Source organism: Mchenga conophoros, linkage group LG15, assembly GCF_057382185.1.
Source record: "Mchenga conophoros isolate Kocher_MC1m ecotype Shallow Benthic linkage group LG15, M_conophoros_male_GT1.1, whole genome shotgun sequence".
Lineage (NCBI taxonomy): Eukaryota > Metazoa > Chordata > Actinopteri > Cichliformes > Cichlidae > Mchenga > Mchenga conophoros.
In genome coordinates, this window is record NC_140540.1 from 9,922,150 (window position 1) to 10,125,777 (window position 203,628).

At 40.6% G+C, this 203,628-nt stretch overlaps 12 protein-coding genes and 1 non-coding gene across 35 annotated transcripts; 6 read left to right on the plus strand and 7 right to left on the minus strand.

Moving 5' to 3' along the window:
• The first annotated feature begins 3,732 nt into the window (after positions 1-3,732).
• Positions 3,733-9,800, plus strand: LOC146557771 (visual system homeobox 2-like). Its single transcript, XM_085245876.1, has 5 exons — positions 3,733-4,263; positions 4,769-4,856; positions 5,458-5,581; positions 7,585-7,765; positions 8,426-9,800. Exons 1-5 carry the CDS (start codon positions 3,831-3,833, stop codon positions 8,752-8,754), a joined length of 1,155 nt encoding a protein of 384 aa, XP_085102002.1. The 5' UTR covers positions 3,733-3,830; the 3' UTR covers positions 8,755-9,800.
• Positions 9,801-12,569: 2,769 nt separating this feature from the next.
• LOC146557772 (acetyl-coenzyme A synthetase 2-like, mitochondrial) lies at positions 12,570-24,283 on the plus strand. Its single transcript, XM_085245874.1, has 14 exons — positions 12,570-13,029; positions 13,238-13,334; positions 13,404-13,603; positions 14,462-14,637; positions 15,161-15,313; positions 15,628-15,775; positions 16,593-16,730; positions 17,360-17,452; positions 21,248-21,360; positions 21,782-21,908; positions 22,021-22,148; positions 22,870-22,933; positions 23,028-23,149; positions 23,237-24,283. Exons 1-14 carry the CDS (start codon positions 12,717-12,719, stop codon positions 23,408-23,410), a joined length of 2,046 nt encoding a protein of 681 aa, XP_085102000.1. The 5' UTR covers positions 12,570-12,716; the 3' UTR covers positions 23,411-24,283.
• Positions 24,284-24,632: 349 nt separating this feature from the next.
• abcd4 (ATP-binding cassette, sub-family D (ALD), member 4) lies at positions 24,633-35,238 on the minus strand. 2 transcript variants are annotated; one of them, XM_085245875.1, is made up of 20 exons: positions 35,102-35,238; positions 34,872-35,008; positions 34,633-34,751; positions 34,253-34,380; positions 32,963-33,102; positions 32,760-32,876; positions 31,814-31,939; positions 30,880-30,930; positions 30,613-30,707; positions 30,401-30,522; positions 28,951-29,042; positions 28,733-28,822; positions 28,325-28,530; positions 27,723-27,814; positions 27,558-27,594; positions 25,968-26,017; positions 25,819-25,871; positions 25,677-25,753; positions 25,396-25,511; positions 24,633-25,118 (listed from the first exon to the last, which is right to left on the minus strand). In XM_085245875.1, exons 2-20 carry the CDS (start codon positions 34,910-34,912, stop codon positions 25,017-25,019), a joined length of 1,854 nt encoding a protein of 617 aa, XP_085102001.1. In that variant the 5' UTR covers positions 34,913-35,008; positions 35,102-35,238; the 3' UTR covers positions 24,633-25,016. The 2 variants fall into 2 exon arrangements, 1 of the variants encoding a protein (XP_085102001.1); XR_014888465.1 differs by having other exon boundaries at positions 25,100-25,118; positions 25,681-25,753; positions 34,872-35,238.
• A 563-nt stretch (positions 35,239-35,801) lies between these two features.
• On the minus strand, positions 35,802-44,914 carry LOC146557774 (sphingosine-1-phosphate phosphatase 1-like). Its single transcript, XM_085247261.1, has 3 exons — positions 43,877-44,914; positions 39,518-39,607; positions 35,802-38,340 (listed from the first exon to the last, which is right to left on the minus strand). The coding sequence occupies exons 1-3, from the start codon at positions 44,561-44,563 to the stop codon at positions 37,789-37,791; spliced, it is 1,329 nt and encodes a 442-aa protein (XP_085103387.1). The 5' UTR covers positions 44,564-44,914; the 3' UTR covers positions 35,802-37,788.
• A 1,564-nt stretch (positions 44,915-46,478) lies between these two features.
• LOC146557775 (voltage-gated delayed rectifier potassium channel KCNH5-like) lies at positions 46,479-66,505 on the plus strand. The gene is made up of 12 exons (XM_085247348.1): positions 46,479-46,656; positions 48,037-48,160; positions 48,435-48,541; positions 48,689-48,817; positions 51,582-51,697; positions 51,797-52,189; positions 52,308-52,397; positions 54,389-54,818; positions 58,722-58,921; positions 59,348-59,600; positions 59,786-59,982; positions 64,352-66,505. The coding sequence occupies exons 1-12, from the start codon at positions 46,584-46,586 to the stop codon at positions 65,420-65,422; spliced, it is 3,183 nt and encodes a 1,060-aa protein (XP_085103474.1). The 5' UTR covers positions 46,479-46,583; the 3' UTR covers positions 65,423-66,505.
• Positions 66,506-67,465: 960 nt separating this feature from the next.
• On the plus strand, positions 67,466-74,044 carry l3hypdh (trans-L-3-hydroxyproline dehydratase). 3 transcript variants are annotated; one of them, XM_085246876.1, is made up of 6 exons: positions 67,466-67,542; positions 69,657-70,141; positions 70,214-70,383; positions 70,817-70,939; positions 71,822-71,959; positions 73,129-74,044. In XM_085246876.1, exons 2-6 carry the CDS (start codon positions 69,664-69,666, stop codon positions 73,252-73,254), a joined length of 1,035 nt encoding a protein of 344 aa, XP_085103002.1. In that variant the 5' UTR covers positions 67,466-67,542; positions 69,657-69,663; the 3' UTR covers positions 73,255-74,044. The 3 variants fall into 3 exon arrangements, with proteins under 3 accessions (XP_085103002.1, XP_085103005.1, XP_085103003.1); XM_085246879.1 differs by having other exon boundaries at positions 67,484-67,542; positions 69,652-70,141; XM_085246877.1 differs by lacking the exon at positions 67,466-67,542 and having other exon boundaries at positions 67,584-70,141.
• Positions 74,045-74,101: 57 nt separating this feature from the next.
• On the minus strand, positions 74,102-123,226 carry daam1b (dishevelled associated activator of morphogenesis 1b). Of its 5 annotated transcripts, none has more exons than XM_085246863.1 (26): positions 123,074-123,226; positions 92,306-92,608; positions 90,480-90,569; positions 86,371-86,442; positions 86,010-86,104; positions 85,030-85,363; positions 84,839-84,949; positions 84,624-84,727; positions 84,279-84,345; positions 84,075-84,192; positions 83,250-83,388; positions 82,990-83,048; positions 82,713-82,900; positions 81,224-81,523; positions 81,029-81,136; positions 80,128-80,157; positions 79,775-79,872; positions 79,592-79,676; positions 79,278-79,384; positions 78,492-78,580; positions 78,209-78,377; positions 77,918-78,025; positions 77,667-77,727; positions 77,449-77,580; positions 76,009-76,179; positions 74,102-75,536 (listed from the first exon to the last, which is right to left on the minus strand). In XM_085246863.1, exons 2-26 carry the CDS (start codon positions 92,504-92,506, stop codon positions 75,324-75,326), a joined length of 3,249 nt encoding a protein of 1,082 aa, XP_085102989.1. In that variant the 5' UTR covers positions 92,507-92,608; positions 123,074-123,226; the 3' UTR covers positions 74,102-75,323. The 5 variants fall into 5 exon arrangements, with proteins under 5 accessions (XP_085102989.1, XP_085102991.1, XP_085102992.1 ...); XM_085246865.1 differs by lacking the exon at positions 123,074-123,226 and adding an exon at positions 122,814-123,036; XM_085246866.1 differs by lacking the exon at positions 123,074-123,226 and adding an exon at positions 112,948-113,075.
• Positions 123,227-125,623: 2,397 nt separating this feature from the next.
• Positions 125,624-154,244, minus strand: ppp1r13bb (protein phosphatase 1, regulatory subunit 13Bb). Of its 7 annotated transcripts, none has more exons than XM_085246858.1 (19): positions 150,571-150,840; positions 146,959-147,106; positions 145,378-145,497; positions 144,338-144,408; positions 138,957-139,058; positions 134,570-134,744; positions 133,997-134,196; positions 133,703-133,867; positions 133,191-133,383; positions 132,198-132,326; positions 130,221-130,354; positions 129,365-129,818; positions 128,597-129,043; positions 128,259-128,503; positions 128,040-128,177; positions 127,815-127,948; positions 127,549-127,715; positions 127,169-127,368; positions 125,624-126,938 (listed from the first exon to the last, which is right to left on the minus strand). In XM_085246858.1, exons 1-19 carry the CDS (start codon positions 150,733-150,735, stop codon positions 126,897-126,899), a joined length of 3,429 nt encoding a protein of 1,142 aa, XP_085102984.1. In that variant the 5' UTR covers positions 150,736-150,840; the 3' UTR covers positions 125,624-126,896. The 7 variants fall into 7 exon arrangements, with proteins under 7 accessions (XP_085102984.1, XP_085102983.1, XP_085102982.1 ...); XM_085246861.1 differs by lacking the exon at positions 150,571-150,840 and adding exons at positions 153,424-153,595; positions 153,835-154,244 and having other exon boundaries at positions 125,633-126,938; positions 128,259-129,043; positions 133,727-133,867; XM_085246860.1 differs by lacking the exon at positions 150,571-150,840 and adding exons at positions 153,424-153,595; positions 153,835-154,244 and having other exon boundaries at positions 125,634-126,938; positions 128,259-129,043.
• A 3,547-nt stretch (positions 154,245-157,791) lies between these two features.
• Positions 157,792-161,407, minus strand: LOC146557779 (adenosine 5'-monophosphoramidase HINT3-like). The gene is made up of 5 exons (XM_085246880.1): positions 160,213-161,407; positions 159,933-160,050; positions 158,747-158,816; positions 158,503-158,629; positions 157,792-158,153 (listed from the first exon to the last, which is right to left on the minus strand). Exons 1-5 carry the CDS (start codon positions 160,297-160,299, stop codon positions 158,106-158,108), a joined length of 450 nt encoding a protein of 149 aa, XP_085103006.1. The 5' UTR covers positions 160,300-161,407; the 3' UTR covers positions 157,792-158,105.
• Positions 160,819-164,594, plus strand: LOC146557780 (cilia- and flagella-associated protein 45-like). 8 transcript variants are annotated; one of them, XM_085246868.1, is made up of 12 exons: positions 160,819-161,018; positions 161,179-161,289; positions 161,943-162,052; positions 162,329-162,473; positions 162,571-162,741; positions 162,834-163,012; positions 163,166-163,295; positions 163,394-163,540; positions 163,619-163,732; positions 163,836-164,029; positions 164,124-164,348; positions 164,450-164,594. In XM_085246868.1, exons 1-12 carry the CDS (start codon positions 161,016-161,018, stop codon positions 164,559-164,561), a joined length of 1,641 nt encoding a protein of 546 aa, XP_085102994.1. In that variant the 5' UTR covers positions 160,819-161,015; the 3' UTR covers positions 164,562-164,594. The 8 variants fall into 8 exon arrangements, with proteins under 8 accessions (XP_085102994.1, XP_085102998.1, XP_085102996.1 ...); XM_085246872.1 differs by having other exon boundaries at positions 162,400-162,473; XM_085246870.1 differs by having other exon boundaries at positions 161,955-162,052.
• Positions 164,595-164,973: 379 nt separating this feature from the next.
• On the minus strand, positions 164,974-168,160 carry LOC146557781 (adenosine 5'-monophosphoramidase HINT3-like). Its single transcript, XM_085246814.1, has 5 exons — positions 167,957-168,160; positions 166,706-166,823; positions 166,431-166,500; positions 165,741-165,867; positions 164,974-165,557 (listed from the first exon to the last, which is right to left on the minus strand). The coding sequence occupies exons 1-5, from the start codon at positions 168,065-168,067 to the stop codon at positions 165,447-165,449; spliced, it is 537 nt and encodes a 178-aa protein (XP_085102940.1). The 5' UTR covers positions 168,068-168,160; the 3' UTR covers positions 164,974-165,446.
• Positions 168,161-169,022: 862 nt separating this feature from the next.
• Positions 169,023-190,178, minus strand: ncoa7b (nuclear receptor coactivator 7b). 3 transcript variants are annotated; one of them, XM_085246336.1, is made up of 17 exons: positions 190,123-190,178; positions 189,051-189,225; positions 183,912-184,057; positions 180,283-180,353; positions 179,994-180,101; positions 179,601-179,699; positions 175,582-175,707; positions 175,067-175,251; positions 174,402-174,556; positions 173,100-173,663; positions 172,844-173,015; positions 172,535-172,682; positions 172,266-172,391; positions 171,996-172,148; positions 171,068-171,163; positions 170,894-170,967; positions 169,023-170,764 (listed from the first exon to the last, which is right to left on the minus strand). In XM_085246336.1, exons 2-17 carry the CDS (start codon positions 189,086-189,088, stop codon positions 170,629-170,631), a joined length of 2,397 nt encoding a protein of 798 aa, XP_085102462.1. In that variant the 5' UTR covers positions 189,089-189,225; positions 190,123-190,178; the 3' UTR covers positions 169,023-170,628. The 3 variants fall into 3 exon arrangements, with proteins under 3 accessions (XP_085102462.1, XP_085102463.1, XP_085102461.1); XM_085246337.1 differs by having other exon boundaries at positions 174,402-174,523; positions 190,016-190,148; XM_085246335.1 differs by having other exon boundaries at positions 190,016-190,148.
• A 1,639-nt stretch (positions 190,179-191,817) lies between these two features.
• Positions 191,818-191,889, plus strand: trnae-cuc (transfer RNA glutamic acid (anticodon CUC)). The gene has a single exon. It is a non-coding gene; the product is annotated as a tRNA-Glu (tRNA).
• Positions 191,890-203,628: the final 11,739 nt, after the last annotated feature.

Here is a 203,628-nt window from a genome sequence, read left to right on the forward strand (position 1 = left end):
AAAAACCTGTTTTATCCTGTGAATAAAAGTATATGTTTTTATCAGTGTACCATAATAACAGAAGCGAAACACAATATTGTGTCAGGATAATTTACTATTTATGCACAATAAACAAAGGAGCATAGCGCGACAATTTCTGTTCAGCGCCAGACTTGCTTGTAACCTATATCACCAATTATGTTATGAAAAATGACGTATTAACTACTAAAAAACACTGACCTTCGTGTAAATGCTTGGAGCAGACTAACCTGTGAGCTGGAGTGTTCTGGGACATTATATTTGATCTTTGAATGGCTACAATCCAGGCCATCCATCGCCTCTTTGTTACTTCGGAAACATGGCTCGAACAATTTCTCTTCAACGACGTAATCCGATAACAACCGATCTCTTTACCCGTCGGCTTCCCGTGGCTGTCATGCGACCGGCTATTGCAGTTAATAATACAACAGCTTCTTGACATTTTTGTGTTTCTTTTTATCGCTGTATAACTGATTTTAATTGAAAGCCTGCGTGCGCTAGTACCGCTTGCCACGAGTTCCCAGAATCCTTTGCGGTTCTACCCGTGAATGACGTCACATTTTCAATCTCTATATAATATGTATGTTAAATTTTATATTTGGGGTAAAATATCAAGTCTTTTCAAGTAAACCGGTTCAAGTCCAATTCAAGTCCCAAGTCATTGGTGTAAAAGTCCAAGTCAAGTCACAAGTCTTACAACATTTTTTCAAGTCAAGTCTAAAGTCATAAAATTAATGACTCGAGTCTGACTCGAGTCCAAGTCATGTGACTCGAGTCCACACCTCTGATTTGCATAGCATTAAATTATTAGAACAGTAGTATATGCCACTCTGTTGCTAGAAAGCAGACATTTGTCTGTGTCAGTGTCTCCCTGTACTCAACTAAAGTTTCTCTCATCTTCTACCTTCTCTTTCTTTTCTTTTTTCTTTTCTTTTCTTTTCAGCATGCTGTCTGGATGATAACAACTATAAAATCTATCACTCAAAATGCCTCATTTATTCTCTCCTTTTTCAGCGAGTGTCAGCTAAATAGCAGTCTGTGTGCTACATGTTAATATGAAAAAATAACAATTTATCCATTTATCAGTGCTGGAAAACAGCTTCCATGCGTTAGTGGGTGTTTTTTGCATGTTTGTGAACATTTACATAGAGGTATAAAGATATCACAAAACAGATTTTGACTCATTATTTAGGAATGTTCTTTTTTTAATTGGCTTATCAACCTTGTTAATGACAGTAAGATTAGGCCTGCCATGCAGTTTGTTTCACATTTTGTAATTAAATTGGTGAGAATGCCAGTATTTTAACCCAGATTGTGGCACATAAGGTGGGAAACATCTTTTTTTTTAATTCTTTTAAAAAATTTGATATTATTGTAACACAACTAAAATTATTTAAAATAACAGAACAAATTAATATCAGAGAAGAAGACAAAATAATAATAATAATAATAATAATAATAATAATTTTTTATTTTTTTGGACCAAACAACGTCAAAAAATAATAATAATTTCGTCATAACACTTAATCTGCTTGCAGGTTTATTCCAAACTACTTTTACGTTTTTTCTCCATGTGTCTTATTTCTCTTTTTGAATCAATTAGAGATGTACTGTAATGATACAACAAATGTCTGTCTATCTGCTGTGTGTGTGTGTGTGTGTGTGTGTGTGTGTGTGTGTGTGTGTGTGTGTGTGTGTGTGTGTGTGTGTGTGTGAAAGAGAGAGAGAGAAACCTTATTACCATGGCTATTTGGTATGGCATTGATCTCTTTATTCACTCTAATAAATTGTCCCTGAAGTCCCTGAAGGTAATCTCATTTTCACTGTTCTCTTCTCTCCCAACTTTTTTAAGATATTTGGGTCATTTTAAAAATTTTAAACATTGTGCCTCAAACTAAATAAAAATGTGATGTAGTGCAGAGTCCTGATATTATCAGGCTTTTCTCTTAGGTTGCAGGGCAAACCTGACGCTCTGGGCGACGACAGTGAGCCAATAATCGGCTTGATCGGGTTGATGCCACATCTTGAGATCACATTACCCATTACCAACCAACCAACAATAACCGACAGCAAACCTGGGGTTGACTGCCTGACGCTCTGGTGCCAAACAGTCCCACAGGAACCACCTATTTATTTATTTATTCATCACCACATGTCCCATTGACAATACCGCATCTCCGCAACGCGTCCACTCATCTCCATAAACTCTCCTCTGCGTAATTGTCCGCCCAGATGTCCGAAAGTGTGCCTCAAATTATCTCCGAACGATTGAAACCCGGCAATAATTGATTAATAGCTGATTAGAGCAGATTAGGTTCGAGGAGGGAAAAGAGGGGGAAACGGGACTATTTTCATTCCATTTCACAACTCACTGGCTTTGGATTTGATCTGAGGTTTATTCTATGACAAATGAAGGGAAGCTGCAGAAGATATCCCCTGACATCCTGAAGACCTCTTCCGTTTGCTCTCACTTTTGAAATCGGATTAACCCACTGAAACACTGCGCAACCTTTCAGCCGCGGGTTTGTGATATCAGACCTCAAGCTAAAAAAAAAAAAAGACACTTGGGTGGGTGTTGTTGGGAAACAATCTGTTGCTGTATTGTGCGCTGCCGTTTGGTCCGCTGTTTGTCTCGTTTATAATTGCCATCCGGGTGTGTCCTAAATACCCCCGAACTGGGACAGTGTATTCTTTATCATGTGGCTCTCCACAGAAGAAAAAAGGGGAGGGGAGGGGAGGCTTAATAACCTATCAACAGATGCGCAGACCGCTACCAAAGACAAAACGTTTAGTGCGCAACCCTAATTAGAATATGCAAATCACCGTGTGAGTTATGTGGGACGCTTGGAGCTGCTAACGGATCAATCAGAGAAGGAGATGAATTAATTGATTAATTGATAGGAGGTGTTGACCAGATGTGAGTGTATGAGCCCTTCCTTAAATTTGACCTATGAAAGATTTCCTTTTTTCCTTCCTTTTGTTCTTTATATCAAAGAGAATTGGTCCCTCTATTTATTATTGGCATAATTCATGAGAAAGCATGGCTGTTATTAAGATGAATTTGCACGTCAGAACAACTATTTCATAGCATGATTATTTCGCGTCTTTAACGGACGAATTAACTAATTATGGCCTCCTTTGTGAAATGTAGTGTTTATCGATTAATACAGCTTTTAGGGCCTTCATAATACCCTTATTGTTCTAAGAAAACAAACACAAATATCGGGCTTATTAAAGAGGGTAGAAGCACAATTTTATCCAGGTTTAAGTTACATTAAATTATATTCATATATATTCTTGTTTTCTTTGTTTGTTATTTAGTTATTTTGCCAGTAATTTTCAATACTGACATCGTTTGATGCTGATTTCCTGGACTTGATGGGTTAATCCGGCTGTTTAAACTCAATGAGTCGGATCAGATGATCACACATAGAAATGCCAAGAGCTGCAGTGAAAGTAAGCCTTATTCTCGATGTAAGACAGGGGAAAAGAGTATACGCTGTCATTTCAAACCCAAAGTTTTTCCGATGAGGGTCTATAAAGCAGCTCCTTAAACTGTAGTAGTGATTGATCATCACCAGGCTAGTAGCTGTTTTACAGAAAATCCATGAAAATATATTCCGTATGTGCGATAATAAAGCAACCACAAACTTAGTATGCAGTCTCTCCTCTCTTGTGATTGGCTGCCGCCTGTTGAATAAAAAGAGCAGTGGAGATAAAGAGAGAGAGTCACATTGCGGACTGCACCGGGGACTCTAGCTTTTTTTCTTTCTTTTCTTTTTTTTGGAGGGAGCGGAACAAAAAGTGGGATCATGACGGGGGAGGAGGGAGCAGTGCATTCAGACTCAGAGAATAAACAGAAATCAGCTTCACAGACTTGCGTGAGCCACGGGGGAGCCCACCAACAGCCGCCTGCAACCTGGAAGATGGCCCCCACTGCGCAGCGGCGCACCGGCTTTGGGATCCAGGAGCTGCTCGGCCTAAACATAGAGCCGCCGGCGGCACCGAGGCGACCGCTGGAAGCTCTGCCGCACAGGGCGCACATTCTGGCCGCCAGGTCAGCCCTGGGACATGGAGGCCTCGGGGTCGGCGTAAGCTTATTGCGACCAGAGAGCATACACTCGTTTTACAGCCAGCCTGCTTTTCTGGAGGTGCTGTCAGAGGCGCAAAATGTGCACCTGCAGCCGCTGCACAGGACAACGCGCGTGGACTCTGAAATGGACGCGCAGCACTCCACCAGCTCCGGTGAGACTTCATGTCGCTGAAGCATAGTTTCAGTCAGTCGGAGTGTTTGTAATATTTAAGTTTATGTGAAGATTAAAATGTCATGTCAAATCCCCGAACCAACGTGAGGCAACAGGGAAAAAATGTCTCACTAAAAGCAAATGAGAAAAAGAAGAAACGAGAAGTTGTGTTGAAAATGCGCAAGTTAGGGTCGAACGGAAAAGGCATTTGTATTTATATTTATTAAATTATTAAATTATTCATAAAATAGTTTTTTTTTTTACATGGCTGTGGGGTTTTTTTTATTCCAGGTGTGATGTGACACATTTTCAATTTTCCATTATAATATCTGTGTTGTTTTTATATTTATTTATCATTTGTCATCAAAGAAGATTAATATGATAATTTAAATAAATAATCGGCTCCAGTTTGTTATTCTAATTATTATTAGTAGTAGTAGCAGTAGTAGTAGTATTGTTATCAGTAATAATATTTTTTAACCTTTAACCTTTAAAATCATCCACAGATTCTGATGATATGAGCTCCTCCGGCGATCAGAAATTCTCCAAATCCTCTATGGGTCAGAGCAAGAAACGAAAGAAAAGACGACACAGGTAAAAACAAAACAAACAAACAAACAAAAAAAACCCGAAAGAAATATTAGGTCGTTATTTGTCGGTTTGGCCTTCAAGACACAGTGACTGTCATATATGATCGGTGAAGCTCACGTGAGCTTACGGTGTTTTATTTAATGCCGTATTTGGCGTAAGAATAAGGAGATTTTTCTGATTTCCTTCTGGATTTTCTTTTTGACTTTTCTTTTTAACGTGTTCTTGTTGCTTTTTTCTTTATAAAAATATGAAGGATATATATTTTTATTTTCGTTTTGTTTTTTTTCTGTATTTGTATTTATTCACAAGACACAAGATATATTCATATTTATAGGTGATTAAATCTGAAGTCACCGTTTTCTGCTTTAAGTGGTGCCTACATTAAAAATGTAACTAAGCTGATATCAACTAAAAATAATAAAATACTTTATTATGATATTTTTTCATAAAAAGATATTTCCTGAAAAATAAAAACCAGGTGAAATGAATGAACAGGCACAAGAAAAGCCATCATCACTGATAACTAATCAGACTGAAAGCATGATTGATTTTAAAAAGACTAAAAAGGCATCCAATCGTTTTTGGTCTTTTATTTTTCCTGCAGAACAATTTTCACATCCTATCAGCTGGAGGAGCTGGAGAAAGCTTTTAATGAGGCTCACTATCCAGACGTCTATGCCAGAGAAATGCTCTCCATGAAGACTGAGCTACCAGAAGACAGAATACAGGTGGGATCATGTCTCTGCATGAAAGCAGAAATCCACAATCTGATATCTTATATTTTCCACATGAAGATGTTTTCATCAGCTAACATTTTGATGTCTTTGACATCAAAATGTGGGCAGGTGAGTCAGCTATTTGGTGCAATATGAACACTACCTCAGAGGTGACATCTTCTGTCACTATAGCAGACAGATAGAGCCAGCAGTCACCTGCTCCATCATCATCTTCACAAGGTCTTCACATTAGCAGGCACTTCACCTTCACACTGTAATTAGTTAATAGAGGAGAACTTATCACGTCTCTTCCTGGGAGAGGCAGGCCGCAGCCCTGAAATGAAATGATAACTACATAGAAATTAATTAGCAGAGGTCAGCGGCTGAGCAGGGGCCAGTGCCCGGCTGCTACGAGCATTTTAATTTCCCGTGATATTTGAGCGCCTGTCTCCCATCGACCAGGCCTGGAAATTAACTTATTTTTCAATCAGCCTCTTTGCCCCCCTCGGGTCACCTCGCAGGAAGCAAAGACACACACGCTGTCATGCACACTCACACTGCTGCTGTCAAAAAGCATGATTGCTCATCTGGGGCCCATCTTTTTATGAGATGGAGGTTATCGTCACATCTACCTGAATAGCTTTCCAGACCCAGCTTTCATCGTTTTTAATTCCAGGTCTGCAAAACGCATGCACGCACACACACACGCATGCTCATGTCCACACACACACTGGCACACGCACTCCACACACCATTTCTTACAATCTCATCCTGCATCCACGGCCATTTTAGGATGCTCATTTTTCCCCCCTGTTTTCCTCATCCATATTCACAAGCAGGCTGAGATGATTACACGGTCTGGCCTGGTGGAAATCAATTTAGGCACCTGAAACAGAAACACACACACACACAGGATAAGCATGCACGGGCTCAACACATTTGTACTGAAAATTAAAGTCCAGTTTGTGTGTTCAGACTCATACTGTGCAACACGTGCATGTGCAAAAGAAAACATTTTTAAGAAGATGTTTTTTAAGCCTCATTCCAATCTACCAGTCATATCCCAGTGCAACAAATAAAATATTACTGCACTCTGACGTGAATTGTATTATAAGGAGTTCAAAAAGCTGCAAAACGTTGAAATTAAAGGAAAATGACTCTTTAAATTTTTTTCAGAGCTTCAGAATTTTCCATTGTGCAACAATATTTGTCATTTCTGCAGAATGTCTCCAAATGTGTTTCCATATCACACACATGTTAATTGCATGCTAGACAATATTTTCCACTTCTGATATCACATGTTCTGCTCCCACATGCATAAACAGCCTTTATAACAGGGGTGCCAAACATAAGGGCCAGGGGCTAGAATCAGCCCACCAAAGAAATATGTGAAGGACATAAACTTTAGACTTTTAACTCTATTTTCATACGTTTTACAGCTTTTCCTACTGAAAAAGACCTCCTCTGAGACCATTCATACTATAACAACGTAAATAAGTAATAGATAAACCATGAAATGACAGAAAGGCCCTGTATTTTAACGTCTAGTCTAGAAATGTATGATGTGCACAGTTGTTATATCTGACAGTCACTAGTCAATCTCCTGATTAGTTTAGCAGAGGCTAGCTAAGAAAACTGGTTTCAAGAGCTAACATAGACACACATATTCCAGCTGTTCAGCCAGAGTCACTTTAGGTCCTTGTTCGTCAGGACACATGAGCGTGAAATTTCTTACAGGGCAGCTGTGGCTACAACTGTAGCTTGCCTCCACCAGTGTGTGAATGTGATAGTGAATGAATAGTGGCACTGTAAAGGGCTTTGGGTGCCTTGAAAAGTGCTATATAAATCCAATCCATTATTATTAAAAACCAGAATAAAAATCCATCAAACATTTCCATTGAATAAATAGAGAAAAGTCTGTGTGATAAGCTAACAGAATATTTTGTAATTTTACATTTAAAAAAAATCTCAGGGATTACATAAAACATCCTCACCACTTAAAATTATCTGTCCAGGTGTGGTTTCAAAACCGTCGGGCCAAATGGAGAAAAAGGGAGAAGTGCTGGGGGCGCAGCAGTGTGATGGCAGAGTACGGCCTGTATGGAGCCATGGTCCGCCATTCCATCCCGCTGCCCGAGTCCATCCTCAAGTCAGCCAAGGAGGGCAGCACAGACTCTTACGCGCCGTGGTTACTGGGTGAGTCCCATGGGTACTACATGTCAATCGCCTCCCTCACAACTCTTATTAATTATGAATCATCCTCCATCATTTGATATGCATTTAAAAAAATACACATCAGAAGCACATTTTGCAGAAATCTGCTAACACTCTCCTTTCTTTGACTGATAAATCAAATGCTAAACAATTAAAACAATCTTCTTTTATTTTGGTTGAATCCGCCTTTAGGTTATCTGTCCAAAAAAAGTCTCTTGATGCAAAAAGAAAAAAAAACCCTATATATTTGTGGACTGTGTTTGAGATTGAGTTGTGTCCTACGAGGACAGGGGTAGCTTGCCTGAAATCAGGAGCCAATAAAAGCCTCAGCATCTCATTAAAAAGGTAGAAGTCAATACAGTGATAATCCTACTTCATCAGGGCAGATTAGACCAGATCTCCTCTCTCACCTCATGTCAATTGATTAGTTTAAATCAGTTACGTAACTCTAATTGAATAATAGGTTCTATTTGCCAATCTATCCCCTATGTATGGATCATTCCTTAACGCTCCTTTTTTTTACTTCACTGTTAAACATCTCAGTACGTTCGTTAAACTCACAGAAATAATCACAACAGGAAAGCTCTTTCATCTGTGACTTCTCCGTTCTCTTCTTTAAAAAAATACTGTTTTCCTGTCCAGGTATGCACAAGAAGTCTCTTGAAAATATCCACACGTCTCCAGGAAAAGCCCAGAGCCTGACACCGCCACCAGCTTCACCGGCACAAGAGAAATTGGTGGATAAAGTGATAGAGGAGGATAAGCCGAAGCAGAATAAAGACACCGGTTCACCGATTTCTAAAGAGGAACTGAGGGAGAACAGTATTGCTGCGCTGCGAGCGAAGGCGCTGGAGCACAGCGCTAAGATGCTCGGGACAGTTTCTGACAGAACAAACATTCACGTACCTCGTAAAGAGGAGGCTGAGGAGGAGTTGACGGAGAAGGAAACGGCGAAAGTGAGGAGAAACTGAAAGAGGCTACGGGATGCGCTCTGCAGAGTGGCAGTTCTAATGTTCAGAGGCGGCAGTCTTATTGTGTTGGTTAAACTGAATCTTGATGCACGCGGAGTCACTTTGTGTTATCATACGTTCCCTTAGGTTTATGTCTGAAGTCAAGTCTTTAGCTCTGCTGACTGATTGAGCTTCAATAACTCAAATGTTGTAATGTTTGTACAGCTAACCAAAAATGCACAACACATTTGTGCATGTCTTCTCCTGCAGCTGATGAGGAAGGGAAGGGAGGAGCACAGAAATGTTTTCTTTTGAGTTCATAATGCCAGGTGGCAAATTAAAAGGAAAAACCTGACTTCCCCACATCTACAGTTAGAGGATCGAGTGGCTTTGATGTTGTTATTGTGCTGTTGTGACATGGTTTGGATTCACTTGACCCCTTTGGATGGAAACCTTGTTGGAAATCGATGCAAAGTTGATCTGAGCGATCGCTTTCATGCTACGATGAAACGTTTCTGTCCTACTGGATGACACCGCCTCTGTCCACACAGGACACGAGGGATCGTGATTAATTATTCAAAAGTAAGATCATGTGAATTGTGTATAGCCGTAAAGCAGTGGCAGGTTTCGTTTTGTCTAAACCAAATGAGGGAATATATTTTTGAAGAATGCTCTTTGATCACTGCAGTGGAGCTCAATCAATCCTACGGCACGCTGAACTTGCTCTGGCAGCACATTACCATATAAAAAAAACTTTGTGTTGCTTTTTTTAAATGTAGTGTGTCATTCTTCTGTCATACAGCTTGGCAGCTTTTCATGTAAGCAGAGCCTGGATTCAAGAGACTTTATATAACTTTGACCTCTGACTTTTCTGTGACCCCACATCTCGGCTCGGTAACTGACACAGGTATCACTAAAAACAGTCGATACCAAATCCTGTAAAAAGGTTTCCTCAGCTCTTAAATAAGTGGTGTAAATTTTGAACATGCCCCATAGGTAATATGGCGTTATGTATAGTTAACACCAAGTGTGTGTTTGTTTCTGTATAAATGTAATTGTAGCAATTAAATCTTATTGGTATTTAAATAATGTGCTTTTTGTTGCTTCGTGTGCAGAGTTTGAGAAAGGTACGTTTCACTGTGGAGATTTTATAATGCAATCAAAATAAAACCTAGGTGGTTGGAAGTAACATTAAAAAACTAAACAAAAAAACAATTGAAACTGAGAGGATGAAAGTCATAAGGCCAAAAGCAGTCGTACTGGGATCATATATAATGATAGAAAATGATCTTTAGCCTAAATTAAAATAATGCTGATGCTGAAAGGTGAGCAAATCCAAATCTTTTTAATATACTGTAGTTAACTATAAATCCAGGAATGACCGTCTGTCAAAGACATGTCCTTTAACCTGCTGCATCACTAAGTCCTGCATCTAAAACACGCTTGGTTTAGCTCTGTAAGACAGCACTGAATAAAATCAGCAGGCAGGTCATTCGGCATCTGTTTCAGGCATATTTTGCAGGTTAATCAACCTCTGAAAAGCTGCTGGTACTTGAAAACTATAACCGTTAGGGCAGAGGTTAATGGGAATTTCACACTGACAGCAAGCGATTATGAAAACAGATGGATGGTTTCTTTATAACCTGTTGCAGAATGCACTAAGCGACACTCTGGAGCCTTTTAGCCTTCAGTCTCTTTTAATGAGGTCTGTATGAGTTGCAGAACAGAGAAGAAAATAGAACTAAAATAAATACTATACGCCCCTACCCTTACCTAGGGCCACGAGCTGTGGGTAGTGACCGAAAGAACGAGATCGCGGGTACAAGCGGCGGAAATGAGCTTCCTCCAAAGGGTGGCTGGCCTATCCCGAGATAGGGTGAGAAGTTCAGCCATCCGGGAGGGGCTCAGAGTAGAGCCGTAGAGAGTGATGTGCTCTTCCACATCAAAAGGAGCCAGCTGAGGTGGTTCGGGCATCTGACAAGGATGCCACCTGGGCGCCACCTGGGTGAGGTGTTCCAGGCATGTCCCACCGGGAGGAGGCCCCGGGACAGACCCAGGACACGCTGGAGAGATTATATCTGTCGGCTGGCCTGGCCTTGGTGTTCCCCCAGATAAGCCAGAGGAGGTGGCTGGGGAGAGGGAGGTCTGGGCTTCTCTGCTTAGGCTGCTGCCCCCGGATAAAGCGGAAGAAGATGGATGGATGGATGGATGGATGGATGGATAAATACTATTACATATAGTGTTAATATTACATATAAAATTAAAGATGACCCAGTGGTGTGGGGGTTAGCACTGACACCACACAGCAAGCAAGTCCTGGGTTCGAGGACATGTTCTGTGTGGGTTCTCGCAGACTTCTTCCCACAATTCAAACACATGCCTGTCAGGTTGATTCTAAATTAGCTGTACATGTAAATGGTTGTCTATTTCTCTGTTTGCCCGGCAACAGTCTGTTGACCAGTCCAGCTGTGATGGGGTGAAAGGTGGGATAGGATAAGCAGTCAAGAAAATGGATGAATATTAAAAAAAACTGGTGAGTTAAGGTCTTAGAATAAAACATGTTTTTTAGTACAGAAATGACTAACCAACCTACTTAAAAAACCCACTGAGGACCTGCTGTAGTGACACATGTCATCACAGTTGCATAAGACTGGATAAAGTTTAATTATACCAAAAGTTAGGAAATTAGTGTGCTACAGAAGCCAAAACACACAACCTGTACAACACAGCTTGAATAAACAAGACCTATTATGTTTGTGCTCATCTTTGTTATACACTGAACGTTATGGTGAATGGGGGTACATAAAACATGACTTTAGAATAAGGTGTGCAAGCAGTCCATGTGAGCCAAGGTCCCAGGCAGTTTTTTCTTCTCCTGGATCTACATGATGTCATGTAAAGCAGATCATCCATACCAATCAGAAGAAAGGCCCAGTAGAAGATAAAAGAGGATTATTTTGAATTATGAATCACGCAAAGTTTCTCTAGTAAACTTAAAGAAAAAAGTATGAACCTGGAATTAGGTATGATGGAAGTTTTACTTTTATAAAGTTTATCTCAGCACTTCTTTATCTTTAAAGCAATCCTCACAGTGATGTGTAAAATACAACAAGCAGAACTTTACACTGTTGTAAAGCCTCTGTCTAAGCTCTCATTAATGGGCTGATTGATCCAGATATTGATTGCATTGGATCTATACTAGCACAATATGATTAATACTATGTTTCTATATTTAAGTTGTGTATGCAACCCAATGAATTCTATTAAATTAATATTTTGGGGAAAATAAACAAATATACTTCAAACTGGTATTTATTTGGTGTTGGATCGATACCAACTGCTCTTCTTTACTCACCCTAAATACCACTCTTTTGAGCCAAACAAAGCAGCTCCACTTGGTGGCCACATACGAAAACACTGTTAAGTGAAGTTAAGTACAAGCTGTACGCGGCTGCAGCTGGCATCGTAGGTGGCAGTCTGTAAAGTGAAGACATCAAAGCCAAAGTTAAACTGTACTGCGGATGTTCGTTAATATCCGGGAAGCTCAGCGAAGTTGTTTAAAGCGTTTAAATGTGAAATAATAAAGATTTGTAGATGTAAACTAACATACGTGGCTATGATGGTCCAGCATGCAACGTAAACAGTGAGTCTTATTGTTGAAAGTGGTGGATTTGAGAAACAGTTTGTACCCAGAGGTGAGCAATGTTTGAAAAGACTTTAATGAGGTTGATTTCAACATTACCCAACTTCACGGTGAAAAACAACTTGAAACTCTGTGGGGGTGGGTTTATTTTCTTGATATGTTCACTAGTTTGTAACCGCCCTTTAACGCATCACTCCTCAAGCCCTTCCTCTTTGAACTCTTCGGAGTTTCCAAGTTTTCAACTCTCGAAATTTAATCTGTGTAATTTCCAGGATATCTCAACGACCTCATACGTGACGGGAACATCGTCCAGCAAGCGCAGAGCACTTTCACTGACAATATGTGGCTGCCGTGCGGTTGCACTTCCAAGTACGTCGCTTCTTCTTTCGCTCGTCGGACTCTTGCTTCTTATCTCCATGTTTCGGGTCGAAGTCGGTGCAACGTCGCGGCGTTCATGCCGGAGGCTGCGGGCTTAGAGGGGGTGTCGGGCCGCGCGGCGCTGCGGGAGTTGTCCGTCTCCAACAGTGAGAGCTTCTGGGCCGCTGTGGCGCGCCACAGGCTCTGCTGGAGCACTCCTTTCCACACCGTGCAGGACTGTGACCTAAGCCGAGGCAAGATCAAGTGGTTCGAGGGAGGAAAGCTGAATGTGTCCGGTGAGATTGCGTCCACTTTTAAGTAGAATACAATAAGCATGTGTGCCATCGCACAAAGTTTTCTGTGCTCCCTTTGTGTTGAGAAGCAAAGCCAGGTACTACTGTATGTCATATATCTGCACATACAGTATCCTCATGGCACTGTGCTGATTAGTACACAAGGAGACATCTGTCATCTCTCTGCGTGCTTCCTTCCGGACTCTTGCAGTGAACTGCTTGGACCGCCATGTGCACACCTGTCCTGAGAGGGTGGCTCTGATCTGGGAGAGAGATGAAAGGGGGTCAGAGATGAAGTACACGTACGGGTAAGTAGTTTGGAGTTGGTGTTGCACTGATGGTTCTGGTTCCTGAAGTTCATGAGCATGTGTTTGCAGAGAGTTGCTGGAGATGACCTGTCGACTGGGCAACCTGTTAAGGCGGCATGGTGTGAAGAGGGGGGACTGCGTCACCATCTACATGCCTACCTGCCCGCTGGCCGTGGCGTCCATGTTGGCCTGTGCCCGCATTGGTGCGGCCCACAACGTGGTGTTTGCGGGCTTCAGCGCAGATGCCCTGGCAGAGCGAATCAGGGATGGTGAGATGTTATTATTGAGCTCCTAAAGCTGCCTTAGAGCTGCACTTGTCAACATTTTAATATCACAGCGGAGCAAATGACATCATGTCATGTACTGTGCCAGTGGGCACTACTCATCGACCCAATCTGTAGTTCCCCTCAGCAAGGTCCCCAATATTTTATATTTAATCATTTTTGTGATTTAGTTTTGGTTCTTCATCCATGATTTTGCAACTGTCTTATTAAACGGCTCTAAAAACTAGGAATCAATATGTAACTTATGTCTTTAAGGGGCAGGGCGGGATGTTTGCATTTATAACATTACATCAAATAAGTCACAAAGTTAAAGACACTGAGTGAAGTGATCAATACTGATCATACTGCATACCGAGTGCAGTGGTTAGCTGTGAGACTTTGGGTCCTAGCATCCATACTGTTACCCATGCTGCCCACTGTAGTCCATAGACTCCCCACATAACAGCCGCCTACCAACTGAGCATTCAAAATGCAGCTCACCACTCTACAAAAACTCCCTTTGTCTCAAGGAGCATGGCAAACAGTCCATGGCATTGAAACAGCTCCCCCAGTTCCAAGAAATCTGACTGAGGAATCATTCGAAGAAACCTAGTTCTTAAATCAAGAGGCCCCACAGTGAAGGGAAACAGGTTGCAAAGTGCAATCATAGTTTAAGGCAGCCATAAGGAACTTATTAATTAACTACCAATGTCTCAGTGTAAAACAACCCAGAACACCTGCAAAGGGGCCATGCCTATACCCCAAACATCAGAGCTTTTTGGATACTCCAAAACATCAGACAGGCGATTTTAAACTGTTTGTTTCTTTGTGTTATTTATTCTTTTTTTTTTCAACTTCTTGCAGCTCAGTCCAGCACAGTCATCACGGTGAACCAGGGGGTCAGGGGTGGTAAGGTCACAGAGCTGAAAAAAACCGTGGACACAGCAGTGCAGAGCTGTCCGACAGTAAAGCAGGTTTTTGTTGCAATGAGAACAGACAATCCGGTCACCATGACGGCCAGGGACATTGCCATGGAGGAGGTGAGGGAGCAGAAAGCCAATCAAATCCTTAAAATCCAAATACAAGCTGTAGAGGGCGAATTTGGTATTTTTGAACAAATAACCAAAAGAAGAAAAATCACAGTTACTCATGTGAGTTTCTTTTAAATCTGATCAGTAAACAAAAACAATCAATACTAGCATGCGCATTTTGCATCTTATATTATATTGTTTGCAGTGAGCAAACAAAACATTAGAAATGCGAAATTAAGAAATCTCACACTCATGTTTCATGACGAACAAGGACCTAAAGTGACTCTGGCTGAACAGCTGGAATATGTGTGTCTATGTTAGCTCTTGAAACCAGTTTTCTTAGCTAGCCTCTGCTAAACTAATCAGGAGATTGACTAGTGACTGTCAGGTATAACAACTGTGCACAGGCTCTACTGACCTCCTGGCACAGTGACAGATACAAAATCTAAACACGGGTTGTTGTGTCTTCTTGTGATCTGGCCTTAAAAATATAAATGGTGTTGTAACTGTGTTTATTCACTGCATCGTACAGGAGATGCTAAAGGAAGATGTTGTGTGTGAGCCAGCTGTCATGAACAGCGAGGACGTCCTGTTCCTCCTTTACACATCTGGCAGCACAGGGAAGCCCAAAGGTCTTGTCCACACGCAGGCTGGATACCTTCTGTATGCTGCGCTCACACACAGGGTAAACAATCACTGTTTTCATTATCGGCAAACACAGTGTTTAGCTCCCATTTCCCAACAAAGGCCATAAATGGCAAAAATGTGATGTCTAATTCCATGTGACTATGTGTGAGAGGAAATCTCAGCCTGGTTTGCAGCACATTAAATGAGGAGGTTCTCTGAAATGTTTTTTGCATGATGGGACAGTTCAAGATTTTTGCTGTGTTCAGAAGGGTCAAATATTAGTATAATATTGAGCCACGTGGTAGTGAATATTCAAAGTATTTTTATGTTTTTGTCTCGTCTAATCCTCTAATTATTCCCTGTCATCACCAGTATGTCTTCAGCTACCACGATGGTGATGTATTTGGCTGTGTGGCGGATATTGGCTGGATAACGGGACACAGTTATGTGGTCTATGGGCCGCTGGCCAACGGGGCAACCACTGTGCTGTTTGAGAGCACTCCTATTTACCCAGACCCAGGTATGAACATGATTACAACAAAATGGAAATTATGATTTGAGGTGTCCAAATACACTATCACAAAATAAAAAGTAAAATGTTTCTTTGATGGAAAGACAATATTGTAAATTTTTGTGTTTAATGATAGTTTAAAACCTGACGAAATGAACTTATGTGAAGAAACAAGTGCTCCTATTTCATGCTATGTATTGTTTTAAAGAGAGATCAGCTGAAGTTGAACTAGAGCTGGGGTGTACCTTTGTGTAATTCCAGATTGCACCACAAGATGGTGCAGCAAACTGCCGTGTGAGGGATTTATGATACCGTGTTTGCGTTTCTTTGCATAACTTTATGACTGTGCAGAGTGAAGGATTATTGATATGCAGTCATATGAAAAACCAGCAGTGTGTAGCTTCCCATGGTTGACACCGTATGCAGGTTGAATGCTGATTGACTGAAAAGTAAGCCAGAACAGGAAGTGATAGCCGAGTGTCTCACATGGTGGGAGAAGTAGCATGAAAAGTGATTGGTTTAACACTCGGCTCTTTGTTGGTTATGGCTTGCTGAAGGACTGATAAAAACACAAACAAGAGTAGTGTGCAGACTGTTTGTGACACTGCCCCCTGGTGACAGTAAACAGCTACAACATGTAGATGACAATCTGCAAAGTTTTCCATTGTTTGAGCCGTTATTGGCACAGAAAAAGGCAAAGCTTCTTCAAGTGATAGGTTTTTAAAAATAAATATAAAAAACAGTTGAAGGGTTCGGTTGTTAGGCTACTGCTTTATCCTAAACCCAAAAGTTAAAAAAATAAATCAACATTTTGTCTTGTTCACAGGAAGATACTGGGACATGGTTGAGAGACTCAAGATCAACCAGTTTTATGGGGCCCCCACAGCAATCCGCCTGCTGCTCAAGTATGGAGATCAGTGGGTGAACAAGTACGACCGCTCCACCCTCAAAACCCTCGGGTCTGGTATGTGAAACAGGACGCTTAGAAAGAATAAGTATTTTTTCACCTGGTTCTCATTTGTGTAGCAATAGACATGAAGCCATGAGGCGGTTATAGACAGAGAGTTGCTGTGTAAAAAGTTTTAAGCCATCTCTAATTTCTTTGTGTTGAAAGAGACTTTCCAGCATTTTTTTTTTCTTGAGCAATAGTTCAAGATTTCTGAAGGTCTTTTAAAGTTTTTCTTTGGATACTGGCTGCTTTTTCACTTATTTTCTGTCCGGGCCTTGTACCTGACAATTTTTCGAGGAAATTTTCTTTTTTGGTTGTTTATTCAAATCTAAAATGCCAACTATAACACACTTTGACAGGCATAAAATACTGTTTTTGCGCCAACAAGATTACTCATAAAGAGCTATTAGCCAATAACTTGCCAAATCTTAGCATGGTGTGTAGTATGTCCTCCTTAAGTAAGTCAAGACGAGGGGAAACACGGAGAAAAAGCTAAAGTTTGCCGAATGACTCAAGAGCTGGACTGAACCGCTCTGCTCCCAAAGAAAGTCTGTCTCTGTGGAAGCAAATCGTAAAGAAATGACAGGTGGCTGAATACTTTTGCACAGTACCGTATGATTTAAGCTATTCTTGTCTGTCTGCAGTGGGCGAGCCGATCAACACCGAAGCATGGGAGTGGTACCACAGAGTGGTCGGGGACGGACGCTGTCCTGTGGTGGACACCTGGTGGCAGACCGGTAACCGAACACACAGAAGTGACAGGTTTATTCACCGCATTTTACAACACTACACTACATTTTACAGTAGCACAAACTCAGCTGGATACTTCAGAAATTTAAATATTAGATTATTGGAAAGAGTAAAGTTACAAAATTCTGTATTTTATTTTATTTTTTAATGCAGCTGTCTGCATAAAACAACCAAAGAGACTAAGGCTGGTTAAAATACCAGTGAGTCAGCTGGACCCTGGTGTCCCAAGTTATTTGCAGTTAATAACTGGTAATTATTAACAATCAGTGGATTGAAGTTATTGTTTCTTGCGTAGCGATGTGATTACAGCACGTTTGAGAGAAACGGCGAGAATCCCAGCCTGTAAAGAGACGTTGATCATACTTCTCAAATGATGTATAGAACAATAAGATACAGATGTGTAGTCTATAGTCTGTCCTACTCTCCTTATATTGCCCTGTATTCTCTAGCTGATCTGTAATAATTCCTTTTTTGTGCTCACATTGAATTTTCATGCTTCACGGTGAGTCTTAGAACATTCCTCATTCCTAATCCTTCCACAATGGGAACTTACTGTAAGGTCATGAACTCCTCCTCAAACACAGCCACGTCTGCAGACACTAAAACAGTCCATCTTAAAGGGGAGAGAAGCTGCCTGAGTCCCTGTAGCAATAACAGTGTTACGTAATGTGTGTGTGAGACAGAGAGAGGGAGAGAGACATTTCTCTTCTCTTAGGAGTTAAAAATCAAACCACGTGTTTTCTTCTCAGACTTAAAGATTATTTCAGGAGCGGTTCAGGAAACCAAAGGAATGAGATTTTTTTTTTTTTTTTTTAAAAGAAAAAAAAGAAGAAAATTCAGTGGCTTTAACACTCAAGTCATCCACCACCAAAGCGGGGATAAGGACATTTAGATCTGAAGAGGATGCACTTCTCCTGTGGACTAGTCTGTGGTGCCAAACCAAAATCATGTGATTCCAGCACTGAGTATCCAAACGTAAAAACAGGTTGGACTTTCACAAAATGTTAGGATAAACGTGACGAGTCTCCGTTTCACCAATTTATTCTGCTCACGTCAACAAACACGCTAACTTGTCTGCCTTGTGGCCTTACTTGGAATGCTGAGATAAACCTTTCCCACACAGAGGTCTCACCAGCCCGCCTACGCTCGGTTCTGTAATTCTGGCAGATATCAGAACAAAAGTGCTGCTTTTGTACTGGCTTTTGTACATCCTCCTTGTTTGTGTACACACAGTTAAAACACACTTGCAGTGCTGTGGAAAAAGTATTTTTTTTTACCTATTTGACACAATTAAGTGCTTCAAATAATTAGACAAATTGTAATATTATACAAATAAAACCATCATAAATACAAAATGCAGTTTTATAAATGATGATTTAATTTATTAAAGGAATAAAACTATCTGACCCTGTATTGAAAAGCAATTGCACCCGGCTTGTTAAATCATGAATTAACTGTGATTAACCTCATTTTTTTGTATTTACCCTCAAGGTAACTTTGTATAATATTAAATTGTTTGATCTAAAAGATGTAAGTGTGACAAATATACAAAAAACAGACAAACAAACGGGAAGCTAGGATGTAGCCAGAACCAGTTTATCAGGCAGGCACTGCTGCTTCATCATATTTATTATATTTTATTATTTATTAAAGCTCCAAACCAAAATGTTCTCATAAGTTTTCTTTTCTACTCTTTCACACAATTGCTTTTTTATCTTTATTTTCTTTTACATAGGGTTATCAGAAGGTAGCAGAAACGTCTACCCCCTTCCTTTTTATTGGTCAGTTGTGGCAGTTAGCTTGTTTCGACAGCAGGATGCACATGTTGTGACTGCAGAATTTATGCAGAAGTTTCCACTGGAAAGAAGAACTTGCAAAATAAACGTGTCCTTCAGCGTTTGATGACTGAAAGATTCCAAAATGCTGCACAAGTGTAGCATTGGATGGGACATAATAACATCATGTTAGAAATCAGCTGATTTTGCTAATAATGTCAGTTATCTCTTCATTAGATTGCGTAATGACCTAATGGTGCAGAGCAGGGTTAATTACCATACACATGGCAAAAGTCCATAATTAATTGACGATAATTAAACATTAGAGCATCATGAGCTTGAGAATTACAGACACAGATATGACCTAAATACCCTACTTCTGTAAAAAGGATTATGTTGTTATGTTATTTTCATGGTCCAGTGTTTTCAATTAGGGCTAAGTGGCATTATTCATAAATGCCATTTGGTTGATCTGGAAGCAAGTAGCCTGTTTAGAGAGGAAAATGGATTTTGAGCCGTTGCTGGCGTACAGCCTCCATGTAGGATGATCCAGGACTGGAGAGGTGAGAGGACAGAGGATGATGGGAGCTTGAAAAGTAGCTTCAATCAGTGCAAATGAAGGGGAAAAATAGCTTAGTGTATTTAAACTTTCAGACACATGATGCCATCTAATCACTGGAAAAAGAGATAACCTAGTTGTGTCCAAAGTCAGCAAAATTCAAACTGGAAGCCGGGCTTCCTGTCTCCGGTTTTTATACTTAACTGCCTGTGTGCTCGACCTGGACTGTTTTTGTTAATCACATTGTTTCTTGGGACTGTGAAGCAACGACTCTCACAGTTACAGCTGATGTAAACAGGATGCCAGTGGCTAATGCTATTGTCGAATCATCTGTTGTGTCCTATTTTGTAGAAAGTCCCCTCTGTTGCTACCAACACCACCAGGAGGATTACCAGAGGTCCCTGATGTCCACGCAGACCTAATAGCATTTAATTTACTTAGTATGGCTGTAATTCCACAATCTACATCTGTAGCTATGAGAAGGGCTTACAGTAGATTCACAAACTGCGATTTATTGAACTATGACAACATGTATGGGAATGCAGTATATTAGGCAAAAACAGAGTTCGTACAAGTGATATGACCGCCTTTATTCTTCAGTTCTTCAGTTCACAGCCTGAACTCTCTTCGTCAAACTTTCTTCTTGGATGACATTCAAAGCTTTTCTTTAGACGTCGGCTGCCTTTTTTTCTGCTGTCTGTTAAGATGATCCCACACGCCTTCAATAATGTTGAGGTTTCCCTTCCCCAAGAAGGACCTCTTGACATTCAACCTTCCACTTAGACCATTTTTTAAAATCCAGGTGCTATGTCAGGTCTTCCTTTTGAATTTCCTCAATTTTTTTAAAGAACATAATTCACGTTATGGCAATAAATATCAGGTTTTCAGCTAATAACTCTTTGGGAGTTTAAAAATACTGTTTTGTGTGTGTCAAAGTGTGTTAACTTTGGTATGCTGCTACTAAAAAGTGCCTAAATTGGTTCTTTGTCTGTTGTGTGTAGACACAACACTGGTTCATCCCTTGAGTTAGGTACCTTTTATGCTTGAATGATTCATAGATCAGTGTTAAGTGCTTAATAAACAAAACAAAATCCTCTGAGCAACATTAAATTGGCAAAAACTGTTTAAATCAATGTGGCTAAGCAGAGAAATACAATGTATACTGAACACATCGCTGGGCCAAGTGCGGATCTTTGGGGAACATCTCTACCAAGTTTCAAATAAAATTTATAATAAAACTAATAATAATTGCCATAGCTAACAGTGGGATGTAATTTATTCCTTTGTACTATTAAATTTACTAAATGTGTCTGTCTGGAAAGCTTATTAAAGATTTTTATATACACTAACCAGTTGGCATGGGGCTGAGTGTGAGGGACAGGGCAGAGTAATCTGAAGGAAAAATGTTGAAATATATTCACACTTTACTCGCTCTGCTCTGTTCTCAGAGACGGGTGGCATCTGCATCGCACCAAGGCCATCAGACCCAGACGCAGAGATTGTCCCAGGAATGGCTATGCGACCCTTTTTTGGCATTAACCCGGTGCTTATGGACACTGAGGTGTGTGTGTGTGTGCTGTTCCTGCAAATGTTGGATGGCTGGGAACGACCTGGGAGATGGGGTCAGATTAGGATTATAAAATAGCCACCAGCTGTGTCACTTTTGATACTCCTCCCACTCCCACGATCAGGCCAAGTGTGTGCATGCCAAACTCCCTATTAAAAATCTGTCGCTCTGTTTTGTGCTGATTGAGGTTGCTTTAGCATTTGCAAAGCACAGATTGTGCTGACAGTTGGAGTGATGTCCCTGAGCCAGTCTTTTTTTCCTGCTTCTCATAACCAAAACATAGCAAAAAAAAAATCACCCAATGAGCTAAATGAGGTTTAATGTAGCGTTTCTGTGTGTCCTAGGAATGTTTTAGAAGTTTTGTAACACTGTTTTTTTCTGGTTAACATTTAGCATTGTTTTTGGATTTCTTCAGGGCGAAGTGCTGACTTCCAACAACACATCCGGAGCCCTGTGTATGGCTCAACCTTGGCCTGGTATGGCCAGAACCATTCATAACAACCACCAGAGATTTATTGACACGTACTTCCAGCCTTATCCTGGTACAGTTTTACGAGTTCAGGAACAGACCGCCTCTGTTTTCTTAATGTCTGTTTTCACAGAAAGAGAAATGTACAGTCTCTAAATCCTTCTGTACTGGTGCACATAATATAGGTTACTTCTTTACTGGTGACGGTGCCTATCGGTCTGAGGAGGGGTACTACCAGATCACCGGCCGCCTTGATGATGTCATTAACGTGAGCGGTCACAGGATAGGGACAGCAGAGATAGAGGACGTAGTGGTAAGGCCAATAACTGATTAACTTGAATGTCTTGCATTTCAAAAGCTCAAAGATACCTGATTAAACAAGGTTCACAGCTCTGAGCTTAAAAAGCAAAAACCACGTCATCTTTAAAGTTGAGTCCTTATTAAGCTCACAATGCATCTTTCTCTGGGAGCCCCAGAGCAATCTTCAATTTCTCTGTAAAACTGACCTGACTTTTATGTTGAGGAGCATCACTGCTAATGGGAGCATGGTCCGGCTACAGCCCACAGCCTAAATAGTAATGCGCTGTAGAGCTCACTTATCAGCTCATCACTTCGCTGATATTACAGATCAATATTAACTATTTGCCCATCTATAAATATTGGCATTTATAACGGTCAGAAAAAGAAAACAAAAGAAGACGCCCTTCAAACATGTTGTTGACATTGCACACTGTGTCCACCAGAGGGCAATCTTCAACTTCTCAGTTGGAAAGCCCCAAAATGCAATAAACAGCCGATTCGAGTGGAGGTGGGCGGAGCCAAAATGAGTAAATAAATTACTACATATTACAAATGTTATAAATCTGTTCAAGTTTACTGTATCTGAAAGAAAAAACATATTGGCTGATGTATCAGATGCACTATATGGTTGTTGTTTAATTTTTTTGTTTTAAAGCAATAGTTTAATGTCTTTCTAGAAGAACCACAAAGTATGAAGATGCTGAATTTATCCTGTTTGTGACTTCTGTAAACAGAATCAGTGTCCTGCAGTGGCTGAATCTGCTGTCGTAGGGTATACACACAGCATCAAAGGACAAGGTAAGAAACTCAGCACAGTTCCTTTCAGTGTAAATCAGTCAGCAATGTGTTTTGCTAAATGTAGCAGATAAATGTGTGATTTTTGCATCGTCAGGTGTCTACGCCTTTGTGGTGCTTAAAAAAGGCATCGATGTACAAGAGGCAGACTTGTCGAGGCAGCTAAACGGCATGGTATCTGAAAAGATCGCCAAGTACGCTTCTCCGGATTTCATCCAGGTAATTTTGTAGTGCTGACTTGAAAATGCTGGCAGTCATGATCTGACTTTATTTAATAACTTCTCATTGTGTTGGTGTTCGTCACAGTTTGCCAAGCGTCTGCCAAAAACCCGCTCGGGTAAGATAATGCGACGGGTGCTGCGTAAAGTTGTGGAGAGCGACTTGGAGGGTTTGGGCGACCTGAGTACTCTGGATGATCCTGCAGCAGTTCAGGAGATCATTCAAGGTCACGAGAAACTCTTGAGTAAAAATCGATCATAAGGTGTTTTCTGAAGGAGAGAAGAGTGCACAAGGCAAGCTTGCATGTTGCACTCCATTTTCATGAACCAGACCTGTGCCTTTGTATGAACACATATTTTTAATAGCCAGATCATTCCGATAGGCTCTTTTAAAATCTGTCTACACTCTCCAGATAAACCAGACCCACAAAACCTTTAAAAAGTTCCCACCTAACCTCCCAGAACTTTTTACAAAATAATGTTATTTCATGAAGCCAGATGAAATTTCAATTTTTGGACTATTTTACAAGTTCTATCCCCTTTAAGAAAGGGAAACATGGAATTTTCAGGGTTGGAAAAACAAATGTCAATGTCAAATTTGACAATTTAAAAACTGCAAACGAATTAATTTTACACAAAAATTCAAACTCTAAATCCAAAATCTTGTTTTTGTTCAGCACAATTTTCTAACCTTGAGCTTCAATGTCACAAGAGGTGGTATAGAGTCAGAGAAAAAAATTGCACCAAATTATTGTCTATGACACACTAACGGGAAAAAAGCATTGCTTGGTGATAATTCGCTACAGAGAAACTCAAAATGTGCACTTTAGGTAAACTTTAAAGGGTCGTATCACCATATGGGATTAGAGTCTGGCTGAAAGAATTTACTACATATGAGGTCTCTTTTTAGCCTACATTTTGATAGGATGATTTTTCTATCAGTGATTCTTAGGGTCAAAACTAATTTTCTATTGTTTCAAATTTCATATATCAGGTAGGAGATGGCATTTTTGAGCCATCACATGCCGGAAGAAATAATGTGAATTAAAAAGCACAAAATGTTGATGTACTTCAAGCTGGGATCATAGTATGAAGGCATAATTTTGTTTGCCTTCATCAAATATACCAATTTTCATGTGAGCAAACATACCGACATTTCTTAGAAGGAATTAAAAAGAATATTGTGTGAAAGTCTGTTTATTACACAGTAATAACGTTTTCCCATTGGAAATGTTGTACACTAAGCTACTGTAAAGTCACATAAATGCATTAAAGATTTACAGAGTTGTTTTTGTTTTTATCTTAAAATGTGAACTTTATGTGGGACCAGAACTTTTTGAGTGGTGTGACACACGAGCCTTCTTCAAACTATTAAAGTACCTCTGTTAACAGAACAAAGTGTGCTGTCTGAGAGCACTGGAATGTTAGCGAGTGACACGGCGAGGACCCTTTACGTTCCTTATTCCCCACACTGATAGACGATGTTGAGTCAATAGTATATAATTTAATACAATGTAATCACAGCCTTACAGTACACCCCCACATCTATATACCTTATCTCTTCAGCATGTGTTCGATTATTATCTTTTTCTTAAAAATATTTAGATTAAAAGCACCGTCTCCACTGAAGACCAGGTCAGTCTAGAAGCTGCCATTTTTGGGGATAACAGATGGCGTACACAAAAGCAACAGAACCAAGAAGTGATTGGGTGAAATTCCAGTTTTTTTTTTTAGTCCACACACTAAAAATCAAAAGTTAATAGTGGATTAGTTTGATTGATTTGGTTCTAGGAAGAATTTTCACATTCTTCTAAAGACACTGTGTAAACATAAACACTGGTTAAAGCATTTCAAATAGATGGCCACAGTCACATTGCTTCATCTTTGAGACTGAGGTTTCCGCTAGTTCCTTTTAACTTTGTTAACTCCCATCGGCCTTCTCCACACAGCTTCAGCTGGACATCATGGTACTGGAAAAACAAAGTTTCACATAATGTAGTAACAGTTGGACAGATCTGAGAACAAGGTAAGAGAAGGCAGGTGAAACTAAGCCACAAGAATGTATTGCTGATCAACTTTACTCTTTTTGGAGATGTGGAAGAGTCATACAAAGCAACCCACTTACTGGGATTTGGCTCAACAACAGTGACTAAAGCAAAAGATGTGTCCAAGAACAGCAAAAGTTTTGAGTGTGCAGGCTGTAATTTCCACCAGTTATCCTAACTGGAGTCAGGATGTTTGGCCTACCTTCTCCAGGCTGCTGCGATGTCCCAGACTGACCAAAGTCATGCCCAGCTGTTTGCAAGTTCGGTACAGCTGTGCTTCCGCCTCCTCGGTCAAAGCACTAGTGGCTTCATCTAAAACTAAAGTTCAAACACCAGAAAATTGCAGACTAGAACACATCAGTCCGGTAAACACAGCAAACAGCCTCAGCTCACTTGAACCACACACTCAGCACGACTAAAAACTTCATCAGTGCATGCATGTTTTCTTATGAGATGCTCTAGCGAGTATCCAGAGGAGCATACTTGCATATTTGGGCTGCAGGTAGAAGAGTCGTGCAAAGGAGAGACGCTGCATTTCACCTGGAGACAGAACATCATACCTGCAGAGAACAAAAACAAGCTTGAGGAAGTATTACACAGTTTTACTTCTTTAATTGTTTCTTACCAGTTCCAATCCACTTTCTCATCCAGCCCGCCCGTCCGTTTCAGCAGACTGGACTGCACACACATCAAGGTTTTATTTAGCATGAGTGAAAATGAAAAGTAATTTCATGAAATAACATGCATTGGAGATGAAAGCAGAATTTATCTCACCACTCCGGCTAGTTCCAAGAATTGTATAATTCTGTCATCATCCACCGACCCTGAAAACATGACATGTAATTCTGGTTTTTCTTGAATTCTCTACAGCACTGCCATTTAGTATCAACGATCCTCAGTAAGATAAATACGCGCGCGCACACGTACACACAATATATTTGTAAAAAATAAAAATATGTTGATTCTTGATTTGGTCGAACAGTTCATTGCTAAAGAGGTTAATTTACAATAGAAGATCCTGAGGTACTTAAAGAGGGCTCTTTAGAGAGGCTGAGCTTTCTTCTTAACAACTTAAGAACTTGTAGAATTAAAGTGTAGTGGAAATTCATGTGCTCAGAAACATGGAAACTGTTGTCAAAGAGCACAGACAAACTGTCCTGTGTAATCAGTCAAAAAAAACAAAAAAGAACTGCAGGGAACGCATTGATGGGAACTGCACCCTAACTGAAAAGAAGTCTCTGCAGCAGATAGTGAGGACAGCAGAGAGGATCATTGGAGGCCCTCTCACATCCATCTCCCAACTCTATGACAGACCCATCATCCGACGTGCGAACAGCATAGTGAAGGACACTTTCCACCCCTCACATGCACTGTTCTCCCTCCTTCCATCTGGCAGACGGTTTCGCAGCATTAAAACCGTAACGACCAGACACTGCAAGAGCTTCTTCCCCCAAGCAGTCAGAGCCCTCAACTCACTACCATAAAAGGACTGATATAAACATACACCTCTACAAACACCTTATAATACTCATCAAAAGACTCAAAAACAAAAACTTCCACAAATCCACTACAAACTGGACCTGGGAACAATATGCTTACTTGAACACTCAGTCACATAGTTCTGAACACACATCTAAATTATAATATATTTGCACATTTTGCACGTCTTTGTCATGCCTCGTCAATAATATCCTAACGATAACTTGAAACTGGTATTCAATACCTACTGCACATTCCACTTTGTATTGTCTCTGTCCTGTCTTTGTTTATCGTGCAGTTAATATTGTATAGTTACCATTATAGTATTGTATAGTTAGTAATTAGTACCTTTTTAGCCCTAATTTTATCAAATCCTAGCATGTTATTTATTTGTAATTCCTAGTTTTATATCTCTTGGAGATATATCTTTTATATATTTATAAATGGACCATGGGGGGTTTACGGTGAAACAGCATTTCGGTACACTGTATACAGTGTATACTACTGTACTGACAATAAAGCTGTTGAATCTTGAATCTTGATGATTTCAGCAAGACAAAGCTGAAGCAAAAGGAACTGAGTGCAGTGCTGTCCTGCCTGCCACCGACAGCATTTGTAGCAAAGATTACAACAAAGGAAAGGCCCAAACCGCTGAGCAGCTGAGACACTAAGTGGCACAGGGACAATGAGTCCTGCCACATTCAAAACTGCAGCAACCGTTCTCCCCAGTTTTGACACACTTAAAGGTGTTGTTTTAAAAGAAAGGCAGATGTAACACAGTGATGAGCTTGTCCCTGTCCCAACAAAATACACCACACACACAGATTAACTAATAGAGTAGTTTTCCTCTGGCTAATTAGCTGTTGATCACATTTAATACAATACCTGATGCAGGGTAAATATCCTTCAGTGGGTAGATCACCTGTTGGAAACAAGTGTTTCAGTAAATTCAGTAATTAAAGTTTTTCTTTTTTCTTTTTTAGATATAAACATATCAGCGCTTTATATAAAAGAAGAAATTTGTAGAAAAACAGCACAATAAGAAGAGACCTGCTCACGCAGAGTGCCATCGGTCAGGTAGGGTTTCTGTGGCAGGAAGAGCGTTCCTCTGGGCCCAAAGCACGTGGTCATCTGGACAAAGCCTGAGGGAAAATGAAGGACAGACAGCTGAATGAATGTATTTGTGCTTTACAGTTTCTATTTGATGGCTTTACACTGCCTTCTCATATCTCTCCCAATCAAAATAAATAAATAAACAAAAACAAGCTAGTAAATTTATTTACCCCCATATCGTGGCTTTTTAAAAACATAAAATTTAACGTAATGGAACCTTTGTTGTTGCTATTGTTCCTCAAGTCAGTAAAGTGCAGTACTGATGAGTTGTCAACAATACATGACAACATCCGTGTAAAACTATGATCTGTTTTTCATGTTCATACTTGCCATATACAAATCTCTTTAAATAACTCAGACTCAGTTTCTTTGTTATTTATGTATTTTTCCCGTCATTCTTAGTCCCCCCCCCCATGTTATGCATTGTTATTATTGCCCTTTTTTGTGCCGTCTTCGCTTCTCCCGATTTGCTAAAGAGTTAATACAATAATAAAAAAAGATCAAATTAGGCCAAACAGTCTCAGTTCTTCTGCTCTCACCGCTGTGTGCTTCCCAGAGACGGTTGAGGACCCGCAGCAGTGAAGTCTTGCCGGTGCCCGTGTTCCCCACCACCAACAGATGAGTTCCCTGGCTGATTTTCAGATTCAGGTCCTCCACCAGCAGCTCGTCGGAGAAAGGGGATTTGTATGAAAGATGGTCCACGATGAAGGACGTGTCCACTGGGCCTGCGTGGATGTTGAAGTCACTGTGTGGAGAGGTGGTGATGTGTGATGTAGTTGAGGCTCAGAGGTTTTGGTATAAACATGAATTTTTACCATCTTTTCCCGTTTCCATTTCTGTATGTTTAATGTAATCTAATAAATTCTCCTCACATGCAGCCTGCTTCTCAAATCATCACACTGTGCTTCTTTTTTTAACGCAGCAGAGAATAATGTGCCCACACAAACCTGTCAAAGTCGTAGCTTTCTCCTGATGCTGGGTCGTAGTCGCACTGCTTGCGTAGGATGTCATCCATCACCTCCCTCAGCTCCCCGATCCTGACCGCAACACACACACACACACACACGCACACACACACACGGTTATGCAAAGGTGGACGGTATACACAAATCCTGCTGTCATCATTTGTCCTCAAAGAGGTGAATTTAAGTATGCAGCCTGATACCTGTGGGTGTATCCAGCCACATCTGACAGAGTAGTTGACAGGTCTATTAACTGCGTGAAACCATTTATCAAGTAGATGCACACAAAGGCGTTCTGAATGTGAACAAGGAGAGGGAATAAGAAGCAGAGAGTCAATAAGAGACTAGGTTTGTTTGTTTTTTCAAAAGGTCTGCATGCACAACAAAACATTCAGAAGTCAAATCTGTGTGCAGCGCAAGAGATGGCGTTTACGTTTTTTGAGGGGATAAAAAGGATTTTGGTGCCACCTAGTGGGTAAACTACTCTACTAACAAACATGATGGATTTCCTCTTTCAGCCCCACTGTAAGGAAAGCATTAGGACAGTGTGCACTCATGCAAGACAGCAGTTTTGGATTTTATCTTCTAATTTAGTATTGATGTCATCAGGTTAAAAATATGCACAGATACTCAGAACTATCTGGCTCCCACATATTGAAGTAGCCACTTCATTAGGTACACTTGTTCAGCAGCTTATTATTGCAACTCTTGAAATAGCCAATCACATGGCAATGCTTTTAGACATGCAGACATGGTCAAAACATCTTGCTGAAGTTTTAGCTAAGCATCAGAATGAGGAAGAAGGTGGATTTGAACATGGGATGGTTCTAGGTACCAGACTGGTTTGTGTGAGGATTTTACAAACTGTTGCCTCTGCTGAGATTATCCTCAGACAAACATCTCTAGGCTTTACAGAGAATGATAAAAAAAATAAAAATAAAAAAACAGAGAGAAAATATCCCATGAGCAGCAGCTCTCTGGGTGAAAATGCATTTAAATGTCAGAGGTCAGAGGAGGGTCCTTCCTCTTTGAGTCCCTTAGTACCAACTAAGCATAATATAAGCATCACAGCTTGCATACCATCTCCATACCTATATGATCACAGTTTACCCATCTTCCAATGAAACTTGTTCCAGCGAGATAATTCACCACGTCACAAAGAACAAATCATCTCAATCTGGTTTCTTGAACATGAAATCTTGTACTCAAATGGCCTCTGCATTCACCAGATCACAACCCAATAGAGCACCTTTGGTATTTGGTGAAACAGGAAATCCATATCATAGATGTGAAATTGACAAATCTGCAGCGACTGTGTGATGTTATCATTTTAATATGGACAAAGATCTGTGAGGAATTTTCCAACACCTTGTTGAATCTTGCTGAAACTTGTTGAAAAAATGAAGGCAGCACTGAAGAAAAAAGGGTGTCTAACCTAGTACCAGAAAGGTGTACCTAATAAGGTGGCTGGTACTTTTACATTTATTGAGGTATTAGGTTATCATGCAACATAATACAAATGGCTCAAACTGCTGCCTAACCAGGATGTACACAGTTCCTTTTTTTAATCGTTTATATAGCTCTGTTTTAAGTTCTATTTTGACATAAATAAAAAGAGATATTTAAATAAGAAAAGACATAAAACATGTCTACCTTGCTGATGAGAGCACTAAGTTCACCAGGAGTGAGGCTATCGTAAACACCACTAAAAATGGGAATGGCGATTATAATGTAGCTCAGGAATCCTCCAAGGTAGTCAAATGTGTTCACTCCAACTGTGAAAGGAGACATTACAGGCTTAGAGGTTGAGTGTACAAAGTAGTGTTATATAAGCATGATAACAGTAAGGTATAGAACTTTCTTACTATAAAGCCAGAGCTCTTTGTTTATGAGCCTCTTTTGAGTATACAACAGAGCCTGCAGTCTGCGGTCCGTCCTCATGTGCTCCACTTTACCAGCTCTGCAAGTAGAGACAGGCGGATTTTTTTTTTTCCATTTCGTTCTCTGGTTTCATTCGATTTCTGAATAAGCTCCATCAATACATCTTATCAATACAGGAAGATAAACTCAAACTGTCTGGCAACAATAACAGCCACCTTTGCAGCATCAGTAATGTTGTGGTTGTGTCTCACCTGTAAAAAGCTGCAGACTCTGCATTGACACGGATTTGCATGTGCTTGAATCTAGACATGAAAAAAAACATGTGTGATAAAAATGTGCATCAATTGCAATTTAAAAGAGATCCATCTCGCTCATTTCCAGATCCTTACTAGACTACCCACAACAGTATATTTGCATGATTCACAGTTCAAAGCAATGTGGATGAACAGCCTCTCAGTTCATCCACTGTAGGAACAGCCGCACGTTTCACATGTCATGTAATGCTTCCTTCTGCACAAAATAGACCTACAGAGCACAACCTACTCCAATCAGAGGTGGAGGAGCAGATGATACAGAGCTATAAAGAATATGAAAATATAACAAATAGCATCACTTTTACAATAGAAAAGCACACAGATCAGTTTCCCTCAATAATCCACCAATCTCACTTCATAGTATACCCCTCAGGAGGCTTCTGTTGTCTACTCTCACTGATTTCATAAAGATCTGAATCTGACTGTTTAGAGCAGTGTGAAACCTGAGCTGGTGGCTTACAGAGATCATGTGTACCCTGAACTCATTATTTGAGGATCTCTCCATGATTAATATAATCATTGCATGCTGTTGTGACAGTATACACATGACAGGAAATAAAGAAAACCATAAAAGATCCACTTTAACAGAAACCAGTTGATCTGTTCCTCTCTGAACACAAAGGGAGGCTGTTTCAGCTTGTGATAGATTCTTCTTTTAAAAAAAACAAGCTGATGCATATCCTGTGTTACACAGAAGGCATTGCGCCAAAGCCTACAGATATTTCCTTTTAACAGAACCCAAGTGTCTTTGACAACAAATACAGGAAGGATTTGTTTCAAACAAAGCTGGCAGAATACCCAAAGACTCTGTTAGAGGTTAAATCAATCTGCTGTTAGCACAAATTTACAAACTTATAAAGGCTGAACCTACCTGAAGTCTCCCTCCAGTTTCTCTTGCTCAAAGAGAGTTGACACAATCGGCCCCATGAGGATTTTATTGGCAATAGTCCCGATTACAAAGTAACCAAAGATACTCACAGGACCAATCCAGCCAGTGCTGCAAAGCAAAACAACTTTAGGAGCCCGTTACATCAAAATACATCAACAACACAACACTTAAAGTGCACGCAGTGATATTCAAAGAGTCATTTTGCTGCTTTTACAGCTCACATTTAACCTTTTTCCTCTCTGGAGGCCAGCATATCGAGTCCAGGCTGTACATGTTATATAAATGCAACCAGCGCCATTTTCAAAGGTCACCACCTATGGCACGAACACAACAAAGACCACCTGGTATTACTACAACTATGGCTGATGTAGAATTTGTTGAGCCCAGGATTTTTTAGAAAGGGTTAAAGGGGTCTGTTATTTTTACAAGGCTGTTATCTTCTCTCTAACTGACAGTTTTTGATAAAGTGGAAGCAAACAGAGTCATTTTTTCCAAATCTTACTGCAGTCTGATGATAAGGACAAGAAGGTTTATTGTATGTCAGAATATGCTTCCCATCCATAGTAGAGGTTGTTCTTTTGCCCTCACTGTTTTGCAGCCTGTTACTAAATTTAAGGTTGTTCTTTTTTTCCAGCTGGAAATGTCAAACAGAGCTTAGGGGTTAACAAGAAGCCCCAATTTAGCCTGAATTTTAATAAGGTCAAAGTTGCAGCAGACCTTTTGTAGAGCACATGTAATGCTTTAAATTACATATAACAGGTATTTATTCTTCTAACTTTCTAATTCCATCCCTTGTTTTATGTACTCTGGGCCTCTCTAAAGGACAGATATTCAGAAACGTGGCTGTAAAACTGTGGCACCCCGACATAGCTGAATGATCTCTACCACAGTGTGTGATGGGGTTGATCATACAGCACAACGTGCTCACCTGTGAAAGCAGTGGTAGGTGTAGTAAGTCAGGGTGAATGGTGAGATGATCAGGCGACTCGCCATGCTGCTCATCTGCTTACACAACCTCTCTGCATCCTGACTGATCCGCTGGTCTCTGCCCACAACAACGCAATTAGACAATGACAGCAAAACATTTTCATGCATAACAATACACCAACCAGGAAATGCATTCATGCTTACGGGTTGTCTATGTCCTCTCTGAGCACGTTGAGCGTGTAGTAGACTCTTCCCTGGAAGTAGGCCGAATGGAGGCTCTCTGTTAGCGTCTTCCTCCAGCTGACATACATCTGATTGCAAATGTACTGGTCAATACTTTTCAACTGCATGGGAGGGGAACAACAAAGAAGGGGAGAGAGAAAAAGTAACAATAAGTGACAATAACTTAAATAAAGATGTTATAGATCAGGAAAGACCTGCCACAGAAGTTCCTTTAAAAAGCAACATGCTTAAATAAGCTGACTAAAGTTAGTTTCTTAGGTTCAAAATCCAAGCAAACACAATCAAGACCAAATGCATGCGGCTATAAAATGGTCATGTCAGGTTGTCCTGACCTTATAAAGTTGCTACTGTTACAGCATCAATCCAAAGGTGTGATGCCATGCAGTAAAACATAAGAAACTATTTATCAAACTTTTGACTTAGGTATTTGAAATGCGCATCTGAATGTAACAGATAATGTACACTACTAAACAGGTTCTGATAAATAAAGTATATGCAGTTGCAGAGACTTAGTGTTAATCTTATAAAAACTGTATATTTCACAAACCAAACCTGCACGACTCGCGTTAATTAATTCGATCCCAAGAGGAGAAACAAATCCCTTTAGGCTTGCTTCAGGAAGTGCATCCGGCATAAAAACGGCGCCAAATCAAACACAGAGCTATCACTGCGGTGACCCCTTGCGAATAGGGGAGCAGCTAAAAGCAGCTATTTCTGTTTCCTTAAATCCTTAAATCTACGTATTTCATTTAAGCGTTTAAAAGGGAAAATGCAGTTTGACATACTTCTGATACAGTGCGTGAAACTGATATGCTGCACACAGAGTTTACACCTATTGTTAATTTCCAGCCCTTGTCATGCTAAAATCACAATACACTATAAATACAAAACTACCATAAATACACATATTAGTAAAATATACAGTAGTAAAAGAAAGATGCAGAAAATTAACATTATTTCCAAATGTATGAACAGCAATTAAATTATCATATAAATGATTTAAATGACTACACCTATACCAATCAATATGAGATGGGTTTCTACTATAGCTTTAATTTGACCAGGTATGTGTCTCAATAAAATTTAAAATAAATTTTTTTCAGGGGCGACTCGCCCAAGAAAGCATAAACAGAAATACTGGACACGCGTGAGACAGCGTGTCTGTAGGGTGTTAATCTTATTTGCTTTGCAGGATAAATGCTACTGTGTTAGTATGTTGACTTCTGTCGTTCCTCTGCTACTTTAACTTACTGTGGAGTTGAATAAAATGAGCACCATGGCAGTGCCCACCAGACTCCTGAAGCCTGAGTAATTTTTGTCTGCCAGCACATTGTAGAAGTGGCTGGGGAGGACTCCCACCTGGTAAATGATCAGCTGCTCTGATGACAGAAAAACACGTGTTAGCACATTGTATCATGAGGAAGGAGTCAGTTCAAACAGTGACTCATAAAAGAGCAAAATGATTAGCTAAAGGTCATCAAGAAAGAGACAAAGCCTCCTGTGGTCAGGGCTCATTTGACTGCAGTCAATGCAAGCTTTCTGATGCTATCAGAAGTTCCTCAAAGTTAGACCACAGTCTAAGTTTACAGTTTCCTCCTCTTTTTGTTCTATTACACTCCTCCAGCTGTTACCTGCCAGAGTAACGCCCAGCAGCGTCCCAAACATCAGGACACTCTGACTGGTCCATGATGGGAACAAGACCTTCTGGATGCTGCAGAACCTCTGCACAAACCTCCAGTCTAACTGTGGCCTGATTTGTGTGAACAGACAGAGAAAGAGTGGAAATTACAAGCTATTTTGAATGACCTTCACTCCTCATTCCCCAGCACCACCTTAAAACCCAAAGAGTGAGTGCAGAAAAGGTTCCTACCTGTCCCTGCCTCGGAGATTTGTCTTTTCCAAACGAGGCATGTGCGCGGGCGGCAGATGACTTGCTTATGTACACAAAACTTCACATAAGTTGTTCGTGTGTCATAAAAGCCGATCCAGCCGGCAGGTCAAGGTAAACTAAGATTAGCAACAGGAAAACTTTTAACTGTTAGCGAAGAAAGTTGGAAACAAAATTCAACGAAAAATCTCTAAAATAACTACTTCACTTACTGCTGTCACGGCTACATTAGTTAACCAACACGTCATATAACCTTAATGTAATAAATCCTGCTATCCTGCTGCTCCACTGTGAACCACAGGAGTAGAGGAAAAAAATGTTTTGGACGGTAACTGTCAAACTACGGACTTCCGGGTTATCAGGTGACCAGCAGTTTTCAAAATAAAAGCTCAAATAGCTTTTAGGCGGAATTTTTAAAAAATTGAAAGCGATTCTACACGAGTGCACGTGCACTATATAATTAGTCTATTTATTTTTTATTTTAAAAAGTATCAAGCGCCAATTTGACATGTTCAAAACATTTATTCCTGGAAAAAAGCAAAAAATACTTCACAGGGACACCTAGGTGGGAATAAAGCCTAATCACACTCCATCCTGCTTTAAGTTTTTTAGATTCACTTTTTGCTGAAAAAGAGGTAATGTACAACTAAAAGATAATGTACAATCATATATAAATGCTTTTCCACTACCATCTCAGGTGAATGGAAAAATTAAAAAAAATGAAAATAAAGAAAAATAAAGAAAATAAAAAGATGTAGCTGCAAGTCAGTCTTTAAAATAATTTAACTATATAAACATAGAAGCAACTTAAAAATTCTAATGTTTCTGGAATAATATTTAATTATGAAATAACTGTAATATGGCACAAAAACAAATTGCTTCCATTGTGGAATGACAAGTTCAAGAGTCACGTTTGGTGAAATTCTTTTATTTATTTATTATTTTTCCTGAGAGATGATGTCTTGAGAGCCTTCAAAGTAATTTCAACAGAAATCTAAGATTTTACAGTCTCTAAGTGCATATGTCTTCTTTTTTGTCCATTTGGCCACAATATTTACAATATTAAAAAACACAACACACTAGCATAAAAATCCCAGATGCACTAAATGGTTTCCATCAATTTTCTTAACCGCTTATCCAGATCCATGTTTTGGCCATCACTGGGTGAGAGATGGGGTACATTGTGGACAGGTCTCCCATCTATGTTGTGAGTGGCTTCACCTGAATTTATTTATAATACAACAAAATAAAATACTCTTTTTTTCTTTTTAAAATATTTTATTTTTTATTGTCTCCAAATGTTTTAAATATACACAGGTATCAGACAACAAGAGAAAAAAAATGGGAGAACTGATGGAAATAGCAGATCTATAAATAGCCCTACATGTTCTGATATAAGTCGGGCATTGATATTCGGACTGATTATTAAAACAACACAAGAAATTACAAACAGTTACAACAATCAGACAACTTTTAGGGTCTAAGGTTTTGCAGACTGCGAGAGTAAGGAGAACTGAAACGTCTCTGGCATTCAGAGCAATAAAGTATGAATAATATATTCCTTTGTTTCCCAATACAACCATTCATCAAATACAATGATAAAATAATTTATCAAAAATATTGTTTTTCATTAATTCTCTACTATCAATCGACTTAACCTAAATTTGGGCCAAAGTTACACAGGACAACGCTGAATATGGAAATGTAGAAAAATAGTGATGACATATACAACCCACTAAAAGGTAAAGAGTCCTCCGTATTTACATACAGATCATTAAATGTCCTGAAGCCTGGAAGCTTAAATACTTACAGTATTTTTCATCGCTTTGATTTACAGATTCATATTTTGGTTTAATTTCAAAGAGTCAAACTCTCCAAAAAAAAGAAAAAAAATTTATATTTGAACAATAGATTCCACAATGATGAATATGAGCATCATTACAGTACTTTATATTTAAGTAGCTCCAGTTAACACTTAAATGTGTTGAGCACAGGTGGATCTTAAAGGATAAAGCAGGTGATATCCCATCCATTTAATAATTCAACAAATCCCCCAAAAAGATCAAAACCAAAAGACACATTACTTTTAAACTCCTCCAGAGCATGGCTGCCAGCTCATAAACTTAAGCCAGTGGGTTTTGCAGTTTTTAGCAAGTAATTATTCATAAATAATTAATACTTGTGGTTTTGTCTGTATCAGCACGACTGCATACGTGAGCTGTTGTTCTCATGGTAATGAAACGTCACAGCTGAGGGGTGTAGTACAAACAAATTTCCCCATAGCCAGGCTTTCTTTGCCTCTGCTGGCTCAACAAAACCTAAAACCACAATTGGAGATAACAGATATGACAACAGTGGTTCTTATCGTTCTCTGTTAGGCGAGGTTTTCTGAGTGCTAACAAAGAGGGCATTTCACAGGTCACGTGACTCTTCTTCTTCTGCACAAAAGGTTCCCTATGTCTGTTGCCTAGTCGATCAGAGATGTTATCAGATGATAAATTGGTGATGCATGAAGATAACATAAATGACAAGAGATTAATGCTGCAGAAAATGATTAATCTTGGGATTTATCCCAGAGCCATAAAATAAACATTTTAATTCAAGTTAATTATTTTAGTGCTGAGTGAGCCCTCTGAAACTTTCAGCTGCTCGACACGGCACTTTAAACCATTAATATGACTTTGTAGTACACCCCTCTGGCTGGATACACACCGCACTGTCAATCGATTCATTACCGATTCTAGTCTTTTGATGGGATTTAACGATAATGGAAACACATAATACCATAGGACTTATCCTTTAAAACGCCCTTAATCATGCAGAAACAGAGCCTTCCCTTGTGTCAAAACAAGCAGCATGTTCACCATATCAACAGGACATGGCAGTTTGCACACAACAGTTAGGCAAGACTTAAGATCTTAAAGAGGAGAGGCACAAAGCACGCACAACTAAAACCCACAACACTGTAGACGATGTAACGATACGGCAGCTCCACTTTCATTTGCTGTCTCGCCCGTCTTACATCGTCCATGGGCAGCCCAAATAGTCGGCATAAGAAAGGAATAGTCACTGCTTTCATAATCATCCTCGTGACGAGGAGTACGGCGACTCCGATGAAGAAGCGTAGCATGGAGCGCAACACCAAGCTAACGCTGAGTGATGGCAATGTTAGAGGAAGCGATGACAGTGGAGGATCCAGCTGGAGGCCCAGCTGATAGTTCACGTGGGAAGCTAAAGCAGCTCCTGCCCCAGTGCCCAGAGCTTGAGCTGTATCGCCCCGAGAGGTGCTCCACGAATCCAGAGAGAAAGCCACAAGCCCGAAGCCCACATGTGATATGACAATCATAAGTGGAGCGTAGCTGCCCATCATGTAGTAGTTGTCAATCTTCCCCAGAATTGGTTGGAAGAAGGCGAGAATAAGGAGGGTGTACAGGAAGCCAGTGATTACCTCCTGAAACACAGGGACATAAATCATTGTAAAGCAGCAAGACAGTTTCGGTAGCATTTAAGGAAAGACAGAGTGCTGACAAAGCATATTTAGGGCTGATGATATATGTTTAATAACAATTAAACTTTTTTTTTTTTTTTTTAAAGTAACAGTAGTACACACATCCAATAAACAACCAAATAAAAAATGCTTTGCTGCTACCTGTCCTGTAGGAGGTGCTACAATTACACTTTCCTCCATGAAACATGTCCTTTAAGTTGCAGATTACTCCACAGTCATAAAAAAGTCCAGTTAGGATCAGGTGAGGTGCTGACAGATCAGCAGGTGTTACCATTGGAGGAAGCAGTATCTCCATAGAGCTGCTACCAGGTCACAGGTTTGCAGGTCACAGTATCTAATCTAATCTCAGCGCTTTAATTTGTTTATTGGCTCTGTTAACATCATGTTCCATGAATTATAAATGTCAACTTCATACTTATGTTATAAATCTGTTAATGGGCTTAGCATTGTGTTTTAGTGACAATGCAGAAATGCTAAAATACTGCATCTTCAAATTATATTTAAATAAATCCAGGAAAAAGTAATAACAATTATTACTAAACCCTTCTCAGGATTATTTCTTTTTCCAAATTCCCAAGGTTTCCCTAATTACAATAAATTTTACCTTTTCCCTAAAAAGCCAGCCTGAAAGACCATTAACCAAAGGCCAAGAGATGTTTTTTATCAGAGGTTTCCAAAACCCAGCAGTATGGTACGCAGATTAAAAAGAAAAAAAGAAAAAAGAAAAAAAAGCACTTACTTCCTCTAACTGCTACACGCAACAGGAAATGTATTAAGTAATCAGAAAAAAATGAATTTGATACTAACAATTGGAAAAATAATGTTTTGTTTTCAACTAAAAGTCATCTGACAGCTCCTCTCACTGCAACAGTTGGACCGAAAGTAATTTTAAGTATGCATGCAAGTGATATCTGAGATATGCACGCCACTCGCAGCAGGTATCGTGACAGTGGAAGTTCTCAGAAATACATTTTGCCTTACCAAAGTTTCATATTGAGGCTACACTAAGACTATAGTATAAGAAGGCAAATGCCTGCAGGCTATAATGGAAGTAAAAGATGCTTAATGAGGATCACCACTGAGAACATTTAATTTCAGGTTAAAAACTGCAGCTGCTTACCAGAACGGAGTGCATCCCCATGTAGACTCGGCTTACACAGACCAGGACACTCCAGCTGAGAGCCACACAGAAGCCCAAGAGGAAAGGATACTATAAGAGAAAACAGAGAATGCATTAAAAAAAAGCTGAGAAGATGTCTTAATTGGAACAAAGCCAAGCTACCCAGGATGTTCACCATCAGTGGAAATCACAGCTTTAAAAACTGCTGTGATCAGCAACCTAACGCATATTGTATTTGAAACTGATGCAAGGGTCACTGAAAACGTGTTGTGAAAACAACTCTGAGTCTCCATTAGTCTGCCCTTTGTCACAGTAGTGCATCAAAAGCTGAATGCTAACATCAGCATGCTCACAATTGCAGCAATGTTGAGACATCTGTTTACCATGATTAGCACCTTACTCAGCGTTTCCTGAGTAACATGACACGACTATCAGCTGAGAATGGCATCACTTGTGTAAACTAAATGTAAACTAAACTATTGGTAGAGTAAACTACGACCTGATTTTATCTGTGTGCGAAAATTCGAGTTAAGCTTGATCAATATTTATCGTGGGTGGACGTGAAAGAGTTACAGATTTCCTGGAAAAAGTTGTTGAGATATTTAATTCAGAACCACAAATGTCAGCTTCACCGTGGTGCAAGACGAAAAAAAAAATTAGCTGCTTCATCCTCTGAACCAATCAGTTGGACTGACTGAAAAACCAACAATCAATTCTAGCAAATATTGGCCTTGGAGATGGCTCTCAGCCTATCAGCAAATAAGAAGCCATTTACCAATGGCAGTGGCCAATGATTATCTCTTGTTCCATATTAGCTTTGGCTAAAGATTTAAAAATAGTGCAAAGAAAAGCTGGAAGTCTTTACACCAGCTGGGTTATTTTCATAAAACCTCTGGCACAAAACGGATAATAAATAACACCAAAAAACAAAAATTAAAACCAAATAGCCGCACTGGCTATCAGCCAAATTGTCATCTATATATTTAGATAACCCTCCCGCCATACTATGACAGCTTTTATGGCGTATATCTTATCTTTTGAAACCTTTTGTAACCTTCTTCTCTGAAATTTTTCACCTCTTCCTCTGAAGTCCTGACACTGCAGCAACTTAACACGGAAGAAGGTTCATGCAGTTCAGAGAGCTACATTCATTCAGTTCAAGGCCTGGTTGCAGGTGTACCATCAACACACACTTAATCAGGTACTGAGCGCTTCCTCCCTGGTGCTGACCTTCCTTTCTCTCTCTTTCCATTCTTTTTATCTCTCGGCACAAACCCCCCTTTTATATCCTCTCCCTCTCTGTTCCTTACTTTTGTCTCTGCCATTGCTCAAAGAAACGACACAGGCCAAATTCTTAGGCAGCTCCTGTTTTTGTCTCTGCTGTGTCCACAAAATAGAAATAACAGTTTAAGAAGAGACATAATGGACCCCTGTTATGTTTGCTTCGTGTACTTAGGCTTGTTTTACTGTACCACTGTGAAGGAAAACATAGTGAGGCAAATGAAAGACAGGTGTGAAAAAATGAGGTCTTTCAAATCAAAAAAAAGATTAGGTAAGCATTAACTGTAGTTTTATGATGAATTCACTACTCAAAGTTGCATTTAAGAGTTGTTGCCACCTCTATTTTGGGACAGAGTCCATTTCTTTTTTTGGTCATTTATTGATTAAAAGTTCTCATCACTCAATATAACCCATTCACAGCTTTAGACACATGTTTATCTGTATTCATTGATGCGTTTTAAGTTCAAACCATTTTAACTGACTATGCAGGCAGTGGATCCCTTTTGTTTGGAGCATGAAGGCTGGAAAAAAAAATGTTTTGTGTTCTTCGATCTGGTCGAACTGGACTTCCCCGCCCACTTTCCTAGAAAACCGACTCAATCACAGGATACCTTTGACACTTTCTCCTCCCAAAGCGCATTCATTGCTTCCTGCACTTGCTCTGATATTGTGATATTGTTCATTTAAATAAAAACAAAACACAGCTTGGTTCTTTCTCCTTATGTGAACCTCTGTAATCCAGCTGTCAGTCCACTTCTTTAATGTCTTGTTAGGGGCACAAATCAAAGCATAAGCTTGATATATTACAGCTTTTGTTACGATTTGATCTAAGCTGTGCTGTTCTTCATTAAAGACTGGTCACTGAAGACTAACTGGGATTTAAATGGCAGTCCTTCAGTCGGATTGGCCGGCTCTTTGACACCGAGGGGCCCTGCACAAAATAGTGTATGCTGGGCTTTCTGTTGGTTTGCGCTTTTCAATGTCAAGTTTACATGAAAAGAAAAAACTAAACAAAAAAGAAAACATTTGGACCCCATCTGGGAACTTGGCACCTCTGCCCACCTGTGCCGTGAATTATCAAAGTGTCCTCATATCCTGTGTTAAAGCTAGACCTTTGAAATCTAAGGCAACATGAAGAAGAAAAGCATTTACAATGGTGTTCAAAGAGCATGCCTTGACCTGGAATTCCACATTTACAAATCATTTCTGAAGACAGCATGTTTCACTGAGTAGCATAACAATTGGAAAAGCTTTGTATTGAGATCGCAGTAAAAGTAAAGCAAGCTAGTATTTGACAGATGCTGTCAAAATATTCCAAAATGAGCATCTGCAACCTTTAGAAATCATTTTTATGGCTGAAATATTACAAAATAAAAAGTTCACCAAATGTCACAAAAAGAACTGAAACTGCTAAAAGGCATGCTTACGCAGTATTTCTCTTGCATATCCCGCATATTTTATATTTGAGCAACCAAAAATAAAAATGTTGCCTTTGCAAAGTAGAATCATTAAGAGTGCAATTTACAACAAGGTTTCATAAGTGGCCTGTACTGGATTAAAATTCATTTTTGTTTATCAAATGTCCAAATAAAATAACAGGAAAATATATTAACTTTTTTTTTTTAAGTCAACACAGACTCATGTCCTTGAATATATGCAGATTAAACAAGCAGTCACCTGTGTGCAGTCATATCACAAAAGTCTATTCTAAGCCAAAAAGTTCTGCTATACAGCTGAAAGTAACATCTAGTGCACCTGCAAATGCAAACATCCTTTTGTACAGTCCTCCAAAATCCCAACTGCACAGTGATCAGTGTTGATGACCCTGTGCTTCAGAGTTCACCGGGAATGTGAGAAGTGTGAAAAAAGCATCAAAGAAAACAAAAATACAGTATAAAACATACAGGCAGTGGCTGCAGTGGACATTTTTTTAAATTGTTTTTAACATTTAGTTTCACTTCAGCTCTTTGTATGTTATAGCTTCAATCTTCTCCACGGCTGGCTAGTGGACTGACAACAACACAAACATGAGTAGCCCTAAGACCGGTTGCACCACATATTTTTTTACACTGCCCAATCTGACAAGAAACACTCTTCAGCAGAGAGACAGGCAGTCCAAAAAACTGCCAACTGACTATTTACAGGCTGCCATAGCTGAACAATAATTTCCCCCTTAACAGAATACAGACTTATGTGTTGGTCTTAAATGATAAATTCTGATAAGCTATAGAAATCTCTCTTACTATTTCAGTTTTCTGAAAGATGATTATAATTTTAAAGGATGATCCACTTTGCAGGACCAGCAGATGTATCAAATAGCACTTTGTAGTAAAAACATAAAGCAATACTGGGGATTCAAACTCCAGGGGTGTAACAGTGTGCATACAAAGCATATGCATCCTGTTCAGGCCTGTTCCTGTCCAGAGGAAAGCCATTGTGTGGATTGTGCCTTGAACACTCTGCTATGAAACTGGGACAAGTGGGATCTCTGTTTTTCCACAGACAGTCGGAGAGTACTGGAGTCTCTCTACAACTTTAACTACAGTAATCATAGTTTTATTTGGATTGATCATGCTGACCACCATGCACAATGAAACATTCAACTCCCTAATTGTCCATTCTGGGACAGAAAATACCCCCGCTGGAGACAAAGATCTTTGGGGTTGTGTCCACTGTCAAACTCTAACAAATCAAACAAAAAGTTTTTTGGTTTTTTTTTTTTTTTTTTTTAATTGCATATCTTATAATAGTAAAATATCAAACTGCTGCTACAGACAAACTGAGCCAGTGAAGCTCTGATCTAGTCGCCTAGAGGTCAGTGGGGAAAAACTTCTACTGGACACTGTAATTTAGTTGGTTTTTTTTTTCTTCTGGGGTCTGTCTAGCTATATATTTATTAGTCAAGCTTCTCGGATGAGAGGTGAAACGTCTTCAAGCAACTTAAAGAAGTCCAGACGCTTTTCTTTGCAAGCTCCTTTGACTACGATGACCTGGATGACTGAGAACCTTCACAGACATATATATTTATTACACTTTTTTAATCCGATTAAAGCACCTGGACTGTGTACATATGCTCACCTGCCACCGTCCGTAGGTCAGCATGAAGAGACAGAAAGGCAGGGCCGTGCCCGTCATGGCGTGCGTGGATGGCATGCTGTACTCGGAATTGTAGAAGACCTCCACCTTTACCACAGGAGGAGAGGCCGGTCGGGACCAGCGGATCATGTCCTTGGTGGACTGTCCCACGAACAGGTTCCAGGCCCAGACCACGATGAGTCTCCGGCTGACCAGGGCGTCGATGTTCCATAAGACGAAGGGGAAGAAGATGATGAAGAACATCTCGTTGCCCAGCTCAGTGCCAAACGTGAACAGGTAGAACAGAAACTTGTTGTGGATCAGGAACTCCTGACCGGTATCTCCGGTCAGTGAGTTCCTCCGGAGGGGTTTTGCTATGGTGGTTTCTGAGTCTGCTGCTGCTGATGAGCTATCGGGCCCGGTGGTGTCGTCTCCCAGCATCCCGTTAACTTGCGGCGTGGGACCATCTCCGGCTGCTCCATTTCCAACACCTGCATCTGAGCTCTTTGCACCTTGCTGGACCCGCTTCCTCAGCCCCGGACGGTCCGGCTCAGACACCCCGCTGTCCGGTGCTTTCGGTGCATCCGGAAATGTTCCTTCAACGCCGCAGAAATGTTGAAACCTTGCTACAAGTTCTGGGTCCTGTAGATAATTACATATCTGCACAAACGTCTTTACAAAGTTCGCCATATTTTAAAATAATTTATATCAGTTAGCAAACAGGAGTTAACTCTATTTAGTCATAAAAAGCGAAGTTCATTATCCAGGAAGCTAGACAGAAGTGCAGCTCGGCGACCGTTGCATTCCTCTCAAACAAAATACCACAAACCGAGCTAGCAGAGCGGCTAGGAACGCCTCTATCTGCTACCTGCAACCAAAGCACCGACCTTGAATGACAGCATGGAAACTCTGGCCCCGAGCATACAAAATCCGTGACAGTTAACCATTACTTCGCAGGGTATGTAACGCGAACTCATACAAACAACAACTAACTGCGTCAGGCCGTTATTCCTCGTTTTGCTAGGATTCTTCTTCGTCTGATTTAATGTTTTCAGGCCAATGCACATGTTCAGCTAGCACCCCCTGCTGAACATGTTGCACATTACACATGATCCACATGACTGCAAGACGATGATGATGTGAGGCATCCCGTCTGATGATGACTGATTAAAGAGATACATTAAGACACTTCCTCTGTAGTTTGGTTAGGTTAGATCACACTACTACATGTTGTTTTTTGCGTTCTTTGCATAGCACTAGCTTATATCAAATATTTATTGACACACACCTGTCAGAGATTCATTGTAGGTATGAATAGATTTGAATAGCTTAAGAAATTGATACACAAAAAAGAAACATTCATTTATTGAAACATGTGCAAATACTGTGTATGAGGCAAAAATAGAGTTCTAATGAGCTCTAAAATAATTTTTTGGTATGACCACATTTATTCATCAACACAGCCTGAACTCTTGCAAGTTTTAAGTTGTCTTCGGGAATAGTTCTCCAGGCTTCTTGAGGAACTATTAAAGCTCTTCTTTGGATGTTGACTGCCTTTTGTTTTGTTGTCTGTCAAGATGATCCCACACTGCTTTAATAAGTTGAGGTTCAGGCTTTGGGAAGGCCAATCCATGACTGATGGTGATCCATTAAATGTTTTTTCTCTCCAGCTATGTCATTATTGTACTGTCAGTGTTTTGGGGTCCATTGTCATGTTGAAAAAGGCTCTGGCCAGTCAGGTGCTGTCCACATAGTATTGGGATTTGGATCATAATATGAAATTATTTTTCTGCATTCATAATTCCATTAATGTTGATAAAATCTCCAACACTGCTGGATGAAATGCTGTCCCCACTCATGACAAAGCCGTCACCGTGTTTTAAAGATGACTGTAGAGACTCACTGTTGTGTCTCTGTCCTAACTGTTGTTTATACATACTGTCAATGATTTGAGCCAATAATTTCACATTTGGATTAATTACTATTCTATTTGAAAGCCTGGAGAATTATTGCTTTTGACTAAAAATACAACAAAAAAAAGCCTGGCTCCTTGGAAGCAAAATGTAAAGAAATGAAGACTTTTGCACATTTATGCATCTCCAGCTTCCTAATAAACCCATGAAAGGATGACCTGTTTGAATTATACTTGAACAAATTCCTGATATCAGATGTTTCATCATCATGCACGTTTTCTGAGTATTAAAAAGAAAAAATATAAAACCCCATATTTTAACACGTATTTTAAATACAAATACGCGTCCAACCCCAGCATTTAAATTAATGCGGAAAGAAATCAGACATTTCAGGCCAGCTCGTGCGTCTGGACGGAGTTATGTATAAAGTGGAAACCTGAGACAATAATACCAGCAATACTCTAGAAAAAGAGCTTAAAAATAAAAGTTTGTTTTATCAAGAACTAACAGTTAGTCCAGTGTTGGGCCAGTGTAGATTAGTGTGGCTACAGTGTAAGCATCGGTGGATATTAATTACAATTGACTTTGTGCACCCAACCAGCTCCAAATCTGGCCCAGCTCCATATGATTACAAAGAGGCTTTTATTTTTGAAGCCTCAGTCCGGATACACAGAGCTCCATCGTGGCGATCTTGACTCCGGTGGACCAGGCTCCCGCCGGGCAGACAACGGAGAAGGGTCAGTTAGTACCAGCACGACCACCGAGCAGCACCGAGTTTCTGACCTGAAACCTCCATAATGCATGGGGGCAAGAGAGGGTTGGTGGCTCCGCAGAACACTTTCCTGGAGAATATAGTCCGGCGGTCCAGCGGTGAGTTTGACTCTGAAATGGAAACAGAAATAAGTGATGCTTTCGATTTTATTTCTCAGCCAGGGAACCACACAGGACTGGGATGCTGAAGTATACCGACGTGTGTTATTTTTGTGCCATTTGCTGGGAAGCAGAATCAGCAATCACTGATTTTTTTTTCTTTTAAGTAGCATTTTTTTTTTTTACCTGAAAGTTGACTGACACATTTCTTCTGATATAGAAAACAAAAAACAGTCACATTATCCGAATTATGTGGATAAATAATGAAAAATCTAAATTATAGTTTGCTCTTATGGGAGGCTTTTTAAATTAGCTCTAAATAAAATTAGGAAAACACTAATTATTTGTCTTACTTATCAAGTAAGAGTAAAGATTATTATTTATGTGATGAGTGCAATTTTACACCACCATATATTATGATTATCACAATATGAGGATTTTAAAGCATTTGTTTGAGGATTTGTGAGGTTGTTCCTTATTTATGCGCATTGTTGCAGAAGCTAAAGTTCATAAACGAATGAAATCTAGGCCATCTGCAGCTCCAGATTTGATGCATGGTGTTTGTTCAGTGGTATTAAGGAGTAAAGTTCTGCTAATGTGAGAACATATAGTCTCATTTTTACAAGAACTGGATTTGCAGCCAATCCTAAAGGTCGTAATGTTCTTTTCAGGGATGTATAATTTGATTTATGGCACTTTATCTCTTAGCTACAAATACCAGAGAGTAGAGCGCAGTTTTGCTGTATACCTTTTTTATGTTCCAGAAAGGAAATGCATGTCAGCAAAACAGCCAGTAACTGTACTACTGGCGTAAATATTTAAAGTACTATGTGCACAGCAGGCAATCAGACATTATTCTCATGAGACCCAGAGGCTTTTCTTACAAACGTAGATGGAGGGGTGCAACATTGATTCAGTGTCTGTAAACTTTACTCTTCACCTCAGTAATGTGGTGGTTATCTGAAATTCAGTCTCTATTGTCTGAATGTCTGACCACAAAAGCCCGCAGAATGAACAACATGTACAGTAAGTTCAAGTGTGCAATTTAATTTGGAAGAATTTCAGTCACCCTTTTGTCTGAAGACTGCAGACTGCTCTGAAACTGCAGTAAAGTGGAAGAAGTTTTCAGCTCTTCATCAATATTTGATTCGCATTATGAGTGGAACCTAAACAGCTTTTCTTTTCTCCGTCTCATCTGGTAGACAAATGTGGATGACTTTTGCATCTTGTTTCCATTATATGCAGTAGTAAATATAAACTTGCATTATGGTGATTTAATAATGTATGGCGATTTGATAAATAATAAAAGGTATATGTTTTATTACATATGTTTTCTTTATTTGTAATTTGGTGTTTAAAATTTCCTGTATTTTGTCTCAGAAACAAGCTTCCTGTTGGGAAATGCACAGGTCCTGGAGTGGCCAGTCGTTTACAGCAATGATGGATTCTGCAAGCTGTCTGGATACCACAGAGCAGATGTGATGCACAAGAGCAGCACATGCAAGTAAGATGCTCTTCAAGCACGCAGCACCTTTCTTTCTGGTGCTTGACTGGAAGCTTTAATCCACAATTTTAGTGTGTTTTTTTTTCTTGTTTTTTTTTTTTTATACATTGAATCTCCACTTTTTATTTATCAAAAGGGGAACTAATCTAAATACCTGGAAATAGTCAAACCTGAAGTATAAAAAAAACATATATATAAACCTTACATTATGGAAACTCATAATCTGTTATTCACATTTCACTATGTTTTCTTCCCTCTTTGTCTTATTTTGCAGTTTCATGTATGGTGATCTGACTGATAAAAATACGATAGACAAAATCAAACAAACATTTGACAGCTATGAGTCTAATTTCTATGAGGTGCTGCTGTATACAAAGAATAGTAAGTACTGTAAATTTGAATCGCAAGATTTTAACAAAAAACAAAAATAAAATGAATTAAGGAATAAATGTTAAAAAAGAAAAAGAAACGCACGATTAGAAGTGATATCTGGTCATTTACTTTTTGTTTTTTGATTGCTTCCCACAGAAACACCAATATGGCTTTACATGCAGATAGCCCCAATCAGAAATGAAAATGACAAGGTGGTGCTTTTCCTCTGCACCTTCAGAGACATCACCCTGTTCAAACAGCCAATTGACGATGAGTCCACAAGAGGTGAGAGACTTTATGTTACTGTACCAATAATTTCCACCTGATAGTATTCTGTATTTCATTGTATTTCTGGGATTTTCACATTGAAAGCTTTAGAGTTATCGCTAAAGGTCCAGCCATTACAATTAAAGACAAAGAGTGTTATAGATTTTGATTGCACATGAGTGGCTTTGACTTATAAGACATTAGTTTCCTGGTGTGTAACGTACAACTGTCCAGGTGTTGTGTGTCCGGGTCAGTGAACAGTGGTCTCTGTGAGTCTATGCAGTGCCATATCCCTGGGGATTAATTGTGCCACAGAGACTTTTTCCATACACCAAGCAGAATTAAATGACAGTGAGGGCACAAGGAGAAGGTAGCTGTATGAATAATCCTGTTTCACAGAGGTAAAAAAGGGTGTGGCAGGTTTCTGAAGATTGATTTTATATACTATTATATTATTATCCATCCATCCATCTTCATCCGCTTATCCGAGGTCGGGTCGCGGGGGTAGCAGCCTAAGCAAAGAGGTCCAGACCTCCCTCTCCCCAGCCACCTCCTCCAGCTTGTCCGGGGGAATACCAAGGCGTTCCCAGGCCAGCCGAGAGATATAATCTCTCCAGCGTGTCCTGGGTCTGCCCCGGGGCCTCCTCCCGGTGGGACATGCCTGGAACACCTCGCCCAGGAGGCGCCCAGGGGGCATCCTTGCCAGATGCCCGAACCACCTCAGCTGGCTCCTTTCGATGTGGAGCAGCAGCTGCTCTACTCTAAGCCCCTCCCGGATGGCCGAACTTCTCACCCTATCTCTAAGGGAGAGGCCAGCCACCCTTCGGAGGAAGCTCATTTCCGCCGCTTGTATCCGCGATCTCGTTCTTTCGGTCACTACCCACAGCTCGTGGCCATAGGTGAGGGTAGGGACGTAGATCGACCGGTAAATTGAGAGCTTCGCTTTTACACTCAGCTCCCTCTTCACCACGACTGACCGGTGCAGCGTCCGCATTACTGCAGCCGCAGCCCCAATCCGTCTGTCGATCTCCAGCTCCCTTCTCCCATCACTCGCGAACAAGACCCCGAGATACTTGAACTCCTCCACTTGGGGCAGGAACTCATCCCCGACCCGGAGTGGGCACTCCACCCTTTTCCGGCTGAGAACCATGGCCTCAGATTTGGAGGTGCTGATCCTCATTCCCGCTGCGTTACACTCGGCTGCGAACCGCTCCAGTGCGGAGCGGTTCGCACTGTTAATAGTTAAATATTTTTCAAGTCAGGATTTATTTATATCATGAATCTGCAGCGGTGCAATATGCATGGTGCATTTAAGGAGTGGACCCAAATGCAGTTGCTGGAGACTGACGTAATTAACCGTTTATTAGGATTGTTATAAAAAAAAAACTGAATTCAAAGTCCATTAATAAAGTCACCAAAAATCTGAAGAAAGGAGCCAGTAGAAATAATAATTAAAAAAAAAAAACTAACAGGGAGCATTCAAGGGAGATAACATAGAGACTTAGACAATGACTGAGGGGAAAGCAAAGGCAGGACTATTTATACACATCAGGGTAATCAGAGAAAGTGGAAACAAAAGGGTAACAAGGCACAGCCGAATCAATTCCAGACAACAAGACAAGAGGACAAAAGTTAAGCTAGTAACAAGACTTAGGAGACAGATAACTGCCAAACTAAAACAGGAAGTGAGAAGCTATAACTAAACAGGGACACATAGACACAAGAAAGTAGGAGGAACAAATAAAACAAATAGACCATAATATACAGAAACTGTAACAAAGAACTAAAAGACAAAAAATAAGAAACTAAGGAAGTACGTGAAAATTCAAAACATAAAGAGAATGTGAAAGAGACAGATCATAACAAATGCAAAAATGCAGGAAAAAAATGTAAACAAACAAACAAACAAACAAAAACAAAAACAAATTTTTGTAGTAAGATAATCCCCAACATCTCTGAGACGTAATTGATCAGACATGATGTCACAGCACTGAATGGTGCACTCGGTCAATACCAACATAATGGTGATACTAATCAACAGGTATGAGAGCCTAAACCTGTTTATTTCCATTCACTGGCTAACAAAACACTGTGGGAAAAATTACAAAAAGAAAATGAGACTGCCCCTCATGCAACTGACTTCAAATATGGCGCCACACTTGTTTGTGTATGTAACAGGATACCTTCAAAGTTTGACTCTTTGTCAAAACAGATGAAAAAGAGACAAGCACATAGAGATTCTTTGATTTAGTCGATGCAAGTACACGGGACTTGTTTATTATAAATCTTGTAGAAATAATGTCAATTGAAATTGGGATCACTTTTATTTTTCCTTCAGTTTCTGTCACTTGTCTTTTCCTTCTGTGCTTCCTCTGGGAGTGGACCAGGTTTTCTTTTGCTGGGTAAAGTTTCCAAGTGTTGAAGTGTTGTGAACATTCCTAATTTCATATAGCAGGAAACAAATGCTCTCTCCTCTTCCTGTTTTGGCTGAGCAGTCGTGCTTGTGGCAGGTAGCAGACAGCAGTGCACAGTTAAAGCAAGGCTAGTAGGCAACCAGTCTAAACGCAGATGGTGTTTTTATCCAACTGCACAAATTCAGTTCAAGTCAAAAGATATCTATTGCCCATTTAACAAAGAAAATCAACGTCACCTAATACTCCCATAAACTCCAGTAAAATGTAAACATCTTAACATTAAATGCTCTTAAATGTTTCTTAATTCTTAAATAATGCCGGATGCCGTGCTGTTTTCCTGTGCATTCTGTGTTGCTGTCTGTGGATAGGGTGGACAAAGTTTGCCAGGCTCACACGAGCACTGGCCAACAATCGAAACTTGGTGCAGCAGTTAACACCACTCAATAAGTCGGAGGTCAGCCACAAGCCCTCCAGACTGGCTGAGGTGAGCAAGACCCAGAATTTTCTTTCTAGAATCTGTATCTTTTAAATATGGCTTAGAGGTTCTTGTATCATGACGGCAAATGTTTCCTCTCAATGAAAGGCTCTCCAGCTGGGATCAGACATTCTCCCTCAGTACAAGCAGGAGGCCCCTAAGACCCCTCCACACATCATCCTCCACTACTGCACTTTCAAGACCACTTGGGACTGGATCATCCTCATCCTCACCTTCTACACTGCCATCATGGTACCCTATAATGTTTCCTTCAGGACCAAGCAGAACAACTTGGCCTGGCTGGTTGTGGACAGTGTTGTCGATGTCATCTTTTTGGTTGACATCGTGCTCAACTTCCACACCACCTTTGTGGGTCCAGCTGGAGAGGTGATTTCAGATGCCAAGCTCATAAGAATGAATTACCTAAAGACGTGGTTTGTCATCGACCTGCTGTCCTGCCTGCCCTATGATATCATCAATACCTTTGAAAACGGTGATGATGTGAGTAAACTTTAATAAAGATAATTCTTTTAATGCGGGATTAATTGCTCAGACAATGGTATGTCTTTCCACGTATACATTAAAACGTTTCTGCTTTACTGTTCTTTTTTTAATGTAGGATATCCTCACACATGCCTCTTCCACGGGTCATCTTCGTGAGTCACATTTCCACAGAAATAGCACACGGACTGAAGACTCCGTTCTCCCAGTAAGTAAATTTCTGTATTTCTTTAAATATGCTGTGATAAATATGGTTTGTACCATGCCTCTTGCTCTATGACAGTTTGGATAGGCTCCAGCCCCCCCGCCCCGCGACCTTGAATTGGATAAGCGGAAGAAATTGGATGGATGAATGGATGGAAATCAGGTCATATTATCGATCCCTTATGGTGACAAAACCACACTGAATAATCACATTGCAGAGTCTTTGAGCTCTTTGTTTTGAGTTTTTCACCCAGAACATTAGTATTGTCAACAATGATATCTACAAAATCCAGTGTTTACCGTGACCTAACGGCAAGAAGGTCCTGGGTTTGAATCCAGGAGGAGGCTGGGGCTTCCTCCCACTATCCAAAGACATGAATGGGTTAGGTTTATTGATGATTCTAAAATGGTCTTAGGTGTAAAAGCGAGTGACCAACCACACACAACCAGTAAGGGAATACTAATTTTTCCCTTCACCAACAGTGATTCCCATATGATTTTTGACCAGTATCTAGTGTTACTGTGGCCTTCTTCACTTGATTCTACATCATCACCATGACTGTCACATGTTTAAAATCGTGGGCAAGTTAATGTCACGTGGTTATTGGTCACCTGACTGCAAAACCTCCATATGGCCCTTGTTTTTTTTGTACCTACCCCTTATGATCACATTAAAGTTTTTAAAAAATAAGGTGGAGTCAGCTAAACTGGTAAACTCAAGGCTTCAAAACATCAGTCCACTAACCGGTAGGTGATATCATGATGAGTTCATTCATTCATCTTATATATATGATCTCTATTTACATTAGGAGAGAGCCAAAATAAGACTAATTCTAATTTAAATAACTGTATGTAATTGTAACTGTATTCAATTGTATGTAAATAATTTATTTTACAATATCAGTGTTGCAATAATATGTAAAAGCAGCCAAACACAATCATGACTCCCGAGAACAAAACCAAGCAGTAGCATGATTTTTCAATTTTAGCAATGAAAAATATTCACCCTTTAAGGAGATATGGTTGTTGTTTTTTCATATGTACAAATGTAACATCTCTTTGTACAACAAAATGTAACAACTCTAGTCGCACTCCGTTCTTTCAACTCAAAAATATTAAATTTCACTGGCATCCCACAGGGATCTGTCCTGGAGCCTCTTTTATTTATCATCTGTCTACTTCCTCTGGGCCATGTCTTCCATAGATTTAATATCAGTTTCCAATGTTACGCTGATGACATGCAGCTCTGCCTGTGCACCAAATGTTCCACCACTTTTCGTACCACTGCTCTCTGTGTTTGCCTCCAGGAAATCAAATCCTGGTACTCCTGTAAACTTTATCAAATCGAATAGTGATAAAACCAAGGTTCTCCTCACTGACACCAGTTCACCTTGTGTAAATGTAAATGTTTCCCTCCCTATTGACGACTCTTCTCAGGTCTTCTCTCTTCCTGGTGCTCGGATCATTACCAGAACTGCCTCCATTAGTCACAACATACAGGCCCATCAGCAGCTTCTTTGGCTAATATCATATCATAATGATATCAAGATTCTGCTCATCACCTTTGAGACCACAACATCGCTCTGCAGTACCACTCTTAACTTCTGCACATCAACACACCCATTTGCACTCTTCTTCCTTCCATCTCACTGTCCCTTCCCCTCAACTGAATACAATGTGAGCTTTCAGATGCTCTACTCCTAAACTCTGGAGTTCCCTCTCAAAGCGCACCTCTTTAAGTTGCCATACTCTCTCGGATTGTCTTCCACCAGTCACATGAATCCTCTGTTCTTAATGATTTTACACATTCTAAACTTGTTTTATTGACTTGACAGATATTTTCTTCTCTTAAGGTGAAATCATTTTAATCATGAAAACCAGTTTAAATTTATAACATAAGATAATAATGCAGCTTTCATCTGATGTACAATGTACAATGTATTGTATGTTTTAATCTGGATATCTGGTTCACATTTTCACTTTCTTTCTCTGTAGGGTCTCAGCAGCCTCTTCAGTTCCCTTAAAGTCATCCGCCTGCTCCGTCTGGGCCGCGTAGCCCGAAAACTGGACCACTACCTGGAGTATGGAGCTGCGGTCCTGGTCCTGCTGGTGTGTGTCTTCGGCCTGGTGGCTCACTGGCTTGCCTGCATTTGGTACAGCATTGGTGACCACGAGGTCATTGATGAGACCACCAACACCATTAAGACAGACAGCTGGCTCTACCAGTTGGGACTGAGTATTGGAACTCCTTACCGCTACAACACTAGCGGTAATGGCCGGTGGGAAGGAGGTCCTACCAAAGACACGCTGTACATTTCTTCTCTCTACTTCACCATGACTAGCCTGACCACAATTGGATTTGGTAACATTGCTCCAACAACAGATGGCGAGAAGATTTTCTCCGTGGCTATGATGATGGTGGGCTGTGAGTACCCAGTCACCACACACTGTATTTCCAACATGCATCACATTTAACAGTTTCTCCAAAGGTTTCACAAAACCTTTGAAAATGGCACAGGAAACATTTAACTAGCAGCCACAATGTGAGTAATACAGCCATATAATGGAACGATCCATGAGTTTTAAACTGTACTTGGAGCTGGGAAAGGATGTTTTAACCATATTCAGTAGCATCATTTGTGGGTGTTTACCAGAACAACAGCTCTGTAACAACAAAAACAGCCCTGTCTCCCCATCACTCCACACTAAACAAAGCATACATACTTTGATGTCATTCGTGCATTCATCCATTCATAATATGGTAGTTGAACCTTGCAGGAGATGAAACAGTCTGGTTACACTTCCTTGCACGCTAGTCAAGATAACGTGCTCTCCAGTCCTGCTGGCTATTTACCAGCTGCCAGTAAAGCAACATATGGTACGCGTGTTCTAAAACATGAGGAGGATCTGTGCAGGATATTAAGTCCCAGCACGCTGTGATCAATACATGGCTGCTTTTACCCATAGTTAACATAGTGTATGGCATTACTGATGTATTTAGAGATGACTTTGCTTAGACACTAATATATTTATGTAACCACTATTGAAAAATGTCATGGCAGAGTTGACTTTGCTGTCTCTTTTAACATTTTCAACAAAGTGAAAGTGAAACATTGCAAATCAGTTGAATTTCTAGTTTTCACAAAATATTTTTGAACCATTTACCTTTATTTATTGCAACTTCCTCCTAACCTTTTAATGTGCATATCCTCAGTGGACATTATTAAGGAATACTTTGCTAGGACTGAACTGGGCCCCTGTTTTCCTTCAGAACTGCTTTAATTTTTCAAGGAATAGATTCAACAAAGCGCTGGAAACATTCCTCTGAGATTTTGGACCATACTGACGTGATAGCATCACACAGTTGCTGCAGATTTGACACCTGAACATCCCATTACACCATATACTGTAACAAAGGTGCTCTAGTGGATTGAGATATGGTGGCTATGAGTACAGTGAACTCATTGTCATGTTCAAGAAATCAGTTTGAGATGATTTGTGACAGGATGTGTTATCCTACTGGAAGCAGCCATCAGAAGACAGGTGCACTGTGTTCCTAAAGGGATGGACATGGTCAGCAACAATACTCATGTAGACTGAGCGGCTCAAAGTGTGCCCTGAAAATTTTCCTTTTCACCCAGAGAACTGTCGCTCATTGGATTTCTTCTCTTTTTCAGACCATTCTCTGTAAACTCTAGAGATGTTTGAAGGAGAAAATCCCACTATATCAGCAGTTTCTGGAAAACTCAGACCAGCTCGTCTGGCACCAATAACCACACCACATTCCCTTAACTCGCCTCTCTTCCCCATCATGATGCTCAGTTTGAACTTCAGCACATCAAATTGACCATGACTACGTGCCTAAATGCACTGAGCTGGTGTCATGTGATTGGCTGGTGTGTGTATTAGCGTCACAGAAACATCAACTAGACATCCATTTAAAACATTAAAAACCATTTTCAGTAGAAAATCTCTTCCTAAAGGTCTGGAAGCATGCTCTAAATCAGGGATGTAAATAGGTTGTCTATCTGTACCTGCCACCCTAATTGACCAAACGGACAGTTAATTATTATTTAAAATCACATTTCGATAATGACAGAATTCAATATTCAGAAAGTGAAGTAAGTATTTATTCCTTATAGAGCTAAATGATCCACAGACAACATTTTCCTCTTTTCATTCTGGTCATGGTTTCACGTTTAGCTGCAGCCTCGGTGCTTGAACCACTCTGAGTTTCGGCTTTGTCAATAATCAAAAGTGACATGTTCAGCGCCCATCACAGCCTGCTCTGTGAATGTCTGTCTGAGGGCCGGTCATCACATCAGAAAAGTATTGCATGTTAATTCAGTCAGTCGTTTTTTCAATGCAGGGAATAAATGTCATTGCATTCTTCTGTATTTCTCATGGTCAGTAGAAACTTCATGAAGAAAGTCAAAGTTAAAGACTTCATTTATTCCCAAATTACCCTTAAATTTTCAGCAAATACAGATATTTTTTCTTTACATTCCCTGTGTTGCGTGACTTTCAGTATTTAATGGGACACGACTGTCAAATTGATGAGGATGAAGCTTATAACATGAACTTAGAAATGATGCATTATGTTATATAAGTCTACGTATAAGTCACGCCATATTCCTTAGCTAACTTCAAAACTATCTAGAACTTAGTACTGTAAGCTTCGTACAGTCGAAAGTAAACACCCATTATTCTGATGGCGCCTGGATCACGATGATCATTCAGTCACACTGCAGTGTCGGCGTCAATTATGGCGCATAAATCTCCTGCTATAGATACGGTAATTATTTGAGTGGAAAAGTAATCGAAGAGAGGGCCAGTTTGCCTGCAGGCTCGGGTGTAGTAAGTGGACAATGAGCCATCACGTTAGATATGTATCCTAACCTCTGTGATCCTGCTGTGGTGACCGGAGATGAAGCTTTCCCGTTGAGTGGATAAAACCTCACAGTAAGAGATGCTGAGTGACTCTTTGAGGTCACTGCAGCACGGCACTCCTACCCAGGAACTGTGGATTAGAAATTATATCATAAAGAGTTAGCCCATCCCTCGTTGTGTATATCAGGCTATGCATGCATGTATTTAAGAAAACTGCACTGTCAGCAGTGCTGTTTTGTGTACATTTACTTTTCAGTAAATTACAAAACAAAACAAACAAAATTATTAAAAACAAATAAATAAAATTCACTAAAGAGTTTATCCAAAATGTAAAATGCAAAAAGTACTATATTATTGTAGAACCAAGATATAATGATTATATGCTTGTAGTGCTTATACAGCATCACGTCAGATGGACATCCACACTGTTTTTAAGGTTTTCGTTTTTCTATCACTGTAAAATCTTTGAAATCTTAAAATTACTTTCATTTGTGCACCAGCGATTATGTAATTACAGCATCATTGATCAAGTGTTAGTCATGTATAAATCAGGGGATTGTGATAAAGAGAGGCAAGCAAAGGTTTGAGCAATCATAATCAAATGGCATAATTTGGTGATTATCAAAAGAAAAAGAAAAAAGAAGAGTCTTTGATGGTGCTGTACTCTTACTCCAGCCTTCATACAACTGCAAATGAGCGCTAACAAGATTTCCCTCAGAGTGGCCTGGAGGAGCAACTGTTCTGCATCAACAGGGTCTACAGGTTAACTCCTCATCAGGTGGGAAAATGACCTTTGACCTTATGACAAGTCACAAAAGTCCCCGAAGGTCTAGAAAGGCAAGTAGATGAGCTGGTTTGTTCCTAGAATGTCATTTGGAGGGAAAAAGTCTTCACGTGGTTGTGTGGAAGCCGGTAGCGTGGAAAACACTTAAAGGACAGTTAAATATCAGCATGCTCCGGTTTTTTCCCGTCATAAACCAGTAACCTCACCTGGAATTTTGCTCTATAACAGCTGGGACTCTAACCCTTAATTGGACAAGCGGAAAAAATTAAGGGAATAAAGTTTTGGATTCGATCTCAATTAATTATTTAATCTTTAATCCAAATATAAATTTTTTTCATGTTAAATACTCCATTAATCACGCATATATTCCACTGAAACGTTTTGTCATAGGCAGTTTCCTCAACAATATTTAACTCTAAATTTGAGGTATGAAAGTTGGATACTGTGATCCCATAAATATGATTATTTGTTATCTAAAAGCATTTATCTCTTACAGGAGAGATTAGTTCTCTTGGCTAGCTTGAGAATGACTTGTCCCCCCAGATGAGCTGGAAGAGATGGTCATGTCTCGGATAAGCGTAAGAAGGCGGATGAATGAAAACGTTAGATTCGAATAAATAAGATGAACTCTTGCTCTTCTGTCTTTTCTTTTAGCGCTGCTATATGCCACAATCTTTGGAAACGTCACCACCATCTTCCAGCAGATGTACACCAACACAAATCGCTACCACGAGATGCTCAACAATGTGCGTGACTTCCTTAAACTTTACCAGGTTCCCAAAGGTCTGAGCGAGAGGGTCATGGACTTCATCGTCTCCACCTGGGCCATGTCGAAGGGCATTGACACAGACAAGGTACAAATCTGTGCAAAAGTTTCAGGGGGTGCTTTCAAAAACTGATGTGCCATTACTTGTCAGATTTATCTTTTGGATTTCATGTTTTCATTTATTGGCTTTCCCAACAACCCAATTAAAGTTTATGCCCTTGGTTAAATCTTGCCTGCCTCCCATATCTGCCTTTTAGGTCCTGAACTTCTACAGTCCATGCAGTCAGTAACAACATTACCATTGTTGTTCTCATGAAGTAAATCCGATCACATGGTCCAACATCTGGAGTTTAAAGATTATTTAAAGAAGCAGCTTTCATGTCTCTGCAGTTCTATTTTTAAAACGTTTAGTAATACATCTGCTAAATGAGCAGCGGAAATGTGCTACATATTTAATGTCCTCCAGTGATGATGCATTAAGTGTTTGCTGCACAAATCTCACCATGTCTTTCAGGTTCTCTCCATCTGTCCTAAAGACATGCGTGCAGACATCTGCGTCCACCTCAACAAACAGGTGTTCAATGACCATCCAGCTTTTCGCCTGGCAAGTGACGGCTGTTTGCGCTCTCTCGCCGTGGAGTTTCAGACTACACACTGCGCACCTGGAGACCTCATCTTCCACATCGGGGAGAGCGTTGATACGCTCTGTTTTGTAGTCTCGGGTTCACTCGAAGTCATCCAAGATGACGAGGTCATCGCAATACTAGGTAATCCAGGGCAATATTGTGAAATAGACCAAGCAAAGTTGTACCTGCTGCTCTCAGTTGAAGTTAGAGCAAAGTTTTCTGAAGTCCTTTTTATGCTTTACAACCTATATGTGTTCGACTTCATCCCATTTTATTTATATTTATCTGAGCCAACAGATGTTTATATGATATCTGGCCCTGTTCAGGTAAAGGTGACGTGTTTGGAGATGCATTCTGGAAAGAGACCACGCTGGCTCGAGCCTGTGCGAATGTGCGCGCTCTGACGTACTGCGACCTGCACGTCATCCGGAGAGAGGCTCTGATGCGGGTGCTGGAGTTTTACACCGCGTTCGCCAATTCTTTCTCCCGCAACCTCATCCTCACCTGTAATTTGCGAAAACGGGTAAAACTTTCACTGTCCTGTCTTTTAGTAAAGGATGTTAGTGTCATCTTAAAGCAAGGGATTACTGATTGCATTTTGTTGTCATAGGCAAAAGAGATAACAGGGTGCACAGCTCCCACCCAGCTGGACTTCAACATTGTACATTACACTACTAAAATTACCAAGGTGCAATGGACTGCAAGTGAATCAGTCTTTACAATCTACAACAAATGCAATACAACCAAACCTGCTTCTTTACAACATAAACTCTCCATCTACAAACTCCTACATCCAAGAGCTGAGCAACCAAACCCAGTGCACAGGAACATCTATAACCACAACTTTTCACCAACTGACAGTATGAATAAAAAACACTTTTTCTTATTTTGTTTGTATTGCAAAGCATTTTGCAATGTCTTGCCATGCATATGCTAAACACACATATCTATATGTGTGTTTAGTACTTAAATGATCATTAAATTTAAAATAAAAGGAGAAATAAAGAAAGAAAAGGTGTTTGTGCCAGCAGTAAATCATAGACAAAAATTAGAATCAAATCCCTTCTTTGCAGATGAGACTTCATTCATACAACATGTGCTGTGGCCTTGAGCTAGGCAGCATGGAATACCTGAGTGCGATGCAGAGTTGTATACAGTTTTCCATAAAGTGTGTAATGGTAAATGGATTGTGTATATATATATATATATATATATATATATATATATATATATATATATATAGCACATTGTCTTTGTATCGACCGCTCAGAAAGCCTTTTTATCAAATTACAAACTGAGAGTGAACAGCTCAAATGTGAAGAGGATAAATGTAAATAAATCAGCACATGCACACTGTCTCCATCCAGATTTCCCCAATCTGTGAAAAGGACAGTGACAAAAAATTAGTTCAAAGCTGAACAATTAGCCGGTCCAAACTAAGGCTCTAATATTTCATAGAGTTTCTCCTGGCTACGCATATTGATCCCACTACAGCACGGAGCTGCTTTGCTTTCCAGCCACAAGAGTAGGTTTCTTATACATTCTGCTGTAATACTATCTTTTAAGTTCTTAATGGATGTTCATATCGCGTCAAGTCATCCCAGTCTTTGTTCAGGACTGAGATGTATGAAATACTTTTGAGGATGTAGGTTTAAAAAATTTGAAGGAATTAAACAGACTCATAACAGCTCGAACTCTGGCTGTAACAAAGCAGATCGGCCTTTTAAGAATGTTTGAGCAATTGTTGGAAGTGCTGTGTAGTAAATATTAATTGGCACAGTTTCGTGGCAGGTATTTGGACTTTGCAAAAGTCTCAAGCCCTCTTCATTTCTTTATGTTTTGTTAGGAAAATGGGAAATAGGTGCAGTGGTTTATTGAAACCTGTGCAAACATACATGGACAGTATACAGTATATGAGGCAAAAACAGTGTGTACAATTCCTAATGAGCTTTAAAAACAGTATTTGGTATGACCACCTTTATTCTTCAACACGGCCTCTCTCAGACAAGCTTTCTTGTTATTTCTTAAGTAGTCTTCAGTCTCCAGGCTTCTTGAAGGAAATTCAAAGCTCTTCTTTGGATTTTGGCTGCCTTTTGTTCAGTTTTCTGTTAAAATGATCCCACACTGCTTCAATAATGTTGAAGTGTGGGCCTCTGGGGAGGCCAATCCATGCTGATAGTGTTTGATGGTGTGTTTTGTCTATCCAGGTATATTTTTACTGCATTGGCAGTGTGTTTGGAACCATTGCCACTGACTTTCAGCACAGTCCTTGTGTAATTTGGCATACCTCAGCCTCAGTTTTACTTCCTTGAGAATGGCTCCTTGACAAACACACTTCCATTGAGGCCACTTCTGAGGAGGCTTCAGTCAACATTGAAGGGCCAGATGCATCTTTCAGGTCCTGTGTCAGGTCTTAACATGAATGATTCATAGGACATGTTGAAGTGGCTTACATCCTGTGTACAAGTACTGGACTGAAAATTAGGGGTGCAACGATATTCGTATCGATATTGAACCGTTCGATACAGTGCTTTCGGTTCGGTACGCATATGTATCGAACAATACAACATTTGTAATTTATTTTATCAACTTTCCTTCTGAGGATGCTGTCTGTGTGGAGCGCTCAGTGAATCTGCGTTCGACTACTCCGCCTAGGCTGCACTGTCGAGCACAGATCCACTGAGCGCTCCACACAGACAGCATAGACAGAAGGAAGAGCGCAGGGCACCTCCCCCACCCTCCCCCACCCTCATTCAGATCTGGCGTTTGGAATTATTTTGGTTTTCATGTGAGGTATGACCCTGAAGGTAAGCGAGTCATGGACTAAAGTAAAACAGTATGTTGGATGTGCCATGCAATGCTCAATTACATGGGTGTGAACTAGTGTGTTAGCGCAGTTAGCTCGTTAACGTGTTGGCCGTCCAGCCCCACGCACGGGGCGATCGGCGGTAGCTCGTTAACGGAGATTTGCAGTGTTGTGGCGTTAAGGTCATTTCAACGAGATTAACCTGAAAGCACTAGTGGGAACACAACGAATATGACTGCACATTTACGCTGACATCATCCTAGTGCAAAAACAAAAACAACAAGCATGCTACTAACTTTAGCCGAGTCATTTAGACAGCTGTTAGCACGTGATTCTCCTTATGCTGCTGAGAATATAGCCCAGAAGAAGCGGATAGTATAGCTTTTATTTTGGAAAGAGACATTTCTCTGTAATAAACTCTCTTTTCCAAAGATGAGTGATTCCTCAATCAGATACAGGGCTTGCAATATCGCTAGCCCAACGTCCTGGGGCTAGCGATTTTTTTCAGTCGGGCTACCAAAATCTATCTCTGCCCTGCCCGTCGGGCTATTGTAGGGAAAATATATGTCAATGCTTTTGCATTCTTTCAGAAATGTAGCTGGGTAATTATGTCATTGGCATCGGTGAGCCACTGTCAATATGTGACATATTGAAATCGCTTTTGAATTTGCGCTTGTTTTTTTGCTTTCACTTTGCAATTGTGCGAACTGTGTATAGAGAGCGACAGCACTGATCTGTGAGTGATGATAATTTGCGCACCAATTCCTCTGACATCGTCTTATTAATTGTTAGCTTACTATGCAAACATGACAAGTGAAATCTCCCGCAGCTTAAACATGTGAGAGGTTGATCGCGCAGAGAATCGCTGAGCTTATGTGAGTGTGTGTGTAAAAGCAGCAGGATATATATTTTAGTTCTGCTGAGCCAAATAAGACAGGTCAGGGTGAAGAAGTGACAGCCAAAGAAAAGCTTACCACAAAACGGAGAAGTTATGACAAATCAGACTATAAGGCAAAAAGAAAGTGCAGCTTTATGGTTTCATGGACAAAAGAATTTCTGTGGCTACAATATGACGAGCTATATAACCAGGGGTGCACATAAGTGGTCCGCAGGTGCGCATTCGCTGTCAAAATAAAAAACACGCACAAGGGTTAGGGTTAAATTTAAAAACTGTACTTTTGAGTTAAAATGTATATTTATAAGTTTAATAAATGACAAATTAAAAAGGCATGAACATTTTTTTGTATCGAAAAAATATCGAACCGTGACACCAAAGTATCGAACCGAACCGAACCGTGAATTTTGTGTATCGTTGCACCCCTACTGAAAATGAGTAAACAAGCAGCCAAGCCTGGAGAGACACTGCTCAAGAGCACTTTGAAAAAATAATAATAGGGAAGTCTGACTTCTTTAAAGCAAAATATAAAGAAATAAACAGTGACTTAAGAGTTCTTTGCATGTTTAATAACATAACAGGTCCTAGACATTTTGTAGATTACTTATGGGCAGCCGAGCCCATTAGTAGCTGTCTTCTACATTGGTTTTCTAATCTATTTCTAATCATCTAAACTAGTCAGTTTCAGATTAATCCAAAAATGATATTAAAGAAGTTGATGCTAACTATTACACTATTAATATATCAGTTGAAATAGTGGGAGCTTTGTACACAGTGGGCTTTAACCTGGGATTCATGGGGGTAAGTGTTTCACAGATTAACTTCTCAGGTACACCAGCACTGAAAGTTTCTACCAGAGTGGTATCGGAAGGTAGTGAGACGCTTGGAGTTTATTGACATTTCTTTTCTTTGTCTTCAGAAGGAATCAGGAAAGACTCAGAGCCTAAATTGTCCTCCATTATTGACTTGTTGCTCCATTAACGGTTTCCCTTGTGCATTACTGATTTCAGCTCATAAATATTTCAGCATTCACAACAGCTGCAGGCAGCTGTCCTTGCTTTGAAGCTGCATTATACGGACATTGTACAACTTGCTTCGTCCAGGTCGAGCACTAGAGCATGCACACTGTAAGTTACAATTTACAGTGTGTCCTGTATCAGTGTCCTCATGCACGCACTCTCCCTCTTGCAGGTCATCTTCAGGAAGATTGCCGATGTGAGGAGGGAGCAGGCGCATCAGAGTGACGTGACTCTGTCGATTCCCGAAGACCACCCGGTTCGCAAGCTGTTCCAGAAGTTCAGACAGCACAGAGACGCTCAAACGGGAGAGTCCAACACTTACTTAGATCACAACTGCGTGCAGGTGGAGATGCAGCAGCACCCCCAGCACCACACTGACTCAAACTCTTACACTCAGCCCAGTCACTCAGCATCTCCTCAGCAGCGGCAGGAGAACACCTCAGCAGGAGGGGGGAACAGTTGCAACATGCCTGAAAAGTCAGAGCAAAGGCGCACAATGGAGGCGGTGGAGTCTGAATCAAAGCCTTGTCCAGAGAGCCGGTTTGGCCAGAGCAGTGGTGCAGGTGGAGAGGGTAACGCAGGGAGCGGCAGAGGTGTGAGAGGCTGGGCAAAGTTTAGAAACGCCACATCTGCTGAGCCAGCACGTCCTCCTGTCGAGCAGGAGAAGCAGACTCAGAAAGCAGACGAGTGGCCGAAAGGATCGCAGTCCTCAGAACAGATCGCAGCCCCCAAAACGAACCACAAATCAGGGGGAGGCGGAGAGAGGGGAAGCACAGAGGGCAGCAACAGCGCAGGTGAGGAAACAAGCGCCCTGCACAAAACCGACTCCTGCGACAGTGGTATCACAAAGAGCGATCCACGCATCGACCGAGCAGGAGATTCAAGAAGCTCCTTCGAGCGAAGCCCGATGGAAAGGAGCCCCATGGAGAGAAATCCATTCGAACACAACCTCGGGGTTTACGCCGAGGTCTCCCTCAGACACTCATTCGTGCAGCCGCTGTCTGAGCAAGCACTGCTTCAAGCGACGCTCCACGCGGCCAAGCTGGAGCTGAAAGCAGACATTCAGATACTGAGCGGGAGACTGTCGCTGCTCGAGGCTCAGGTGAGCGAGATCCTCAGGCTGCTGTCGGTAAAAAGACTCTCTCTGCCGCCAGCGTCCTCTCCAAAAGCAAGACGGAAAAGTCAAGACTCGGTCACCGCCTCCAGGCCGGCTTCACCCAAAACAGAGGACGAGGATCTTTAAATTTTCTCACTTAATAAAAAAAATAAAAGGATTAGATAAGCATCGTGCATGTCCTGCTGGACTACAAGTTTTAATACTTGATTGCATGCAGAAATGTTACCTTAGCACCACAAGGATCCAGGGATTTATCTTATACTGTAGCTTTTAACTTATGAGACACTTGTGTGTGAGAGGAAGTAGGGACAAATAATTAACAACAAGCACAAAAAGGAAATGATGCTTGATGAGGTGCTTGGCAAAACATGCAAGTTTGATGAAAATAAGATGGAGTAGTTCTTTACGTTTCTGGAAGTCAGTTTACAGTTTTGAGGTTTTTTATTTTCTTTGTTTTCTTGGTAGAAAACCTTGAAGTTCACATTTCTATTTTGTGGACAAGCTGAAGCTCAGTGAGCATTTCATCATGCACAGTGTATTATAAATACACAGCTTTATCTTATTTAGGAGGGAAATCCAGAGTTTTTGTTGCTCATCCTCAGTGGAGCGACTACCTTCCGAGTTAATTATCAGGTAATTAAATGTGCCTTACAATAGCAAAGCCTCACTGCGAGCTGTTTTGATGAAATCTAATGTTATATATACATATAAATCTATATGCATTGTCTTATTTAAAAACTCATTTCCTGTGCATGTAAAAATAAAGGACAGCAATGCAATAATGCCACTTTTACATTTTTGTTAAAGGTTTCTTTTCCTTCAGGATGTGAACATGTCACCAGGTTTTTGCAGCAGACTCATTGTGCATTTTTCTTCACGTAGCTTTGCATCTTGCTCAGGTATCTTTGTTCTCAGACTGAATTTGAACGATTTCTATTTATTAGCCATTTTGTAGGATAAATGGTACTGCATATCCTGTTTTAATCATTTAAATGATGGTTCACTATGCATATCTAAAGGGAAGGTGCACTAAACTCAGTTTGTTCATATTTTTTGGTGGTTTATGAAACCACTGGGGAAATTCTGTGTGAACTGTAAGGGTCCAAGCATGTGACTGTTAAGTATGTCTGTTCTATGTTACGTTCAGAGACGACCTTGCATGCATCCGAGGGAGCCTGTCAACTGTGAAATGAGTAATGAAAAGTAATGCCTGCTCACCATCTGTTGTTTAGTTTCTTCTCTTATGTAACACAAAAGTCTGCCTTTAAACTGGAAAGTGCAACACGCAAGCGGGTTTCATGTCACAATGTTTTGTTTAATCCAGGTGAGTCACAGGAGGATACCGATTACAGTGGATTTACACTTGACTTTCTTCAAATATGATTTTTATTTAGCAGTTGACAAACAAAGCAACACTTTTGCACTGACTTCTGAATCATCTTTAAACATCAGTGCTAATAAGGAGGAAGGATGGATGGATGGATGGATGGATGGATGGATGGATGGATAGATCACAAATACTTAATTGTAGGTGCCCACATGGAGATAACAAGTCAAGGAGACACAAATTATGCTGTAAGTACTGCGTAATTTCTTGATAATTTGGCATAAAAACAAACAGTATTTCTTACATTATAAGAACACTGGACTTTTCAAGGTGCAGGTCATGCTGTGGATTGACATAAACTTGCCTAACTTCCAGCTATTTTAGAGGAAAGGAGATGCTCTTATCCTACCTACCTAAAGTATTTGTAGCTAAATATAATTACAATGTAACTTCAAATAACATACGAAGAAACCGCATTTAATTACAGGGGAATTACACCTTTATAAACTGGTCGTATTATAAAGTATTACAACTGCTGTGCAGAACATAAATACACATGTAAGAATTTTCGCTTTTTTAAAATTTATTTTAAAAAAACCTCATTTATTTTATTTTATTTGGGGGGGGGGGGGGGGACTTCTCCTGGATACGATCTTTAATCAGAAACACTGAATCGGTTTCAGCCTATTTTTGAAGGGTTATATAACATATAGAGAAACATATGTCTGCATCTCTGTGTGAATATAAAACTGTGTACAGTACTAGCAGGCTGTTTCGTGCAGCCCTCCAGAACAGCGGGTGGCACTAATGTTTCATTTCAGTGTCTTTGTGTAACTGAAACACAGAGAGAAAAGAAAAGAAAAAAAAGTAGGAGGGCTGCACAAGTTTGAGATCTGAGCACAGAGAAAAGTTACAGCAGGTAAGTAAACTTACCAGCGCTTTAGTTCTTTTCCTCTTTGCAGTTGTGTAAGTCAACGCTGGGGTTTTGCTGCCTTTTACTGGAGAGTTGCGCTGCATGCACTCCGTTATACCTACTGCAGGCATCCAAACGTTTAACTGGGAAAAGTTTGTATAATAATAACACGGCACAGCATGTCTTGAGAAAGATAATAATAAAGTTCCCACTATAAACCCCTGTTTGCTTTCAAAAACGAATATAAGCAAAACTGTTGCTCATAAATCATTTTTACGATGACCTCAGATCAGCCTGCAAAACATTCGCCTTGGTGCCTGTTTTGTCAAATTTAATGCGAATCCATGTTCAATGTTTACTGCATCTACCCTCACATTTCTTAATGTTAACGAATGTTTTGATCTAAAGTATGAATAAACACATAATTTACAGGAGTTAGATGCTCAACAGCTTCCACACTGATCATAGAAGATACAGCAAAGTCTTGAACCCCTCCTCATTCTTATGCTTCCAAAGACTTATTCTTGTACTTTTTAGAAGTTGAGCAATAGTTCTTTCGGGTCTTTCAGAGCTTTTCTTTTGGACATTGGCTGCTTTTTTTGTACTCGTTTTTATGAGGAATGTTTTTGTTTGTCAAGCCACTTAACGTGAATCACTCAAGCATAAAAAGGACACTACTACTATAACTGTACTAGTACTTACTGGTTACTACTGGTTCATCTTTTGATGAACCAGTAGTAACAAAGAGCCGACTTTAAATAGTATCTTTATCCACTTTGTTACTGACAGACTGTCACAAAAAACCCCACAATTTGTCCCCGTTTGTTTAGCTGAATCTACAAAAATGCCAAAGATAACACAGTTTAATAGCTGTAAAATAGAATAGTATTTTTACAGAGCTACTAGCCAAAAACTTGGCATAGCTCACCATGGTGTGCGGTATTTTCTTTTTTTTTTTTTAAATTGTAAAAACTGGACAAGTGGACAGACTTTTAGGTCTGTCACATCATCTATTTACAGCAGAGGAATGATATCTGGAAGTCATGTCTTAAGTAATATGGAAAAAATCCAACATGGCCTGACACATTACCTGAGTGCTAGATCTGGCCTTTTAGCTGATCCATTTACTGTACTGAACCCTCATCAGACATAGTTTACAGTATGTCTGTGAGCACCCGTTTGTACACCTGTGAGCGTGAGCGTGCTTGTATTTAAAAGGTTCCTTCATGTAATGATCTGCTAGAGGGTGTGGGGAGCCACAGCCCCGTCCTCCAGGGCATGAAGCAGGTATGGAGGAGATCAAGGCTCCAGACATCCAGAGACCCCCAGAGCACAAGAGACCAAGGAAGACCAACGGAGGGGCAACCGCGCCACTCTCCCGGAAGGAGCTGAGGAGAGCCCCAGATGAGGGGTCACTCAGCAGCCGCGGAGCAGAAGCCAGGGGGGGGGTTGCAGTGACGCGCCCGTGAGCTCCGCCGGCGGCCAGCTGTGCCAGGGTGACTGAGCTCCAGGCCGAGAGGCTGAGGGCACCCCATCCCCGAAGGGGCCCGAGCGAGCCCCAGGCTCCAGGCCCCGACAAGCAGCCACCAGGAGTGAGCCGGTGCGTACTGGGACGCTCATCCCCGGACACAAAGAACGAAAGAAGAGCTTTGAATGTCCTTCAAAAAGCCTGGAGAACTATTCCTGAAGTCTACCTAAAGAAATGACAAGAAAGGTTGTTTAAGAGAATTCAGGATGTGTTGAAGAATAAAGACGGTCATACCAAATATTAACTTTCAAGCTCATTTTCAAGCTGGTATCAACTGACAAAGGTCCTACTTTTTTAGCTGATCTTGTGGCCTCAATGTTACAGATGAATTATCACTCAGCAAATTTGGCTTCAAGCAGAATTTAGCATTCATAAACTAAACACGCGACACAGACACCGAGCTATAAATCGTTTTAAATGTATTTGTTACCGATGCTCCATATGTATGTTTTGATTTGAGGGATAATTTTCCAAACAAAGCTTGCTGGCAGACTCAAAAGTTTTCCCATGCAAGTGTTTACATTTAAAAAAAGGTGTATTAAAATATAAATGAGTTTATAACCCAAGGGATTGTTTTGATTTCTGAGATCAGCGCTGAGATGGAAATGCAGCTTCCACCTCACGAGGGAGGCGAGCTGTCTGTGGTCGACATGCACACGGGTGGAGAGCCTTTGCGGATCATCCTCAGTGGCTACCCAGAGGTCAAAGGCGACAGCGTGCTTTCCAAACGTCGCTACGTCCGGGAACATCTGGACCACCTCAGGAGGGTGCTGATGTATGAACCGCGAGGACACTACGACATGTACGGGGCCCTGATCGTGGACAGCGAGTTACCCGAGGCCGACCTGGCGGTGCTGTTCATGCACAACGAGGGCTACAGCACCATGTGCGGCCACGCCGTCATCGCACTGGGACGCTTCGCTGTGGACTACAAACTAGTGAAAGAGCCGAAGTCGCCAGAGACACAAGTGAACATCCACTGTCCCTGTGGCCTGGTGAAGGCCTTTGTTGAGTACTCTGAGGGGAAAACAGGAGGAGTGAGGTTTCTCAGCGTGCCAGCGTTTGCATTTGCTACAGGTAGCACAAACGACTGTAATAGTTCTCAGGTATTTGAATGTTCTCCAGGACTAATTCAATATTTTTTACCAGATGTGACAGTGTTGGTGGAGGGGTTTGGTGAAGTAACGGTTGACATCAGCTACGGAGGAGCCTTTTATGCCTTTGTGAATGCCCAGAGGTTTGGTCTGGATGTGTCCAAGTCCAGGACTCGCGATCTTGTCGACGCAGCCACAGCTGTGACCAGAGCTGTCAAATCTCAGGTGATCAGCTGACAGGAAATTAAAAAAAAGAGCATTATTACACAGACAGTGAGAATATCACTTGCTAAATTTCTAGTAATCTAAAAGTCTAAATAATCCATACTTTAATTTAAAAAGGGGAAAAAGTAGGCCTGATCTTATATAGAGCTGCTTTGAATTGGCAGCTTCTTTTTTTATTCATTACATCTGCTTTTAGGGTGTTGTCAAATTATGGCTCAAATGTATGCACAGGATATTTTTAGAGGGCACAAGAAACATCTGGTAGTACTTATATGGGATGCAGTGCATGCCTGTAGAGCTTATAGCAAAAAATCTGAGCATTACATGACCTCTCAGCTTGATGTCACCCAAAAGTATCTGGACACGATGCTCCCAACCATATTCCACAGTGTGAACTGATTTCTTTTTCTACCTTATTCTTATTATCCTTTAGGTGAAGTTGCATCATCCAGCCAGCGATGATCTGGCCTTCCTGTATGGCACCATACTAACAGACGGGAAAGACGATCACTCCCCTGAACCCACCGCCAATATCTGTGTGTTTGCTGAAGCTCAGGTATGTTAGTTCCTGCTGGTGGAAGGATAAACCGTTGTCATGAAGCCTGAGTGTGGGTGTGGGTAACGCTATAGTGAGAGGCGTCTACTACGTTTTATTGATTACAATAAAAAAATAAAAATAAAAAATAAACAAGAAAGACTTCAAACTACTGATTGAAATCCTAAGCTTTTTAGAAATATGTTTAAAGAGATCATAAGAGAGACAAAAGCAGCAGAATTTGATGGAAAATGAGGAATGTCCCCCTGCTGGTCATTAAAAATAATGCAGATAAGGCACTTCTTAGCACCTTTTTTTGTTTGTTTTGTTTAGGCCCTGAATCCACATCCAACTTTAAATACAGTCTTTAGTCCTGAAGTAGCTCTAAGTGTACACTTAAGCACATTTGTCTTAGAGGGGCTGCAGATTCCAGGAAGTGCTACAGCTGGTCAATTTAACAAGTCACATTACAATTTGGAACAGCTGTATTAGCTGAAGCTACACCCATTAATGCCAAGGAAGAGCAGCTGTGACTGTGCTCACAGCCAGCAGTTTGACAGTGCCGGAGATCGGCCTTTTACAATGAGTAATGAGCATTATGTAAAGTGGTCACATCGTCTTTTATTTGTGCAGTCTGCAGAGTTTATCAGAAATGAAATGGACAAACACAGCAACTGTTCAGATGAAATATGAAAGAAAAACAAGACATATTGCAAGAAAACGCGTTTAGGGACATTTATTATTTGTTGTCACTTCTTAAGTCTTTGTCCTTACTTCCATTATTTGAATCCTCTTTAAGTGCTCAAGTGTTGGAATTATACAAAAGACAATAAAAGGTCTGCGTTTTGTTCATTGGTGTCACCTTAACTTCATGTAATAGGAGGTTTAAATTGTGCTTCTCAGGTAGACCGAAGCCCGACTGGTTCTGGTGTCACGGCTCGAGTAGCTCTTCAGTATCACAAAGGTCTCATCCAGCTGAACCAGACCAGGACGTTCCAGAGTGGAGCCACTGGGTCCCAGTTCACAGGAAAGGCTGTTGAGGTATCACGATTTCTGTTCTCTTGTGGAATGAGGGTGATCGCCTCTTGTTCAAAGAGTGGGAAAAGAAAGAAGTGCATTTTGTAAAAAGACCAAAAGAATAAGTAAATATTTAGACGTTATGGCGCAGTGGATTTACGATGTATTGAAATGTACAGGATTAATCCAAGTTAAAAAGAAGACATGTTTTGTGTGTTTTGTTTCTAAACAGTAATACAGTTAATAATACTTAATCCTAAGTGTAGGATTTTGGTGCAATTTAATATAACATCGCTTTGTTTGGCTCCTCAGGTTGACAGTTTCTAAAATACTGATTTGAAATCCTGTATTTAAATGTCTTAGAGTGAAGTCACCATGAAGCAGATGCTCCGGGTTTCTCTTACATCAAAACACAGCGCGCTGATGTGTGGACTGACAGCAAACAAATCACTACTTGCTGTCAGAATTACTCATTGCATATATCATCTGCAGAGGAATAGTTTATTCTAGTTTCAGTCAGGTTTCAGACCTCATCACAACACAGAGCCAGCTTTAGTGAAGGTTACAAATGATCTTAAGGCTTCTGACAATGGACCACAAGATTTTATTACAGTAATTAGAGGATGCTGCAGGTATTAAAGGTACTGCACTGCAGCGGTTTGAATCATATCTCCAGTTTGTTTTGAGACTACAGTTTCTTCATGTAAATGGAGATTAATCTTCACACAAGTGTTAAATTAATTCAAGGCATAGCATGCTTTTCACTGCTATGCAGATGATACCCAACTTTATCTGTTCATGAAGCCAGAGAACATACCAATTAATAAAACTGCAGGACCTGGATGACCTCTAATTTCCTACTTCTACAAGATGGTTATTATCAGGATGTCCTGAAAAGCCTTCAGTTGATCTAAAGTGCTGCAGCGAGAGTAACTACAGAGAAAGCACATTTCTCCCAGACTGTTTTCTCTACATTGGCTCCCTGTTAATTTAAAATCAAATTTAAAATCCTTCGCCTCACATACAAGATGTTATACTATTGTGGGGTCTTTAGCTTACAATATAAAGTGCCTTGAGGTGACTGTTGTTGTGATTTGGTGCTATATAAATAAATATGAATTGAATTATTCTTTTGAATCAGCTCATCATAGAATGATCTGAAGCATTTATTGTGTTTCTGTCTTAATGCTCAGGAGACCAAGTGTGGAGACTTCAAGGCTGTAGTGGTGGAAGTTGCTGGCAGAGCTTTTTACACTGGAGTTTCACGCTTTGTGCAGGAGGCAGATGACAAGCTGACACATGGTTTCCTGCTGAAGTAAGCAAGACGTATAGGTTTTCTATACAAAAGCAAATTAAAACAGAGGTTATATGGTGGTTTTTAATAAGACAAAAACACATTTTATGAATAGAAAATGTTTAGGTGGCCAAGACTTGGATCTGTAATGAAGAAAATAAGACCTTATTTTCTTCTGGCCTGGTTTACCTGAGTAGTAAATGAAGAAATAGTTTTCCTTACCTGTTTTAAGAAAAACAAAAACTATTATACATCTTGTGACTCTTTAAATTGTCCTAAATTATATTTAATAGATTAGCAAAGTACATAACTAACTCTTAGAGACTGTGAGGAGCTCAGTCACTGGTACTCTTCTTCATCTGGCTTGGTAACACCTCACCATCCCCCCAAGAGAGCTGGACGAGGGGTTAGAGAGAGGAAGGTTTGGGTTTCTTTGCTTTGCTTAGACCCTGCCCCAGATAAGCAGTAGAAAATGGATGGATGGTTATAACTAAAGATAAAATCTGAAGAACAGCTAAATGGAAGTGTACTGCCATTCAGATATCTACTAAAATATTCTTGATAGTGAACTTTGATTGTATATGATAATAAACATAAATATGTTATCGTGTATGACTGAATGTAAAAAGGGATTTTTGCTTTGATGATTTGAAGTGTACATTAAATGGAGTGTACATTAAATGTTGTTGCATTTACTGACCACTAGATGGAGCCACAATGCTGGTTACCTCTAGAGTTTAAAATTCAGCCATAAAAAAGATGCTTCCACTTCCTGTTCAAGGTTTTTAGTAGCAATAAACAACTTTATAAAACCAGAGTCAATGCTGCGCGAAAGTGCATGTGTTGAAAAACTAAATAATCAAACTCATCAGTAGTTTTCTCCCATTTATTATCTTTAGGTCATTGTACAATGGAAGGCAGTTTAAATTATAAAAGTTCGGTGGAGGTGTCGGCTGGATGGAGTCACAAGGCTGAAGGGGGAACGTCGCACGTCCACATGTGATGTTTTCCACAAGAATGAAAACATCACATGTGGAGCAGATTTTTTTTTTCTGCCCTTTCATTTGATGCAGTGTAAATCCAGCCAGCATGGAGCAAACATTTCATCTATTCAAATAATAAAAAAACATTTAAGGAGGGCACTCTCTTCAAAGGGGAAAGACAAGTGTATTGCATTAATTGTTGGTTTCAATGGTATTTAGCATTATGAATTCCTATGTGCATGTGTAACAAGCACACACGCTTGTATACTATGGATGTATGCAATGTATGACACGAGTGTCCACACACCTGTTAAGAATTGCAGATCAGGCCAAGGCCTTTGAGAGTACCCACTTAACAAAGAAACAAAACAAAATCAAATCAGAGTTAAGGCCAGCTCGTAACAGGAAAATGTTCAAATAAAAACATACAGTGATCAGATTTATATATATATGTGATGCACGTCAAAAAAAGGTGAATACACAAAAAAAAAAAAAAAAAAAAAAAAAAAACGACCCTCAGCTGTGTCACTTGCAATTAAAACCACATCCATCTATACAACACAGTCTCTCAGTCCTGTGATGGCTGTGACTGCAAGAGAGCGGCAGCATCAAGAGGAAGCTTAGGTCTAGTCTCCAGAAATGATCTCTCGGAAAATCCAGGCAGGTGAAAGCAGCACACCTCAGTCTGTACAAAATGGCCCCATTTAGAGGAATAGTCCTCTTGCTTTGATCGAGCTTCCAGCCTCGGAAACACTCGACCAGATGCACATTTCACTCTGTGCATAGATTCACGTACAAAAACGGCACCGAACGGATCCTGTCAAAACACCCGTGAAAACCTTTCTCCAGCATGACTTAAAACATTTCTTTTCCACCCTCTTGTTTGGTCCAAGAGTATCAACCTTTGGCTTCTGCTCTATTTCTTATCAAAATCTTAGAGGATGAGAGGTCTAATCATGTTGTGCTGTGTGTGGCCCTGCTGCGATGACGCAATGCTGTGGTTCACCCGAGCCGAGGTGGGTGGGAGTGGAGGAGGGTGAAGAGGAATGTGGATGTCAGTTCACCCCAGAGGGAGGCTGATGAGCAGGGGGTTGCGAGTGATCGAGCCCATTTAGAAGTTCAGCTTTGTGACTGGTCGCTCCCTGCCCGAGTCTGTGTTCTGGTTGTTGATCCGCTTGCGGTTACGTTTCATCTTGGACAAGTCCTTATCGAAGACCTCGCCCGACCGCAGCGCTGACACGAGGTCATCAAACTCACCGCCATCCTCCTCTCCGTTCGCTTTTGCTTTCCGGGCCTTTCGCTCCTTCTCCCTCTGCTCACGTAGCTGGGGACACAAATGAAAACTGTCATTTAAATATCTGAAGAGGTGAGAGGATAAGAGCATTATTAGCTTTGCTTGGATACGGGAATCTGAGCCCTCCTGGTTTTTATTTATTTATGACTCAGAGAAGCAGTCACGTAATAACATCCAATTTGACTATATAATATCAATGCACTGTATAATGCAATGAGCTGTAGAGGAGTTAGTGGGCAGATGCTGGCACCTTTGATCAAAGGTTAGGAAGCCATTTTTTAGCTCTAATCTAATCAGACCTAATGAGCTGCACAGATGTGAGTCATACTATCTTCTCACGTAGGACAGAAAACAGATCAAATATATTTCCTATGACTGTGTAACTTTTGCTAAATGAAGGCATTGTAGTATTTAATAAATTAAAGGTGCTAAATAAGTGTTTAATAGCAGCTATAGCTCTACTGAGAATCTCAGGGGATGAAAAGAGAGATCAGTCGCATACCTGAGCTTCTACTTTGGCCCTGCGTTCCTCCTCTTCCTTTCGTTTTCGTATGTTCTCGTTCTCCTGCTGAGCCTCTGTGAACGATTGCAGGAACTGGTCGAAGATGCCAAAGAACTCATCTGGCTGCATCTTACTGGCATCCTCACCAAAGTGCTTTACTGCCCTCAGGAACTGCGGGACCAAAGAGAAGAGGAGGGGGCACACGGGATTAGATTTACAGCAGGACGCAGCAGAACCGCGTTTTATTCCATCTTTGACTGCTTTACAGGAGAGTCATTCGGCCCCAGCTCTTTGAAACCAGAGCAGGGCAGGAGTGGTCGGGCTTTGAAGCCCGTGTTCATCCAGATCTCACCGGCTACTGATTGCAGCTGAGGTCAGAGACTGGAGCCAGAGCTCAAATTAAGGCAATGTGCTTGTTGGGTATTTTTCACAATAAAAAAAAAAAAAAAAAAAAAAAAAAAAAAAAAAAAAGAACATCCAGATGCAAGATCATGCTGGGAAGATACAGCTTCAAAAAATGTGACCGCTAACAGCAGTTATGGCATAGACAGGGAAACTATGAGCTGAAAAGATGCTGAAGTTTGTTTTTCCCCCATTAGAAAGAAAAAAAAAAAGAATACATTTCTTTTCAACTTCCTCACAGCAACAATCAATAAACTCTATTTCACAGTCACCTTTTTCTGCTTTTGTTTTGTTTATATGCACAGAGCTGATGCAGTGACCCACTTAGAGGGTCACGAGGTTATCTGGCTCCCAGTCGTGAGTACAGAAGGCCGCTGTAAACATTCAAATATTTAACCGTGGCATACTGTAAATGATTAACAGCAACTAATGGTTCCCATGTCACCAGCTGAGTCCTCATGTCAATGTGGCACACACTGTGGGACATATAAAAATAATAAAGAAAAAACACCTCTTCCTGCCATTCAGGAAGACAGACACATAAATCCCATGTTAGCGTGTCAAACGGCCCTTTGAAATGTGAACATGTTCAGGTTTCTGCTGGTAGTGGAGTTTAGTCCCCATAAAATCCACATTTGCTTTGTCTTCGTTTGCTTCGATGCTGTGATTCTGTTTGCACAACATAAAGTGACATCTTAAAGTTGGCAGGTGTAATCTGATGTCCACAGTGTGAAATAATATTAAAGCCTATGTTCCTGTTTGCACTCTTGGCCCTCACACATGGCGACAAGCAGGCCGCACAATAAAGTGTCGGTGGCACTGCAGCAGGAAGCCGAAACGCTTCTCCTGCTGGTCGCTTTCCTAGAAAGGTCCCTGGCGGGGTCAGTAAGGCTTGTAGAAACAGCTGCATGGAGAGGAAATGGGATGCAAGCTTTCAGCGCCTGTGTCTGCAGGCGACTGCGACACTGTCCGGTCTGCTCAAACGCACGTGCACACCCTCGGGTTTTCTGGAGAAACCACACAGGCCGAATGACTCACCAGTTCTTTGGCCTCGATGAGAGAGTCCTCGACATCAGTGAAGCTGAAGCTGGCCACGGTGATGAACTGGCTCACCACCGACACAAACTTGTCACCTGGCTCCTGCGGCCCTTTCTTCTGGTATTCCAGTTCCTGCAAGTGGAAATCAAAAGGAGCAATTAGAAAGAGAACATAAAGAAGAGCTCTGCTGAGTTTGCAAATAAATATCCATGACTTACGCTCTCTACACTTTTTAATCCACTGCGCAGGTTGCCGATATCTTTTTCCAGCTCCGTCATACTGCGTGGAAGAAAGAAAGGTCATCACCATTCACTTAAAAAGGAAGTAGCTGAAAATGAGGTTCCCCATGCAGATGATTCACCCTTTACAGAAACTCTCTTTATATGCCAACAATTGAACCACAATTGGTGGCATATTTTACAAACAAAAATTAGGAAAACACTTGGGAATCACTGCTCCCGGCCTTTACTTGACTTTGGCTGCCTCTGAGATACTCTGCAGGTCCTCCTGGAACTTCAGGACTTTGGGATATTTCTTCTCCAGGATGGTGATCAGATAGTGCAGCAGAGTAATGTTTCTGCAAACACACAGCAAAATGTGTCAAATGTGCAATATAGGGCTTTCATGATGGACTTTCAGATATGAATATGGTGAAATTTCATCACTATAATATTCCCAGATGTGACTTTTATACACCGCATGCCATTCTTGCTACTGCTGCCTGCAAAGTTTTAATACCACTGTTGAAAAATGTTCTTACTTGTCGATACTGGATTTAGTATCTGCGATCTTGTTGAGTGAAGACACCTTGAAGCCATAAGCATTGCCCCTTTGACCTTTGTTCATATAGTTTCCAAATGCTAGCACCACCTCCAACAGCTGCTTCAGGTTTCTGCTGTTTAAAACCTCCTTAGACGCCTTACCCAGCGCTAAAGCAGCAGGAAAATGGACAAAGTTGGAGATATAAATATGTTTGCTTTGGATAAATCATAGCAATCATATTTGAGATATCATTTTTATTGTATAAAGCACATATTTCCCACCTTCAACTTTGGGTTTGATCTCAGCTATCCTCTCTGCAAACTTCTTCTTAAAGTACAAAGACTGCAGCCTCTGCTGGTAATGGTTTATTCTGGACCGAGGATGGAAATAACGTGTCAGAGAAGAAGGAGAAAAAGATACAAATAATAAATTATAAACAGGGAAATCCACAAATGTAGACAAAAGCCACAATCATGAACATTGCACTTAAATCGCCACACTATATAAGTTTTATATAAGCATATCAAAGTTTTAGTTGTGGTACTGAAGCTTATTTTTGGCTGTGTTTATGATTTAAACCTATAAAAGCACAGTCTGTGCACTTAATGAATACCACAGTGGCATCTGTCTTCCAGTCCAGCCTGTAAGACGACAAACTGGAAACTACAGCGGCACTTCTTAGAGGAAACAAGACAAAACGGACTGTGTGATTCTTCCTTTACATACATTTCTGCTGTTGCTATGCTGCAGGATCTCACCCACCAGCGACCTGACCTTTGCTGGTGACCACACTCCTTTCTTTTGTCTTACATGACTTTATTTGCAAAACTGCAATAAAAGTTATTAAATTATCGGCTCACTTTCTCCAAAACAGTGTTTCACACAGACGGCTATTGTTCCCGTCAAGTAGAAAACCATGTGTCACTGGGTTTATCTACTCAGACCAAGAGGAAACAAAGACTATTGTTTGTCAGCAGATCTGAGCTGCTCTGCCCTGATGCTGTCAGCTCTGTGGTTATCAGCTGGTAAACAGTGAAATAATACGCTGCACATAAAGAGAAACTCACCTGCTCATCTCGTAAAGGAAGCGGTCGGGTTTGGCCATTCGATCGAGCTCATGTTTATGCTCCTCGAGGAGATCCACATCGCTCTTCTCTGGGACAAACTTCAGCAACTAAAGGACAAGGAAAAGACTTTTCATTATATCGAATACTCAGACACCTCTGCTTTTTGTCGTCAGTGAACATGCCTGAATCTCTGCTTCCACTGTCTCTCGCTCCAAGGTGCATGACGTTTGCCGCTCACTTCTTAACTACTTGTGATTTAAACTGACGTGCATTAATGAAAGCACAGCTGTTTTATGTTTGCATGAAAGCCGTACCTGCTCCAGCATGTCTTTGGGAAGGTCCTCCTGTTCGTCCATGGTTAGGATGGCTCTCTTAATCTCATCATTTGAAAGCTTCAGTCTGCAGTGCACAACAGATAGAATATAATAACATCTTGCTGTGTCTGGGTTTTTTTTGTTTTTTTTATTTTTTTTTAAAAAATCCTGAACTGAACTTACCGTGAGAGCAGGATGTTACAGTTTTGAGCTCGACGGCCATCAATCACTGACAGCTCCTTGACTTTTTTGGAGCCCAGCGTGTCGTCTTCCGCCTCTTTCTGTTAGCACAGTGATTAAGAGGTTAGAAAGCATGAAGCTCACATTTTGTTTCAGTTACAGTCACAGACAAACGCATAACAATTAGGACTGGATGACACATGTGCCAGCATCCCGAAGGAGAGCTTAAAACACATTTGAAAGGAGAGAGAGTGGCTGTGGAATTCACGAGAACACACAAACACGACAAGACAGCTGACGCCAAATATATGAACAAAGAGTGACTGTAGAAACTACTGTACTGTAAGTGCACTCACCTGTTTGCTGTTATTGATCATTAAGAAGTCCTAAAATGCAGGCAAGAAGCAGGGAAGATGTAAGCACTCATTAGAATAAGTAAAGCAGTTATGTGATTGCAGCCCATAAGAACAAATGAATCATTCAGCACTTCAATGACAATGGATCAGCAATGACGTGAGCATAGTAAGACATACTGTAAGTGGCTGTTCAGATTATCACTACATGCTTGTTCTTCACATGCTGTGCACATAACTAATCATTAAACTGATCAGGCTGATGCTGAGTATCTAAAATGCACATTTTTGTTTTGTTTTTTTTAATGTGTGTGGATTCAACATGCGTTAGATCACATTTTATATACTGGGCTGTCTGCAGTTTCATCTTTAAAAAGACATGCCCTTCTAATCCAGAAACTACCGATTATGAATTTCTAGAAACTACATCAGTTGCAAACTGAAAGAAAAAAGGAACAGCTGATTGTGAGCAGCGCACTCATGCATTTTCAATCACATGTGGCAGAATGATCTAAACCATTAGGAAAAAAAAAGAAAAAACGTTCCATTTGAAATGTGAGGAGTTTAAAATCATTCAAGCATGAAAGTCTGGAATCTAATTAACTGCCAAGTGTATCTCAAAATATCTCCTTTCTCCTGTTTTTATTGATCTGACCTCTTCCCCATGACCAAACTGTGCTTAGGAAAGAAAAGTTGTACAACAGTAAAAAAAATAAATAATAAATTTAGTAAAAAAAATCCAAGGAACTGAACAGCAGCCAAGTCTAAATCCCAAAAAAAACTGCAAGCAAACTGAACCCTCTGCCCACCCCAAACCCACATATCTACCCTTGGCCTTATCTAATGATAGACAACATAGCAACATGTGGTGAGACTGAAAGGTGAACTACATCATTCTCAGTACCTGCTGCCTCTGATAGGCTGAGAAGGTTTTTTCAATGTCATCTAAATCCAGCACTTTGAAAACCTTGGCATCATCCACCTCCATCCAGACCGTACCCTCCAGCTTATTCTGAGAGGAAAATAAGACATCTTATATGTCAAATTTTAACAAAGAGCAGGAATATCTGGAGGCCTCCTGTGCCTCTGCTCTTCATACCTCAGCTAACTTGGACCAGTTGAAGGACTTGAGAGGGTTGGATGGCTGAGGAATGTTCTTCTTCTTCAGCGATGATCCCAGGGGCGCTCCTGGTGGTGGAGGGATACCTCCAATGGGCGGGAGCCCAGGGGGAGGTGGAGGGCCACCTGGCGGAGGCGGTGGGGGTGGCGGAGGAGGCATCATACCACCAGGAGGTGGTGGAGGAGGTGGGGCTATTCCTGCAAAGCCTGGTTGAGGCACCGGGCCGCCAGGGGGGCCGGGGGCAACAGGAGGGCCGCCAGGAACAACAGCTGCCTGCCTCTGCAGAGACACATGGGAACACAAGAGGGGTTCAATTCTCATGGAAAGAGTATTGCTGCACATTCAATGGAATTGTAACTACAAAAAGAATTTTTATGCTTTTTTCAACACAAACCATACCACACTGATTCATAATTAAAACGATACCAGTCTAAAAGTCTAATTTTTGTTATCATAAAGCAAAAGGTTTTCCTAATTTCATGAGTTTCTTTCTCAAGTAAGGTAGATGTGTATTATTAGTTTCTTAAACCTACATTTGGCCTTCAACAACACAGTTTTTATGAGAGTTTTGTGCCATTTCAGTAGACTTGCAGTCACTATAGACAGGAAACAAGATTCCTGGTCTTGGGTGCTTTCTGAATTCTGATTATAGTCCAGCAGAAAAGGGGCACATTAGCTGAAATGGATTCTCAAAACCATCGGCTGTCATCTTCTTTTATCAGCATTCTATGTTGGCCGTGAGAGGTTAAACGCACTTGGACTTATGAAAATGCCAGCAAATAGAAAAACACTGCAAAAGCACACAAAATACAAAGGACATGTTTTTAGGGAGACAACAATGTGACATAAAAACTGTAGAAATGACAGGAAGCTCTGTTTTTTTTTCTTAACAGTTTTCATCGTTGTGAGGAACAAAAAGATGCGGGTAATGTGCATTTTAATCGCATGACTCATGCATAGATAGGTGATTGCTATTAGTCATTCAGTAGCTTGTCCCCTCGAGAGCTGTTCTGTCACATTGTTGTCACCCCGAAAACACTTTTGTTTTATAAGGTTTTTTGTGAACATTTTCTATTTCTTTTATGTTTTACTCAATTTCCATTGTAATTTGTGGGCTTGCATGTGTTTGAACTCAGGGCCACAGTAACAGTATATATGAAATATATGAAAATAAACAGAAGTGTTCCCTTCAACCTGACCTTTAATCAGACAGAAGTTAAAAATGGTTCATTTTTTCATTTCTGCTTTTCATCTAGAAAAAAAAACAAAAAAAACTTAAACTGCTTAATTTTGAGGTTTTAATAAATTTAGATCACATTGTGATATCTAAAGGACTACTCCTAACTTCTTAGATTAGGTCATATGATTATTCTGGACCGCCGCTGGCTGTCAGAGTCCATCATCCTACTCATTAAGGTTTTCATTTGAAGGTAATTGTAATTGCAAAGTACTTTAAAGGGAAACATACGGTGCTGAGCTCATGCAGTCGTGCGGTGAGTTCAGCCACTTGCTGTTTGACATTTTTCTGCTCGTTGCTCTCTTTTTCCAGCTTCTCTTTCATCTTGTTGAGAGTCTGCATCATGTCCTCTTTCTCCTGGGTCTTGGCGTCACATTCACGCTCCTTCTTCTCAAACTTCTGTTGCAGCTCATGGTGCTCTGTGATGGGGAAATTAAAGCAAGATTTTATTAAAACGTGATTTTCATTGGTAAGAAAATTGTCCCATTGCATTTATAATCGCACACACCTTTTCTCATTTTCTCTGCCTGCTCCTTCCACTGTTTGACCTCATTTTCATTGACCAGCCTGCAGAGAGAATGACACACGTAATTACTTACAGCATCTCCGCGAACGACTTCACTGATTGTTTTTCTGAACATAAAAGGGGAGCTATTTTTGAACCAACGCTGTCAAACACATGGATTTCTACTTCAGCCCTGTTCTACATTCTTCAATCCGTTCCATGTTTACGTGTCCGTCTGTGCAGAGGAAAATCGGTGCACTCACATCCGGACAACATTCTTCACGTTAAAATTCTCCAGTGGTGTGACGTCAGGGTCATGACCTTTATCATTCTGCAAGACCATCTGCTGGACGATGCGGTCCAATAGCAGCCAGTACTGTACAGTGTTTCCACTTCTCTTGTCTGGACACGGAAAGAAAGAGAGCAAAGAAAGCAAATTTCCCATTACTCATGTTTCTTCCATTCAGTGTTATCGGAGAAAATACTGATTACACTTGGATCCACAGTGGTTAGATAGCCTAAAGGAGGCAAAATAATTAAAGGCTACAACAAGATGACAAATTTATTTCTTACTGATTGGTGAAATTTCATCAGTCATATGGGGACAAGATGTTAACTGGTGCCTTATAAACTCACAGTGCACAACATGCGGTACTGCTGTTATACTTTACTGTGGAAATTAAAAGTGCACTGCATCAAATTTAATATATAATTGTTTTATTTTTCCTTCCTAAGTTTGCAGATTATTGCTAACACTGGGGTGAAACCACATCACTGGTTGCGGCTCACTCCCATTTTCATTTCTTCAAAAAAAATGCCTGAAAAACACAGAATAGAGGAGTGAGAGTTAAAGCAAAAAGCCTCGCGCAGTCGTGTCTTTAGTGGCTCTTTCACTTCAAATCCATTGAAAGTGAGAGGTAGGGAAAATAGTTACGGAACTAAATATTAGCGTCTGAATGAATACAGCTTTAGTTTGGCTGGGAATGTGCTAATCCACCTTCTGGACTGACTAATCAGGACAAAGTCAACATTCTTATTATATAATATTTATCAAGCCTGTTTGTCCAGTCACAAACAACTAAACTTACGTGGCATGAGCAGACAGTGATGCAGGACAGACATAAAGTGCGGATATGCATCAGTGTGGCTCATCTTCTTCCGGATGAGATCAAAAACTTGCGTGGCACTTTTGGTGTCTACATGTACCTGGATAAGAAGCATAAAAAAACCCCAAATGAATAAACATTTGTTCCTCACATGATGAGTAAGGGAGAGATGTTTCTTTTCCTTACCGACTCAAAACGTTTTGACACAGCCAGCTCATCATCATTCCGCAGCATCTCAAAGTAGTCTAAATGCCTGAAAGTGTCACAGAGAATTAAGTGATGAACTCGCACACTTACAGCTTAGAAAGATCAGAGTATTAATGTTGACACGCATTAGTTGGAAAGACTTTGAAATCTACTGTGTTGTTGTTGTTGGGGGTAGAGTTCCAGGATAATGTGTAGAGTTTAAAGCCGAGGTTTTGACTCACAGTATGTGTGCTTGTGTACTTCTTTAGCTGTTCAACTGATCTGTAAATGTTTACAGACACCACTTTGGAAGAGATTATGTTTTAAAGTGAAGTTGCACCTCACCTGTCTAACGTGGCATTTTCATGAGAATGTAGCTTATCGATCACAGGTTGGATCCCCAGCATAAGAAATTCATATCGGAGGTGAATACGGAATTCCAAACTAGTCTAAAACGGGGGGAAAAACAGCAGTAAGATACTGATGCAAGCAGTGCTTTAAAGAGCCTCTTGAATAAGTGACTCCTGTGTGAAAAGATGCATGAAAACAGTATATATTACCTCTTCAGCTCCTTGACTCAGCACAGCATTAATAAAGGACATGATGGCTGTTTTCAAGCTGACCTCATCTCTGTACCGCCCCGTACTCCGGTCCAGATCATTTACAAGTGTCTGAGAGATGAAAATCCATTACAGATGATTAATACTTTCAAGCAATGTTGCTTTTAAATTGCTTTACGCCTCCCACCCACCTGGAAGCGTGTCCTCTCGCAGGCGAAACGCTGGTAATGCAGCATTGACTCCAGGATTTTTTTGTGCCCGCCAGGCACCAGACATACAGCACCCATGATCTCCAAGACCGCCACCTTTGTCTTAATGTTTTCTGTGGCCAGGCTCTGGGCGATGATGTTGATGCTCTCGGAGTGAGCGAGGACGTGGGCGCGGCCCTGCGAGTTGTTCATCAGAGCTTTGATGCAGCCGATGAGAGACGTGTGGATCTGTGATTCTGTGGTGTCATAGTCCATGCTTTTCAGGAAGTTCAGGATACAAGTCAGGCCATCCAGATCAATAAATCGAGTCACAAACCTGAACAGAGACGTCATTGCGGTTTACAGAGATGATCTTAGCGCTTAAGGAAATACTAACTATACCATAGAAGTATAGTGCATTGATAATACCCAAGTTTTTGGGTTAAAACTGCAGTGAATGTTCCTTGTGTCCTTGTGTATTCTTGCAGTACAATGAATTCATATTCAGTAAGTGTTGAAAATGAGAGGATCTCCTTTAATGTTCTTTTATATCAATGAAAAACCTTTACAGGTGTTCAATTTTTAAAGGGTGCATTTCCATACGAGTATGAGGAGCTGAAAAGAGCGACAGATGCAGCGATGGAGGTTAATAACAGGAGATATGATGACAGGTGACATTTAAAAAAGGGGGGGGGGGGGGGGGGGGGCTGAGTTTAGATACATAAACTATCTGGGCACATGAAAAAGAAAAATATATCAACAGTTATCAGCTTGCACGCTACAGACCTCCAGTTTATTTACTGCGTCTTGGTAGTGTGCAACATCAGATACTTACCTGATAGTCATGTAGCCTTAAAACTGAGGCTCTATACCACAAGCTGTTATAATTTAATGTGTTCATTTGTTTTTCATCCCTAGGATCTGCCATAGTTTTTAATGTGGATGTGAGTGTATTTATTTGCTGTTCTAAACTTTTTGGTCACCTCATAGGTTGGGTTCTCAGAGCCGTCTTCAAGTTCTCTATAGTTTTGTTCCTCTCCTCCTCATCCTCTTTCTCCAGAGCGAGGAGCGTCTTTCTCTGTTCAGCAAAAGATTGAACATCATAAAGATCTGAGGCCAAAATAAAGTTAATTTTCTTAATGATAAACAGGTCACAAAAAACAAAACAAATGTCAATAAGGAGAAAAAAAAAAAAAAAAAAGTGTAAAAATCTGGTCGTGATATTTCAGCACCACAAACGTGCAAAATGTTTAAAAGTCATCATATCTCATCACTACATTACATAAAAGAAAAGACCATTTAGTAAATTCAAAAAAAAGACATCTCGCTCATGTTACTACTTACAGCTGCCATTGAATTGAGCTGATCAATGTAATATTCTGGCCAGCTAGTTGCACTTTTGTTTTCTTCTTGTTCCTGAAAAACAGAAAAATGAAATACATTTCACTGTCATTAAAGTAGACAAGAAAATAAAAATGAAGGAAAACATGAGGCATTAGCTCATAAATATTAACTGGGTATGATTTTCATTTTTCAAAGTTACATAAGAATGTGGTTTGGAAGGACATATTTCACATGAGAAGAAAAGTTATTTGGTTCATGTCACATGTTCAAATACCCTGAAGTCTAACTTCAAAGCAAATTATTTTTTTCCCCCTCTTTCCGTCACTTTTCAGATTGATTGGCTTTGAAAGACACGATGCACACAAACACAGACAAATGGACAGGGAACAGACGGACTGGAGCTTAAATAGCCACCAGCCAAAAACGAATCGAGAGCTCAAAGTAGGGCGACACAGATATTCAAGCTATTTTATCCTCCAGAGCTTCACTAAGTTTCAGGAGGTGGTGAAAAATGCCAAAACACGAGTGCACAGCTGCTTGAGAAAATCGTGAGATTAGCAAATGCATGTTTAAACCGTGGATTAAGGACATGGCCTGACTTATGGTGAGATTAATCTTGCTCACGGGCACGTTTGCATTGCAAGTTTAAAGGAGGGGGAGGGAAACAAAAAACAAAAAACTTGCTAGGCACTTCTGAGATGATTTCATATTTGACTTAAAAAGACTACTAAAGCACTGAGGTTAAAGTGACTTGAAGCTAACCTTGGCATGTACATAAAAGCTTTCTTGGCTTTCAGTTTACCTCATGCTCCATTAGGCACAAGTGAACTGTGACCATCAGAAACTAATTGGGCGTCGGTTAATAAAGCGAGCCTGTAGAGATTTGGCCGCTCTTGGTCGAAACTGTGGGCCTTGGCTGGTCTGCAAGGTTTGTGCTGTGACAGGAAGGACTGATCCTGCTGTTCCACTCAAGACCAGTGCCAGCTTGACCAGATGGGTCCTGGAAAATGTCCAGTCAGTTTGAAGAGGCGAAGGAGACGCAGAGGTGGGACCACTTTTACATTTTAAAGAGTTACTCCTTTAACTTCTAAGTCAGCGGTCTTCAAAATATAAAATACCCACAGTTTATTTAGAGTTATGATGACAGGCTAGGAGTGTATTTTGAGGGGTTTGTTTTTTTTCACATTTGAAAAAAATAAAGGTCAGAGACACATTACGAAATCTTAAACTGTGCATTTAATAGTTAGCCCGTTTCAGAACTCAAGAAGTTAGAAGTTAAACTTTTCTTTTTTCCTCACGTTAAAATCTGAAACCCAACAAAAAAAAAAAATCTTTGCTGACAACCAGATCAGTAAATCATCTTCTTGGCAGATGATGTAGCCTTGAAGAAAATGGACAAAAGACAAGAGACAGGAAGCAGATTGATTCTCTACAGCATGATTTCATCAGCTCAGGTGTCTGGCCAAACTAAACAGCTAAAGCTTTGAATGACTTATCTCCTCCACATCCAGCTTGACTTCTGAAGCCAAGAAGCAACTGGTGGAAAAAGAGCACCCTCATCACTTGGGCTTTGAGTGCCCCGATAATGACCCATCTTCCTCCTTATCACCCCCTCACTCACCCACCCGCTGCTCACATACAAAAGAAGCACCTGTGGAAGTGAAGCCTTCCTGTTTGCTTTGGACAACTAAGTGCTTCCTCTTTTCTCTGCATGCGCACGCACACACACACACACACGCACGCACGCACGCACCCTTCCTCTCTGAATCTCTGATGGTGAGTTTTTATCTGAGTTGGAGCCAAAGTTTGCTGCAGAGTCAGCAATATTGATGTCTGTTCTGTCTCTCCTCCCTCACCCTTATTCTGTAGGTCCACACTGCATTTAAAAAGGGTTGACTCACCTAAATCCTCCCCCAACTTCCCTTTAACACAAAAGAAGTAAAGCAACGATTCTGAGGTTTATTTTTAAGGTGCACTGTGATGCTACTGAAATAAGGCCACTAACTGGGGCACAGTAGATGCAGGAGCATGCAGCACTCTCCATCACTTGCCTTGTTGTGACTGACTAGTTGATGCTGTCTGCAGCTAAAGTAAGCCATAAGTGTACCTATACTTAAAGTATGTGTCCAGTGAAAGAGGAAAATTTGACGTGGCTCCTCGAGCTTCTCGTCATATCCAGTAACTTAACTGTGCTGGAAACGTACCATTTCTGCAAAGAAATTATCCATCAACATGAATACACACTTTTGGCTCAAACACAAATCTTTACAAGGAGTAATTTGACATTTTGGGAAACGCACCTATTCAATTCATTGCCAAGAGCTACATTTGTTTCATGCATATTTAAACTCTCTGGGCTGGCTAAAGCAAAAGCATTTACATTCAGGAAGAAAACTGACATTTCAAACAACGGTGATTTTTTTTTTTTGCTCTGCTGTTCTGGCCTAATAACATCTATGCCTTTCTGCAGCTGTTTTATCTGGGGATTTATATAGTACACACACACACACACACGCACACACACACACACACACACAATCTAAATATCCAATCCATCTGGCTAAATCCCAGTACTCCTCACCATCCAGTTTGTTACCAGATGTAGGAAAAGATTAATAAATCTGCATGGCCCGTCTGCATACTAGTCAGGACAGGATATCCTACACCCTCATACCTTTGGCCTTGAAACACTGCTGTAAAAATGTGTGGGCACATTAAGAGGTAGCTGAACTTGCACTGAGCTAAACCAGAACAGGCGTCTGCATTTTCCTGCATACTGAGGATGAGTTGTTATTATGTGGAGAAACAGCTGACGTTCCTTTTATCCGGAAGGCCATAATGAAACACGACACTATCACAGAGTAGTAGAGTATATGTTGTGTCTACATGAATGCTTTGATGGGATAGGTGTGTTACCTAAAAGAGAATTTAAAAAAAAATTAAATCAAAAATATGCCAAGTTTTCTTCATTTTTGAATCAGGCAGGAAGAGAAGAAGAGAAAAACCACGCTGTGTGGGAGGAAATGCGCTGTCAAAATTTAAAGGGAAAAAAATAGGACCTTTGAAATCTTCAGAACTTCATCATTTCTGACAGTACCTTCCCTGTTAGTGGATTATCTAATGTAGGAGGCCAGATTTAGCTTTCGCTTTACTCCCTCTACGCACTATTTTTATATGCACCTCATGTAGCATCCGCTCAAGGAAGTTATTCACAAAGGAGCTCTTTTTAAGTAGAAAAGATTTACTTCGTAGCGAGGGAGAAAGTGACTGTAACTCAAGAGATGTATAACAGAACAGGGGATTAATGCTGGGATATTACAAGCACTTTGTGGAATGGGAATGATGTGCTTTGTTTGAAATGTTTAGCTATCTGTTTGACTGATAATGGCTTGCATAAGCAATACATTAATTGGCTATACAAACAGTAGGCAGATGCAATGAAAATGAGCCCAAGTTTTGATCCTAATAAAGTCTGAAATGTAAGTTACTTATTTCTTAAAGCAAAATATTGCAGATACCAGAACTACTTCAGTACTGTGGGGAAGGCATAGTACCGAAGCCTCTACATTACAGGAATGGTTTGATAATTTAGATGAGAACACTGCAGACTAACCGGTTTCTGGCAGAAGCCTTAAATATACTGCACTGGCGTAGTATCAAACTTCCCTCATGTTATTTAGCCACTTCCCTCTTTTGTGAGAGATTAAAACCAGTACAGACGTACGTCAACTTTAACTGCTAGTTTCCATTAACACACCCTTTCAGCTACCCTTTATATTTTAATTATCTGTCAAGTTGAATTCCTAAGGAGGCACACTATTAAATTAGCAAAAGGTGGTTCACAATGCTGTCCTGAATATTACTGTAAGCAGTGACATATTCACTACATCAAAATAAAATGGTCTGCAGTAAGCATAGGGATCCAGCGATAAAAGACTCAGAAAACACACAGCTCAAGGGATCAACAAATCAATGAGGGAGGAGATTACATAAAATTGGCTACTGGGATATTTGTAGCCCCCCCCCAAAAAAAAAAAAGGCAGACAGCAGCGAATCTATGAAGGCTGATACAGTGTAATGTGCTATGCAGCCAACAGAGATCTGTTTACCTTCTTTTTGCTGCAGTAGATTTGCCATTTCTTCTCTGCAGGCAGTGCGAACATGGCTTCCCTGTGTTTCTCTGTAAGATCAAGCTCATCCTGCAAAATGAAGATGAAAAAGAAGAAAAAGGTTAAGAAATGTTGGTGCTGAGTCACAGTAACAAATCGCTGAACGTTAGATTATGAAACCCGTATTGATAACTCGAGTGTTAAAATATCGAGCATCTTTCTCAAAACCATCATCCTGCAAATTTACAAACAACTGACATCAAACCAAACAAAACATAAGTGAAGAGCAGCTCTGTTAGCTGTTTTTAGCTCAATCTCTTCATAGTATCACTGGATGGTCTCATCATATATTCAGTGCGATTTTGAAACAAATCAGATGTCTTCCCGGCTTTAGATGTGTGAGTAATGGGGAAAAGATAAGGTGTGGTTTGCCTGCTCAACATGTGGTAACAAACATCTGGAAACAACATGTGTCACAACGCATAAAAGACATTTCACAGAGGCGCGTAAAGGGTGCTTTTGGGAAGCGTTTGACTAAATACCAGGAAAAAAAAACTGACTGAGACATTATGAGCAAGATCTGTAACTTATCTGAGGGATTTATGGGCTTTTTGTGCTGAACTGTAGCTGAATGACTATATGTGAAAGAGGCAGTGGAAGTTATAGAGAAATAGAGATTATGTTAACGCAGTTTACCCAACAGAATAATTGCAAAATATTTTAATGACAACTAGTCATCATGGGACGTGCCTTTGGGGGTTTCATTTGCTAAAGAATGTAGGCCTGGTGAATCAATATGTGCAATGATCAAGTCCCTATTGACATCCTCAGTAAAAGGGCCACGTGTGTTTGGGGAAATGACTCAATTACTCCCTAAATCATAAAAAGCATGTATGTGTTTTATGTTGGGTATGAACGCATGATAGGAAAAGTAGCTTCACCTGACTGTCTGAGTAAATTTCAAATTCAAAGGTCGAGTTTAACTGATCGTAACAGAGCAGATGTTCAAAATCTGTTTCCCCAACATGAGTCTTTTTTTCCCCCCAGCAAACCCATTCTGATTATACAAGCACATGGTGGCTCATACTGGGTGAAAAGAAAAGCACGTGGCTGTTTTCTTCTAGTAAACAGAGCAACTGAAAGCCTCTTTGTCGTTACACTCAACGTACTCAATTATGTCTTCATAAAGAGTGGTAGACAAAAACAAGCAATTAGCAGATGGAGGAGGCCGAGGCATTAAGAGCTCCTGAATAAGGCCTATTGATGTGCAAAAATGTCATGCTTAGATTACTGTGGCAACCATGAGAGAGGAAACGGGGCCAGAAGAGAGAGCGAGAGGAGGGCACGACAAATTAGAAGTGACAATAAGACAGGGAAAAAAGGCAGTCTGGCCCTGTTATTCACAAGTTAGTGTAAGTTTAAACTGGGAGGAAGTGGCAGTTTATTTGGGAATGCCTTAAAATGTAACAGACAGGGTAAACAATGTAGTAAGAATATATTTTAGAGCCAATTTAAAACATCCACTTAAGTCAGTTTGGAAAATATTTCAAGTATTTCATTGTAAATTGTCTTGATTTGTATGATAGGGTGGTTTTTAAAGGTCATAATTATCCCAAGGTGGCCCAGTGATACAGTGCTAAGTACTGGCCTTTTATTTTAAAGAAGCGCTGGAATTCAAACTTGCTAGAAACCTTTATTTTTAATACTTTCATGACAATAAAAGTTCCAGTAAGTAATCCTGAATAAGACACATCAGGATTACCTACTGATTTCTGTAAGTGTTTAGATGTGCAAAAAACAAAAAACTAAATGGAACAGTGTCTTACCACCAACTCGGCGAACATGCTATCCAGCTCATCACTTCCCGGCATGGGCAGTGATGGCTCCATGGACTGCAGAGCAAAGTCATCCCGCAGTTTGTAGGTGATCTCTGGATGGTCTCTGTTGTTAAAACAACAGAAGATGGCGGAGAAGCCGCTGCGACCGCCGCCACCACCGCTACCCCCACCACGCTTCCGAGGAGGCATGGCGATCCAATGTCTAACTGGTCAGGCAGGGAGGGGGGGAGGCTCCTTCAGGACCTCTTTACAGCCTCCTCCACCTCAGAGTTTGGTCTCCGTCAGAGAGCACTGTAGACACAAAGAGGGGACAGTGAGTCTTGACCAAATTAGAGTGACGTATTGACCACATTAGTTAAACTGTCCATCCATCCATTCTCTTCCACTTATCCTTATCCTATCCCAGCTATCATTGGACAGATTGCCAATCTGACACAGGGATAACACAGAGAGGCAAACAACCATTTCCACTCACATTCAATTCAATTTTTTGTGGGCAATTTAGAATCACCAATTAACCTGACCCAACTAACTGCATAAAAGTGGCTTACTGTTTTTGGACTGAAGGAGGAAGCCAGAGTACCCAGTTAGAGTGCATGCCACAGAGAAAGATCTTGGCCAGATGGTGGAGTCAAACTCAGTATAGCTTAGGAAACTCAGGACCGTCTTACTGTGAGGCAACAGAGCTAGCCACCACCCCACTGTGCTGCATAGTTAAACTGGCTTTTCAAAAAGAATAAAACACAATTAAGACAATTTGAAAAGTGCTAAAAACAAAGACTGATAATTTCTGTTCTCTTCAATTAAACCACAGCAAGCTTCCAGCCACAATTGTACTGTACTACAACATGAACCTCTGATTCTGCTAATGTTTAATGAGGTAGGGTCATGATTTTTGAAAGGAAAGTACAATGTCCTCTGCCCCCAAAAGACTCGGTTATATCATTTACTCAATAGAGCCCTGCAATGAGAGTGTGACACTTGAAAGGGGGGAGATAATTTGACTGGATTAGCAAATTCAGGTCTTCTCGTGTCCAATTCCTCCTATTCAGGATTGGCTTTTCTCTGAAGATCTAACGAGTAGTAATTAGAAGGGAGTGTTTACAATGACCGTGGCGAGCAGTGTGTGATACCTTCTGGTCTTTAGAGACTGGTTTGGTCAGTGAAGGGGGGAAAGCTAAAGCAGGCCTTTTAGTAATCCCTGAGCTGCTGTACAAATCAGTCTGCATACTGACCTAATGATGGGGGAGATTTAAAACATTTAGAGACTATGTCAAACTGGAATATACAATGCTTCAATCTTCCTGATGATCCAATCACGTGACTCTACTTTCTGGCTGCTGCAGTACAAGCTACACATTTGGTTTGGTCTGTAGCAGCTGTAAGTTTCCACAGTAACGTAGGAAATGTGCACAATCCTGTTCAACTATCTGCCCTGCCTGTCTATCACAGATAAAAATACACAGAGTTCAGCTGTCCCAAACGAGCAGCATTGCTGACGACCGTCTCAGCATATCAATGAAAGTTTTACAAGAGGAAGATTATTTAAAAAAATAAATAAATAAATAAATAAATACAAATCTGGGATCATTTAAGTAACCCCTCCCCCCAAATACCAGATACAGTATATTTTAGGTTGCTGTTTGACTACTTTGGTTCTGACAAAAATATCCAACTGACAGATTTATTGTCCAAATTTTAATAATCATGACAAGATAAAACCTGATGACATTGGAAATTCCCCAACACTTCCTCAAGTGCCATTGTGATGTTAAAACTCTGGCTCTGAGGGACAATCTGTAACAGCTAAACTTTCAAAGTTTAAATCTTTAGTCTTGTTTAACCTCCTAGGACCTGGGGCCTGTTCTTCGTACCTCGCTAAGTAAGTTAGCTGGATTAGATTGTTGACGATTTCGCGTGATCCCGGATCGTTCGGTTCCCCGAAGCTCATCCGGGACTTGCTGTCATAGCAACAGAGCCGTAAGCGTAAACCTGCTCGGGAGCAGGTTTACTTTATGTAAACAGGATTAGATCGCGGCCACGCAGGTATGTCCGCTTCATTTATACGAAAGCAACAGCGATATTCCACCACTGTTTCACCATAAATAAATAACATCAATGTAACTAAAGATAATGCAGCACTTGATCCTTTTATTGATGTCACACAGATACATACAGGTCATTTCCTAAAAAAGGGAAATGAACTATTAACATTCTATCACATGTATGTGATTATTACAGATGTAATTCATATTTCAGAGTAGTAATTGTAAATTACTTCGTGTAATCAAGATGAGAGACCACGGCTATAAAAGCGAAGGTGGATTTGGGAAGCCTGTCGCAGCCATGTCCTGTCCGTATACGCGAGCCACCCATTGCGGAAGGTGCAAGATTGATAAGGAGAGTCCTCAGAATTCAGCGTATATTGCGGGATAGACAGGATCCTTTAGCTCAGCGCGACAGTGTGCTCATAGAGAGATATCGATATTCCCGTGAGGGTATTATTTACTTAACCAACTTGTTGACGAGGGGGTGCAGGACCACCACCTGTCTTTTTTTCCTCTGCCCTTTTCTTGGTTGCTGTTATGAACAAACTAACAGAGTATTACAGGCCAGTATTACCTTGCCAAGAGACGAAAAGCAATCTAAGAGATAAATATTACCATTCTGTAGAATACTCCTGTATTCCACTTTTACTTGTTCCCATGTTCTTGTGGGTCCTGTTGTGGCTCTAATGTGAAAGGGGATATAATATAACATATTATAATATAATATAATGCCATATGATATTTGACAATATAGTGTCATATGATAGATCTACCCTACCGCCTACTGGTGTTGGCCAGAGGGGCCGATGGCGCGATATGGCAGCCTGGCTACAACCGTAGCTCCCTCCACCAGTGTGTGAATGTGGGAGTGAATGAATAGTGGTATCGTAAAGCGCTTTGGGTGCCTTGGAAAGCGCTATATGAACCCAATCCATTATTATCAGTATTATTATTAAATTACCTACGAGTTTGATTTGTCAGCAACTTTCTGCCAGCCCTCTCTCCTTGCTTCTGCAGCCTTTGCAGTGTTCTCTTGCGTTTTAATTAAACTCTGAAACTCCTGAAATCCCTCACTCATGAGTTCTTGCTCTGCTGCCGGAAAATACCGAGCACGCCCCTTCGACATTTTCGCCGACCAATCAGCGGGTTGCCGATCAATGTTTCTACTATCGATGCGTAGCCCCTTTTACGACACCCAGTGATGTCACATTACTGCGTCCAGCTGTACTAATCGTCAACAGCAGGCGTGTTCGGGGAACCGGATTAGCGAGCTCACGGTTAGCGCGATGGTTTGGTCTTGGATGTGTCATTTGATCTTGGATGTAGTAAGCGACGTACGAAGAACAATCCCCTGGTGTCCACATATGTGGACATCACATTTGGGGTTGCCTGGACCAAAATACTTTGCTCTACAAAAGCCTGATATCGACTTACGAGGACATTATACTGACACTGTTCAATCAAAATTTCAAACGAATGTCTTCATATGTGGATCTCATTTTTCTCAGGAGTAAAAATCAGGTAAAAACAGAAAAATAATAAAAAATAAAAAAATAAAAATAAAATCAGGTAATTCTTTGTTTTTAACATTCATCAGGTCCCAGTCAGCCCCAATATCAAAGAGAAATTAAAAATGCATGCCATGAAAGAGTTCGGGTCTTAGGAGGTTAAGACCAGAGCCCTTCAGTCATCTCACTCAGACTGTACTTTGACCTGTGACCAGACTGAACTGTGCTTGAAACATTTGCCTCTCTGCTTTCAGCCAAGGGTGACAGATGCTAAGGTTGTTGCTAAAGCCTCAAAGTAAAACATAAGGTAAGATTTTAAAAGAAAAACAAACATCAAAACTCACTAGGAAACCCCCCCCAAAAAAACCAGAACAACCTGGAACACATGTACAAGTATAATAATCATGTTAAACGTGACAAAGAGAGAAGAAAGTTGCAGAGTGTGCTCGCTAACCCGATGGTTTATCTTCAACAAGGAAATCAAGTGCACAAGGGACATATCTGCTGTCTGGGAAATAAAAAAAGAGATGTCCAGATATCCGCAAGTATGCTGTCGTCAGCATACCACAAAAATATCTCTACACTGTCCCTACACTGTGGTGTGAGGCTCAGCATCATAAACCACAGAGGTTGTGCTGAACTGCAGAAATGTCTGGACGTCTTGTCGTGGTGACCAATAGCCCAGCAGATTATAACCCTGTTCACTTGACCTTTTCCAGTGATTTCCTATAAGTCAAATGCTCCACACAGACTGAATGCATCAAGTTCAGTGTGAAGCATTTTTAAATTTAGTCTGGTCAGGTCACGTCCTTAGCGGTAATCGAAGATTGTGGGTCGCTATTCTCAGCGAGCCGAGGAAACAAACTAGTTATTTCTTCCAAAGGAGAAAGTGAGGGCATTTCCTATAGCAATGTCTTTGGTCAACCTAAATAGGGCCCGATAGCATCACTGTCCCATTTTTGGCACTTTTGGTTCATATGGGTTTCCTCTATCCAGCAGCTGTATTTTTTATTTTTTTTTTTTTTTTTAAATTACGGATGTCAGCAACTTTTTCCAACCACCAGAAAAATTTGTCGCCTTCTATCATTTTTATTCTTAAGCACCAAATAACTCCTTTAAGATGTGCCGATTCTAACAACAACAAAAGGAGCAAACCTCTAAAAGAGATATAATTAACACAAGCAGTAACATAAGATATAATTTAACTTTTAAACAAATTGGTTTTTAAAATTTTGTCTCAAGGCAGACTGCGTTTATAACGAACTGCTACTCTGACAAATCCGAAGCACTAGATATTTGTCCACATCACTGCTTTTTGCTCTTGAAAGCCAACAGACTACAATTAACTGGACAAACTGTCAAACAATACTAGTCATAACATGTATTCCACTTTAACAATAATCACTCTTTTCTAAAGAAAAAAAGAAAGCAAACGTACCGAAATATACAACAGAGTGAATGAAAAGCATACAGTACCACTAGAAATACACGGTGCCTGAGGCCAAATGGCCACACGTGGGATAAAGTACACAGCAGCTCTCTTTTATTAACACACTGAATAGTATATTTATTTTGACACATCCTTGACTTTTCTAAATTGACTACTGGAGGCCTCGGCAGCAGCTGCTTGGCTTCACACTCACCATCTATTCTAGCATGAAGGGAAGAAGCCTTTCAAAGGCTTCTTTGACCATATTAGTACACAAAGCTGCCCATTTTTTTCCATTAGCTAAACTATGTTTAAACTTGTGAGCCAGAGTGGGACAAAGCTGGTCCCCCATCCAGCTACAGTAGCCAGAGGATATGCCATGACTCACTCATCCGAAGAAGGTCACCGGGAGTGTTTGAACATGGAGACCATCTGATGTCTGTGAAGACTTTGTGCTGGAATTGTTTACCCTCTGAGACCTGATTGCGCTCACATTAGTCCCCGGAGGCTGTCTGTCAGACGGTCAAGGTGTCGAACCTAACAGAGGCTTGTTGCAACAGGACAACATTCCTCTCATAGCCAGGTGAGTCTTGTGACCCTGAACAACACCCACACTACAACACGTTCCACTGTCACCTGCTCTAACTGAGAGGGAGCAACAGATTATCTTTAATTACAGGTCACGTACAGCCTAGCCAGCTGAACTGATCTTAACTGTCCAAGAAGTAACAGCCAAATTAGTGGTCATATCCAGTAATTATCCATGTAGTAGTATGTCTGAAATGTTAAGAGTCTGAAAGTTGATGGTGGTGCCATGTAGCAGTCCCATTGTTCATATGATCAAGAAGAATGCTATTCATCCTGAAATAAATCAAGTCCTGGACTTTAACAGAGAAACATGCCTTTTGTAGGCAGATGCATACAGATTAACCCAGATTCTTCTGTACTCCTTCATTCATACACATCCAATAACTAGACCCGCCCACCCATTTCCTAACAAACACTTCTCTCTTTGTGTGAAGGAGATTTCTGTCTGTGGATAGTCTTGTTGTTTTCTTGACCATGTGGTTTGGCGGGTGACCTGGCATGAGTCCAAACTGTAAAAACAATCCCAGTGTTTGCGAAGTGAGTGTGAGCCCGCCCATGGTGCCTGCCCAAGACCTCTCCATTAAAACCTGCACAACTGTCAGGTCCACTGGAGAAAAGGCAGAAGTAAGAAGAGCATCTTAAGCTAAACACAAAGAGGCTCACGTTACTAAACATGTGCAGGGAAAACTAAAGAATTTAAGGATGACCTGACACTTCATCCAGCTGTCACATCTTTCTTTGTTGATTTTGTTCCGTCAGTTTATTAACCTCTTTAGGATTCTCTGCCGTTAACCGTAAAAGGCTCAGTGTGCCAGATTTTCCTGATGCTACATGAGTGACAGGTACAGAAGTCGATCCAAAATTAATTGTTATAAATCAGTAGCCTTGTTTAATTTTCACACAAAAAGAGGTCAACTTTAAGCTGATGCTAATAACCCAGATTGTGCTTGACTTGGAGAAGGAATTCAACCTTGGAACGAGAACACAGTGGACAGCAGTGTATTGAAAACAGATGTGTGAAATACCTTCTTCTGCAACAGCTGGCATCTCTCAGGAGTTTCTAGCTTTGAGATGTAGTTTTAATTTTTTGATTTCTACAGTGAATAATATTGACCTAAATCACAGGCTGCATTCATGCTGAAAGAGATGAGAATCTCTCCTGTGTTTCTTTAGTAAGGCCAAGGAAACCTTGAACAACATATGTATTAAGACTCTACTCAGAATCAATACACAGAATATATTTGGCAGCACTGTACACCGTCTACCTTGATTTGGTTAAGGAGATTTGGCAACAGGATAACAATATGTAATATAATTATAATCTACCTTTGTCCTTCAGAGAAACATTGAATCTCTCCTTGCATCAGGGACATCCATCTAACAGTGTTCTTGAACTCCTTACAGCGTGTACAGGGTGTTAATAAAAATAGTATTTCTCCTAGAAAAATTGCATCAGTATAATGCTGTTCTTACACAATGTCTTTCCACTAACCCACAAACATCTGTTGCATCAACATCTAAAGAGCCCAAATAATTTCATCAGATGTTTGTGGAAAAAAAAAAAAAAATGGCACAGCTGGTAGAAGCACGGTTGGCTATACAGGGTATAGCTGTAGCAGTGTTATGGGCGGAGCAGAAATGTATTTGGTGCACAGAAGTTTAATCTTCTTTACCGATTTAGGATTTGGGATGGATCAGACTTACGATTTGATGATCATCTTGTCGAAGTATTTTCAACGCAAAGCAACTCCAGGTCATGGACCCAGCTATAAGATGCTGCTGCACACAGCAACATTTCTTTTGAAAACTATATCTGCTCCACTGATACTGGAGGCACAGTTCATGGTTTGCCAAGTGCACTCTCTGCAATATGCTTAACTAAAAGCCCAAGGATTATTGTGCCCTGCACTGACAAAAATATTTTGGATTTGTATGGACAGCTGCAAATGAAGCTGAGGACATAGAATAAGGTTGGAGGAAGTCATTTTGCCAAAAAACAACCTTAGCCCAGAGCTGCTGAGCTAGAAACCAGCAATCAAACCAGTATTTCAACAGTTTGCCTAACTTGTGCAAATGAAAAATGATTCAACATCAGAGGCACATTTGGTCACAGTCACAACATTAACAGCATTAAGAGTGGCATTAATAACATTTTGTAATGTAGCTTTAGTGTGTGTTGCTAAGGCTTTTCTCCTAGCAAGAAGGAAATGTTAAATGGTGTGTGACTAATTTTCCCTGGTTTAGATGTGGTACAAATGGCATAGTGGTATCTTGCACAGTTGGATACCATACATAGCTATCATTGTGCCAATTACTTAATAGCACCCTGAGCACACAATGAGTAAACAGATGATAACTTGGACACTTATCAGAAAAAAACTAGGCCGTGAGAGAAATGTTGACTGGCAGGTTTAATGGAGATTAAAATCAATCGGTCCCCATTGGCTGCCAGTCAATGGAGAGCCATCAGAAAGTCGGTGTCAAAGCTGCAGTGTTAAAGCAGCAGAGCTATTCTGCTCTGATGTGTTTGTGCTCATGTGCATTTAAATTACACGACTGCATGTCGAGATATGACAAAGGCATTGCCTCTGGAGCATTAATGTCACATGGCTGAGGGAGCAGTGCTGAAGTGGCTCTCAGATTACAGGATTAACATAGAGAGACGCAAAGCGAAGAGAAAGGGATAACACAGAGACAAAGGAAGCGATTCTTCCATCGGGTGATACACTTTACAGTCATTTTACAGGGCTGTGGGTTATAAAAGCTCTTGTAGCACTTTGAAGTAGTGAAAGTTAATGTTTCAAAGTTAGTCAGGGCTGTGACCATAAAGATTGTAATCCGACTCTATTGTTGCCATAGTTTTTTCCTGTTTTATGATGACGTGCTTATGTGCATAAATAAAACAGTTTAAAAAAATAATAAAATCTGTCAGTGGACTCTTTAAGGCAAATTAGATCCATATTAATACTATAACCCTGGATATAACAACTAATGGTAAACAATACAAGTAAATGCTATTCTGTACTCCGAGACCCTGCTGTAACTGCTTGGGGTAAAACAAAAAAAAAAACAAAAAAAAAAAAACTCCAGCAAATTCGATTACCTATGTTACATAAAGGTAATCTAATTGTTTTGTTTGTTTGTTTTCAGTACACAGGCTCATGATCTTCACACACTTCTGGAGACAGTACTCTAGTCATAGTCTATGATGCATCTGAAGCCACAACTGCTTTCAAAAACAGAAAGAGAAAGATATATACACTCACGTTGAGGCTGACTAACATAAAGTGTGAACAATAAACTCTGTAAGTGAATATTTGATTAGAAGACTGATAACCTGACCTGCATTATTTTATGAACAAAGCGTTGTGCACACCCAGTGATGATAAGCAGCTGTTTATCACCAAATTATTCTATGGTCTTGGAAAGATTCAAATCACTGGTGAATCTAACATGTGGTACCCTCTAGTTCTATACAAGCTTGTATTCCTTTATAGAAACTCCAACAGGGAAACTGACTGGATGCTCACCAAACCATATTTTGACACTTTAATAGTTGCAAAAACTATAATAATATTAACCAAATAGGCTTTAGTATCAGTTTATTACTGTTACAAATATACATATATTCCAAGCTCTTCCACAGCTCTTAAAAAAATTCCTGTGATTCTTACATGTATGAGCACAAAGCAAAAAATATACTTTGAGAAACTGGGAGTGTGCAGATAATGCTGGGAGGACAGAGATTAAAAAGCAGGTTAAAAGGCTACTGCACTTTCCACCAGCAAGGTTGCCAAACTTGTTCTGAAGACAGAGTCTTCAACCCCCCACTCTTAAGATCTTAGCATTTTTGAACAGGCCAGGCTTTCATGGAGGTTAGACTCGGGGCAAAGATGGAAAATACTTGAACATGCGACAGTATGCCAGAGTTTCATTGCTGTCATCTCGAATTCTATTTATCGACTACATTCAAGATAAAAGGAAAAAGAACAGCGCAGTTTAAAAATAGCATATAAAACAAGCCGCTCATTACACCCACTTCATGCCCCTATTAATGCACCAGTGTGATTTGTATCCACAGTATTGCATGTAATAAATCAAAGCAATGCACTAAGGTGGGATTACACCATGTCTTATCACTGACATCATTATAAACACACACACATATATCTCTCTCTATCTCTCTCTCTCTCTCTATATATATATATATATATATATATATATATATATATATATATATATATATATATATATATATATATATATATATATATATATATATATATATAGCTGGATAGCGTAGTGGTTAAACTACACGCCTTTGGAACAGAGGATCGCAAGTTCGATTCCTGCCTGGGGCGTCTGTATCCAGTAAGGGTCCTAAGGCTAGACCCCCTATGCTAAGCAAGCCTACCGCAGACATGAGCGAGACAGATAAATATGAAGGCATGCCGGCTCGGACGTCGCCCGGATCAACAAGGTCCGCGTCAGGTGTTGAGGAACCAGGGCACCCTGACGAAAAGTGGGCTACTGGAACAAGAAGGCATCGGTGGGCAAGGGACGAAAACAGGGCGTTGTTGGAATGCTACTACGCAAGTAACCCCGGCGGAAGGGGCTACATGAATAGGATGAGGGACCTATGGATTCTTCGATACCCAACATCCACAATGACGGCGAAACAACTAGTAGCTCAGTGTTCCAACATTCGAAAGAAAGGACTGCTCTCACAGCTAGAGATTGACGAGGTACAACACAAATGCTACGGCAAGGAGGAGTCAGGACGCCAGGTCAGGGGGGAGATATCATCACCCCCACCCGAGATTAGGTACATAGCCCCAAGTGCGATAGGAGAAGGATCGTTGAGTGCGAGAGGAGCTGACCTGAAAAATAGGATCATGGCCAAGCTTGAAACCTGGATCCCCCGTAGCCGGTTACCAAGATTACGTGAAGTACCCTCAGAAGGTCTGCTAGATGATGTTAATGCAGCACTACGGGCAATACCTACAACCACGGTTACCGACACTAACAAGCTGATCTACAATACGGCAGCAGTGATCAGTGAGATGCTTGGCTACAAGTTGAACAGCCACAAGGGGCAGTACCCTCCATGGAGAAGGAGGCTAGAGGGCAAGATCAAAGTAGCACGGAGGGAGGTTAGCCAACTAACGGAGTTGCAGAAAGGTGCGACAAATAAGGTGCCTAAGAAATACAGCAAGCTGTCCATACCTGAGGCCTTGGAAACTGCCAAGCAAAGACTCACAGCCTTGGCCAGCCGCTTGAGGAGGTACACCAGAGAGATAGAAGGCAGGAGAATAAACCAGCTGTTCTCCACAGAACCAGCAAAGGTGTACTCTCAGTGGCAAGGGAACAATAAGAGAACAGCACCACCAAGGCTGGAGACGGAACAATACTGGAAGAGCATATGGGAGAAGGATGCAACCCATAACGGCAATGCTCAGTGGCTAGAGGATCTGAGGGCAGACCACAGCGACCTCCCTGAACAGGGTCCAGTAACCATCACAGTGGCAGATATCCAAGAAAGGGTCTCCAGTATGAAGAGTTGGACAGCACCAGGGCCCGACATGGTTCACGCCTACTGGCTGAAGAAGCTGACTGCACTCCACGAGCGTCTGGCAGCACAAATGAACCAGCTGCTAGTTAACGAGAGACACCCGGAATGGCTAACTGAAGGCCGGACGGTCCTGATCCCCAAGGACCCCAAGAAGGGACCGGTCCCCTCCAACTACCGACCAATAACCTGCCTCAGTACTACATGGAAGCTCCTGTCAGGCATCATATCGGCTAAGATGAACAGGCACATGGGTCAATACATGAGCGGGACACAGAAAGGAATTGGCAAGAATACCAGAGGTGCAAAACACCAGCTACTGGTAGACAGAACAATCAGCCGAGACTGCAAGACCAGACTGACCAACCTGTGCACTGCCTGGATTGATTACAAGAAGGCCTATGACTCAATGCCCCACAGCTGGATACTGGAATGCCTAGAATTGTACAAGATCAATGGGACCCTAAGAGCCTTCATCAGGAACTCAATGGGGATGTGGCGTACAACACTAGAGGCCAACTCCAAGCCCATAGCACAAGTTACCATCAAGTGCGGGATCTACCAAGGAGATGCTCTGTCCCCACTGCTGTTCTGCATAGGCCTGAACCCCCTCAGTGAGATCATTAACAAGACTGGCTACGGATACCGACTACGGAACGGAGCAGTTGTCAGCCACCTCCTGTACATGGATGACATCAAGCTGTATGCCAAGAGTGAACGAGACATCGATTCACTGATCCACACTACCAGGCTATACAGCAATGACATTGGAATGTCGTTCGGACTGGAGAAGTGTAGTCGGATGGTAACAAAGAGAGGGAAGGTAGTCAGAACTGAGGGGATTGAACTACCAGAAGGCAACATTGCAGACATAGAGGACAGTTACAAGTACCTGGGGATCCCGCAGGCAAATGGGAACCATGAAGAGGCCGCTAGAAAGGCTGCAACCACCAAGTACCTGCAGAGGGTCAGGCAAGTCCTGAGGAGTCAGCTGAATGGTAAGAACAAGATCCGGGCCATCAACACGTACGCCCTGCCCGTGATCAGGTACCCTGCTGGGGTAATAGGCTGGCCAAAGGAGGAGATAGAAGCCACTGACATAAAGACAAGAAAGCTCCTGACCATGCATGGAGGGTTTCACCCCAAGTCCAGCACCCTGAGGCTGTACGATAAGCGGAAGGAAGGGGGCCGGGGACTGGTGAGTGTCAGCACCACAGTCCAGGATGAGACAAGGAACATCCAAGAATACATTGGGAAGATGGCCCCAACTGACCGAGTGCTCAGTGAATACCTCAGGCAGCAGAAACCCAAGAAAGAGGAGGGAGACGAGGAACCATCATGGAAGGACAGGCCCCTGCACGGTATGTACCACCGGCAGATAGAGGAGGTGGCTGATATCCAGAAATCCTACCAGTGGCTGGACAAAGCTGGACTGAAAGACAGCACAGAGGCACTAATCATGGCAGCACAAGAACAAGCTCTGAGCACAAGATCCATAGAGGCTGGGGTCTATCACACCAGGCAAGACCCCAGGTGCAGGCTGTGTAAAGATGCCCCAGAGACAATCCAGCACATAACAGCAGGGTGCAAGATGCTAGCAGGCAAGGCATACATGGAACGCCATAACCAAGTGGCCGGCATAGTGTACAGGAACATCTGTGCCGAGTATAACCTAGAAGTCCCGAGGTCAAAATGGGAGATGCCCCCAAGGGTGGTGGAGAATGACCGAGCTAAGATCCTGTGGGACTTCCAGATACAGACGGACAAAATGGTGGTGGCTAACCAACCGGACATAGTGGTGGTAGACAAACAGAAGAAGGCGGCCGTAGTGATCGATGTAGCGGTTCCGAATGACAGCAATATCAGGAAGAAGGAACACGAGAAGCTGGAGAAATACCAAGGGCTCAGAGAAGAGCTCGAGAGGATGTGGAGGGTGAAGGTAACGGTGGTCCCCGTGGTAATCGGAGCACTAGGTGCGGTGACTCCCAAGCTAGGCGAGTGGCTCCAGCAGATCCCGGGAACAACATCGGAAATCTCTGTCCAGAAGAGCGCAGTCCTGGGAACAGCTAAGATACTGCGCAGGACCCTCAAGCTCCCAGGCCTCTGGTAGAGGACCCGAGCTTGAAGGATAAACCGCCCGCAGGGGCGTGCTGGGTGTTTTTTTTATTTATATATATATATATTTTTTTTTTTTTTTTAAAAGAAAAGTGTGAGTTAACAGCTTTCAGTCGTAAATTGTTATTTTAAATGTTGGTGACAGCTCAGAAGTTGGAAATTACAGCATTCCCAGAAATGATTTTATTGTGAAAAGAACTGATTGGCCAATGGATGAAGGAGTACTTTAGCTCTTTTGTATGTAGACATGCAGAGGTCGAGAGCTTGAGAATCATTAAACTGGAGGATCAATATGCCCTCAATTATGAGCAGCAAGGGCAGACAATCAGTGCCATCTCTGAAACAGTTCCCACGCGTGCATCAGTATCACAAACAACTGCATCACTGTAAATAAGCAGTGAGATCGAAGAGAGAACAGCAAGTAATAAACAACTGGTGAGTACAAATATAAATCCCCCAGTCTGAAAGACAGCTAGCGGTGCCTTATAAGGACCGCTAGCTGTCATCGTGATCTTTCTGTGTACTGCAAAAGATTCATGTGTGCCACAGCTAGGCACAGTCCAACACCAATCACATATTTATTCCTGAGTAATGAAATGTACAAACTCACAGATCATCAATAACAGGGTGGGGACTGCGCTGTAATATTTTCCAGGATACCCTGAGCTGCAGCAGTTTAAAAATCCCTACCTCTTCCTCAGTTGCCATGGCAACCAGAGCGGTGGGTGACCGGTGCAAGCTGGGTGGGAGGGTGATTTAATGTAAGCCCTTTCCAGTGCACATTACCCTCCTTTTTAATCTGTTCTGGATGCTTATAAGGGAGAAAATAGGATTGTCGCTCTAATTCAGCAGACATAAACAAATAACAAAACCATTACGGATTACAGGGTAAAAATCTAGCTTGCCATCACCCAGACGCACTGTAAAATCCACACAAAATTACAACTACTCTATTGTAATCCATGAGTCCATATAGTATTTATGTTATGTGTAGTGTGCAGCCTCTCTCTCTCTCTCTCTCTCTCTCGATCGAGATCGAGAGAGAGAGAGGCGCTGCGGAAGTGAGACTGGAACCTGAGAAGGATGGGCAGTGGCAGGAAACGAGCGAGGAGAATCAGCGGACCCCTCTACGCTCAAGGTGACATTGCTTTCATTGACCTGATTATCTGCACTCCACTCCCATCATGGAAAAAATATGCCATCCTCTCCCTCTCTCACTCACTTGATACTGATAATGGGCAGCAAACCAGGGAGAGAAGCTGGTGGGAGGTAGCACCCTGTAGCCACTGTGTCTGTGTGTGTGTGTTTGTGTGTGTAAGCACATATTTCTACCAGCACCTCACCCTATCTCCAGAGCAGCCTTGTCATTATGGGGCATTCCCCGCATACACAGGACAACTCTCCCACCATGAAATCAGCCGTGGGCCCCAGCAGGAGCGACCTGTCATCCTCCCCTTCCCCCTCGGTTACTACGGCAACACTGTTTTTCTGCACCAACACCTCTTAATTAGACAGACGTGACACATTCACCTACGTATTGGTGAGAGGAATCCAATCCAGCTTGTGTTCTGGGGAATGATAAAGCACACCAGCAGCCCCGACTCCCCTCACTCACACGCTGATAGCCTCCAACTATCTCCCGGTCACATGCAGTCCACACTCAAACATTTCAGCCAGCAGATAGCCGGCTTCGGCTCCTCGCTCCTATTCCTTGCATTCATTTAATTATAGGGTAGAATTGGAAGATGCATTTTGCTTGTCTTACCCTGTCCAGGAGAGAGCTTCCCTCTGTTGTGCTCTTAGCATTCCCTTTATATCCTCAACTCACTGCAGTATCCAGCTTTCTGCACTGTCGACAGAAAAAACTATGCCTGTACACAGCATGCAGTGGAGCATTTCCTGCACAAGGTATGTAGTCCACGCAGGTTCAAAGTCATCTGGATGAGGTTTAAGTGGCTAATAAGCACCTTCTCAGAGGCTGTCAAAGGAAAATCCCAGTTAGGTTGAGGATGTGTTTCTGTGATGGCTGCAGGGCAAACAAGGGATAAACTCGCCGTACATAGAACGAACTGCTGCTTGAGATCATGCACACAGCCAGCTGGCTGGCGAGTACTTCTTTCGTATTCTCTCCCTCCCTAGCCTCCTTCTCTCTGCCTTTCTCTGCAGAATGCCGTGGGGGCAGAGGGGAGAGGCACAGATGTTACTGGCTCCAGGCCACACCCCTTTTCAACACTCCTAGTCCTAATAGGATACAGGAGGGCCGTGGCCACCGCCCAGCTTGCTTCCCCACCCCCCCACCCCTACCGGCTGTGAACAACTTCTTGAAGGGTTTGCTTGAAGAGGGCTTGTTTGAAGAGCTGTAGGAAGAAAAGAAGGCTGTGTGGTGGAAATGTGTGACAGGGAGAGAAGAAGGATGCTATTCACGTGTGCCAGGGATGCTGGAGGAATGAAGCAATGTCCAAACCAATGTCCAAACGAAAGAAAGCAGAAGAGCTGAACTGCTTCTCATCATTATTCTGAAGTCCTGTGTTTAATAAAACACCTTCAGAATATGCAACACTGCAGTCTCGAAACGGTGATAACATCCCAAAGAATTTTAATCTAAACAATGTCAGACACTCCCACATGATTTACTGCACATGTATCATGAGTGCATCTCAGCTAATTACTGCTTAACAAAATCCAGCATCCATAAACATTCCTGAATTGCAACACTGTGACTTTTTTTTTCAGACACCAAAGTAATAAAATTGCATATGGAATTTTCTGAGAATGACTTTCATGAAATTACAATCAACTGCACATACAGTCAGAACACAGTGTGACAGGAATTTTACCTTCACTAACGTAAAAAAGTAATAGTCAGCCATCAGTGAAGTCAGAAAAATTTGAAGTCTTAATAGAAAACTCTATTACAAAGTGACTGACAAATTTCTTAAGTATTAAAAAAAAAGACTTTTGTGAAACATGTAGAACAGCATCATCTTGATTGTTTTGACATTTTAATTATGATTCTCCTCTGATACTGATGATCTCTGCTTGCAAAAAGAAGTCTGATTGCACACATTTATATGATAAAATGACCATACTGCTCACTTATGACGCAAAGAAACACTTATTCACTTATGAAATTTATGCTCCAAATCACTAGTTTCAAACTTTATGTAAATGAAATTCCATTTAGAACAACAGACAATAAACCTACGTATGTGCTAGGGTGTGGCTCCCTACTGATTGACACCACTACCGTATGGGTGTGTAGTGTTCTCGATTACTCACTACGATCCAACCTGTGCTTGTGACATCTGGTTTTAACAAAAACAAGATGGCTTCAGCCAAATTGCGCAACTCGAGGCTTCAGAATGGTAGTCCACAAACCGAGTCACAGTGACCACGTCTATTTTTATACACAGTCTTTGGATCAAAGACATAAAATGATCTCAGATAAAATAACACTGCTTTTTTTTCCTCCCCGCATAAGGGACACTCACTCTAAGCTTTGTTTAAATAGAATCAAATGTTCCAAACCAACAGCAATAAGCATATGATGTCGCAATATGAAAATTTACTGTGGCGTGTTGATTCACCTCTGACGTAATGTTTGAAAACATGTCATCTGTACTAATGACTATTTTGTCCATCTGTTTTCTTCAATGGTGAAGGTAACAAAATCAGACATGTTCTCATAAGAGAAAATTATCTACCTGATTTAGACACCCGGTTCCATGCAGGTGTAGACAAATTAAGTGTCATCAGTCAGTAACATCTATCCATTCATCCATTTATTTTCTTCTTATCCAATGTGGAAGGAAGCTAGAGTACTTTGGGAGAACCCACACAAGCACACAGAGAACATGCAAACTCTACACAGAAAGAACCCACCAAACAGTGGAATCAAGGCAACCACCACACCAGCACGCTCTCCCCTACTTATGAACTTTTGTTCGTTACAAAACAAAACAGGTGAGTGAAGCATTACCAAGCCGTTTCATGAGAGTGAAATCTCTCAGTGCTTTTGTTGTATATTATGTTATTCAACACCATTTTGAATCTCCATAAGTAGAAATATGGCAGAAACACAGGAGTATTATATGCTCTGTAAGTGAAACTATAACCGAGACTATGAATTTACTCTGCTTGCCAAGAAAACTGATTCTAAACACACCCCTGCCAAAAGGAAGTCGCACATCAAACCTAAAAGCAACATTTAAACCTTGACAGCTGCAAGCAAGCTTTAAAAATGTTGCCCGTCTTCGTCAGAGTTTAGTAATGTCACTTTCCCTGATTTCAGGGTTTTCAAAAGTTCAGCTTTCCAGCAGCTGCCTTTCCCTCTCATCTGGACATGCCAGCATGTAAAGCCGTCTGCAGCTTTTAGATCTCTGATCCAGTCACATGTTACGGCTAGATGATAGAAAACGTTATCTTTTGAAGCCCTTCAACTTTCTCACTGCGGACTTTATAGTTCCACGTCTGAGTTTGCATTGTTGATCCACATAGCTGGGCTTGTGTGAAACAGTTTATCTCTACAGGGCTGGGGTAACAGACATCAGTGGCAGGCCGCGCCGGTGCAGTCATGAATGGATAACAGTGGAAGCTGTACAGTGCTGGGTAGCTGCCTCTGAAAAGAATGTCGTGCAGCTGGAACAACAGACAGGTCCGGTTCCCATGGACGGCTCCTGTTCTGATGGGATGGATCTGCTGTGTCGATAAAAAGCCAGGACCAATGTTTTGTTGACCTCGTGTGCACCACGTGTAACGGCCAATGTTTGGTGTACTGAGGATGGCAATGTTTTTAGTAACATTCGGTATTACTCTCCTGCATTTCTGTTAAACTAGAATCTATGAAGAAAGACTGTGTAGCTTTCTTTCATGTGTAGCATTTTTATGAACTCCTCTTTAAAAAGGAAATCCAGAAAAGTTTATAAAATAAAGATTTTTATGTCCTACCATCCTTACTTCTACCTGCAATCTGAACATTTAGGATAATGAGACAACAATAGAATAATGTGGATGAGGAGAGTCTGGAAAAATGAGCTTAAACTATCATGGATAAAACGGTGTGTCACTAACAAGTAGTTTTTCTCTTTGGTAGACTGCTCATCTTGCAGCATGTGCATGCTTGAATGACAATCTATGACAGCACTAGCTTGAGGGTTTTGCATCATTACACCTGCAGGTTAAGAATTATCAGGAACAGCCATCCTCTGGCAGCAACTCCACTGAACCTTTCTGTTAATCATTAATCATTTAAGCACAGAGTTAAACTTTACCCTGTTTTATGACTTCCAACAAACAAAAGTACATATTATGGCTACTATATATATATATATATATATATATATATATATATATATATATATATATATATATATATATATATATATATATATATATATATATATATATATATGTATAAATAAATAAAAAAGAGATGGCACGATACCACTTTTTTATGTCCGATACCGATATCATAAATTTGGATATCTGCTGATACCGATATGAATCCGATATAGTGTTTTTTAATCAACCAAACTGTTTTTTAAATATCTTGCTGCATTTTGTATAAGTTCATACTCAAGTTTAAAACAACAACTACACTAAAGCTATTCTGTTATACCTGTATGCAAAAAAAAAAAAATTTCATAGTTCAGCAATACTGATCAATCTAATAAACTTAAACCTACACCATCCTCCCTATTCTGGTATTTTAAAGAGTACTTAGCATAAATATTAAGCAACCTAACTAATAGGGTTCCAACTCCCAGCAACAACAAAAATAAATAAATAAAAAAATAGGGAACCACCCCTCACGCTCCACCTCATGATGCTTAATCGACGTAATCAACCTTAATTTGATGCAGTGTGAAAAAAAAATGCACAGAAATCAATTATTTTTCAAGAAATATTAAATAGATTCAACATCTTTCTTCAACAAAATTGCAGACTGCACAGATGGTACCTTCCCAAAGGAAAAAGTACTATAGCTTACTAGGGTATATATATTAGACTTAATAGTTACTATATACAGTAATTGACTTCTATTCATTTTACATCAAATTAAAACTTTGGGTGTCAGATAATTATTTATTAAAAGCTCGACATTTTAAATGAGAATAAGAAAGAAAAGTATGTCTTTGTGCCCCCTTTTCCCTGTTAATGCCCTATCGGCCCCCCTGGCTAAACTTTGCTAGATCCGCCCCTGCACAGTTACCAGCGTCAGCTACGTAGAAAAAGATCCTCGAGTAGAAAGTAATATTAAATACATTCTAACAACAGCTGATCAAGCTTAAATGTGCTGCTGTTGTTCAGCCGCTGGTTTCCTCTTTCTGGTGCAAAGTGGGCCAAAAGCAAACTAGAGACACGGACTCGCAACAGAAAAGCCGATCAGCTGATCGTTAAGCAGTTTCATGATTGAAGTAGCAGCAGGAAAGGCAGTCGCTTGTTAAGCTTAACGCAGGAATGCTTTACAAACATTCAGAGATGGACTTACACACTTGCTTTACTTCTCTCGGGATAACTTTGTCGGAGATGAAATGCTGGGTTGCTAGCGAAGCTCCAAATGCTATCCAGACCACAGACAGGTCCCGCATGCCACAGCCGCTCTATCACGTGATGCATACTGCTCTGACGTGCTAACGTTCTGAGGTGAGTTACGGCGTGTTGCAAGTTTTGTGAGGTGCTTTCGTGATATTTAATGGATCGGATTACATTTTTTTATTTTTCTCCGATATCCGATCCAGTAATTTAGGTCAGTATCGGACCGATACCGATACGTAATATTGGATCGGTCCATCTCTAATATATATATAGATATTCAAGCTGCTGAAGCTTGAATATCAATGTGCAACACATCAGCTGTGAAACAAGAAACCTGATTGGCTGCAGAAAAGTACAGCTGTGATGGTAATGTAAAAAATAACTTAATAGCTTATTGTTCAGATAACAGTGTGAATCATTGGAGCCAGTCAAAAGCACACACAAATTAAGATTTAAAAAAAATAAAAAATTTACACACACACACACACACACACACACACACACACACACACACACACACACACACACCCTTACGTGCAAAAAAATAAACCCAAGGTTCAGCTGCACAGTAATAATAAGGATGTCTGAGCTGAATCATGACTGACAGCCGCTAAATAAAAAAAACACTTTCTCCAACTACTGCAAAGGAATGTGTGAAGGGGGAACGTAATATTATGGCTCGTATCATGTGGTGGAAGGCTACAGCGCTTCACCGTGTGCATGTGTTTCATTCAGGGTGGAGCTATATCTATAAATTCCAACCATGCAGCCCTTCCCTTGCAGGAGACCCTCCTAACATTCACAAAATTAAATGCCAGGATTAAAAAGGGTCTTACTGGTCCCTTCCACCCTTTGGAAAGCTTGTAATTACTCCCTCAACCAGGTCCATCTCAGAAGGCCCGCATAACCTTCTGCATCTACTAATCTGCAGAACGCAGCCAAGCAGCTGGATACAACACTTTCGACATGAAGAATGGAGTTGTATTTCTGAAATAAGACAAAAAAAAAGAAAAAATGTGAAAGTGCATCTAAAAGAGGATACATGTAGCAAACTGGAAAAAGCATAGAGATTGGTGTTTTTCCATTTATACATCATGACGTACTTGTTAAGACAGAGCTTTTATTTCCTGTAGCCTTTCACGGCCCATTCAACTCAATCCCAAAGTTTCTCTCTGTGGAGTTTGTTGAGATAAGTGAATTGAAATGTAAGTTCTGGAAAAAGCCAGTAAGAGGACCAGGAGTTCAAGATGTTCTCACTCATATTAAAGCTTCAATGGACTTTTGACAAAGTACTTGTTATCTTCAAGTTGTTTCCTTGCTCATTTATCTAATAAAAAACAAAGCTATCTTTCAGCCATGAAACAGTCCCTAATCTTATATTTAGTGTGGATTTGTATCAAAACTAAACTACACGTAGGGTACTTTCTGAACCTTTTTACCTCTACTGCCCTCAAACTGTAAAATAACATCTTTATTTAGGCAAACCTGGAGAATTTATGGCTACAGCAAAGCAACGAAAAAAAAAAAAGTCTTCCAGGAAGAAGTGGAAGACACTGCTGCAAAAATATTATGACGTGAAATGGTGCAGCTGCAGTGATCGTGCTTGTAATGGATTGACTGAACTTGAGGGTTAAAAGGCCATGGCTTAACTTGCTGATCCCTCCAGATGTTGGCACTGCGCTGAGAAATCAGTGGTTAAGTTTTCGTGCAGAGAGATAAGGCAGCGGAGGCAGCCCAGTGCACTGAATATTACTGTAGAGGTAAAATATAAGTAAACAAATCAAATCAAACAAAGTAATGATAATCCAGCATAATCTAATCAGTATCCAGTCTGCTCCGTGGGTGAAGACAGCTTCAAAGCACATGGGTCCATTAGTGTGTGTCACACATGACCAGGCGAAAATCCATGAGAAAAGGTTCAAAGTCTGAGTCTCCTCTATGGCCATTAACACGGATGTGAGACTGGCTTAATGCCAGCAGGACGCATGACTAATTCACTGGCACAGAGGCAAAGTCTGAAGTAAAACTAAGCCACCATACAGTAGATGGCCATCTTGCACGACAGGATGGCTAAGTTACAAAGCTGCTTACCTTAAAGTGTGCCATGATAACAGTAGGGGGAAAACAACCAGAGAACTAGATGCTACAACAATAAACTAAAACTAGGAAATATTTTGGAGAAGCTTCTCCTCAGAGCTGGGCCTTGTAAAGAAAAAAAAAATGAAGCCAAAATATAAACAGCAGAAAAAAAAAAAAGATGTTTGTGGACGTTAACAAGGCCACCTGCTGTTTAACAGGACTGACCTGACAGCCTTTGCCCTGTGGCGTCACAGCTATCAGCTGCACAACGCAAACTCCTGGAAAACAACACTGTGCTCAGGGAAGCAGTACAACTGAATGATTGTTGAGTAGATATATATGCTATGCTAACACTACTGCAATTTTGCTTAGAGAAAAAAAAAAAAAAAGAAAAAAAAAGAAAAAGGAGATTTAAAAGCCTTGAATTACTAGCCAGATTTGTGGCTACAACACTGAAACAAGCAGCTGTAAAACTATCACTGCTCAAGAACATTTTTAACCGTTAACCGGTTTCATCTGACTACATGGCTGTTTTCATCACTTCTGTACACTGCTGTTATCACACAGATGTGTTATATTTTGGGAATCCTGCTTGTTCGAGCAGCAGCCTGAAATCTTTTTCAAGGAAAATCAGGATGCCTTCTTTTCCCAGAAGTAACAAAGAAGATCCTCTGATTATCTTTTATATAGAAAGACGTTTCATATTAGTCTGCATGTACTTTTGTGTGTAGCGACTCGGTGCTATAAGCTCTTTAGTGGTTTGTGTGTATTTTGTTAGTTCTGACCATAAAAACAAGAACCCCCAGACTGAGGTGGTTCACATACCTGTGAACTCTATACAAAAACATACACACCTCATGCTTTAAAAGACTAAACTTCACAACTCATAATACAGTACTTCCGTTTAAACGTTTCTCTATTGTATATACCATTTCCCTATTGTGTAGAACTACTGCACAGAATTTTGTTAAGTGACTATCTATTAACAACAAAGAATCTTTGAATACTGTTTCTGGAAATATTTTATGAATCTATGACCATGCTCTGACTAATTTAAGATCATATGAATGTAATTTGTCAAAAGTTTTAATATGCATCACAACAAAGAAACAAAGGAACTTTTAAAAATAAAACAATTGCAAATACTTCTAATTCAATAAGAATGTGCATGACTAACATTACTGGCTCTTGACATGCCAACTCAATTAACTGGAAATTACATTATGTCAAATATACCAACAACATCTCAGCTTAAGAGGCATTAATGCAACAAAGGAGACATTTTTTTCCATCACATAAATTATTATGAGGATTATCCTGAATCGAGGCAGTGATAGTTTGCAGATCATGTGAAGTCCATCCATGATCAGGCCAAAAGAAGCTAACAACGGCAGAGTCTTAATCCTTTCCTGAGTTTAAACGTCTAAACTGATAAAGTTACATCATCCAGCATAACAGAAAGATAAATGGCATAGCCCAAACATTCTTCTCCCGTTGTTCTCTTGCTTGATAACTTGTTCAAACTTGAGTGTTGCTTTCTGGAGGGGTAGGGCAGTATTTTAAGAGCAGGATAAAGCATGCCATGCTCTGGCACAATCTGGGGCTGAATCTGATATCTGTCTGCTGTTTCAAAGCCTGTCACACATGCTTTGGTTTGTGTCTGGGGAAGATTTAAACAAGTTGGCATCTGACCTCATCCATTGAAGAAATGAAAACAGGAAAAACAGCATAATGTGCAAATCCACGTTGTTTGTAAAATGGGAAACTGAATATGTATCCCAAAGGCTTGAAATTCAGTTTCATGAGGTAACAGCATTGTTGCTGGGGTTTGTCTAAGACAAATATAAAAACAAGCCTAATATTTTGCTACTTTTAGATAGAGTCCACACCCTGAGAAATTCCAGGACCTACATCAATCACCTTTTCCAGCTGTAGACATTCATCATTTACAATGATTTATAAGTTAGAACATTAAAGAAATGCTGTGACTATTAATACTTGATGGTGAAACGCTAGAGAACAAGACCTGTTTGTGCAAGAAACAAAGCTGCATCATAGTGTGTGATATGATTCACTTTGATATGCTAAATGCACGTCAGCTTTCAGGGACTGAACAGCTATTAGCAGAACTTCAAGCTGCAACCTGAACTGATTGAATTTGCTGTCAGACAAAATGCTGGCATCCAACCGGTTGCTTACTCTCTGACAAAACTGCACACTCATACAGAATTCTAATTTTAACACATCTCTGCTTTTGGGAGTTAGCATTATTAACGTGACCTAGACAAAAGAGAGAGGCGAGCATGGGCTGAAACGTGAATCCCTCCTGGCCTATAAAATCCACCCTACCCTCCCAACCAACATGGTGCTTATAAAGGACTCCCCCACAGACACACACATATACAGAGAACAGGACTGCATGCTGCCTTTGTTTGAACTCGACCGTGGATACAATCTTTCCACATCTTGGGGCTGAGACACACATTTGATTAATTTTGAAGCTCATTGTCATGATAATCTGAGGTTTGACTTATTTCTTTCAGCCTGGCAAGAGAACAGTCATTTTCTAACTTAACTACAACTGAACTCCAAAAGCAAAGCAGTACTATTATATAATTAGAAAAATACACAAGATGAAAAGTTTAAGTGATTCTGAGACTTCAGCATGAACCAAAAAAAGCTAATTTAGTCTCCATCATGTGACATACCATACACCCCGAGACAATTATTTCAAATTACAGACCCTTTACCCAGAAAAACTACATCACAAATGTTAATTTTAGTCATAGAACAGTTTGTTATATTCTATTAAAGTTGGTGTGATCTCCTTCTTGTGGATGAAATTTGCAGTACAGAACTTCAACCTCACTTTTAAAACAAATGTTTCCACATTCCTCTGGTCAGACTGCAATAAGAAGGTTGCATCCATCAGCGTGTAAACATCAACATTGCAGGTATCATAATCGTAAAGTCTTTATCTCTTTAAATCTCAAAAAGGAAGCCAGAAGTAGCACAGCTTGTACTGTGTTCTCCAGGGCACAACTGCAACACGTTCAGATCAGCCCAAAATATAATTTCATAGGTCACCCAGTTCTAGTTATAGAAGCACAAAACTCTAGATCAAGGCTGGTTTCTCTGAGGGAAGCTGCTCTTTGGAGATAATTTGTGCTGCAAAAATCAGTGACTATAAAGGGCTTTGGACGAACTCACCATGCCCAATATTTACACTGCGTTCAGCAGATGGAGGCTAATAATCTTCAGAATTTATATTCTTATTCTAAATGTAATAACAGCAAGTAAAACATGACAGTTTGAGACACCTGCAGTGACTGCTGTTATTGATCCACCTTACATTATGTAGCTGTGATGCATTTTTCATTGCTAATAAAACTGAATGACTTTCCATGAGGGATCCATTACTTACCATGAAGTCCAAAGTGTGTCAGCCTGAAACACATTAACGAAAAATCTGCTGCAGCTGAGAGGCTGAGCTAGAAACAGGGTGTACTGCCCTTTCAACTATGGACAATCTCAAAGGTCAAGTGTCAATGAGGTCGTGGAAAAAACACAATCAGTGCTCACTCATTGTGTGACGATCTCAACTCATCTACTAATATAAATGTTAACCATATGTAATGAAGAGCTCATGGTACAAAAATGCACCGATTACTAATAGAACTATAGTTTCTTTCTGTTTTGCTTGATGTGAATTAAACTGCAAAGCAGAGGCCAGAAAAAGAGAAGTTAACAAAGCATTCGGCCTCCAGGTCATGAAATACGTGCGTTTCTGCACTAAAAGGATGATGGCAGGTTTCACATTCTTTCTTTCTAGTTAAAACAAAAAGACAAATCACACATCAGTAGCTGTAATCCTGGATTTCCTTCAGTAAATTGTTTAGCTGAGGTAGTAATCCAGCCAGGTTCTGACACGCCTCATCTTGTGATCAATTTGGCTGATGTCCGAAAAAGCAGATATACTATATGTAATGTCTGTTCTTCAGCTTAGCTCTTTCCCACTGAGTTTATATTTTGTTTCACAAAGATGTGAATGTTTTTAGTAAGGGCTGTAACAATATCAGATTTTTTACTGCCAACTTTAATAAACAAAATAATTCACTATCACAATATTATTGCAATATCTGTAGAAACTTAAAAGAATAAATATAACTGGCTATGCAATACCATGATCAACTCTGCTAAAGTGCCAACTAGAAAGTAACAGGCAAAAACTTTATATAGATATTATTTTTAAACGTCACAGTTATACTGCAACACCACAATCCTTGTTGGCAGAGGTGATCTTTGTTTTCTAACCTCTAGCATAAAGCATTGCAGGAAACCATTCAATCATAGATTTATTTCTGTGTTTGATTTTCTTTGTTAGATAATTTTAACAGGTCTGCACCAACCTTGAGGGCAGCCTTAGTTTATTCTCAAGTTCAAAAACTATAGCAAGCTGTGAACACATGGCCACAGAGCAACAATCCTGAAAACGTGAGGTTGGGTCTCGGGTGTGGCCAACAATGGCTGTCTAAGCCCAGCTGTCCTAAGAGAGAAAACAAGTGCAAAGCTAAACCAGACTGGGGGCAGGGTGTGGCATGGGGTGTCATGGTGACAGAGCAGGCCTCAAAAAGAGAAGGGATGCTAAATGAAGCCATTGTCTGGCCCAAGTGAAGCACACCACACAAAGAATGGCACATTCAAACAGTCATACAGGCCTATTGTTGTGATGGGAGAGCAGAGTGCTGCAGGTCCACATATATCCCACAGGATCCACGACATGTCAAACAGAGAGAGCTTGATCTAAGAGCATGATGCACTAGCACCAACAGGAAGAGCAGGAACCATAATTACCCAGAGGAACCAATTAAGGAAAGACTTTTAGGTCACTTCGTCAATAAAAATCCGTCAAATATTAAACCAGAAACTTGGCTTCTTCATTCATGCTCCGCCCAGTTGATGGAACTGATTAGACCAGTGGAGATCAGCAAAATGCGAAAATACAACATACAATTATTATTCCAGTTTTCAACAATGCAATTTTAAAAACCAAAAAACAGGAGATCAACTTAAAATTCAAATTTTCCCCTATGAAGTAGGTGTGGTAATAAAATCAACATGATGAGTGAGGGTGGTGGGGTGGAGCCTATTCCAGCAACCATAGGGTACACCCTGGACAGATCGTCAGTCTGTCACAGGGCTGACACAAAGAGACAGACAACCATTCACACTCACATTCATACCTATAAGCAATTTAGAATCACCAATTAACCTAACCCCACCAATTCACTAATCCCATGAAGTAATGACAGCGGAATTCACCGAAAGCAGATGGATTTCTGTTTTCTCACAGTTGCAGTCAGACTGCCCAACCCTTGTGGAAACAGTACAGGGAGGGAATTAGGATGTGAAACATTTAGCATGAGTCAAACAAAGTCAACCATCTATGGTATGTGCTAACTGGATTTGCTACTTTCTACCTTGCTTGCAGTAACTGTGAGAGTCACTTTGACTATTCCAGTAAATAATTATCTTTTAAAAGCTTAACTAAGGCTATTAGACATTACAGTACATTTAATGTAGTGTATGGGAAAAAGTTAAACCAGTTCCCAGATGCCATGATTTATAGTAACTACTTCACAGAATATCATTCATATCCTTCCTTAAAGGATGCACATGCACTTTCACGCACACATGGTGGCCTCAGGTGCTCAGCTGTGCCAGAGCCACTCCTGAATGACACCCAGCATTGAAGAAAATGATTAGTCTACACTTCCCCCATCCTTGTTGTCAGGACTGTCAGTTACTCTTCCACCCTTAGTACTTAATGTGAGCTTCCCAGGGAGGTCCCCCCACCCAGCTGCTATGTAGACGGTCTTGTGAAACGTAACACTCAGTTCATTAGCCTAGTTCTCCATCCGTGTGTGTGTGTGTGTGTGTGTGTGTGTTGACAGACAGAAAAGCAGATAAAATACACCACTGCAGTTTGTGGGTTGGCACACTCAATGTTGATAGTTTGCTGTCACATTCCATTTCATACATTATCAGATACTTGTGCTATTCACATCTCTATTAATTCTGTACTTTTACATCCAGTTGGTGAAAATTAGAGGCATATCTGGGCTGAGACAAGCATGATTTTATTCATTTACTTGCACATTGATATTGCTCTGCTGGTCTCAGAGCACCAATGAGGAAATTTAAGGACAGAGAACATAAGTCCGATTGCTGCCAACTATAACCGACATTCACAATGGCACAGTCGATTTCACCAGGGACAGCTTTTGTCAAAGTCTGTTTCCAACAGCACGGCAGTGTGTTTGCGTCTGTGACAACAGGAGGATGACATGAAACATCAACATTTGACCACTGCCAACAAAAACAGCACAACTGCAGTTGCAGTGACTGAATTCTGCGCACGTCTAGAGAAGGCATAACTCTCAAGGTATTTCATAAAGTAGACACATCTTTTAATCTACTGAATCATCATTATGGATACAATTTTCCTACTTTTATTTTCTTGTGAAACTCAAATTAAAACAGTTACAAAAAAAGTTCACTTGCTCTGTGATTTAATTCAAAAAGATAAACATTCATATGAAAAGGTGTTAGCATGATTCTTCCCCATGATTGTGGTTCTGTGTAATGAACTAAGTTTGAGTAAATTACAGTTGAAACTAAACTTAAAATACAGATCATACGTAATGATCTGCATGTATAGATTTCTGTATTTCTAAATTTCCATAACCTGCCAGTCTTAATAATCAAAATTAAAACAGAAAAGCTTGAAATATATCACAAAAGGAGTCACAGCCCTATTATTCAGGGATTAAAAGTAACTTACTTATTGTAGGTTTAAGATATAAAACCTATTGAGTTAGACTTAGACAGCGATTATGGCTGCCCTTTGTTATGAAGTTTTGTTTCCTTGGTTTCCATAGAGATGTGTTCCTGTTGATGATTCTGGACAGCATAAGTGCTGCAGAAATGAAACGTACTTCCTATTGAAATGAGTTGTACCAAATGTCATTAAAAGTGTGTCAATACATGTCCACGAACATGATCAAATAGATTACTTTTGAGTGACTATTTCACGTTTTTGCTATGAGATCGGGATGGATCACAACATGTCATAATGCACCACTCGGTGTGCTTTTGATCACCAAAAGCTGACCTGACATAGCTGCTAACAGCAACTGATAAACTGAACTCACACAGAGCAGCAAGGCTTGTAAAGGTGCATGCATCACTGTTGTGTTTGCTCATCAGTCAGGCAAGAGGACCCAACAAGCACATTAGGTAAACACAGTCTAAGGTGGCCAGGTGAGATGATTCACCACAAGAAACAGTTGAATCAAAAAGCCTCAAAGTGATTTTAGTTAGACACTATTTGCAAATCTGTATAGTTACACAAATACCAATATATCTGTGCTTGTTAATACTACCCAATTATATCATAGCCACTGGATAAACATTCCCACTTGGGAAAGCATGTGCTTACAACACAGACTAATCACTTGCAAAGTGCCCCTTTAAAAAAAAAAAAAACCTTGTAATTTGAATGTCAGGGCCTGTTGATGCTCATCTGTATCCAGCCGACTCCCTGTCTGCACATTAATGCTGTCGACAAAATAACAGCATGGTACATCATGTAAGGCTTCTCCAGTGTTTACAGTGAAAACACGTCTGCTGATCACACCACAGCAGTAAGCCGTCTCACAAGACAGCAGCGGCCCATTACAAGCACACACAGCCCCCCCCCCCCCCCCCCCCAAATGATTTAGAGCATTTTCATTCTCGGGAATGTAAGTCCTTTCTGATAAACATCCAACAGGGAATAAGCTTACCACCATGGTGATTTGTGCTAATCTCTGTGTTGTGACCTATGATTTCATGACTTCTCAAAAGAGTGATTTTACTTGATAGAAGTGAATATTAACTCAGGAAAGGCAAAGTCTTAGAGCTGGGCAGTAAGAGGGAAGAAACGTTCTGAAGGATATTTGTACTTTACTCACATGTCTCTGCACTCAAATCAAAACTTAATGTACATGAAAGAGAGTTAAACGTTATCATGCACGGACCTTTGTGCCTAAAGACTCTGACAGGCTTACTTTCCAGCTCTGTACACATTGGCCAAAGTTCACAATAAAGATCTGCTTATTAAAATTAATTTGTGATTCATTTGTCCAAATAGTAAAGGTGGCCTTCTTGTAATCAATTTTCCAAAAATCTAAATAATATTAGCCAAAATTTCCATTTAGATTCTTAAACGTGGATATGTGAGTTGGTGTAAGTTTAGTTTTGGTCACACAGGTTCAGTAGTTAATTATGAGCACAGGTTAGAGTTCAGACATTAACCTTTATTTTCTTTAATAGATTATAACACCACTGTCCTGTCCAAAAAATAAGTTACACTATAAGAGATATTATAAAAACGTGGCCAAAACCACTAAGGAAATTGCCAAGGTCCTCTTTAGACCTACTTTTTCAAACTTTAGTGGGTTTATCTAGCCTATACAGCCCCCCCCTTTCTTTTTCTTTTTTAATAAACTCCACAAACAGGTAGAGGCGACACAACAAAAAGCAATTTGCAAAACACATGCAAATAGTACCGGACTCTCACCTTGTCCGGGCGAGGTTTTTGGATACTCGCGTGCTCCAGAGTAAATAGCTGCATCAGTGAAAATTCAACAAAGACAGCTCGAGTAAATTCACCGCAGTCATGTCAACGACGGCTGTAGCACTGACCGGCCACACCGGTACGGAGGTCACAACCACCACCACCAACAACAACAACGCAGCCCAACCGGCGGTGTGGGTTCTCGGGCGGTTTAATGGTTTAGCTGTTAACGGTAAAGTTCTGTCTGAGGACAGTCCGCTTACCTCGTTACGGTGAACATTTTTTCTGGTAAGCGCTTCATGTGCTCGAAAAGGTATAGCGCAAGAAAAACATTCAGCGCAGACGGCAGGCAGAGAATTCAACCGACTGGTTGGTCCGGGCTGCTCATGAGGTCATCGATTTACTCGAGCAGGTAACGCGCATGCGCTCTATTATTCCAAACCTGTAGTCCACTGCTTCATGGAAGTTGTAGTGTAGAAAGATACGAGCGCTGTTCACCATTGCCTTTTAATTAGTAGCCTAAATATCGTTGTCATTTGAAGGTTGAGGTCAAAGCTAGGTTTTAAATGCTCTGGAGGTGTAGATCTTTTGTTGTTTTTACTTTACTTTTATTTATTTTCTATTTGATTTGTATTTTTGTGTTAGAAAAAAAAGAAAAAAAATTAAATTAATTTAGACACAATGACCATGTTCCAGTTTATTAATTGTGAAGATTTCATCCTGTCTTTGAAAAATAGCCAATGGAACAATCAAGAAGAAAAATTAAGGTGCTCAAACTCTAAGCCTTAAATATTTTAAATAAATGGGTTTTTTCTTACAGTTGGGAAATTACTGCAGCAATTATATTAATATGTATTTTTTGTGGCAGTTGCTGATTTTTTCATCAGATTCTGAAGGACCAGCTACTGTTTTCATGAACTGTGTTTTACACACACAAAGGTTTGGTAAGTAATAATAAAGTAATTTTGAATATTTCACAGCCCCCCCCCCCCTGGATGCATTTTAGAAAACATCTCCCAGTTTAGCTACAGTTAACTGTCTAAACTCTCCATCAGCAGTTTCTTTATAATGTACTTCACACCACAATGAGATTATCTGTCCTGTATGACTTGTGCCTTTTTTCTCATACTTCTCACCCTCCTACTATTCCCAGCAGTCAGTTCCAAACTTTAGAGAAATCCAGAGCTGCCACGGTCACTCTGGCCTCAGAAAACCCTCCCTTCTCCATCTCATCACCTACAAACAGTGAACAAAGGCAAGCTTAGGACGCATTTCATCAAACTGGTGATCAAGCTGGGCCTCTACAGAAGCAGCTGTGTTGCTCAGCACGATATCTGGACTATAGCCAGGTCTCCATAGGAACTACAGGAGAAGGTTGCTGGTTTTTGTGACCTTATAAACCAGTCCGGCACCAGCGCACAGGCTGGATGGATTTAAGAAAGTTTGATCTGTTTTTAAGTAGCTCTCTCTGTGGGATAGTGTTGTCCTTTGCAGTGGATTTAAAACATGGCTATTAATTAGTTAATGCACACTTTCCTGTAAGCCTTTTCTAATAGAACCTGGCATAACAGTCCTTGTAACAGCTGTAAACTGAGTACTGTGTGATAGTAGTAACAGGGAAATAGTTTTATTAAGTTAATTTTAATTTCATGTAAATGAAAAACCCTTTAGTACTAGATTGGAGCTAGAAGACAAGTCATCTGAGATGGTTTATTGCCCTCCGGTGGAAACAAAGTTAAACTGCATAATGCAAGTCTCAGTTGATACACAGCATGAAGTTATTTTTTTGAGATGAGGATATCTCATTGGCTTTGCTTTGAAGGCACTGCAGACTCGATCTAGCACCACGCTGCTGCTAAGCAAACCTCTTCCTTGCCACTAATGAAACAACTGCTGTAGGCATCATGGAGTTGATTGACAACTGTCACATCTTATGCACGTGCACATCTGGAGTGTACTACTGCAGATGCCCGTTTTATTGCAATTCACAACTGAATTTTATAAGACAAACTGTTTTAAATGCTTATTAACCAAAGGCAATTAGTTAAGCATAATTCATCCATGGTGATATAGCAATTTTACAAAGAAAGACTACTTTCTATTCTCTCTGGATATGGTTTTTGAATTTTAACCTCCTAAGACCTGAACTCTTTCATGGAATGCATTTTCATTCATCTGAGAACAGAAAGGTGTTCGGAGAGATATTTCCATCTTTGTAAAATTACACAAGAACTAAAATAAAATTTCCCATCAGCAGCATTTTAAACCCTGAGATTTAGGGTATTGTCACATATAATCCTGTTTAAAAGAACCTAACTCAGTGGGGGGTTTCTAATGAAATGACTGAATATAGATTATTAATACAGTTTATTAAAATCAGTTCAAACTCCACTTCCTCAAGAAGGGTAAACAAAGCAAGATGGTTTGGCAGATTGTTTTCATATTTCATATTGACCTTGGAGGCTAGATTAAACTTTTAATGAAAGCTGTCAATAAAAACCCACCCTATGCTATGAATCTTTTATAACTAAATATGAGAAGTTGATTCTGGCCTGGCTCATTATTTTTGTTATATCAGATCTTTAAAGGGACATGTTATGCTTTTTTTTCTTAAAAATACTGTTACAATTGTGGATGCTCACAATAGACATAACCTGACCTCATTATTTGACACGTTGGCTATGTGCAGGTTATGTTCCCCCAACAGTTCCCACCAACAGCTGAACCCTCACACCCCAGTGTTTCCAATCAATCAATAATAATAATAATAATAATAATAATAATAATAATAAAAAAAGGACCAGTTCTGAATTTTATCTTAAAGCTAAACACAAAAGAAGCTTCAGTAAAACTATTATTTCCTCTTCCAAAATCATTCCAAGTCACGTTAGGTTCCCTTTATATTGCACACATAGTTGCCAATATCTGACCATCCGTAGCTCCACAGTTTGAGAACCAACAGCTAAAAGAGTAGAATGATATATAGATATAGATGTAACTTTGGTTCACACAGAATGACGCACACCAGCTCACAGGGGTTATTGTTCAAAGGCTCACTTATAATTTATTAATGTTCTCGCCACACATCCGCAACAATCCTGCATCCACATTCTGAACAGATGACACTAACGGAAGAAAAATAAATAAAGAAATCACATCTTGCAACGATGTTTGTGAAATGCAATTCATGGCAATGTGCGAACTGTCAAATCTATATTCATCTTTTCTTGAATACACTGGAATTTCACTGGCCTGTCTGACAAAAATACTCAGGATTTACAGCATAGTCTCGAAGGACTCTAAAGTCTGAGAACTAATAATCCTTTCTGATAGCAGCAAATCAATTGATTATCTCACTCAACAATTCTGCAAGATCACAGGGAGTAATAGATTTAAAGTTGATGCATTTTCATCTTTGGTGGTTAGGCCTTCATTAAAGTACATATTTTCTGCATTAGTGTTTTAGTCACAGGGATCAAATTAGCCTTAAAAAAATACTTCATGTCCAATAACTCTTATTACATTACATTAACAAATAAAATAAAATGGAAAAAAAAAAAATCAGCGACTTCTCCCAACCTTAAAGATGAACTTCCAGTTATCAATATAGTGTCGTGTAAACCATTGCCACCACAGACCTCAGTAGGGAGATGGCTAAACAAGTGTGAACACTGCAAGAAATACTGAGACAAGGATTAGTGTTTGATTCTTCAAATTGATGTCAGTTACAGAGCTGGCACTGAAACGGGATCAAATCCAAGTCGGGACAATATCAGAGCGACAGGCTGAAGAGAGGTGGGGGTGGGGTAGGGCTGTGGGCGGGATGAAGTCATTTAATAAACATCGGAGTGCTTGTGTTTCATTGTGTTTGTGTGTGCAGCTTGTAAGCATATGTGTCACGAGTTCTGTGCCCAGAAGGAAAGAAAGAAAGAAAAAAAAAAAAAAAGGATTTTTGTGAGAAGCACAAGGCTCAGGGGGGAGGTTATGGCCACAGGGAGAAGAGAGAGCACCAGGCTCTTTTGTTGTTCTCTGCTCTTGGTCGTGTCAGTAGTCCAGCTGTTAGCCACAGGTCAGTGGAGTGAGACACTATGCCAGGGAGCGCTGACGAGGTTTGATTCTAGGATAGAGCTGCAAAGCAAACAACAGGAGAAATGATTTATTATTATTATTAGTCACTGAAATCTTTGATGAATTCTTGTTTTGCAATGGTACATGTAAGTGGCATCTAACTAAAAAGTCAAAGAGTCAATCAGCTCGAGGGTAAATTTTCATTTTTGCTTAAACTTAAATTTGGATAACAAAGCTGAAATTTGATTGAAAAAAAAAATTGAAATGGGGGTGGGAGGAGTGACGTTTACCCCCAGCAGGTTGCGGGGAACATAGCCCTCATTGTCCTCGAGTCGTGCCCACCACCACTCCGTTTCGCTGTCGTCTTGTCGTCGCAGGATGGTGATGGCGTCCCCCTCACTGAACGACAGCTCGTCCGGATTTTGGGCTTCATAATTCCACAGAGCGTACACCGTCCCCTTGTTCATTACGCCCAGCTTCTCCTGAACACCTGCATGTAAGAGAAGCCAAACAAACAGTTAGTATAATTTACAGTTCAGGATACAATCAGGATATTTAAGTATAATCTTACATTTGCTACATTATTTTTATTACAGCCTCAGCGATTGGACTCAAAGGATTGGAAGTCTTTCTAGAATTTGTACACACCAATTGGTGTGATGTTTCTCACCGTATAGAAACTGGGAACACTGGAGGTAGCCCTCTTCCATTTCCTCGCATTTATCCGCAGCAGTCTCCACATCGCTAATGGTGCTAGCAAAGATGGCGGCCCCTGACTCGACCAACAACTTACAGAGATGAACACTGTTGCAGGAAGCTGCACAGTGAAGAGGAGTCCTGTTGAAGCACACACAAACACGAAATATGGATACAACAGGTCACGTAAACCTTTGCATTTTGCGTCATCATCCAGTTTTCCTGCGTATGAGGACTCACCATCCATCACTGTCAGCAGCATTGACGTTCACTCCAAAATCCAGCAGGAACTTGACTATGTGGTGATGTCCCGCGCACACTGCGTTGTGCAGGGGTGTGATGCCTTCGTCATTGGCAGTGCTGGGATTTTCCACCTGGAAAAAGGAAGGACCGGAACAAAAAAAGATGAGTGCTTAAACTACATTCACATATAAAACAAAGTCTATAAATAGAATCAGAACACACCTCATAGATGATCCTCTGGACCAGGTCAAATTCTCCCTCCAACGAGGCGTCCAGCAGGAGAGCCAGAGGGTTAAACTTCACTCTGAAGCCATGACCAATGCGGTCAGAGTTTGGTTTTTTTAGGTTTGTTCGCTTCTCCTGTAATAATAGAGAGGAGGGATGAGCCTTTGAAGCACTTTTATTTCTTTGAATAAAAGTCTGTGTATGTGTGTCTCTCACCAGTGGTTGTGAGACCCCTGTGCCACTCTCCTCTGGAGTGGTGACCTCCGGCACAGGGCTGGGCAGCGCCGCTTCTGAGCCTCCCACGTTGTTGTTGCTGTTGTCTTCTGATCCCTCGGCTTCAGCAGGATCCATGTGCCCTCCTTTTGGTGAGGCCACTGGCTCATTGTCATTAGCATCAGTAGTGGCAGGGGGAGCGTCAGAGCCCGGCTCCTCTTCGCCTGGTGTTGGCGCTAGCGGAGTTTCTGAGAGGAGATTCCCATTGTCTGTATCAGCCAGAGGGTCACCTCCTAGGTATCCAGGAGGATTACTTGGTTGATAAAATGGTGTTCCATTACCTGCACCACTCCCACCTCCAGATCCACCAACTCCATTTCCCTCTATGCCTCCTGCAAGAGTGTTGAATCTCTGGTAGAGCAGTTTCTGGATGTTGGGTCCGCTGGGACCCTCTGGTTCTGTGATGGAGCTGCGCTTCTTCAGTGGTCTTGGAGCGTTGGCCAGCTTTTTACGGAGCACTTCGAGGTCAGCGTCGCTTTGGTAGCGCAGCGGGGAATGTACCATTGGCGTCAGCTTGGTTGGGCTGAGTGGCCGTGGTATGTTCTCCACACTGGGAGGAGGTGCTGACGGCTCGAGGTGCTGGAAGCTCTCATGATCGTCATATTCTCCGTCTAATGTGTCCTCACCACTGGGTTGGCCTTGGAGCAATGGGAAGGCCCCTCCTGACTGACCAAAAGACAGAGGCGAGGGAGGCGTCGAGCTGGAGGGGAGAACAGGCTTCCCGTATACTAAGAGAGAGCAGACATGGTAGAGTTAAAGTTGAGGGCATTGATGCCATCATTACTTTCATTATTAATTCACTTTTTCATTTTGCTTATAATAAACAAGAGTTGGCAGTCTGAAATGCCAAAGTTAAAATTGTCTATCATATGTCCTCAAAGCTTGCATCGCCCCTAAAATTCCTTTTATTTTTTCACACTTGAAAACTTAAAAGAATTTGATTTATATGATATAAGTATATCATCACATTTCAGACTGCAACTAACTAAATATTCTCAATTTCTGGGCAAAAGATTCATAGAAAACTGTCCCAAAATCTCAGTTCTTACCTGCTTTAATAGCAGGCTTTAGTGGCTGGCTCTTTGGCGCCAACTGCTGGAGGTACATGTGATAGATGGAGCTAGAGTTCACGGTAGGTGGGCCCTTTCGGGGAGACTGAGGCCGTGATCCTCTGTCTGGGATGAAGGGACGCACTGCCACAGCTGGTGGAGGATCCAGTCGTTCACTCATTCCAGAAGGAAAGAGCGGTGCATTAGGCTGGAAGGTGGGGCTTGGTGGCACTGAAATACGCTGCTGGATCTGCTGGGAGGACGAGCCTGTGGCGGGGGGCACACGGGGCCAAGCGGGAGCTGGTGGGTTTGGGAGTGGGCGAGGTGGGGGAGGTGCATCTTTACGGCGCTCCAAGGAGCTGGCTGAGTTTGCGGAGGTGAGGTGGGATCCGTATGGTGGTGGCTGCGGCTTGTTGATGGCTGGGGAGGACACAGCCATTTTGGAGTCTAGCACCTGTGAAGAAGCATACAGGCATTTATCATTAAAACAGCTGTTATATGCAGAAAAAATTGAAAGATTCACTCCTTCCCACTGAATAAAAATCCATCTTCAGCAGCCAATTTACCATATGTGCAACTGGTATCATACAGGCCTAGGAGGTTGCCGTGGTTACCCATAATTTGCATGAAACATGCCGACCTGTCTCAAAAATTAGCCATTTTGCTCTCCAAGCTGTATAGAAACTCAGTAAAGTGCAATGCAGATGAAAAGCAGAGAGCATTCACTTTCAAAGTGAAGGTTGTGCCTTATAACTGAAGCTAACATGTTTCAAAAAATGTTTTTTTATTTTAAAGACAAATGCTCTCCATTTTCGGTTCCATTTGCTTTCAATGAAAGGAGTTTAGGAGGACGTACCTTTTCTGCACTTGGAGCACCGGGGGAGCCTGAGGGAGCACTTTTGCCCTGGGTATCAGTCCCTGAGTCTCTTCTCTCAGGAGGTTTTAGAGTTGCACTGGGCTTGCCTAGAGTAGGCCAACCAGTTTCATTAGCTATGGCATAAACAGGACACAGTTAGTGGAGAGCAAAAGAAAGAAAAGATCACACAAGTGACTTGAAAAAGCATGTCCATCAGCACTAGTCTTAAACGGCAGCTTTTTCTTATGACTAAGTGCACTGTGTGGAATATTAGTGATGACATTTCCAGACCACTAGTAAATATAATGTTGTAAACACATAAAACAACTATACTGTTTTGACCGGTATCAACTGGAGGTCAGGATTTTTTTTTTTTAGATGCCCATCCTATTAACCAGACACAATAAAGAAACCAAGAGCTCGCTTTATGTTACATTTATGTCCATCACTGATAACAAATAGACATCGATCCAAGGAGAAGATCTTTCCCATGAGCTCCCCCACTCTCACACATCAGAAGGGAGATTTTCTTTATTTCTTTTAAAAGTACAAACTGCATCAAATTAAATGTTTCAAGAGGCGCCGCTGATCAATAGGATCAAAATCCCGAGCCTTCACGTTAGGTAGAGGAAGGAATTTATGCATATTAGTATGTTGCTGATTTTAGTCACGTAGTGTTTAACTTAGTAACTATTATTGGTAACTACAATGAAAGTTAAGATAATCTGGCTAATAACAGATAATAATAACTGCAGAAAATGTGAAACTAAAAAGAAAATATGCAAAATTAAAAATAAAAACAATTAAAAAATAGTAATTTCAAACAGAAAGGACAGCGTGAAAGGAAAGAAAAAGATGACAAAAAACAACAGAAATAAGTGCTGCGCACACAAATTATAATAACCGTCACAATCTGTCACACAGCAATAATGCTGGTGAGTGATGTGTTAAAGATGTACATAAGTGCTATCATATATTAGTAGACCAGAGATTTTGACTTGTTATAGTAGGAAAGAACAGGTAGAAGAAACTTTGTCAAAAATCATTCCATCAGCTGTGATTGTAATCCACGAGTGTGTAAACATGCATAACGATAAAGCCATTGAACTGGCACACCTAAAACAAATGCACTACTTGTAATGTTATAAATCACAGCTGTGCTTTTCCTGCTATAAAAAACCAAAATGTTTTACAATGAAAGAAAAGTCTAAACAGTTACAATAAGGCAACACTATCCAGAGTCTAAAAGGGAAAATCTGGGTCTGGTTCTTCTCAGATTATCAGGCGTGACACTTAAAGAGTGAATCCTATGATATTTTAACATGCACAAGTTAAATTCCTCGTGCATGTAAAGCGTTTGACAGCTAAAAGTGATTCTCACAGCTTAGCTGTTAGAGTTTGGTGCGAAGGTTAAGGTGGCCGCAGGCCTGGGAATGAGGTGAAGTTAGAACAAAGCCACGATGTTATGGACTGCTTTACATGTTAAACTGACGAAGCACTCAACTCAGCGAACCTTCTCAGAAGTGTACGAGAACACACAGGACCAGCAGCGCTTTGCCATCAGTCATGTGAGGCATGATATCAGCTACAATCAACAACACCAACTTCGTGCAGCTTATGCTTTTAAACAGCACCCCAGTACTTTCAAGTCACTGGCCAAATCCACAGAGGAATCTTAATGACCAGTCAGTGATTTATGGATTCAGCCTGAGACAGTTGTAGCAATTTACCCATCACAGCAGTGAGTGATTAGAGTGTGGGTGGCTCATGGTGTTACTGGGGAGAGTTCTTAAATACTCAATTAGTCCACGCAATAAGAAACTCGATTAGATGGAATAAAAATTGTATGATGGATTACATTGTTGTAATATGGAGGGAGAAAAAATGAAATCTGGGGCATGCTGTGGATCCTGTGCTACAATCAAGACAAGGTTCTGCAGGTGCCATCCTTTTGCTTATGCAGCGCTGTGCACTCACGGGACGTGCCGTCAGAGCCAGTGGAGGCTCCAGGGCCCGGGTGTGATTCTGGAAGGGACGGGGGAACCGGGTCCACAACGATGTCTAAATCAGACACTTTCCAAGGGCCGGGAGGCTTTCGCACACCGTCTGCCCCAAGAAGAGTCATCCCCCACCCAACCCCCACACCCAGTGAGACAGACATCACAAAGACAAGACAGGATAGACATGAAAGAGAGACGGAGAGACAAGGAAGGGAAATACAGGTTACACAACACAGGAGAAGAGTGAGGTTAGAGAGGAAGGGAGGAAAGAAAAGCAATCACAGAAATCAAGCCCAGGTGGAGAATCAACTGAGATGTCAGGTAGGAAGGAATCAGTTCAGGCAGAGGAAGGAACTTCAGCAGCATGCAGAAAGTGTGTAGCTGGAAATGCTGGATTTATGATCTATCTGAACAGAACCCTGGATGATTGGAGGTTTCTGATACTGTCCAAAGTCTGAAATCAGTGATCTCACTTTCAGACATTCATGGCTTCGTTGACCAGCTGGCTCTACAACAGCGGTCCCCAACCTTTTCTGTGCCACGGACCGGTTTATGCCCGACAATATTTTCACGGCCCGGCTCTTAAGGTGTCGTGGATAAATACAACAAAATAAAACCAGTACCGGTACCAAAAGAGAAGATTTATTCATAACACATGGGAAAAAACCCAGGGAAACTAAGTTGACAATAAAAACGATTAAAAAAAAAATAATGCTAAAAACCAATAAAAACCCTGAAAAGCATTAACTTCACACCCGAGCCTCAACTCTCGAGGCCCAGTACCAAATGTCTCATGGACCAGTACCGGTCCACACTCCAGGGGTTGGGGACCGCTGTTCTATAGGACCTGCACTCTCAGACTACATGTACTAAACTTGTCAGTGTTTTTTAAACATTTCTGCATTTTGTAAAATAAAAAATTTAAAAAATAGAAAATCTCCATGTGTAAAATGTTTGGGTTTAAACAAACCTGATTTAGTGCGGCCATGGTTAGCTTGGTTATTAACACCCAGAGTCTGTGGCTTCAGTGGATCTGGTGGTATGGTGTAGCCGCCTTCCTGTCGAGCCGGTACTGGAACCTGGATATATGGCCCGACAGCAGCAACACGACCCAGAGTGCCGGGAGCTGGCTGGGGAGACGGAGGCCCATTGGCTCTATTCAGCTATAATAACAGAGAATGAGAAATGTTTGAGATGTCAAAACAGCTGAAAAGCGAAAACTGTATAAAACTTTCACTACTCCAAGGGCTTTACAGCTCCTCTAAGAAGACAAATGAAAACGTTTCTTTGAGTATCTATAAAAACTTTAAAAACAGCATTTAAATGTTTCATTTTAAATAAAAAAAAACAAAAAACCCTGCAGTGTATAAGCTGATGTCTTACAGAGAGATAGAGGGGAAAAAAACAAAACAATAAAACTTTCAGAACTTTCCCGCCCCCAAAAATATGTAAACAGGAGATGTTAAGGGCTCCTAGTCTTACAGGGAGGTTCTCTTTTTGACGTGCCTCAGCTTTTTTCTTGTAGAGACGCTCCCTCAGCTCACTGATGCGCTTGTCCATAAGCGTCACTTCCATATTGCGCTTGTTCAGAAGCTCCTTCTGTTGCTGCAGCTTGCTGTTTTGCTCCTGATTCAACTTGTTTCGAATCTGATGATGAGTGAAGACATAAACAAATGCATAGAAAGACTGGACCAAGATAATCTGCTATCACTGTAAACGTAGCGGACCTTGTAAGAGTATGCACGACATGATGCACTAATTTTAACTCTGCATTACCTGAAGCTCCTGGTACAGTTTGCGGAGCTCCAGCGCTGCAGCACCGGTTACTTGGCCACCCAGGGACGCCTGTATGCCATTCAGCTTTCCTCTCCGCAGGTCCTCTAGCTGCAGGCTAAGCTGCTCCACCCTCAACACAGCTGCCTGCAACTCCGCCTGCTTCTCCTGGAACAGGCTGCTAACCTGCTCGATCTCAGCCGCTGCATTTAGGAGGGGGGGGAAAAAAAGGAAAAGGATCTGGATCAGCACCAACAGACAGCTTCTTTGTTTTGGGGGGAAAAAATACTCCAAACCATTCATCAAAAATCAAATGCTATTCTTTTATTAAAGAAACGAAAAGATCCTCAAGACCAAGACGTTTCAGAACTCTTATTCGTCCAAAGTCAAGAGTTCTGAATATAAAGTATGCACTGATATGAGATATAAATCTTCTTTCAGTGTCTGATAGACTGTGAAATAGCTCGAGCCGAGCGCAGACAACCTTTCTGTGAAACAGTTATCTATCTGATACTCAAATATAATCGTCTCTAAAGAGTGGTGGTAAAGTTATGCACATATTTTAAGTATACGTACACAGGTTGCCATTGATGACCTTGCTGTAGTCCACCTGGCCTCTCATTGCGCGAATCTTCTTGAGCTTGGCCTCCTGGCTCTCTACACGTTCCTTCAGCCTCTGCAGCTTCTCGCTCTCTGAAACGCTTTGCTGCTGACGTCGCTCCTGCTGCTTCAGGTAACGCAGACGTTGCTCCTTTGGAAAGCAAAGCAAAGAGTGATTGAGTCACAGGGGAAACCTTCATAAAATGGTGGTTTTAAACTGTACAATTTGTATATCTTTATAGGTTAAAACATAAAATCCCAACACACGAATCAAAAAAATCAGCAGGGCACCACCCAAAGCTTAAAGGAAATCTAAAACTAGGCTAAATCGTTCTACTGAGTACATTAAGTGAATTTCTGTGCCGTGTCAAGACGGTCTGAAGGCTGAAGAAAGGGTCAGATGACTTCATCTCCGCCCAACTGAGAATTGCTCCAGTTAAAGTCCTAAAATAGGAAATGACAGGGCCAGGTTTCCAAATGACTGCAGGGCTTCAAGTGGGCCTACTTTTCAGACACCACAACAAAGGCAATAAATAGTCTTTCTATCAGTGAGTCTACAGCGGGCTTTATTTTGCATGACTGATCAGCATACCACAAGCACGGTGGTCAGAGTGAGTTAGTGCAATGAAAAGTCACAGAGTGACAAGGTAGGCTGTTTGTGCGACGTTCAGCTCCTCCTCCTCCATTGAAGGAGAAATCCTGATAATAGACAGTAGGAGGGTAGCCACCATTGGTTTGTGAGGTCCTTTTCCAAAGCCTTGATTTTTAGCAGCATATTTAGAAGCACACTGCTTTTGGAGTATAAAGTGACTCTATAGTGCTTTGTTCATTAGCATAGATGCACAGACGCAGATACTTGGCATTGATTAGCCAATTTTCTTTTAAATAATCCTTAGAAATAGTTCTCCAGGCTTGTTGAGGAACATTAGAATCTCTTCGTTGGATGTTGGCTGCCTTTTGTTCTGTTCTGTCCCACACTGCTTCAATAATGTTGAGGTCCTGGGAGACCAATCCATGGAAAATTAAATGAAATAATGACAAATTAAAATTTGGATTCATCATTCCATAAGACCGTTGCCTCTCACTTTCAGTCCTGTTTTTTTTTTTGTAATTTGGCAATTTCTCTTTTCCTTCCTTAACAGTGGCTTCTTGAAGGCCACCAAGCACAGCACTATGGACTGAAAGCACTGTGAACTAAGACCATTTCTGATTAGGCTTCAGTGAATCATGATTGATAAACCGAGGATCCAGTTGCATTTCTCGGGTCTTGTGCCAGGTCTTTGCTGGATTCTTTTCCTCATCAAGCATGACTTGATGCAGTACTGTTCATCTGCATGTAGATCATGTTTTAGGCCTGCCACTTCCTTTGTCCTCCACTTGTCCAGTTTCTTCAAAGAAAGCACACTGGACACTGAACAGGATATATAAAATTTTCTTCTAATAGTTCTTTGGGAATCATGTTTCTGCAAAAGTGCTTTTTTATCATGTCAAATTGTGTAATATTTGGCATTTTTGATGGATTTACCTAAAGAAACTGGAGCAAATTTGTTTTTGTAGGCTGTTAGTAACCGAGTGCCTAAAGATACAATTTAAAATTGGTTCTTTCCTAAGTTGTCAGCCCTGGCTCATCCCTTGAATTACAGTGGGGCAAAAAAGTATTTAGTCAGCCACCGATTGTGCAAGTTCCCCCACCTAAAATGATGACAGAGGTCAGTAATTTGCACCAGAGGTACACTTCAACTGTGAGAGACAGAATGTGAAAAAAAAAAAAAAAAATCCATGAATCCACATGGTAGGATTTGTAAAGAATTTATTCGTAAATCAGGGCGGAAAATAAGTATTTGGTCAATAACAAAAATACAACTCAATACTTTGTAACATAACCTTTGTTGGCAATAACAGAGGTCAAACGTTTACTATAGGTCTTTACCAGGTTTGCACACACAGTAGCTGGTATTTTGGCCCATTCCTCCATGCAGATCTTCTCGAGAGCAGTGATGTTTTGGGGCTGTCGCCGAGCAACACGGACTTTCAACTCCCGCCACAGATTTTCTATGGGGTTGAGGTCTGGAGACTGGCTAGGCCACTCCAGGACTTTCAAATGCTTCTTACGGAGCCACTCCTTTGTTGCCCGGGCGATGTGTTTTGGATCATTGTCATGTTGGAAGACCCAGCCTCGTTTCATCTTCAAAGTTCTCACTGACGGAAGGAGGTTTTGGCTCAAAATCTCACGATACATGGCCCCATTCATTCTGTCCTTAACACGGATCAGTCGTCCTGTCCCCTTGGCAGAAAAACAGCCCCATAGCATGATGTTTCCACCCCCATGCTTCACAGTAGGTATGGTGTTCTTGGGATGCAACTCAGTATTCTTCTTCCTCCAAACACGACGAGTTGAGTTTATACCAAAAAGTTCTACTTTGGTTTCATCTGACCACATGACATTCTCCCAATCCTCTGCTGTATCATCCATGTGCTCTCTGGCAAACTTCAGACGGGCCTGGACATGCACTGGCTTCAGCAGCGGAACACGTCTGGCACTGCGGGATTTGATTCCCTGCCGTTGTAGTGTGTTACTGATGGTGACCTTTGTTACTTTGGTCCCAGCTCTCTGCAGGTCATTCACCAGGTCCCCCCGTGTGGTTCTGGGATCTTTGCTCACCGTTCTCATGATCATTTTGACCCCACGGGATGAGATCTTGCGTGGAGCCCCAGATCGAGGGAGATTATCAGTGGTCTTGTATGTCTTCCATTTTCTGATGATTGCTCCCACAGTTGATTTTTTCACACCAAGCTGCTTGCCTATTGTAGATTCACTCTTCCCAGTCTGGTGCAGGTCTACAATACTTTTCCTGGTGTCCTTCGAAAGCTCTTTGGTCTTGGCCATGGCGGAGTTTGGAGTCTGACTGTTTGAGGCTGTGGACAGGTGTCTTTTATACAGATGATGAGTTCAAACAGGTGCCATTCATACAGGTAACGAGTGGGGGACAGAAAAGCTTCTTACAGAAGACGTTACAGGTCTGTGAGAGCCAGAGATTTATACTTACTTATTTTCCACCCTAATTTACGAATAAATTCTTTACAAATCCTACCATGTGGATTCATGGATTTTTTTTTTTTCACATTCTGTCTCTCACAGTTGAAGTGTACCTCTGGTGCAAATTACTGACCTCTGTCATCATTTTAAGTGGGGGAACTTGCACAATCGGTGGCTGACTAAATACTTTTTTGCCCCACTGTAGGTGGCTTTTTATGTTTAAATGATTCACAAGTTGGTGTTAAGTGGTTCAAACAAAACAAACATTGTGAAAATGGTCAGGTACAGGAATGGACAAAACATTGAAAGCCCTTCAGAAAGCCTAGAACACTAATGTGCAAGACCACTTTCTAATTATAAATATTAAGAAATAATGGGCAACTTGAGACTTGCACAGTACTGTAATTTGTCAAATAGCTGGACTATAAAATAAATGCCAAATTACCAACACCTCACAAACGGGTACTGACATGGGCCTCTTAACTTGTGTTTGTTATACTGGTATCTTTTTAATGACAATGTCACAACATTATATGGCTCGCATTGTGGTTAATTACAGGCCTAGCTAGCTGCCTCTGTGTGATGCACCCATATAATGTATGGTTACAGCTTACTATCCAAGCTTTCTTGCATTAGCTAATAACTTGACTCCACCCTACGGACTTTCAGCTAAGCACTTGACCTGCTTGTCTGAAAGTCAAGCAGGTCTTTATTGATAATTATTCACAAGGATGCTTTTCACAACTCCAGATAAAATCCTGATGATGTGGAGCTGCAGCTGGTTAGTGAATAGCGCTAATTCCTGCAAAGACTTGAGTATCATTTCTGACCGACTGGACAATCCTGGCACCGTGACTCACACTGCATCCAATCTCATTCGTTACATAATGGTTTGCCCCCATTTCAGGTCACGACAGACTCTTTGGATGAGACGAGTGCAACAACATTCCACTTTCTCTCCGACAGAGCGGTCCAAGGCTGCTTTGTGTCCTGAACTTGATTGAACTAATGCCCAGGCTGCGTCTGTGGCATCGGACTAAATGACACACCATCAGGCCAAACCCTGGCCAAGGCTATGATTTGTCAGGTCTGCTATGTTACTCAGTTAAGTTACTGCAACAATTTTTCAGTAACACATCCCAGCATAAGAACATTTACTGACTTTACCGAAACACAAACATAATATGAACTGCAAAAAGACGAGAAACATGGACTCACTTGTGCTTCCAATTAACACATTTTGTTAGCATAAAACAAACTTTGCATAAAAGACCATGACTGTATTTGGAGGAAGGATTCGTGGTAAGAGAATGAAGCTGCTGATACCTTTGCAACGAGCATCTGCTGCTGAGCCTCGATTTGCTGCTGCTGCCGTGTGGCCATCTCCTGCAGCTCCGACAGCGTGAGCTCCACACGCTGGCTGCCCACCTACACACCAACACAGGAACTGGTCAATACACTGAAATCTTCCCAACTACTCTTGATGTTGAACCACTGAGACTGATGATTAATAATGAGTTTAATGAAGGTTTTCCCTTATAAAAACTCACATATGACAATATTTTAAATCAGGAAAAAAGGCTAATTTGACAAGAAAAATATGACTTATAATTCCTGTACTAAAAGGTGACTGATTCAGACTCAAAATTACATTACATTATTCTCGACTCTCAGCCAAAACATTAACATTTAACAGCAGAGTTGTTCAACATCTCTAAGAAATACCTTTGTGCTTTTTTACACCAATATTCAGGTAAATGTTTGATAGCACTCTGCTATGATAACACAAAGTTCAAGTCAATAAATGCAGAATAATACGGGCCTGCAACATTACATAAGCCAAAAATATTATATAAGAAAAAGAAGCTGAAAAACTAAGCACAGAGAAATAGGTTACGAAGAGAAAGAGAGAAAAAAAAGCCATTTGCAGAAATGATTTTAAAAGATGTCTGGATTCAGTAGCCAGAGGGTAAAACTGCAGTAGACTGCACAGTACTGAGAGCTGGCTACTCTTTCTCCAAAACAGCATCATTATGGGACCTTAATTATGATGGAGAATCAGTTAGTGGGCAGTAGGCCCGAGCCTCTGAGGGGCAACATGTCATTTGGTGTTTATACACACAGCATAAGCTTCGTATCGTATGAAGGCATTACTGGAGTAAAAGAGTGGAGCTGTGACCAGACACGAGGCTGCCACGTTACTCAAGCACACAAAATTACCAGAAGTCGGTTTTGTTACAGCAAAACAAAAACATGAATCAGTTTATTACATTTAGCTCTGGTTGTCCAGAACAAAGAGTTCCAGAGGTTTAGCTAGAGGAAGCTGTGTTTCCATACATAAAATAACCTGTTGTTGATGGCCAGTAACACTGGAGAGCTTTACTCTTTGATGACTAGGTGGACTGTAAATGTGCACAAGCTCTTATTTTGCTGTTATATTAATACACTGATCATGTTCATCGTTAAACAGAGCTCGGTAACTGACGTCACTGTGGCATCACTGCACAATGAATTGTTTGGCAGACAAACAAACAACTTCATTCTTTGCTACTTCATTGCATTAAAAAGTTTAAAAGAAAATGAAGTGTACGAAACTGAAGCTCTAAGGGGAAAAATTGAAATCCAATCAGCGTCATTGCAGATCCTTACAATGCGCCAAAAAAACGAAAAGATTAGAGACCACAATGCCTCACGTACCCCTCGCATCCCCCAATATGTTTACCCATCTTTTTTTAAAAATCATTTTTATCATTTTAATTCCCACAAAGCACAAGTTCAGTTTAGCAGTGGCAAATTTGGAAATGTTAAATTTATATTTAAGATGAATATGAATGAAGAACATCAATTAACTGTGTTTGCCCTACTCTTTTCAGCCGGAGGCAAAATTGTAGATCTCAGTCGTTTACTTTCCTTTAGATGTGTATGTTTATAAATTTGAAACTGCTCTAACTTAGTGTCCAATAGTTAATAATCAAATTCCTTAACAAATAAATAAATACATACAACTTTGCCCTCTGTTTAGTAACTCAGACTTCTGTTTACTACCACCACAAGTCTGTAAGCTCAGAGCTGAAAACCTTCTTGAAACTTCGAGTCAGCTGTCAGCCCAAAGCTTTGTAATGAGCGGCGACACAAGCCGGTACTATTGATCATTTTTAATGACTGATAGCCTGTGTCTTTCCATTACATTTTACATGCATAGCACAATCGAATGAGCTGAAGTCTGCAATTCACTTGTGTGTTTGTGTTGTTTTCTTATTGCTCATGTTTGTTGTCAGTGTTTGTCACTCTCAAACAATCGCCGTCACATAAGATGCAAAAGAGCAAAGTTTTTTTTTTTTTTAAATATAAAAGTAACAAATCATAGCTCGCTATTCAACCAAGTGTTACAGCTGTAAAAGATAAGTGGAAGAGAGCCCTGCACAACCAAACGCTACTGCAGCCAAACCCGAGACACAGATCCATGCAGCAAACTGTCGACTACTGACGGAGAGCCTGAACAGAAATTTAAATGAGAGGTAAAAAAAAAGAAAAGAAAAAAGGTTTCACCTCCAAGAAGAGTTTTCATGAAGTTGAAATTTCGGCACCCATGTGTTCTTCAAGAGCTCACAGAATAAAGGCAGGCTGGCTTTTCCCTACAGAGTTTTGGATTTCTAGATTCAAAACACTGACGACTACCTTTAAACAGAATACTGAGCGAACACGCTCCACCAAACTACAAGCGATATTGAAATGCTCCCAGCCTTTGCCTTTGGAAAGAGCACTGAGAGGGAGGAGACGATGCAGGAAATGTCATGGTGCCTTTTTTCCTTCAACAACAGACTGAAAAATGTAGAATCCTGGCTCGAGTGGAGCTTAGTAAGAGGCATATCGTGTGTCAAGTGCATGGATGCTGGATCCAACACATATTTAAAGTAGTGGGGAGGACAATAATACCAACAACAATACCTGTAACTACTGTTCTGTTTGGTTAGAGGAGACGTGAAAAAACATGCGTCTTGCTGGGAGTAAATTCAACTTTTACTTTACTCAAAGAATGCAACAGTAGTGCACCCACATAGACAATCTTTTACTCCTTGGCATTTGTTAAGACTTTTAGTTATAAGGATGTCTAGAAAGCCTCATAAAGGCTGGAAGGGCAGCATGATGACTCAATCGAGATAGAGATGGGCAGAGTGGGGGAAGCCACTGGCACATGAACACGGCCATGCTCAAATGCACTCAAGCAACACTGCATCAGTGACAGTTCCTCTGAGGGAGAAATCGACTCTCTCGTGTGGCGAAGAGAGAGAAACGCCCAACTGAGCAGACGGCAGGAAGAGGGGACGAAAGCAGCCAAGTGCACGCTGATGAGAGATGCCGTTCTGCAGGATTTCATAAACCCATCTGCAAATTGTATACATTTGCCCACAACGACTGTAATTGCTTGCAAATGTAAAGTCTTATCAGGGTAACACTGGAGTAATTCCTGGGGATGTGTGCGACTAGTTGTCTGGACGTTTAAACATTGCTGTCCTTGCTAGTCGATCCCAGAAATACTAGTCTGTTAATAAAATAAGAACAATATGTTTAACAGCCAACAGCAACGGGACACCACCCGGGGATAAGGCTCTCTCTCTTAGACCCACTCTGCCTCCTGAGCTACAACCTACAAATCCTAAGCTATTAATTATAAGAGATTTCAAAGGAAAAACAGCAACCGAGAAACTGGCGTCACAGGCAGTTTGATATTGTTGCCTGGGAGAAAAAAATAAAATCACTGAAATTATTAGTAATTTTACTAGTCTTGACTAATTCAATTACATTTCTGGGTAGTGCCAATGAGCTGTAATTATCATTTATGGCAGCTAAAATGGTGATATAAAAAAAATGAATTGTAATCGTAGTATTCCCTACAGGGATCGCTGTTCTTTAAGATGATGATGATGATCAGCTCTGCTGGGCTGACTGAAAGCCTCTGGGGTTTGGGCAGCAGCAAGTGGAAAAGCTAAAGCACTGATCCTCTTAACAACCATTATATCATCCAGAGGGCCGACTAATATAATCCTCTAAATCAGATATTAAGAAGAAACTTGGACACAAGTTAGTCTCAGTACTTTGAATGGGAGGAGCCATTCAGTGTCTCTTTCGGTCAGTAGTGACACTAATGATACAGAGTGTGTCATTTGGTGCCGATCAATAGTCAATTTCTATATCTACACTCTAAAGCATTACACTGTTTATTTCTGAGGCTCTCTCCTTAAGCACATTACTCGTGAAATAAAATAAAGCACAGTAGATTAAAGCGCCAAGTTTAGGTTTATTTATTATACAAAGAGCTGTGGAGGAAATACACGCCTTTTAAACACAGAGTGCTCAAAGTTTTAAAAATAATATCTGCAACCATCCACAAACACCCCCTTCACCTCGTGACCATGAAAGGTCCTTCATTACTCAGATGTTTGGGCTGTTTGAAGATTTTAATTTACCTGCTGAATGTTTACATTTTGTCCAAAGAGATAATCTGAAAGCTTCGGTACACATCTGCGTTCGCCCTGTTCCCTCTATCAGCAGGGAAACTATCAATAAACGCCACCATGCCACTTTCATTAGCAGCCTCATCACAACAGAAGCAAAACCGCCATGTTTGACAGATGAGGTGATGCTTCAGAGCTCGAGTTGTTCCTTTCTTCTATCCATCATTTTCAAAGAAGCTTTTTTTTTTAATGCTTTTTTGAAAACTGTACCCGCCTTACTATTATTTAAGGCTCACCCAGGGTTTCTATCTTAAGACGAATCCTCTCAGCTTCTGTCATGATATTACTCCATCTTGGTGCATTCTTGACTGTAATTAATTCACCATTAATTCTGGCTAATCAAATCACTTTGATTTATCTGCTTCTTTACACATACTGACATCCATTCAAACCCATCTAGGTCTAACTGGAAACACATCTAAGAAAAAAAAAGCCGGCCTTTTGTGCATAAAACAACATGCAGGAAACATTTAGTCACCCAGTGTCCAGTTACTTTTAAATACTTGAATACTGGTTCTGTAAAAAGGACTATACCTCACACGGTTCTTTTAATACTGACAAAAAACCTCAAATTAAATCTGAGAAATGATATTTCACTGTAGAATTTATTTTTAAGTACAATGGGCTATGTACATGTAGTCTATGGATGACAAAACAGATCTTCTCAACAAAAACAAAGTTAAAAATTGCACATTTTCTAGGAGAATATACAGAGGATAGCTTCTGGGTGCTTTTATGCTCTTGAAAACAAAATAAACAAAGCCTTCTTTCAACCCTGAAGGTTGAATTAGTTACAATTTCTTGACCGCAACACTTTCTTGTTGAGAAATCTGGGACAGATGGTCAGAGAGAGAAAGCTGTTCCCAGAGGCTGCTCTTATCGAAGTCATTCACATCTCTTAGTACACACATCCTTAAGCCAAAGAGTACATCAATGGGTACACCTGACAGGAAAACGCCAACAGTGTGTGGAAAAGGAACAGCCCTGCCACACCAGAGCAGAGATGATCCTCTGAGTTTGGAGTTAAAATCATATTATTACGGTGAAGCATGACCAAAACCCCCAAAACAAAGACACATGTACTCCCGTTTCATTTCTAGTGTGTTTTATACTTCTATCTTGTACTGTGAACTATAGGGAAAATGTTAAAGAACACTACACAGAGACAGATATTTCAACATTAATTCTCACCCCATTCTCATTGTGCTTGTCTCCAGTATTTCCACTTCTGCGACTCATTTGCTCCTGAGACTGCTGACTCCCTGAAATAAAAAGGGGGGGGGGGGAAAAAAAAAAAAAAAAAAAAAAAAAAAAAAAAGAAGCAGTCACCATAAATAAATAAAATCCGAAAAACCCAATATAGACATGCAGTGTACTAGTGCGACACTCAAGAGTGCAGGAGTGCAAAGACGAAGGTACCGCACGCAAGTGAAGATTCAGAGACAACCACCATTGTCTGAAATCGTCTTAAAGTTCACTGGTATGATTGCACATGACAGGGGGCTTTAAGAACTGGGACAAGCACTGCTAACTAAAGCCACCTACCTCATACTTTTAATAAATGTATAAAAATTCACAGCAGAGGACAGAAAACTGCCCTCTTTTCTGTAATTTAAAAAAAAAAAAAAAAAAAAAAAAAAAAAAAAAACAGGAAAGAATGACCTCAGCTTTTATTTGGTAGTTTATAGCCAATGTAAACATGATCGGGAAGACCACCAGGTAACTTGTAGTTAAAACATTACAGACTCAGGCTGATAATACTTAAGAGTGGATGTTACACATAGCTGTTTATGTGGCTCTGCTCTATCCAGACAGAAAGACAATGTAATTAATGTGCGTGGGATAGCTGGCAAACCAGTTATTCCATTGATATTCCCCTCTGAACAACCTTTGCTTTTTTAATTCTACAAAGCTTTTAAGAACATAACGACACTTCACCTATTTTAAGAAAGGCTAAACTAATATTTACAAAGCTCCAAAAAAGGAGAAAACAAAAACAGAGAGAAATCTGGGCTTTTTTGATGTGTAAAGTCTGCAAACGGCTTGGCTAGACTAGACGTGGCAGAAGAAAACAGAAAGAAAAAACACCAAGTGACACCAGTCTTCATTACAAGGAAGGCAGAACAGATGCCAAGAATTTCCCGACAGCTATCGACTCCACCCTCTACTGTTCAGCCTTCTGTGTGAAAAAACAAGCACACAGAGCAGAGAAAGCAGCAGACAGCACACACCTTGATCGCTGCTCTCAGTTGGTGAATCTTCGTGCCGGAGGAAGAATTTGACTTCTTGCTTCCGAGGTCCCCATTTCTGCATGTGTTCATACATCATGTGCTCAAAGGGGATTGCTCGCTCTGAAAAGTTAAGGAAAGGTCGACCAGGTTCAGTCATTTACAATAGGTACACTGATTTTCAGCTAGCCTGGTACTTAAATGAACAAAAAACACTTAACTCTAAAGCTCAGTGATTAACTTGTTATACAGTCAGTCGGCACATCATTAGTTACACTCTGCTAGTACTGGGTTGGACCCTCTTTTGTCTTCAGAGCTGCCTTAAATGTTCAAGGCTCAGATTCAACAAGGTGCGGGAAACATGCCTCACAGTTTTTGCTCCATATCGATATGCCTTCCTATCAGCTCAAAGCAGTCTGGCCATTCTGCTTTGACCTGTGGCATCAACGAGGCACTTTCATCCAGACAACTGCTGCTCACTGGATATTTTACTTGCAGGGTATGTGGTAAATAATTTCTTGGATATGTATGCTGTTTCCCACTTTCCCAAACTAAGTATTACTTTACACATTAACACACTTTTAAATTCAGGGAAAAAAAGCATTTTTTCCAAGTTGTGAAATTATTTCTTGAAGCAAAAATTAAAAAATAAAAATAAAAAATCACCACAGCAATTGAAAAAAAAAAAAAAAAAAAAAACCTTTCTAGTCTCTCCTACTTCAAAGATTTTCTTTCTCCCAGACTCCTCATTTTTAGTTGGGCTTCTTAATCACGCAGGGCATCAAACTGCTTGTCTCTGAGTGTGATGCCACCTTCCATACATTTGCAGGGATTATGTGTGTGAATAATTCACTTTATGCTATTTCTGTTTACATCGTAGCCATACAGACAATCTCAGAATTAAAATGATGATACCCCGAGGAAGAGTCCACTGATAGAGATGAATATTTACAGCATAATGTGTATGCAGAACTGAAAAAGATTGAGACCGAGACAGTAGGTAGAGAGGTTTTAGGAGGGTTTTGGGGCAGCCAGTTGCATTGTCAGGCCTCACATGACTGCATAACGTGAGGTCAATAAAGCGTTTTACTGGAATGCTGTTTTCAACTGAGCAGTAGGCCTTTAAAAACCGCTGATAACAAAGGGTGTGTCAGCACAGCGATGGTGATGGGACCGAGTGGAATCTGTTGTGACAGGGGCGTGAAGTACACTGGCACATAACCCTTTTTCTCATATTAAAATTTGCTATGTGAATTATTTTATTCCATTCAGGTAAGCATGCACGGCCTCATTCAGCCCCTCAACTCGTTTTTTTTTAAAGTGCTTGTTTTTACATTAATAAAGAAAGCTAAAGGCTACTGTTTGAGAAAATGAAATTCTTGTGCATGCAAATGAAGTGTCTGGCTCAGCAATAATGGGGTTTCAGATTACTTCACCTTCAGGCATTTACAAGAGACAACCGCTGTTCTTTCTCTTTAACGTGGCAGCCAACTGGATGCTGCTTCCTATAAGAAAGGCAGCGCTCCCTGTTCTGAATATTAAGCACTTCAGCAGGTCCGTGAGAAAGCTTCAAATGGGTCTTACCGTTGCCTCTCCACACCTCGGCCAGATGGCAGCCGCTCTCGCCGGGCTCTTTACAGAACTCGACGACATCGCGGCACGTTGTTTCAGGGGTGATGGGCACCTCAGTCACGGCCTGCTCCCCGTCGCTGAGGTACACCGTCAATATCATCTGAAAGGAGAAGGAAGGCAGTGAGGGGAAAACTGAATACAAGTGCTCAACAGTGAAATATGAATGACACAGATTACAATAAAAACAATGGAGTGTTTATGGATGAATCTTTACCCTCTCTATTGCTACAAAGCCTGCTCTGCTGACACTAGATTTCCTTGTTGACCAGCCCAGACTGTGAGTTGGAGCTAGCATTGGACTTGTGTCTGTGCCTGCCAAATTTCTGTTTACTATGATTAGTGTCTGACATAGCACTGAACACATAAAGTATGAGCTGAAAGGTAAAACATATCAATACATGCCTTCACATGTCTGTGTCGGCTCTCAGCTTCCACCAGTTTTTGAACAACCAGCAGTTAAATCATATCGACTTGATGGGTGTATGATCTAAATGATAGCCCAAACTCTTAACTCTAAAGGACTGGTTAAAAAACTCTAAATCTGAAAAGACTGAATGAGAAACAAAACATAGCCGATTTATCATCTTTACGCTTTATAATGAGCTATGAGTAAACTTCAAGCTGCTTCAAGTTCTCCTGCATTAATCAGACATCACAATGTCTGCAATGTGCATGTCACCTTTTGACTAAGCTATTAAGAATGAAACTGAGCAGCTCAGCAGTTGAGTATTCAACTAGTCATTTAAGTTTCACATTTACACAGTAAACTTAATATGTTGTTGTTGCTTGTTTAAAAAAAAAAGACATGTCATATTACTTTTCGTTTTATTACTACACGAAAGCATGAAAATAATAAGAAAATATATCTTGGGCAGTGATTTTTTTTTTTATTTTTATCTGATCTGGCTTCACACAGTCTACCTAAATCATAACCCACCCCCTTTGGACTTTCTTGTAGTTAAGATTTAGTTATTTTCCCCTCATGCAAATCAACAGACAATCCATTTATTCAGAAAAAAAAAGCCATGGTCACAGTCACACAAACACTCAGTGCTACCCCTCAAGGATAAGGGCATGGAAAGCAGCCAATGCATAAATAAATAAATCCCAAAATCCAGATCGTCTAAGATGTTAAATCATTTCTAAGACGATTCGGTCACTGCAAAGTACTGAATCACCGGGTTAAATACATTTGTAGGGCATGTTAATCTATGAATTTAGGTTGCTAACTATGGGCAACATTTTTTTCTTCCATAAATTGACAAAATGTTTCTAGGCAAGCAGGTTTTGGATCCTATAATCAGATTATTCAATATCTATGTAGAATAAAACTAACAGCAGGATAAGAGGCGCAATAGGTTTGAATATTTTACTTGACAAAAACATTTATATACCTTGTTTAAACCAAAAGACTTTTTTTGCCCTGCGGGAGGTGACACATGTCTGCACTGATTATGGCAATCTCCTCTATATTCATCGCTACTGCACATCACCACAATATGGGTTTTTTTCCCCCCTCCTGAAGCGTCAGGCAGATTTCCACTGTTTCCTGTGGGACAAAGCACTCTCGAGTGTTGAGGAGTGCCTTCCTGTTTCATGTGACAGGCCTCACTCGCCCCTCGCCTTCTGTGGCATGTAACAGAAAAGCGACACTGAGAGGAGTTTAGCGAACAAAAACAACCCAAAGAAAAACTTCTGTAACAAAGAATGTTTTGCAGGGATGCTCAAAATGACGTAAACGTGTTTGAAAGGATTGCTTGGTGCATGCTAGACTCAATTTCAACTCTTTCTCAGTAAACAAAGAAGAAAAGCATTTGCTTCCAAGCCGTCCCACTTCGGCAATTTTTATACATGTTTCACTGCTTTAAAAAACACCAAAACAGGGACAGCCTATGCCTAGAAACTTTTGAAGTGTGATAAAGAAAAAAAAAAAAAAAAAGGAAAAACCTACACTATGGCTTAGTTGTAACTCCTAGAGTTTCCAAGAGTACAATGGGAGGCAGAGTCTTCAGTTATCACATTCCACCTCCCACTTTATTTCTTTTTTTAACAGCCCTTTTTAAGCTTTCATTCTTGATTTTAAAAAAAAACAAACTAAAATGATTACGGCTGGGGTTGGCTCAGGTTGCACTAAACCACATTTTAATTATATTGCTAGAGGTCTAGGCTGACAGGGGACCTCCCATAATGCACTGAGGACCTCTATTCGCCTCTCTTTCATTTCCGACACATTTTTTGACACTCGCTCTGTCTTTTATTTCGCCCCTGCAAGTTAAGCTTTTACATTTCCATCCTTATTCTGCAGCCATCTCTTCTTGTCAGTTATGGGGCCATCTAACATGCTCAGTGTTTATGCTATGACTGACTTCTAGACAAAAAGGCTTTTTATTTACATGCAATAAGGTTCAAAATGCCAATTTAAAGCCCTCAGTGTCAAAAAGAGGTAGAAAAAGAAAGAAAAAAAAACCTCTAAAGTGAAACAACTAATACATCACTGGAAAAGTGAAGAGATCACAAATTTTTCAACACTGATTTTGCTGACTGGCTTTGACTTTGCTGAATTACAAATAAGTATAAGATGAAATGTTCCGTGTACATACTTTGTGTACACATGGCTTCATGGTGCATTTTCAATTTCACAATAATTGCCAGCAAGCACTATTGTCATATATAATCTAGCTTTAGTCACTGAACCTACCTACAGATAATTACTCCAGGAGTTTCTCCAAGACAAAGTGACTTATCCTTTGTAATGATGCAACTGCATGATTCACTGACATTTTCTGCAGCAGCCAAAATTAAACGATATGATCTCTTGTCCTAGAGATCCACTCAGTGACTATGAGAATCAACAACCTGCATTTTCAGACAAGGATGGTAAAAACATAGAACTAATGCCGAGACACCAGGAAATCCCTTTGTGGCTCTGCGCTGTTTCTTACAGTGTTAATATGAGCTAATGGATGACCTTTTTGGGACTGCATATGCAACAACGTTACTGGGGGAAAGAAATTAAATCTGAATGATCTGAATGAAACCTCAAATGGGTAAGTGGTTAAGATGGATGGATGGCAGAAAGAAAGAAAATCTTTTCTAAAAGTGTGGCAGGGGGTGCTACAAGCTGCATAATGACATACAACACAATACAGTAAAAAAAATAAATAAATAAAATATTGAGGCTACTAGGCTGCTAGAAAGAACAACAGCTTGAATATAAAGAAGACTAAGGCATTCTTATTTGTATTTGTTATACAACAGCTTCTAATATCCCTTATAGATTAAACTAAAAGGAGAAAAATACTATAAGATCCATCAAAATCTGCAGTTCTTTTTTTTTAAAATGACAACACCACAAGCCTGCATTCTGAATATCCTTGGCAGCATACCAAAACAAGCCTTTAAAGATTAAAAACACATAATTAATCAATCAGACAATATGAGGTGAAAATTTAAACTAATCACAGCACCTGCAGACTAAACTACACAGAAATCTAGAAACTACTAGATATATCCAAAACAAAACAGAAACTCTGATCCAGCTGAGTGATCACTGGGGATACGAACCACCCTCACTAAGTTGCGTCTGCCCATACTCTTGGCTCTCTTGGCCGCCCTCCGTTTCCTCTTGATCTCCCTCTTTGGTGGCCGGTGATGTTCCTTTGCCCAGATGGGGTTCTCCTTGGAAAGGCTAACGAGGCCACGTAACACTATAGTCACAAATCTCTTCATTGTGGCACTGCCGCTTTTGCGGGCACGAGACTTAGATGTTATGCCATCCCGAGCAGACCTCTAAACCCGACAGTGACGCGTGCATTAGAAAAGTGCTGCAGAGGAGACTTGAGAGGAAAAAAACACAAGCTGCATGTGCAGTTCGAGCAGGGAGGGGGGAAGAGAGAGAGAGCTTGTGTGAAACAAACAGCCAGCGAAAGAAGGAGAGAGCAAGGGAACAAGAGAGTGTCACAGGGTGGTGGGTATGGATGGAGGAAAGTGATGGGTAGTAATTTTACTGGAAAAGTGTCCCTGGGATGTGCCTGTGGCTGCAGCACCAACAACTCCCTGCTAATGAGAATAGTTTGGCCACAGCTGTGACTGGCAGGCAGGTCAACACCATCATGCAGAGCCAAGAAAGAGATTATGCTTATACTGGGCTGTGCATGACTCAAAGGAGTCAATGCATTATGCTACAGTGGGCACCATCTGGAGATCATTCAACTTCTGAGAGGGAAAAGGCATCATTTAGTGCCCTGATCTCCAGCACACATCAAACATTTCCTCACATAAATCCAGTTACTTACTTATTCTTAAAGATGGGCCCTGAGTGGAGGGAAAAAAGTTTAAGCACATTACTGTTTTTTGTCTATAAACTTGAACCATTCAAACAATCCTTAAATGTCATAAATGTAAGACACTGGAATACAATACTACTTACATACTCCAGCTGTAACCAAAAACACAAGTAACTGTAACCCAGCAGAAGCCCAAATGTGTGGTAAACAACACACTATGATAAGTATTGGTCATGAGTCTGTATGGTAATCTGGTCAGACACAAACACACAGCTTAATCACAGCTAAACCCAAGGAGGCTGTCAAAGTTGTCTCTGACATTCTGGACTAATAGTCCATCTCATGCTGCCCAAACTTGCCAAAAACCACTCGTCAACCGTGCGGAGGAAAGACGAGACAAATGATGTGAAACAAACTGAAACATCTGAGTAACCGTGATTCCTGCAAACTACAAAATTATCAAGATTTTTTTTTTTTTTAAACGTTCCTTTAGTCGGACTTCAGCACTCACCCAGTGTTTCATGTTGGTTTAACAAATTTTATCTGGCTTTGCTTTTACAGACTTATGTAGATGGCTCTTACATGTCTAATACTTACGAAGTGCAAAAGCCTTCACTGTTAAATTTTATTTGAAACTGTGATAATGCACACTAATATTATTATTATTTTCCTTTTACTTAGAGTCGTTTTTAAAGTGTATTTTTTTAAATGAATAAAATAGATCTATCAGTCCCAAACGGAGGGAACTTGTTAAATAAATCAATTTTGATATAGTCATACCCAATTAAACTTGATATTTTTACTTTTTAATGATAATTGTTTTATTATTTCAAACAAGTATATCTACAAATATGTGAATGCAGCAATAATATGCATTGTTTACTTTTTCCTGTAAGTCAGGCTCTGCCTGGTTCCACCGCCTGAGATTAATGCCACTTGACAATCTACTCGGCTCAAAAGTTCCCCTTAACAACAGAGCATTAGTCGACGCAGCCACACAGACCTAGATCTGCCAACGTCTCATTGGCTGCTGGATTCACGCGAGAACCAAGCGGCTCGCTGCCTCTCTGCTCGACTGGCTCTCTGACTCTGATAGCCTGTTGGTGCCACAGGGTACAGCTGTCCACCGAGGCAATGGTAGTAACTGAACCTGAGAACTGCCGCAAATATGGACTTGCTTCTGTTATACTTGGTACTTCTGGAAATGTACAAGCGTCTCTGGAATGGTGATCAAGAACTATACAAATTTACAGCCAACTTCAAACCAATAGTCGTTTGGAAAGACATAATACCAAGAGTGAATCACCCCCCCCCCCCTTTTTTTTTTTAAAATGACAAGATCTCACTGAACTGACTGTAAATTTATCCCTTGCACGAGTTCATGTTCCGCTCTCGATTCCCACAGTCGCTGCCTTCTCAGCACTAAAGACAACAAAAGAGGTCCCAACAATGCGCTACTCCAATAGGGTTGCCAGTCAGGTATTCTTTTCCTTGCAACACAGAGCTTCTTGAACAATAACACCAAGGTAAAAAACAAACAAACACACACACACAAAAAAAAACAAACAATAGAATGAAAATATTTGTTGGCTTAGCACACCTACTATACCCACAGCTTTAAATACATCATCCATTGTGTAAGAGCATTTTTTGTAACACGAATGAATTACAGTACGATTATCACAGAGATAGTCAATCATACTAATCTGACCTGCCCTATTGAGACACACAGCGTTATAAATCTACCTGCTAACACTTGATAAGATGTGTCACATTCTGATAGAATTCAAAAACTGATCACATTGTGTTTATAATTTAGGATCCTTTATAAGGTTTGCGTCACTCTTTTATTCTCACGAAAAAACTGCTGTGAAATCATAAAAGCCATAGTAGATCATTTAAAAAAAGAAAAGACTTTTATGACTAGGAGCTGATCTGCCTTGAGATTATCTAAGCAGCAGTGGGAAAAGCAAACAAACTCATATCAGTCGGTTAGAACTTGAAACGTGTGTGTATGGACGGTTAGTGAACCATATTTCTGTTTTTATAATAACATATTTAGGAAAAGACCCACTCTTACATGTTCATGAAGTCCCCTAAATGCTAAATGTTACGCTACATGTGCACTTACCGGCATCATATTGGCAACTCTGCGGGATCACAATCAGCGGGCATCGGCAAGCTGACTTTTGACTTCCTCGCTTATCTTCTATGGCACCAACGGAGAGTCAGCAAAGATCCACCTTGCTAGTTATGGGCTCCGATTAACTCCAATGTTACAACCAAATGGGCCTCAGTCCTCACTGTAGACCAAAAACAGCTAATTACTTGAAGTACTACAAAGCCAAACACTTTAAGACATCTGACTCATACTACAAAAATAATATGTAATGTCACCAGCCGCAGGTATCAACTTAAATTGCCCAGGCGTGGCTCTGTGCAGCGGCTGCTGCTACAAACAAGCTAGCTCGCAAAGCAACGCCGAGGCAAACGAAAAGGCAATTACATGATATTACTACGCAGTGTCTGCAAATATACTCACCAATGTCAGAGACGAGTCATTGTTTCTGCGAAAAAAATCTCAGTTCTGCTACAGTGAAAGGCACGCAGCTAACCCAACCAGCTGTCAGCCAGCCAGCTAGCGTTATCTCCCCCGGTAAGGTGGTAGCTGTGTTAGCTGGAATCAGAGATGGCTAGAGGACGGTATGCACGTCGATGTCTCCGCTCTCGTCGGCCCTTTAGCTTGCATTGGCCGAACATCGGCACGAGCTGTCGACAGAGAGGGTGGGGTTTTTTTTTTCAAAGGAACAAAAATAAAGGTTTAGTTCGTTTTTTCTACGTAGGCAGCGAATCATCACAAGCAGGTTAGCAGTGCTAGTTCACGAAAATACACATAGCTGGAATCCAGTTGTTGACGGTAGGAGGGGCAACGTAGAAAGTCAGGAATCTGACGTCACCACCAGCCATGTCAACTGCAAGCATACAGTGCTATGAAAAAGTATTTGCGTCCTTTCCGAATTCTTACTTTTCTGCATATTTCTGCATATTTTCCACACTTATGTGTTTCAGATCATTACATATGTTTTTTTTAATTTAAATTAGACAAACATAACCCGAGTAAATACAAAATTAAGTTTTTAAATGATGATTTCATTTATTAAGGGAAAAAATCTATCTAAACTTATATGGCTCTATGTGAAAAAGTAGTTCCCTCTTGTTAAACTAACTTTGGAATTAACTGTGATTAACCATTTGCTCTGGAACACTGAGTTCAGTTTCACTAACCCAATTACCGCCAAATCACTAAACGTGTTTAAGTGAACCTGACAAAGTGAAGTAGGCTAAAAGATATCAAAAACACATCATGCCACAATCTAAAGAAAATAAAGAATGAAAATCGAAGTCTTAATTGACATCATCAGCCTGGGACTGGGTACAAAACAATTTATACATGTTTGGGAACCAGATTGAAAGCATAAAAAGAACATCATACCAAAAGACAAACGTGGTGGTGGTAGTGTGAAGGTTTTTGCTGCTTCAGGATCTGGACAACTTGTAGTAATTGATGGAACCATGAATTGTGCTCTCTAGCAGAAAATTCTGAAGGAGAATGTCTGGCCTTATGACTTCTTCAGTCTCAGGTGACTGCAGGTTTACCCAACCTTATAAACAGTACATTTGCATAATGACTGAAATCCCACAAATACGGAAGAAGTCACTCGGATGAGCGACAAAATGTTTTTTCCACTGAAAACGCAATGTCCAGATGAATAGAATAATTTTCGAGGGATTTTCTTACCTGGATGATTGAGCACGCATCAAAACATGGAAAAAATATGCAGAAAAAAAGCAAAGAAAAGAAAAAAAGAGAAGAAAAGCAAAGAAAGAAACGAGGAAGGGATCGATTTTTTTTTCACAGCACTATACCAGTATATTTAAAGGATTTTAACACACCAGGAAGTTGTGTTGTTGTAGGTTTTTTTTTTTTTTTTTTTTTTTTGGTAATTCACATAAAAACAAAAGCATTTGGTCTGAGAAATTATGTCATTTGGTATGAATGATGCATGAGAGTCCCTTCCTGACTCTGACATGATGTTGTAGTTTTGGGCGCTTTCTTTATTGTTATAGTAAATTTAAGATGGCCTGAAGACCTTAAATAGAGTTTCTTTTTTTACTTTCCTGTATTTCTCAGTAGAGACACATAAAACATATACACATTTCCATATATAACATTTTAATGGTAATTTGAATACAGTTAGATCCATAAGTATATTTAAACTGATACATTTTTTTGTAATTTTGCCTCTGTATATGACCACAGTGGATATGCAGGCAGACTTCAGGCAGTCTCTAACTGCAAAGGATTAACAAAATGTTCAATTTCAAATAAAGTTAATGTATCCGGTTACTTTTGAACCTCTGAAAATGAGGGACTATGTATAAAAAAGGCTGTAATTCCGAAACAGTTAACACAATGTTTTTGTAAAACCCCTTTAATTAAAGCTCAGAGTCTGTACTTCACTCACATCCTGAGTGATTTAAAATTAACTGTAGCGGTGGCAAAAATCACACACACACAAAAAAGTTTAATTGTCCAAAAACTTATGGCTCTAACTGTTTCCATATTGCCATTAAAATATTATTTATGAAATTGTTTTGTATTGTCTTTATATGTCGCTGGTGAGAAATGTAGGAAACTAAACACCAAGGAAATCTATTCAAGGTCTTCATGACATCATAAATCATGCCCCTAGCTGTAAATGCATACGTAAATGCATATCTCTGTGTATCACAGTATCAATATTTTCAAAGAGGAACAAATTCTATGAAGCATGTGTTACATAATATCTTTCTCAAACTACATCACTGTTGAATCATATAACATATTCAATAGCCAGCACAATAAGGTAGTTGAGCTCAGGAACCCAATACTCCTTACATCATGTCTCCTCTTACATCAGTCCTTAGATGGAAAGTTACGGTCCCTACATGTATTCAGACAGATGTGCCAACACTATCATAATATAAACCAAGAAACACATGAGAAATGTATGTGAGAAACAATGATGACGATACACAATAATACACAGTAAAAATGACTCATAGCAGATAAAAGTTTGGAGATGCGAAAGACATACAAGGGAGTGTTGCAGAGCTCTGAATTCTGCAAGTGCTCCTGTTCCTCCTCACCAGGAGATAGTTTTGACTCTTACTGCTGAATATTTGCCTTGGAGTCATGTCAGTGTCCTGTGTGAACAGTTTTGAAAATGCATGGACTGAAGTGACTCACCAGTTTACAGGAATGGAGCCCTTGGCAAATGATGCCATGCTAACACTTTTTGATGGTTCCTACTTTATCATTTTAAATAAGTAAAAAAAACAGGCTGCGAGTCACCATATGAGGCCTGTTGATGCACGTGGACCCTCCATGTAATCTGCCATTGTGAGAGTTCCTATTGCATTACTGACATCAAGTGGCTCAGAGAAAGAACTGATCCGGTTAGAAAAAGTCTGACCCGCTGTGCGTTCTGACTTATTCTATTAATGAATGATATTTTTGAGTTAGAGATATAATGTATTGATAAACAAAATAGTAGCTAAACTGGAACTGTTTGCATTCATTTTCCAGTTTGGATTCTTGTGTTGCTTAGATAATTCTTGTAATGCTTTTTGTGTTGTTAGATGCTTATCGTTCCTTTCTGCTTATCCGTTCACTGAGTTTTTTGTTTGTTTCCGTATTTAGTTATTTGCTATTTTCCTGTTTTAATATGAAAGTTGTCGTCTGTTCCTGCTTTGAGTTTTACTTCCTGCCTAGTTTGCACCTGTGTATTTTTCCCCCAGCTGTTTCCAGTTCCTTTATTAATCCTATGTGCATAAATAGTCCTGTCCTTTCCCTGAGTCTTTGTCATAAAATCTACACATCTTTCCCTGTGCTTCCTGTTTTTTGGACTTGGCATACAGCCTGATGCAGGTTTATTTAACCCTGCATTTTGATCTGTGACAAAAACTTTGTGATGTGCACCACAAATGAAACAGATAAATAGTCATGAGGATTACTCTCTGGGGATAATGTCCTCTCCACATCAAAAGGAGTCACTTGAGGTGAATCAGGCAACCTGCTAGAACGTCTCCTAGATGCCTCCTAGGTACAGTGTTTCTGGCTTGTCCAACCACATTGCTGGAGTCATGCAGTTAGCATTGCTAAAATCCAACACTCATGAAAGCATTTATATTGGCATGCTGGGCTCTTCCAAAAAAGATCCCAGCATGCCAATCAATAACTGGCTTTCTACTGTGACTAAAGAGTTAGTTCACTGAATTCTTTTCAGTGAAAGACACAGATGTGTTACTGAGTGGTCAAGTTTACAGATTTGAAGAGGAACTAACCAACAAACCCTTCATATTCTGCTAATTAACATGATCGTGAAAGCACTAATGGAAAGTTGAGCAGTTACAGTATAGGATACTGAAGGGCTGCATGTGTTGTACCTATGTTTGTAATAGGAGAGATTTGGAAGAGCAACCTTTAAAACAGAAATCATCTCCATTATTTGAAGCCTTTCAAGATTTTTTTTATTAATATTCATGAATTCTATACCATTTATAAAAAAAAAGAAAACAGAAGTAAAAAAAATTAATACAAAGAACTCTTCTCCACAACCAAGTCAGCATGCGGCATGGAGGAAAATATTCAAACGTATTAGCACCAGAATGCCAAACAGGCTGGAGAAGTCATGCAAAGTGCACTCAGTGCGGTGGACGCTAATTAAATAACCTGTAAGCAGCAAACAAGGTTGCTACACCTGCATCTGTTCATTTCACTTTGCCATGAGTCTTCAGCTGTGAAAGCACTTTGTCTACCTGCAACAGAGCAAAACTGAGGGTTAAGAGTATTCACATGTAGTAAATTCACTCATTTTAAAAGCTCTTCACTTTAAAAGAAGGTAGCACTTAAAGGTGTACACAACACACATAAAAGACCTAACATGGGAGAGAAGATGTGGCTTGTTTCTCATTTTGACATCAGAGAATGGCGTCAGTGATAATCTGCAATAATCTCTGATCTGATTTTTATTGAATTCCTTTAAAGCATAGACCGTGATAACAAATGAGAAACAAATGTTACCATGCCATATGTCTGTCTAGTGATATTAAAAATAAACAGTCCCAATTGAATTATTTTCCTTGGCTCAATCCAGCCCTGACTTACTGTAATAAACCAGTAAGACTGCTGCCCGTAGCGAAGCTGAGACTTCAAGTTCATCTTACTGGCTGGAGCTAGAGCGTGGAGGTGGAGGTGGGGAACTGACGAGAATGGAGGGAGATGAAACCCCAGCCTACAAAATAAAATTAACAAAAAGATATTACAACATGAAAAAAAACCTGTTTAATTTGAAAGCATAATAAAATTCTAAGTGATAAAGAGTCGCAGCTCATCACAGGGATTGTTTTACCTGACGTCATCGAGGCTGCAGACTTTGTTCTTCTCCAGTATACTTCTTCCCATTTGTTCCATCCGCTCCACTGTCAACAAATAAAACTTATCGGCGATGTGCGATCAGAAAGTCAAGATTATGCAAGACAGTTTTACACATATGTACATATACTCCCTAGCCACTTTATTAAGCACACCTGAACATTAACACAAATATCGAATCAGCCAATCACATAGCAGCACCTCAGTGTATGTAGACATGGTTCAAACAGAACGTTAGAATGAGGGAGAAAGGTGACTGACGTGACATTGAATGTGGCATGGTTGCTGCTATCAAACGGGCTGTTGTAGGCATTTCAAAAACTGAGCTACTGGGATTTTTTTTCCCCCATAAAACCATCATTAGAGTTTACAGAGAATGGTCTGAAAATGTGAAAATATCCAGCGAGTAGCAGTTCTCTGGGTGAAAATGGCTTGTTGATGACAGAGGTCAGAGGAGAATGGCCAGACTGCTTCGAGCTGATAGGAAGGAACTCAAATCAACACGCTTTGTAACCGAGGTATGCAGAAGAGCATCTCTGAAAGCACAAGCCTAAAAAAATGGTTTGTGAACAGTCACCAGATCTCAGTCCAGTAGAGCTCATTTGGCGCGTAGCGGAACAGGAAATTTGTATCATGGGTGTGCAGCTGATTTCTGAAGACACAATTAATCATTTCATGGTCATGGTGGCGCTTTTAAATCTGTCTTTACAGACACAAACTACAAAGCTAAGCTCACTGAGGTCATACTGGTGACTCAACAAAACAATTTACTCATTAACCTGAATTTACTATAAACTATTATTAAAATAGTTTGTACTGATTAACCAGATGGCTGCTCCTCCCTGTGCAATGTTCCTTCTGTTGAAAGGGAGTTTTTCCTTTCCACTGTCGCCAAGTGCTTGCTCATAGGGGGTCATCTACATGCTATGTATGACCTTACAATATGAAGCCGCTTGAAGCAACTATTGTGATTTGGTGCTATATAAATAATCAGTTGCTTGGAAACATGTTGCTTTAAAGGGTGGGGTGCTTTTGTGTAATCAATCATAACTACCGACTCATATTTTCCCATTGACCAAGTCTTGTCAGCAGAAGTTGCTACCAGGAAAAACAAACAAACAAACAAGCAAACAAACAGACTGATTAAGTTCATGTTTCCTCACCTAGAGGTATGTTGTCCATCTTAAGGGTTTTACAGTTGCTGATATGCATCCTGGGAATAACCAGGTAGTGATGGGTGGCTCCAGGCTTCATGTCACGAAAGCAAACCAGCTCATCGTCCTGTACACACACACACACACACACACACACACACACACACACACACACACACACACACACACACACACACACACAGAGAGAGAGAGAGAGAGACAGGAATTTCCAGTGGCTAACTTTTTTTTCTCCTTAAACATGAATGAATGTTGTTGTTGCTTTACTCACGCTCAGCAGGATCTCTGTGTCAGTTTTGTTGTTTACTATTTCACAGAATTTACAGTCATCAATCCCAGAAGCCTCCAGCGTCCCCATTCGTGAGTTTTAAAGCGTCTTTTATATAGAGCGCAGTAAATGCTGTAATATAATTCCTGGGTGTGCCCAGAGACAAAGGCAGGACAATCGCCCGAAGACAGAGCTAGTCGAGCCCAGAGTGCACCGTCAAATTATTTGTCTTAGGAAAAAAAATAAAATAATAAATATATATTTTATTTTATTTTATTTATTTTATTTACGAGAGCTGAACAGGTTCAGTCTGAACCCCAAGTCAGAGATTATTTTTTTGATAATGGAAAGTTGGTTGAACTTTTAGACAAAATCTATAAAAATATATCAAATTTTAATCTGCATATATGAGTTTTAATTTGTATCACATTTGCTACATAGGCCATACTTTTGCACTTTAGTCATTAATAATGTGTCATGCAATTTCTATCATTTTTTTGAGGGTAAAAAAAAGTCACGCTGATGATGTAGAAGTCTCAAAAACTCACAAAAATTCATGTATCAAATATGATACGCTTGACTTTAAAGGAGTAGAGGATGTCTAACGTTTGCCCTTCTGTCACCATAGCAACAGATTACTCGCCAATTAAAATCCGTGTCGCTACGTTTTTAAAGTTTTTAAAGAAGCTAAGCGCATGTCTATAGATGGGAGAATAACACTGAGTATTGCAGCTATATTAGTCTTAAAACTGGATAATCTTAGAAACATTTATTTTCCGTTGCCTGGACTTTGTTAACGGCAGATCATGGTAAGTCTATATGTTACAGCGAGCACTGACAAGCCACTTTTCATATTGCCTTAGATGCTAGATCCTGTTTTTTAAATGCAAAAGATACTATTCTATAAAGTCTGTATTTAACGCTAGAAAAAGTCCCTGTATATTCATCCACTGTTGTTTTCAATGCCAGCAGAGACATCCGTCCAGTTCCAGAGCTAGCTCTTTTAGCAGCTGCTACCGCCCACTGAGCCCAAGCTCTCAGGTGGATGATGACGACATCCTCTTTGGGAGCCCAGACCCGGTGAGTGTTACTCTCACAGAGTGAAATGTCACATCTTAACTACACTCACCGGCCAATTTATTAGGTGCAGTTTATTAGCACCGCTTTTTGCCCTCTGAATTACCTTAAATTTTCAACAAGGCGCTGGAAACATTACTCAGATTTTTGCTCCATATTGGCATAATAGCATTACATAGTTACTGCTGATCTATTGACTGTACATCCACCATAAGAATCTCAAAGGTGAGATTTCGTGACTGTGGAGGCATTGGAGTAGAGTGAACTCACTGTCATATTCAAGAAACCAGCCTGAGATGATGTGAGTTTTGTGACATGGTGTGTTATCCTGTTGGAAGCAGCGATTAGAAGATGGTTACACTGTTGTCAATAAGGGGTTGGAGATGGTCAGCAGAACTACTCAGGTGGGCTGTGGCATTTAATTGATGTCCAGACAGTATTAAGGAGACAGTGTACCTAGTGTCTGAGTTGCTGCCAAGTGATTGGCTGATAAGATATTTGGATTAATGAGCAAATGAACCCAATGAAGTGGCCAGTGAGTGGATATCACAAGTAAGAAAAAAGAAAACCCAAAAAGAAAACTGAAAATACTTGTGTGTTGAGTTCACTAATTATGGTGCTATTTTGCGGGTTTTTATCAACTAACAACTGCTAAGATATCATCACAGCTTTGTGAAGACGATCCTTGTGAGGAAGCTCCGTCAAAGATCAAAAAAGACAAAGACACCATTCAAATCATCTCTAAAGACCTCATCCGCAATCTCAGGTAGTCCCAAACCTGTTGAGTTTCTCCGCTGGTTTAAAAAGCATAATGCACATTTTTAAAACATGGAAATGGAAGCAATTTGATTACATTTAATATGAATTTAAAAAAAACAATGGTGCACCTAACAGTTTTCCATTAATGTATGACCTGGTATCGTTTCAAGTGATTTAGAGAGACAATTAGATTTTTTAAAAAACAAATGTCATGATGATAATGATGTTTTAACCCAAAATGGACATCCTCACCACAACATAATTCCTCCTGTCGTTATGCCAGAATCCCACTTAACAGTCCTTTGGGAAAGTCAGTCTTTCTCCCGTCAGCTAAGTATAAACGCATCATTTTAGCATCCCAGGCTAACCTCAAGGAGGAGAGAGAGGCTTTTCACCAGGCTTATCAGAGAAAGGAGGAAGAGGAAACGGTAGGATTCATGGCTCTGATGATGTTTTCTTGGACATTAACACAAGAGGCTCGTTCCTGTGATTTTGCAATATGATATCTATATGATGGCTCCCCAGAAATCCGCAGAGGAAAGGAAGCAGCAGATCCAGGCAGCAGATCTGTCCCGTAAGAACAACAAGGCCCTGACTGAGCTCGAGCAAGAGGCCCGGAAACGTTCACAGAGCTTGCTGGAGCAGTCTAACGCTTTAAGGATGGAGCAAGAAGAGGAAATCAAAAGGCTGAACACGGTAGGAATTGGCTGGGAGTATGTGGATGAAGAAAACAAAGGCGGTGTCAATTCACACACATATAAATGCTTCTGTTTTTGTCACTCCCTCAGCTTATTCTGAATGCTCAATGTCAAGCCACAATCAATGCTCAGCTGGAGGAGAAGAAGCAGATCCAGGCAGAGATGGAAGAGGAGGAGAGGCGCCTGGATGCGGTGATGGAGGCAAAGCGCCAAAAGGGTCTGGAGACTGAAAGGAAGATCGACGAGCTGAGGAAACAGCACAGGAACGAGTAAAGAGAGCACCTTTTTTTTCTTCACCAAATGCTTTATATATTCTTAAAATAACTCCAAGGATGGGAAGACGTTAAATTATGCACTTTATCTGATCCAAAAAGGAGGCCATTAGGAGATCTGTCACTCTGTTTGTGTGTGTTACATTTCAGAGGAAGAGCGCAACTTTTAGAACAAATTCAGAAACATCTAGAGGAAAAGGAAAATGAGAGAAAGATGAGAGAGCAAGAGAAACAGCAAATAAAGGAGAACCAGAAGAAGATGGAAAAGGATGACCTCAAGGTGCACACACGGCCCATGTGCAGACTTAAACTCACTAACGTGAACACAGTGCAGTGTACGGGAGTCAGTTTCATCTCTGACCGGCTGCTTTGTTCCAGGCTAAAGAGAAGAATAGGATGGAGCAGCAGCGTATGCAGGAGGAGATCATGCGCATCAATGCTGAGACCCTCCGAGTCAAGGAGCAGAGGATGAAGGAGGAGAAGCTGGCGGACATTAAAGCCATGGAATACATTAAAAAGAAACAGGTCAGCTGGAAAAGCAACTGAACTCTGTAGATCGGCTACAGATGTTTGTTCTCTGCTGATATTTTATTGTTTTTGCAGGCGAGGGACGCGGAACGTGAAGCAGAGCAAAAGCGGATAAGGAAAGAGAAGGAGATGGAGATTGCTAAGCTGAGGGCCCAGCAAGAAAAAGATCGAAACTATAAGGCAGAGCAGGTCAGAAATTGTTTTTGAAGCGTTAACCTTATTACAGGTGGATTAATATGACTTTTAACTGTTCTCGGCCACTTGTGCTGGTGTTTCTGCGGATTTTAAAAAGGATGAACTCTGTGCTCATCGGCATCAAGAAGAGTTACAAAAGAAATGGAGGGAGAAAAACAGAGAGCAGGCCGTGAGGAAAGCACAGCAGGAGGCGATGCTGGGGGCTGCTCGGCTGGAGCAAGTTCACAGCAAACAGCACTACCAGACAGTGCAGGCCACCATAAAGAAGGAAGAGTTTGATCGGATGCTGAAGTAAGAAAGTTGGGGGGCTTTTGTTTGTTTTTCCCACCTCAGTGTGCATTTTCTGCACGTTTTTGCATGAAATTGCTATTTTTCCTCCACACAGGGCTCAGAAGGAAGCAGAGGCCAAAGAAAAGGAGCAGCAGGAGAGGCAACGTCAGAAAGTGCTGCGCCACGCTGAGGCCGTCAGGCAGCAGGTGAATGAGCGCAAGAAGCTTGCCAAAGCTGAGCATAGAGAGGGGTTCGGGGAGGCTGACAAACTGCTGGAGGAAGCCCAGCAGCGACAGATGCGCCTGAATGAGATAAAGGAAAAGAAACTAAAGGAGCTCAGGTAAGCATGAGCAGGTTACTGTAGTAATATTCAGGCATGATTGTCATATATCAGGTTTACTGGATATAATGAATGAACCTAATGTGCATGTCTGTGTGCAGGGTTATAGGGCTTGGTGAAAAATACTGTTGTGAAGTGGAGAGAAAGGCCCAGGGACTCATTTTGTATAGCTCCATAATTGAAACAGTAGTTTCAATTACTACTCTAAATTAAAATATGTTGGATTAAAGTCATATTTCACTCTCAGAGGTGTATGATCATTGGTCTATGCCCTCCAACTCTGGCTCACTGATACAGTTTGTAGGTTTTATTTTTGTGTAATATCTGCATTTGAGTCGTGTCCCGTTCATTCACTGGGAGGTTTTGGGATGGGGGGACGTTCGCAAGATGGGTGTACAGCCTACACATCTGCATCAACTGTGTGACGCTATCGTGTCAATATTAACCAAGATCTGTGATGTATCCAGCAACTTGATGAATCTATATTTATCTATACACACATATCTCTGCCAGTGAGGATTACCAGGATTATGACACTGTGCTAAAATAATTAACATTAGAAAGTCACAACACTGGCCTTAAAACTTAATTACCTTAATTATTAGTTTATTAAAGGGTTCTCCATGAATGATTTTTTATTTTATTTAAAAAACTGTTTATTTTTTAATATCATTACAAACAAGCAGACACACATCCAATACAGAGGCAACAGTATCTCCACACATTTTTCTTCTTTACAGTGACTGTCAGTAATAGAAAACTCTGAATAATGTTATTTAAATAAATAATTTTATTTTAAAAAATACTTAGTGGAATCAGTCTTGTCTCTTCTTATGATAAAAGTACAATTCATTTCCCACGTGCATTCATTCAAAAACGATACTGTTACAGTGCACGAGCACAAAACACTATAGATAAAATCTGACCGTTAATTTTCTATATTGCACTGGCCCGTGCAGAGGTCAGTCACTGCTAATGAATATTAAAGTGGTAAATATCGCTCTAAACAATTACAAAGGCATTTCAAAAGTGTCTCCAGTCTTCATTCTGCCTCAGCGATTCTTCTGAGATTTTTTGGTTTTGTTTCCCTGCTCTGATCTAAAGTCCAGTCTGAGCACAATTGATGCACTGAAATAACTTGCAGTTCTCTAAATAATGACACCGGAGTGGTGGGGAGATACTTTCAAGACGCTTGCGTAAAACTTCTTCCTGCAAAGGGGAAATTATGAGTTTATCAGTTCAAATGTGAAGTAACAGAAGTAGCCTGATAAAAACAGTGACTGCATGGAAACCGCTGCAGTGGTTTAGTTATTGTAGTGTAAGAAAACTAATAAAGAAAATCAAAGAAAAAAAAAAAACAGAATGAGGAAAGAAGTCGCCTGCAGTACTCACAGTAACAAAATAGTTGGTTTCTGGAGTGAACTTATACAACATGTACTTTGAGATCTGGCTGGCTGGGGCGAGCACGTGGAGGTGGAGGTGACCTACTGAAATGAAGGGCGGCTGGTGGAACCCCAGCCTGTGGAGAAAAACACATCAGCACTGAAATTCAGCCGCCCAGAGCAGGGATGAAACGCTTACAAACAACAGAGCAACTAGACCCCTCACTCCATGTTAAACTATAATTATATAGATTACATTAGCACGAAGATTACTTATGCAGTTACTTAAAGCAAAAGATTCATCCACCCTCCCTTTAATATCATTTTTTAAGATACACTGTAGCTTTTTTAATTTAATGTTAAAAGTAAGATTTTTACTGAGTTTTGGCTTCGGGCAGCTACAATGCACCCAGCAGAAACTGCAGGATTTTACTTCACACTCGTATTCAAAACTACGGCCAATTTTGGATCGCTGATTAACCTCATATGAGCGTGAACGTGAATGATCGTCCGTCTCTGTGCTTTAGCCCTGTGAGTGGGTGGATGTATGCATGGATGAATGCAAGGATGGATGGATGAAAAATGGGTGTCCACTGTAAATGATTCCTGAATGCCCACGAGAGAACTTGAGTTTGCAGACTTTGCCTTTTTACTAGTATGAATATTTTTTCCGGTACTTCCAAGAACCGTCTCCACCAACCTTATATCCGCCATGTCAGTAATCCCTTGGGCGTGGAGCACATCTTTCCCCAGTTTAGCCATCCTTTCAACTATTGGAGACATGATTTCTTATGGGTTATGTGATATAGTTTTGATAATCTCAAATAGTTGGAAAAATAAGAGTATCAGAAGTCTATAGTACCAGCAGTAATAGTCTAGTTTAAAGTATTTAAAGGAAAACTTGCAGCAGTAGTGACGACAGGATAGCCACAGTGTTAGGAGATAGTATGGTAAGTTGACAGAGGACTAACTGACCTAGATCAATGTGTCCTTTGTGCAGTGAGAAGCAGCTGGGTATGTGCTCTCTGGGAACAACCAGGTAGTGGTGAGGCGCACCTGGGAAAATGTCGCTGAAACACACCAGGTCTTTAGTCTGTAGTCGGGGCAGAAAAATGAAAGAGTCATTCAAGCTGTGAATGCAGCACTATCAAGACTCAGTACAGTATATTTCCCTGGTGGATCAGAAAGTACCGTGTCGAGGCACTCTTCCTATTGGAGGCGGTAGCGCTACTCCAGCTGTGCACATAAAAGAACCAGGAAACCCCGGACACAAACTCCCACTCTGCACAGTACATGAAAAGGTGGCAGTGGGACTCACTTTTAAAATATACAGCATTATTATTATTGTTATTATTTTACTCACTTTTTCTGAGTAGATACATTATTACACATACCCGATGAATGTCAGACTGACTGAAACACTGAGGCTTAAATGTATTTGCAGTAAGCGAGGCAGCGTGTGGGAATTAGATTTAAATTGTCATGGAACTTTTCCACCTGTCACTCATTCAGGTGTGCGGAGACTTTGAACTATTAATTTAGCTGCACATAGATGAAGAGAAACCCACCACTTAAAACCAGCCTTAAAATCTTTTGATGCTTGGCTACTCTCTTTGCCTCGGCATTGTAAGGGGTCCGCGAGTGTCTTGAAAGGTGCATATAAATAATAAATGTATTATCATTACTTAAGATGTAACCAGTCCTCAACCAAATAAGAAGTCATGCATGGACCTGTGCCTGCGCAGGGACCCTTTAACGTTTTGGTGATTTGCAGGTGTTAAAGCATCTGGATTTAAACAAAGTGCATTTTTAGATTTACACACTTTAGAGTGGACCTGTTGTGCTTTTCTTTATTTTCTGTCACATGACAGGTTTTTACCTGTCTGGGCTGGTGGGTGCTCACATTACAAACAGCCAAAAGAGCTCAGACTGCTCTAAATGCCCTGTTTCATACAGTTTTATTTGTTTTGGCTCAGAGTTGCAAAACAGCTCTCGTCGTGAAATGCCGCCCCCGCGGTTTCCCTGCTGTAGTCTGTTTCTTCTATTAAATAGCTGATTTGCCATACGCTTTAAAGTTCATCTGCCGTCAAGTGCTAAAATCTCCAACTAACTATGTGTGTGTTTAATAGTATATCAAAACCTCGGATCCGCAACTTCCGGGTACAGTTTCCTCCTATAACACCTGTATCGCTCTACATGGGATAAAAAAAAAAAAAAGCATCTCACCTCTTTTATTATCTTTGTGTTTTCGTCTTTTTTGTTCGCTATTAAACAGAAAATACACGTTTCAACATTATTTACATCTGAGTTTGACCAGTTGGTCGCTGTGTCCTCCATGTTGCCCGAGGACGGTCTCTCTGTTGCGTTTCCTGAACACTTTCCGAAGATCTTCTATGACGTGCAGAGAGGTTACTCAATGCTTTTCTGAGAACTCTGCCCTCCTAATAAACATTGTGGAAATGAAGGCAGTCGGGCAGGCACTACTATCGTCACTGATTTCTACAGCTGATTCACAAGGTCCCGATTTGATTTTGTTCCATTTTGAGTCAGTCAGAAATATTATAATTTTGTCCATTTATCTAGGATATGTCCTGTCGAAAGAACCCTCTAAGCCTTGTAAATTAAGAATATTTAATTCAAAATTATTTGACTATTTCTCTGCAGTTAGTTTGCACTGAGTTTGTAGGCTGTGTATAAAAAAAAATTAAGCTGCCACTTTATCAGATGTGTAAGCATCACAGCAGATGCCTTTGTGTCAAAGTAACAGGATAAAACAGAAAAACTTGGAGATTTTGCTGGCATGGTTTTTTATAGTAGATAACACCCTTAAAAATATTCTGCAGTAGATCAAAAACTTAAAGCCAGGAATCCGTATATGGAGATTACCTGATGTTGCTGCAGTGAAGCAGTGTTATTATCCATCCAACCATGCAAAATAGGATTTTTTGCAATTTTCAGGTGGTCTTAAACTTTTGATCGGGACTATATTTCAACATAATTTTATTTTAATATTCACAATTCTTAAAGAATGTTTAACACAATGTAAATTATGACTGACTTCCAAAAAAGCTGCTTCTGACCTACCAAAATAATTGAGAATTCTTAAACTGCAATCCAAAAAGGTACGACTAAAACAATTATGGTTAATATTGTGTTTTAATACATAGTGTGTGATTAGGATGAGAATGAGTCTAAAACATGACACAAGCTTGAAAAGCTCCAAGTGTTTCATCTTCTTTAATAATCACTGATTGTTGAAGAGGTGGAAGATATAAACCACACACTGCCAATATTTTATTTGTATATATTTAACATTTAATTTTAAATGTAGTTGCAGTGACAACACAATAAATAGATCATGATATCACAGAACACAGCAGTTTTGGATTCACAAGAAATAATACTTCACAGCTACAACACTGAACAGCCGACGACAACCAAGCTCAATTCAACATGAAGCGCTAACCAGCGTTATAGTGACTAGTACGGCAGGGATCGTTGTCAGTGGTGTCAGATGTTTGCAGTATTGCATATTCATGCACTACAAGCCTGTGTCAGATACAGAGGGCGCAAATGGACATTTTCACCCTGTGTTAGTAGATCTGATTGTTTAGTTAGTGGCATATCAATGTGCATTGAAAAAAAAAGTGTATCCCTTTCCCATCCCTTTTTAAGGAGGCTGGACTCCCTCCTGTAGTGACATTCAGTAACAATTTTACATTGTAGAAAAGCTTCAGGGTACAACACAGCACGGGCCATCAATTTATCCTGCAGTGCAAAGTGACATCATGTTAAACTTCTACAGGCTGCAAGTCTCTGAACAACACAGACCACAAATAAGAGTCTACATTACTCATTTAGAGGCAGGAATTCAATACTGGCAAAAGTCAACAGAGAGAGAGAGAGAGAGAGAGAGAGAAAAAAAAAAAAGGAAAAATAAAGCAAACATTCTTTGTAAAAACAGAATGCAAAAATATATTTATAAAATAAGACGAGCGCACGACAAATATGAAATTATTTAATTAAACAGAACATATTTGGTCACTGCAAGTGTTTCCTGGCTCCGTCAGCGGTTTTTGGACTGGACACAGGGAATGCCAACATTGTGCGCAGTTGTGAGGAATTCACTCATTTCACATGAACAAACTCAAAATAAAAAGATAAAGACAGCGTTCACAAGATGTCCTTCACAGAAAGTGAACTCTTTCACTGTAAACAATTCCAGCCAAACTGAATTTGATGGCGAGTGATTTGAACATTTGAAAAAAAAAGCAAAAAAAAAGCCACTAAGTATTTTCAGTACACACATCTGTACATTCCCCAAAATACAAATTATATTAACAATTATTTATTAACAAATAGACACGTGGTATTGTCGGACTCCTTTTTCTTTCACGCAGACTTAAAAATCAGCTCTTATAGGGATCACCTCAATAGTATCGTCAGCAGATTGGCTTCTTTAGCCCTCACAGCAACATGGGTCAAAACAAACAAAGAGAAAAAGACAAAAAGCAGCTATCCTCACCTTCAATCTCTCCTCACAAGCTTATGGTGGTAAGGCAGTCTGCATGTTGGGGGAAGCTGGAGGCTTTGTCTGATGTCTAAGGCAGCCAATGAACCAAGAGCAAAAAACATTTTCTTACATCTTCACCTCTGAACGGACGGTGACCCAGACAAACTCGCCAGCCTACCTGCTGAATACACTCACTTCAAAAACAGGCTACAGAAGACACAGCGCGGCTGGCGGTCAACATGGCTCCACGAGGGGCTTCTGAACTTCATTCACATAACATTTAGCGTCATTTGTGGGTAGCTAGGTTTGCCTCCAAGTGGTGCATAATAGAAATGGGTGATGTTAAAGGTTTTAGGGAGAGTGAATGTAGTTTGAGAAGATGGGTTTACTCGAAGGTCCAGACCTCCAGACTGTGGATGTTAAAGTCCTGCTGGGAGGACAGTGGCTGGTTGTTAAAGGTGGCACATTTGGTGGTGGTCCCTCGGTACAGCTCGGCGTCCAGCCACAGACCCAGCTGACCACTGCAGAGGAAGGCAGTGCTGATTACTGACAACTATCAAACCCTCTACTGTCTCTACTCTTCTGTCCCAAGGATTTAGATTATTGAGACAACTTGATGCTTGAATTGAAACTAAGGTAGCTGTACATACCCTCCTCCTCCCATCTGCAGTGAATCGGTATTGCCTTTCACAAAGTAGGAATTCTCCCCTGTCCAGCGGTACACCTGAAAGCAAGTAGCAAAGCAGCACAGTCGCTACTGAGATCTTTTTAGTGATTAAGGGTGAACTAACCAGAGTGAGCTTGTGAACTGATTGGACGCAAACCTTGATTTCAGGACAGAAGCTGTAGAGGAAGGTCTCTCCTGTGCCATAGCAGTGCTCGCTCACTCTGAAAGGATGAGTTGAAAATGCCCCAAAGATCTGTGACGAGAGTCAGATTAGATTTGAAATCAAGTTTCCTTACGACTAATAATCACACAGATTCCACTCTCTCAGGCCATAGCATAAATCAAATTAGTACATTTGAAATTAGTCTTAACCCACAAAAATCAAACGCTTCGAAAAGCAGAGCAGACGAGCTTCATGGAGAAATTTGGTGCATCGCAATAGCACAAATCATTCACAAGGTACTGCGGTCTGAATGCAGACAGAAAAACCAGCTCCGCCTAGATTTTTCCCATGTGTGCTTCTCATTATTATAACTCCTCAAGCATTTTGGGCAAAAGAGAAAATTCAAATGGTTCCTGAAAGATGAGAATTATTTTGCAATTTTACACCCAAAGTTATAAAATAACTCCAGGTGGCCTGCGTAAAGTGTTAAACCATATAAGAAGATAGGCAAAGTCTGGAAAGTAACAGAGTGATGCAGTAATGCCTTAAAACTGCACTCTTTATATTGGCCAGCAGGGGGCCCCTTGTTTCAAAATGAAGTGGAAGTGAAAACTATGACCTCATCAAACACTCTTCTGCTGACTTTATAGACTCAGTAGCTCTAAACCATATGAGTATGCAGTGTCCACTGGTTTGGTTTTAAAACGCTAAGATGATGTGACTGTCACTGTCAGCTTGAGGGTTAACAGATATGAATCTATACAGGCAATAAAACACAAGCCAACAACACTGTGCTTAGGAGTCAAACCATCTGAAGTTACTCACCTCCCGATGTCTCATATTCTGTTCACCTAATGCTGATGTCACGTTCCTAAAGCTCACAGTTATTTAAACACTTCACATCTATGATGACTATGTCTACCTGGTTATCCATGTCTTTGATGGCCAGCAGCACAGGACTGTCAACATCTGCAAGGTTCCTATACAGAGTCTTCAGACTGGTCCCATGTTTCTCTGTGCTGTAGGCCAGTCTCCATGGATAGCCCTGCACACGGGCAGGCAAACGACAGGCCAGCTGGGGAAACGTACACACCATTAGCCCTGAAAAACTGAATTTCCTTAAATTCCTTTCACCAAGTGAGATGTTAAAGTGTTCAGAAAGCAGCCGCATGTCTGGATATTTGAAGATTACCTTCTCAATGTGTGTATCCTGCAGCAGATCACTTGTATCAATGAGCATGGGGAGTGCATCCATAGAGAAGTCTACATCGATACTGCCAAAACTCTGCCTACGTTTAGCCTCATCAAGGGTGATAATCTAGCGCACAAGTACACAAACAGAACAGAAATGATTGCAAGACAAAGGTGCTTTTAAAATGCTGAAAAAGGCAAAACACCACTGTAGTGTTAGCTTGAAAAAGAAAATAGATGAGGTGAGGTGAGCTGGAGGCCCGAGCATACCTCCCAGCTGCAAGATGCAGGGTCGCTGAAGAAATTATCAATCATGTCCAGCTCATCCTTCTCCACCACAACGAAGCCCTGCTCTCGAGCCTCCTTCCCGTACACGTCTGGGGACCACTGAACGAAGAAGGCATACAGATCGTCCACCCTACCGCAGACACACACACACACACGAAATCAGGAGACTGCCGACTAGTGTAGCCGCAAATATACCATTAGTAAACCAATGCCCCTTCAACACAGCTTACATCACAGTTATTTTTGCAGCATTTAACTGGCACTAGGATTATATAAAACATTTAAATATACCTTTCCTGTGGCACAGCAAACCAATATTCTGGCTGCTTTTCCCGGCCCCCGAATGAGTGGGCGGGGCTAGAGGTCATGCAGGTGGCAAAGGACTTCCGCATTGGCTTCCCAACTTTGAAGCAGAGGAACATTGGTGGGTTTTTGCTCTTCTCCTCTGATGAGAAAAGCATGTCTGCAAGGTATGGAGAAAATAAAGAGTTTAGCTATTTCATGCTGAAACTTTATTTTAGTCCCATCGAAGTCTGAAATCTTGTACCTTCTATTGGAGCTTGCATTCTCTTCAGTAGCCAGGATTTCATCTCCAACTCATAGGTTTTCTTCTGCCTCTCCTCCTCACTGAGTTCGTCCTCCTCTGCTGGTCTGTCTGGGCCAGACGTCTCATCAACCTCTGAAGCCTGCTTCAGACTTTGCCTCCTGATTTGGTCCACTGGTGCACTTGTTATTTTATCATCAACACCGTTTAGCAGCTTTTCAGTTCCTTCACAGTTTGCGTCTTTGGTTTCAGTTACCATCTGGTTTGTAGGTTTATTATGCAAGTCACCCTGTTTTTCAGCCTCTGAGGAGGACTGTATCGACTCTCCATCCTCGATGGAGGTGTTCTGAGCAACACCTTCGTCTTCCTCATCATCCAGCTTCCCTTGAGTTTGGTTCTTATGGTCTCCCTGGCCTGGACTCTGTCCTAGGAGTTCATGTTGGTGTCTGTCGAGTGTTCTGCAGGATGTCCCCTCTGCCTCGTCTGTGCTCCCGTTGACAGTTGGCTCCAGCTCGGTAAAGCCTTCATCTGATGGAGACTTCTCTGTCTGTTCGCCCACTGTACTCACTGTTATCAAAACAGGTTTTGATTAAATTTAGCATATGTCAGAAATCAGTGTCAAATGCCCCAACTACAACCCCCCTCCTTATACTTCAACATTAGTAAAGCAGTACGGGTAGTAAAATCCTTAATTTCTTGATTAGAAAATATCTAAAAAAAAGCAATCACATGGTAGAGGCTCAGTTCACATAGACATATAGACACTCTCTTGGGTTTACGGCAAATGAAAAAAGAAAGTATCCAATGAGCAGCGGTTCTCTGGGTGAAAATGAAAATGTCTTGAGGAGAATGGCCACGCATCTTTGAAGTCAGGAGCTACAGCAGCAGAAGACCACACCTGGTGCTACTCCTGTCAGCTAAAAAGAGACAAACAAGCTCAGCAAAAGACTGGAGACTAATCAGACCAGGCAACATTTTTCCAATCCCAATTTCTTTTGCATGGCAGGGTCAGAATTTGGTGTAATCAATACGATACCGTGAATCCATCCTGCCTTGTGTCAACAGTTTAGGATGATGCTGGTGGTGTGGGGAATTTTGTATTTTTTTCCCCCCACACTTTGAGCCTTTTAATGTCAACTGAGCATCGTTGAAAATAAATTAATATTTGGTCTCAGGTTTGGATTTCAAGATTCGCAAGCTGCCTTTCATTAATGGGCTAGCTAACGAAAAGTAGCTTGTGTTAACCATAAAAGCAGACAAAAAAGCAACCACAAGTGGACCACAAACACAAACTTCATATCCTACCAGTTTCAGAAAGGGTTGATTCAATGTCATCCAGAACTATTGGTTGTTTGGGATTCAGAGCTTCATAGCGACTGAAGGGGTTTAGTTCCTGCTCTGATGGCAGCTGTTCCCACTCTCCGGGCCTGTACACAGGACACAGATCCTGGGGTAGGTCTCTGTGAGTTCACGGTGTGGCACCACACACACCGCAATTAAGAATGAGGAAAAAAACAAACAAACAAACAAACAAACAGAATTGCGGGGGGAAAAAAAAAAAAAAGAAAAAAAAAAGAAATGGGAAAACAAAAGAAAAAAGAAAAATGCCCAACAGAAATTAATGTGGTATACAACTTAAAAGTAGTAAATGTGATGTGAAACAGCAACTTAAAGCTTAAACAGAACAAAAAAGGTGAAAATGGGAAAGTAAAAAGTCTGATCTTGCACTGGAGAGAGTTTTGATTAACAGCTATGGAGGAAAGAGTGAAACAAAGCTAAGATGACAATCTCAGGAGCATGTTAGGAAACACGTTGAAAAGCTTGAAGGGCTCGTAATATCTTAGTTTGCAGTTTATTTCTCATAAAACAGAAACGGGAAGGAGGAACAAAAAAGGAGGAATAAGAATCGAGTTGAGAGGAACGGTTAGCGAAGGAGGAAATGTGGCAAGTGACACGGAGAGAGATCTTACGATGGCAGAGCGTCCTTGAGCTTCATGCGCGACACGTCGTCGTACAGCGCTACAGAGACGACCTCCCCCATTGGGCAGATGAGGCCGTATTCCTCACAGCCGTGCTCAATCACCAGGGGGTCCGACTTGTGCGGATCAAACATGATGTTGTTGGGCGTCACAATTAACACGCCTCCAACAACACCCTGGAAAAATCAAAATGCACAAAGAGGCAGCAAGATGGTGACAATTTGATCAAAGACAAAACTAAATATTGATGTTTCCAATTGCATTTTACTTTATATAGTAACCATCTGTATATAGTGTAGTATTTTGTCTTGTTTTGTACACCATTGTTTTCTACTACATCTTTAATTCCCCTTTTTTTACTGTTCCTTGTGCTGCTGTAACAAGGAAATTTCCCCCAGTGTGGAATTATAAAAAATTAAAATAAGTCTAACTTCATACATGAGATGCAATAATTCACCAGTTTGGACATTTCTGCTTGTTAACCCAGTATGAATTTTCCTTCTTACCATGCCATCAGTGAAGTACTTGCAGCTCATTTTTATGAATTTGACCGTTAATGGACTCTCGTCCTCAGAGCTTGGGGAGAGCTCGCGGCGAAGGGCCGTTGCTGACCTACAGTTTGGAACGCCATACTGAAAGATGTTGAAAGGCAGAGATCAGAGAGATTAATGTTGTGCTTTTATTTAGTACGGCTTGTTTCAAAGGTACAAACATAAGGATATACTGTACATAAGTCAAGAACACAATCTTTGAATTTGAGTCTGATACCAGACATCCATCTGGCTTGGGCTTATTTTAAAGGAATTTTTATGAAGATTTTAAATAAGCATGCACCTGCCAGAAAATTTAGGGTCAAGGGACGGGAGAACCCTTGGTTTTCATCGGAATTATCAGAGTCCATCCATCAGCGCAATGTGGCATGGGCAAAAGCTAGGAACAATGATTCCCTGACTGACTGGTTAGACTTTAGGAAATTAAGAAACAAATGCACGACACTTATCAAGAAGGCTAAGTCAGAATACTATTTATCTGTTACTACAGAAAACCTCAATAACCCTCAGAAATTTTGGAAAGTAATTAAGTCCTTATCTATAAATAAAATATCACAGGCTCTTCCAAAATTCATTTTAAAAGATTCTGTCCCAGTTTATGACAGAACTGAGGTCTTAAATAGCTTTAACAAGCACTTCGTAGCTACTGGTTTTTTATTTAACTCTGTTGGATCAGCCCCCATGACTCCCTGTACAGAACCCCAAACATATTTTGGGGAGCTTTTTGATTTTTCTCCTTTTTCTGTCCAGGAAGTGCATAAAGCTCTTAAAGCCTTAGATCACAGGAAACCCCCAGGGCCAGACTTAATAGAGCCCTATTTTCTGAAAATAGCAGCTGATTACATTGCACAACCTCTTATGATCCTTTTTAATCTTTCAATCCAAACTAAAGAAATTCCACTTGTTTGGAAGTCTGCTTTTGTTACGCCAATATTAAAAGGAGGCAACCCAGCCATTCTGACTAATTACAGGCCAATATCAAACTTGTGTGTCTTGGCAAAAGTCCTTGAGTCTCTCGTCAGTGAGCAATTAAAAGAGTTCTTGTACTCTAATGAAGTTCTCTCAAAAATGCAATCTGGGTTTAGAAAACAGCATAGTGCTGTTACGGCTGCCACAAAAGTGATAAATGACATACTTGTTGCTCTGGATAAAAAACTCTTTATCGACCTGTCAAAAGCTTTCGACACTGTGGATCACGTCATTTTGAAGCATAGGCTTCTTTCTTTGGGGCTGTCTAGACATGCTGTCTCCTGGTTCACTAACTATTTGAGTGACAGGACTCAATGCATTAAATGTGAAAATCTGTGCTCAGAACTTTTGAATATTCACACTGGGGTGCCACAGGGTTCAATTTTAGGACCTCTGTTGTTCATCATGTATATAAATGATTTGGGACAAAATGTGTCAAATGCTAGTATGCATTTTTATGCTGATGACACAGTTATTTATTCCTTTGGCTCAAACCTTGAAAAGGCAATAGAATCTTTGCAGAAAGCTTTTGATGTGGTTCAGCACACACTTCTGGAGCTGAAATTGGTTCTTAATGCTGAAAAGACAAAGCTAATGTTGTTTTCAAACATGAAGAGATTTCCTCAAACTGTCCCTTTGGTGTCCACTCTTGAGGGAAACCTCATAGAAGTGGTGCATACGTATAAATATCTTGGCTTTTTAATTGATGATTCTCTGACCTTTAAATCTCACATAGACAATCTTGTGAAAAAACTCAAACTAAAATTGGGATTTTTCTTTCGAAACAAATTTTGCTTTTCTTTTGAGACAAAAAAGCGTCTTGTAAATGCCACATTTTTATCTGTTTTAGATTATGGTGATCTGCTGTACATGAATGCTTCCGCCTAGTGTCTTCATAAGATTGACTCAGTATATCATGCCTCTTTACGGTTTATTACAAACTGTAGGGCTTTGACCCATTGTTGTGATCTGTATGCTCGAGTGGGATGGCCTTCGTTGTCCTCCAGGAGGTTTGATCACTGGTGCATCTTTATTTACAAGGCCCTGCTTGGACAAATGCCCACCTATATTTGCGATCTGCTCACATGGAGGAGTACTGTTTCTTATAGCCTGCGTTCAAGCGATCTTCTTCTGCTCAATGTTCCATTTGCCAGAACTGAACTGGGAAAGAGGGCTTTTTCTTATGCTGCCCCTTTTACATGGAACATGATGCAAAAAGACTGGAAGATAGCAGATCTTATTTCATTAAATGCTTTTAAGTCCAAATTGAGAGAGCCAGAGAAAAATGTTTTTTAAAATGTAATTGTTACTTATAATCATGTATGTAACTTTGTAATTTTAACATGTTGTCGCCTCTTGGCCAGGACTCCCTTGGAAAAGAGGTTTTTAATCTCAATGGGACTTTTCCTGGTAAAATAAAGGTTAATAATAAAATAATAACACAGTTTGTACAATTCTAATGAGTCAATATTTGGTGTGACCACCTTTTTTCACCAACCGGCCTCAAATCAGTCTGACTAGGTGACCAGACCCCCAAATGTTACTCAGCACTGGATCCCTGCAGGGCTGTGTTCTTAGCCTCCTACTTTACGCCCAGTACACATCAGACTGCACATCAATCCACCCAACCAACCTCATTGTCAAGCATGCCAATGACGTTGGGCTGATCCCTAAAGGAGATCAGAGATCAGAGATACAGGGCGGAGATAGAGAACTTGTCCCGCTGGTGTTTAGAAAATAATGTGAAGCTGAGCGTCCTTAAGACAAAAGAATTCATAATGAAGTATAGGTGGGATCTGTCTTTGCCTTCAGGTTTCTCAAGGTTTTCTGGGCACTCACATCTCCACCAACCTCACCTGGACCCACAACACCAACGTCTTGGTAAAGACTGCACTTCCATGTCCTGAGGAAACATAACTTGGACCAGAAGCTGCTGCTGGTCTTCTACCACTCCTCAATAACTCTGCCCCCCAAAATTATTGACTTCCCTTCATCTGCTGTTGATAGTGTTTTAGGCCTGTCACTTTTTGTCCTCCACTTGTCCATTTTTCCTCAAATCTCACACTGCACACCATGCTGAGATATGGTAAGCTTTCTGCTAACAGCTCTTTGGGAGTCACCTTGTTGTTACAAAGTTACTATCTTTATACCTTTAAAACTGATTCAACCAAGGAAATCAGAACAAATTACATGTTTTTGCACTAGACTGCTAGTAACAAAGTGCCTAAAGATATAACTTTGCTAAGTTCTCTTGTGTGTAGACAACACTGGTTAAGCACTTGAGGTAGGTGCCTTTTTATGCTTGAATGATGTACAGGTCGCAGAGTTAAGAGGCTTAAAAAAGCAAAAACAAAAACATTCATCTGAATGGTCAGGTATAAGTGTCTGAACTGCAATAGGGTGAAAAAGCAGCTTGGAAAAAAAAAAAAAGCAGCTTGAAAACTTCTTGATAACTTGAAAGACTTTAGAAAGGACTTTCTTATTAAGAAAGTCTGTATTATAAATTGCTGTATGACAGATGTACTGCAAATACAAATACGCATTCTTGTGCAAAGTTTACTATGGTGTTGCTTTTCATTGCTGATTTTTACACCTCGCACTACTGCCGACCCAGTGATATTGTCTTTACTGTTATTAATTAAGGGTAAACAGGGTTACACTGACTTCTTGGAAGCAAAATATAAAGTGGAGCAGCTCAAGACTTATGCACAAGACTGTAATTCAAGAATTACCTCAAGTATAACTAATTTAAGCAAATGTAGTTCTAAATACACATCTTACAGTGCATTTTAAGCACATGCTACCAAAACCTTCAAATACCCTTTAACAATCTTTTTGTCCTTGAATGGCCACAATACGGGTAAAGGTTCTATAATTTGGAATACTTATCTCGGGGTGTATGGTATGTCACATGATAGAGGCTAAATTAGCTTTTTTGGTTCATGCCGAAGTCCTGTGTATGATCACAGTACTCCAAGTAATATAATGAATGTTATTTGACTTACTTGTGATGACTTCTCTGACACGTTTTTAGCGATGGGATCAGAGGAAGTCGGAGATTTGAGTTCAGTTTCTGACTGAGTCACATCAGGGACAAACAGTTTCTGTAGTAATAACAGATAACCAATAGTTAGATGATCAGTAATGAACAGGGGAAAAAAGCAGCATGACATAATAAATGGGCTAAACTTCTATATCTGCTTTTAACCTTCAGTGATCATTTTCATTTCCATCAAACGATGAAGATTCTTTTCATTCCTAGTCCACATCAGTGTAGCCGATATCGCCGCCCTACCCCTTTCAAGATATGCGTTTTCAAAGTGTTCCTTTGTGGAAATTAGTGGAAAACCCGCTCTAACACATTATCCAGCTGATGCTTAGTGTCACAGCTTTCTCACCTGCCCGGGGTAGACACTGCGAGAAAACAGCTTGTTCAGCTGGACCAGTTTATTTGGGGTGATGTTGAACTTGAGTGCGATGCTGTTGAGGGAATCATCACGTCCCACCTGTAACACAAATCATCTCCTCTGTAAAAATGTGAGACATTTTAAATGCAAACAGCTCAAAATGCTACACAACGGAAATTTTCTATCTCTTCCCTTGCAAGTCTACAGCACCTTACTTAAAAGGAAAAAAAAAAACAACAACAACAACAACAACAACAACAAAAAAAATGATGTTACTCACAACGAACTCCACTGTCCCCGGCGGCCTTGTCTTTTCCATTTTTGCCTTGTTGGTAACTTTACAGCCATCATCTGACAGAACAGAACAGAAAGAGGACTGTAGACTAAGGACGACTGTAAAATAACAGTATGATTAGGAAAAAACTTCTTATAAGAGCTATATAAATGGGTTATATAGTTCTTATAAATGGGTTAATTGTGTTAATAAAGAAAAAAAAGCAATGTTTCAGGGGTTGGGGTTAGAAAAAGGAAAAAAAAAGAAAAGAAAAAGGGGGGGGGGGGGGGGGGGGGGAGGACCCTCTAAAAAGCCTTTAGTTGTCTGACTGTGATTCAGTACCAGCTGCTCATCTCCTATCATTATCCAGCCTCAAAAAACTACAAACACAGAAGTGGTTATTGTATATACACACACACATAATCTGACCCTTGTAGCAGAGAAGGTCCACAGTCAGCAGTTTCTTCCTGCCGGGAAAGCACAGGCTATTAGTGCTCCACTCCCTGACTGCCTCATTATACTGCCGCCCCCGCCATGGATACAGAGGGCATGAGTAAGCATTAGCTGGCCAGACTCCAGCTGCGTCTGCTTCTTTTTACTGTACAGAGCATCAAAGAAAAGGCCGCTGTCACTTTATTCACCGAGCCTGTACCAGGCTGTGACTGATATTATACTGTGCAGGACTTTTAGTCAATGGGACTTAACAGTTTGTTTGTGTGTATTTCTTGCCCTTTACACTAAAGAATACCACATTTGCACTATGTATTATAATAGAAATGGCTTTTTACAGCTGGCTGACCCACTGAACTTGTGACAGGAGTTATCACTGCTCTCTCACAGCCAAAGAAACCCAGCAAAACATGCTAGCATGACACGCACTGCCCATAATGGTTGCAATGGTCACTTTTTGTTTTGCAGGTCATAATGGGTTTCTACACAAGACAATGTTGGCCCACAGGATGTCTTGTAATAAAATCTGTAGTGTACACACTTATTAAATATTGTTTTATTTGGTTAAAATAATATTAACAACCGCAACTTTTTGACTGGCATATTTTAAAAGCCACACCAACGACAATTCAACTGAGTCATTTTAATGACTCAATAATAATTTAATAAGAAGCTTACCTCGACCATGCAAAAAGTTTGATGCCCATTAAATTTAGGGGGGGAAAGACAGCCTTAAATCACCCCTCTTTCAATATTGCTTCCAAACAGCCAGACCTCATAATCTTTTCAGTGGGCTTGAACAATAGTTTTTTCAGGCTTTCTGAAGGTCTTTCAGTTTTTCTTCAGATACTTCTTGCTTTTTCTATTCGTTTTCACTCCTGTCCTTGCACTTGACCAATTTGAGAGGATTTTTTTAAATCTTTTAAACTTGGCAATGATCTTTGGATTATTTAAGCATAAAACGACACCTAACTCATGGAATGAACCATTGTTGTGCCTACACATAGAAGACAAATTAAAGAACCAGTTTTAAATTTTATCTTAGGCACTCTGTTTCTAACAGCCTGTTGCAAAAACAATTTGGTTCTATTTCTTTACTTGAATCTACAGTTGATACATCTACTGTTTACTGAAGCCTCATCAGAGCCTCGGTGCAAGGGTCGTTTCTGTACCCGACTGAAAATCAGTGACAGGTCTTACAGAACGACTTATAAATTTAAAATTTTGGGTTTAAAATCTTTTTCAGTGTGATACTGATCCTAAACACACTTTTATTGCAGTAAAAGCATACCTGAAAATTAAATCATACAATGGATCACAGTCAGTCATGGACTGGCCTCCTGAGAGCCTGGACCTTAAGATTACCCAGCAAAATATAAAGAAATGATGGGTGGCACAATATTGTTGATCAATAATGACATTTTTCCAAGAGTAGCGTCAAATCTTAGTACTAAATGACATTGTGAATACAGAGTACTGAATATCATCTTTAACGGTATACTAGAACAGGATAAAGGTTATGCAACTTCCCGTTTAAAACTGCTGAGGTTGTTTTACCACAGAGGATCCTCAGATATTAATCAGTGTATATTGCAAGTGTAAAACAACTCTAGTTAAAAATAAATAAATCTTTTTTTAAAAATAAGTTCGGAAAGCTGCTGGAAAAATGCAATTCAAATTATGATTAGTAAAAGCAAGGGAAAGTTTAACTTCCTCCGTATAAGATTTTGTTATTCAACTGTAAAGCTGACATGCAAGGTTAGTTTTATTTGCATTTTCAATTCTTTACCCTCAAAAGATCACATCTGTGCCACAAAGCCTTCTGTCAGCCAAAGGGCTACCATTTGTTTTACAGACTTCCACAAATCTGATTTACAAGTCACACAACATGTTTTTTTTTTCTTTTTTCCTGTTTGTACAGCACTAAGGTCAACCTGTGTTGTTTTTAAATGCGCTTATAAATAAATTTACACCGATTCTGATGAAGGGCATTAGATGATAAACATTACTGAGAAAGGCCATTATATACCAAGTGCATTGCAAAAAACAAACAAACCCAAAAACCCACACAAAATTACGAATTTTTCAGATTTGCACTTGTAGTGTGATGCACATACACAATGAACATGTTGCGTTTGCACCGTAGAAAAATATAAATAAAATCAATCGAGTTGACATCAAGCCACGATGAGCTGGTCCTAATGTCTCTAAAGAAAGGGAAGAAACTGAAATTTTGGGTTTATCTAATTGTCATGGCAGGGCACAGCTGAGTTAAAGCAGTGTCACGGCTGCTTTCGTACATATTTCAGGATGTCAGTGGGGCAGTTTGAGTCTTGCTGGCAGAGTTGGGAACATATCTGAGGAGGCAGAGAAATCATTTCAGAGAGCCGACTGACCTGAAGCAGAGTCTAGCTGTGTGCCTGAAGTAAAACAGTATTATTTTATCATTTCCATATCACTGTATAATCATTCTCTGTGTGTGTTTTGAGCCATGAGTGCACTTGCTGTCAGGTGCATCTGTCTGGTCAGATCTGTTTGGTATAATTTGTGCTTGGTTTAAAAAAACAAAACAAAAAGCGCTGCAAATTCCTCCACCGAAATGACGTGGCCCTCATGAACAGCTGCAAGAGAGTCCGAAAAATATTTTTAACGCATGAAATATTCACAGATTGTACGTGTTCAGTGCGTAAAGGGCTTAAGATCAGCAATCTTATTCTCCCAAACAGAACTAACCCAAGCAGAGATGTGCACACAGCCTGCACAGTCTTTATGCTAAATTATTCAGTCTTTATGTTATCAGAGGGTAACTAAAATGCTATGTTCCAACTCCATATTTGTATTCGTGGACTCCTCATCTTTTACTGTATCGGTGCCATCTGAGCCCATTCATATTCCGAAACTATTAACTCTTCTCCCTTTAAGCCAACTTTCATCTGATTGGCCAGGATTTGGCCAGCAGGTGGGTGAGGCTTCTGCGTTCACAAGATGCCGATATTAAGGATGCCTCTTTAGAGCTTTTGCGTTACATGGATTACTTGCGTATACAATGACCTTCTCATTTGAAATGTTTGCCTTGTTTGACATGACCATCCACCATTTTCAACAGGAAAAGCAGCCACTTAGATTTAGGGTATATTCCAACATTCAGAGAAGCAACTTTGAAATGTGTGTTGTCACCATCTTACCTGGCTTTCCTGTCGCTCTCTGTAGCTCTGCCTTTTTGTTGGCGTCACTGTCATTTGGAATGTCGGGACAGGAGATGATTTCCGGATTCTGTTCATTCACAGTCTTCTCCGATTGGCTCCCCCTGAGCTGTTTCCGCCTCTTCAGCCTGATGAGATGCCCCGGGGGGTAGATCAAGTAGAAACATGGTGAATTTAAATCCTACAGTTAAAACCATGTCCATAACTTAAAGTATTCTGCTAGCTTGCAGAGGAAATAATAAATTAAACCCTTCAGAACTTCTGCTTCAGATATCAGGTTTACTGAATAATCTAGAAGAATAGCTCCAGAATAATGTGTAATGACCAGGGAGCCCACACTTCTTTTCTAGCATCGACAATGCAGCAGACTTTAACTGTTAATTCCTTCTGTCAGAGGTGCTGCAATAAGTTTTTAATAATGAGCAGCAACTTTTCTCTCCATTTACTTTGCTGCTTCAGCTGTTTTGTGACGCTGCCTTTTCTCCCTCTTTAATCATTAATAGGGAAGGGAATCAAGTACACCGCCTCCAGATTGTGTTGGGGTGCATTACAGGGGGCCACTGCAGTGCAGTGAAATCACAGGTTAGCTGTACACTTAAGGATTATGCTGGCTCTCAGAGGCGTGCTGAGAGCTTAAGTACTTTAAGAAAAGACAGCACCAAACTGATTCGTCACAAGCATTGAGGGAGAGTGGTTAGGCTGCTCTGCACAATCTGGGCAAACGAGAAAAAGCAAAAGGCTCGACTTAAGTGTTCAAGTGCTTTAATGGAAAGGAAGGATTGGGTCGATAAGTCAGCAGCCAGACAGAGCTCAGGCGCACATCTGCTCGCGGACTCAAGAATCTGCTGATGCATTTCTCAACAGCACGCCATCTGTTTCACTCAGGGGCATTTCTCAGTGCTCTCCATCACAGCCTTCATCTTTACATCATCTTCATCTCCTCTTTAACCCTTCTTATCTCCCTCTTGAGTTTCTAAACAGTGACTGCTTCCTACCATAATAAAAAGAAAATTAAACACAAAACAGACCCCAGGATGTTTTAAAGTTATTAATGAGAATGGACAAATTATGGTTTATTGTATAGTATAAGCAATGAAGATAATGAACATCCAAACAAATGCTAAATGATTTAAAGCAGCAATGTGAAACATAAAGCCCGAGGGCCAGAATTGGCACAGCAAAGACTCCAATCCGGCTCACTCAAACACATGAAAGAGGGCATGAACAACAACAACAGCCCTTGCATAACACAGACACACAATTACTAATAATATTAATTTTCATATCCCTTAAACATGCGGCAAATACGGCTTCAGTCTATGGATCTGGCCCAGTGTGGACACAGCCAGTCTATATGTTAGCTTGTTGAAAACCTTGAGCTCTGCTCTACTTTTTTTTTTTTTTTTTTTTTTTTTTAGGGCATTCAGGAATTATTTTGTTTTGTATCCAGAGCAGCAATGAAACCTTCCAGACAGCAGAAGGCCTCCTTCTATTGATCAAACTTCATAACACTTTTTGTATAGGTTAATGCAAATTAAAATGCTTCAAGTCTGAAACAAAGATGCATGAGGAAAAACTACTAGTGCAAATACACCACCTTTTTTTAAAAAAAAGAAAAAAGCCACAAAGCAGTTTATAGTGTAAAGGAAAACATGGTCATCAGTGTGTGGATTTTCTCAAAAAGCAATTAAAGTCTGACTGGTAAGAATAAAGTAACAGTTACTTTAGTAACATAAGTTGATATGAGCCTCTTTGTGTGACTATTTATGCACAGTTGTGCTATATTCTTTCATATATCTATACCAGACCTTGTGATATTTAACAAGACTAATAATACCTTTGATGGAACTTTTGCAGATATTAAAGTTCTCCCACCTTCATATCCTCATAATGCCTCAATTCAATTTATTTTGGATTGCTTGGAAACAATTCATTTCCAATCTGACATTTGTACCGTGGCTGGTTAATACTGTCCCTGTGGACCTCACATTGACCTTTGCTCTATTTGTCAGGAAGCGAGGTGGCACAAAGCAGCCGAAGAGATACGCATTACAGGAGTGGCTGTGTTAGATGATAACGCTTATTTTTGTTCTACTTTCTGTACAAACAGGCACCAGTGCTACTGCACAGTGTCTCTGCATGAGCAGTTTGAAGCCTGCAACCCCCATTAACATCTAATATGCTGTCTACCTAATAATTAGAGGCTGCCTGGATTGTGATGACAGTCATTTTTCTCCATAATATAATATTTCCAACATAACCTAATCATATGGGGGGAAAAAGAAAAAGAAATACAGACATGACAAATGGCTGGATCGCACTAGACTGTGTAGTCTTAGTGAGTAACGTGAGCCATAAGAAGGAATTAAGCTCACTAAGCTATAAAGCATGACCTCATATACACAAGATTAAACAGTTTCTATATTTTACTGTATATCCAATGACAGAAGCATTTAATTGTTTTACCTTCCATATGCATTAGTTTACATGTTTGTAAGGGTTTTTAAAAAAGAAAAGAAAAAACAAGGTTTATATTTTTTCTACACTATGATAAGACTGTTTTGTAGAACAGGTTAGACAAGGCAGAATAAGAGCAGTATTGTGCAGCGAGGGTTTTCCAGCAGCAAGTGAGCCTCAGTGCACAAGCAGTACACCCCCAAAATAATGTTTACCCATCTTAAATCAGCCATGCAGTTCGATGACACACCTCATTTGTTCCGACATCCGCGAAAGCAGGTGTTGACAATAGGGCTGCCACAAACGATTATTTTGATAGTCGACTAGTCACCGATTATTTATGCGATTAGTCGACTAATCAGATCATCATCCACTGGACGTAAAACTACAGCTTATTGCACCAGCAGCATCTGCTCTTATACAACTATCATTAGCTTACAGCTTTAAGCTTTTAAGGTGCTAACTAAAAATAAAGACAAGATGATAGTTTATTCAATTTTAATGAAATTTGCAGATTGTTTCGGTGAAGTTTAATAAACTCCTTGCTATCTAAAATATAACAGGACACCGGAGTATATTCTCCAGCATCTCACACTTCTGATAATCAGCTGTCTGCTTGACGTTTATTCAGCTGTGTAAAAACTATAACTTTAATCTCAGCCAAACCGATTTACTCAGGAACAAATAAAATACTAAAAAAAAAGCCAAACAATAACATTTTTAATTTATCTAAGTGACTCATATATATTTAACCTGAGTCGCGAAAGATGGCGGTGGGTTTGAAAACAATTTGCCGGGAGTCCGGTGTTCTCACGGCGCTAGTGACCTAGCCCCCGGCTAGCTATCGAGCTAGTGGGTAACAGACGTCTCCGAAAACGTCGGAGCGCTTTTGAAAATATGTGGTGTCCTGATAAACTGAGCAGATATTTGAGGTTTACACAGCTACATTCTCGCCTGAAAATATGTTAAATGTTTATTTTGTGACCCAGAAAGAATAATAAGAGTAATATTAAAACTAACTAGCTACCGCCATTGTTGGAAACTAAGCTGGGCCGCGCTATGAATTCTGGGACACAGCTGCTTCTTCTTCTTCGGGGTTTAACGGCAGCTGGCATCCTTGTACATGCTGTGCTGCCATCTTCTGTTTCAGTCCGTTATTACACTCTTAAATCCTGCTATGATTCCTGCGTCTTTTGCGATCTTACAAAGCTTCAAACGACACGTCGACTATTAAATCAGTCGTCGACGATTTTGATAGTCGACGTAATCGTGACTAGTCGACAAATCGTGGCAGCCCTAGTTGACAACCTGCAGATTTCTTGTCACTTTATACACCGCAACTGCGGTAAGCTTCTTTCCACACATTTCCTCATATCATGTTTCACACGGTGTCAAAAATCTGTTACTAAAGTTGACACTGCGTCAGCAGGCCACGGCCCCACGTGTGATGCACGACTGCCATTTATATTAAATAATAAATAAATTCTAAAAGAAATAAATCAGTAGCTGCTTCAGATCAACTTATATCCTTGTAAAGTTTGAGAACCACTAGTTTATCCTCACAAGAAAAAAAAGAAAAAAAAAAAAGCATCACATGATAGCTTGTATAGCTAACTCCACAACATAATTAAAATGCCTTTCATTGCTGTGTTTACACTGAAATAGAGGAGCACAGTGATTTGTAGTGATAGATGGCATCATGTTAGAGAGACGGCTGGGTTGGAGGAGTGCATCATAGCAAAAAAACATTTATTTTTTAAAAATATTGTTTGACTCAGGTACTCTGCGATATCAAGGAACACATACAATACCCTAACATGATCACCTCTGGGGTGCCTTTCTGGCTATGAGCAGCTGCTTCTCAAACTTTCCAATCATCCAAGCTTTAAAGGAGGGTGGTCTCAAAGAAAGTAGTAACTGCACCAAAGCCCAGTATGAGATAAATAAGGGTTATATTGACATATGAATCATGCAGAGCTACCCTGGGAGAATCTTAGAATAAAAACCGTGCAGCTGGAAATCAGAGTTACATTATCTTTATTGGATTTCTATGACTGAACTGAACCATTAAAAATTTCCAAGAGCACCAGCTTGTGCCTTCTTCACAGCACAGTACATACCAGCTGAGCAAGGTTCATTACTCCAGCAAGGGCACAGGTGTCTACAATCAATCAACCATGCTAAGCCACAGCTTTAAACCCAGGCCACAGAGTAGACCGTGGCACTAGTTTATTCAGTGTGTGAAGGGACATCTCACGATCACATGCCTTCCAAAAGACAACCTCGACAATAAAACAAAGAGGAAAAATAAAGATATTAGTTAAGTTACATTAAATGCACAAAGAGGGGATTAAAGAAACTATTTTCTCATTAAGATTTTTCACAGATTTGAAAGTTTCCAACACCTTCAACCTATCATTCTCGCGTAAAGATTTTCATAGCTTCTGTTCCCTGAGCCTTTAAACACAAAGGGATGGGTGTGCTTCTTTGTAGTGATTAACTATGGGTAAATCATTATTGTTCAGCAAAAAAACATTACATAATTACATCGACTCATTGAGCACCAAACATGGTGATTCACAACAAATGAGAGGCCGATTTTAGGAGGTAAAAAATAAATGCAAATCTTAAGATGACAGCTGCATAAAAACTAGAGTCCCTTACCTGGCAAAATATCCAGGCTTCCTGTCTCTCTTTTCCATCAGGCCAGGGTGCTAAATCTGCATGTATTTACGTGCATCCATACAAACAACCACCTTCTTACATCCGTACGCAGTGTGTGTATCCAAGCGCGGAGACACAAGGCTGGGAAGATCACCTCTCACACGTCTTTCTTGTCCTGCAGAGTGAAGAAGAAACCGGATTAATCTCTTCATTCAGCAACGCTCAGTGCACTGCAAGAGCCCAATAACCGATCGCGAAGCCCCATCAGCTTAAGTGGATGGCGATGAAAGCATCCCATAATAGGCATGTCAGCTCAGTCAGCTGACAATAACCCGAAGAGGGTGGAAAATGGAGCGCTCGGCTACAAAACACAATCACACCTGCATCTGGTTAACGGAAACACTGTAAACGGTTGTTTTACTACTTAATATAAAGTCTATTCTCAGCAGCTGATGTAAAGAGTCAAAGCATTATGGTTGTATCAAGTTACCGGCTAGCTTCAACGCCGTGGAGTTAAATAAAAGCGAAACTAATATTTGTAGTATGTAGCACAGTTTAGCGGGTTTACGTATAGCAGTTCATCCACGTGTAGCCTAAAGGCGTTACATAACAGGTGAGAGGCTAACCACTGAGGGAAAGCTCAATCCGAAGCAACGTTACGATCCCATTTAGCCACATTCTCAGTTTTTAGCAGCCTGCATGATTTGAAATCCTCCATAAATGGTTCCGTAAAAAGAGGCTTTCGGCCTCTTTTTACAGTGCAACAACGAGAAAAGATATCCCTGATGTGCTTAAACCAAACAAACAAACGCGGGAGAAGTGAAAGGTGCTCCAGCTGACAAGACAGCTGATGCTAACGATGCTAGTTAGCCACTTTGTTTACAAGACAATAGCAACCTGGTGGTGAGAATAAGAATATATTTGTCGTTCATTAAGCAAATTCGCTTTCTTAAAATAGCGCATACCTGTTCATGCATCCAGATAAACCTCTCACGCCAAGCACGGATTTGCAACGACGCCTCGAAACGCTTATATTTGACATAAAAACAGGTACCTAAAATTTCCCACATACCTTGTATGCATCCTCCCACTTACAACGCCCTCTTGTGTCGCGTGCGCGGTAAAGCTTAGACTTAGAGAGACTTGTAGTGATGGGATTTCAGGCTCTTTTTAGAGATCCGGCTCTTTCGGTTCGGATCACTAAAAAGAGCCGGCTCTTTCGGTTCGGCTCACTAAAAAGAGCCGGCTCTTTCGGCTCCGAACCGACTCTTCAGGTTGTTTTGTTGCTTTAATTAATTTATTATTAACAATAATATAAAATTATGCACAAAAGGAATTACTAACATAAAAACAAGTGGTTTTATTTATATATGTTTATATATAAATATATGCGGTGGCCCCTAGAGACAAAACACGTACAAACTCCAAAACACATTTCTAGCATGAACTGAACTTCCAAAGCAGAGCTACTAGATCACTTAAATTACACAATTGAAAGCATGTGTGTATTGTTTGTGTATTTATACACAGGCACTCATATATATATTCAAATAATTTAAAAAAAAGTTCATTTACCTGTTATTACCACACACCAAATCCGGTCGTTGGTACTTGCTGGTTTGTGTAGCCACAAGATAACAAAGGCTCAACACTGCGCCCAGCATCCTGGAGCACTTCTGTTGTCTTTTGTACGTGTTTTGAGTTTTTATGTGCTTCTGAGTTTTTATATGCTTCTGAGTTTTTACGTGCTTCGGAGTTTGTACGTGTTTTTACGTGTTTTGGAGTTTTTACGTGTTTTGGAGTTTGTACGTGTTTTTACGTGTTTTGGAGTTTGTACATGCTTCAGAGTTCGTACGTGATTTGAAGTTTGTATGTGCTTTGTCTCTAGGGGCCACCGTAAATATACTTTTATTTATTCACTCCACATAAAATGTAATAAATAAATCATATAATACAAAAATCAACTATTCACATTTCAAGTTTTAACTATTTAAATTTTCAGCTTTTTCCTTTCACAAATTTAAAGTGAAAAGAACACAAAACACTGCAAACCACAACACAATTAAATATAAATTATAATATGAAAACTAAAAGAACATGCATATTCTCTGTCATATGGACCTGCATGAATAAACTTTCTCAATCCTTTATCATCTGCAACTGAAAATAGTTGTGGATGATTACTATACCTTTCTAATGTTGTTGTCCCTGCCTCTCTTTCTCTCTCTCTGGCTCTGTTCCTGTGCTACTGAGTGTAACTACCGCCCCTCCCCCCTCTGCCCAGCGTAAAGCACAAGGCTCGCGTGCAGAGTGAAGCGGAAAAAAAGTGCGAGAGAGAGGCTGAGAGAAAGAAAAAAAAAAAAAAAAAAACCCACGTGACGGCTCGCGATAAGGAGCCGGCTCGCGTCGTTCACGTCAAAGAGTCGGCTCTAAGAGCCATTTCGTTCGCGAACGACCCATCACTAACTTGGAGCTTTTTATTGTCATTGTGCGGTTTCTTGCACAGCGAAATTGGGTAGCTGGACCACAAAGGTGCAAAAGTAAAGAAAAGAAAACAATATACAACCAGTGGAAAACATAAAAAACAATATATATGTATACATATAGCACAGACAGCTCACCTCCAATTGGCTCTTGGTAAGTTGTGTTAGCAATATTTAACTAGGCTGGAGACTAGGTTGTCTGTCCGTATATTATCATAACTTTACCTCGAATCATGATACCGTGTTGACGACAAAAGGTACAGACCTTCAGCCATTGCTATCTCTCCCTGGTGGTCTAGTGGTTAGGATTCGGCGCTCTCACCGCCGCGGCCCGGGTTCGATTCCCGGTCAGGGAACAGATATTTTTCGTTTTCTCTAAAGAAAACTTAACGTTCCAGTATAATTTGTTTCGTGTATTGGTTACACAGATAATGTAATCTTTCTTTATAATATACATGGAAAGGGGATCCTTCTCTTGTTAGAGCAAAAATACTTTCACAGACGTCTCTAATGCCTGTAATTGCACGAGATGTACATTTTATTTTGCCACCCACTAGAAACTGTGCCACTAGGTGGCGACACTTCACAATAAATGGCACAAGTCTTCAAAAGTAGGAAAATGGCAGCTATATGGTATCATATTATAAAAATTCTTACAGACTAAAACAATGTCTTCCCTAAGGTTTAATTTGTCTTCATTTTACATCAAAGTCACTATCAATGTTCAAGGTGTCTTCAACCTATATTAATTTCTCAGACATATTGGTATTTGATTCAACGTACATTTGGTTTTAAACTTAATTGCTTTGTTTCCTGCCATTCCCACAATAAAGCTTTTGCCAAGTTAAACCCAACCTGTCTGAGTTATTAGTGAGCAATGAGACAGAGATAACGTTTGCTTGTAGTCCCAGAGAGCCCTCTAAGGTGGGACCCCAGCGAGAAGGCCCTCATGATTGGACGGCCTGTGAGTTGACCAGTTCCTGCCTGGCTGTGTATCTTGGCAGTTATTTTGACAGGCGCTATCATTGTGAGAGACGAGATAAGTTGTCTTAGGGATCGCCATGGCGCCTGTGTGTCCCTCCTCCGGCCTGTTCAGCCTCTCATCAACCCACTCATCTACTTCCACCCCCTCCTCTTCTCAGAAGCAAAGGATTGTGGGGGGTGGAGGGGAGCAGGATTTGTGTTGGCAGGGACCCTGTGGCTCTGGGTATCATCGTCCCCTTGCAGGGCCATCAAAAGCTTCTTGTGACTCAGATATAGTACAGCTCAAAATATTGCCCACCATCTGCGTATACACTGTCTATGAATGAGGCTTTCTGATTGGAATCTTTCTCTTAATTTTCCTACTTTTTAAATGATGGATTAACATCTATGTCTCTTGTTTTCTCTCTTTTTCTTTCCTGATGTCGAATCAAAAGAGAGAAAGGAAGCAAAATGGAAGAAGACTCACAAGCATACTGTCAGAATTTTAAGCACTAAAAAAGCCAAGGATGTCCAGAAGTAAACTTTTGACTCTTTACAGAGTAATGTTTTCAAGATGTGCTTCACAGACAGAGCTATAATACAAGTCTAATTCTGTCCATACAGTCATATAAGATCTGTACAGTAGACAGGTAGTTTCATTTCAGCCTCTGATATTAGAATTTTTACGGTACTCTTACATCAGAGTCAGCAAACAGCTTGGTATTATTACAGTGTGTGCTTTCTTAAAGTTAAAATTACTTTAAAGTTACACACACATACATACAAAAATACACAATCTCTGAGGATGGGCACATTGTTAGGGCATGGTATATGTTAAGGTTCATGTGTGTGGGGTTAAAATGAAACAGATTTGTTGTGCACTGTTTTACAAAGTCAGAGAAAACAAAGATAATATCTTGCTTCTATCTTTTCAAACAGTTGTAGGCACAAAGGTCGGAACCAGCGCAGGCCTTGGAGCGATTTTGAATCATTTTGCTTGGACGTCACACTTCTAGCTTAGACTACAGCCGCTGATAATGTCAAGTACGGCATAGCATCAAGAAGACACAAAACCTAAACACTGGGAAAAGGATATGTCACACAAATGATAACTGATGGAGATGTGTGTGGCGTGTAATATAATGATCTTAAGTGTGTAAAAAAAATGTGAATTTTTATCTTGAAGTTTATGGGAAGATGTAAGAATGCTGACATTGTTGTACCATAAACCAATTAGCTGTTAGTTAGGAAGCTAAAAAAAATGCTGTGTAAGTATAATTTAGGGTCCCCTATACAAGCAGCTAACAGCTTTGACAGATTTACATGAGGCTGACACAAAAAATGCTCAGAATGAGGAAGATATCATGACTTTTCTTTCAAGAGTCTGCTGAAACAAAGCTCATGAATGTGACAGTTTTTGCTTTATTCAAAAATTTGAGTTAGCTATTTCAAAACTTTCAGTTACTGACTTAGTATCCAGTTACAGCTGAAGAAGTTACAAATTTAAGATCCATATCTAAAAAATGTAACTTAGTTTCTACTGAGTAAGTTTAAATTTTGGAATGTGCAACTGAAAAATTTGCATTATTAAATTCTAATTTCAAGGTATGCAACCTGAAATTTCAACATAAAATGTCAGGATGTGTAACTCTAAATTTTGAGTTATTTCGAGGTACATAACTTGAAATTCTGACTTCTTGGCTGAGTATCTTGGAATTTCCTGTTACGTCTAAGTCTAAATTTAGAGATATGTAATTTAAAATTTTTTGAGTTATTATATTGCAATTTTTAAATATATTTTATGTAGATTAATTAATATTTTGTCCCATTATCTGCTAAGTTTAAAAGTTACCTAGCCAAATTATTACTGAAGCTAATGTTTGCCAGACCTGTTAGCAGTGAGGATGTTGATTTAAAGGCGAGCAAACAGTAGCAAACACATGTTACCAACAGCCTAGTGGTTAAAAAAGTACTAAAGCCACCTTTTAAATGAAATTATTCTGTTTGTAATTGTAATTATGAAGCTAGTACCTATGTGGCTTGTCAGCTTAGCTTAGCATAATTACTCATTCTTCCAGCTAGCTATACAAGCTCAGGTTTAAGCACAGCAGGATACACAGACAAACTGCTTATTTTACAATTAGTCTTTAAGGTAATTTAAGTTTTACTGCAACAATTAATAGACTTTAGCAGATACTTTTGTATTTTGACTTGGTTATCTCTAGGAAGTGGTAACACATTGGTAATGGATTTATAATGGTACAAGCCAGTGTTAGGCGGGGTAATCTATAGACCGATAGAGCTGAAATATTATAATTAAAATAATAATGATAACATTGTATGAGTCATTGCAAGTTGTTTAGATGTAATTGAGGCACTCACCACTCCTTTGGTGGTCTAGGACAGTCCAGAGTGATTGAAAGACCACCTATAGGCTACTATGAGGTTAATGACCCCTCACACAGACAAACACACACATGCAGCCTCTGCTTGCACACATACTAGCCACCAACAAAGTCCAGTAAGCAAAGACAAAGAGGAGAATGCGGGTGATGGAGATATGGCTTAAAACCGCACTATACTGTATACCATCCAGTGCCACTACACCTACTGTCAATCTGCCAAGTCAGCTGAGGCTCTGCAGCCATGACCTTCGACCCGGGAACTGAACAGCAGGGGAAAGGTTATCAAAGCTGGGGTCTTGGTTCTTAAAGCTAGCCATCCAGACAGCACAGGAGCTACACCTTTAATACGGTGCAGACAGTGCCTGAAACTTTAAGGAAAGATGGGAGCAAAACAGAATATTACCCCTTCCAGTCACACATACATACACACTCTCTCTATCATCAGAGTTCTCGATCATGTGACCGTGGCAGGGGAGCAAACAGTGCATGGTTGTTTACTCTGCTTATCAGTGGTGTTGTAACAACTAGAGGAACACACAGGTTGACCTCAGCACTTGCGCACACACGCAAACAAATGCAAGGAACCTTACCTTGGGCAAATGAAAAAACAAACAAAAAAAGCTCTGAAAACTGAAATTGTGAATTTTACAAATTATTTAGGATTTTTAATAACCTTCCTTGACATACTGTTAGTTGTGGGAGCAGCTGTCTGTGTTCTAACACATAGTGAAACCACAATAATGAGCAGAGATCATGGACTATTAGCTAGCATTACTAATAAATCTCCTTAACTCTCCTCTGATCTCATCTGCCATAAAAAGAGGCTCGTCCTGCACAGTAACGATCAGTATCTGGAAGAAAAATTGCTGTCTCTGCTCAGCTTATAGGTATAAAACTATGAGCCCCAGTAAACACCGGCCAATAAATAACAGCTATAAATTCCTATATGAGTTATGACCAAGTCTGCCCATTTGTGACTGTGCGATAAGTCAAGTTTTCATGTACGGCAAAGGTAATATTCCTTTGAGAGGCAAAAAAAGATATAAGGTAACATGAGCTATGCGTAGCCTTTTGATGTGTGTGTTCTCCTGTGTGTGTATGTCATACATGCACTCCCACTCTCACACTCAGACTCTGGTTAGTCCGAGCCAGCGCCACATCAGTCCATCATCGCAGATATGGCCTGTGGTTAGATAGCAGGTCTGGCGGCGCACAAGACATTTTGTCCACTCTGTCATGTTTACTTATAATGATAAGCTTTGATGGATTTCTCAAAAACTATAGACGCCTCGACGCACATGCACAAACCGTCTAATTCACACATGCAGGCCTGAGAACGCGCTGACCAAAAAGTAAAAGCTGCATTTGACAAGTCACTCTCAAGGCATCAGTGTAAAACTCCAAGCATTAATGAGAAAAGCAAATAAAAAAAATACTTTGTAGGCAACAAAAACAAGACAAACACAGTGAATCATAAAGATTGCAAAAACTTTGTAATTGCTCTCTTTTTCACATCAGTCTGGGAATAAAAAGATTTGCTTGAATAGCTAATGAATAAGTGTTTTTTAAATGATTTAACACTGAGGAGACAGTTAAAGTTTTGTGGGCATAAGGCCATCAAGCTGTCAAATGGAGGGAGTAGATGTGTTTAGAGAAGGATTCCTGGGGTAACTTTTTTTTAAAGATGTAAATTTTATACAGAGAGCAAGTCTAAGAATAGTCAGACAGGAGATTTTTAAACTGAAGGAGTAGTTTTGCCAAAATTATACCATAAATTCTGATTAATTTCCCATCAAATAGAGTCTTTGCACTCTGTGATCTGTTGGTCAGCCTGTACAGTGTTTCCACTGGGTTAGTTTACTTTAGCCTGGCATGTAGCCAGCCCACAGACCAGCCCAGTGCAACTGTGCTGGACCAGTTAAAAAGGCTAATGAGGCCTGCGCTTATCATGTCACCCAAAGGCCAGAGAGGTTTGCAGTGGAGAGAGTGCAGGTGGTGATAACTTGCCATACAAATACTTCATACATACAGTGTACTGTAAAAACCTTTTGTGCTACCAAAAGCTTCCCACAGAGGTTTTAAGCGGTCAACCTTTTCTGGAGTCTTTAAGTAAATTTTTCTCAGGATAGATAAAACTAATTATGGGGGAAAAAAAACAAACAAACATGTCTAACAGCTGAATCACTTCACAAAATATGGCCACTTCATTAGGTACAACTGTTTAAACGCATATATTTAGCTAGCAACTTGCTAGATTTCGATTTGAAGCTCAAACTGAGCATCAGAATGGGATAGAAAGATGAATTTAATAATTTTGAACTTGGCATGGTTGTTGGTGGATCGACTGTGATTTTCTCCACAAAAACATCTCAGAGGGTTTACAGAATATGCAGATGAGCTTCTCTGAACGCACAACAAAGTGAATATTGAAGAAAAGGGGCTACAACAGCAGAAGACCACATAAGGTGCCACAGAGCCATATTAGTAATTGTCTCTTCATATCATGAAATACATCAAAATTTCATGTATGGGTCAGTTGCAGTGGGCCGTGGTCTTGTTATTTATGTATGCGCCAAACTAAATCAGCTCCTTAGGACAGACTGCTTAATTATCTGAGTCTTGTGGCAAAGCTTATCAAACATGGGCTCCATTAAGAACTTACTGCCGATTTGAAATAAAGTTTGCTAACTCCTAAAACGAAGGGAAAAGCTATTAACACATATTAATGGATAACCAGGGATGCAGTTTTCCAAAGCTTGACAGTCTGAATCTATGAAGAGCAAACTTTTCAATAAAACTGAACATTTGCTGGGCTGAAAATCCTCACAAGTGCACGAGAGCTGCAGGAGTGGAGTGGTGGTTGTCCACTCTGCAGCATTAGTGCACAAAACTTTGGAACATGGCACAGTCATAGAAGCCAGCTTAGCTTTATCTGGAGGCTAATCATAAATGTGAAAGTAGTATCTTCAGTTGTTTGAACAAGTGCTTTAGGTTTAAGTTCAAACTGAGCACTCTCTTTTTTTCTTTCTTTCTTTCAGTTGCAAATAGTTTTTCTTCTTTTGAAGAAAAAGGAGCAGATGATAATATCTTTTTTTGAGGAAGCCAGAGGCACAGAAAACGCAGATAGAAGGAAATAAAAGAGCCCATAAGCAAGTTTGGGCTACAAATATCAAGCATTGAGTCAAGACAGAGAAACTGAAAAGACCCTGACTTGTACAACGGCGGGCACTGATCCAAAGCAGACCTCTAACTTATAAGCAGTTCAAGAAACACAAGCTGAAGAGTTTGGAGTGACCCTCGCCATTGTCTAAAAATATCCCAGAACTTGAAGTGATCTGCAAGGAAAAGGATGAAAATAGCCAAAAATTGTCTGGGAGTAGTGGTGGTGTTTTCCTGTTAATAATTGCCCACAGCAGCATTCACTGCTCTTGCACACCTACTTGGTGTTTTAGCGCAAGCGTGTGTGCAACCACATCTGCAGGCTGTTCACCACTTGCATCTTGCCCAGTGACAGCTGGGATAGGTTCCAGCTCCCTCTACGACCCTGAATTGGATAAGCAGAACTCAGACAAAGGCACACTGCACCACTTGTTAACGAGGGACAGAGATGTTAATTGGGGGAAAAATGATAACACAAATATCCTCAAAAGTTAAAGACTAGATCCGATTTCGTCAGTGATTTCTGCTGGAAGATAGCTAAACCTTTAAACCCTCCAAATTACATCAAACTATATTAATAGCATGCTTTACGATATGATGAAAAAAATTACTATAACCATAAAAAAACGACTTGCACTGAATACACAGTCCAGGTTATATTATCTTATTCTTTTCCTAATGCATCATTTCATTTTACAGTAAGAGTGCACCCTAAGTTCACCACTTTTCTTCCCCCCCCCCCTTTTTTTTTCTAACCCTACTCTCTCTCTAGTCTTACTGTACAGTTATTTACAAGGGCACGCAGGCCATTGGTGAGATTTAGGGAGTAGGTGTCCGACAAAGAGAGTGAGAGAAAATGACAGCAAGGGGTGGAGGAGAAGAAATAAGCAGGCGAGAAACAACGCTTTCCTTCTTCTTAGTTCTTCTGATTCTACATCTCACCCCTCCTCTCACACTGTCAAGGCCATTCTTTTCTTCCTCCTACTTTACTCGGCCAAGAAGAGGTCAGAGAATAGGAGAGAGAGACACACACACACACACAAACATATGCACACATCCAGGACTGACCGACCGCAACCATTACAAATCTTCCCGGCCTTATCGAGGACAACACACTGATAAGTATGTCTCCACTCCCCATCCGACAGATCCATCTCCGAAAACATCTGTGACACCCCGTAGGAAAATGTGGAAGTATATACACGTAAATGTGCGTAATGGCAGATTGATGATTCAACCGAATCCCGTCGCTCATTAATGAGTCAAATCAGAGCTGAGCAGAGGTACAGCCGTGGTTTTGGGTGAGCAAGGTTCAGATGACTTGCGATGTGTGGGCGTGTGTGTGAATATGTGTTTTTGCGCATGTTGTGGGAGTGCTGCACCTGCAACTAATGATGTGAAACTTGCCATCCAGGCTGCACTAACTCTCCACACTTTAAACTCACACCTGTGGACCTGCAACACAAACACACACATATTCTCACTCTTTTTCTCTTTTTCTCTTTAGCTCTTCTGAAGATTTGGCAAGACAATAACCATCTCAGTACTCTGGGCTAAGTGCCTCCTTAACCTAATCAGAGGAAATTAATTTCTTGATTTTTTTTTCTTTCTTTTTTTGCATCCCCGTCTCCAGTGAATTCATGTCTACTGGACTAAGACCAACCCCGACAGGAGAATCTGTCAAATGCAGTGCAGCTGCAGGCCTGGTGTCTTTTCTGGAGATGCATGAGCCGACAGATGTCACAAAAAGTAACCTCAGCTTCATCATGAACTTAAATGGCAGCTTGTATCTGCATATACAGCTTTATCAGCCTGAGAGGGTGTTTGGGGAACTGTTTTCTTAAGAGTGAGCTTGAAAACATGCATAAAGCAAATCTGTTCTACTTGCACACTTTATTTTGTCCACTGTCAATCAGATCCTTTGGTTTATTTTAAAGAAGCTCTAAAAAGGGTTGCAGAGTGACATTGCCAGGAGTTTAGAAACACTACTCTCATGGGTAAGCCCATATAAAGATCTAAACCATGCTCCACACTACATTGTGAAGAATAAATAGTCCTATGTGACTGTTTTTACAGTAGTGGTGTAAAAACTCTCCTCAGGTTCCTAAACATGCCACAATTCATAAAAAGTGTGCATGTGTGTGCTTTCGCGAAATACCCGTACATCCTCACCTCCGTGTGTTTTTGTGGCGGACGTGCGGGGCCACTGGGTCGAGGTGGGCTGGGTCCGTGGTTCCCACAGGCTGTGTGGAGGCTGCCTCTGCCGCGCTATCAGCCTCCGTCTCCGGCCCCCCAGCACCAGCGGGCCCCCTGACGTCAGCCCTGACCTGATAACGGAGTCCACAGCTAGCAGTACAGAGTTGTAGGGAGGGGGGGTGCTGAAGCTGGAGATGGAGGGATGAGCGGCAAGGAGGGGAGGGAATGGGGTTACACTAACAGAGCCAGCGGTGGATAAGCCCCTCAGACAGATAAGACGGAGCAGAGTGTGGAGCCTCTTTTGTTTTCCAGTGCGCCTCCTGTCTGGTGGCATCTCCCTTCTCCTCTCCAACATTCCCGCTCTCTTTCTCCATCTATTTTCAACATTTTTTCTTCCTTCTCAGCCTTACCCAATTTGTTAAATCTTTCTCCTCCTCCTCCACCACTGCCACCCCTCCTCTCTTTGTCCAAACAGAAATATTCCTGCTGTTATCAGGCAATATGCACTATGACAGCCTCTGGATTGAGGGACCTTTTTTCCCTCTTGCTTCCTCATTGTGTTTTTATTTTCTCTTACAGTGTTTCCAGAGATTGGGTGGAGGGAGGTGGTTGGGGGACGCCTGCCTTTGACTGACAGGCGCAGCCAGTTTTTAGGCACTGATAAAGACTTCGCCCGCTTATGTTGTGAATATTTCTCCTCTTGTTTTGATCTCAAGCCTCTTTCAGTGCCATTTTGCCCACACCTTACACCTCTTTAGCCATCTCTCCATGAACTCTGCACGAACCCTTCATCAACACCAAAACAACGCCATTGTTTTGATGATGTCGCTTCACCTTTACCTAACCTTCTTCTTGCCCCTAACTTGCCCCTTGCATTCAAACAAACAGGTTTTCCCTCTCCCTGCAACATCACACTGCAACTAAGCCCCACGTATGAGTGTATTAAACATTGTGTGTGTGCGTGTGTGTTCCCTATTTGCTCTTTAGGCCTTTGCTAGCCAGCGGACTTTGGCCACTGCTTATCACAGGGAGAGGTCCTGGGATCCCTTGGTCTTCACTGCTAAAAATACACTTGCTAATGCTTGCATGCACACTCTCAGTGACACAGGGCACCCCACTATGTTTTTTGTGATGGCTAACAGAAGTTAACTGTCTGTTTTGGATGCGATTGCTTACAGAATTGATCTATAGCTTCAACAGCAGGCTATAACCCCAAGGAGCAGAATTTCAAGTACGTGCATAAGCATCAGAGCAACGATCAAACCTCTGCTGGTGAAGTAGTTTTACAAACAGTGGAAGTCATTGGGACAAAAGAGCGTTTTGATAATTGAATTCTTATCATGCATAATTGAGTGTTGTGCGACGTGTTTGCGCTGCTCTTCAAGCTACGTGAATCAAGAGTCCAATTCAGCACTCGAGTCTGTCACACATATGAGAACCTGCGAGGAGTTAATAATTTATTCCAAAACACACTCCTCATAGATGGTGCGAGAATGTGCATGTGTGTGTGTGTGTGTGTGTGTGTGTGTGTGTGTGTGAGAGAGAGAGAGAAACGACTGCGTTGCTGAAGCCCAGGTGTCCCGCTGGGAAAACTTGTGTCTCCCCAGAGTGACTCTCTGACCTTACCTGTGCAAACACACTTAATCCACAAGAACAACACAGACACCTTAGATTAACACTTGAACGCACACACTTGGACATTTACACACTTACAAGAATGACTGCACAAGGAAATTGCACTCGTTCATAAAAATAAGCAGTAAATATGAAAGAAAAATGTTGACTGAGCGTTTGTGTGTGTTTTTATCACATCAAAGCTTAACATACTAAAGAAATGAAACATTTTCACTAAAACTGTGATTTGCATGTGGCATTAGACACATATGTGTGAGTTTATTCTACTGGAGGCATCAGTAAAAACACCACAAATATTCCAAAAATCCAGTTTTGATCTTTCAGTGTGACATTGAATCAATCTGAATATGTTTTACTGCCAAGTTTACACTGCCAAGTAGTGCAAGGGATTTGCTTTACAATGCACATGACAATGACCATAACGGAAAGTAGAAACAAAAGCAAGCGATGTGACAATACCCAGATATGAATTTGAATAATACACAAAAACGCAAAACATGAAAAACATTTGAATTACGCAAATATCATAAAAAATGTTCTGTTTGCAGATGATGAGCTGTGGGAGGAGGTGGAAGACGTTGGAGAGAGCGGAGCTTTCATGTCAGTTTGGTTGTTTGGTTTGGAGGATTCTGCAGTTACAAAAATTCATAGCCATACCCATAAATAATCGGCAAAAGAAAGAAAGAAGGATAATGCCTCCCACATTTTCTGTCCAAACAAAAACGCCGCTGGTGAGGATGAGTCCCGATCACAATTAATTACAGGCTACACTGCATTCAAAAAGCCAACGCTGGGAAAAAAAATTTCTGAATTGTTTTCTTCCTGGAGACACTTGTTAAATTTAAACTTTGGAGGCGACATGAGGGTTTCTCAAGTGACAGCAAAGGTAGACCTAAACCTCTATTGATCTGCGCTGTCATCATTATTGTTATCTCATTACTGTGCATCAGATAAAACAAGACAAACAGCTGACGTCTTCAGGAGCAGATGCTGAACAGATGAAAGCCCTTCTGACAAACAAAAAGAAGAAGACGTTTTTTGCTAACCAAAATGTCCATGAGGAATACCGAGAATTTGAGCTGAGTGACGTCTCTGTGTGCGTTTCACTGGCCTCATATCGTTCCTCCTCCTGTGTTTTCCTGCCTTTCCATTTGAAGTGTTCTTCCTGGAGCCAGAAGTCTACCATACCCTCGGTGTGTGTGTCTGTGTGTGTGTGTGTGTGCGTGTTTGTGTGTGTGAGGAAGAAGGGCCAAAATAAGTCACCGACCCCCGAATGATTGAGTCGTGGCCCCAGCCAAGACGGGGACACTTTTCCTGGTGCCTGGTTCAGACACACACACACACACACACACACACACACACACACACACCTTCCTCAGCAACAGTCTGCTGCTGTCCAACACATACCAGCATCTCTATCTAGTCCCTCACCCAACACCTCTTCATTCATACACACTGACAGCGAACACACACTGGGAAACACACGGTTGCACAGAATCATTGTTATAAACACACACACGCACAGTTTACACGAGCTCTGGCCTCTGTCACTGTCAGTGCTTCAGCTTGGCATATGCAAACACACCAATCAAAACACACACTGTACTCTCCAATAACAGCAGAAAAAGAATGAACGCCACTTTTTCGGTATTTTTCTAAACTTTTTACCTCACATTTTGCCTGATTATGCTGCGGCTGGAAGCAGCTTTAAAGAAGAACGACACCAACATATTTTTT

Coding starts and splice junctions, on each gene's coding strand:
- LOC146557781 (XM_085246814.1), bottom strand. CDS start 168,067: ATGGAGGACACAGCGACCAACTGGTCAAACTCAGATGTAAATAATGTT. Junction 165,868..166,430: donor ACTGACATGGCGGATATAAG/GTTGGTGGAGAC, acceptor TTTTCTCCACAG/GCTGGGGTTCCACCAGCCGC. Junction 165,558..165,740: donor AAACCAACTATTTTGTTACT/GTGAGTACTGCA, acceptor TCCCCTTTGCAG/GAAGAAGTTTTACGCAAGCG.
- ppp1r13bb (XM_085246856.1), bottom strand. CDS start 150,735: ATGAAGAGATTTGTGACTATAGTGTTACGTGGCCTCGTTAGCCTTTCC. Junction 134,745..138,956: donor AGCAGATGCTCGTTGCAAAG/GTATCAGCAGCT, acceptor TGCTTTCCAAAG/GAGCAACGTCTGCGTTACCT. Junction 132,327..133,190: donor CCATGGCCGCACTAAATCAG/GTTTGTTTAAAC, acceptor TTCTTGGGGCAG/ACGGTGTGCGAAAGCCTCCC.
- LOC146557775 (XM_085247348.1), top strand. CDS start 46,584: ATGCATGGGGGCAAGAGAGGGTTGGTGGCTCCGCAGAACACTTTCCTG. Junction 46,657..48,036: donor TATAGTCCGGCGGTCCAGCG/GTGAGTTTGACT, acceptor ATTTTGTCTCAG/AAACAAGCTTCCTGTTGGGA. Junction 48,161..48,434: donor CACAAGAGCAGCACATGCAA/GTAAGATGCTCT, acceptor CTTATTTTGCAG/TTTCATGTATGGTGATCTGA.
- LOC146557779 (XM_085246880.1), bottom strand. CDS start 160,299: ATGGGGACGCTGGAGGCTTCTGGGATTGATGACTGTAAATTCTGTGAA. Junction 158,817..159,932: donor GATGGACAACATACCTCTAG/GTGAGGAAACAT, acceptor ATTTGTTGACAG/TGGAGCGGATGGAACAAATG. Junction 158,630..158,746: donor TGCAGCCTCGATGACGTCAG/GTAAAACAATCC, acceptor TTTATTTTGTAG/GCTGGGGTTTCATCTCCCTC.
- LOC146557772 (XM_085245874.1), top strand. CDS start 12,717: ATGTGGCTGCCGTGCGGTTGCACTTCCAAGTACGTCGCTTCTTCTTTC. Junction 15,776..16,592: donor TCCTATTTACCCAGACCCAG/GTATGAACATGA, acceptor TCTTGTTCACAG/GAAGATACTGGGACATGGTT. Junction 22,934..23,027: donor ACACAGCATCAAAGGACAAG/GTAAGAAACTCA, acceptor TTGCATCGTCAG/GTGTCTACGCCTTTGTGGTG.
- l3hypdh (XM_085246876.1), top strand. CDS start 69,664: ATGGAAATGCAGCTTCCACCTCACGAGGGAGGCGAGCTGTCTGTGGTC. Junction 70,142..70,213: donor AGCGTTTGCATTTGCTACAG/GTAGCACAAACG, acceptor ATTTTTTACCAG/ATGTGACAGTGTTGGTGGAG. Junction 71,960..73,128: donor TCACAGGAAAGGCTGTTGAG/GTATCACGATTT, acceptor CTTAATGCTCAG/GAGACCAAGTGTGGAGACTT.
- abcd4 (XM_085245875.1), bottom strand. CDS start 34,912: ATGCCTCGTTTGGAAAAGACAAATCTCCGAGGCAGGGACAG. Junction 30,523..30,612: donor CAAAGAGCTCTGGCTTTATA/GTAAGAAAGTTC, acceptor CTCCTTTCACAG/TTGGAGTGAACACATTTGAC. Junction 29,043..30,400: donor TTAGTGCTCTCATCAGCAAG/GTAGACATGTTT, acceptor GTTCACATTCAG/AACGCCTTTGTGTGCATCTA.
- ncoa7b (XM_085246336.1), bottom strand. CDS start 189,088: ATGGAAAAGAGAGACAGGAAGCCTGGATATTTTGCCAG. Junction 179,700..179,993: donor GCAGTGTCTACCCCGGGCAG/GTGAGAAAGCTG, acceptor TTATTACTACAG/AAACTGTTTGTCCCTGATGT. Junction 174,557..175,066: donor CTCAAGGACGCTCTGCCATC/GTAAGATCTCTC, acceptor GTGAACTCACAG/AGACCTACCCCAGGATCTGT.
- LOC146557780 (XM_085246868.1), top strand. Junction 161,290..161,942: donor TCTTTGGGAGCCCAGACCCG/GTGAGTGTTACT, acceptor ACAACTGCTAAG/ATATCATCACAGCTTTGTGA. Junction 163,541..163,618: donor AATACATTAAAAAGAAACAG/GTCAGCTGGAAA, acceptor TTGTTTTTGCAG/GCGAGGGACGCGGAACGTGA.
- LOC146557774 (XM_085247261.1), bottom strand. CDS start 44,563: ATGGCGAACTTTGTAAAGACGTTTGTGCAGATATGTAATTATCTACAG. Junction 39,608..43,876: donor TGACCTACGGACGGTGGCAG/GTGAGCATATGT, acceptor TTTCTCTTATAG/TATCCTTTCCTCTTGGGCTT. Junction 38,341..39,517: donor TGGGGATGCACTCCGTTCTG/GTAAGCAGCTGC, acceptor CCTGTGTTTCAG/GAGGTAATCACTGGCTTCCT.
- LOC146557771 (XM_085245876.1), top strand. CDS start 3,831: ATGACGGGGGAGGAGGGAGCAGTGCATTCAGACTCAGAGAATAAACAG. Junction 4,264..4,768: donor GCAGCACTCCACCAGCTCCG/GTGAGACTTCAT, acceptor AATCATCCACAG/ATTCTGATGATATGAGCTCC. Junction 7,766..8,425: donor TTACGCGCCGTGGTTACTGG/GTGAGTCCCATG, acceptor TTTCCTGTCCAG/GTATGCACAAGAAGTCTCTT.
- daam1b (XM_085246863.1), bottom strand. CDS start 92,506: ATGCCTCCTCGGAAGCGTGGTGGGGGTAGCGGTGGTGGCGGCGGTCGC. Junction 84,346..84,623: donor GAAAATGCCACGTTAGACAG/GTGAGGTGCAAC, acceptor TGACACTTTCAG/GCATTTAGACTACTTTGAGA. Junction 78,581..79,277: donor TTCCTTTACGAGATGAGCAG/GTGAGTTTCTCT, acceptor TCCTCGGTCCAG/AATAAACCATTACCAGCAGA.